The sequence below is a fragment of the Oenanthe melanoleuca genome, chromosome 6 (genome assembly GCF_029582105.1).
Source record: "Oenanthe melanoleuca isolate GR-GAL-2019-014 chromosome 6, OMel1.0, whole genome shotgun sequence".
NCBI classification, from domain to species: domain Eukaryota; kingdom Metazoa; phylum Chordata; class Aves; order Passeriformes; family Muscicapidae; genus Oenanthe; species Oenanthe melanoleuca.
In genome coordinates, this window is record NC_079340.1 from 19,825,831 (window position 1) to 20,060,771 (window position 234,941).

General features: G+C 37.3%; 5 protein-coding genes across 22 annotated transcripts; 3 read left to right on the top strand and 2 right to left on the bottom strand.

Annotated features, from left to right (window-relative positions):
* Positions 1-14,677: 14,677 nt before the first annotated feature.
* KIF11 (kinesin family member 11) lies at positions 14,678-37,372 on the bottom strand. 3 transcript variants are annotated; one of them, XM_056495172.1, is made up of 24 exons: positions 36,503-37,372; positions 34,105-34,174; positions 32,935-33,093; positions 28,109-28,241; positions 27,903-28,000; positions 27,743-27,821; positions 27,231-27,416; positions 27,028-27,152; positions 26,161-26,251; positions 25,664-25,906; positions 25,457-25,552; positions 24,744-24,832; positions 24,144-24,231; positions 23,191-23,379; positions 21,818-22,025; positions 21,409-21,581; positions 21,001-21,123; positions 19,835-19,993; positions 19,300-19,439; positions 18,403-18,682; positions 17,059-17,281; positions 16,688-16,830; positions 16,263-16,379; positions 14,678-15,586 (listed from the first exon to the last, which is right to left on the bottom strand). In XM_056495172.1, the coding sequence occupies exons 4-24, from the start codon at positions 28,109-28,111 to the stop codon at positions 15,464-15,466; spliced, it is 2,976 nt and encodes a 991-aa protein (XP_056351147.1). In that variant the 5' UTR covers positions 28,112-28,241; positions 32,935-33,093; positions 34,105-34,174; positions 36,503-37,372; the 3' UTR covers positions 14,678-15,463. The 3 variants fall into 3 exon arrangements, with proteins under 3 accessions (XP_056351147.1, XP_056351146.1, XP_056351145.1); XM_056495171.1 differs by having other exon boundaries at positions 34,101-34,174; XM_056495170.1 differs by lacking the exons at positions 32,935-33,093; positions 34,105-34,174; positions 36,503-37,372 and adding an exon at positions 31,225-31,419.
* On the top strand, positions 31,568-38,326 carry LOC130254980 (POLG alternative reading frame-like). The gene is made up of 3 exons (XM_056495154.1): positions 31,568-31,705; positions 37,672-37,879; positions 37,923-38,326. The coding sequence occupies exons 1-3, from the start codon at positions 31,568-31,570 to the stop codon at positions 38,324-38,326; spliced, it is 750 nt and encodes a 249-aa protein (XP_056351129.1).
* IDE (insulin degrading enzyme) lies at positions 37,876-91,429 on the top strand. Of its 3 annotated transcripts, none has more exons than XM_056495175.1 (25): positions 37,876-38,203; positions 46,503-46,687; positions 48,012-48,219; positions 49,010-49,179; positions 51,218-51,340; positions 52,736-52,848; positions 53,229-53,391; positions 54,010-54,102; positions 54,603-54,694; positions 56,225-56,305; positions 58,328-58,431; positions 64,959-65,061; positions 65,996-66,118; positions 66,747-66,829; positions 70,912-71,056; positions 73,660-73,770; positions 75,022-75,142; positions 76,642-76,733; positions 78,103-78,214; positions 79,270-79,437; positions 82,228-82,500; positions 84,404-84,465; positions 85,843-85,915; positions 87,544-87,611; positions 88,758-91,429. In XM_056495175.1, the coding sequence occupies exons 2-25, from the start codon at positions 46,528-46,530 to the stop codon at positions 88,851-88,853; spliced, it is 2,937 nt and encodes a 978-aa protein (XP_056351150.1). In that variant the 5' UTR covers positions 37,876-38,203; positions 46,503-46,527; the 3' UTR covers positions 88,854-91,429. The 3 variants fall into 3 exon arrangements, with proteins under 3 accessions (XP_056351150.1, XP_056351149.1, XP_056351148.1); XM_056495174.1 differs by lacking the exons at positions 37,876-38,203; positions 70,912-71,056 and adding exons at positions 38,238-38,505; positions 71,546-71,690; XM_056495173.1 differs by lacking the exon at positions 37,876-38,203 and adding an exon at positions 38,240-38,505.
* Positions 91,430-108,354: 16,925 nt separating this feature from the next.
* MARCHF5 (membrane associated ring-CH-type finger 5) lies at positions 108,355-134,812 on the bottom strand. 4 transcript variants are annotated; one of them, XM_056495188.1, is made up of 6 exons: positions 134,500-134,812; positions 119,599-119,801; positions 115,657-115,787; positions 112,325-112,508; positions 111,725-111,891; positions 108,355-110,570 (listed from the first exon to the last, which is right to left on the bottom strand). In XM_056495188.1, the coding sequence occupies exons 1-6, from the start codon at positions 134,541-134,543 to the stop codon at positions 110,454-110,456; spliced, it is 846 nt and encodes a 281-aa protein (XP_056351163.1). In that variant the 5' UTR covers positions 134,544-134,812; the 3' UTR covers positions 108,355-110,453. The 4 variants fall into 4 exon arrangements, with proteins under 4 accessions (XP_056351163.1, XP_056351165.1, XP_056351162.1 ...); XM_056495190.1 differs by having other exon boundaries at positions 115,657-115,757; positions 134,494-134,808; XM_056495187.1 differs by having other exon boundaries at positions 134,494-134,808.
* Positions 134,813-134,837: 25 nt separating this feature from the next.
* CPEB3 (cytoplasmic polyadenylation element binding protein 3) lies at positions 134,838-215,926 on the top strand. Of its 11 annotated transcripts, none has more exons than XM_056495183.1 (11): positions 134,838-135,030; positions 143,019-143,929; positions 162,381-162,471; positions 173,418-173,474; positions 182,659-182,682; positions 187,270-187,437; positions 189,238-189,327; positions 203,564-203,682; positions 204,988-205,102; positions 207,753-207,934; positions 210,795-215,926. In XM_056495183.1, exons 1-11 carry the CDS (start codon positions 134,973-134,975, stop codon positions 211,020-211,022), a joined length of 2,043 nt encoding a protein of 680 aa, XP_056351158.1. In that variant the 5' UTR covers positions 134,838-134,972; the 3' UTR covers positions 211,023-215,926. The 11 variants fall into 11 exon arrangements, with proteins under 11 accessions (XP_056351158.1, XP_056351156.1, XP_056351160.1 ...); XM_056495181.1 differs by having other exon boundaries at positions 134,851-135,030; positions 162,381-162,540; XM_056495176.1 differs by lacking the exon at positions 134,838-135,030 and adding an exon at positions 135,039-135,434 and having other exon boundaries at positions 162,381-162,540.
* Positions 215,927-234,941: the final 19,015 nt, after the last annotated feature.

Below are 234,941 nucleotides of genomic sequence, written 5' to 3' on the forward strand. Positions count from 1 at the left end.
ATTTGATTTAATAAATGAATTACAACTGTAATAAACATTAAGACAAGTCAGTCTTAAAGACATTAATTAGATACAGCAGAACAAGACAAATCTTGGTCTAAAAAAAGGGTGGACAACATATAAACTATTATTCTAGGCAGAGCTAGCAGGAGCTTATTGGTTTTTGTTCTACATCACTATGATTTTGCCAAATTTAAATCATCCAAGTGAAAAAAAATTCTGTTCTGAGGGAATCTCCATCATGCTGACTATATTTAAGGTTTCAGCTGTTTCTGAGCATTGGGTTAGAGGAAAGCAGATTTTTTCCCCCCTGCATTTAGACATCCCTGCCTTGCCCTGAGAACTTGCAGAGCCCCATCACAGGGAAAACTTCAAGAGGTGAAAGCAACTGGCAAAAAGTCGGCCAGGGGTTGTCTTTTCAGTTCCTCCTTTGCTCTTTTACTTGGGATTGTGGTTTAGAGTCAGGCAAAATAAAGATCCCAAATCTCTGCAGAGAGACACAGACACCTCAGGAATGTTTAAGCAATTCATTAATGTTAAATGAATATTTGTGGATATGAGAGATATGCTGCCACCAGCAAGGGCACTTTTCACCTATGCTGTCACCAGCTCTGATGGAAAAAATAAAAAAGAAAACCAAGCTACAGGAAAGCTTTAATGGTGCTTTTGAGTCTCGTCAAGGACTTCCAAGGCAGCACATGCCAGACCCTCAGGGGAACACATTGTTAAGGTGCTTCCATTTCCTGTAGCCCCCAATATCATTAATATCTCTTCTGGGATACCTTGACTTGCAAAGTGGAATATGCTACATTTATGGCTCTGTGGTATAAGGAAGGAACACATGGCTCCACATTATAAACATAGTTTAATACCCCTTTCTTTCTGGACTTGGCTGTCTTAGTGATTATAGAGATACAGTATCTCTAAACCAGTTTAATTCAGCTGAAATGTGACATAATTCACCAGACTTTTCTTCTGAATTGCAAAGAGGCATCCTATTAAACTACATAGATTGTAATGTTTTTAGAAATGCATTTTTCTAACTCTTCCTTTGTCTGAAAACTTTCCTATCTGACCATTATGAGAACGGGGTGAGCAATGCTATGAAAAACAAAGCAATATATTGTTCCTTACAGGCTCATATTTCCTGCCTATAAGTGCGACTGAAAGCTGCTTGTTTAATTATATTTATTTGGGGTGATGGCAACAGTAACATGTTAAAACTTCTCTATATTTTTATGTTTTGGCTACACACATAAAGATTACGCCCAAAACCATATATAATTCCCAGGGGCTAGATTGCCTCTCACATCTTGCACAATCATTTACGTAAGTGCAAACTGAATCTAAAATGCTGCTAACACAGACTGCTGGCTACTGTACACCCACTCTGTGTTGATATAAATGGCTATAACAAGACACCAGACAATGGAGAATCTGCCTAAACTACAGTGATGACAAAACAAAAGCTTTTTTTTTATTTTATTTTTTTTTTAACAGAGCAGTCAGAACACAAATATTATATGTTTCAAAGAGGACTTGTGCAGCAAGATTTTTCACGGTAACAGTTCCAATGAGTCCAAAGTACACACAGCTAAATTTGATGTCAGTAGGAATTAGGTATGAATAGGGAGTGTTACTTAGTTATTTTTGTTAATGTTTTCCAGAGCTTACACATTCACCCTACATTTTTTAGCAAACTTTATCATTTTGGCATCATAAAATCAATCACCAGATAGGTTTGTTCTATATGGAGCAGACACACACATGCAGTTGCTGTTAATGGTCAAATACAGAAGTTTACAGTAACCATCTAGCTAACTATTAATGGTTGTTTAACAGTGGGGTTGGCAGGATGAATCTAGAATGTGTCCTCATCTGAAAAATGGATTGCTAGACTCTCAGGTGCAGAAACTCTTCATAAGGCTTAATTTTCACAGGTAGAAGCCAAAATAGTTGGGTGGAATTGGATCTAGAAGGCTGGAGGAATCGCCTTAGAGACAAATTCAGAACTCATGCAGTGGATTTGGAGTCTATTGAAGCTGATGATTTTCATAGGCAAATAATTTCTTTTTTGTACAGACTCAGAGAATATGCCTTGATGGTTGCACATGGAAATATCTCATAAAGTACAATATTAAACAGAGGAGAGGAGAGGAGAGGAGAGGAGAGGAGAGGAGAGGAGAGGAGAGGAGAGGAGAGGAGAGGAGAGGAGAGGAGAGGAGAGGAGAGGAGAGGAGAGGAGAGGAGAGGAGAGGAGAGGAGAGGAGAGGAGAGGAGAGGAGAGGAGAGGAGAGGAGAGGAGAGGAGAGGAGAGGAGAGGAGAGGAGAGGAAAGGAAAGGAAGAATAATTTTTCCCTAAGGCAGATATCTCCCCTTCTCACTCCTGCCCCTGAGCTAAGGTGTCCCTGTAATGGAAACTGCTTAACCCAGAATCAACTGACAGAGCACAGCAGCATCAGTCACAGGCAGTACCCAGCCTCAAGTCTCTGAGTCCAGAGACCTCATCATTTCAATTACACTGTTAGTGCATGCCAGAGGTGTTGGGAGAGTTATACAACACAACTTCCATTTATTATACTATTTCTCATAAAAGCAAAGAAAAAATAAGTTGCACTTGACATGAAAATAAATATGTCAATATAAAATCTGTATATATTTAAAATCTGTATTCAAAAGATGACAGTACTTTCCAAATAATTTAAGGATTTGACTTGACTAACTTTTTGGAACAACTGCTCTTTCTTAATCCTTCCTTAGCTTTTCCATCTCATAAGTTTACCTCATCTCAGTACTGGGGTTGGAAGTTTTAAGTGCAGACATAAAAGTTTTAGTGTTTAGTAGAATCTAAACCATAGCCCAGATGTTCCCTTGAAGTAAAACCATGACACCAGAGTCAAACCTGATACTAATCAGGTAGTAGAATAGATGCTAATCAAAATTAGATAGATACTAATCAAATTCTTGGTCTCTAACCATACTCTATTTATTTTAAAAGTCTTGCTTTAAAACCTTCAAAACTAATATGAAAAGATGTAAATTGGTGTCTGAATAGTATCCTCAGCAGACAGAGAGGTGACACACAGCTGCTCAGAAGAGGCAGCTGGACTTCAACCCAAAGCTTAGTGTTACATCCTCAGAGAGGGGCAGCTTGTGCCTGTGGAGCTCAGCTGCTGCATAGTAATTCAGAGGCAGATCTACAGTCCACACTTCTGCACCTAACTCTGCTGGAGCAGACATGCAGGAAATGCCTGGAGAAGGATCCTGCACTACTCTGGGGATCCCCTTCCCCAGCACTGTCAGTGAATCCCCAGCATTCCAAAGCACATCTGCTTCCAAGGACCCCAAAGCAGCCACAGACAGTGCAGGTTGTGGGGGCCATTGGTACAAGAGCAAGGAGAAATGTTGTGCATATGGGTCACATGCCAATCCACACAGTTCTTCACGTGTCAAGGTACAGCCAAAGATATAATCTGTACAAAAATGGGCTTTAAAAAATCTGTTCAGACTCATAGAACATTTGGAGAGGAGATGTAGAAAGCAGACTGGTCACCAGGACAGACTTCAGAGATTCGGTAGATCGTGTGAGAGACCCATAATTACAGCATCATAATTGACCAAAATTATTCCTTGTATAATATTACAAACATTTACTAGAAATTAACTAGAAAAGTATCTTCATTTAGAAGAACAGATTCTACACTGCTCTCAGTGTAGCTGTGTATTTTGATTTTGTGTAATCTTTGGGAAATCCATACATTTTTCAGTAATTTTCTTAAAAAGGTAGTGTAAATTAAATTCTTAGGATTAATTAACATGATATAACCAATTAAAACTGAAGGTAGAGTTAGCTCACATCTGTCCTTTGAAGAACATCCACCAGTCTGGGAGGAAAAGTGTGAACCCTTTCTGATTTGTGTCATTACATTACCTTCTAAGAGATTTGTTCTTGAAGAAAAGAGATCTTCAGTTTCAGATGTACTGACAATAAATAAAGGCAGATTTAATTGGACTGTGATTAGAGAATTAAGTCAGAGTCCTCTACTTTTGAAGATAAATAAGCAATTTAATATTAAAATGTGTCTAAACTAAGCCTTCTGTGTAATTTAATTTCTGTGGCTTGCCAAGTTGTTTTTCTATTGTTTTTGTCTCTTTCACACAGTGTTACATTTCCCCTCAGGACTGAATCTATTGGTAGACATGACATTGCTCTTATGTAGCCTTCATAGCACCCATCTGACACCTGTAAAATATTAAACTGTAAGAATGTGTGTTAAAGTCAGTTAGCCAGGATAAGTGTGTTCTACAGATAAATGGGTTTGTTTGGGAGAGAGCACCACAGGCTCTGTCTGTATCACTGAAGGGTAAATTCCTAAAGAGTCAGGATGCTGTAGATAACCATTAAATCACAGAAAGCAGCAGAAGGAAGTCGTGTCACCCGCAGTGCACACTCCTCAAACCCTGCTGCAGTTGAAACTGCTGCAATACAATGCACTTTCAATTTTGCCTGTTGCATTTTCTACCGTTTTCTTCATATTTGGTTCACATATGGGCTTTGAATACTCAAGTCTCACTCTCTAGGGGTGTCATGACAGTGAATAGTTTCTTAGAGACAATTGATAAAACCCGAACAGGATCAGTCTTTCCATGTTTGCCTACCCTAACTGAGAGCCAAGGATGTGCTTTCTCCAGAGAGCATCTGAACCAAAGTTCTGCCAGCTTTGCCAGAGGCAGTAATGCAAAGGGGACATGCACTGTGCTTCTGTTGCTTTTGGGACATGCCAGCAACACTTGAGCCCCTCTCCACAGTGTGGGCAATGGCACTGCTGTTTGTGGCCACAGTTTTCTCTGCTGGGTGAGAGCATCACAACCTGTGTGCTCCAGGCAAACATTACATGCTGAGACCAGGAACACCCAGGTCAAACCCACACATGGGGCAAGGCCAGGGTCATAAAGCCTTGTTATTACATTTTCTTTCTGTTATGCCTGTCACTACTCATGCTACTCTCTTGTCCTGCACTAACCTTGTTCCTCTCATTCCTGCAGGTTTACATTTAAAACATTACTTGACAGTTATTATGTCATCTTACTCCCTATGTGCTGGTTAGCAGCTATGCTGTCAGCTCTTTGTACTCTTTCTCATCAGGCAGTTCTTCCAAGCACACAGCTACAGTTGGCTCTTCTTCTCTGAACTCCCTCCAGCCTGGCTTCCCGGTAACAAGGTGCAGAGAGCTGCACTCACCTTTTCCAGATGCTATCACACGTCAGTTCCAAGAAGAGACACTCACTTGCTCTTTCCCTGTGGTGTGTCTCCATGAGAGCCCCAAATCATATCGACATTTTTAACTGTTGCATCACCTAGAAAATTCAAATGCAAGTTCAGAGGCCCTCCTTGCTCAGCACAGCAGTCACCATTTCTTTTCTGCCCTAAGACAAAAGGAAGACCTCATTCCTCATCTTTCTAACAAACATTACTATTTCTGTAGAGACCTCAGATTGTTTTCTGACTTTTCACACTAATCACGTGAATTGGCTTATTTATGACAGGGAGAGGAACGATAGGAAGTATTAACTAACCCTGTACTGGTGGTCAGAGTAAAGCAAAAACAAAGCTGGTTTCCAGTTCTCTGCGCTGAGACTGATTTTCCATTGTCGTTCCACATTATCTTCCCATTTAAGTCTGCTCATGCAATTCTGTTGTGCATCCTGTAATTCTCTTTTCGTAGGTTTAAAACAAACAAAAGGAAGTACTTTTTCACACAGAGCATGATTAAATTATGAAACTTGTTGCCATGGGAAGCCCTAGATGCCAAAAGTCTAAATGAGTTTAGAAAAAGAGAAGAGAAATTAATGGAGGATAGGTACATTGATGAGTATTATACATAGTAGCTTGCTTGCAGTATTTGGCTCAGGAAGCCCTTTCAGAGCTGTTTGATGAAAGCAGGAAAGGATTTTTCTCCTGGTGCCTGTCTCTCCCACAGCTCCCCTCAGTAGCCTCTTCTGGTCACTAGCAGGAAGAAGACATTAGAGTTAATAGTCTTAGTAAAGCAGCTCTAGTGCTTCTCTCCTAATGAGACACACAGATGTTAACAGAAGCCTGTAAGTTTAAAAAATACAATCTTTAAGCCAAAAATTGTCTTCTCTTTGGATGTTTTAATCAGATCTAATCGAGCTGTCTTTAATACATGCTGTGTACAGCAAAGCGTGTGACTGAAATGTGAAATTTTAAAGTTTCAGAATTGCTAGATTTTTTTTTTTTGCCCAGTCAAACGTTTAATTTTACAGATATTACAGGTTGGATCAACTTCACAGGGGACTGATGTCAAGAGGCAACCTGTTATCTGTGCTGTGAAAGTTGTATCTGCTCCTGGAGCGCTCTCCCCTCACTGAACAAATGCTCCCACCGGCCATTGTGGTGCCATCTTGTTGACTTTCCTGTGTAATTGCTGGTTTATCAGTCCCTCCTCAGACTTCTCAGTTTGTCCTGACTGACAAGCAAAATGTACAGAGTTGGATGTATACAGGTAGGAGAGGAAGGCAGGCTGGTGAGGATGGAGAGGAGGGCAGGCTGTGAGGAAGACGAGAGCAGGCTGGTGAGGAAGGAGAGGAGGGCAGGCTGGTGAGACAGGGAGTGAGCCCTGGCCCTTTGGCTGCTGCTCGTCTTGGCAAAGAGCCTCACCCCACAAGCTGCACCTGTTGCACCAGTCTGTGAGGGAAGGAAAACCTGGCCCATAATTTTGATAGCATCATGAGTTGCTTTAATTTCTTGTTCTGTGTTTGGCTGCAAAACATGTTGTCTGATTTAATCTGTACTGCTTTGTCATGGAGGTATCCTTCTTTCATCATTTAGAATGACAATATCTCATTTTGGTCACAGCCTTGTTTCCAAATGCCTCCTGCATTAGCTCAGACTGTGTGTAACTGCATTAGTTACTGCAGAAAAATTCACTTAGGCATGGTAATGAATAGATTGAAGTGATTTATTTCTATTGTTGAGAATACTGTATGTGTTTATCTACATTATGTTGTCAAAATGCACATGATTAAAAGCCAGAAAACAATCTGTTGGCTGAGAGCCTGCCTCACTTGGAAAGTAATGACAATGCAAAAGAATCAAATTCAGAAGCTTAATTTTCTCTTTGTCACCAGAAGCCCCAAAGTACAGAACATTACCTTTGATTTTGAAGAATTTTTCAGATCCTTTTGTTGCAGGAAGGAGGTGAGACTGCACAATCTGACTGAATTAACCACCTGCTACTGTAGCTCTATCCCATAGTACTTTAGCACCTCAACGTTCTTGACTCAAATTTCCTATACTTTGCTATAGTTCATCATCTTGTATAACTCCTGGAAGTATGAACTTGTAGACTGTATGGAAAGAAATCTTACACTCAAGCAAGTCTTAGGAGCAGCACTGATTCTTTTTTTTCTTTTTGTCTGAGTGGTACTGGGAGGGAGAGCATGAACTCCCTGGAGGGATGCAGCAGGGACTACAGAGCACTGTGCTGCCAAATGAGAGGGAGAGGAGCATGGTTCAGCAACTCTGGACTGGAAACTGGGAGCCTGGACACCTACTGTTGTCACATAATGCTGCTGTTGGAGTTCATGTCACCACGCCTATTTGTGCATGTTCACCTGCTCTCCAACTTTTAACCTAAATTCTTCTACAGGTATAATTGCCATTCAGTGTATCTTGATGGGAAGCTCTTGGAATTTCCATAATTTAAGCATTAATTAAAACACAAAAGCAGCCATCTAAATGTTCAAGCCAAAGTCTTGAAAAAAACTATTAAAGTATTTATTAACCCTACTTTGCTAACAAGTTAAGATGCCCCCATGAAAAACTATGATCAAGCTTTACTTCTGTCAATCAGTTATTAATATACCAATCCTCAGTTTTTCCAGTGCCAATTATTCTGGTATCTGCAGGCTGGAGTGCACTACTCATGCTGCAGAATATTCCTCAGAAATAATAGGTTAAAATAAACAGCCAACCCAAGCCCAAAGGCAAAGAATTAGTCCTGGACAACAGGCAAGATAATCAGGGAATAACTAACATGGATAATCAGCAAATCATTCAAATGAATTGATTTGCCTCTGGCTGGCGTCCCTGTTTCTGCCTGAAAGCTTCAGTGAAATCTAAATAAGTGGCAGTTATCTTACTGTCTCTTCCTGTTATCTGACTCTAATGACAGCAGAGGAGAGAGGGGAAATCATGTCTTTGAACAGGATCATGGCCTTTCATTTAAAGTAAATAGTGCATCAAAATGGAAACTGCCAGAAGAGTAAGTCTGCCTTGGCTTAGTCCTGAGCAGATTAAGTAATGTATTAAAACCAGGCAATATCAGTTTCTTGCAATGGCTTCAGCACCTTTGCTGCAAATGTGCACACAGAGAATCAGAAAGTGCTATTTATAACAACCTGAAGGTGTCTAACAGGACAGTGTGAGGTAGCTGTGAAGAGTTAAAATTCAGCCAAGGCCTTTAACATTAAAAAAATTACAATAGGAAAATTTAAAGGGAGTAATGTTTATCGCAGAATCAGCAATGTACTTGTAGCATCCAAGTTAAAATCACTGCCTCCTTAGGTTCCCATGCAGTTGATGAGGAGAAACATACAGGGCACCTAGCAATGAATCATCCCAAGAGGTTCCTGTGTGTCTCCCCTGGTGCTGGAGAGATCAGGTATCGAAGGTTCTGACTTGGGTAACTCCATACAAGTGCCTAAATGAACACAGAAAAGCTGAATTCATGCCACACCTTGCTTTGGGAAGAGAACTGGGGACCAAGAGGTGGCTTGAGCACAAGAGGACAATATCACTCACCTGGACTGCTGAGCTCCATCAAAATCAGCCACAGCTGTTGAAGAGGTGGTGAGGCTTGAACTCCATCCTCTGTCACACCAAACTCTACATGGGTTTAGGACTGGGCCCCCAGCACACCAAACACAAGTGGAAATGTTTGCAGCTCTACGAATACAAGACCAAACTGGGGTGGCATGGGAAGAGGAACATGGGCTGTGCTTTGACAGAAGCTTTTGCTGGCAGGCCAGGGAGGCAGCTCTCAAAGTATGGCAGCATGGATTGCCAGCACTCCTGTGTTCTCACCCTTCTCACTTTCACCAGGAGCTGGTACTCACTTGTCAGGGGCTGTTCACGCAGCAGGAATGCCACAGAGATGAGGAATTTCTGTGTAATACTTGGATCTGTACTTTCCCTTACAGCAAGAAGCAAAGGCCCAAATTAGCTTCCTTAATAATATTCCTTTCAATTCTTAAAACCCCCTAGGTGTCAAATTTTACTGTAGATCCAACATCTTTTTCAAAAGAGTCTGAATAATTTCATGACAAATACGTGAAATGACAGGACGACACAGTATGTTTGTACTTAAAGCTTTCATTTGTTTTATTTTTAATTCTTCAACTTTAAAAATGTTTTGACCCTGTTTTATTGGAAAGAAAATAAGCTAAAAGTGAGGCTTCAAACCCAAACAATTTTTCATAGCAGTAGGTGTAAACTCTGGAAAATAAAAGGAAGGCTAAAAATGTTCAGGGACCATTAAATGTAATGGAAAAAAACCCACCTATCACTTAACTGAATTTTTGCTGCTAAGGCAGTTTTATGTTTGCTATTGTCAGGTACTAACATTTATGATAGTAACCTTTATAAAGTCAATTTAATTATCTTTATCTTTTTACAAATAATAAATTTAGTTGTCCTACAATGAAAATCAATTGTCAACATAAGCTATGGTTAACATCTAATAAAACAGCCCTCTGTAAATCCACGATTAATAAGATTGGCTTCTGTATTAACTAACAGACATCATAAAATTTTCTTCCTTGCAATAATTTGTATATTCAAGGTTCATCCTGCTGGACTGAGTTTCCTAAAATAAACTGTTTGAGTGAATGAACAAAATTTTGGCACCTATCATTATTATATTATAACCATTTAAATATATATCCGTACCTGAATGGTTCCCAAATTAATGTCACATTTTAATTAAGTCAGAGAAGATGGTGGCTATAGCAAATGATAAGTGATTCACTTCTTTGCTTCCTTTACCTTCTGAACATAATGGCAATGCTGCTTAGGTTTTAGTTTGAGCGTTAGAGGAAGCTAATTGAAATGTGAAAAACCAATTTCCCCAAACAATCTTTACATATGACAGGGATTACTTAAGCTCTTCTGTGTCACCAAAAATACCCCCAAACCAACAACAAAACAAACCCCACCCCTCCAAAACCAATCAACCAACCAACAAAAAACCACACCAAAAAAACTCCAACCACCTAACCCAAAAACACCCCAACCCAAAAATACTCCAAACTTGAATTTACTGCATTAGAAACATGTTCACAAATTTCTACTGCCAAAGTGGGAGCAGTGGTGCTCAGATTCAGCATGAAGCTATGTACCATAAGACAGAGGCTATCTCTGCCCTCCTGTGATACACACTTTGCCTAAGGACTGGCACAGTGATACTGCAGGCAGTGCTAAGCTTCAGTTGAATTTGGGTCTGGTTTTTAAATGCAGAACAATAACTTCACACCTACCCTGAAAGACCCCAAAGTCATTTTACAAAGTAGGGGAAGTAAATATGCTTGAAGTACCTGTAAAAGAGCACACAGAACTAGGCATGAAAACTACTTCCCCTTGCTCAGACAAACCCTTTGAAATACCATGGAATCTTTTGGCCATAGAGACTAAAAGGGCCTTTGATTGTTTTGTGGGTTTTTTAGGCATCATTTTCACTTTCTGTGTGTACTTTGGAAAACAGAGATTCTGATACTTCATCTTACTACTTTACTGTAAGTCAAGTGATTGTAGCAGAACTAGCAAGACTGGACTTGTGCAGTGGGAAATCAGTCTTTGAAGAGGCAGCAGTCATTATTATTGCTTGAATGGAGGAAGAAAAGTACATTACTGTGTATTTAATCTGTTTTAAAAATACCAAAAAAGCATATATTAGCTCCTGCTAGTTGTTATTTTTCGCTTTACCAAACTTCCATGTTAATTTGGAAAAAAAAAAGTTTTTAAATTAACCTCTGGCAATGAAAAAAGAATTCTTTATCACATAAAAAAGTAGCTTTAGTGCTCTGGACATTCTCAGAATAAAATTATATATATATATATATATGTTGACAAGAACTGGGAATCTCTGAAAAAAATCGAGTGTACTTTTATATGACAGTTCTGTTTAATTCATTCCTTTATTTGATCATTTTTAATAAAGGAAATGGACTTACCAAGTTTGGTCACTGTGCCTCGTTCTCTGAAGTACAATGATTAGAATGGTTATAAACAGACCAAGAGTGACAAAAGCATTTCAAGTACAACTAAGGAATTCAAGGGAATATTTACATAGGTTTAATATTTTTGAAAAACATAAAGCAATGCAGTTAACTTCCATTATTTTACAAAATTTAACTTTGTGCCACCTGGAAACTGACAATCATCTCATAAAGCTGTAGCAAGCTGGAAAAATAGAACAATTTTCAGACCTAATATAAAAGAGGCAGCTTGTTTCTAACCTCTTCCCTGATGAGAGATTGCTAGACCAAGCATTTGCTCCTTTTTATCTGTCTGAAGAGCACTTGTGTAGCTCTCTAACCATGCCCTCCTATTGGTAGCTAGATCCTTTTCTAAGAAGCCAAAGTGTATTAGAAATATAGAAATAAAACACAGAAATATATGCATTCACTTCACTGCATTTGCTGTGTTCTTACTTATAATGACTTCAAGACTGAGCACAGCAATGCTGCTTGGATTGAGTTCCCCCTCCAAGGACAGCCTGCTTTGCTAGGTGGTCTGCACCTCACCTGTAGAAGCCTGTCACTTAAAGCCTATGAATGCAAAGCATAGCAAGACTTATTGCTGTTTAACTTCATAAAGTAACTGCATGGGTGGGCGTGCAGTTTATAGAGCATCGCCCTCTACCATAAAAAGTAATTTGTAACAGAAAGAAAAAAAAATAGTAGTCAAATGATTGTAAACACTTGCTTAAAATGCATAAATTTTAAAATAGTTAGCAAATACATTTTTCCCATTTTTAATGCCCTCAAACATTAGAACTTTCTTTTCTCCCTTTAATCTCTTTTTGATGAAGGAATGTTAACTTTATTTTTCCAGTTCTTCCTGGTTTAATTTTTTTTTTATCACTCCAAAGAGTTAAAGGCTTCCTCTTGTTTTCTCTACCTTTTTAACAGCTAATTGCTGACTGACACCTAACAGAAAAAAGAAAAGCAGTCTAGCAACCCTGCGCCTTCTCCTAACTCCTCTCTAGCCCCATGCAATTGTTTGATACCCAAAATAAAGGTAGCCATCAACAGCAGCCAGTCACCTCAGTCTTCTTTTCTGTCTTCAAATAAACATTGCATCTCCCAACAACTCTGATGCAGCAAGTGCTGCAGCTCCCTGATTTCCAGGAGGAAGCAGGAAGTTTCCTTTCCTTGCTTTTCCTCCTGGCTGCTCATTTTTTACTTGAAAAGGAAGCTGGTGACTCAATTGTCTGTGCTTTGTTGCCTGCATTTCACCCTTTACAAGCATTTAAACTTATTTTTCCTTATTTAATTTCCTCACGTTGTATTCATTGTGTCTAAGTCTGTTGATAAATCAAGAGCTGTCTCACTTAACCATTAATCTAGAATCCAAATAGCTCTCATCAGATTAATTAGAATATAGCCATACCTTACAGCTCCAGTCATTAGAACTTTCCCTCATGCACAGCTGGCATAAATCAGTGTGGGTGTAGCCTGGCTAATTATTCTGTGGAAATGGCTTCGTACCCTTTTTGTAAAGGATCCCTTTACACAGGATAAAATCCAACCACCAGGTAAGTTAGTCTGGACAGTGCCATTTCCTCCCTCTGGGTTAGATCTGTGGTTACAATGAGTGCACACAAGAAGGAACCGCTGCTTTGTTTTTCTTACCCTTCTTTTCTCTTTGTCATACATCATACAATACGCCAAAACAAATTCGTGCTGCTTTCTGCTTTGGACAATGCCCATGTGGTGGGGACCAGAGAGCAGGCCAGGACAAGTAGTTACCTACCAAGAGGGTCTACTGGCCCTGCAGTAAAGCCCAAAACATGCACTAGATCATCTTTTATACAAATGTGACTCTTCACAAAGCAACCCTCTACTGAAGGTTGAGTATAGAATTCTCCATACAGAAGCATAAATTCAATATTTGATTTTGAAACTTTTTTTGACAGATGCTTACAGAAAATCTTGGCAAAAATTGCAAAAAACTGTATTTCCAAGTCCTGGTTAGCAGCCAGTACCTGAGCTCAGACCAACCTTTAGTGTTAGGGCCATCTAGTGGGAAAGGAGGCACAGACAGGGAGGCCAGGACTTGTTCTGCATCGGATTTCTCATCCTATTCAGCTGTGGTGTGGCCTCTGGAAACCTGGGCCAACAGAACAATGATCAGCAGATCACTGCCAATATTGCACACAAAGGACAATAAGACTTTGAGGGCTACTTTAGGAAAAGAGAAAGTGTGAAGCAGCCCCTGAAATTCCCTGAAAGGAAAGCAATCTGTGCCTACACTGCAGGAACCAAACAGTCAAGGTAGAGAGTTTCAAAGAGGATAAAGACAGGGAGCATAAAATACAGAACGATTGTGTGGATGAAAGCCTGCTCAGTTACTGGCTATTCCAATTTGTTTGCTCATATTAATCCTTGTAAACTCCACAGGCAAAATGTAGTAGGGTGAAAGGCTTGTACAAGCTTCTCCCACTTGGTTTAGGCTATTCAACACAGCTGTGGGAGCAACACTTGCAGTAGATTTTTAGTCAATAAAGGATTTCTTGAACCACTGTGAAAGATTATGCTAATATCTAGTCAGCGTTAACAGGCATGTGGTACAAGAAAATGGATCCTAGAGTTTGGAGAATTAAGCCCATTAAGTTTTAGGTGCCAGAATTTGACAATACTCCAAACACACTGAAAAGAATCTTGCATCTTTCAGTGTTTTAAGTCCCATAGAGCAGAAGATAGACTCAGTATATAAGGCAGGTACCAAGAAGATACAAAGCTGCCTCCCACATAACCCAAAAAACCTAAGGCAAAGCTGTATTTGTGTTTCTTAGTAATTTGAAAGGGAATTAATGCTTTTCCTCCTGCCATTGGACTGTCAAAAAGCAATTAGCTTTGCCCACAGCTGTGAAAGAAGATAAATAATAAGAGGCAAGACAGGTCTTCAGACACAACTGATTGATGGTCTCCCTCATGCTACAGTTCAGAGAATCACTGCAAGGGTCACTTCAACTGATGTCCTTCTGGCTCTAGCAGGACTGCAAAGTGCTGTCTGAATGGTGTCCAGGGTATAACTAATTGACATACTTGGTCAAAGACAAATAAATACATGGACCACCTAAATGAAGAAACATCCATGTTAAGCCTGCAAACTCAATACAGAAAAGTGAACAATCTTCCAAATCATGTTTGGACAATTATCTAAGAATAGTGCTTTAATATAATAAGGGTTGCCTTCCAGTGTCTCTTCCTACTCCCATCATAATCATCTACGACCTATTTATCTACTTCTTTGGCATGCCACAGCTTGAAGTTTTCTTCAAATCACCAGGGGAGAAGCATGAAAAGAACAGCTGGTCAAATTCTTCTCTAGATTACAGGAAGTTCACTGTTATTATATAACACAGAAGATGCATTTGTAACCAAGTTTCCATGTTTTAATGTTAAGAACCTTACATCTTAAAGAAATGCTGCCAGTTTATGATACAGAACCTGATAGACATTGTGTCCCAACCAACACTTCACATCTGCAAGAGGAAGAACAGTGAGATTCAAACAAACAAAAAGCTCTAGATTCAGCAGTAAGACTTCACAGAATGAAGAGACACTGAAATAAAGCTATTGCCTTTTGTGAAACAAGGGAGAGAACTATCCTCTTCTGACAGCACAAGACTTATGGCATAGCTGATAATGTTTTAGCTAAATTAAACCTGGCACCATAACAAAGTTAGGTAAGTTTGTTTTACTCTGAGTGAGGTGCTTGTACATTTGTTTTCCATGTGTTAATTTATTTGAAGTATCACAGAAAAAAAAAGAGGAACTGGAATTAAAAAGCACGTATAAAACCAGAACACTTATTTACAGGCAATTAATACATAAAATGGTAACTCATAATGCTGACAAAGCATATTTCCACATTCCTTTCTGGTATTTTAGATCTACTGAGAAACAGAAAGTTTCTTACTTGACAACATACACATATATTTAACATAACAGCACCATAATCTGCAGGATTTTTTCCTTAAAACTTTGCAAGCTGCAATATATAAAAATAGAACTAAGGCATGAGATTGAGCAGGGAAATCTTTTGATTCAATTTTGCATTACTATATAGAGACACTGAGAATAACAAAAAAAGTTATGGCTCAGTAAGACAGTAAGATAAAAATATTTAAAAACACGGATATGCAGAGACTATATTTTAGTTCAGCAATCTTAAAGGATGCTTAGATTTCTGAAGAAACTCTTCTGTCATATCCTCCATTTTGTTCTCCACTGGAGCTGAAGATTTGTTCTCTTTACCCTTTTTGAGATTTCTTTTGCGCTGGGATTTAAAGAAAATACCCAATGTTAAGAAAATACAAAGAAATTAAAGACTTCTTACTCATATGCAATGCAGTACCTAGTGTTCTGAGAATAAAAAAGTTTATAACTCCTGAAAAAGGTTCCTAAATATATTGCATTTACTAAAGAGATTGACTGTAGACATACAGAAGCTCAGCAACTATTTTTAAAGTGTCTACAGCAAGAAAACATGCTCTCTCCAGGAAGAAAACCCCTAGACTTATATACTAAGAAGTTTACAGATACATTGGTAGAGCAAAAGGATCAGAAGCAAATAAGTAAAAAAGACCCCAACCCCATGCAGACTTAAAAATGCCAATATTCCTGTCAGGCCACTAAGAAAATATTGCATATACTTTCTTCCATTAACACATGTCTAGAAAATTATGACAATTTTCTGTATTCAAGATTATTTGCTGAAGAGTTTTCAACTGTCAGCCCAGCTTGTCAGAAATCTGCATTATTTTATCCACTATTAACTGCTATCAGAATCTGCTGTTACTTTAGCACAAGGTTAACAAAGCATTATCTACAGGATTTGAACAACTTGTTAGACTACCCTAAAATATAAGAAGTAACTTGAAACTACAGCATTGTTATGGAACAATAATATTTCTTCTTTCAAATACATCTGTTTCGCTTATTGTAGAAGTTACCTGGAAAAAAGGAATGCCACCATTTGTGTGGCAATATACATTTGTATTCATTAAGTAGTTGTCACAAGCAAGGTTTTCACTGGGGTCTTGCAACTCTCCTTCTTCTTCCAACAGGTCCTAAAACAGAAGTTTTTCAGAAATATGTACTTAATGTCTGAATTTCCTCAATGAATGTATTAAGCATGATCAGATCTATAAAAGACACGGAACTTAAATTTTTGAAAAATAGGAATGAAATATAAATTATTAATATCCTTGCTTATTTTTCAAGAGATTGTTTTTGTCAAAAGCTCAGCACACTTGAGTCCAAGTACACTGTAAAACACAAAGGCCCTGGGATTCCAGTCAACTCCACAGGGGAATGGAAAAACCTCAATGATATGAAACCTTTATTCAAGAGCCTCAATTGCCATTTATATACATACCTGACCTGCATTGTCCTCTACCTCCTTTACCACAGCATCAAAATTTGGTTGCTTTTGCCTTAATTGCTCCAGAAGTAGTTCCCGGGGCTCTGTTCTCACGAGTGTGACTGGATAGAAGTAGTCTTTTCTCTGTGGAGTTGTCCCTTTAATGAAGATTATACACTTTTCAGTATTTGCTTTAATTTCAGATTCCAAATTTTACATCAACTCATTACAGAAATCATGCTTTGTTCAGTCACAATTCTTTGTATAAATCTTAAAAAAGGTGTAAGGCTGCCAGTTATATTATGTCCCCATTAACCTTCACTTATGAATTCTGGAACTCAAAATGTTTTCTGTAAGATCATTATGTCCCCAACCTACTTAAATACCTGTTGGAACATCCACTTTGAGATCCTTTTGCAGGAACCCATTAACCTGAGTTAGTCCATGCTGTACTTCCTCCTTAAGTGCCTGCTGCTGCTCTCCAAGTATCTCCTGATCCACGTTTATCTGATCCAGAAGGCCACTTAGCACCTTCCCCTCAGCAGCCTTTAGTCTGCCAATGTGGTCAGCAACTTCAGCTACTGCTTTATCACAGTTTTCTTCATTTTTCTGAAAACAAAACAATAAAACAACCTAACTAAAAACACCAAGTTAACAGGAAAGGTAAGACTATGGCCTCTTTACTAAGATGTGGTGCAGGATTAATGACATGACCTGAAACGAAACAACTGAGATCTCAAATCAAGAAGTTTCAGTGCTAGTTTTACACTGTCATTTTGAGAGCTATCTTCAGAAGAGAGTCAGTTTCTTAGAAAGTATGATCATTTTAGAAAGCTAGTCACAAGAATAAAGAAGATGCCATATGGCTCAGATCAGACTTCTCATGCTTCTATGCACAAACCCTGCACAGAATTAGGATATTCAACTGAAATCCTACAAGCACTAGAACCTTTATGCATTTGTAGGGGAAAGGAAAATGCGTTTTCAGCAATTCCCAATGAAATGAAACTCCTCAAGTGTTCAGCAGGCACAAGAGATACAGAGATGTCTTGAGACCACAAATGCTTTTAGTTCAGAGTTGGACTTGATCCTTGGAGATCCCTTTCAACTCAGAATATTGTGTGTGAAGGAAGTTTCTAGTTGAGTTTTTCCTTCTGAAAATTTGCAAAATATTTGATTTACCTATTTTATTGCCTATTACAACAATAAAACAAGGGTGGGATGTGAAATTGATGAAGGATATTAAAAAAAACACAAATCAAAAACATGAAAGAAAACTTAGATAAGAGGCCAGAACTTGTATATACTTAAAAGGAATGTTTTCTCCCATACCAATTCCATCTGAGCAATAAAGTCATTTGCATCCTCCAGAAAATAGCCTGCATTTGATCAATGTGCATCTTCCAAGGATTGTACTGTAGATAAAGCTTTAGAATTAGAGATGAACGCTACCAAGATGACGTAAAACACTCTGATCACAAGTACAAGTCAGCTATATGGCATTAGTCATCATACCATTTCTTGAGGTTATGGGCACTTGAAGTTCCTCTTAATTTAGGCTTTTGATTTTCTCTAATTACATCTTCTTAAGCTCAGTAACATGAGTCTGCTATCAAAAAAACCCACAGTTTTGTTTTGACTATAAAAGAAAACTTTTTTCTCCCCTCTACAAATTCTACAGTAAAGTTTGTCTCAGGATGTTGCATTAGACTACAAATGACTATAGGTACCTTTTGTAAATACTGAAATTGCTGTTTCTCATCCTTGAATGACATTAGCTGCTGATTAGTAAAGTTGACCATCTGAGCAGTTGTAAATTCACCCCATGTATTGATATCCTGAGACACATTTTTGAGATTGCTGAGAAGGTGTTGACAGTGGTCATTGGAATCTTCCAGCATTGTCTTGTTTTCAGCATTTATGCTCCTGAGCTCTTGAGAGAAATTATCCAGAGATGCAGTAAATTTGCTGTGATTGGAATTTGTGAAGCTGACTAGGTCTGTAGTTTTCCTGCAACAACATATTTGTAGGAGTTCAGAGATTTTGAAATGTAGATTTTAAACATAGTATACTTTTAGAAATATGAGACCAGAGCCAGTGAAATAGGAACACAGTTCTATCCAACCAGTTAATTATAATACTGTTGTTCTACTTAGTAAATTCACAGCACTAGCAGCAGTAGGTTTGCTACCAACCAAAAAAACCCAAAATAGGACCAAAAGACCTGAGCCACAAACCAAAAACAACTCTAGCAAGAGCTTAGTTTTCAGTCTGCAATTGAATGAAACATATTGCAACAGGTATTTTGTTATGCTTCAAGCTAAACCTTTACAATATGGAGTTCTGAAGTCCAGAAACTCAGCGTATTACTCCCAGAATGATACTTTCTTGTCATAACATGCTCAGGAGAGACAAGTTCAAGGGCAAGCCTATTGTTCCCCAGTAGTAAACTACTGTTTACTCTGGGGAAAGGCCAACTATGATCTACACTCTGTGGCCGAACCCAGCTCCAACATACGACACGCCCAGCAGGCTTTATAAGCACATAAATATGAAGAGCAACCAATTTTGAAGTTCTCTTCATATACAGTTAATCTGCATAAGTGTACAGCAAATCTGCTCCTTACAGGTGAACATTTTCTTGCATAGCAGTAATGGTGGTCTTTAGGCTTCCATTTTTTGTGAGTACATCAGTTAAGTTCTTCTGAGTCTGCTGAGTAAACAGGTCAAGCTGGCTTTGCAGTGAAGACATCAATTCAGCTGCGCTCTGTCAAGAAAATTTCCACAAGTTTCACTGTTACTCTGCTCTTTTTAACAGTCTTAAAGGGTACTTGAATGCCCAAATAAAAATGCAGAAGATGCAGAGGTTTGCAATTCTAAAGCAGAAAGTACAATTTTTGTGTAGTGAAGATACAAACACTTGGCTTTTGGAGAGGTATGTAAAAGCTCATACACAGGATATACTCACGCAAGATGAAGAGGGTTTTTGCTACATTCCTACATAAACTACTTAAAGCATCCTAACAAAAGCTGAATAGAATTAGGATCAAGTTACTGTCCTCATAACATTTTTTCTGGAACAAGTATAACTACCACATAAAAGTTTAAATCAAAGCAAGCAATCACACTTGGTGTTGGGATGTTTTCTTACTCTAAGGATACCTTTCTATGTGCCAACCTCGTCATTTCCACTTCTTCTTTTAAACTGTCACAATTATGCTGGAGCTGAGCAAAGCCACTGGATGTTTCTTCCTGTATTTTTTTCAGAGTGAGAAAAAGATCTCCAAAGAAGGCATCCATTTCCTTTTTATGGCCCTCCATCTTAAAAAAAAAGTTTTACTTACAGTTAGATTTTTATATCTTTATTTTAAAAACTGATATTTTCCCCTAGCATAACTGGCATAGAAACAAACTCTACCCCAAGGAAATTGTCAAAAGGCATTAATAAAGCATTGTGCGTAGAAGGCAGAAAGTCACACTTGGAACAATCTAAAGTTTAGACTGGAACTTAGTGTGGGGGCCATGCCAAACACAAAATTTGATATGCGAGGTAAACAAAATAGAAAAGTAGACAAGGAACAGCAAGAGCTGGTAAGCCACAGACTATCTCTGTCTAAGTCTGAAAACAAATAAAAGCTTCCAGACAAGGGGAGTTGATTACACATGAACTGTAATTGACAGGAGGGGAAAATGTTTCAGAAATAAAAAAAAAAAAAAAAAAAAAAAAATCAGGTCACCAGAAACAAAGACTTATTTTTGACAAAATGGGGAAGGGGAATAAAAAGAAAGAGGCTGTAGTTCTATACAGGTATCACAAGACAGACTAGAACTATAACTTGAAGCAAAGGGCTCCAATAAGTCCAGTGTTGTTTGCATTTATGGTTGTTAATAAGATAAAGCATCACATTCCCCAGGAATCAAAGGGACTATAGAAAAAATTTGTACAAAAGCAGAAAAATTTTGGAGTGGCAAGACTTGCTTAAGTTGACTTTTTTTTTTTTTTTCAGATTTCTAAAATACAGGGGGAGAGTATATCAAATGTATCATCAAGTATTTGTTACATAAAGATTTAAACATCCAAGTTTTACCATTCTACTGCAACAATTTTAGGCAAGCAGTTGTGCCAATATAGAGATCAAGCAAATTTACCACACTCAGGAGAGGAAAAAAAGTCTGAAAGTTAAAAGATAAAACTCATGGGACAAGATAAAGTTAAAAGGCCAGACAAGAAGTGGAAACACTGACATACTGCAGAAAAACAAAGAACACATCTTTAAATTAAATAAAATAGAAGAGCACAAGGCAAAGAGGCAGGTTATGTGCATTACCTGGTCAGTCACAGCAGAATATTTCTTCATGTTACTCTGGAACTGACAGTTTAACCCCAAGACAAATTCTACCATTGGTGTCAAGCTATTTACTGCTCTTCCTAATCCAGTTTGATGCTCCTCCTAGGAAGAGAAAGTGAAAAAAATTATACCAGGACATGGTTGTTCTTTCATCTACATTTGTAAGAAGCTACTATGTACATACTCTTGTGCTCTACTATATATACTGTATAGTACATTACAGCTTGTGGGGGTGACATGGGAAGGGAAGTGAGGAGGGACAATCATCATCAGGTGGTGAAGCAGATACAGGTAAATAGCATCAGAAAAAATTCTGTACATTTATAGAACCCCTTCTGATCAAAACAAGTTTCAAATATTTCAGTAGAAGTATGCAAATTTACTAACAATTAATCTCAGCAGCTCCGCTTTACAATCAAGTGATAGATTCTCATGCTGTGTTATTTTTTCAGACATGTGAGAAACTTCAGTAGACACCAATTCTTTAAGAGAGGCAAAAGATGCTGATACAACTGATGCAAGAGTATCTGCTGTAGAAGAACTGGTAGACAGGAGTTCACCTACAAAATAAATCCAGAGTTAAAATTTTTTAAAGCTCCCCTGTAAGATATGAACTCTTTATTATTCATCATCTCATTGCCCCTTACAGGAAGGTTGTGTATCATCCCAGACACATTATTACCAGTGCAACTGTAATCATCATGTCACATAAATAAAGCCACTTCTTTCCTAAAACAGATCCATTTTAGGAAGTGGGTTTTGAGATTATTATAGGATGAACTGTTAATACACTTACCTATAAAATTTGTATAAGATGTCAACATCTGTTGCTGCTTGAAACTGTTTTCAGTAATTGAATCTTGTATTTTGCTGAACAAAGCATCCATATGTTCTGCAAAAGTATTTTGGACAACAGCATTGTGCTGATCAACAGCTTTCTTACGGTCCAGTTTTGCATGGAGCCCAGACACATCTCTTGTAGTTTCTTCAACTGTACTTAGCAACTGTAATTTTTAAAGTTATTTCAGTAAGTCTTTAAACAAGAAGTCAAGCACATATATAACAAAAAGCAACAACAGTTCTGAGGTAAAGACATTATCTCTCAAGAAAGGGATTTCCCTTTACATCATCAAATCACAACTGTTCTGGACCCTGGTGTTATTTATGCTTTTAGAACATTGGGAAAAGTTACCTACTAGAGACCATTTGTTCTGGCTTTAAAATCAAAGCATTAATAAATTACTTCCTCAGTATTTAAGGAATAAAGGTAAAATTTATCCCAGAATATTAACTGAAAAATACCTGAGCACTTCAATCTTTTTCTGAACAATCTGACAGTAAATATATTATTTAATATTGTACTCAAGCAAGAGGTTTCCAGTACTAGTCCTGCGATAAATAATTTAGAATTCACACAAATAATGGAGAGTCCTGGTTTGTAGTCAGCGTAAGTAATTTCTGTACCTATTGTCTCAAACACTCCACTACCCACATGTGAAAACCAGGCATTCCCTCCTAATCTTACAGGAATCCAAATAGAAAGAAATTGTCATGGTGCCTGAAGATACAAGTTTCAACACCTGGCACTTTAAATAGCAAGACACTCTCTCTCTCCATACCTCAAGTTTGGTTTGATGATTATGACTAATTACAAACACATCAAAGTCATACCCAAAAACACAGAGGTGACAGGGCAACATTATTCAAAGCTTTTCCCTGTTTTTTAAAGCAATTCATAGAATTCTTTCGGTTGGAAGGGACATTAAGGACCATTCAGTTCCAAGTCTCCTACAAGGGCATGGACATGTTCCACTAGACCAGGTCCTAGAGGTAACTATAATTTACTGTTTTGCAGGACCAGTCATAAGATTTAGAAATAACACTACTTATTCTGCAAAAACCTCATGACACTAGATACTGCAAAGCACTGGAACTCCCAAGACAAACTGGCCTGAGGTAAAGTTAGATCCAGACCAACCAGAGTGTTTAGCAGTCAACTGTCAATACTAGCACAGAGAAAGTCCTGCAATCTAATCCTAGTTTTCCATCTTAAATTCAGGTCTTGTCTCACTCACATCATGCTTTAACAACAATTGGTTTCCTTGAAAAGCCCATGAAGCTCCCAAACACAGGAAGCTGTTTTACAGTAGGTACAAGAACTGTGACAACCTTGCTAGCTGTGCCATGAAGTTTTTGTTCAGTGTTTTCCAAAACTGAAACAACATATTCTTCTTCCGCCAGTTGAATCTTGGTTTCTTGCAGATCTTTTTGTGTTTCTTCCAGTTCTTTCTCCTTGATTTGCAAGTCTGTTTTACACTGTTCAAGTTCATTTTTACTGACTCTGAATAGTTCAGTGACCTAAACAGGACAACATCAAAAAGGAAACACCACTTTTTATAAATTTGACAATTTCACATCTCTCAAATTATGTGACAATGATAGAAGGCAAATTGCCATCTAGCAATGTAATTTCAGCTGTAGGACTCAGGTCTTAAACATGAAAAACAGGTTTGTATAATCTTTGTAATCACTGAAAATATCAAGGCAACACTATTCTCACTGTATTAATCGCTTGCTTCCCCCTTCTCAAAATACAAGAGCAAACTACTGTTACAGCACAAGGAAATCAATCCCACTGAACAAACATAATCAGACTGAAAGCAGTCAGTCAAGCTGATTACACAGAGGAGTTACGTATACCAGCAAATTAATATCTATATTTATCTTAAACAAGGAGCTCCAATTTTCATGTGATTTGTTAAAAGGAAGCTCATGACCCATCTTCCCTCATTCTTTGCTCCTAAGCAGATGCCTGTTAAGTGAGATACCATTTTACAAGCAGATTTTTTTTCTGACAATTCAAGCAAATTACAGTAGCAGACAAGAAAACAGCTTTAAAAATAATGTATATGAAATCGCAAGTTGCAATACTTATTTCAAATTCCTAACTTCAAGGACTAGGAAGCTTCCATTCTTGACTAATCGGGGAACTTTAAGACCAACCAAAGAAAAAAAATCTTCTGACTGTTTTTTCCTCAAACTTTTTTCCTTGTTTTGAAAGGAGGAACAAGTTTCTTCCATTTTTTGGCAGATTTAAACCACAGTTGAAAAACATCACTTACCCTTTTCACTTCTTCCTCCATTACACTGATTTTGTCAATATACTCTGCAATTTGTTCTTCCTGAACCGTCAGCTTTCCATTAAGGGCTCTCAAGGGAGGATTAAAAGAAACAAAGAAATTAGTGAAGTAAGAGGCAGTTTCAAGATTTTACACTGCATTTTCAGTAATTTTGAAAAACAAGTATTGCTAAATTCTATATGAATAGCAGGTAATTTTTGCTTAAGGCAGAAAAGATGTGAAACAAATTTCAGTTGTAAACTTTCTGTGCTAACTAGCCCTATTAAAAGTGAAGTATATCAAGTTTACTTTCCTGTATTAGCTTCCATTGGAAAAAAAAAAAAAGGTTGCATGTGTACATCCGTATGCTGGGTAATGCTTAAGGTAAGTTCCACACATACATAAATTCTTCAGTGCAAGCCTATTAGATTTTATCTGCAAAATAATGAATTTTGAAAGACCAAGTTGACCAAACAGTTAAGTTTTCCTAACTATCTCCAACCTCCTGGATTAAAAATAGATCTGAAAGTATTTCTATATAAAGATAGGTACCAGTATGTGAGATTTGTTGCTAGTTATTTTATAGAAATTTTGCATACATACTCATAGTTTTCAGTAGAAATATAGACTCCATTTTTCTCTCGAGCAGCAGCAAGGTCTCGTTTCAGACGCTCAATCTCTTCAGTGTATTCCTGCATAAAGAAACAATCACATGTAAACTCAAAAATTTCTATTTTGGTCTCAATATTCAGCTTAACAGATATTTCACAAAGGTAGTGCTCTACAGAAGTTTTGCATAAGCACAAGAGCAACTTCACCTCTGCTCTAAGTTCCGTACAGCACCATTTAAATTTGTATAATTGGATATATATATTGGCTATACGTAGGGCACTGAAACCTTTCATTTGAAGGTCATATTTGGTTGCATATAGCAGCTTACAATGGGAATCACAGCTTCCTCAGGGGCAAGAGCTACTTTACACTGGCTCTTCACTTGTACTTACTGACAAGTTCCTTTAATTCAAGCAAGGGAAAGTGCAAAACTGCAAACATGTAATACCCAGAGTCACAGCTAGTATCAATAGCCCTCTGTTCACCTTTAGTCTTATCAACAGTTCCAATACCTGCACAGACCACTGCTATATCAGTGCAGCTCTAGTTTAAAAGCATCAGATCAGTAATTAAAATCACTTCAGAAAAGTACTGCTACTAGTTACAGCTTCTCCCATTCTCATAACTCCTGCACAGCAAAGACTACATTAAACAAAAAGTCATGCCTAACCTGTAACTTCATTTTTTAAGCTATATCTTGTTACCTTAATAAGAGCTTTTTTTGTTAGCTTCTGATTAACTTCAGGCTTGTTCATGATATTCTTTGCTCTATGGGCATACTCCAATGTACTCAATGTTTCCTGTAAAAAACAGATGTAACACTAGGTCAAGCTGAGGCGCTAACTCATTTTTGTATCACCAACAAAATATACTAATTACTTTATTAATAGGTTTTCAGACTTTAAATTTACCTCAAGATTTATAGATGCAGGTGAAATTGTGGCAATTATTGATGTTTTTGTCCGTCCTCCAAGAGAGTCTTGAAGGATTCTTGTGAGTTTAGATTCCCTGTATGGAATATGAGGGGCTCTTTCCACTAGAGCAGTAATAACTCTTCCTAGTGTCAGCAGAGACTGGTTGATATTTCCAGCTTCACGAGCTCTTTTGTCAACTGCCCCAGATCGACCAATGTTTTCACTTCCTGCAAGATCAACCTGAAAGGCAGGTTATGCTTCTGTCTCAATCACCCTGAAGAATGCTTGCCCCAAAGTCTGGCAGAACACTAAAAAGAGCTTACTAGTTTTTCAGGAGACACTGGGGTGACAAATGGGATTGATATTTTTCAGAGTGACAAATATACTTCACATCACTTCATGAAAACAACTTTTACCCTTATCAGGAAAAAAACCTAATAAACTCTAGTTTGTGGGTAAAAATTCTATCAAAGACACTTAGTTCAAATACTTACCAAGTTTAGCTTTCCAATTTTAACAAGTTCTTCTCCATCCACTGTTGTTTCTTTCATATGGATGGTAATTGAAAACACAGAGTGGGAACGGCTGCAAAAGAAACCAGTTTCAAATGTTCCATTAAAGCCAAGTACCTAGCTGTTACATAACTGCTGCAAGTTCTGTGCTCTTTTTAGAGAATACATTTAGCCCATGAGCTACAGATTACATTTTCAATACACAAAGTTATTCTGCTAAGTATAATTTTATGTGTGTACATATGAATACAGTTTAAAACCAGTGATGAAGCAGCTGGTTGACATTTGACTCATTCAATCCTACAAATTTTATCTTATTTCAAGGAAAAGGAAGAGAAATGCCTTGGTTTTGCTTACATTTGTGCATTCTCAACTCATAAGCATCTCAGGAAAACTGACTTGCAGATTTTTTTTCAGTCCTTATACTAGGAACAGTTTCACTGAATGTAAGATTAAGGAATATAACTTTCTTTATGCAGGTTAAGAAAATTCAGCAACTAGCTGAATCCAACATTAAAAATTTAGAAGTTCAATTAATTTTGCAATCAAAAATAGTAATACAGTTTAAGATCACAGAATCATGCAGTGGTTTCATCTGGCTCCACCCTCCCTAGCATGGGCAAGGACACCTTCCACCAGACCAGGCTGCTCAAAGCCCCATCCAACGTGGCCTTGGACACTTTTAGGGATGAGCACTCACATTTCTCTGGGCAACATGTAACTGTTTCACACTCTCATAGTAAGGATGATTTTAGGTTGAGTTTATTCCTTTAATAAATTTTTAATTATTAAAGAAGTTGACTGTTTAAGAGAACAAAACAAGGTTACTGAAACGGGGAAGATTTGTACCTGGAATATGCATTCATGTAAGTAGCTGCAGTTGTTCTTTTGGCTGCACCCCTTTCCAGGATTTGATAAACTTGATTTTTGTTGTGTACAGTTACTTCTTCCAAGCCTTTAATAATTACACCCCTCTGTCAGAAAGTAATACATGCTTATTAGACATCTCTCAACAACCCTGAAAGCCCCAAGATAAATTTTGTAGCACTAACCTTGTTTCGAGGATCATCAAACATCTGCAGTCTTTCTCCGACATCAGGAGTAGGATTCAGAAGATCAAAAAGCTCCTCGTTATAGATTTCCAAAAGAGAGACTTTCACTGAAAATTCTGTACCATTCTCTGTGAGTTTTTCAAATATTTGATGCAATGTACGAGGTATGATACCTGCTAGCGGATCCTATAAATTAAAAAAAAAAAAAAAGTCATTTATAAATATACTGAAAGATTTGGAGCTAGGGAGTAGAGCTTCAACTAAACAGTCTGACTGGATATAAACAAGAATAAAAATGACCTTCAGTTAGCAAGAATTGAATGCAATACGTTAAAGACATAAAGTTGTCTTTTGCATATAAATGAATGAGATTATTTGTTAATCTACAAACATTTAAGGAAAGTCAGTTTCAGAGTTTGGAAGGCATCAACTTTTGGTTGTCTTTAGCCTTCTGCAGTTTTCAACTTTGAACCAGAGTACAGACAAGAGAAATCTCAGGAGTGAAAACATACCTCTTCCCAAGTATATTCTTCATTGGGTGACCGCTCCCCTTCCATTGTAAAGGTCTTACCAGTACCAGTTTGGCCATAACTGTGAGAATAAAAATAAAAACATAAACAAGAAACTAAAAGACAAATAACATTTCCTAATACTAATTATTGGCTTACTTACGCAAACACTGTACAGTTGTAGCCCATAATAACTTCATCCAAAATGGGACACACAACACTTCGGTATACATCAATCTGCTTTGCCTGAGCTCCAAAAACCTATTGACACACAGATAACACATCCCATTTAGCCATACAATAATGTATAACATCACACTAATACTAGCTTGTTTCTAGAAGTCCCCAACTTGACAAGCAATTACCAACCATATCAAATGTGTAAGTCTTTCTTGATGACTTATCTGTCACTCCCCCGGTGCGGACACTGACTTCCTTTCTTGCTTGATCACAGTCTATGACAGCATAGGAGCTCGCTTTAAGTTCTGAGGCATTAAAAGGCCTAAAAGGACAGGAGACAGGAATACTGAACCAAGAACAGAAAAAGATGAAGCAGTAATAACACACAGTTTAAGAATCTTGAATAGTATAACTGGGCAAAAAGAACAAAGTTTTTTACTTTATCTGTTTAATAATTGTTTAAGAAAAAAATGCTGCAATTTGGCAGTTTACAGACCCTGTTTCTCCCTTCATCCACTATGAGACAACTCAGGCATCTAAAGCTTTTTATACACATATTCTTAACAAGCCTATAACCACTTTCAAGATCATATAGGTGCACACATAGCTAACAGGCATCAGAGCATGCTCAATTGCAGAGGGTAGACAATTAAACATACCAAACAACTGTCTAAATAAGAGTCTTCAAAAAAAAAAAAAAAAGCAAAAAGAAAAAAAAAAAAAAAAGCAGTTATACATGCAAGTTAATGCAATAGTGAATCAAATGCTGATGACACACTCTAAAGCACCAAAAATACCAAGGGACCATGGCAGCTGCAGGACAGTAAGCAGCAATACCAGAACCTTTATAATATAATGCACCTGAATAGTATTTAATAAAACAAACAAAACATCAGAATGTGGAGGAGTCCACATTAATTTAAAATCAGTCATAATAAAAAGGTTTAATAGAGGGACAAAAAAAAATTTAGAACTTTATGGTGAGCATCTTGTTTCACCACTAAGTTAATTCAAACTCAATGCACACCATTTCCCTTAAAGGGACATTGGCCACTATTTATCCTGAGATGCATGGAAAACCTTAAAAAGCATGAAATCTATTTATTCTCCATTTAGTAAGGCTAATGCACTGAATGTCTATGCTACCTACATAGCTGACCTGAGCAGTCAGCTTGAAAATATAGCTCCTGCAATCTCATACTCTACAAAATATCTTGACACTTGAGACACTTCAGATGCTCTTTAAATTACAATGCCAAAGAAAAAAAAAAAACAAACCAACAACCAAAAACAAAACACAAGAAAACCATAAGCACATGGCACCTCGAGTTTCCTGAACCTCATGGCTAACATTTCTCCCTCAATACTTTACTGAGGCTGAAGTGTCAGATTCTAAACAGACCATGGGACACCTGGATGCAAGATTGACAGATGACAACAGAAGACCACTAAAATCTTGTTCACAGGAGCAAGTTACAGCTTCAGTTTCGTGACTTTTAAAATGGAACAATGAACACATCCTGCCGTGTAACCATGTAACACTGAACCAGTCCATGGCAGGAGGTGCAGGAGCCCACAGCTGTGGTATTAGGAGAATAATTTAGCTGGGCTGAAGCAGGAGTACAGATCATCACCATTACCACTACAAAGGCAGCTTCCTGGTGTGCCATGGAAACATTTGATCTCAGGTTCAACCCCTTAGATATGAAGAACATTATGCATATTAACAATACTAATGTATGCATTTTGAGTTTCCTGTTGCCTAACTCTCCACAGTTTCCAAATTCATGCTTTACCAAAGCTCAATAAATGTATTGCTTGAAAAGATTTTTTTATATGCTCAGACCAATCAGGTTTTGGGAACAAATTAGGACACCAAAGAACACAGCTGAATCTACCTTCATATCTGTAAGATAAAGACAATCTGACTTGATGCAGAAGAAAAAAGAGAGGTAGAAGAAACATTAACTACTTAAATAAACGAAGCTATTTTAAAAAAACAATTCTACAAAGGGCAAGAAAGTTTTACTAGGTTAGAAACTAACTCTTGGCACAGCAATTAGTCTGTGAGCTAGAACAAAAGCAGAACACCCCACTGTGGGCAGCACTAATGCTACTTTCATAGTGAGCATTATATTTAGTTGTAAGAGATACTAACACTTGATAAAGCATTTCCAGAACAATTAAGAGAGATGAAAAGAAAACAGCTGCTCTTAACAGTATTTCAAACCAATTGCTTCAATAAGCTTATTCTTTTGCAATAGCCTTGACTCACATCAACACTTTCACCAATCCCACATTTGTTTCAGAAGCTTTATAGTTTTATTGCAAAGATAAGGCTAAATTGATTTTAATTTCTATATTTACTGTGCATCTGTAAAAGCAGAACTTGTAAGCTTGAGAATATGACTGCAAAAAGCATTAAAACATAATATGTAAACTAAGATTCGCGGATCTGGCTCAAAAAAAACCCAGCTTCTAAAGGTATTTCAAACACTATACATAATGTTACCAGTATTACAGTTTTAAAATACAATGTTTTAAGATTATTTAAGACCTAGTATCTGTAACTCTTTAAAGTCACCTCAGAATTACAAAGAGAACCTAATTTTATGGTACATGAAATTGATCACGTCACATCAAAAAGTAAATTCATCTCATCAACAAAGACATTTGGTCCTTTTTACTTCAGCAGTAGATCCCATCCCATTGCTTATCCCCTGGAAAGTCTCCATCAATGAAGCTACATGACAGATATATCAAAGCGGGCATAGCAACAATTTTAGCTGTTAAAGCCCAGCGACTTCCCACAGGAGCTCACAGAAGGGCGAAATTCAGCCTCGGTTTTTGTATTTTTCGAATATCTTACTAATTCTACGTAGTTCTTTTCGAGCTTCCTACGCAGCTTCATACCGGGTGTGCGCTGAATCAAGTTCGGAAACGGCAGCTTTTTGCCTTTTTAAGCTCTAAGAAAGCGCCACTTTCCCGCGGGGCACACAGGGCCGCCGAACCGCAGACCGGTGCCCGGGACAGGCAGCTCCCGGCGCGGAGCCGGGGCCGCTCGGGGTACGGGCGGCTCTCTCCAGGCAGGCACAGCGGACCCCCGGAGCAGGGCACAGCGGCCGGCAGAGCCACTGCTGCACAGTGCCTGTCGCACGGCACCGGCCCGCCGGCCCCGCGGGCTGTCCGGGGACCGTGCAGAGAACGTCCGGGCCCGCGTCCCGCAGGCGCCAACGCGGGACCTCCCCGGGGCCCGCCCGCGGACCGGCCCCCAACGCCCGCCCAGAGAAGGGCCCCGCACGTACCTGCACCGCACCACCACCTGGATGTTCTTGCCCTTCTCGTCCTTCTTGGGGCCGCCGCCCAGAGAGCCGAAGGCAGCCATAGCGGGACGGCGCCGGGACCGAAGCGCTGCCGCGCGGCCAGACCTGAGGCGGAACGCGCGCGCCGCCGCCAGCGCCGCTTTGAAAGCCGCACCGCCCGGCCTGGCCAATCAGCGGCGGCCGCGGGGCACCACGGGACGGATTTCAAATCCTGGGGGTGGCGCGGGCCCGAGCGGCAGCGCTGCCCCGCCCCCGGCACCGTGAGGTACCTGGGGCAGAGCGGGCCGCGCTCCCAAGGTCCTGTGCTGCCGATCCCGATTAACCTATGTCCACCCATACCTGCCACTACCGAGAGGGGCCAGCAGGACAGTGCCTGGCTTCCTCTACGGCTGCCGCTGACACCCACGGATCTGACGGCAGACAAACTCGCCTGCCATCAGCCTTCAACAGTCACACCATCCATGTAACCCTTTCTCCCTCCAGCCGCCCGTTCTTCTGTCCTCCCTAGCTCTCCAGCTGGCCCACGATTTCTTTAAACATCAAGACAAATACGCACACCTCGCCAATGCCGTGAGGAATGGAAACGTTACTTGTCCTGTTTAAACACTGCTCGGATTTCTATTTGCTCACCATTCCCCTCGGCCGGAGGTGCCCAGCGCAGGGTGCCAGGCAGACCCTGCCCCAGCCGTGCGCTTCTGGCCGTGCCTACAGAGTTCTGCTCTGCTCCCTCTGTGCCTTGGGCATGCTTCAGCTCAGGCAGGTCTCCAGCACAACTCGTCTATGTCGGTCTGAATTCCACACCTAACTTTCCACGTGTTTACAGGTTGGTATTGCCTTATAGAGTAGTGGGGAATGTAAGAATGAAAATAAGTAGTTACGGGCTCAGGACAAAGCACCACAGGTGTACTACATTCATCCTTTTAATTTAAAGCTACATCATGTGAGCCACTTTGCTATTTATGTCACCCTGGCTTCCCTGTGAGAGCTTCCCCAAAGGCACTATTAAATGCTTTGCTAGGTGGAGATCTATAACAGGATAACAGGTGTTCTGGGTAGAGGGGAAGAAGCAGATGTTAGAGGAGAATCAACTCGTCTGACGTGCTTTTTTTTTGTTAAATCTGTCCTGGCTCCTACAGACAGTCATCTACATATTATAGCCTACACAGTGCTTTGCTCTTGTTCTAGGACCTTCACAATTTCTGAAATTTAGATTGCCCATCTATAATTTCGCAGGTGTTCACACCCTTTTTTTCCCTCTATAGTTAAGCTGCTTTGAATCTTATTATACTTCCCTCCTCCGTGAGTCCTTAAAGTTAATAACTAATAAATTCTAACCCATAAGGCTTGCAGTAATTTTCCTGATAGTAACATGAGGCAACATCCCATTATGCTGCTCCACCATTTATCTGAAGAGTTAGGACAATGTCAGAGCCCATCGATCTTACATTTGGCATGAAGAACAAACAATAAACACTAAAAATCACAGTAACACATTTTGCTTCAGCTAAGGAAAGATTTAAGTAAGCAGGAAAAAATATAATCCATGCGAAACATATTGAGACCATCTTTATTATTTGCTTTTTTATATTCCATCTATGCTAAGAGCAAAAATCACTTGTACTGACAATTGTGTTGTAGCTACTGCTAGACTGAAAAGTCAAATGCAGGTATGCATTTAATCTAAATATTTACCTTCTACTCTATACTCCTTCATATGGATCACACAAAAGAAGGCAGTACTGGAACACAAGGATTCCTCCAACTTCTGCTTGTTTACTCTTTTCTAGTAAGAAATTCATATTTTTCCTCAAAATATAACATCTCTCACAGACCAGAGGAGATCATTCAAACCTGCATTGAAACAATAAGAATTTATTTGATTACTGAAAGTTAAATTTTGGCCAATAGCTACCTTTGCTACGGCTGTGGTAAGTGGAAAACGTGTATTTCTGGTAAACAAGTTAGCTTAAAAAAAAGCCTAGTTTAATGCCTGCAAGTCTGTTTTATAAGATCAGTTTATAGCATAGGTTGTACATTTTCTAAGACTAGGTAGAGCCTAATGATATTAATGACACCAAAACATTATAAACACAGACTGAGTAACAGGATGCTAGCATTTCACAAGCAATAAAAATAAATATGAGAATAAAGAAACAAGAATATTTAGGCCACAGTCTTAACAGTTGTTTGGAGAATGACCATTAAAAAAGACATTTGTGGTAAATGTTTGGTTTTTTGGCTTTAAAGAGAGACAAAAAATCATTACAGAAACCTAAAGTTTATAATAATACACACAACAGTAAATGTAACAATTTCAGAAGAAAGTATTAATCCCCACATATGCATCAAAAAAGACAATTTTTAACTAAGGCTTGCAAACAAAAAGTCATTGAATACAATTACATTCACGGACAAAAACCACTGTTTTCCTAGGGCCTGTATCAGATTCCCTGGGGAATTGTAGGGAGGCCTGAAAAGTAGTAAAATTGTTTACATGGAACATGATTACCTACGAATGAAGAAAGCTTATATAAAGTATAATAATGGGGAGATATAATTAATACAAATTATAAGGTTGGGTGAGACTTCTTCAAGGCTTAGTAACACCTGATTTGATTGCAAACAAGCTACACAGTGTATCAACTGTACTGAGCAGGTGGAGAGTTAAATGTTTAACACTAACAGTGATATAGTAAAAAAATTGCTGATTAATTGAATATTCACTTTAAAGGGGAAATCACCTGCACCTCAGATAAACATAATGCAAATTCTAGCCTTTGAACAGCCTGGCCAGTTGGCCAGTAATATTCTAAACTCTGTGTTGTCCACACACAATGAGTTAAACAACAAAAACTTACATACACAGTGTACTGGTATATTCGCAGTTGAGAACAGGGCTCTCCTTCAGTCAAGATAAAAGAATAACTATTTACTATTAAAAGAAAAGAGAAGATGCAATAAAATAAATACCTCATTGTTAAAAATTAAGGACTCAATGCATATAACAAGACTAAAACCAGAATTGGTTTCAACTAACCAGGAAAATACACAGAATAAGAGAGTTCATTTTTTTAGGCACGTGTGCCAGACCACTGTCCAACTCAGATGGTAGCACTTTTACATCTTATTATAGTCACTGTAATAAAAAATTAGCAGTAACATAGGGAGATGTATACATTTGTGTGATCAGCTCAGAGTTAAGCTAGTAATTTTCCATACAGTTACCTATTTTCAGTTAAGATGTGCAGCTGGATGACATCCTTTACATAACAAGAAAAGAAACAACGAACGGAAAAATTGGAAACACACAGACCTGACAGCATGGACTGAAGTCAACAGGAAATGTCTCTTTTGCCTCATTATCTTTTAACTTAATTATTTTATTAATTTAATTTTATTCTTTCAGTACTTTTATACTGGGAACAGCCAACAGACAATCCTTTTTTCATATATGTCTCATCATGAAATTGCTGCTATTTATTTTGGAGTGGAAATAACAATCATAAGTTATGCTTTTTTTTCAGCCTGAGGCCAGTTTGCTACAAAGCTCTATTATATACAAATATAATTTGAACTTAGTTCAGAATTTTATCTATGTGGAAAAGACATGCTTCCATTAGAAGCCTAACAAGACTGTAGTTAAGAGTTTCACTCTTACTGTCTCTCAGCTTTCAGGCCATACATAAAATATTGTTTTATTCTAAATTCCTTTAACCTACCTACTTTAAAGATCACTTTCCCTCACTGTACATTTATGCCACATATCCTGAAAAGGGATGTCTACACTGTACTTCATAAGGTTTTTTTCATGGGAGCATTTGAATAATTTCCACACTCACTCTAAATTATACTTAGACTCATTTGGTCTTTTAGGCAACACCTACTTTTCTACTAGGACAGATGAAGAAGGCAGGACCAAAAGCACTAATTGTCTATGAGCAATTAAAGTTTGATGGGGAAGAAATCTTAGTTGCAGGACCAGACTGAGAAAGGAATTTCACTGAAAGTCGTCTTTCCTTTTGCTGAAGGTGTCCGATTAAAAATACCTTTAAAATATCTTTTAAAATATATCCAAAACAGTGTATGACTATAATTTTAGCTAGTATAAATGGACATAAAGAAGGGTCAGAGTATATGAACACAATCTCATTTGAGTAAACACCAGTGTGCCCTGGTTTTGGCTGGAATAGAGTAAATGTATTCTCAGTAGCTGGGACAGTGCTATGCTGTGGATTCAACACAATAATAATGTTGGTAACACACCCATGGTTGTAGCCAAGTCGAGTTATCCTGCATCAGGGACTTTCTTGTGTCTCATTCTCTGCTAGTGAGGAGGTGTAGGGAAGAAAAAAAGCTGGGAGGGAGCATAGTCAGGACAGGTGACTTGAACTGGCCAAATGGATATTCCCCACCATAAAACGTCACTCCCAGAATATAAACTGGGGATTTATATTGCCAATTACCCAGAAGGGCCTGATCGGGCCTGGGGGCAGGGTCTGGCATTGGTTTGCAGGTGGTGAGCAATTGTATTGTGCATCACTTAGCTTTTTCTTTTTATAATCATTACTATAATTATTTACTATTATTATTATAATTTATTTTCTTTCAGTTACTAAACTGTTCTTATTTCAACCATCAAGTTCTACTTTTGATTCTCCTCCTCATTACACCAGGATGGATGGAGGGGAGGGAACTGCTGCTTGATCCTTAGTTGCCGGCTGGGGTTAAACCAGCTCACCCCAGTTACTTTGAATAGCCGCTAAATAAGCTTACAATGGATAAAATAGGTGTAAAGTACAGTAGGCGTGACCTCTGTTGCATACCTCTGCTGCACTCGCTATGTTAGATGCATGAGGAGGTGTGATCTTCCATCACACCACAAAAACAGCAGTGCTTGTTTTAGACTGACATTTTAGCAGACCCCCAGAGTCTTGCTTCCCCAGGATTGCCCCTGTATATACTAGGCAAGATTTAGAGGAAAAGGCAGGATTTATTAGAGCAGCTAAATATAGATCAGGCCAGCATTAGCTAAATATATAGTACATTAGGCTAACAAACTCGCTGTTGGGACCCGAAAAAAGAGTGAAATGCCTGAAACTGTAATTCTATAGCATTCAGCCCTACATGACAACTCTATTAACACTAAAGGCAGAAGTATTTCTACTGCACATTCAATTTAATAGAACGACTCCAATTCACAACCTCTTAATCCCCCAGATGCTCCTGTAAGGGAGGAGACAGATTGTGAAGGGGCACTCACCCAGCAGTCCTTCTGTCAGACACCATGGGATGAGCCTCTCTGACGCACTGGCAATAGCAACAGGGTGGAATTCAGATTTAACAGCTCACCATTTATCCTGTCCTCTTTCTGTCCAGCTTGGTCTTCACTTTTACATGCACTAGGAACTGGAAAAAACCCAGACTGCCTCAAACTAGAATCCCATGAGGACATTTTCACAGGAGTTAACATACTGTGTTAAAATTAGGCACCCACACAGTTCTAAATCCAAGCAGTTGATTGAGGTGAAAGCTACCAAATGCCTCGCTCCAACCAGAATGAGTTAACTTGAGAGACAGTTCTGTGTCTAAACTGAGGCCAGAAGTGTGGGTGTACTTGATGTAGGCAGCAATGTTTTAAACTGGGTAGCTCAGGTAGGGGTAAGAGCATCTCTATAGCAGCAAAGACCTCCCTGGAAACCAGCAGATGAATGTCTACCCAAATTCCCTGACAGATTTTCGTGATCCTCTGTTGATTCTGCTGACCATATGAAGCAGTGTGCTGCCACTTCTTAACAGCAATTTTAACCAAAGTTGACTAAAGTTTCAAGTTACTTCTGATACCTCTTCAATTCCATCTTTGAGTACAGAAATAACTTTTGTTAACTCGTCTGGCCATGTCTTTCTACCTTTTTATGATAGGAGGGTTCTGTGAGTTTCCAGCTGTGAGATACAATCTTTTATAAAAGGCAAGCAGCTGGGAAACTAAAATCAGGCATTAAATGTAGCACACTGTTTTTGTCTTACTTTTTCCCTTCATAACTCTGAAAGATAAGTCAGAGAAAAACAGAGACACGTGAAGAAAGCATATTACCAGAATTTCAAACAGCGTTTTTTGGTTTTTTTTTTTTTTTTTTTTTTTTTTTTTTTTTTTTTTTTTTTGTTGGGGACGACGACAAAGACTTGTTGTGGTTTTTTTTTGTTGTTTTTTGGTTTTTTTGTTTTTTTGTTTTTTATGTGGGGGGGTTGTTTGTTTGTTTTGGGGGGGTGTTTTGTTCTTTTTTAATGTAGGGGTTTGTTTCTTCCTAGAAAGGAATTAATGCAACCAGCCACATCCACTACTTTCCCATAAGGAAATCTACCAAGGGGAAAAAAAAATCACCCTAGAACCTCAAATGTACGGTTTTATAACAGAAGTTCAACCTTATCCAGCATTTACACCTCGTAAAGCCATCTTGCGAGGCGAGTCCCGTGTCCGGCGCGGCGGGGCCGCAGAGCTCCGCGGCAGGTGAGCGGCAGTCAGCGGGCTCCAACGGGAGCGCCCGAAGGAGGGAGAGCTGCCGGAGGGTGACCTCTCCCTGCGGGACGGAGGATTTTGACACCCGAAATCTCTGCCTCTCAGGACGGCACTGCACCCACTGTGCTCAAATTACGAGGCGTCTAATTATCTTTTGTCTTGGCAGACGCCGGCAGGGACGCGGAGTGCGGCCACCAGGAAGCGGGCGGGCCGCGACACGGTCCCTGCGCGGGTGCAGCCCGGGGCCGCCCCGCCGCCCTTCGCGCCGCGGCCCCGTCCGCCTCCGCCGGGCGCGGCCCCCCCGCCGCGGCGAGTGTCGCCCCGGCTCCCCGCCCAGACACCCACCCCCTCCACCGCCTCCGCCTCCTCCCAGAGGCCCCCGGCCCCCTCCTCAGCCGCAGCCCCGGCCCTCCCGGCGGCAGTGGCGGCAGCTCCCGGCACCCCCAGGTACGGGTCCTGCCAGGCCCGGGCGTGGAGGGCGGACGGGACCCCGCGGGCGCCGGGAGGGATTGGCCGGGCGGCGGAGGGAGGCGGGCGGAGAACATGGCGGCAGGGAGCGGCGGGTGCTGAGGCGAGCCGAGCCGGGCCGGGCGGTGGCGGGGGAAGGCCGGCGCTGGCGGCGGGGCCGCCAGGGATATGCGGCAGCGGCTGCTCCCTGTGCTGAGCCGGCCTCTGGCGGGCTGGACGCGCCCCTGGGCCGCCCCGGCCTCGCGCTCTTTCCCTCAGGGCCGGCGGCGCAGCTCTCTCGGGTACGGTGCGAGTGCGGCGGGGCTGGGGCAGGGCCGCGGGTCCCGGGGCCGTGTGACCCGGGGCCGTGAGGCCGGAGAGCCCCCGCGGGGTTGTGTAAGAGGCGGCGGCGCGGCCAGGCGGGGGCACCTTGTGAGTTCAGGGGAGCGCCCGCCCTGCCCCGAGTGCAGCGGGAGCCGGGGGAACTCGGGCCGCGGAGCGGGACTGGCGCCGGAGCCTTCCGGGGAGGCGGGGGCTGTGTGTGCTGTGGAGGCCGGAGCCCTGCCCTGTGTCCTGCCCTGTGTCCTGCTCTGCCGCCCAGGAGAGGCAGGACTGACGTGCTCCGGTGTTTGCAGCTGCACCTCCTTTGACAAAGCAGGCTTGGTCATCACCCGTGTGGCTTTCGTTGCCCGGGGGCCTGCTTTGTTGTTCTCCTTCCCTCAAAAAACATAAGTAAATTGTCGTGTTACTTAACTTGCCATGTCTTCCTAAGGCGTAATTATGAAAAAAAAAAAAAAAAGAAAAAAGAAAAAAAGAAAAAAAAGTTTAAAATCTTTACAAAGAGACTGCTATCAGCTACCCAAACTTGATGGGAGCGGCCTCTTCAGTTTCTGAGGAGTTATCTGGCAGTGGCATTGTGCGGGGCTTGTTATTGCGTGTTTGTGTCACCAGCGCCAGTGGAGAGAGCGCAACTAACCTCGGTCAAGGGAGGAGCGGGCGGGAGGCTTGGCATAGCTCACTTTTAGGGGCAATTTCGACTGCGTAACAACTCGGCAAAGTTTGTCCGGGAAGGAAGCTAGGGTAAGGGACAAAGGCTAAGTTGTTTTTTTCTTTCATTAACACTGTATCTGTTACCTTAGTAGCCAAACCTATTTTTAATACTGCACAAGTTAGAGACGTCAAAAGTAGCATCTTTCCGGGGAAAAAAAGTGAGTTATGATGACTCATACTGTCGGTGCTCGTGTGTCAAAATTCGGATGCACTGTTACTGTTCGTTATTGCTATTTATGCTTCAGAATTGTAAAGGTAATCCACAGTGTATGATCAGAGCCAAGGCTGTAGTTTGTCTTGCTGGATTACTCCTCTTTATGCATGTGAATATATGCAGTATTTGGACTTAACTTTATGTATGTGAGTAGGCCTGTTATGTTTTCATACTGCCTACAACCATGATTTAATCATCCATTTAATTTTAATTGTGAATTAGGATTTACATAAATGATAATGAAATGAGAGCAGGCATAGTTCTTTTATGTGATGATTTTTTTGAGATGTGAAAACTAAATTTTTTGAGTTAACATGTTCCCTGTTTCCATCTCTGTATTTCATGTTCATTCTTGAACTTCTTATTTTTGTAACATTTTTAACCTTCATCTCTATGTGAAGTAGCAAGATAATTTCTCAGTTACAACTTAACTCTTTTTCATTTGATATACTGCATTAAAATTATCTGTTCTAGTTGGGAAGTCCCTAGTTGGATTCTTATTTCTATGTTTCCCTGCGTTTTTTTCTTGCTTTCTATTTTCTGTCTTCAGTCAGTGTAAGGCTGTGGTTTAATCCCTTGGATGAATCGGTACCTTTGGGAATTGATTGAAGTGTCTAGTATGTAACTTATTTTGCACATGAATACAGAAGCACTCCCCTACCCTGTTAGATCCAGAAGAAAGAGGGAAGGGACAAGAAGTTCATTACCTCTGGTATTTCACTGTACTGGAAGGTATTAGACTCCTAGTTAGAGGGGTCATTGCTGGTTGTAGGAATCATTACTAAAAATGCAGTCAGACCATTTGACAAATAGCATGTGGGGTTGGTATTTTTGATATATTAATTCTATTAGATGCTTTTGTAGTAACTTTGGTGTCTTGATCTTTTAATACCATAGAAATCAAAAAGTTCATAATAAAAATCTAGAGTTCATAATAAAATATAGTTTTGTGTCTGGTTGTGTATTTGTATATGCATGATCTGTCAGAGAATTTCTTTGTTTTCATCTTTTATGATGCCCTTAAGTTGCTAAAATATACTTATCAGACAGCACTGTATGTATATAATAAGGTGATTTTTGCTGGGTTCTGTTTGAAAGTTGCTTCGCTACAGCCTTCTATTAAAATCTTAACTTCTGCATCTTGTTTTTAGAATGAGTCAGAACTATAGCTTGCCTGAACAATTGATACAGAAAAGAATGTTGTAGAGCTGAGAGTTTATTTAAAATTTTAACAGTGGAACCAGAATTGAATTGTCCAAAATCATAAAAACTAAACTGCAAAATAGGTGAACAGCCAGGACTTCATTTGTTGAAACACACCGAGACTCTTGTAAACTGCTCATTGTTATGGGTGTGTTGCTTATGTCAAAGCTCTAGTGTTAGATAAACAGTTGCTTATAATGTGGGATTACAGTGCTTTTAAGGATTCAGAATTCTAACATTCTCTCTGTTTTTGTTGCTAGATCAGATTTTCTTGCCAGTTCTCTCATCTTTCTGTGAATTTCTTGTTGTTATGCAGTATAACTGAAGTCTTAGTCTCATCTTGTTTTTTGGTTTGTTTTTTTTTTTTTTTTTTTTTTTTTTTAATTCAAGCCTCACAAGTTTTTCTCTTTGAGGGTATGAGACAGATGGTAGCATAAAACATTAAGTGAGTTGGCTTTAGAGAGAGTTTTGGACAATCTGATGTGCTACCTGCACATAAAATCTACGAAATACACATCAGAACAAGTTAGAATAATGCACAAAGGACTCCTGTATCATCCAGTTTAACATTTCCTGTTGTGTGTGTAGGGCCATGAGCTAGACACCACCACAGTCCTGGGGTTATGGAGCAAGCCCTCCAGCTGTAAAGTGATAGTAAAATGTGAGGGAGGGAGGAAGAGAGAATGAGAGCCACTGGTCTGCAAGTATTCAATGAATAAAGCAATTAATTGAATGAGTACATTTCTTAAGAAAATTTGTAAAATATGCTTTGAAGCAGTTGCTCACATAGCACAGAAACTAGTCTGATCAGTCATTTTCTTAACATACAATTTGAAAATATTGATGTAAGACAAATTACTATGCCAGATCTGTGAAAATTTTAATGGTACTATATTTTAATGACATCTAAGGATTAAAACCAGATAATTTTACTTACCCCCTTCTCCTCCCCCAGGTCTTCCAAATAATCAAAGGCTTCAAAACCCTTTTGGAATTCTGTAAAATATTGAAGCAAAGAATTGTTAGAGAAAGATTAATTGTTCTCTTTCTGGTGAATGTGGTTAGAGCTTGCTTACTTGAAGGTTGTGTTTGGATGAATTGTTTGGGGCAATTCTTGAGGACATAGGAAAAGTAAACTCAGGTTATTTAGAGATTAAAAAAAAAACTTGTTATCCTTTATTGCTCTGTGTAACATCAATTTGTATAAGGTCCTGCCTTTTTGTTTGACTTTTTTACCTAGTGGTTTGGAAATTGTGGAGTGGTTAAGGACTGTAGATTTAGGGCAGCAGATTAGCTTTATGGCGTCTGATTGTATATCCAATCTTGTTTGGCCAGCACATCATTGTACTTCTCAGGCCAGTTACTCAGCTGGGGCCTGATCTCACATGTGAAATTGCCAGGGCACTTGTTTTTGCCAAGGTCACACTTGGTATGGTCTCATTAATGCTACTGGTAATTCCTGTACACCAGTGTTTCTGCGGTCACGCTGGCAGTGCAGCCTTTGGCAGACCAAGTTTTACTGCTGTGATCTAGAAGTTATAGATTCTGGACTCTGGGAAACAAGAGCATGGCAGGCATGTGCCCTGGCCACCATCATGAGAAGGGAATTTTCTGAGTCAATTACAGACTTGGCAAAAAGCTGCAGACTGAGCTTCAGAAAATGCTTTAATTGTAGCGAGACTTTAGAATTTCTTCAAAATGAACTACATAACAAAACCTTATAAATATTCATCATCTTCAGACTTGCCTGATTTGGCATGATTGGTTGTTCTTAATAACTTGGGAGCACTGATTAAATCATTGTGGGACTTTGTAGTTGGATCTTTTTTGTATGAAGTAGTATGCTGAATTCCTGATGAGTTTAAAAGTGATAAAACATGTTAACATTTTGAGCAGTTTATCTACTTACGCAGTCTGTCTGCCTGTGCATGCAATCAGAATTATTTAGATCAGTATCAGGAATGTGTTGGGCTCTCATACATTCTCTAGCTTCATGACAAGCAAATTCACACAAGATTGATGTTGAATCATGAGGTATTTTAGTCTCTTAAGTGTCTAAAAGAGTGATTGATGAATGTGATGAAAGAATATGGATAGTCTCCTGAAGAATCCCATTTGGTAATTTTCACCTGGTTTGATTTAACTTTCCTGCCTACAGTTTAGTCTAAAAAAAAAGCCACAAACCAAAAACTCGCCATTTTTATTATAACATACAATTGAATGGAAATGTAAAAAGAGTAGGTAGATTGTTGACTGTTTTACTGGTAACATAATTCTACTGCTGCCATGATCAGAAGTAGGTGCAAGAGACTAAGAGTCGGGGTGCAGACCTGTGCAAGAATGAAGATTTACTTGGTTGTTGCAAACCCATGAGCTTACAACTGAAGAAGTTCATAGTCTTCTCCAGAGTGTTCAGTTTGGTGCTGTCATCCTTGTGAGAGGTGAGAAAACTCTGACTGGTAGTTCTGCAGCACCGGGCCTCCTGCCAAAGCACACAGCCCTTCTTTCACTCCACGCATTGGCAGCTGGAGAAATCTTCATGTAAAGCAAGATGGATTAGTAAACAACACAGAACCAATGGTAACTCCCTTGTAGGACAGAGCAGAGGTTCTCATTCAGTGAAGGTTTTACTTCACTCTGGTAAATGGTAGGCAATTAGTTGCATAAAAACTTGAAGCAAACGTGAATATTAAGGCAACTGATAGAAAGGAACATCAAAACCTGAGATGGTAACTTACTTGCCTTTCATCTGGAGCAGACCTGTGTACTGGCACTTGACTTGTGCATACTGTCATGACAAAAAAAATATGGAGAAGCACTTTGGAGTTTGTGCCTTGGGGGTCATATTTTTATTAGATAGTCACAATCTTGCATTGAAGCAACCCTCAGGAGTTTCTGTTAATTGGTTTTCAAATATGGTCCTTTAATTGTTCAAACATTGGACTTAGATTTGACTACACAGGCTAATTTTTAATTAAAGTAACTTTGCTAAAATAACTCTGAGAGATTAAAATAGTGAAGCAGAATCATATATCACTTAATCCCACTCTGTAATACTTTGTTTGCAGGTGAAACCTGGCATCTCCAGAGAGCCTTGCTGGTTCCAAGGGACTGCCTGCCTGGAAATGATTACAAAAATGGAACCTCAAAGAATAGAGTATAATTTCACTATAAGTGCTGTAATTGAAAATTCAGTGCTGGTTTTTAACTGATACTTTTCTTGAACAGTGAAGTAGTTTTGATGAGGAGGAAGAATATTTCCTATTCTTTGAGTAGGGACATAGTTCTCAGTTCAGACATCCCTATTCTATTTTTATTTTTACTTTTGTCATCTTTCCACCTGTAATTTTTGAGCCAGTGGAAGAATTTCCACTGTCACAGTAGTGCTTTGTATTGTTCGTGATATTTTGGCTTTATCGGATCATTCTCTGTTGCTTCTGTTTTGTGAAAGTGGCAATATTTCTTTTAATGTTTTTGTTAGGCTATTAGCTCTGCAATAAACATAGCACCTCTGTGGAAGAATTGTTTTGCTACTGACCAGCAGCATCCAGTGCTCACTATAATGACAGTACAGCAAGTAGCTATAGCACATGGAGTTTAGGACAGCTTCTGAACATGACTGTAGAAATTAAGCTACTTCTCAATAAGTACAGGATTTTTAGTTTTCTTACTTTTTTTTTGCCTGTGATTAAAAGCCATTCTGTTGTCAAGTGATTTATAGAGTTTTAGAATTCTGGTGTGAAAGAGTTGAATGGGGTATTTTTATAAAGCAATTGTGCTTACTTAAAAGCTGCACAGGAGAACAGCTATTGAGGGAATGTTTAGTATTGGGTCTTACAGTTTACTCCTTAAGAAAATGTAATGGTATTAAAGTTCTCGCTAAAGTGAAATTTTTCTTCTCACTTTTGTATTGTAGTAACATATGAGCAGGAGGAGCAATACTTTAAGCAGAAAAGTGTTGGTCTTGTCCTTTTGACGTATTTGCCTTCCAGGGGTATTGCGTAGTTGATTAGCCCTTGCTTTTATTCCAGTTGTCTGGTACTATGATTCACTCTGGAGCAAAATAATCATGCAAACCCATTTGAAGTTAGAGTGTGTTGTATTCACCGTGCCCATTGAAGTAACAGTGAAGGTGGAGATACAAATTTCAGTCCTTGGTTTGAAGGCTTAATTACTGATGTTGTCCTTTTGTAAATTGTAGGTTTTTCCTGTACTGGAATTTCACTACCAAGCTGGAAGTAGCCTGTGAAGGAGGCAGAAGTAGGGAATCATAATAAAATGAAGTGGAGGTGTACAGCTTCACAAGGCATCAATTGAAATCTCATAAGGTTTCATAGCTGCATAATTTGATGAATCACATTGGAAAGATGAGTCATCTGAGCAAACAATAAAGTTCTGTGACTTAGTGATGTGATGTAGAAATAACAAGGAGATATCAGATGATAAGGAAATTGTATAACATTTTAAGAAAACCCACAACTCAAGCAGTTTATAGTATATATGTGTTTTCTGACAAGCAACTAGTATCTTACTGATTTAGAATATTCTAGCTGAAAATCAAGGTATAGGTGTTCATTAGCAGACATTGCGTCAGGAGCTTAAGGGATGTCCTTGTTCTCACACATACTTAGATTTGTCAATCGAACTTGTGTGCAAGTGAAAAACAATTAGGAACAGTTTAGTTACTGATTTTTATATATGAAAAGTATCTTTTCTCATTTAAAAAATTTTACACAGTAGCTTATGTTTAGTAGGGTGTTTCTTAAAACTCTGGACTTTGAACGTGGAGTCATCTTTCGATTGTTAGCATGGCTTGTATCAGTGCTGCTGATACAGAGAAACAGATGTTGTGGTACTTGGAGTAATCTTTGTATTTCAATGCTATCTGCATTTTTTAGGTGGAAGAAGGCCCGTAGACGTTCCAAGCAGGATTAACCTGAGCACAGGGTTAAACCAGTGAATAAATGACAGTTTAAATGAGAGTGTACACATTTGAATTCAGCATTTCAGCTACTGTTTAGTGATTACATTTGACTCCAGTTTTGGTTTTAAAAGTATTTCATAGTGGGAGAACCATGTTTTACTAGTTTTTATGTTTCCTTCTAAAATGCATTGAACTGCACATTTTAAAAAGTTACTTCATACTGTTTATAGCTTTTGCTTGGAGACACTCAGATGCTGGATCAGTCACACTTAGTTTCTTAGCATTTCAGAATCGTGCCTTTAAAGAAGGATGTCTTGTAGCATCTGTTAAACTAATGGTAGAAGTTTAAATATGTGAAACAGTCTATTCCTGTTTATCATGGCAGTTCTGCAGTCTTTGTATTTTTATGGCTCTGTTGCAAACAGTGTTACTGTTTCTTGCTTGAGTGTACAAATCCAGCGGTCTGTTAGTAAAATTTTGTTTATTTGACAGTGAGAGTTACAACACTTGTAATATAATCAGCAATTCAGATACATGAAATACTTTCCTAAAGTTTGAAAGTATACTTGAGATAACAGTATATGCTTAATTTAATTGAATTTTTATCATAATCTAATAAGGGGATGACATTTATTAAGTTTGGGTTGTTTAAATTACAGTTATTGTGATACTTGAAGTATTCAGTTAAGTGACCTGCATCTATCTCTTTTTCTATCTCTATTTCTTTTCAAGGTTTCTTTTTTGTTTTAGCAGCAATATCTTCCAGGATCTGAATTTTAGGCAAGTTCAGTGAATTTTGTGCATAATAGAGCTTTTAGCTGTTGGTATTGCCCTGTGTTGTCTAACATATTACAATATTAGCAAGGCTTAAGTGAAAATAATAAGAAATTTCTTCTGTTTTCTTTAAGGTTTCAGAAGGAGACAAACCACAAAATGAACAATCCAGCTATTAAGAGAATAACAAATGAAATTATCAAATCACCCGAGGATAAACGAGAATATCGTGGACTGGAATTGGCAAATGGCATTAAAGCTCTTCTCATTAGTGACCCCACCACAGATAAGTCCTCAGCAGCACTTGATGTCCACATAGGTATTCAATTCATGTTGTATTCATTATGTCATTGTTTGAAATGCTTCAGGTTTTGGTACCTTGATGCAAATAACAGGAGTGGTATGCAGTTGGCAGCCTAGCCTTTTATTGTAATTTATAGTTTATTTAATTATTTGACACATCAAGTTGAAAATTATTAGGGCTAAATGCTCTTTCTCTGTTTACTCAAGTGTAGCTCAGCCAGTCGAAAGACTGCGTTTAACCATTAAGTTTCATGTTATGAAAGATCTTTTGTAAGCAGAAAAGGGGTGGGTGCAAGTGCAATTATTTCAGACAGCTCCATCTGTCACGTCAGACTTTTTTTTTTCATGCTGAGTTGTTGATGTGTAGAGGTGAGAAAATGCTGTAGTGCTAGAGAAGTTGGAGAGACACTCCCTAACTTCAGTGGTGCTTATGTGTGCAAACAGGGATTTTCTTATATCTGAGGTGTATCTCAAGCTTGTGTAGTTTTTCAGTTGATTGGAAAGTACGATGCATGTGTGCATAACTTTACACCCTCTCGCCATGTCTGTACTTGGGAGCTCTTGCTGCTGTTTGTGTTAGGACAGAAGTGGTAGAGGGACTTCAAAAACTTCTGGCCGTTTTTGTTACAGGGATGGCTGTGCCTGATCACTGTCTAGTTGAGAGCATCCCGAATGTGATTTTGTTTAGGTCCTGTGACAGTGATAGCCAGCGGCACATGCAGTTCCTGCACATGTGCTGGACGAGGGCTATCTGTTGCCTTCATCTCCACTCTCCCACTGCACATCATTACACACTCTGAGGCGGGACTGCTACTCTCAAACTTCTGCCTTTGTTCTTCCATTTTTCCAAATCATTGTTGTCTTTTAATCTGTTTGCCTTCACGCCTAGTAGCTGGTCATCCATAGCTGCTTGGGTTCAGACAATTACAGGTTTATCACTCGTCCTATAAACCACAGGATAAATACCTCTTTAATTATGATTGGCAATTGCTGCCTCTGAACACAATGCATTTATTAAAGTCAAGGTATAGATTTCAGAACAGTATGATTTGCCAGGCCTTTACAGATTATGAGTCATGGACTTCAATTGAAAATCATCTGTATAAGGAAGTGCAAACTGATCTGGTGAGGTAATTTGAGACACTAATTGGTTCAGTTACTAATTCTAATTTTTAAATTTTTTTTTAAGATTAAGTATAGTTGACTGTAGTTGTACAAGTGTCTTACAGAATTGATATAATTGCCTGAAACAACATACTATAATATAGAGTACTTTAAAAGACTTAATATTTCAGTAGTAACATTTTATGAATGGTTACATGAAATTTTTCCTCTTGCAGGATCCTTGTCTGATCCCCCCAACATTGCTGGGCTTAGTCATTTTTGTGAGCATATGTTGTTCCTGGGAACCAAGAAATATCCAAAAGAGAATGAGTACAGCCAATTTCTAAGTGAGCATGCTGGGAGCTCAAATGCTTTCACGAGTGGTGAACATACTAACTATTACTTTGATGTGTCACATGAACATCTAGAAGGTGCACTGGACAGGTAAACACGTTTTATAGTATTTAAATTGTTGTTACAGAGGTTCTACTTTGATTTATTAGTGTAAAAGTTTTTTAATAGTTTTATAAAAACCATCTTTTGTTAAAATTGATAACCAGATATTTTTCAGTTTGAAAGTCTTACTCATATTTTTTTCATCTAGGAGAGTTCTTCACGAGACAGAATTTTTGAAGTTTAAATGTTGTGTTTGCGCTGAATATTTTTGGAAATGTGGGGCACAGAATACAATAATGAATTTACACATTGTGCAAATACTGGGATGGTGCAATCAAATGCTGTGCTTCCCATGGGATCCTTATTGACAGCAAAACAAGAAGTCTAGAAATATTTAAGGATGCTCTTAGTAGAGGGAAATCTTTGAAATCTCCGTTTTGTGGGAGGGGACAGAAATTGAAAGGTGTGTAGTCAATGAGGTAGAGTGGGTTTTCTCTTTGGCTTCTACCCTGGATGTCTGACAAGACTTACTTGATTGGTAAGATTAAGAGCCTCTTGCAGCTAAAACTTAGAATACAAGAAATTTTCACAGTGGGAATTGTGATGTAAGGCCCTTGACTCTTGTACTACCTTATATGATGAACATGTTGTCTGCATGTATAAACAAAGAAATTGAGAAATAAGGATACTAAATCAGTGTCAAAACTGTTAGAAAATTCTTAAGTTCTGCATTAAAAAATAATATATTCAGCTGTTTTCAGGGGGTACCAAGCTTTATGCTTTTCTGTTACAATTTATGTACAGTCCTCTTGACTTGAACTATATTTTCTCTCTTTAGATTTGCCCAGTTTTTCCTGTGCCCCCTATTTGATGAAAGTTGCAAAGATAGGGAAGTGAATGCTGTTGATTCTGAGCATGAGAAGAATCTGATGAATGATGCCTGGAGGTTATTTCAATTGGAGAAAGCTACTGGAAACCCCAATCATCCCTTTAGTAAATTTGGAACAGGTTTGTCAGAATATTATCCAGTGGAGTTCTGTGTAACATATTATTGTTTATATAAAATTGCTGAAGACAGACTGTAACAATTCTTTTCCTCTCCATGCATGTTTATTATGGTGCTTTATCACGTTTTTCACATCTTAGACCAAACAGAGCTAGACAAAAGCATAGGACAAAGAGTAATCCAAGACTTTGAGTACAATGATGAAGCAATCTTTATGATTCTGATAGTCACTGTAGTGAGTGCTGTTTTCCAGTTACTGGATTTCTCATGATTTGGTAATGTTAAGTCTTTGTGTATAACAAAGTGAATGAATTGTGTTTAAATTGTTGTTAGCCACAGGCTTTTATTGTTATTTAATATTGCATTTAGACTAGATGACAGTGACTAGGTCAAATCAGAAAGATCAGCAAAATACTGTGAAAATTACTGAGTAGGAATATAGAAACACAATCTGAACTATAGAGCACAACAGTAGGAGATGGATAGACAAAATGATCTTAGACAAATCCCAATCCTATGGCTGTATTTTTTATTTTTTTTTTTGTTCAGGCTTAATTATTCGTAGAGTGCTTAGTAACAATTTAAAATAAGCACCGCAAAACCTCAATTCAAAAAGCATTAAAGCTAAGATACCATAGTTCTGCACAAAACCACAAATGTTTGGTGCTTTGGTAGAAGTTTAAATATTGGGTGGTTTTTTGGACAGGCATTATTTTCTGCATGAATTATTTTTGAAACCTTTGAGATAACAGGACTGCACTGTTTAATCGTTGAATATAATGTGCTTAAAAATGTGTTTTTGTGATGGGTTAGTTTGCTTTATGAATAATTGACTAAAATATTGGGTGCAGTAGATTGGGAGAGCAGATAATGGGCTTTAAGGCAGTGGTTTCTTCCTCTGTCTCTAAAAAGACAAGATGTACCTTTACATCTGTTGATGGAGAGCATATTTATGGGTCTGGTACCCACCTGCCACAAGAGCAGGCATTGTTCTGTTGATCAGTAAAGAGAGGCTGTCTGTAAAAGTAAAACTATAACTCCATTTTCCAAACAGGTGAATTTTAAATTAAAGCCTTGGGAGCTGTGCGTTAGTAGGCAGGTGTACAAAGTACATTCTGTAACCTCTGCTACTGAAGATATTATTTAATTTTTGTGTAACACTCAGAAAACATAAGTGTAAATTGCGGAAATAGTTTTATACAATTTCAGAAGGTTGTCTAGCTCACACAAGTGAAATGTTTTCTCGGGGAGAATACCCAAAATATGCTCAAATTTAAATAGTCATATTCCTTTCTCCTTAGATTAGGTTCTGATTCTGAAGTTATATTACAGCATATAGTCTTCCAGTAAGTATGACTTCTCAGAAGTAGAGCTCAGCTTTGATGGTTTTTATTTATCCAAGAGATGACAACAATCCAGCAGAGTACAGGAATTACTCCATTTGATGCTACAGGTCACTCCTCATTGGTGTGCACCCTGTTTGGTCAGCAGACCCATTATTCCATAGAAACAAATGCGCCTTCTAGTTTTCTTTTTAAGGGTGTGCATTTTTCCCCAGATATCCTTCTGATCTCTCTGAATTAATGCTTGTGATGGTGATTTTTCTCCATCATTACCCTCAGTGTCAAGTAATTTTCCAGGCACTTCTGCTCTGGCTAATGTCCATTTTCCTATATCTGCAAGGTGTCTTCTGACTGTTGCTTCCTAATATCCTCTAGTGCTGTAACAGCAGTTACTGACTGAAGCTTTAACTATATGCTATTTTAACTTACATGTTGATGCTGTGGGAGTAAACAGAGTAGGTTATCTAGAACTTCACCATTTAATTTTTCTGCAGATGGTGAGGAATGTAGACAAAATATTTAAAACATAGGATGATATTGATCCAATTTCTTAGTATTCATATTGATTATTTTTAAAATTACTATCCATTCAAAGGAAAGCAGACTGATTAATTTTTATATTTATTTTTGATCTGTAAGTTCATAAACATTAAATATTGTTAAACATCAAATATTGTTAATTATTTTTATGTTACAGGGAACAAATTCACTCTGGAAACTAGACCAACCCAAGAAGGAATAGATGTAAGGCAAGAGCTGCTGAAGTTCCATTCTACTTATTATTCATCAAATTTAATGGCAATTTGTGTCTTAGGAAGAGGTGAGTTTGTTCTGTTGGTTGAGTAAGACTTTACATATATACTTGAAAAAGAAAAAAGGAGGTTCCAACTGCTCAGAACCTTCCAAAACTGAGATGATATTTTACAAAGGTTTGCCAAAAGCTTAATGACAGTGCGTTGAAAACGATTTGCTTCTTGAAAATGTGCTGGCAGACTGGTATTTGTGTGGTGTTTCACAGTAATGCTCAGATGTGAGTATGAATGGAAGAAAATGGGATTTTTATCTGATCAAAAGCAAGTTCACTGAGGAATTTTACATGGAAACTTTTTTCCAGTAAGAATCACCTTGGCAACTGTAAATCTGTACTAAAGAAGACTCTCCCTGCAAGATTAAATGCATGTTTATTTTGCTGATAATGCATAAAAATTGGTGATTTTTAATGAGATAACATGCCGTTCACAAAATTTTAATATATAGTGAATGCTCTTGGTTTATACTGTTTTGTTAGTTTTTTTTCCCTGCACAGTTTTGTAAGTAGTGTAAGAGCTTGCATATATTGGGCAGGAAAGATTTTACTTTCTCAGTCTAACTGGTATTGTTTTGATAACAAGGTAACTGCTTTTAGAAGTCTTTGAAGGGTTAAGGTTGTACTTTGAGATGTCCAAGAAACTGATGTTTTGTTTCTTCCAATGCCCACCATTGGAAGTCTTTCACTAAAAAATTGTCAGAAGAATCTTTATCTTATGCTCACTTTGAGAAGTGCTCCAAAATGCATTTCTTAAGGCAGAAGGCAATTTTAAAGGCAGAATTTCAACAGAGACAGTCTAGGTCAGTTTAGGTAAGTTAACACACTTCACTGTATTCTTTCTGCAAAAGGTCTTCTCTCATTCCTGCAAAGTCATGCAGTCACAGATGAAATAAGAATGGAGGTGAAATTAGAAGTGCTTTAACAGGTCATAGGTGTGTGTGTTTTGGGTGCTAAGGACAGACCAGGCTCACAGTGTACCTGAAGTATTGTACATGAGCTGAGACTAAAGAAAATCCAAGTCTTGTCAAAGCTGCTGTCACTCTAGAAAATTTGCAGCTGTAATTCCGTGTCCCTTAAACTTTTTGTGAAATGTTTATTTTTGTAAATATTCGATATCTGATGTATCTTTCAGTTTTAGCTCAGTTTAATCTGTTAAATATAAAGATGTATTTTCAGTTACAGGATTTATTTTAATCATGATTGAAGCCTTCCTTTAATAAGCTTGGTTCTTCTAGCATGTTACAGCTCAAAATTTAAATATTAATATTTATTTTCTTTCTGAAATTAAAAATCATAACACCATTAAAACTACTTTTCTGTATAATTCATGACTGTGCCAAACAAAAAAAAAACTTTGTCTGAACCTTATATAATGACTGTGTTTTTCCTAATGTTTCTTTATTCTAGAATCCTTGGATGAGCTGACTTGCTTAGTGGTAAAGTTATTTTCAGAAGTAGAGAATAAAAATGTCCCTATACCTGAGTTTCCTGAACATCCTTTCCAAGAAGAGCATCTCCGGGTATGTATAGAGATATGTCTTCCATCCAGAGTATGCATTTTAAATGTTATTTTTATATTTCAGTAATACATTGTGCACTTCACTACTCTTTTATCAATGTCCCTGTTAAATTCCATATTTCTTTATTGATTTTCCACCCACTTTTCTGTGCTGAGTATAGTTTATAGTAAAGGTTGCACATTTGGTTGCAGTTGTAAGCAACTGTGAGATAATTAATTTTCTTCATTTCTATTGTGAATGGCTGAAGTGTTGCCTTAAGTTTCCTGAGATTTGGGAGATGTCTTTGTAATTTGAAGGGAACATGATACATACTCCTGAGATGAATGCAGTAGATGAGTTTCCCTTTGTTTATGGGTCTCCTTGTTTATTTTTCCCCTCAGCAACTTTACAAAGTGGTACCCATTAAGGACATTAGAAATCTTTATGTCACATTTCCTATACCAGACCTTCAGAAGTACTATAAATCAAACCCTGGCCATTACCTCGGCCATCTGATTGGGCATGAAGGCCCAGGGAGTCTTCTATCAGAGCTTAAAGCCAAAGGTAAGTCCTTCGAAGGTAGACAATTGAAAAATATTTGGTCACACAGTTTTTTAAAGTTTAGCTACATTTCAGTTAAAATAGACCACTACACATTAAAGCCTTCACCTATTTGAGTAATTTGAACTCTAAGTCATTTTGTGCTTTATTTTTGTTTCTGCAGCAGGTAGGAATAAATAGGTAGTCAGTCACTAATAAACAGTCACTCAGGCTGCTGAGGTGGTTTTTTCTTGGACTCCCCTTTATGTGCCTTGTTTAGACAGTTATATGAACTTCAGCATAATGATCTTGTCTCTATTCTGTCAGATCCCTTAATGTCTGGAAGATTACAATGGTGTACCTTTTGCTATTTTACTTTATATCATTCTGTTCCAAACAGAAGTAAATTATCCAGTAATCATATGATCCTGAGTTTGTCATATCACTCTGAGTACAAAATCAGATAGATCTGACTTGTGTGATGTTTAACATGCCCTGTTGCTGTAGGGATTAAGGAAGTAAAGGAAAACATATAGATGAATCAAAATGGGTTTTTAAAAATGATGTTGCTGAAGCATGCAAAAAGTTGCATAAATTGTTATAGTTTTGTTTATGTAATATAGTTTCTTTTTAATGACATAGGATGGGTAAATACTCTTGTTGGAGGCCAGAAGGAAGGTGCTAGAGGCTTCATGTTTTTCATCATTAATGTGGACTTGACAGAAGAAGGACTTTGTAAGTGAAGCACTGTGTCTGTATTCCATATTATTGCTGATGTGATGGTTTCGTGTTTGTATCTGTTATTATAGCTTGAAAGCCAGTTTATTTTAATTAACTTGTTATTATTCTGTGTTTAGTTCCTCTGACTATGCTAACACAACATAAGAAATCAACTTATTTAAGGTTATATTAAATGTTAATTAAACACCTTAAATAAACTTCTTCACAAGAAGAGCTGTTAATACCTTTGTGTGCTACTTATTCCTACTATTTAAACCTGAGTTAAATTATATTTTAAATTAGTATTTTCACATAAAGATATGTTCAGTGCAGTTATTGGAATTAGCTGGGGACATAATTCGTGTCTGAGAAAAACAAGTTTAATTTTGTTGGTGGGATAGCACATGTACTTACAGATCTTGATCAAAGTGTAATTTAAAAAAAAAAAATTGTGTTCATTAAATTTCTTCTCTGTGCAGAACTGAGTGAATTATTAAGTTTTTTTTTCTTTTCAGTGCACGTTGAAGATATTATTTTGCACATGTTTCAATATATTCAAAAACTGCGTACAGAAGGACCTCAAGAATGGGTCTTCCAAGAGTGCAAAGTAGGTAATTGGAGCTGTACCATAGGTACCATATGTGGTGGTTGTCTTTTTACAAACTATTTTTATTATTAGATTATTTGACTTTTTAACTAGCATTTAATAATCACATGGTAATAAAGTTTATTAATTTTTAAGATGCAACATGACACAAATGACAAGTACATCCAGAATACATTGTCTTAACATAGGTGTGAAAGGCTCTTATAGAGCTGGTAGTTAGGATAGCATAATGGAGGCTTAGACTTCACTGAAGAAGGGGGGAAGCATTTACTGTGAGGAGTAACATTGAACTGGAAATTGAAATGGCTTCTATTCTACCCCTCCCTTCCTTCATGAGTCAAATTGTGTAGTTGAGATTGTAAAGGCAATTGAATCTGGTGTTTGCTCCCCTCATCTTTTTGAAAAATCAATTAAAGGCTTTTCATGAAGTACTTTGGCAGTACATGTCAGTCTTTGCTGAACTGTTCTTGCTTCTTACAAGTCTGGATAGTTCTGTATGCACAAAGCAAAAATGTAAAGTGTCCTATTTATCTAAAAATAATTATCTGCTCTTCTCAGTGTCAGCGTGAAACAAATCCAGTTTTATTTATGTGTCTAGTCTCACTAGTTCAGTACATATGCTTGGGTAAAGATTTCTTTTTCCATCTCAGCTTTGTTTGATCCAAACTGTTGAGTCTCTCTGAAAGTAGAAATTCTGCAGCTTTGTTTCATACACTTTGACACTATATACCTGTAAAAATAGTCTCAGGTCTTGCTGCTAGAAGTCCCAATGGATTTGTTTCACTGGCAGAGTAAGCACATGCAAGGTTTGGAAAAGGTAGTTCTATCCTTCTGTCTCTCCCTGTGCCTTTCCTTTGCTCCTCTCAGCTACAGCACTCCTGAGACTGTGGGGTGAGTCAGAGGGCTGGCAAACTCTGTATGAAAAGTATGAAAAGAATCTTTTTGAGTTTACTTCCAGCTGAATTGTTGAGTTAATCAGTCTCTCTGCATGGTTTCATGGAAGGATGGACTGTCTCTTTCACTGGCTTTAAGGCCTTAGATCTCTTTATTTCACCCTTGCCATTGTATCCTAAGAATGATGTGTTCTTTTCCTGTGGCTGAGACAGCAAAAAGAAACACACTTTTTCTGCTAAATTTACTCTTGGCTGACTGAACAAAAGGAAGAGAAAAGGAAGAAAGAGAGGCTTCAGTTAGTTAACATATGACAAACATTGCACTGGAACACTGTGTACTGGTTGGATCAGAGTTGGTGTGTTTTCAAATTATCTGGAAATTTGAATAATGAGAGATGAGGCAGATCTCTTAGTATGAAAAGGATTACAAGATTTGTATAACACTTCACATTATGAGACCATCACAAATTACTTGTGAGTTTGATGTAACTTGAATATTACTGAGAACTTGTGTTAGATAATTATCTACTATAACATGGATACAGCAAAAGTGCTTGCTTTTCTTTATTTATTAAAAGGAATCAAGTAGCCAGTAATTATTCTTTATGCTCTTTTATAATTCATTTGTGTTTTCTAGGATCTAAATGCCGTGGCATTCAGATTTAAAGATAAGGAACGACCACGAGGTTATACATCAAAGCTTGGAGGAATGTTGCATGTAAGTGGAAGGGGTTGTTTTTGTTTGGTTGTTGTTTTTTTTTTTAATGATCATTTAGCAGTGTGTTTGATCATCCACTTAATGAACACAGGCATCTGTGAAGGTCCTTTGCACTTCTTGTATGCTGCATAGGCCTTAGTTTTGGCAGTCAGTAGTTTTGGCACATTCTGTTCACTCTACTGTTTTATACTTCTATACTTGGTAGAACTGATTATACAGTAACTGGAGGTGCTATTTGATCTGTTTCAGTTTTTCGTAAGACACATGTACCTTGCCATTGCATTTGCCTGGTAGCCAAGTGTTCTCTAGGGAAATAACAGACAAATAATATTTTATCATAAACACTGTGTTCCTTAGTTCACAGTGTTGAAATACTGCAGCAAGCAGAAATGTTTGTATTAAGACTGCAAATTGTAAATGCTTGACTTTACTGATGTGGTTGCATATTGGTACTGAAAGAATCATCACATAGCTTTTACTTGGTCTTTAATACTTCTTGAAAAATTCCTTCATTTTGTGATAATGGAATATTTAGGGGGGTTTGCTGAATTTTTTTTGTCTAGTGAAATTATGCAACTTTTATACATTGCAGCCATTCTTCATTGCATAGCAAATATCTGCATCTGTTCAGAGAATTTTTTGGTTTCTTTGCAGGAATTACTGTTACTGGTTGTAGACTTTTAAAGTCTAAAATAAGGATGATTAATTTTCACATTTTCTTTCTGTTTGCTAAAAAGCATTAGACTTGGCTGCAAACATGTAAATGGATATTTAAAGAGCTACTGCTTGGCATGTCTCTTGTTCTCTCAAATGCCTAAAATCTCTAACAAATGGACTTCTGACTTCTGAAACAGTCTTTCAGTGGCTTCTATTTGTTGGATCATTTCTAATTACAATTGCTGTCTCCAAAAATCAGGCCAGGAAGTTGCCAGCAGTGTTCTAAAGAGTGGGGTATTGAATCAGGACTCTTTTTTTTTTTTTTTTTTTTTTTTTTTTAAACTGTCTTTCTTTTGATTTGCTTTGGAGTGTGAATGGTAATTTTCATTCTGCTTTAGTAGTTAAATCAGCATCAAGTTCTGAAACTTCAGCATTCACATTTGGATTTTTAATATCGCAGGTTTGGTTCATTGTCCTTGATCTCTACCTCCTACCACCCTTTCTCTTTTCCAGAATCCTTTTGTGACTTACTCTCTGTTCTGGAAGTCATTCCACTGTAATTTTTTGTATAATGTATATAATTTAGAAAGCCATTCTGTAATAATGCTGTTTGAAAAAAGTACACCTGTATGGCAAAGTGCAAGTACTTGGTGCTTATGTCACCTGGTAATTTTCCCTTGGTAAACAGGTGTTTATCAAGAAAGCTTTCCTGTCAACCACATTAATCATTTTCAGATGAGTTTAGTTTTTTTTTTTTCTTAAGTTTCCATGGACCTTAAGAGATCTTCAGTTTGACCTAAAAAATACTAGCATTAAAAGTGTTTAGATTTTTATTATCCTTTTAGATATTAAAATATAATTTCATTTAGATTATTGTAAATAAGAGTTGAATTGTTAGAGAGTCCTTGAAAAAACCGAGGCTGTTTTTCCTTTGTTTTAGTTTGTTTATTTATGTTTTGTTTTCCCCAAATGCACTCTATTGAGTGCGTGTTCTTTTATCTTCAGAAGTATCCTGCAGGGGTCAGCATTTACCATGTTATTTTTACTTTAATCAAAATACCATTTAAATGCAGGTGACTTTTATATTGAGACATAAAATATTCAAAGAGAGAGGAATGGTAAATACACAGTATATAAAATTGCCTAATACTTGAGAAATATGATTGCATAGTTAGAATGCTGCTCCCTCTTGTTTCGTTTTGAAGGAAATTTTAAAACATTCTACACAGTCCTAATTTGAAATTACCAAGGTAATACAGATTTAGTGACCAGTAGTGTTTGATTTTGTTTTCTCTCCTGAGCCATAGCTTTTTCACGCTTAGTTTTGTTTAATTCTTCTACCTATTCCTCGGCTTTATTTTTTAGTATTATCCTATAGAAGAAGTATTGGCTGCTGAATATTTGCTTGAAGAATTCAGGCCTGATTTAATAGAGATGGTGCTGGATAAATTAAGACCAGAAAATGTTCGGTAAGTTAAACTGTACTTTAACACAAACATAAGAAACCAGATGAACTAATGGAAACACAAAATCTTAAGTTTCTCTTGCAGCTCCAAAGTAAATGTGATTGAAAAATCTTCACTGTGTTTCTTTGTATGAGAAGGTCTTAGATATGTGTTAATTTATTTTCAAAGGTTGATGTATTTCAAATAATTACTGGCTAAAGTCAGATGAACTTGAGTTATGAACTGTGTTTGCAAATATCATGGGGATCTGTTTTTTCTAAGGATATACAAGTAATGATGGAATAAATGGAGCTGCCTATATCAGCAACAGTAGTTGCCATAGTAATTAATGCCCTTTAAAGAAGGGCCTGTGTTTTTCTGTGTGGGTGTGCATCTGTGTGTAATGTGTGTGGGATACTTCAGCTGGAGCTTGGCTGTGTCAAGAGATCATGTTTTGAACAAACAATACTTTATGAAAATCTCCAATTCTCTTTACTTCTCTATTTTGAATGTATTTTCATGTTACTCTACCACACAAGTTCTTGAAAATTTGAAGCGTCTAACACATAAGCACTGCTTTTAGTAATTAACATAGAGAATGTGTAATTACTTGCTCTCTGTAGAAAGTTTAACCAAATTACACATGAATGGAAACTTTTAACTGGTTTTAGAGTTGCTTACAAGCAATAGGTAAACCTGAGCTGATGCGGATTTAGTAAAGAAGCTGCAGTTGTTAATGAGATCTGATGTTTATTATAGCTTCATGTAGCTTTGAAGTGTAGCTCTTTACATTTCAAGAAAACAGTCAATATTATCTGATTCATAAGGTAAATTGGGTCTTTGATACTACCCAGAGAACTTCCAAAGCATCTTCTTACTTAAGCATTGAAAAATTGCTGGAGGAAATTAAACCAGGTGCATATATTCACAGATTCTTTAGCTTGTCAGATGTTGTTGGGTGCTACAGACCACTCACCAATTTTCTTTGTTGTTCCTGTTGCTGGCTGTGCCAGCTGGACATTGTGTCCAGCTGTCAGTACTTCAGCATAAGGCAGTCATTATGAACCTAGTTCTAAAGTTGTTAGTGTGAGAAAGGAAGTGTAGAAGAATACTGGTAGAGGTAGAAAATTCAAGTCTGCAGAATGTTGCCAGAAGCATAAGAATAGTGGCGGTGGTTTTTAGAAGAATTTGGCGTGTTTTTTTTCAGCAAACATCTATTTCACAATGTTCTTTTGCTGTAGGTAATGTAGGCACATATCTGCACTTTGCAATACATTCCTCTTTGTCCATTGCTGAAATAAAGAGGCGTCAGACAAGAAAAGAGCAAGATGAGCAAGCGTCTAATTAGATAGGGAAGAGTAATTCTAAAAAGATACAGGATTTAAGTGTATCATGCTTGAAACATTAGTAACTAAAGAAGATAATAGTTTACTGTGGTATGTATCTTCCTATAGTATTTTTGTAGGGTTACATCAGTCTTCTCCCATTTGACAAAGTGACTTCTGGTAAGTGGACATTGTCTCCACTCTTGGTACTTGTAGATTAATTTTATATAAAAACAATAATTTTTTTCAAGATGAAACATGTCTAGAACAAATATGAACTGAAGATGGACTTTAGTATATTAAGCAACTAATAATAGTTTGATCCTTCAGATAATGGAGATAGGTGTTTCAGAATTGGTCATTAGTACCTTCTGTGAGTCTGTAATTGTGGCCTTTAAATGTCATGTGTCTCACCTTGCTTTCTTCTGGTTAGTGCTTTTTGGAAGCTGTATGTTATGTTTAATCTTGCTTCAGGACTAGTTATGTTGTCTCTTCATTTTACCTGACTTAAGGAATAGATGTCACTTAACACATGAAGAAATGTATCATTTTAAAATTTTGTATAAAAAAGGTGCTAAATATTAGGAGAAAAAAAGGACTTTCAGAGCTGGAATAAACCTGTGTTTATGGCCTCTTCAGATAATGGTTAAATAAATGATATATTGTTTTTGTTGCAGGGATTTTACTAGAGCTTAGAGATAATAAATACAAGAGGGTTACTTCTCTGAAGTTTAAGTGCCCACAGCTCTGCTGACAGCTGTCTCTCTAAGGCTTAAATATAAATAAGTACGAAGTAGAGACTGTCCAGAGACTGATTAAATGCAGTTCTAGCAGCCAAATTCAGCAAAGCAGTGCTATTCTAACATGGAGAGAATGAAGTATATAGTAGAGTAATGGTAACTCTGTTGCTTATTACATGTGGACTAAGACTGTGTTGGTGTTTGTATTTGCCACAGCAACTGTACATTCACATTTTGTTCTCTCCATGTTGAGACTATTTGTATTCTCAAGAAGTATAATGTACAAGAAGAAATGCAATACGTCAACCCAAATTTAGGATTCCCAAGTGTCATGTTGCTTTTTCCTGCTGCCCTAAATGATAGTTTTTTTTCAATGTAGACTAAAAACTTATGGTTATGCTTCTGTAATAATACTGAAAGCTGATTTTTCTTGGATTTAAAAGTATAAGTCAATTTCATTGGGAATTGTATTTTTTATTTGCAGCATCAGATGTTTAAAGAGTTAATCAGATTTTCCCACTTTCTTTTGACTGAAAGAAAATACTAACATATATATAGTACTATATTTCCTTTAGATATATTTTAAGCACTTATCCTATGAAATTAGAAATAGAATGAAATTAACTGCAACTTCAAAAAAAATTATACTTAACTAAGACCCTTCAAAGTATAGTATAATATAACAGGGAATGTAATTTTATAGTATCTTTTCTTTTAAATTGGGGGCAGGATATACATTATCTTGGGAAGGGGAAACTTACTTAAGTATCACTAAAAGTGATTTCATGGTTCATAACAAAGATTCAAGAAAGCCACTGTGGATTTTATTTTTAGTGGAGTCTCTTGAGAGATTGAGTTGAGATTACAGATGTTAATAAAAGGGTGCCTTCTTGTTACACTTTAAAAATTGCATCTGTATCTATATGAATTTAATGAATTACCAATTCAGTTGCCTGCTCCCTTCTTTTGTCTTTTCTTGAGCAATTTTATATGCTAATTAAAAACCTGTGCACATCTGCTTTAAATATCTATGTTGTTTGGTTATCCATCATTTAGTGATATGTATGCTCATATTTACCTTTCTGTTCTCCCTTTTTATGGAGGAATTATGTACCACATCCTAATTTTGCCTGTTTTTTGTCATTGTTTACCTGGTTTTGATTTTTTTCCTTTTTATGTCTTGCATACATTCTGTTTTAAGGTGGTATAGTTGCATTGATTTGAATTTTTTCTTTTTATTGTGGTTTTGTTTATAGTTTTTTTCATTCACCTGTTCTAAGGACATAGCTATATTGTATTAACAGCATTCAGTGTCTTTTTCAAAAGTATTGTTTTTTCAACTATTTTTTTCTTAAGAAAGTTTGAGTTTAAAAAGTATTAAGAAAATTCATACTCACAGATCGTACTAAGTATGCATGTGCTTCCATTTGACTGGCCCATAACAGAAAGTGTTTACATTCTCCTCCCATCCCCGCACACTACTTGTAGCATTTAGTGTCTTAATTTCCGCAAGAGAGAAACTTTTTAAAATTAAGTATCGTTTTTTTCTTGTTCAAACTCTATTGGGTTTTAGCAGCCATCTGTGAAGATAAGGGAGTAGACTTGGCATGTGCCGCAATCTTGGCTGAAAAATGTAATTTTTCTATCATTTCCAAGGCATTTTTCCCCTTCAACATCTGCAGAATAAATGCTCTTATTAAAATTTAAGAAGATAGTGACTCACCAGATTAAGCTGCTAAAGAACATTTCCCCCTGGATAGTAAGTGGGCTTTTTTCCTTTACTGATAACAGAAGTGCAGCAATAGTACTGTCCTAGAGGGAAGAAAAATAAAATGAATGCCAAAAATGTTGATAAAGAAATTTCTAACTACTGGAATTTCAGACTCTCAGCAAAATTGGCTTAGTGCAGTTGGTGATGCTCACCCTGAAGTTAAACATGCTAGAAGTGTATGTGTTTGCTCAGATCCAATGCAATTAAAAACAACCATTTTGAAAATCACGATTTGTTCACTTATTTCCCCCCCACAAATCCTTGGTAGTGACTTAGTTTTACGGAATGCTAAGAAATAACTTGTGCTTTTGCAGTGGTCAGAGAGCTGCACCTGAGCAGCACATCTGTGTTCTATATCATCACATATGAATCCCCTTACTCTGATTTCTGAGGGGATTTATATGAGAGGAGCTTTGAGTTGCATGTGCTGCTTTGTGTCAGTTCTACTGATGGTTGTGAGGGAACTTCTGAACAAATGTAGGCTTTTGTTAATTTTGTCTCAGTCATGTTGTGTTATGCATTTGAATGGGATAAAAGTAATTTCTTCTATTGTTTGACAGTGCCATAATTTGGAAGACAAAGTTTAAATTAGGTAAAAAAAAAAAAAAATCAATCCTTTATAAGAATAAATTTACTTTGACACGTTTGTTACTAATGTCACAAATACTGACCAAGTTTTCTAAGTCTGTTACTTTTCCACCTGTAGAACATGGAGTTTTGTTATGTAAATCTGGAGTATAATAGTTGATAATCTTTTGTGAAAGTGCATTCATTTTAAAACATACATTCTCTTCCCAAGTAACATTGTCTTGTGGGTTTCTCACTTATAGCTTCAATTTAGATTTCAGGAGAGTGAAAAACAAGATAGTATTCAGTAAATACATATCACTTTATAGAAACTGTGTTTGTTTCTGAAAATGGGGACCGGAGCAGTTTGCATGTAAAAGAATGTCTATACAGAAGTAAATAGTACTTATAGTTTTTTGTGTTCCATATCCATGAATGGCTCAAGCCTAAATATACTTTAAGCAGGTCTTATTGAAGATTACCTGATTGCCTGTGTTGCTTTCCCAGTGCATTTCCCCACTGTCTTAAAGCATATGAGTGTTTGTAGAGCAATACAGCACAACAGAGAAATGAAAAGCAGAAATAATGTTATGTAATTGGTGACATTAGAGGTGGATTACAATATATTGAAATACCTGCATGACATAGCTTTTCTACCTGCTGTGCTTCTCCTCCCCACTTTTTGTGTCCTGCTCTTCATTTGTGTTGGTCTTATCTTGTAATTCTTGGGCAGGCAAAATACCTTTTGATTTGTTTCTATTGTTGTGGGTATGTTTGACTGCTCAAAATGTCAGTAATCGTTCCAGTAGTGATTTGGGATAAAGGGAAGGCAAGAGGATCTCTTGAAGCAGAACTGCTTGAAGAATTGCAATGTTGATTTCCACAGTTTTGTTTTTAATACAGTGAGTAGACAATTATTTTTAGCTCTTGAATTTTAGTATGTTCCTGCAGGAAATTTTTGAATGCTTGGATTGTCAATACTGTTTGAGCCTCAGTATGTTGGAGGAGGGTAGGAGGAGGAAATGTTGAATGATGTTGACATATTCTAACAGTATATTCTAGCATAAAACATCTTTGTCTTGCTGCTCTAACCATATGATTATTGGAATTTTATCAGGATAATTTTTTTCACTTAAGACTCTTATTTCTTTTTCTTCTTATTTATTTACTGCACAAAAACATCTGTAGGTCTTTTTACCAAAGCCATTTGCTCACCCACCTACCAGTGGGATCAAGGAGAGAATCACAAGGGTAGAAGGTGGAGCTTGTGGGTTGAGATACAGACAGTTTAATAGGGAAAGCAAAAGCAAAGAAAAAAAAATAAAAGAGCAAAGCAAGGAATTAATTTGCTGTTTCCCTAGGATAGGCAGGTGTTCAGCCATGTCCAGGAGAGCAGGTAATTGTGCTACCTTTTTTGACCATTTCACGTTTCTTACAGAAATATCTATTAACTCTTGAACCTAGCCAGTTCCATTGAATAGTCTTTTGTTCAATAGAATTACAGGAATTTTCTTGATACCTGTCATGTGGGGCTACTAAGAAAATACTGATAAGTTTGTAATTGTCTTTATTCTGGATTTCCTCTCTTTTAGGTGTATTCTTTAGTTCAGGCAGCACCTGGATGATGTTCTTAGACACGTGGCTTAGTTTTAGGTAGTCCTGCAAGAAGCAGGGAGTTGAACGTGAAATGATCCTTATTAGTCCCTTTCAACTTGAGCTTATCTGTGATTCTATGACACTGGGACTGGAATAAAATTTCTATAATAAGTATTTTCACGTATTTGGATGTTCATATAGGTGGCATATAAAATGTAATTGCTTCATGAATTTTCTCGAAGACTTCAAGATCTGCTGTTTTCTGGAACAACAAGATTCTTAAAAATAGAAATTGCATGCAGCACTACTGGCATGTAACCCCAGTTGTAACACTTTAGAAAAACAGTGACATTAAATGACTGTGGTAACCTGATTCCATGGTTAACCTTGGCATGTAGTTCAGTATACTTATACATGGTTTTGTATCCTATAATTGTATTGTTTGCAGAAATAAAGGTATTCTGGTGATGGAGCAGAAGCAGTGCTGGGAATAATGTCTTGGTCTTTTCTCAGAAACATTAATGCTAAAGTGCTTTGTCTCTTTGTTTCCAGAGTTGCAATAGTTTCCAAGTCTTTTGAAGGAAAAACTGATCGAACAGAAGAGTGGTATGGAACACAGTACAAGCAAGAAGCAATTTCTGATGAAGTTATTAAGGCATGTTAAAATTTGTAACATTCTAATATCTGCAAATGAAAGTCAGTGGTAAATTCTTTGTCTAATTTTCCATGTAGTTGAAGGGGGAGCTTAAATCTGCTGCTCTTCATAGCATGAAAATCATACCAGTCTGTTTAATGAAGGAAGTAAGAATGTCATATATATTAGTCTTCAGGTATCAAATATTTATTACATAGGATGGATGTATTTTAATTATTATAAACCATGCTAAGTACAGGGAATGGTACACTGTTTTTTCTGTAGCAGATCCCTAATATGCAGTGGCTGCTCTATTATGTGTTAATGAACTGATCAATACTTAGAAAAGGAATTTTTAAAAACTCTTATACGTAACTGTTTCTGAAGTTGATTTTTGCAACAAAGAAATCAAGTATGTTTTGCCAGAAATGAGATTGTAAAAATCAAAACTCAAAAAAAGAAGGTGGGCAGATCTTTGCTGAAGCTTGTTATTGTTCTAATCTTCTAAGAAGAGATGGCTGTAAAATTTATCTTAGGGTTGAATTGGACACTCTGAGTGTGCTCTGAACAAACATTGCACAGGAACACTTCCTTTAGCTTGACCATGCCTATGTTCATGATTAAAATTCTTGGTTAAGTGTTTAATTTAATATTTTCATTTACAGTTCATAGTAGCAGAAAATACAAGGAATAAACCCACCATCCTCTCTACTGTAAATTTTTCAAAATTATTTATCTGTCGTCTTCCTTCTAAGAGCAATTCATCCTGTTGATAACCTACTCCTACTTGTTTTCCCAGCTATTTCTCTCTTGCCCTGTTACCTTAATAGTATTTGCTCATAAGGTAGTAGAATGCATTTTAAAATCCTTTATTTCAGCATAATATAAATAAGCCCATGTATGCTTTAATTAATCAGAAATTGGCATAGCTTCATTGTTTCTCTTATTGATCTAGAAGTGGCAAAATGCTGACCTGAATGGGAAATTCAAGCTTCCAATGAAGAATGAGTTTATTCCTACAAACTTTGAGATTTTGCCATTGGAGAAAGATGCAACACAGTACCCTGCCCTTGTTAAGGTAAACTGTCTGTATTTGTCCTGTTTAATGCCTAACCTTCTGGGAAGTTTGAATTTAATTCCTTTTTTTTTTTAAATACAGATCACCTCATATTCCAAAGAATATTTAACAAAAAAATACAAATTTTCAATATTTTGCTACCAAGACAGTAGAAAGTTCATTCTTGCTGAACTTTGGGTTATGGCAATTTGTGTTCCTAGGAAAATGAATCTAGATACAGCTTGAACTCTCTCTGCCCTTTTGAAAGTGTGTCAACAGTTGATAAAAATAGCAATAGAACTGTTTATTCAGCAGGAGGGTGACTGCCAGTCTCACATTTTTTTGACCACTGTTGAGTAAGTCGAGGGTGTAGGCAAGGCTATTGTTTTGTAAATGTGTATAGAAAACACCTGTGATTGCATGATAGAAGTGAGAGAAGTGTCACTTAATGATCTCAAAATATAGTGAATATATACTCATATATTATATATATCTGTATTCACTATACTGAAGATAGCAATTCAAGCAATATGAATTTAAGGGGATAATTCCAAGCAGCAATTTGAAGTGGTGAAGGGATTTTTAAAGTAGTGGCATATATTGCAGTTAAAAGTCACATGACCTAACAAAACATCTTTTCTTGACACAGGACACTGCTATGAGCAAACTATGGTTCAAGCAAGATGACAAATTTTTTTTGCCAAAAGCTTGTCTCAACTTTGAATTTTTCAGGTATGTTAAGTATATTATTAAATATATTATATTATAATATAAATATAATTATATGATAAAGTCGTTCCCAAAATTTTCTTGTTTATTGGGATTCTGCATTTGTGTGGCAAACAGTTTCTTGCATGTATTGACACTTCAGAATCTTTGTCCTTACTTTTGAGTATGTAATAAGGCTTAGATGCAGGAAAGCACATCTAAAATATGCAGTAATTGAGTAGCAAGAAATTTGATGTGCTTCTTCTATATTAAAAGGAAAAGTTTACCTAAAAATACTCGTAAACCAAATTTTCTTCTATATTTTATAGGCTATACCTGAAATATATCTGCCAATAGAACCATTTATGTATTGCAATATCCCCGTTTAAGAATAATTGTGTATTTTTAAAATAATTACTAAATCACACCTATTTTAAGATATTTTCTTTATGAAATGCTTTATGAAATTCTATTCTGATAATAGCTTTAGGCTCAAACTCTGTTTTCATTTGCATAATGCAAATCAGTTTTAAAAGTGCATAAAATTTTAGGGTTTTACTTAATTGACACCTGTAACTGATTGTAGTTTATTTTAGAAGAGCATTGTCTATATTATCAGTGAATGTTTGATTCTGACCTCAAGATGTATGATAAAATGATGTAATGTTAATTCTGGTCTTGCATGACTTTCATCATAGGAAGATAATCTTTCTTTTTTAAGTGAGCATGACAGTGATGGACCTTCTTAATGTTCTTTTCATGTAATAAATTTTTAACCTTTGAATTAAAAAAAATACTACTGTTTTAAAGTGCAGCTGTTTCTGTGTGGAACTACTGAAAGCTAGAAAAAATTCAGGGACTCTCCTTTTGCCTAATAAAGTTATTTGGTGATATTGATGGAATGGCTGTTGTGGGGATTCCCATAGATAGACTGTTGAATTCTTGTTTTGAGAGACCACTTGAAATTTTTCTAGCAGGATATTATACAGAGGATTTTTTCAGTGTACGTCATGTCTTGGTACCAGTTTTGATACTAGTTGGGGAAATTAGGTTACCTGGGCATTTTCTCTTTTTGCTTTTTGAAACCACAGGCTGGATGTTTAACAACTGTTTCAACTTGGATGTGTCAGGAAATGGAGGATCAAAATGGGAACTCCTCTCTCTTATTCAAATAACAATTGCAATGCTTTGCCTTCTTTTTCGTTCTTGGTGGCTTTCCCTTTTAGTATGTTTGGCCAAAATCTGAAATAGGACTTTACTGATGGACACTGAGTTTACAGTTGTGGTGGTTTTTTAAATCAGTTCAGTGAACTATAAGTTGTTCAATCTCTTAACAGTTTGTGAATGAACAAAAGATAATATTTTGGTATATGTAGAGCACACAAAGGTGTAAATCTATGCAGTGCACACAATTATAGAATCATTTGTGTTGGAAGTGACCTTTAAAGGTCTAGTCCAGCCTTCCTGCAACAAGCAGGGATATCTCACCTAGACCTGTGGAGATGGTATTTCCCAGTTAGACAAGAGATTTCATCTCAGTGAGCCCTTGTAAAAAGCCAGAAATACTTGAGCTTTGCTGACCACTATAATGGAATGGTTTGCCTCTTTCCTCCTTGTAACAGTTCCAGGTGAGAGTTGGCTTTTTTTCTTAGGATTGGGAGCAAAGGTTCTTTCTGTTTCCTTAAAAATGAGATGGTAATTGTACATGAGGAGTGAGTAGATACTGACAATATTGGGTGCATCACCTCTAAAAGATTGTAAGCAGGTTTGTCTAGTTTTGATTACTTAAAGAAGGTTCTTGGAGAATCTGTCTCTATTTGGTCATGCTGATGGTCATTGAAGGAAATGGTAAAATGTAGAGTTGTATTCACAAGACTTGATGGAATCACTCATATCTCATGATACCAAGTGACCTGGTGAATAAAGCCACCTTTGCGACAGGGATGTTCATAAAAGTCTAAGCCTCAGTTCTAGGTCAGATTATGAAGCCTGTTCTGCCTTGTAGTGGATTACTAGAATTTGTTCACACTGCAGACTGCTTCAGTATGATAAAAAAACCTAGGAGGATTTCTTTTGCCTGCAGCCTTGATCAACATGAAGCATAGAAAGAATCTTGGTCCAGATGTTATAGCAGCAATTGCTGTGTAGATAAATTAAGAGGAAGTTGATGAGGTTGGTTTCTCCCTTTAGTATATAAATCACACAGGAAGAATATGTATATGAACCTGCTGAAATCACATTGGCTCCAAAACTTACAAGCATCCTTGTGCTAAAGAAACATCACAGTAAAAACATCTGACTTAATGCCCAGCCTAAAAGAGGGTGATAAGCTTCTGCATTTGTATGAATTGCCAGTTAAGAACTCAAAACGTATCCTCTTTTAAAAGGAAGTAAAACAGTCATGTAATGTGATGATGCTTTGAAAATTCTTCAATGGTAGTTAGCAACTCAGTACTTCAGTGTTGATTCCAGCTATGTCACTTACAGCTGTTTGAAAGGGGAAAAGACTTAATGATTTTTTTTTTAAATGCACCGTTCAAGATTTTAGTCTAACAAAAAATAAAAAGGTAAACAAGAAATATTTGTTTGCAAAACTATCAATAATAGGAAGCAACTCCCAGAACAGTGTTGTAATAATTGGTTTTTGTTACTTTCCACTTGAGGATTAATGATCTAGTTGTTGTGATTTTTTTCAAAACTCCCAGTTGGCTTTTGCCAGCTAAGTGAGAATACAGAATTTAAAACTCATACAGACATAGTAATCACTCAAACTGATTAACTCTGTGTTCTTGTATCAAAATGGGAAAGAATATAATGAGTCTGGAGGAAGGTTTATAGGATTGACCTACATCTTGCTTTGAATTTGGTCTTAATTAAAAAATTCAATAGTAATTGGATTAATATCATTTCGCATATTGAAATTGCTATGTTTTGGGAAATTCTCATTGTAGGGAGAAATGCAAATACCAGTTCTTTTGTCTTTTCTACTGACCTGTTCATTTAACCTGGGGCTAAGATTTCAAACTATAGCAGGCACTGCTTCTCAAGATATATATTTGAAATAATTAATTCAGTTTTTAAAAATATCTTCCTGTGCTTCCTTTTCTTAATCTCGAAGGAGAAGTTAAAAGCTACAAGGGACCTTCTTAAAAATGTTTTTGCAATGTGTTTTAGTTATCAGTTTGTGTGTTGTGGTGATGTTTTACTACATTGATGTTGATATACACAGTGAAATACCCTGTTGTATAGGTTTAAACATATGTAATAGCCTGAATATCTGACTACTTCAGGAAAAAGTAATGTTTGAATTGTAAGCTGTATCCTGACAGCAAATGCTTCAGATACTGTTGATAATTTCTGCGAAATGGATAATGAATTTACGTGCATTTCAGAAATTTTAGCAATACATATAGTACAAATAACTTGTCTTCTCCAGTCTTTAAAACACACAGGTTTTTAACAATTAGCACGGTTGAAACATGGCTTGAGTCTTTGAGTTGCATTTCTCTTTTTGAGAAATTTGCAACAGTATTGTGTGTGATCATGTGCTCCTAATGCAACATCAGGTTTTGGAGAGTTGTTGCTGTTAAAAAAATAACACAAAAAAACTACGGTAGTAAGAAAATGGATATGCCAGACTTCTCTCCTGAGCTGACCTTGGCATGTACTGCGTATTTTCATACCATAAATTAGGTTGATCTCCTAAGTTTTGTAATGCAGACTGAGAGTGCATGAGTATTAATTAACTTAATGTTCAGTACATGGACTTTCATTTTGGTCTGTTAAATTATATTGGTATATTTAGTTTCTTTTACTCCTGGTGAATTCTGACTGTGCAGTCAAGTAAATAAAACATGTCTTGATTTATGATCACAAATAGAATATCTCTAGGATCTTGAATATATTTAGTCATCAAACCATATGCAAGCAAAGTAACTATTTTCAGATGTATTCACGTTTGGCTTCGAAATAGGAGTCCTTCGAAATGGGATCCATCAGTATAAAAATACTGAAAATACTGTTTCCTTCAGATCAAGCTCAAAAGGCCAAAAGAAACAGAGAAATAATTTTAAACTGCATATTTTACTTTCAACATTTTCTTCCAGCCCATTTGCTTACGTGGATCCCTTGCATTGTAACATGGCCTATTTGTACCTTGAACTACTCAAAGACTCCCTCAACGAGTATGCATATGCAGCAGAACTAGCTGGCTTGAACTATGATCTCCAAAATACCATCTATGGGATGTATGTAAGTACCTAAATCAAGGAAAAGCTTAGAGCCTTAAAACTACTTCCACTCATCAACATTTTCATATTGATTTGATGGAAGGACTTCTAAATAAAAAAGGCTGTTTGTCCTTTTGATCTTGGTTATTAGCCATCCTTTCTTTGATTTGAATTTTAAGTTGAATTTTGTTTAAAGTCTTCAACAGTCTTTTAGTTCACATTCAGCAAATTCTCTTTATTTTTATATCATTTGTGAAATTAAATAGTTTAAGATTTATTCCTCCATTAAAAAAACCTGAACCCTAATCCAAGCTTACATATTTATTGGTCAGATATCTACTAAAAACTTTCTGACTGATTACTATTAAATAAATAGTATACTTCTGCTTTCCTGTTCAAGAACTACTGATCATGAGGCTGCATATACATACTCTTCAGTCATGTTTCTTCATCCATTACCTTGTCACTGCCTGAGGTATCAAAGCATTTCTTTTGTTTTTCTTTTTGTTAGTCGCTACATTTATGCTGATCCTCTCCATTGCAACATGACATACCTGTTTATCAGGTTATTGAAGGATGATTTAAAAGAGTATACATATGCAGCACGCCTCTCAGGTTTGGTCTATGGCATTGCATCAGGAATGAATGCAATACTTGTAAGTAAGAAAAGAACGCAGGAGGAAATGAAACAGCTTGGGAGTTGTTGAGCTTGGAGAAAACATTTGACTTCTGCATTTCTAAATGAGATGGTTAATGGTTTTTTTCCTTGCATATATCTCATGAATTAAAGGCAATGCAAGACTGTATTTTCAATCAGTACTGTTTAAGATTGAAGTGTCTTGTAAACGTTTGTAGTGCAATTGTTGCATTCTAGTTCACATTTTTACTTGCTTGCATGATAATCTGGAAAGTATTAGTGCTGGTTTGTGTATAAAAAGATTAACCTTTCTGTTGAATGAATCCTCAACTTTACAGATTTTGTTATAATTCTCTAATTCTACTGTAGTGAGCTGTGGAGATGGATTGTGCATGTGTTCATTAGAATGCAATGCTGGATATTTACAGCTCTTTCTTTTGTTTTGATCTAGTGCTTTATAATCTGCTGTAAAGGGCTGGCAGTACTTGGTAAATACTGGTATTATGATAAGTGCTTATTTCTTATTCAGCTTCTCCTATGAGATTTATGATAGGAGATTTTTGTAGTCTCTCTTGAAGTTTTTTTAAAAGCTTTTGCTAGCCACCATTATATGCTAGAATGTGTTCTGAAATCTCCTGTAGTATTGTTACTTTCCAAAGCATTTTAGTAGAAGAATGGACTGTATATTGTCTTAACATTTTCTATTTGAGAGAGTGCTGCATTTTTTTTTTAATCCAACACAAATCTGATTTCCTGTTTGCATTCACCTGACTTATTGCAAACAATGGTTATCCTCAGTTACAAAGCTTGCTGATGTTTCTGTGATCAGGGTTAATTTCTTTTTAAAAAGTGTGTAATTGTCTTCATTTTTAGTCATAGTTATTTAAAATATTTAATGTTTTAAATATTATTTTAAATATTTTCTGTATTGTGAGAAGTTTTATAATTAATAAGTATAACTTATTAATGACTATACTGATGCTTTGAGCAAGGGCAGATGCTACTCTGAAAAGTCACCAATGGTAATTGTTGAACACTTTGGGTTCCTATGCTAATTTAGGATACCAGCCTTTGTCATAAATCCATTTATGGTAACTTTTTCTTCAAATTCATTATTCATCTATATTTCAGGAACTACAAAGCAAAAAAATTCTTCCTACTGAAAAGCAAGAATTCTTTATTGGTTTGTGTTCTAAAGTTTAGTTTTACTCCTAGCTAAACTGTACAAATCAAATCAAATCAAATTCCTTGTTCGAGATACCAAATTTTGAAGTTTTTCCCTGCAAAAAAAGACCTTTTAATGCCTTTTTTTATCAGAGAAATTTTCTGTAGCTTGATGAAATAATACAGTAGCTTTAAAGTTTTATGCTATTTTTTAAATGAGCAAGTCTATTTTATTTATACTTTCAAAAATATGTATGATCAAATCAAAGTATCATTACGATTCCAGGATGACTACCTTGATGTTTCAGCTCAGCAGCATCCTGGTTATAAGTATGCTTCTGTTTATAGCACTCTTTTTTTGTAGTATTGCTTACTTCCACATAAATATTCTTTGATCAACCTCATAGATATGAACCAAGGGTAAAAGTAAATTGGAGAGAGTATTTTGGAAGGCTGTGATTCCAGACGTTGTTACTAAAGTGAGAAACCTAGAAACCTAGATTAAAACCATTTCAGTACTCCAAGACTCAACATTGTAAACATTAAAAAAATCTGTATTCTGAGTACAGTTTGCTTACACCAGCATGAAATTTTATTAATTCTGTGCATTTTGAACTCCTGTGCAAATATGCCAAATCATATTTGTCAGTTAGTTACCTTTTGATGGTTAAAGGGATTTAACTTAAGAATGATGAAATGTTCCGTAACGGTGAATTTAGCGTAAGTATTGAAAAGTGTATTGCTCACTGAATTGTACAAGACTTGGTAATGGTTTTATTCTTTTATCTTCCACATTTAAAGCAACTTATGCACTTTTTCCATAGCTCTCTGTAAAAGGTTATAATGACAAGCAACATATCTTGCTCAAGAAGATCATTGAGAAAATGGCCACTTTTGAGATCGATGAAAAGCGATTTGAAATTATCAAGGAAGCAGTAAGTGCATGAGAAATTCACATTTTGGAGTAATTGAAAATTGAATGCATTGATCTGATAGGAGATCTGAGGATTGGCTACGCATGGAAATAGAGAGTAATAGTGGGACTTCAGATGACTTCAGTGGGACTTTTTTCTTTTTTGTGGCTTTGAGTTCCTCAGAGTTGTGTATATAACATTCTTTGGTTAAAAATAGCTGGTTCTGGAATCTTTTTTTAGTCAGTCTCTCTTATGATGTATCAAGGAAGCACAGCTTACTTTTTAAGTAGGGGGATGGAGGGGCAAAACTTAACTTTATATCCTGTTTTGGAATTGGGAAAGGCTTTCAGTGGAAAATAGATGAACAGGGAGAGAAAGTGTTGAAAAAGTTTGCAACATTTCAGCAGATTTGTCTTGGCTTCTGGGCCGTGATCCTTTGGTGCAAGGGTAACTGCCTGGTTTAGTACATGCTGATTTCTAGAAGTTACATCAGCTGGGGAGATCGCAGTTTTCTCCCCATGTCGCCTTATCGAACAGATAAGGGAGATACCAACTTCTGGCTTCTGTTTGGAGCAGACAGAGGGATACATCCTCAGCAGCCTGAGGCTTGCTATTGGTCACTAATGTGCCCTGGAATGAGTTACTTTTTTCCTGCACCAGAAATGCTTCCAGCTTGCCAAAACTATTAGTTTGCACTTTCCAGTTTCTCTGGTAGAAGGAAGAGGTTTTGCTTATTTTGTAAAAGTGCAGCTGGACTAGAAAGGAGTTTTTTTTGCAGAAGCTCTCTTGTTCTTCTCTCATACCTCCTTTATCCATGCAAAACGTGCAGAGAATTTTCCAGATGCTCCAGATTTTGTCTAACCGACAAAGGAGGCGACAGGGAGAAAAACACATTTTCTGTTAGTAGTGTTCCCCCACCACTAGTCAGTCATCATATAATTTAAATCAATTTAGATCAGTTGCTGGCTAGAGCAATTTGATCTAAATTCTTGTTTAACTACAGTAATTTAATTTCTAGGCATTAATTTTATGGACAAGTTTGATTTTATGCACATTTCAACCATCTTAATGGTTTCTGCTTAATCCAAAGGCTCAGAAGCCTGCATTATTACTAAGGTCATATAACACAATTTTCTAAAGAGTTCAAACAAGCAAGAGAATGTTTTCAGTATCTGAATAGTATATTTTTGATACAAATTTGAGCATACAATGTTAATATGTTTAGAACTCTGTTTCTAAATTTCTAACGTGAGCCTGATTATTTTGGTTTAGTACATGAGATCACTTAACAACTTCAGGGCTGAACAGCCTCACCAGCATGCAATGTATTATCTCCGACTCCTGATGACAGAAGTTGCTTGGACCAAAGATGAATTAAAAGAAGCTCTAGATGGTAATGCTCTGCTACTTCATTATTTTTTGTCCTAAATTACTTAACTATTGAAGGTACCTGTTTTGAACTCTGCTCACTATTCAAGAGAAGCCCCTGCAGTAAGAGGCCTGAGCTGATGCTGGTTGTGCTGCACTTGCCCTCCAGTTTCAAGAAAATAGAGTAGTTCATGGAAAAGGCCTCAAATGGCAAAACTTGCAGGTAAAAGTTCAGGCAAAACTTTACTAAGTTTGGAGGTATATGAACCTGGATATGATGAATCCAGTACTTAATCAACATTGGAAAAATCCTTTGGCCCTAGTTGACATCTTACAGGCACATTGGAGTGTGTCTGCATTCTACTTCCCAATGTCCAAACCTGTTTTTTCTATTGACAGGGAATCCTAGCTTATGTTTCTGTAGATAATAAAGAACTGTAGCTAATAAAGAAAAAATATGTACTTTCTGTAGATAATGAAATAAAGACCATTGTGGCTCTTAACACAAAGTAGACGCGCCAGTATATTTGAAGGAAGAAGAAATTTTGAATTAAGAGATTTAAGTGATTTTTCAAGTCCAGATGGAGTGGGGTTCTGAGCAGCCAGCCTAGTGGAAGGTGTCCCTGCCCATGGCAGGGTGTCACAACTAGATGATCTTTAAGGTCCCTTTCAACCCAAGCCATTCTGTGGTAATTCTATGTTTGTAGTAATAGCTGTTCCCTACCTATACTTTACTATTTGCAAACAGTAAAACTGTCCTGGGAGAGTTTGCAAAATGTCTTGTAATATTGTCTTGGAGTACACTGACATTCTTTTCAAGAAGAATGCCTGGATTCTGTATTTGTTTGAGAGGTTTGATTCAGAACATATATCCATAAATACCCCATCCAACCATCCTCCCTCTTACTCCATTGACTGTATATGTTAAACTATGTTTTGCACTATATATATGAAAACTTCTTTGTGAGGACAGGCTGGATAGAATGTGTGTGTATGTGTTGTGCATGTGTCCTCTAGGATATATTGCCAAAATATTTTTCTTGTGTATGGTTTGTTCCAAAGTTATTATCAAACACTATATTTGAGTTGAGGTTCTTTTTTCAGTCTGGATGGTAAATGCAGAGTCTTTCTTGAGCATTATAAACTACATGCTGCTTGTTTAGTAAATAACTAAGGCTTTTCCTTGGAGCACAACCTGAATGATTGCAAGTGTTTTCTCTGGAGAATGAATGTTTGTTCAGCATGATTGGAAAGGCAGCTTTTCATTTTTTTCTTTTTTTTCTTTTTTTTTTTTTTTGAATCTGGGTCAAGACAGCATGTGAATTCTAAGTGAAATAAGCTATATGATGAGTGCTGCCATTTAGACCTGGAAGCCTTCCAATGTTGCATTTTTAAGAAGAGATTCACTTCTTTAAATTTCTCCTCCTCTGACAAATGCACTGTATCCAATGATGACTTAGGCTTAGGTCCTTCATAGTTTAAATATGCATTTGAGAGATTTAACTATCCAAATATCTATTGTAGATGTCACCCTTCCCCGTCTCAAGGCCTTCATAGCACAGCTGTTGTCACGGTTACACATCGAAGCTCTTCTCCATGGCAATATAACAAAACAGGTTGGTCTGATACTTTCTTAATAAAGCATGTTTCATTTAAAAGCAACATAAAAATGGAGCACTAGTTTAATCTTTGCAGATCTTGAAGCAGTTTTGCCAAATGTGATTTCATAATTTAACTTTGTACTTTTTTTATCTTTATAGGAGTATGAGGGTGTAATTTTTTGCACTTTAGCTTTATTAGGCTAAGTGCTGCCTCCATATTGCTCTTGGAAATTTAATAAAAACAACTTAGGATCTAAGTATTTGAAAGTCTGTTGCTTATCATTACTGTGATCAAGCTCCAAAAGGAATGATGTGCTGCAGAGCTTGCTTTTTTCATTGAAAACCTTCAGAATAAATAGCAAAGTTTTAAGAATCCTGTATCCTTTCAAATTAAGTAGTTTGCACATAGCTAAACAGGAATGGTGGACCATAAAAAGCCAAGTGTCAGCTCTCAGGGGAGTAAAATTCATAAAACATTTGTTTTGTCCTCTGTTAAAATAGTAACAGTTTGTATTGGCATATGAAATCTTAAGAAATATTTGAATATATGTACCAATAGAAATTTTAGTACTTTTTTGGTATGTTTTTGCATTCTTTTATCATGAGGCTTGTTTATAGAATTCTGTGTTAGAACACCTCTGGGATAGCTTACTAGCAGGAGCTGTTTTTGATAAAACCACTTGAGTTGTAAGTTTATGGCAATGCAGAGTGAGAGATTTTAGTTTTCAAGCAAAACTACTTTGTAGCAAGTTCGTGTAATTTTCTGTGTGCAGGCTACAAGAACACATAACCCTTAAGAGATTAAGCTATTGAGATTAAATCCTTGAATAAAAATAATGACTTTGGATTTTTATTCAGTCTTTATTTTTTTTTTAATTATTACTGTAATCCATCAAATAAAAGAAAGTATTTGGGCAATGGGTCTTACCACCAACACATCAATGAAATGCATCCTTGACCATAACCATTTGTTTTCTTAAAATTTTCATCTACTGAAATGCCATTTAATTTGCAAACATAATTTGAGGTATCTCATTCTCAGTTTGAAAGATGAGCACATCAAGTGGTGGAAGGAAAGTGGAAAAAAAAGAAAAGAGCCCACTGAGCTTTAATTTCAGAAGCACTGGCAAGAAGTAGTAGTAGTTAAACATGTAGACAATTTAAACATATAGAAGACACAAAAAAGCTCTTGCACCTCACTCCCACATTCTCTCATCTTAACTTCTACTGTGTTTGTATTGAATTACAATATCCCTACTTTCTATTATCCTAATTTTTTTTCTTTTCTCTCAACAGTACCATCAATAATTGAAAAGTCTTATCTTACTGTTAAATACAGAATAACTAATGATCATTAAAAATCCTCTTACGTTTTCTTTTCCAGGCTGCATTAGGAATTATGCAGATGGTTGAGGACACTCTCATTGAGCATGCTCATACAAAACCACTCCTTCCCAGTCAGCTAGTTAGGTACAGAGAAGTGCAGCTTCCTGACAGTAAGTTAAAGATTTATTTACGATATTTAGGACACATTAAATTGAGATTCTCCTTGCTAACAACATTTTAAAATGCATATTACTGCTAGGAATGTGTTTTGAAGTTAAACTTCAAGTTATTTTAAATTTAAATTTCAGAAATATACTTAGGATGTGGTTTTACTAATAAAATTATGTACTAATACAGGATCTTTCTAGAATATTTGACAATTGATTTGATTTCATTTTAATTTATATATGTAAATTTGACTTTTTGGGATGACTTGGACGATCTTTTGGTGACTGCCAACCCAAAGCCCTTCTATGATCGTTCAATTCGGCACTTCAGTTCCGAGTCACTTGTTATAATTTATGGAAATAAGAGTCCTGCCCCACTCTCTGCTACACCTAGTATATACATTTGAACAAACACCATTCTTTGAGCCTTTCTGTGTGCTAATTGACCATTAAGAATTGCGCTTAATAAGTCTTCGGAAAAATGAAAAGCTCTTACACAATTAATTTTTTTTTTTCCTTACACAAATTCTTTTGGTCTTGTAGTGCTTGTATGCTTTTACTTCCATGGTGAAGTGTTTTTTATATGAAAGGAGGTTTAAGGTATTGCTGGGAGTGGTGACATATGTAGCTATACAGACAAGATAAATTACCCATAGCTGATCATCCATGCAAGTTACCAGATACAAAAGAAGTTGTTGGTATTTAATGCTGAATTATTTTTAATGTTCATAATAATTTCTGGCAGATTGTCTTTAGAAACTGTTTACATAGTAGAGGCAATGCAGATTTTTACTGCTGTTCCAAAAGCATTTGCTTGTAGAGAAGCAGCCAGTTTCAGTTTACTTGCTGAGATTTCCAAGTGGCAACATTTTGATGGTAAAATGATAAATTTTTTTCTTGTCTCATGAAAAGTATGCTCTTAGTGGAAATTCTGCTTTTACAGTCCTAAACCACTTAAAATAATTCCATTCCACAAACCTTAGACCATTATCTTTTTAATTTTGGACAGTAAGAATGTGCACTTTCATAGACTTGAATGTTTTAATTTTGTCTTTTAGGAGGTTGGTTTGTATATCAACAGAGAAATGAAGTTCATAACAACTGTGGCATTGAAATATATTACCAGACAGACATGCAGAGCACTTCTGAGAATATGTTTTTGGAGCTCTTTTGCCAGATTATCTCGGAGCCGTGCTTCAACACCCTGCGCACCCAGGAGCAGTTAGGTGAGTTCCCAGGGGTGGCTGTGTCTGTGACACGCGAGCTGTCACAGTCACGCCCTCACACGAGACCTGAGGAGGTGTTCTCTCCCTGCTTAGTGAATGCCATTTAAAGGGCACTTGGTAAATGTAAATCATCTTAACTGCTGATGACTCAAAGAAACTTTACTGTGCACAGAGTCTAAAATAAAAACAAGCAGGCATGATTTTTAAGATGTCTGAAATATCTGAAATCAACTCCAACTTTAAAAAGTGCGATCACTGTACAGAAACCTTCGTATTACAATTTACCAAAAGGAGATTGGATCAGTTCCCTAAATTTCTAGATCTTAAAGAATCAGTAGTAGTTTGATGTTTCCTGCTTGTGACCCTACTTCTAGGTGCACTTCATGATTCACAGAATCACAGAATCATTTAGATTGGAAAAGACCTCTAAGATCACCGAGTCCAACTGTTAAATTATAATTGAAATTAAATTATAATCGAAATACTGCTGTGTGTGTAATGGTAAGCTGCCATGTTGGTGAAAACCTAAATACATTTCAGGCTTTTTAAGACTACAGCTGTTCACCAATAAGTACAAATAATTGTTACCTGAACGAGTAAGGCTGAGAACTGGTGAGGTTATTCCAAACATAGTAAGAAGGAGAGACAGAGACTTTGTGTGACAGCTCACACGATTGAAATACTGGTGAGGAGGAGTACAGGTTTTCCAAAGGTGAGAGGCAGACAAATATTTCAGTGTGATGACTGCCAGGGATGTCAGGCAAGATTAGGCTTTTCGTGAGCATCTAGCAGAACCACCCATACAATATTTATCTTAGGAATTTCAACTATCTATATACCTGCTGAAAATAGGATAGAACCCAGGTTATTTAACAGGTTTTTGAAATGTGCTGGTGTCAGGTTTTGTATAGAAGTTAGAAGTAACAGCTAAAGAGAGAGGGGAAACTGAGGAAGAACTGGTTTAGTCCAGCACTTCATAATTGCCAAATAACAGAGCTCATGAGACTTAGGAGGGGAGACAATAGAAATACCACCAAAATCCAATAAACTTAATGGAATTGTTAGTAAGATTTCTGAGAAAGCTTAGGGAAAAATAAGTTAAAAAATTAGAAGTTTGCTAAACAGTAGAAGTAGTAATAAGAATTCTTTCAATAAATGGTAAAGCAGTATGAGAAGGTGGAGGAGAAAAGTTGGCAATGATGGGGAAAAAAATCAAAGTATTCACATCATTAAAATCAGAATGTTCAAATCATCAGAAAATTCAGGATGACTTAGTTAGTTTTCACTTAAAATGTCAACTGTGGCCAGATGACTTCCAAAATAAACACTGGTGATCAAAGTTCATGTCTTACTTTTGAACAGGAAAATAACAGATTAATCAGAGTAAATTAGAAGCTTTTAAACAGTTTAAAGTGTGATGAACTCTGCATTTTATTCCAAAGAATAAAGTTAGGAAATCCTGGAATTAGAAATCTTATAATGGAAAATTTGTGGATGATAGGGTATTGGAAAGATAAACACAGCTAAATGCTACATGTTTCCTTAAAAAAAAAAACAAAACTAAAGATAAAAAGCAGGGAAAATATAGATCAGTCAGTTTAATTCTAATTCCAGGAAAATATGGAATAAATTTTCAAGCTAGTTCTAAATTCATAGAAGGTGACTGAGGTTCCTGAAGTACCTAGGTGGAAGAACTACACATTTGGACTTGGGACTTTGGAAGGTCATGGCTGGAGAACAGAGAATAGTTCATTTGGATAACAGTGTTCTACAGAGCTCTGCTGTGATCCAGTATTCCATGGTATATTCATCAGAATTCTGGGTGATAGAAGAGTGAGGATACTCACTGAATCTTCAGATAATACTAATTTGGGAGAGGCTGCAAGTGTGTGGGAAGATAGAGTTAGAATTTAAAATTAGTTTGACATTTTGGAAACATGACTTGAATGAAGATAAGATGCAGTTTGTTAGGAACAGTTTGGCAGGAACAACCAATGGCACAGACACAAGCCAGGAAGCAACTGGCTAGGTAGCAATTTTGTAGAAAACTCTGCAGGGTACAGTGGATCAGAAGTAGGATATAAATCAGCAGTGTCATGCTGCTGTGTAAAATGCTGGGATGTATAAATAGAAGCGTTCAAGATGCACTCACACGAATACTTCTAAATTGTCCAGATAAAAACCCTGAAATAAAACTGTAAGCAGTTTTGATATGAGCATCAGGAAACTGTAAGAAAACTATAAAATAACATTTAAAAGACTGAAATGTGATAGATTTGTTACTAAAAGGGTGGAGGAAGACTGAAGAAAGAATTAGTTGTTCAGATTAGAAAATAATGCAACTTAGAGGAAGGGAATAATACTTTTTATCTAGCTGATAAAATGGGAAGTAGTCTTACATTGCAGCAAAGAGAATTCAGATTAGACATTATGAAAAAATAATACATTTCTAATGTTGAGTCTAATGAAGCACTAGAGTACAGCTTCATTTCTGGTAACCTGATCCTGATGACAGAATTGCTTTTGTTTTTTCTTCGTCTGTTCCATCTCCTCCTTGCCCCGTCCCATCTCCCCCCCCGCCCCCTCCCCCTCCAAACTGATATTGACCTCCGTGAAATAAAAATGTTCAAAAAAAATACAGTGGCATATTTTGAAAACCTTCATTATTTTATTTATAACACAGAATTAAGTTAGCATAGCACTGCATTCCTGCCAAACATGCCACATTTGGCAAATTCAGTGTGACAAAGAACTACTTTTAATTTATGGCTGTTTTGTTGTTTTGCCAAGGTTACATTGTGTTCAGTGGCCCACGTCGGGCAAATGGCATCCAAGGACTGCGATTTATTATCCAATCTGAAAAGCCACCACACTATTTAGAGAGCAGAGTTGAAGCATTCTTAAAAACTATGGAGAAATGCATAGAAGACATGACAGAAGAGGCCTTCCAAAAACACATCCAAGCTTTAGCAATTCGTCGTCTAGACAAACCAAAGAAGCTGTCTGCAGAATGTGCTAAATACTGGGGAGAAATCATTTCCCAGCAGTATAACTTTGACAGAGGTAAGACAAACGGTAATTCCTTTAAAACTGAATGCTCTAGTTTGGCTGCATTTGTGACTGTTGAGTGTCATATTCATTTGGGAACAATTTAAACTTCTACCTAGCCTATACATAATTTACTGTTTCCCTGAGATGCAGTCAGATACACACTGACATTCCTGCCAGTACACACATTCATATGAACCCTATTTCTCTTTGCATTGTGCAGTTATTTTGATGGAGTGCTGGCAGAGACAACAGCAGATATCTTAAATAATGTGCAAGTTGTCTCAGCTTAGAGTGGATTTGAAGAAACACTAATTTTTTGGTTTTTTCATCTATGATGCTTTGAAGGTTATAGGTTTGTAGGAGACCAAATGAGATCCAGTTTCTGGTGTTGTTACTAATAATTGGACTGACAATTATTTACTGTGTGGTCCTACATAATATTTAAATTATATTTTTTTAAAACACTTCTAAAATTTATTTAATCTTTTAAAATACTGAGATACATTACTAATACAGTTAAGCACATTAGTAATACAGTTTCTAACATTAAAAAAAATCAGTTTAGGTACAGATCATTTTTTCCTAACATTTTCATGTCTCGACTCTTATTCACAGCTGTAATTTTTTGTCTTCATGCATAATATGCTTCCTCCATCAAACTCATTCTGTATTCTGTGACTTCTCTTCTGCTTTATGTGTTTTGGCTTTCCATTATAGCAAATACAGTCTTTTTGCTTCACAATGACTCACTGAGATGTTTAGTAATGAAGAGTTTTGACTTGTCATCCAGCTTGGTCTAGAGAGTGACATGGTTTCATGCCTGAGCAGAAGAAGTGGCATGGAAACTTACCACTTCAAGTACTTTTTTTTGTGTGTCTGATGAAATAGTCTGATTTTCCTCTGCCTTAAGTATAGATGTTTATACCATAATTGGATCAATATCTCTCTGGAATTTCTTACTGCTGAGTGTAGCCATATTTTTCATGTCTAAATCCCACTTACTATTTCCCTTGACTTTTCTATCTTTAATTCCCCTCTGCCCACTAGTAATTTTATATCATTAATGATTTTAATATTACTAGAATTGTCAAAATCTGGAATTCATATTCCAGCTTTAAGAAGTGGAAGGATATATTTGTTTGTACATTTTTAATATTACTACTTTTACTGTTTTCTCCCAAATTTTACCTAGTTTTCCAAACTAGGTATTGTTGATTTTTTTTTTTTTTTTTTGTTTCCTCTATATAGAATTTCATATTAATTACAGCCTGCATTACAGGCTTGTTGGCTGCTTGTTCTCTTGCACGTGTTTCTCCCTTGATCTTCTTGCTAATCTTAAGAAAAGCAAGCACACCTACAAGAAACCTTTCTGCTTAAGAAGCAATGATATTAGGTGATTAGTCCATGACAGCTTAATTAATATGAAGGAATGTAGCAACTGAAACACATTGTCCCCAGACATCTTAAAGGTGTGACTACTTCTTAAGGGGTATGTAGGAACCATTCCTTAACATTTCTATAAAAGCATGTCCTACCATCCTGTTTCCTACCTGTGAATAAAAGCCATCTATGACCAGTCTGCATTAGAAATGTGTAACTGAGTTGAAGATAATACACAACAAGTAGGCATATCTATTGTAACTACTGAATATCCCACAGTGCAATCAGTATTCTTCAAATGTGCATTTTTTTAGTAAGTCAAATCAAATAGACTTACTGAAGTATAATTTTCCGCCAAGGTTCTACTGACACTTTTAGTGAAGCAAGTATTAACTTGAAAGATAACAATGAAAAGCTTTTCATTTGCAGTCGAATACAGCATCTGAATTTGAAAGAAGTATACCTTGTAAAAGCAGTATGCTAATAACCTGCTGTGATCTGAAGGCTTACTCTAATTTGTACTATTGTTGAGCAGATAACATTGAAGTGGCTTATCTAAAGACCCTGACCAAGGATGACATTATACAGTTCTACAAGGTAAGTTAGTCATGCAGCTAAAATGTTATTAGAATGAGATGGAGGTGCAACTGAATCTTATTTGTGCATGCTCTGAAGGGGTATACTGACACCTGTTTTAGGTAGAGGATGAAATGGATGCAAGTATCTTTTATTTCCTGAATATTACTTAGTGTAATAGCAACTGTAAAAATTGCACAGAATTATAGGGTTTTGTTTTGGCTTTTTCCCTTGCTAGCACTTATTCTTGTTTCATTTATCTTTTTTTAATGGATATAAAATGTGCTGATTTATGACCTAGCCTGGCCAAAATTACACATTTGTTCTTTTATCTTTTTCTCCAACCAGTCAGTGATTCAGCTGATTTTATGGGCATGTATTGTGAATGAAACAGATATTTTTAAAGCTTTGTTCACTGTAAATCACTAGGGTTTTTCTTCCTCTAATGGTTAAGCAGAGCAAAGGAACAGCATAATGATGCAGTAATTGTACATTTTAACTCAGATGGATATCCAATATAAGTGACTGAAATGTGTCCCTGTCCTGTCCCTGTCACCCCCCACCAGTATTAAAAAATAATTTGTCATCATTCTTTCTGCTTTGTAATGTGTAATAGACAATGGTATTTCACGATATTGCAAATTGTTCATGGAGTTTTATTACTTATGGAGCAGCTGGTAGCTCAGGGAGCTCTTGGGAATATAAGATCAGCTCAATGTCTTCAGAATTTATTATTGGATGGAAAAATTTCTGCCTATGAAGAAGCATGGGGCATGTGTGTGTCTTCTTTTTTCCTCTCTTGGCCAGAGAGAGTTGTTTACTTTTAATTTTTTTAATAGTACGGTAGCATATGTGAAGTTATGCAGCAAATGCAATGTTAGTAATGGAATTTCAGTACATGTTGCTTAATAAAAGATAACTTGAACAAGTGTGCATATTCTGGGTTTGTAGGAATCTATACTATTTTACTTACACCAGTGCTCAATACATGAATATCCAGCATTCCAGAGCAGAAATAACAGGCTAGATTGATGAGCTAGTCCAGCTGAATTTAATGATTGTGTTCAGGGTGATGTGCTTCCAGAAGGCTGCTAGGGATTGAAAATTCTGCAGAGATTTTAGGTTGCATTCCTGATACTATTAACAGTTAATGACTGAATTTCTGTTACTTACAGTTTTTCTGAGTTCCAAGCAATACATGAAGTGCTTAACTTGATTGTAAAATAATTCAGGAGTACTGTATAGATGATATTTAATAATATTTGAAGGCATATCCTAAAATTAATCCCTCATTTTAAGTCTTAAATTAAAATTCAAATGCTCTCATTCTTTTTACTATTTTATAATGTCTAAGGGATACTTCCTACCACCTGAAGGTCTTGATTTTTTTTACTGTAGGTGCTGTTGGCAATAGATGCTCCCAGAAGACACAAGGTATCAGTACATGTCCTTGCAAGGGAAATGGATTCCTGTAAGTATTGTGCTGAATATAATATTTAATCAATTCCTGTTCCAGTAAGTCATAGTTACAGATAGCCATGTTATATCATACAAATCCACTGTAAGAAAAATTCAGCTTTGGAGAAGATACACCTTTCAGAGGAAAAAAAGTGGGGCTTTTTGAGGTTTACTTCACATGGGTGCTTCAGATTTTTTGTTGATTTTTTTTTTTTTTTAGACAAGTATTTCAGCTTATCAATATTCTGAAATTTATTGATAATAGAACAGTAGATCCTAAAATATCTTGTCTGTTTTCAACAAGGTATTTTAAAACAAACATTAAACTTTGTAATAGTCCTACAGAGGAAAAATCCCCCAAACAACCCAAAATTAGAATTTCAAGTTACCAATCCAGTGTGAGCATTTTTTGTGCCAGACAAGCAATGAATGTCCACAGTAGCATTCTAGCACCCTCAAAGAGGAAAACAAACAAAACCCAAAACCTCTGGGAATGTCAAGCATTTTATTTAAACTTAAGAAGGCCAACTTTTATTTAGGTTTTATTTTGAAGTAATATAGGTCGGTTGTGCATTCTGAACTGGATTGTTCCATTTTAGAATTCAAGAAGGAAAACGCTAGAAGTGTTTCTGGTTAATATGAATAAACTGAGAGGAAGAACTTCTAAGGTTTTGTTTGCAAATCTTTCACCATTTTATACTGGACTTAAATTCCAACATGCATTTGTTTGCAAAGTCAAAAATATTTAAGGTTTCTCTGTAGTACAAAGAAGAGCAGATTCTGCGTGCATGTCACGAAGGGTTGATTTTTATGGTAGTGTAGAAATTGTAGCTTTGCAGCTGAGTTAGGAAGGCTTGCTTCAAAGCACCTTTCTAGTTTTCATGACTGCTAATTGCTAAGTAGAAATACTAAAACTTTTCTTTATCTCGAGAAGACTTCTTATAATGAGGTAGCTGGATTTCCAGAATGGGTATTGTTTGCTTGCAATGGTATCTTCCCAAGACAAGGGTGAGCCTGCAAGACAACCTAACAAGTCCTAAAACAACTCCCATTCCTAAACCTTTTAATCTGGCATTTGGTCCCTTTTATGCCATGAAGAAAAAAAGAGATTAGAAATTCAGAAATAGGTCCTGGGGTAATTGGAGTAGGACATGCATGATGATAGGCAGGGAATACTTGGGGTTGCTGTCCAGATCTTTGGTACCTGGAGAAACTACACTTCTTGTCCTTGTCACATGATGTGCTGTTCTTACACTGCTCTTGTATGTACCACTGGCATTTGCTATTGATCTCACAATTTGTACTGAGAAGCAGTTTTCAGTATTGATTGATCAACAAGTTAGCAATTTTTATTTCTACATTCTCTTTATGTATTAGTAAAATGAATAAAAGCCACTGCCTCAGCTCATGTTTTCAGATAAAATAATGGATTAATATCTGTATTTCTAAAGACAGACATGGAATAGAAAAGCAAAATGTTTATAATAGCTAATTTAGTGATACTTTAAATTTTAAAATTTAAATATTTAAATAAAGGTGCTTTATTTAGATACCTGTCTTATAAGAGAAAACATTTAATCAGTTATGTAAAACGTAGTAATTAAATTATGGTCCCAAATTAATTTTGCTGATGTTAAATAGGCCCTGTTGTTGGAGAATTTCCATGCCAAAATGACGTGAACCTGGCACCAGCACCACCACTACCACAGGTAAAAAGAGACACAATAAAAAATCCTAGCCTCCCTTCTTAATCTAGAGGTTTTGTATCATTAAATACAAGTTTAAAGGGGAGAAACAGGCCTCTGGAAATTCTTGCTGTCATGGGGCTGATGTTTTAGCTCTTTTCTACATGTATTTTTGTCCTCAGTAACAATGGGGATTTTCCTGATTGCTCTTTTTATCCATTTGTCCATTTACCTGTGTTCTTTTTTAGTCCTCTGAAACGGAAGCTAATAATAGTAGGAAACTGCACTGGATATCTGGATTGTGATGATTTTTGTCTAAAAATACTGATAGTATATGATCAGATAAATCAGGTGTCAAGAGAGAGATGAATATGCATCAACAAATTTATCATCTTTGTTTAAAAAAACCCAAACAACCCACTAATCCAAAAGCAACAACAAAACCAACTAATTGGTCATTGTCTTAAAGCCTAAAATATTAATGACATTCCTGTCAATGTGTTTAATTGTGGAGGAAACAATTTGACAAATTCTGTTCATACAAGTATTACAGATTTCTCTGTGGTTAGATAGGACAGCACTGGGCCCTTACTGGACCTTCAGTGAATTTTCTTGAAGGATGACAGTGTTTGTCCCAACAGGTAATTAACTGTGTTCTTCATCAGACCTTGCAGGTGAAATAATTGCCATGGGTAGAAATTTCTGTGTGAATAGTTTGGGGATATATTAGTCATTATGACTGAAATATTAGAAGCTTACTTTGTTACTACATCTAAAAATAATAGTGTATAGAACAGCTATTGTGTTTATGATCTTACTCTGATGTTCAAAGGATAGGTGGAGTGCTCAGAAGTAGAATGAAAATGAAGAGATCAGCTCTGCATTTATTAGAGATTCTGACATTATTAGCAATGCACTTACTGCATTATAGCTCTTTGGAATTATGTAAATTTGGAATTATGTAAATATGAAAGCAGTTGTTTCATAAGAAATAACATTGTATTTTGGAGGTTCTTGTAATAATGAAGTATGAATCACTAATGCAGAAAAGAGCAAGAAAGGTACATTTATTTGTAGCTGAAGCAACAGTTAAAATGAAAAGCAAGGAATTTGTCACTTTTCTGATTGAAAATACTGAGCAGACTTTTTCTTGCATGCGCTTCTTTGCAGCCAAGTGTGATTGAAAATATGACAGAATTCAAGCGCAGTCTGCCGCTCTTCCCACTGGTGAAACCACATATCAATTTCATGGCTGCAAAACTGTGAAGAGCTCCAATGGATGAAGAAATGCAAATGATCAGTACTGACATGGTTTCAGGGGACTTCGTGATGAACAAAATTATTAAAGATCATTGGGATAAATGGTTCTGTTCATTATGAAAGTCCCAAATTCCTTCTTGGTTCATTTGGCATTAGCTGTGTGTTAGGGATAGACGGTATATAAAAATCAGTTGTGGTCATGTGTCATTTATATTACAGACAACCTGTTAAAAACCAAAATCAACTGAAACAATAATAATAATAATAAAAACTTGTAGATGCAGTATATTTTTAAAATAACATATCCCTTCAGATTTTCATTTTGATGAAATAACTCTCCAGAGCAAACAAAGTTGCTTGAAATGTGCTTTTTACTCCTGAAAAACACCATTAGTATCCCAATAATTATCTTATTGGGAGTTGGAGGGGGTGAGATAAGTAAGTCCTTTTTGGGATGGGGACAACAATTTTTCTTAAAAATAGAGACTTTCACATTTTTTTGAAGTGACATGTTGAATGATACTTTTTTAATTGATCCTTAATGCAACCAACATATTTTCTATTTAAGTTTTATGAAGACCAGTGGGGCTGAAAAAAAGGAAATTTGACAACACAGTAATAGATGAGAGAATTGTCTTAATGAGAATAATTGAAGATAAGGGTATGATTTTAATCTTTCTATATAAATTTGGGGACATTTTATATTAAAACTAGTAAAATGCTGGAAACACTTTATTAGTGCATCTTATTTTTGTTACCAGAAGTGTTGTCCCAGTCTCTTGATACTGTCAACATCCTGTTCAGTTTTACAGCATTACTGTGAACTGTCCATTTGGTATATCAAATACTTTATTTGGTGTCATTTTTTGTTTTCAGTTGTATATGTGCTGATGGAGAACTCAGTCTGTTTTGCCTCACCTGTTATGTTTGGTCTCAGTCCAGCAAAGCACTCATTAGTGCAAATAACTTTAAACACACACTAGTTCTTTACTCAAGAACAGGTTAAATAGGGGCTCTCTAATGAGTCAGATATATCATTATTTTGATATGTGTATGGGTCCTTCTTGTCCTTCAGGAAGGTGTTTGGGACGGTGCAGTGCTGGGGTCGCAGTGCTACAGCACAGCCTGTACTTCAGGTTACATCACAAAGGGTTTGCTTCTACTTCTGGGAAAAAGGCTATGCAGAACTCAAGGATCAAGAACTATGCTGAAATAATGTTAATATATATATATAGATATATATTTTTTTCCATAATGTAGCAAAATGATAAAACAAGATGAGGTGTCCTGTCCTCACCAACTTTACTGACTTCTGCAGAGTGGTCTTGTGCTTGGGACAGCACCCAAATAGGAAAAGGCAAGGTAGGAGCGTTCAGTTCTCCTGCCTCTGTAATACATAAAGGAGATAGCACTTACTCAGAGAGAAGAGAGTATGTAAAGCACTGAAGATACAAAATCTGCTCATCAGAGGTGTTAGTGAGAATTTGCTTCTTACTAGAAGAGCCTGGAAGTAATGCCCTGATGTGACAGGCATGCGTGTCAAACATCAGAATCCTGGTAGAGTCAATAGGGCTGTTCTGTGATTGAATCAGTGTTGGTTCTTACATTGGATCTGAGGCCAAATTAAATGAATGCTTGACAGGGCAAGGGCCTTAAGTTGAGTTTATTTGAGAGTCTCTTCTAACTGAATAAATATGGTACATTTAAAAGTTGTTTTAAAGGTTAACAGTACATATTTCAGTATCTTTTTAATAAATTTGATGAGAGTTTGTGATGTAACCTGTTGCCAAGGAAGGCCACTAGCATCTTTTTTTAGCCTGATGAAGAGAAAAAACAGTCTAAACAAAACCAGTCAAGATGTCTCTGCTTACATTTTTCATAGATCCTTCACATGAGGCTTTTTGCCCTCTTGCATTTCACTTTTGTTTATAGTTTTCCTTTAGTAAAAGTATTTGTATTATATATATTAAAAGTTTTGACAGCATATTATAAAAATATATATTTTGGGATTTAGTATTTAAACATACCACTCTTATGGTGAATACAATGAAATGGCTCCTATTGCGTGTAAAAATAAATAAATATATATATATTCATGGAAGTACTATCAACTCCTAACAGATGATATAAATAAATTTGAATAGCAGTGTATCTAACACAAGCTCACAAATCATGTTTTCCAGAGGAAAAAATTAATACCTTCAGAGTTCCGTGACTGGATGTGGAAACCCATGTAGTTTTTCCAACAACTCTTAATTGCTTTTAAGTGTTCTCCAGCATTTTACAGTTTCTGAGTTTGATATAGCAGTAAATTTTGATAAACTCAGGCATACTAATGGATTCATTTTAATGGATCCAAAGCTGCAGTGTCTACAAGCAATAAAGAACTACCTAGAATACACTGTAATTCAATTTTAGTGCTTGTTAATTAGTTTATGTAAGAAACCATAAATTATTATTACATAACTGTAATTTTTGCAAGTGCTATTTTAAGCAGTTGATGTGGAATTGGGTGCATGTGACACAGCCAGTATGACAGAGTGCTAGAGTTATTCTGTTTACAATAAACAATCTGAATTTAATGTTTGGAGTTCTTAATTTGTTTCATTTAATTTTTGCATACTGGTAATGTTACATCTATCAGTCTGTGCATGTTTTTTCTTAGGCGTTAAATGTGATTTACCACTATCCAGTTGGACTAGTTAGGCCAAATAGCATTGCTGCAGAAGTGTTCCCAGGCACTTCTCAGGAAGTTTCAGAGGACTTCCCTGTGTGGCATCCCACACCTCTTAGGTAGATCCACCTCTGTTGCCCTCTAAGTGTATGAAAACTTAGTAATATAACGGTAGAAATATTTGCACAAGACAGAATTTTAATTATCAAATCTGAAACTGTAAATTTATGGCATGGCTGCAACCAGACTGAATCTTGTCTACTGCAGCTTTACAGTATTGCTTTTGAGAAATTACTTTGCCTGGTCATTTTCTTTGTTCTATGCACACCAAAAGACTGTGTTTCAAAAGGTTAGGAGGGTGTAATTGTTAAAGTAGTAAATAATGTCAATTCTGACAGCATAAAGATACAAGTTAGCAGGCCCTCCTGCTCTTCTGAGGCGGCTCCTTGAAGTAATACCTGACACTGGGCAGCATAAGAGAGACAGGTTTTGTCCTTGGCATTCATTGGGAAGAGTGGCTGGTACTCTCAGGGGAGAAAGAAAATGCCAACAGCCCATCTGGAAAATTACTTGTCCCCAGCATCAGGGCTCTGTCCATTCCCAGTTGTTAGGGGTTGGTGTAAATCTTGACTTACTGACTTTACTGTCTTGCAAAAAATCAAGTTATCCAAAATCTACTTTAACTAATACTATTAGCCATTAAAAAATGCTTGAGCTTGTTCAGATTATTTAAGAGCTTGGATGTGAGCAGCCTTTATTGATAATGTGTTCCACAGTGTAATTATAGCATCTGGAAAAAGTGTTACATACCTTTTTAACTTCATTTATTATTACCTACCTCTTGTTTTAAAGTAAAATTCTGCCAATCCTGTTTTACCTTGTCTCTCCTACTTAGCTGTTTATTATGCTTTTACTGTAGGTCTGCTATAAAGTGAAAAACCATTATCTTCTACATTTTCATATATTTTTCCCATGTTTTTTCAGTATGTGACCATTGAACTGACATGGTCACCCACAGTGACACAGGGGCCTTTGCTTGAGCTCATACCTAACGTGATATTCAAATCCAGCTCTGAAATACTTGGTTTGCAAGTCAGTTTTTAATGTTGTTGGTAATACAAGGCACCTCTGGGTATTTTAAAGACAGAAGAGATCAGAAAGTCAGGCCCCTTTTGTACCTTGTAATTTTAAAAGAAGCCTGGTCTATGTAGATTCTGCTGAAAGGGTTTTATTTGAAACATTTATATTTACTATTCAAAGAATGTATGTGCTGTGGGTGGAATATAATGGAAATAGTAGGTGAAATTTGAATTGCAGTTCAAAGGAACAAAAGTGTATAAGGCCAAAGGCCCAGGAGATTGTCACAATTAAATCAATTTATTTGATCTCAAGCACCTAAATAGAATTTAAGAGTGAAAATATTTATGGCTTTCTAAATTAACATTTCTAAGCCCAAGTGCAGCATTAAAGGATGTAGACATCACACTCATGAGCATTTGTCACTATTAATTTCTAAGACTAATTTCTTTAGTGGTGCTGTGCAAAATTCCCAATTAAATTCCTTCACTATGCTATGGATGGGGGAAGATATACTGCTCCAAGTGCAAGGAAGTTACCAGGTTTAGCCTTTGAGAAACTCCAGAGGGAAGCATCCAAGTTTTTAAACTTAAATTTTACATCTTTCTGAGGGTTTGCCACCACTTTACTGGGTGTTATATGCGTTTCCTTCTGCATCAGATTTCTATTACAGATTTTCACTGTCTGCTCAGCTTCCTTTTCAAAAAGGGAAGCAAGGAATTGTGGTACTTGCCCAGTGACTATCAAAGGCATGTAAAATTTCACTGGAGCAGCAGCTGGAGCTCAGGACCCTTTCCAGCCCTCTCCTCCACCTGCACACAGAACTGGGTGTCCTGTGGTACGTTGGGCTCAAACACACATCTGCTCTGGTGGGGAGCACTTAGAGTCAGCACAGGTTCCATAGAGGGGAATGACGAGCTCCTCAGCCTATGTTAGTAACCTGGAAAGTGGGAAGAACAGGCTAGGGAAGATTCTAATAGAAAATGGAAATGAGTTTGATGTTTTGGTAACTTCAACTAACCACTATACACTGTGTTGTGTATAGAAGAGCATATGTTCTATATGAAGTCTGCTGTAAAGGATGGATTCCTGTAATGGGAGAGAAAAAGAAGAGCTATTTGTGAATTCCAGGCAGATGTAGGAGGCCAATACTAATGCATTTTACATGGTTATGGCTGAGTAATTTCAGAGCATGTGCAAAAATGGTATTGTGGGGTATTGAATGTAGAAAATCTGGGTGTGCAAATGTCAGTAAGGCAGCCCTTTGAAGATGTAAATTTTAGATGTGATGCCTTTTAGTGTACAGAGATCTTAGAAATTTCCTGAATAGTACTTAAAGTAATGTACTTGACAAGGCATTGTTGGAACTAGTTTAAAACACAAGAAATACATAAACATTTCACAGTAATAGTCCTCAAAAATGTTTCACTTAGTCTTTTTTAAACTTTCCAACTGGCTTTAAATGAAGTAAGTTTAGCAGGACAGATTTCAACCCAAATGATTATTTGTGCATGTATGTGAAAGCCAGGGAAGTTCACAAGCTTAGTGCCCATCAGTGCTCTGGCGTGGGTCAGCTGTCAAAAAGTTCAGCACCTCCTCACTTTATCCTATTGTCATTACAGTAACTTTGAGCCTGCTAACAGTTCTGCAGGGCCAGAGGAACAGAAGTGTTTTTAACAACCAATTTCTTAAAATCCATTACTCCAAGTGAAGTTGTTTTGACTAAGAGATACCCATATCATTCACTGGCACATACCTGTTAAGGGGGAAGTTTCAAGAGTCTCAAAAAAATCTATGCAAATAATTCTGTTCACAAATTATTGCCAGATAAGATTGTAGGAAGATAAAGTAATAGTGACAATTCTGCAGCATTAAATGTATTTTAGGAACACAGGAATCTGTATGTATAACTGGATCTCTCATCTCCACAAGCTGATTGTTTAGTTCTGCTTCTTAGCTTGTCACCTTCAAAGGCAGAGATAGCTGCTGCTCATCTCACCTTGTGTGACACCTCCCTGGCCAAGGTGAGGTGAGCAGACACTGCCATTGTCACACCAGCCCAAAGTGTCACTGGTGTCCCTTTAGCACTGGCACACACCGTGTGCCGGCAGCATTCGTGTGCCCTAGGATATTTTTTCTGTGATTAGAGCTTGTCTTCTAATCCTGGGAAGCTTTACCCATGAAATTAAACAAAGATGGCACCTACAGTATGTCCAAGCCTGGAGAGCCACCCTGGACTGCTGCTGGAGCTCAGCCAAGTGGGAGATTTAAGCAAGTAGAACTTGCAGAAATAATTTGAAAGCAGGTGCTACTCAACTGCAGCAGGAGACATCTACTGATGTATGCACAACATGATTCTATTGCTGTGAATAAGCTAAGAAAAATGTACCTTATGCAGCCTTTTCCTGGAAGTAGGAAGAGTAGAATATTTAAGAGTGGAATAGCTTGTAGGCTCTGTGTAACTTGAAGAATGCATATATAAAGAATGCTTGTAGTTTGGATTGTACACTTGAATTTAAATGTCAGTAATTGTTAAAGATACTATGAATGTGAAAATGCAAAAGATTGTATTAAGCTCAATATATACAAAGTGTAAGTGTGAGCTGGGGTGCTGGTCCATACTGTGAACCACTTCATGAAAGTAATGTTGAAATGGAAGATAATGCATATAAATTGCATGCCATTTTGCACTTCTTGTCTGATAATCATGTCTGTCTGTCATGTCACTGTGTAAAAATTATAAATTCCTGGGAAAAGGGGTCATGTGTTTCTGTATGAACTACCAATGCACAATGTGGCGCTGTACAGCTAATAATACGTGTTTGGCTTTTTTTAAATGTTGAGATGAGTAATTTAGAGTGAAGACAAGACTTAATTTCAGGACAACTTGTAGTGTCTAAACAGTCCTAAGTTTCTTTGAAAGCAACAGAATAGTTATCAGAATTTCTCATTGACTTTATTAGCTCAACATTCTCTATCCAACAGACACCAAAAAAATAAAGGCAGTTGGGATAATTGATAACAAAATCCTTAAGCTGGCCTGACAGCTAAAGTAAATGTGTTGCCTTGTATATTGATAGCCCTAGATTATGAAATATGTATATATTAACAATGGTTTTGGCGTAAACTCTTGGCTAGTCATTTAAAATAATCTTAAAAACTTTTGAACAGCTCATAGTCCTGGAAGTCTTGTAACATTATTTATGTTTTTGTTTTGATCTGAGATCCATATACAGGATAGAAATATTACACAAATATCTATGCAGATGGATGCATTATTTCTTGGATAGAAATAATCAGAGTCTCGTAGTTTCATAGACTGTTGGACTGAGCTTTAATTTGGCGATGGTGTCACTGAGATCTGTGACAGAGATGTGTTACAAGGATGCCAGAGGAGCTGCCTTGCTAATCCCCCGGAGCCACTCTACGCCATGCCAGTAAAACAATAATGCCTGTCTACCTTAGTGAAGTATGCATTTGTAGTGTAATGAAGCTGGCATTTTGTCTTAAGCTGAAGTAAATAATATACCTTCTCAAAACTGTGTGGAAAGATTTAACAGATCTGGTTGTCCAGCAGCTCAGTAGAGGCAATTGTTCAGAAAATGGACTGCAACTCAAAATCAAAGCCGAGTGTCGATTTATGTGGATGATAAATAAGACTCTAAGGGATACCACAGTCAGTAAACTTAAACTGTTCTACTTAGGCTGGTGCTATTTTCTGGTACACTGAACGTGCTGAGGTGCCCCTAGCAGCCATACCAGAAATGTCCTGGCAGCACTGTGCACAGTCCCAGTGCTCTGGTATTGCAGGACAGAGTGCCCAGTTTGGGGAGCTGTAATGAGAATGGAGAGCACACCCACAGCAGCCTAGCAGAATTTGTGATGTTTCTTCCTGCTGCTGGAAGTAGGAATGGCCAAAGCTATCAGGAGAGGAGAGTAATCCTGCCTTTATTGGCCCCTTGCAATCTCAGCTGCTTTGGGCAAGCCATAAAATTATCTTCTTGAGCAGCAACTACATCAAATCTTACTCAACAGGTCTTTCCTTTGGTTTGATTTAATGTTACATGTTACTACCTTTTTCTTGTCAAAAAGGAAGTTTAATTATATCTCCTCTTTTGCAATATTTATAGTGCATTAATTAGTGCTATTTCCAACCGGTTGGTTACCTGTGCCTGCAGGTAACAGATGTGCATAGGTATTTGAAATTACTTTCACATCTAGTTCTTCATCTTTGAAATTAATAACAGAACTGGGTGTTTTATTTATGATGATGCAACAGAGTGAAAGATCTGAAGTATGAATTTTTGGGTTGCTTGTTGAGTCTTTAGAGCTGGCACTTCCCAAAATATTTTTGAAAGTTAAGTAGAAGTGACTTACTGGACAGTAAATATTGAGCTCTTAAGTTAATACAGGAGCAGGACTGTAGGCTGAAATTTTCATAGGAATGTTCATGTTCATGATGTAGTTGTACATATTCAATAATTACTTCCTGCTGTTTGACCAGGCTATAATAAGGAAAGACCAGGAAAGGAAGAGTTAATTTTTGGGGGATTGTTTTTTTGTTTGTTTGGTTTTTTTGTTTTTTTGTTTTTTTGGTTTTTTTTTTTTTTTTGTTAAGACTTTCTTATCTGTTTCAAAGTTCAAAATATGCTATGCAAGAAAATAAGTAAAATTTAGTATCTTAATTTTTAGAAAGCATAAAGTTTTTCAAACGGGTATATTTTAATTTTTTTTTAATGAGAAACTTAATTTCTTTGCTTGGAAAACATCGTATACTTCAGAGTAAAAACGTCAGCCTAAATGATTTACCATGAAACAAGAAGCTTTTGTGGTACCTTTCTTTCACACTGTAATTAAAGTTCTTCTTGGTGCTATACAATACAAGGTTTGCTGTTCTTCCCTGTAACAATGTGAAGAGTTGTGCATCTCACCATTGTGCATGAAAATTATTCCCTTCGTTCCGCTGAGGAAAATCGTTGTTTGTACGATTCTACAGATTAAAATCCAAACGGAACTTTAAATGCTTAATCAGAGAAAATAAATCACTTGTAAATCGCAGAAGTAGTCGCGGTGTGTATTTTCCAAGGAGCAGGACGGTGGTGACGTCCCTATCCCCAGCACTCCGGCCCTGGCGCTGCCCGTGCCCTTCACCCCGGCCTTTCCGAGGGTTTCCACCCGGGCTGCCCCGGCTCTGCCTTCCCCTCACGCCGAGGGGCCCGGCGGGGGCAGCGGGCGGCCGGCTCCACTTGTCAGCTGCCCCTGCTCTTGAGGGGAGCGCGGTGCCCGCGAGTTACCTCAGTTCTTCACACTGAGGAGGCAGCGCCGAGCGCGGCCCGTCCGGCCCGGCCCCTGCGCCCTTCTCTGAGGGCAGAACGGGACCGGGCCGGGCCATGGCGCCGGCGCTGCCATCACCTCAGTGCGGCCGCCTCGCACCCAGCCCCCGGGAAAGCTGTGTCGGGACTCTGCTGGGCGCTGCGCCAGCTGCCGCTGCAGGGACACGCACGGAAACAGCACCTACGGAGCAGGTTTGAGGGACAGTGGCGCACAGGGGGCTGAGGGAAACAGAACGGCTCTGGTCTGTCCCGGCCTTTGGCATAATGGGGCCTTGATGGTAATGTGCTAATAGCACAGACTGGGAGGTGGAATTGCCCGGTGTTCAAACGAGAGAAAAGGGTCAACGCAGAGGTGCCTGTTGGCACCAGGCGCTATCTCGCGGGGACAGCCCGTGACGGGCAGCACGCCTGTGGCCGGGCGATAAGAGCCCGGCGCTGCCATGGCCCCGTGCGGGACGGAGAGCAGCCAGGGGCCGGGACACGCACCGCTCCGGCCTCGGACGGTGACACACCCACTGTCTTCTCTCCCCGAGCCTCTCGTCCCTGTCTCCGACCCACGTCCTGCTCCTCTGGCCACACTCAGTCCTCATCTCCTCACCCGTTTGTCACCTGCCTCCTTCAGCCCATGTGTGATGAAGATCCCTCTGCAGCCCGCACCCTCCAGCAGCTCCCGGGCTGTGTGTCAGAGATGAGCGCCCACCAGCCCTCAGGCACTTCTCTCAATGACTGCTCAGTCCCCAGCCTCTTTGTCCTTCCTTCATTTTGTCTTTTGTCTTGGAGTAGGATAGGAAAAGCAGGGACTTCACTAGGAACTGTGGAGGACAGCCTTTTTGCTTTCAGGTCCAGCCATACAGCACTGCAGGTGGCGATAAGGTGCTAAGATCCATTTCTTAGTGTGGCCCTTAAAAACCCCAAACCCTTGGGAAACTGCAGTTCTGTTTCATCAAATCCCACCTAAGCAGCTTCAACATTCAAATTTTCAGTGTATGGAAGATTCCTCACACAATTCACAAAACACACCTCAATCAATCGGAAGTTCTCCGTACTTAATTGTCAATTCCCTGCTTCAAACGGTAAGACTCTTAGAGATCTCCTACCATTTCTCATTAAACTATGACAGAAGAAATCTTCCATAGTTGCTTACTGGGGCCACAGAGGTTGGTGTTTGAAGCTCAGTAGGAATCTTAGCCTTATTAGAGGAAGTAACAGGCAACCAGGTGGTGATAGCAGCATTCCTGTGTCAGGTGGAAGTAGAGGAGGAGGAGGAAACATCTTGCAGAGCTCTGTAATTTAAGCCTGACATACCCTTGAATGGAATGGATCCTGCACATCTGCCTTCCCAAAGTCTGTAGAACAGCCCCCTCTTGGCTCAAGACTTACCAGTGGGGGAACTGTGAGAATGGGTAGGTGTATGCAGGCACATGAGCACTGAGGGAAGAGGAGCAGAATGAGCCTTAGGACAGAGTGCAAGAAGAGAAATTGGCAGCAGTGTCCCATTAACTGCACACTTTGCACAGTGAACAAGGAACCGAATTCCAGAGCCACAGGCCCCCTCCTCTGTGCTGTGCCATGCAGCAGGACCTTCTTTTTCCCCCTGGATCAGACTTTTCTGCTGGGTGTGAGCATCCCTGGGCTGCACCTGCTGTGGTGACTTGCGAAAACATCTGCTTGGAAGAGATGTCTGGTTCGCACATTGAAAGGATAAACTGCTTATCCTGTTTTCTATAATTCTGTCACAGAGAGCAAAAGCTCATCTGACTGGTTTAACTTAGGGGTAAATACAAGGCAATGTGGTTGAAGGAGATAGAAAATGGAGAAGGGACTCTGAATCAGCTGATTTGTATTTAAAGGCTTTATTCTGCTTGCTCTCTCTTTCTAAAAATATTTTTTCTGGTTTGGAGAAATAATATATAAATGATACCCTGGCAAGAAGTGCATAAAATCTGACAGATGAATAAATTGAACTCTCCAGAGCTGTAAGCTTGAAAAGAACATTGCAGAGATAATGAATGTTCTTGGCTTGAGAGAAATCCTGTCCATTAGAAATATACCTCTCCGAAGATTGATCTGAACTTTTGAGCTTTCAGCTCTTTGAGATTTGAAAAAAATAGACTTATTTAATTTCCCATTCACCAAAATTGAATAACACTGCAGTTGGTGATTTAAAATGTTGTTGAATTAATTATGACATTTTGTTAAATTCCCTTTTGTCTTTCCTTTGTCCGTTTTTTATTTCAAAGGCCTCAGTAATAGGCAAAGTGTATCACCCCAGTAGAGATGAGAGATGAGTCAGAGATTTGTCAGCTCGAATGGCCTTAGACCTGCACTTATCCTTGCTGACTACCCAGATGCAAGTTTGAAGTGATGTTACTTGCATCTTAAAGAGCAAGACTGAGAAAGCTCAAGCTTCCTTGCTCAGCTTTGTTCTGACCTTTGCTGCTACAGCCTGTCATGGCAAATAGGTCAGATTCACACTCAGAGAGCTGTAATAAATAACCTAAATCTGGCAGCAAAGGAAAAAGTGAGAAAGGGTGAGCCTGAAGGGTGGTTTCATGAGTGACTGCATCAATCTCAAGGCTGTATCAGAAGGATCAGGTGTGTATCTGCATCCTCCTTTCCAGCCACTCATCTCACATTACTGGTCAGGAGTTGGAAATAGGCAACTCAAACAACTTCTGCTAGGAACGACAGTACAAATACCCTAGCTCAGCTTAAACTATGCCCCTACCCGTGGCAGATTTATGGGCATCTAATATGATGTTACACACAGTATGAGAAAAGTAGATGAATCTGTTGTTCCAGCATCTTTCTTCATTCACTTTTAAATTCAGCCTTGTAAATCTGAAGTCTCCTTAAATTTTAAAGTAGCAGTTACATAAATAACAGCATTAGCCGTGAATGTACAGCACTATTTGCGATCCTGAACACGATTAGGGCACAGATGTCTATGACTTAGCAATATGAGAGTGAAATCTGCACACAAACAGCTGCTTTTGAAGCTGGACTAGGTGGCTGCCTGAGTCAGGCCTTTGACAGACAGACAGACTGTGCTGCCAGCCCCTGCCCCTCCCACCCACCACGTGAGCTCCAGTGCAGCAAATTTGTCAAAGCTGCATCAAATATTAATGCTTCAGACCACAGGCATTGTTCAGACCACACTGACCCTTTCATATGGTCTGCCTAATACCCACACTGCAAACCAAACATGCTACCCATACTGAAACAAGAAATGCAGCAGCCATGACTTAGAGAATACATGGTAGGAAATGAAACTGCAGCTGTGCTCATGAGAGGCCATCAAAGCCTTTTAGGATGTGGTACAGTGGTTTGCAACATTTCAAATTTCAGCTGAAGACAAATTTCTCTGTTGTTTTTCTGTACCATATAGCTAATTTTTGTGTCATCCCTGCAATTTTATTGTTATGTGGCATAATTTACAGCAAGCTATTTATAGGACTAAAATAACTGTCAGCTTGGGGAAAGGATACAGTTTCTCTTGTCTGTAGAGGGGGTTAAGAGACTGTTAGAAGGTTCCTGTCCCAAAATGGATAGCAGTACATGGATGCCTGTACAGGAAATGTGAAAGATTTGTTTCTTACTTCGTTTTCTTGCTGTCTCCTATTCTTGAACAGTCCAATTTTAATTTCAGATTCTGTATTCTCTTTCTGGTTTAGGTATGCTATGTTGTATACTCTCATTATCAATGCACCTAATATTATAGTTGATGATTATTTTTAATTATGAGAATGATGCTGCTGTATAAATTTCCCTGAGACACTGTTCTTCATTTAAAAGGGCAGGCACATGTTTTGCTACTTCACTCTTCTGCACTTTGGTGCAGTGGAGCTAAATTGAATTTCTGAGAAGGCTTTGCATATTTTTATATATCCTTTTAACACTTCATTAATTTGAAGGATCTTTTGATAAGAAAGCATATCAAGAGGCTAAACAGTAATTACCTCCCACAAATCACCTATCCCTGCTACAATAAACCACAGGTGTTTGGTGGCAACCTCTTCATGATGAAACGGAATGCTCGATTTATGAAGTACAATCCAAAGATAGCTGCTACTGAGACAAGACTTCACAAACCTGAAATGTGAGTTTAAACCAAAATGAATTAATATTTTGGGCTTATAGAAAAAGGTGAAGGCTAGAACAAACATCTACTGAAAAAAAATAATGCATGCTCATCATCTTGAGGCTTGCAGGCAGATTCAAAAAAGCTCAACAGCAGGTGCTCATATAAGGAAAAAAAAGAGATCTTCCCTTAGGACTCAGTCCTCAGACTAACATCATTCTGATGCTTTTGAGAGGAGTTATCCCTGGAATATTGTGCTTGCATTGTGTCTGCTAATGTCAAAGCTTAGCCCAGGACAAAAACATCATGAATTTAGCAGAAGTACTAATTCAGATAAGTACAGGCTCAGCTGTTGCTAAATTGGCAATTATAACTAGATAGTCTCTGCTCCCCTGCCTACATCATTGTCGGTGCTGAAGTGTTGTCTCAGTTCAGCGAGTATTCTATTTTCTAAGCTCTCATTTGTCTTCTGTTTGACAGCTTACAGTGATTTTGTTTAGCTGTACTGATGAACTGCTGTCAATGGAAAAAACTCCAACCACCAGAGGCATGCGAGGATTAGCCAAAATGTACAATTCCTACACAGTTGGAAAATGGGGAGATTAACTATAAAAGGACTGAACCAAAATATGAGATCAGATCATCTTCTCAGATACCGCATGTGTTCAGGATTGCAAATCCATATCCAACTATCTTTATCTCTGACCTTTTAAAATAACTTTTCAGCACAACTACAGCTACTGGCAGGAGCAGCAGAAGCCAGAAAAAGAAAACAGTGCTGGCAAGTCCAGCATTTTACCTGCTGGGGAGCTAGATCTGCTTTTAGCTGGTGCAGAATGTTGAATTCCAGCATCTGCTCTAGGCTTATATTGCTGTGATAAGGAGGGATAATCTTGTCCTAGGCATTAGATGAAATCTGAATCTCTTTTTTCCAAGCAGTTGGTACAGTTCCAGAATCCTGCCACAACTCTCTCATTTCTATCTTTTGTTACTCTTCACACTCTGGGGCCAACCTGCCCCGTGTAAAGTTGTACTGTGGTCTGTCTGCATTGGTGGCAGAGCCTTATAGTGCACCCATAGGGTTTTCAAAATACTGTACCTTCTGGGAAAAAAGAGGCCATGAAGCTTGTTCCATAGGTCAGATTACTCTTAGCCCCATTCAAAGCAAGTCAAACAAGCAGTCTGCATTTCGGTTGTGCCCTCCCAGTACAGCCAGAGCACCCTGTGCCCTTTATGCGTCTGACTCCTGGGCAGTCTGGCCACAGGATGGGGTCACTGCTGGGCACTGCAAGTGCTTCCTGGGGAGGCAGCTGAGCCCAAAGCCTGGAGCATCAGGGTCTCACCCAAAAGATTCCCAACAGCATCCAGCAATCTTGTGGAAAGCAGCAATGGGAAAAGTGCAGTAGAATTTGAAGCATGAGATTGTATATCCATCCATGGCTCATATAGTCACACTATTACTGTTTGTGCATCTGCTTCTCCAGGAGACACCATTCCTGAGCTGTGTAACTGCACCTTAAACCAGCTGAAATTTAATCTGCAACTACATCCAGCTGTGACAGACTTGACAGAGGTGATGCAGGAACCCCAGTCTTCTGTGATTGAGAGCTTTTATTGACAGGTGCTTGCTTTGTTTCTACAGGTGGAAAAGGGCATTTGTAGGACTTCTAGGACTGAAAAACCAGCTTGTGCCGCTAAAAGTGGTCCTGCACTTTTACACTGCCTGTAGCACCTCGCACACTTGAGTCACCTGCAGATTTTGTCTCAAGTGGTTCTTCCCAAGCTCCTGCTGTGCAGCAGTGCTGCTTCCTCCAGCCAGGTGAAGGGAGCAGAGCTGCAAGGGCAGCATGGCCAAGGCACTTGGCTCCCACTCTGGGTCTCACTTTTGGTTTGGCATCAGTTCCAAATGAAAAGGCAGGGTGTGTGTCTGTGAGCAGGAGTGTCGTAGTTTATCTAATACTGATTAAATGTTAATTTTAAAAAATGCAAATAGATTTTAAAAGACAAAATTAAGTATGTACATTACTTAAGACAGCACCAAATTCACCTGTTAGGAGTATTAGAATTTAATTTCATTGTACTGTCTCTCCTTCTGTTTCCTTACCTACTGGACAAGGAATATCAAATGTTACTGTATTTTGATGGTAATACTGTTCAGTTTCTCCATAAGTCAATTAGTAAAAAAAGATACTTAGCTTTCAAAAAAGGGTTGTTACAGAAAAAAAACCTGTATTTTGAAGCCATCTAATTACATCTCAAAAATGCAATCATAAGAAAAGGATTTGCTTTTACAATACAGGAAATGTTACAATGCAAAAATACACTTCTGGAGTCTGCCTACCATGAGCCATATAATTGTGGTGTATATTTTACTTATCCTAGTTATGTTTCAGAATATTTATTTGCTTTTTGATTGGAGCAGAACTGCCACATGCTGATCAATTCAGCTTGCTTATGCCTTTTGTGCCTCTCCTGGGGTGTGAAATATGACAAGCCTTGTTCTTTTAAAAACAGAATAGCACAAACCAAAACTAAAAACCACCATCCAAGCTGCACATCGTGGCTGATGCATAAATATTCAGTTTCTCCTGGTCATGTTCATAGGTCTGTCAATGTGTTTTAACATTAGCTCAGTGGATGCTATTCATAAGGTGCTAGGAAAGGATTACATGGCTCCCCAGATGATGATTATGCAGCTGCCAAAAGGGATGAATTCATCTTAAGCACTACTTTTTAAAATGCTTTGTTAATTTACTCGTGAGGAATATCCAGATGGAATGAGGTTCCTAAAGTTGACAGTCTAACAGGCTTTTGGAGGTGTCTAGCTTATTGCACAGAATGATTTTTTTTATTATTTTTTAAGCTCTTCACATGTGGATGCCATAAATGGAGGTACTCTTCAATAATGAGACAGTCTAAGGGAGGTTTATAAGAGTTAATTAATGTGGTAACAAGTCAAAGTAAGATGACTATGAAAGACACCTTCTGCTTGTCAGCTGGAGGTTTGCAAATAGTTACTTACGTAACATCTGAATTCCAGATGCAATAAATAAGGACTGGGCCATCATTTTGAAATAAGAAGCCAGTAACATGAGTTACTACATGCATCCCTCAGTTTTGGGAGGCACTCTTGTTTCTGTTTCTAAGAACATTCTGTATTTACATTATCTGCAAGGCAGAGGTTTATCCCCATCTTAGTACTGGGTTGGAAAGACTGAGGCACAGAGAGCTCAGTGCTAGAAGCCACATGTGCTGCCCCTTGCAGGGGATCCACTCAAGACTAATGCCCTGTGCTGCTCAGATTTTTGAAGAGACGATATCCTTGACATGTAGGGCAACTTCCATCATCTGTTGCTGGAATCATCTCTAAAACGTACCCCCAGATGCTACTAGTAAAGCTGGTTTAGTTTTTCTTGGTCCTAATCTGTAGATTAAGGCAAAATATTTCTGTGGGTTGCTAATAATTCTACTTTTAAGTGTTACATAAAGGGATTTCAGCACACTGTGTGTATCGTTTAGCTCAGCAAGAACTGAAAGGCGGGAGGAGTGTTATAAACTATCTACAATCACTTACTCTGACTCTATCCAAAGAGCTGCTGGCCTCAAGGCTTAGGAAATACACACATCTGTCATTTGGCATACACTACCCCTATGTAAATGTTGCAACTGTATTTTTAAAAAAATAAAATAAATGGATGTAACGAGCCTTAGCATTTCTGAGCCCCTTTAGAAAGGAAAATAAAAAAATCTCTGTTAAAAAAGGATCTAGAGCTGAAAAAATAAGTGGAAGCACCCCTACTTTTGAAATCACTTGTGAATTTACTCTTTAATTTTGTCTGCATTTTAATTTAATCTTTGAAATTAGATGGGAAAAGCAGCCTAATTATTAGTAAGATGCTATGTAGCATAAATCTATAGCTGTGTCTGCAGTAGGAGATGGAGCTTGGTAATGGAGGAAGGTCAGTTGTATTCCCTAGTATAGAATTTATGCTAAGTGGAAAACAGTTCCTTTTTCACAGTACCTTGAAATTTAAAAACATGCTAGGGTAGAGAACCCTGGTGTTAAAAGATGTCAGTTGCTTTTTCAAAAGAAACCAACATGAGAACACAAAAAAATTGTTTTGCATTTAAAAGGTACCAAGAAAACTGAAAACCTGAAAATCTTTGTTTAATGAAATTCAAACTGAAATATTTTTATAGGTTAGCACCAATTTTCTATGCTCCTCTCAGCAATTCCAAAATAATTGCTCTTGTCTTGGTTACAAGAAATCTCACTAGCCTTTCATGGCTTGGTGCTAAAGGAATTTGATCCAAGTCTCAGCTTCTGTCTGTATGTCAAAATGGCATTTTCTTTGTTTTTATTCCTACACACATCCAACCTACTCCAAATGCCTTTCATCGTGTACCTTCTGTTCCAAAGAACAACTGCAGTGTTCTTGATCCAGAGGCAGTTAATACATTATCTATACTTAACCAACATCTATCTTGGATTAATAAAATAAAATACATAAAACTCCTGAACCTGAAGTACAAATATACTGGATAAGCTGGACTTTCCTCCTGCACTGTAGTCTTGTTTGAAACAGAATAAAGCAACAGAAATGCAGCAAACTATGATTAGTAACAAACCCTGGATTACCCAAGGGAATAATAATCTAAATTAACCTAGATCTGTGCAAGAGGTAATGTGGTAGAGACTTTTTTCCATCAAGTTAGTCAAACAGTTCTGACCCATCCACCATTCTGCTGCAGAAAAAAGCCCAAAATCATTCTTGCTTTTTATCAAATGATGTTTTAACATAAAAATGTTTTTAATTCTATTCTTACATGTTCTATGTTCTGTGCATGAGAAGTATCTAGAAAATTAGGAAAGGGAGGCTCAGAGGTAGCTTCTTGTAATGATTCATGTCAGAGAAATGACAACTGCTGACAAAACAGTCCTTAGACATGCAGCAATTTTCAGAGCAGTGTTCCATTATCAGCTCCCATTAAACTGCAGCCAAGTGTTACTGAGTTGTAGTAAGAGCAGAAGAGCAACTGAAAAACACTAAGCACACATCAAGCTGTGCATGCTCTACCACAGAGTGGTCTGAAGCCAGGAATTGCTTTTATTTTTTATTTTAAAAGCACAATACTTCCTATGGAGGACCACTGCTTAAGCAATTGCTTTTCTATGGCTTAGTCATCCAGCATTAAATGAGATGCCGGCATGATATGTTTTGACAGGTGCTGCTGAGCTGTTTGGTTGAGGCAGTTTCAAGTCATGTCTCCTGTTTGCTTTTAGTGGTTCTGGAATGGAATTTTTCTACTAAACAACTTAGCACAGTACACCAGAAATAACTGCTTTATGCTCACAATATTCAGAGGGGCAAAAGCAATAAAATATCCAGAGCATGTGAATAACTAACTGGCAAGAATGGACAAAGTGGCCACAGGTCTTCAAACCTTCTGAAGGTCTTAGAGCCCTGGTCCAATGGGTAGTTCATCCCTGTATGCAGAGCACATTTTTCACTCACAGCAATATTTCTTCGTGCATGTGTCCTGGGAACTGCCCTTCTGGAGAGAGTTGTATCACTCAAGCTCTTGAGTAAGGCTTGAAATTAATTAATAAAGCCTATCTGGACTTCTCTATCTCAGTAAAGCAGAAAGAATGCTTGGCAAATTTTGGCACACATAACTTCTAAGTTTTACAGGAAACAACCACACAAGCAAAAAAAAAAAAAAAATCAGGGTCCATCCAAGTCTAAGAGTTTAAGGCAGAAGAGAGAAGGGGAGAAGCATCCTCTGTGTATTTACATAATCACAGTGCAGGTAATTTGCACCCTTATGTTGATATAATGGAAGTCTAAGAGAAACCATGTTACAGGTAAGAGTATACTGAGAAATACCAGACAACATTTCATAGCTCCTGCCCTGAAAGTAATGGGACATAAATTGGCTATCAGTGAAAAATACAATTCCTTCAGTCAGTATTATCTTTCTTGATGAGGAGGGATCAATGTATTGCCCAAATCAATGCTGCACAGTAGCCAGCCTAAGGATATGTAGTCACTTCCAACCCCAGTTCTGTATTACTGGAAATTGCCCATATTGTAAAAGTTCTTTGGCTTTAAATGTTTAAGAAACACATTCCCCTACATCATTTATTCATCACTAGAGAGGAGGAAAAAAATTCAATGTCAGACTTAAGTCTTAAAGTAATTAATTCTTAATCACAAAGATATTTCTTTAGTCTATCAACTTAAAATTGTATAAATCTTTAGGTATGCATTAAAACAAAACACAGTTTCCATTCAGAAGTTTTGCTACAGGCTTTTTGTTCAACTGACAAAACACATTAAGGAGTGTAAAAAATATTTATTCAACCTAATTCAACGTAACTATAATTTTCAATACTTAAAAACAAGATTTACAGAGCAATGACCTTTAACCACTCGTGAAATCATCTTATAGTCCATACAGTATTTTATAATTGTATTTTTACAATAGCTTTAACTTTGAGGAGACAATGAGCTTTACCATGAAACAAGTTTCAAGCCCACTAATTTGCATCATTCAATTCTCTCCATGAGACTTTAAAAAACAGTAATAAATTCCTTGGAAATATATACAGTGAAGACCACTGAAAAGCTGTTTTCTTGAAACAAGGAATTCTGTAAGAAATATGTATTATGTTGTTCCAAGACTATCTTACAGAGTGTAGCAACTTTCAGAAGTTGCTACTCAGCTTAGGTTTTATATAAAAAACAAGCCCACTAAGACAAGTATAATCAGCAGACTTATAAGGTTATAGTAATTCTTCCATTACAGCAAAAGCCTCAAAAGTATTTGATATTGATTGAATGTATAATTCTTAACACCTGTATAGGTTTTTAATACTAATTGGCCTTTATATACACTTTTGTACAGTTTTAAAATATTACATCTTGGTAATTAAGATAAACATACTATAGAAAAGGTATCTTACTTTGAATTTCTCCTAACATACATTATTGCAGCCAAACAGAAAGTCCATTCTGCATTTACTTCATTTCTGGTGAAAAGAAATATTTACTTATGAATAATTTCACTAGAATATTTTTAAGTCATTCTTCATGCATTTGACATACTAATATGGACAAGAAAAAACTTGGAGAAAAACAGAGAAATTGTTAATAAAGAACTTCAAATACAAAATCTAGATTAGGTCTGGTATGAATATGCATGGCTGTATTATGTTTGTCAGAATTTAGCTTCACAGAACAGTCAATTTCTGTTGAAATTAGGTTTAGAAATACATCAAATGATGGAAGTGCTAACATCTCCCTCAGCTGACTACTTTAGACATATGGGAACAGTAAAGCTTACTGTATAAATAAACTTTAGTACACATTTAAGATTTATCTTTTAGTCCTTTACAAAATGGAGCCAAGTTACCTTAAGAGCACCTACCCTGCTGGCAGGATGCTCAGCTCAGGTATCCAAAGTGTAGTGTCAGCCCCTTGTAGCCAGCACTTCCACTAGGGCAGGAGAGTCTAGTCCTGAACAGAGCTGAGATACACACTCAGGTCTGGATGCTTCAGGGGATGCCCTGCGCTGTCAGTTCAAATGGAGCTTTAGTGTTCAATGCTACTTTCTCATTGGATTTCTGTGGGTATTTACATAACATAAAGGAATATGGAAACTAAACAAGTGCTCCAATATTTAACTACAAAATAAGCAACTGAAATTTACTTCCCCCTTGTAATCATTTTACTGTGGAGGAAAAAAATGCTATCCAGCACCAGTTACAAACCAGTAAAGCCATGAGAAAATGATGCTAGGCACTGCAGAAGATACAACAGGACACTGAAAATTACCAGTAATAAAACAGTCACCTGAAAGCCATGCTAATTTTAGCACCTAATAATTAGGTGGTTAAAGCTGACATACAAGTCCTGTAGAGAGTGATCTATCTTCTGCTTTCTCTGTCATTTGCCTATTTCACACTCCTCACTTGATACCAGCAAATCCCAAGGAAAATTACTTCTCCTTGGTAATGACTCACATTTCCTTTCATCAAAGCAATCTCCCTTCATTTTGTGAAATGCTAAACTGAATGACAGCGTGGGTATGAAAACACCTATAGAAAAGGCATTTGGATATAGCCTACATAACTACACTTAAAATGTTCTGTAGTTGATTCTCTTTTTTTCCATTCAGTATATTGGCTCAAAGAAAATAATTCAAAAGCCTACTGCCCAACAGAAATACCCAAAAAATAATGAAAGCCAAATCACATTCTTAGGTTCAGTGGTTGCTGAAAAGATTTACCCTGCCACAAGACAGTGCTTTATTGTATTTAAAGAAAAAAAATAGAGCAGCAACTTATCACAATTTTCCACTACTGTGCAATAACAATGGAACCAATACAACATGGAAACCTGTTAGGTGAGACTCTGTGACACCTGTAGGTTACAGCCTTATGCTCCTTCTTGCTCAGGATAATTTAAAATCTTGCGGTGAGCTTGGCGCAAATATTGCTGTTGCTTGAAGTAAACCTTAAAAGCTCCTTTTATAGCAACAAAAGCAATTCCACCCTGAAATAAAAAGATATTTTGAAAACCTGCACAGTTCAGTGTCATATCATTGCAAGTGTTCTCAAAAATTTCCAGTCAAGGATTTGTTTTCTAAACATACAGTATTTTATTCTAAAGATTAATTAGCACAGTTCCAAATTAGTATCTTAAAGTTTTCTGTCACAGTGCACTATTACAGAGGTTAATGTTACTTAAAGGGATTACAGACTGAATCTATAAAAGCTTTTATTTCCTTGAAGTCTCACCAGTATTCTAAATTTAAAAATCCAAATCTTATTTAAAGAACAAAGATCTGCTTTCCTCCCTTCTCTGAAAATATACTATACATGGCACAAGGAATAGTACTGATAATCATTCTATAACTAGACTGTGAAAAACAGCACTTGCCAAAAGTGGAGTAAAATAAAATATATTTTTGTAAAACAAACTTTTTTCCCTCTAGAAAACTTAACAATATGTTTATCTCAAGTCTTCAAAATGAGACATCAAAAAGCTTTTAGTCTGCATGAACATTTGCAATATCACTGTTTGCAGAAACACTGTTTGCAGAAAGAGAGGGGTGCATAAACATGCAGGAATTGAAAACAGAGGCTGAAGTGACAGTCAGATGAACAGGGATTCCATATTACCAAACTCAATGTACTTGCCCTTGAAAGGCTGCAACCAGAGATGTTATTCACAAAGGAAGAGATTGGCCTTCCTCCTTCACTTGAATTCTATGGAGAGTTAATTTTCCTCTCCTTATTAAAATAAGAAACAAAGGGTTTCTCTCAAAAATCAGTAAACAAAAGCTAATATGGAAAGGTTTATAATATAAACCCCAGTCTTCCCTTACAGAGACTGTTCTTGGAGGATGCTGGCTCCTCATCTTAATTGTCAGCCTTAATTACTGCTAAGGCCTGCCTACTCCAGTGCCAGATAGAAAGTTTAAGCCTTTTCATGAACTGAGATTAGCTTCAATCATAAAGGCAGTCTTTCACACATGTTTGTCCACTGCTAAGACAGACAACTTTAAAAAACCCCTTCCTTTAATCAAATAACACTCTTAAAATTCTGAATCAATTTATGCTCCTTTTTCCTTTGCTGCCCTCCTTCACAACACTTCATATTTCTGTATTATAATGATTTATGAAACAAACAGTATTAAATCTTACCAAGATTGTCCTTTGTAAATTTGAGTTAACACTGCTGAACATCAGCTTGCCAACTATCGTGGCAATAGTAGGGAAAACTAGAGCTCCACACAGAATACGTGTGGCAGAGACGTGATCTGCCAAAGGGTTGGCCTCTGCTGGGATACGAGGAACAGGACATCCAATGCCTAAAGGGATAAGAATGGGGGAAGAAAAGGTTACATAGCCACTGCCTCAAAAAGAACTCAGAAAATACATTACTGCCCACTCCCCACCGCACTATGCATCTATAGCCCAATTACTTTTTGAGAACTATCCCTCTTCTCAGTGAATATTCTGTTTCCATTAAATGACTGCAGTCATTTTTACTTTCAAGTAAGACCCATGAATTTTAGTAGCTTGTTTTGTTACTAAAGCCTGAACTGAAATCATGTTCTTGCTACTTCTGCCCCACCCTTCTCAGGACATACTATACAAACACCATCTAAACAGAAAGAATGTGAAATAGAGGGATGGTGTTAATCACCTCTACTTAGAAATAGCAAAAACTGCTTGCCTATCCCCATCTCCTGAGGGCAGAAATTCAATCTTGGCATTTCCTTTTAAATTTAATCATGTTACCTGGAAATATGCTGTTCAAAATTTGTAGCTTATTAGAGTATTTGCGCCACAGTCTGAGCACGTAGTCCTCCCAACGGATCATCTTGCCCAGTATTAGCATGACTGGGATAGTGGGAAGGCCAATCAAAAGGAATAAAGGATCAGCTCTCTCCATCACATCAAGACCTTCTTTGTGACCCACAACCTGGAAAATATGCATATAGTTGACAAACATAACAAAGGCCACAACAATATAACAATGTACAAAGGAACAAAAATGTAAGTTCAAAAGCTGAGTGTTTGAAGCTCCCCAAACCGTTTTAAGTTAAAGAAAAAAAGAATACTGTTTTACCTAATTTACTCTTTTCTCTTTGTATCATTGGTTGCTTATGGAGCATAATGCAGGTGAGCTACCAGACCTAGTTTGCAAATCATTGATCTTGCAGAGAGCTGTAACAGAATTCCCTACCATCTCAAGAAAGGTTTCATGTGTTTCTGTGTAAGTAAAAGTCTAAGCATCTGAAACACTACAATAATAGCAGGCTTTCCAAAATGCATTTAAGAATTTACAGGCTTACAACTTTAATTCTACACTCAGAAACTAATCGGATAGTTGATATTGATAGTAGGTACCTCAAGATGTTCTTATCAAAATTTTATGGTTTTCAGGAATACCTTACATAACAGAGATCATAGTATTTAACTGTTGTTTCTCTGGATAATGCAGGAAGATGAACATTATTTTCAACTGTAGTGGAAATAGCAGCATATCGTCACATGTACCTTATTTTCAATTGTAGTTAATTCAAGGATTTTAGAGGATCATTATTACTGCTGTGTCTACACTTTTCTACTAACATACTAAAAAATAATCAGACCTTTCCATTTATAAAATGCACATATTTAAACTGTAACATAATGGTGCCTTATGTCTTCTAAGAAGTACATTGTTTTAATTTTAAATAAATCTAATAGGACTGGGAACAAAAAATTACATGGTAGATATCCTCTAGAGCTGTCTCAATGTAAGCAGTATAAATGCTAATACAGTCCTTGAACTGCTTCCAGGAAGAAGAGGCTCTTTCCGTAAGAATCTGGGAGGACTAAAAACACTAAAATAATAATTATGTTTGTCAGGCACTGGATTTTCTGATGTGTTCTCACTGACTTCTCATTTACAATAACTTATCAAATCTTCAACTGCACGAAAGTTAGAATTAGGAGATAAGAACATGAAACAGCAGCAAAAATTTTAAAAAGGAAAACAACAAACCCGGTAGTTCTGGAATAGGTAGGACACATGGAAGAAGCCACAGAAGCTAAGGTACCACAGTACCTTCAAACTGCACATTTTTGCTGTGCTTTGAAAAGCATTCCATGTTATGCCTCTAGAACAGGAAGTTATGTTATATACCACAGCCTCTAAAAATAGGCATAACCAATATTGTTGCTGTCAAAAGATTATCCCTGAAAAAAACATTCAGCATTTGTCTTCCAGCTTCTTCAGTATCTTCTACTCAAACTGTGAAGTCTGACACTATGCTTTTTCTCCTTACAGTCATTGCCCATCAAAAAATGCCTCAGTATCTTGTCTCTTTCTGCTTTAGATTACTGTATTTTGCTGCTTTCAGTAACTCCATCTGACTTGCCCTGACTTAGCTACCACAATGTCAATTCTGTATTTATTTTTCTGTGCCTGAAGTCTAAAAATAGCTTTTGTGCTTCTCTCTGGCCCTTCAACTAAAGAAAAGGAATCTGAAATGCATCAGGAGACAAGTAGTTTTAAACCTAGCAAGGTTGGGGTGGCAAAAGGGGTGAAAAGTTTCCTTCTACTACCTGCTCAATCTCCTCTTCTACAGGAAATTTAATTAATAAATTAAATTATTATCTTGCCCAGCATGCCATCCATACAATCAAAATATTAAATCATGCAAATAGCTAATTCTTCACACCTGGCATTTAACCAGCTGCCTAAACTAATGTTTAGACAGATCCTTACTTCAAAAGCAAAACAACTTCAGAACAAAGCATTTATTTTTCCATTTGGCTATGGAGTTCTAGGGCAGCTGAAAAGCTCACAACTTCCTACAGAAAAAGGGCTCAGTGTAACAGTGAGCAAGGAGAAAAGGACTAGGGCATTCCCAAAGTCTGGTTGTAGTATTACAGATGGTTGCAATCTTCCTGTTGGAACCACAAGAAGAAAATATAAAACGAAAAAATATTAAAGTGCACCACTCTGTATATACAGACTCATGCACTGGAATGGAGGTGGATTGAAAGCCATTACATATCAGCTATGCAGCTGCCTGAGCCTTGGCCACACTGGTACAGGGAAACTGTACCACTTATTTGGGCTCCATTTCTGCTTTCAGATCACACAGAAACTGAACCAAAACAGCACATGGTCTTGAGAGGGAGTGACCTGCAGAACTGCAGGGCAGTACCACACATCCCAAGAACTAGTGCAAAATGACTTACAGGGAGAAGAACCAGGTTGTATATTTAAAATTAGAACTGTGTAGAGGAGTATTTATTAATATATAGGTTTGTTAATTCTATCTACAGCTGAATTAGCATCAGAAATACTTTTATGCTTTCAGGCAAAACACAGGTTATGGGCTTGATATAAGAATTAACAACTAAAAAGGTAATGCTTCTGATTGTACAATCTCTGAAAATTTTGGACTTGTGGTTGAATTAGGATAGTCATGAACAAGTCTTTCCATAGTTAATAGTCTACCATCTGTCAACATTACTTTTCTATTTAAATAGCAAGTTCACAAGAACAGAAGCAGGGAAAGTATTTTTCCCTTTCAACTTATCAGGCAGTCTGATGTAATTAAAATATTATTAATTTGCAGCACTTTGCATTTCTTGTTTATGAATGAATTGTGTCATTCAGAGCATGTATTTTCCTTTATACAATTTAAAAAAAAATATCATATTATCCAGAAAATAATTTACCATGTTTCATTTTCAACCCTGTGAATGTTACTGGCGAAGTTTTTTTCCAGGTAAGAGAAAAGATTAAATCTCATGTCTTTTCTGAAGAATTACTCATTATCAATAGCTAGGTGGTAATGGCACTTTTTCCAAGGGAAAATAATTGGGTTCAACAGTCTGCCATACATAGAGCAGCCAGCTAGAGCAGTAGTGGATTTTGTTAGTTGCAGACTGAACCGTGCCTGAACAGGCATACTTGCATTTATAAACTATGATCAGTTAAATGTGAAAAACCATCTTGAATTCACGATTAACAACACTGAAAGCAGCTAAGAGTGTTTTAAGGCAAGGAAAGGAGTCAGATCTGACTTCTGCTTTCAGAGCTGGCAAGAAGAGGAAGACGTGTGTACCTGCATGACCGTCACCGCTCCATACGTAACGGCTGTCCAGTAGATAGAGCCCACCATTATTCCAGCTGCAGCAAAGGGACATGCCTTTGAGATCAGGCGATCTGCAAGATCCAAAACGTAAACAACTGGACCTATGATAAAGGAAAAGTAAGGTTTCAAGATAGATATATATAGATACACACACATAAAAGCATAATGTAGGAAGGTCAGCATCTATCACCAACACAAAAGAACAAACAAGGCAAAATGGAAGTCTGACATACCACACATGCTGTTTAAGTGAGAATATATAATTAAAAAGCTATTAAGCTAAACTTGTAACTTCTTTCTACCTATTTCATTTACCACATAATCTTTGCAGGAGATTGATACACTGCTTGAAGTACTAATTTACCCACTGATTAGCTTCCTTTGTGTTGAGTAAGAATTGTTCTTTTGTAGAAACCACTTTAGTGCCTTTTTTATTTGTTAGATATTTTAGTTTTCTAAAGGAAAAAAATACTGATTTGTTGTAATGTACTTCATGTCCTTATCTTTGAAGGTTTCACCTGAAAATTCTGTCACTAAACCATCCTGCTATGCAGTAAAAAGTAGTGCAGTTAATACAAAAGATTCCTTCCACTGGAAAAGGCTGCATTCAGTATGTTTGGAGGATCACCTCTCAAAACACTGGAGGAAAAATACTCCTATTCAGGTTATTCAGTGCCTTTGACAACAACACATGAATAGGTTCATTGTTCTGTCTATGCACAACTGCACTTTCCAGACTTACACAGGGAAAGACAATAAATACCCTGACTACCTTTGGGTGAGGTAAACAAGGGCAATGCCTGCATCTTTTCTTTGAGGGAAGACCATGAGTGAAGCAAAAGCCAGAGCACTGAAACGTATATATGGAAGTGAAAAACATCCTCACCATAATCTGCATTACTTTTATATTTGTCAACAAATTCTACATACAGTCCTCCCACAGCTCATATGTATCAACAGTTCCTGTGAACTCCCTCCTACTTTTTCCGACCAAAATCAGTGACAATTCTCAAAACCAGCCTTCAGGCATTCCTCAAGTAACCAATCCTCTATGTCTCTCAAAGTTTACCCACAGTGGCAAAACTGTGACTCCTGTTTCACGACTTACTTAGTTTTTAATTTTCTAGAGAACAGCTCTATTGTGAATGATTTCAAAAACCCCAGTTCTACTCCACTCAAATCAGCTGGTGGAAAAAAAGCAACAGGAACATCCTGTTCAACTCTTAACAGTTGTGTTTGACTTTCCAGAACACACTTAAGAAGGTGCTGGGATCAGTATGCTGGAAGTAGCAACAAGGTCATAACTGCAAGTACTTAATGCACAGTAGTTTACACATCTTGACGGTTTCCCAGAGTCACTGAAAAAGTGGTTTGGTTGTACCATTTTGAAAACTTATGTTAGAAAACAGAAGACTCAAATGACATTGAAATTTGCCTCATAACACAAGTACTAACAAATTACACCTACTGATACTAATCATTAAGAGAAACTTGGCTAGAGATTTGGGTATACAATCTTGAGAAAATACTAGAAAGAATTATTGAAATGATCTTTTAATTAGCCCTTAGGAAGGAAGTAGTGAGAAAGGAGAACAAAACTGGTTTTGCTTTTTAAGATGGAACTGAGGAAGAAAGAAGAAAATAAATATCACTGATACCCAAATTAAAGAAAAAATATGAAACAAAAATATTTTTATTTTGAAAAATATATCATGCTTTAAAGAGTCTTTTTCTGATAAACTGCTTTCTGTTTATTAAACTGAAGTAATTACCTAAGAGATATTTTGGTTACTTTCAAAGTGGTAATAATATTTTTCTATTTAGTGAAAGTTCTCAGAAGAGCAGAAAACAGCTTGCAAGAACATTATTACCACCAATCAGCAGAACTGATAGGCACTATCAAATCTAAAATGGATTTATAATTTTGAGATATATCATGAAAGGTTGTTTTAACTAGTAAATATATAAAAAGACACCCAGTGTCACTTATATTCACTGATGCCTCCAGTTGATATTACTTCTAAACTAAAATCATAAATTAAAATTTGTGTTGGAGGTGTCCTTTCACAGAATTTTCCAGCAGTATGTTAGGGAAGTCTTAAAGTAAGTAAGTTCTGAACTGTGACATCTCAAGGAAGGGTATGACTAATGCTGTCTTCAAAAGACACCTGCTGTAGGAGAAACAGGGCCCCTAGCAAGGGCCCTTGGAAAATTCTTACTGTCCTTACTCTGCCTGGTGTGACCTTGATTGACTTGTAGTTGAATTGCACTGTGACAGCTTTGGGTTACTAGAAAGAGTAACAAAAGGGCAAGACTGGCTCACTTGTTCAAGGTCATATTCCATGGACCCAGATTAATTTCCCTGTTCTACTACCAATGCCTTGTGTACTCTTACACAAGTTTGAATTTTTATGCTCTCATCGTGGAAAAAGATGTTATTGTGAGGGGAAATGTATCAAAATACATGAAGGAAGTCTCACACACCTGCATGCAAGAGCTGAACAACCTCATGCAAGAATTTTAGGCTTGCTTCAGAATCCAGGAATGTTGGAATCTAACCTTTCAAATACAGTATGCCATGAATTGCAGGAACAAATTAAAATGCCTGCTATTTTTAATGTATCCTGTCCAAATTACAGTTGCTTTGCCTTTTAGCCTTTGTCAAAATAAAATGCAAATACAGCTCACCTTACAATTTCATCAGTCAAGAAACAAGTAAGAATTTTAAACAGTGTCAAGTTTTGTGGTGCATTTTTTGTCCAGAGAGAAACTCAGTTTTCTTCCCAAAGCCAATGTAAACATTATAGTTTGATGCCTTTCTCCATTTGATGACGGAGATTTACCCTGTTCAGCAAATCCGAATTGTGGTTGTTATATGAATAACTTGTAATAAGTTTCATACTGATTTATGTTTGGGTTTTTTTTTTATCAACAATACAGTATTGTTGTGTATATTTTACTTCCTGTTACTCAGTGTTCTATCATGGAAATAAATGTAATCACTCAAAATTCCCTTGACACCTTAATGTCTTCAGCCCTTAAGCTAGTAAGAAAGGGATCCAGCCCCAAAGAAGACGCAGAGAGTTATTTTCAACTCTTTCATTACAGAAATAGGATACTTTAAAAAAAAGTCTTCTTCAAAATCCTCTAAATGCCTGCACTCAATTGCTACATCACCATTTCTTCAACAAGCAGTTTTACTTTTAAACAAAACTGAAGTTTCCATGGCAACATTTCATTTTCTTGATTTGCTTAATATATCCCATAGAACACATGGGCAAACGAGGGCTGAAATAACAGCAAGCACTGCTAATTTAAATACATGCAAAGTGCTCTGCATTATCCTACTTGGCTAATCAAGTAAGAGACTCTGGAAGACCATGTCCAACTTTTTTTTTCACCTTGATAAACAGAGCTAGAGCAGTACTCAGCAATCATAAATATTCTGCTTCTTGATTACAGGGCAATATTGACTCAGAAACACCTCCTGACCAAAGTGAAAGTATTTTTTTCCCAGTAATACCACACACTGCTTAGGAAATTCTCCTCTGAATTTCCTCTGATAAGTGTCTCTGCAAGCTGAGTCAAAAAAAGATGTGTTTATGTGCTGTGTGGCAATTGCTGAAAGAAGTCACCTTCTGCTCAACAAGAAAAACAATCTCATTAGTCAGGAAATAATTACAGGTCAATCACAAGATTTATCTATTTACCTAAGTGGAATACATCCAAAATTTTTAGAAAGTATTTAACTAAGCCACCAAATAGGATGCAAGTAGAATATAAAGGTTTTTTTTCTGTCTGGAAAAGGGAATAGACAAGTTTCCAAAAGAACTGGTACACCCAGCACAAGAAAGGAAAAAAAAATAGAAAGAAAGAAAAAATAAATAACAATTTATATGATCCATATCTTACCTAGCTTTGGAAATACTATTAAATACTCTGCATTGCACTGAGGACAAGCAACTCTAGCAGTACTGTTTCCTCTTTGCTTTTCATCCACCCAGCGCTGCAGACAAGTCTGATGCACCCATTTGGTGGAGCCCCTGCACCTGCAGGGTCTCACCCACTCTGCTGTCCGATCATCCTCATCGGTGGCAAAACAAACCCAGCAGCTCCTGTAATCACAGGAAGGGAAAAAAAGGTATTTTCTGCTACTTTAACATGCTTAAAATAAACATTCACATGTGAAAGCATGCAGCTTTAGAAAATGTGCACCTAGAGGAGATGATGATGGTTACTTCATTCTTGATCACCAGAAGTGTAAGTATTTTGTACCATAGTTTTGCTATAAAATCAACATCATAAACATAATTTTACAAATAGATAAACAACTGCCTTATACATTCTGAATTATTAATTAAACTATTAGATAATTTATGATTAAAGAGCATTGAAACTGTAGTCCAACTTTTGAATAATTCAACATACGAAAAATCCATTTTTTTAATGTTTTATCATCTCCATTTACAACATTTTGGTAAGGTTTTTTAAAATATTAAATGTATAAGATCAATATTGCAGTCTATTACTTGGGAAACTAAGTTCAATCCACTTAAATGATAAAACAATGCAAATGATAAAATATATCACAAGATGAAGTATTTAGTTCAAGCAAGTTGATTTTGTATAATATAAATTCAGTTACAAAGTACTTCTAGAATACTCTTGTACCAGTGGAGGAGGAAATTTCTGCTTTGGAGAATTATATGGACATGAAAATTCAAAATTATTAATTTTATAAGGAGAAAACACAAGTCTATGCAACCTCATCTGAAGTGAGCACAGAACCTAGGAACTCCCAGATGAATGATGATGATTTGGCAAGTTTTGGTATATTCAGCCAGTAATTTTTACTGTGAAACAACATGCTAATTCCCATACTGAAGATATTGACGTTTACATAATAAACCAGAATCTATCAAAATAAGAATCTTACTATAAATATATATTTATATAATGATTTGATTTTAAAAAATGTTTTATGCAAGCCACTGCAATCATAGTTAAACCTTTATAAAGGAGCACAGCAACAACATCCCTATAATTTAAGTACCAAGAAACAATCTAATTAGACATTGTGACCTAGCTGAAGTTTTACATCACAATTTTGATGATGAAGTTTTGTTCTCTTAACAACTTGAGTGACATCATTAAGATGAAACACTAAAAGTTTCTTATGTGTAACGAGTAACAGTAATTGAGGAAGAAGAAACTGAGAAATGCTCTGGTGCTCATAAACAAAACGACTTTATTATCTGAGAATAATGATTGTGGATTCTATGCTAGGATGTTACAGTGGTTCATGATGCTTTTCCTCTCCTGTTTATGTTTTTTTTCTCTGAGGAAAAAGAAGGAGGAATATGAAATGGGGAATTTAATTTTGTCAGGCTCCAACTTCAAGAAATGAAAAATACTGTTGTATAACAGTATTTATATATAACCTCACTATTTTGGGTAGTATTCTATTTGTAAATTGAAAGTACTTCTTTACAGAAGAATAGCTATTTTTAAAAACAGAAATGACTGTGCCTATAAAATACTTGCAAGAAATTCTTTAAAGCACTGAATCTTTTTAACATCTGTAGTAGTAGAAGTATGTTGAATAAGTTGCAAGTGCAATATATCAGAGCAGAGGGCAACCTATAGCAATTTCTTACCAGCACACTTGTAAAAGGGAATAAAATTTGAGATTCAGATCCAGGGAAGACTGGAGAGAAAGCAGTTTCATACTGAACAATCAATAAAATGAATCTGTAAGATCCACATGTCCAGTTGTAAGTACAGAACACATTATAGTAGCTACAGATGTATATTTAAATTGTGATGGTCTAAAACTAGAGCTGCCTCCACTTGCATTTGAGAAGACTTTTTAGTTTATGACTGACATCTGGAATCAGAACTGTAGTTTCTTCCATTCACCTTAATGGGAAGGTAAAATCAAAGTTTGACTTGGCTTTTTTCTGTTCTTCCCCACATTGGTTTATATCAAAATTCTCATGCTATTCACTCCTGTAACACCACCCTTCTTTTTGCCCTCATGCTCCCAGTGTGCAGCTACTGCAGTCCCAAATGAAAGGACACATTAACCTTCCTAAGCAGGAGAAGGAAAGACAGACAAGCCACAAGTTAGTAAGAATCTAGATGAAAATGCTGAGACCACAACTAAGACTTGTAAGGATTACAAAGCACAGCTGACATTTTGGTTCGTTGCACTCAATATCAAGTTCTTACGGAATACAAGTCCTTGCATTGTTCATTGATTTTTACTTACATTAAGAATTCCCAAATTTACTTTAAGAACAAATAATACCATACAATACTACTGATAATTGTTCCTCTTCAGCAGTTTTTTTCTGTATTACAGGTAAACATTCACTCATTCATTCCACATCCTATTTAAGTCTACAACAGCCCTGAATTTGTAATTCAGATTTTTATTTCTAAATTGAAGACTTCACAACCGAGCTAGTTAGGTCCAAGGATACCATCACAAAATGCAAGACTAGAGTTTATTCAAATAATGACAGATTTAAGCATGAACATAATCTTGCTACATTGCAATTTTAACTAGTGAATTTGTCCATGACATTGGTTATAGACTAAATTCTGTTCTCAAGTTCTCTGTCAAGGTTAGTAAGTCAAGAAAAAATTGCATTTTTTCTTTAATTGCTTCATCCAATTTCTTGCCAGACAATGATACCTGAAAACCTGAAAGACCTATGAAAGGAATAACAAAATCCTTTACAGACTTAAACCTTTAGCAAGTCATGAATAATGAAGAGTAAATTCCTTGTATACTGTCATCAGCTTTATCTCTTTCCATTGACAGCAGCTGTAGCAGAAAGGACTAAATAAAACCATTTCAAAACAGGTATCTAGGCTCTTGCCAGATTTTCCATTTTCTTGTACTGAATAAAATATGACCTTGATTCTTACCACTGAATCAGGTTGCTACTCAGATAACCTGAAATAGAAAGAGCTGAAAAGGTGGAACAAAGCATTGTTTCTGATAGAAACTCAAACCTTTTTCCTTGATGACTTCCTACATAGCCAAATCAATAACACTAATGTATTTTTCCACACTTCCTTGGCTCAAAAAAAATCAAAACAAAACATACAAAACCCCAGACCAATATCACTATTGCAGCTCTGAATATAAGGTTACAAATGTCTTTTAGATTCAGCTCCCAGCAGATGAAGCCTTCTGGTCTCAAAAATTCTATTCTGACTCAGAAAAATGCAGTTTTTTTCTCTAGCAAAGACGAACTCTTTTCAGGGTACTGCTTGTATGAAGAGCAAAGCAGATGAGGAGAAAGTTGTATTGAAGATTAGAGATCCTATACTGCAAATGTTACATGACTAATCTAAGCAACCAAGGCCTGCCTAAAACCAGGATACTCCACACCACAAGTTTCTTGGAGCTACAGCTCCAACACATCTGTAAGAGCTCCAGTATCAGACATAACTAGACTGCTCTCTTTTTAATTAAGCTATACCCCTTCTAAAGGTTACTTTTTTCCAAAACCAGTCTTAGGTGGGAGGGAAGACAGTATCTAATTCATGTTATTTAAATCAAATCTGACTCAATTTATGAAAGCTGAATTCATCATGAAACAGCTTTGTTTTCAAGCAGGTGTGACTATTGTAAAGCAATACAAAGAAGTAATTTAAAAGCAGTATGTTAATTTTCTATACATACTAGTAAAAGATTTGCAAAAATTTCTAAAGCCTCATAAGCCCAGCAGATATCCTTGTATCCACAACACTTAATGGAAGATGACTGGCTAGACTGGGACAGCACAGCTGTTTTATGATCTGGTTTTAAATATTCAGTACTGCAAGTGGGAATGGAAACACCTTGGAATTTCCCCCCTATGTTCAGTGGCATACAAATATGAATGGTCAGCAAAACCAGAAAACTTCTCAGAAAAGAAAGTTCTACTAGACTTTTAGACCTAACTCTTACTATGGGAAATAGAAATTTGAACATGCATGACGTGCTCTAGAATAATGAGCTTAAAACGTATTTTCCCTCTGATTAAAGTTCCTTCATAAACAATAAATTTCCTGCATTTCTCCCACATCATAAAGCACAGCTCTTTTCCTAAAAGTGGCAGGAACTTGCTGACATCTTGCTGCAAGAATAAAGCATCCTTGTCCTGCTAACCACAAAGTGTCTGAGCAGCTTATTGCAATTGAATTTCACATCCAAAAAGAAGAAAGTGAAAAGGCTAAAACATAACTGATAGCAATAATAGAACAGAAAGCCAAGTCAGTGAGGGGTGAAAACATACCTTGAAAGAAATGACAGAAAGCATTCCAATAACTAGCCAAAAAAAGGCACTTTTCTAAAGGTTGACCCACAAGTCTGCTGTTTGGAAGAGGCAATTTTTCATGAGCTTCTATGACAACTTTTTATGCATAGTCTATGTCGACAGATAAAATATCTTTGATGATGAATATTGATAAGCTTTACACTAAACTTGCCAACAACACTCTAACTACTACAAGATCATGTTTAAGTTGGAAGACTAGGATGTCAGAAAAACAGAGTTACCTAGTAGCATTAGGCTGCTTTGGAGCTGGCTGGAATTTTAGTAGGAAGACAACAAACTGTTCTTTCAAAAAGCAAGAGAAACACCTCACTGCAAATGCTACTACTAAGCATCTCTTTTTCCTGAGTGTAAAGGACCAGCAGCAGTAAGATCATCTTGTGCTAGAGGGCCACTGCCTGGTGATGAGAGAATGCAAGCCTAGCCTACAAACCCCTGATAAAGGCTACAAAGAGAGGAATACCGTAAACCTGAGAAACGTTAGCTTATGTCACGCTTCACAGAGGAGATTAAGTGCCAGAAGAGATGAATCCACTTGCAGGATTATAGATGGAACACTGCTCTTTCCCCAGTATTTTCCTGGCCATCAAACACAGTGGAAAATACTTTTATCTTCAATCCAAAACCTGCCTATCAAACTCAAAACATCCTTACACTATCCTAAGGGGAAAAACACACAGGGGAAATACAGTGAGTGAAGAACAGATACTGGTGCAAAAATAGCAGTCTGAGATGCTCCATGGTGGCTTTAGTGGATGCTTTTAAGGCAGCACAGCATAGCAGCCATATGCCAGCCTGCATCACTCGGCTAGAAAACATGTTGTCACCTTGAAACAAAGTCTAAAATGCTCAAAGGAAGTCCTGAAAGTCATCTGACCGTATACCAAATTCTGCACTGCCTAGTCATCAAGGATAAGGTGCAATGCTGGGTAAAGGAGACATTGTTAAGAATCTACATATAACAGTAACTACACTTTCTACAAAAGCAATGCATTCACTAGAAATAGCTCAAGCACAGAATATCAACTAATGTTGGTGTGAACACATGGTCACCCAAGTGGTATTGACATATAGATTCTGACTTCCTCTAACCTCAGGATGACATCGGATAAAGCAGATTTTGAAAAGCTTTTAATAAAATCATGAGGATAACAAACCCAGTAAACAAACATTAAAACCACATCGAATAATTAACTAGAAAGTGCACCAGAAAGATCTACTGATTATCAGAAGTTCAATTCAAGGTTTATTATATTCTTAATTATAGCTTAAATCAAGCAGAAATATTTTACACTTGAGTTCATTGCATTATATAAAGGCAGAGATACAAGTAAAGGACAGTTCACTGAATCCTGCTGGCTGCTTTCTAGCTTGTGGATAAAATTAAACCTTTGACTGCCAGGCACCACCTGTAAGGCTTAAATTCAGCCTTAGGAAGTTTTTATGGTCTTTGCTTCTAGCCAGCTTAGAATAAGGAATCCCTCCTCAGATCTAGCTATCTTGTTGGGTTTTAGTCTCTAGTTTATCAAATCTAGGCTGTCAGTAAAAAAAATTTGCTTTCATTCTGGATAAGTTAAACTTTTGCAATCAGTTATTCAGACATACTCCTTTCACAAACTCTTCAAATTCAGTTATCTTAAAGGCTTTAGTATTACCATACTCTTACTTTTTCAAAAGGAAAAACTGAGAAATCACCAAAGCTCGGTGGCCTTGCTATCAGCCTTTAAATATGCAACAAATTTTGATGTTTGAAACATTTGTTTTATTTCCTGAGGGAGGGATAACAGGGCCCTTCTAGACATGTACAAAGCACAAGTCAGGGAAAAACTACTACTCATACAATAAGCACTTTATTACTAAAACATGATACATTTTGCTAACTGAACTCTACTATTGTATATTAGCAGCTTGGCCTACAACTAACAATTTAAAACTAGTGAGTGCCTGCTGAGTGTGGGTAACACTGATTCTTACCATCTTAGGAAGAAAAACAAAAGTGACTAAAACTAAGTGGAAAAAGAAAAACCAACCAAATAAAACCTTAACAAAGAACCCCATATACACACACAAAACAATTTACTACTGAAACATGCTTTGAATGTCATTTGAACAGAAAGTTGACACATAGTCAAGTACATACACAGCAAACAGTGAAAAATTCTAATAGCATTAAGTTAATGCTTTAAAATTTAATGGATTTTTTTACAGTGCAGGTAGCATATGATATATGATATAGGGATAACATCTTCTCATGCATTGTTTGACAAATCTGTCAATAATCACAAACACAGGAAGTAACAGAGGTATGACGCAACTAGGAAATTACGCATTAGAGACTATTGAAAGTTACTTCCTTGAATGTGACTTAAACATCTTAATTACTTATTAATTACCTCTAAGATTACCAGATTCCAAATGAAGACAAAAATACATAGTTTCTATCAATCAACAATGCTGTTTTGCACTGGGGGAAAGGGGAAGGGAGTTGCATCAGAAAAATACCAACACTGGTATTTGTGGTGCATGTACAGAGTAGATGACAGATGCTACAAATATCAGGAGCAACCTACATACAGAATAGACCAAGTCTGACCTGCCTAAAACTGTAACCATCTTGACATTAAGCTGTTGCTGTGATAAGCAAATGATAAGAAATGCAAAGTTATTCACAGAGTCTGTATCATGTGAGTTCAATCTCCTGCAGCCATTTTCCAGTGTCACACAGTTAATGCAAAAGTACAAACGAATCTTTAGGCACAGCAGCTGTAGTTACAAAAGTAAATGCATTAGCATAGACATCTGTTAGAAACCAAACATGGTTCCTTGCTTTACATTCAATTTTTAGGGCAAGTGAAATAGAAATTTGATTTTTTTATGTATTCCTAAAGAGTTTCATGGTTAAACTGACCATACAAGGTAAGCAATCTCCCTGTTGTGTTCTTCTGAAGAAAACAAAAAAAAAAAAAGGATGTGTAGTCCTCCAACTAAGGACGTAGAAGACTCCAAAGCAAGCAAATTGCTTTGAACTCAAGAGTTTATGACAGATACTATTATTCAAGTTATTCACAGTTTATAATTTCTATTTTTTACCAGAAAATTTACAGTATGAGAGAACAAACCCAAAAGCTCTACTTAAGTCAGTCATCTTATATAATCCTAATAATAAAAATTGGAACAATTTCTGAACTAAAAATTACCAAAAAATTTTACATGCCAACAAGATAAATTCTTGGAATGTTAATAACTCAAGAAAAACAAAAACCACCTATCAAATGTGGCAGACACTGAAAATTTTGAAACATCTTTACTCTGAATAAATGTGAACAAAATTGCAAGGCATCTGATCATAACATTAAGTAACTCTCCTCAACAAGCTGTGGAACTGACTGCATGACTCACCAGCAGAACAGTCACAAGCACCCTGCACATGGTCTTCTGTAATTACATCCCTCACAGAAAGCTCACTTATGTTGGCACATTTTAGCCCAATAAAAAATATCCACTTCTAAATAAAAATATTCACATTCCAGGAGGCACTTAGAAGAAACAAATGAGAAGAGATCTGGAGGGTACATAATGACCACACTGCAGGTTTAAAATAGGGTCTTGTCTTTTTTTCTGGAAAGATTGTGAAGAAATAATTAATTATATCAACATGTCTTAAAAAAAATACCACTGAATGCCAGCCCCTCTTGTCATGACAGTTCTATTATTTACCACCTTCCCACTGTGTTAGCAATTTCTTTTACTATATACACATTGAAGAAGAGCTCCATGGCCACAGGAGGAAACAGGCAGAGAAACAAACTGAGAACATTAAACAATCCATACTTCTCATCAGCAATCACCTGAAAAGCTAGATACACTAATAACACTTATACAAAATGTTTGTTTCTGTGAAAGTTGTTTCCAAACTCAAGCACATACAAGGATTCCCTGGTTAGCTTTTAAATCAACTGGTATTTACTTGTTATAGGCCAGATGAATTTTTATGTTAACTTAGAAACAAATGAATGATTTAATAAAACTTCAGTGCAAATTCTTTTAAGCAGCACTTAAAAGTAGACATTTTGATTGTAAATTTTCTTATCCTACAGTAGTATTAGGCAGGAAGTGTCTAATCCTTCCCCCAGAATGACCGATACAAAAATCCTGAGCATAAGCACTTGCATTCAGTTTTAGAAATTTTTGACAAATAGCACTCCTATTAGCATCGACATGACAGGAGCAAAACTCTTAAGAGGAAAAAAAGCAAATTTCAAGTCCAACTAGACAGGAAGTTATCTTTACTTTTTTTAGGTACAAATTTCAGAGCTGGTGCTAAAAAAGGCCAAGTGCAGATTTGCCAGAAGGTGTGAGGGGACTGTACCTCCCTATTGGCACCTCCAGCATAGTATGCTTAAGTTATACAGCATAAGTGATACTGTGCTGTTTTCCCACTTAAACTGGGGTTGCATCTAGACTTGGCATCACAGAATCACAGTTTGGAAGGGACCACATGAGATTTTGTCAGACCTCCTGCCCAAGACAGAAGCAACACCAAATTCAGACCAGACAGCAGAGCATTCTCCAGCTGGATCCTGAGAAGCCCCATGGGCAGAAATCCACATCTGCACTGGGCAACTTGTTACCAAGCTCAGCTGCATCACTCCCATCCTCACATGCTGAAAACTTCTCTGTTCAAATTTACAGTTGATTCTCATTATCCTGCCAGCAACCTCCACAATCAGTCTTCTGAACAACCTCCTCAGTAGGTAGAAGGTTATCAGATCTCCCAAGCCATCCCTTTTTCAGACAGGCCTAGTTCCCTCTAGGTTTTTCTAGTAAGTCATGTGCTCCAGCCCTTTGACCAACTTATGTAATCGCAACAGCTTCATTTAGAAACATCAGACAGAAGCAGTTTGCTTTAACCACTTCAGATTGAGTCCTCTTATTCTTTTGCACTAGAGATGAATTTGCAACTTGTGGTAAACTACAAATGCCAGTAAAAGCATGAGGAAGTCATAAATAAAGTCTTAAATGCATAAATAAATAAAGTCTTAATAAAGATAGGTATTTATAGCCTATAAAAAACTAGTACTTGGCCCATTCTGCTGCTTTTTTCATGAGAAAGCACCTACTTTCACATCAGGAAATTTTCCCCCCTCTGTGCAATGCAGAAAAGCCACAAGCAGGTTAAGATGTCAAAAGCCAAACAAGCCTAAAACAGCTGGCATATTCATTACCACTTTAAGTATTAATTTAAAAAAGTTGTTCCAAAACTGATACTGTAACCTTCTGATGTTTGTCTGCAAATTATTATACATATATTTATTCAACACATTTGCATTAACTGTCAGTGAGCACTTTAACTTCAGTGAGCACTTTAAGACACCATGGCAAAGGAAACCAAAAGAGCTTTACTATTACAGAGTCTGAACACTTTTATATGGAAGAGATCAATAAACACAGGTTTGTACAACCTTTTTAGATAAAATGAATATAACAAATGAAAGTATTATCTGAATGCCTTCATAATACATAAGATGCCAAGAGTTTGAGTACAAAAAACTGTAAGTTGTCTCTCAGGAGTTTCTTCACACTTAAATAGGAAGAAAAATTACCTACTGTCTGCAGGTAGAAGTTAATTGTTAAGCAGCAATCGAAACACATACATTTTTTCTTAATATATACCAAAGACAGAAGAATAACGTACATGAGACTGCAGTCAAAAGGTTAAGATAATTTATAAATAACATGCTGACATCTGTATATTTCACAAGGGCAAAAGGCAGTGTATAGGTATGCATTCAGTCTCCACTTTACTGGCAAGACACAGGAAGACGTCAATCTACACAGAACCTTCAGAATAAAGTGAAGCAAAATCGTAAGGGATGTACCTGGGTTGAAGCAGTAATGAGAAAGCCAAGCTATTATAAAGTTATTATTGTTTCAAACTTTCTTTCTTGAAACCCACTCTCCAAGATTTGTGTGATTTTGCTTTTTCCATCCTGTATCAACACCAACTTCCAAATAGTTGGGGTAAGGACAGGGAAAAACAAACCCCTTGTTTCCTTCCTGGTAGAGATTAACCCAGCACAGTCTGTTCTCTACTCTTACAAACCCTTTCCTTCTAAGCATCAATAACCTATTCTCAAGGAAGAACAGAAAGCAAATTACTTCTAGACACTGACAGACTTTGACCAGAAGTTAAGAAGATCTCTCTCTAAAGAGTTTAACTCTGTTGTGAAGAAAGAAAATAATTACTTGAGGTAGGATAAGGAAGAGAAACATGCTTAATCAGTACAAGCAGAACAGACTGAATAACTGCAGAGATGACATTCTGTGAAAAAGAAAAAATACCTAAGTCCTGTATTGTGTTTTATGTTGCTTATTACTCTGCATATCTAATCTGGTTGAACTCCACTCCTACAAAGAGTTACTCGTGTGTCTACTTCCATCAGTGAGAGAAATCAGCACAACATACAGTACAAGTTTAAGATGTTCAGAATAAACATCTTCAATCAAGGACCACACTGCACTAATTACACTGTCGAGGTTGTAGCATTAGAGTCTTAATCCAAAACCATATATTAGGTTACTAAAGTATCAACAGTTAATTGTGCAAATAAAACTAAATCAGCGCCTGCACTTTCAAACAAGGAAGGAAATGACTGATCTCAACACAAACACCACCACAAATGGTGACTGGAATGGAAAGAGAAACTGAAAATGATGTACAAAGCCATTGCATATTCTTTTTTCTTGGGAAAAAAAGAAAAATATAATTACCATGGAATCAGGTGACAGTTCAAAAAATTAACACAGAAAATCCAACACATTTTGCAATTTTTGAACTACAATTGCTAGCATTTTTCCAATAAATCAATGATCTGGCAAAGAGAAAATTTAATTGCAACAGTACTCCTCTCTTGATAATAAGAGAGCAAACGACAATTTATTGTTTAATTGCTTTTAAAGTCTACCAGCAATTTCAGCTCTCATCTCCTTTCAATACAGAATGGCAAGGGTAGAGACTTGAAGTTCCATCATGTTGCTCTAGTTTTTTATAAAGGTTACTGACCACAACTCAGCAACTACCATCTAGTCAGGAAATTAAGAATGCTAATTCAAAAACTAAACCATGCTAAAATTACCTCTACATTGATTCTTTAGCATGTACCTGCATAAGCCTTCAACAGATTATCCATCAAATGTTGACTAACATCTCTGAAGACTGAAGTAACAAAAAGCAATAGTGATCATGTTCTGACCAGGTGGCAAATATATGGAAAGAGAGGAGCAGTTGGCTTTAATTTAGATAGTACATGAAATACCACAAATCACTACCACAGGACATGCTTTGAAAAACAGAACCCCAGCATTCTGAAGCCTTGGCATAACCAATTGCAAGAGGAATCCACATATAATTCAACTGAAGTCAAGAGAATAAAGTTTAAAATATTAATATATTTTAGCATTACAGCTCACATTCACATAAAAAACCCATTGCCACATAATTTTAAGTTTTTATGAAGATCACTATAATACTGTAATTTATGTATTAAAGTAACATGAACAAAGGCATTAAAAATAATGAAATAATAATAAAATCTCACCATTTAGCCAGATTACTAATCTCTGGCTTCAAGTGTACACACTAGTCCAGACATATGGCTTTTTACCATAGATTGAAAAGATTCCTGCTTTCAGAAAACGACAGTATTTTAAGAATTATTATCTGGAACTGTTATTTGAACATGAAAGAGAAGAAAAAGATTACAAGAGGGATGGAAATTCCAATTTTTAGGCTAGAAAAGATGATGCCAATCATACGGATTAGTTTCCTAAATGCTGCAGATGAGACAATCCACAATGTAGTGTCACTTTACAGTCATGCTTCTTGTATTTATGCTACAGCCAATCCTTCATGTAAGTATAAAATCCTTAGCTAGAAATTTTGAGTAACTAACTCCTTACATCTTAACAGGTATTTACCTTCATTATAAATCCATGGGTTGCTTCTAGACTGAAATTATGCATGCAAATAAAGGATGGAGCACAAAATACATCAAAGAAAGATGAATCCCAGGCAACAATGTGGTGATGCTAGTAAGTCAGTCCTTGCACTGGAAAAATCCAATTTTATTAAGGAAAAAACCCCTGTAATCATACAGGTATAGAATCTAAGAGCCAAGAGAAGAATCCAACTGCTCCCTCTCACAAACAGAGAATTAAAGAACTTGCTCTGAGAGCTCTGACCCTTGTATACAAAGCAGTGCATGCATTCAGATCTACAAGTACACCTAATTCCTGATACAACAGCACGTTACCATTCTCGGTGGTGATCTTGTACTGGAAACAGAAGAAAACCCTTCTTTTTTCCCTCCTTAACTATTAGAATCCAAATTAAAGTAATCTTCACTGGAAAGCTGTTTTCTGCATCCTCACTAAAAGATCTTCATTTTATTTAAAAGTATGCACTTTGTGTTAAGTTAGATTCATTAGGAATTACTCTTTGCATATCAGTTTTTTTCTTACTGAGGAAAACAAATATCTGTCATGAGCAAAAAAAGGTAACAGGATAGAGAAGTATTTTCATTCCTCAGAATCCCCACAGATAATTTAACCATGGGGTATGTCCCTTAAGATGAAATACTGAAGGTTTATCTTGATCACCACTACAAACAACATGACAACAGTTATGTACAGCCTTCAGAAACATCAGATGCTGTTCCCTGTTTAAAAAAAAAAAAAATCTGCTTATTCAAATGTAAGCCTGCTCCATAAAATTATTTACACCAACTGCATTTTGAGGTCTTGGTTAGTCCAAAATCCATCTACTGATGCTGTGCTACACTCTGAATTAAATTAAAATCCTAAATACTTGGTTCCTTCTTACTACTACCTTCACCACTTGTCACTTTCCTATTTCTAAAGTTTCCTTTATGAGCCCAAGGAATTCTTACATGAAAGCTACAGCCTCTCTTCAGACCTCCTTTTATGCTACTTAGGTACTTCAAATTATTTCCCTGCTGTCCTTGTTATTAAGGAAATCAGAGACGCTGTCCAATTGTTTTACAAATCAAGCTACTCAAAGTATACCAGAAAAAGGCTTTGAAAAGAACCAGAGGCACAAATTATAATTCCACAAACTTGAAAGGATACAAGAATATCAAATGTACATCAAAGCCCACATCTCTATTACAGGTAACAACTGAAGAACAGTAAACTGGTTTGGCAACCAGGTAACTAATTTTCCTTTTTTTTTTTTTTTTTTTTTTTTTTCTCCCATTAACTGTTTAATTTAACAGTTGGTCACAAAGGTTATAAGCATCACCTCACAGCCATTTCCCAACAGGGTGAACTAGGACTTCAGAGTGTGATACAGTAGCCATGGACATCAGGGCATCCACTCAGAGTATTATGGTTTCTTCCTAGAACTCCAAAACACAATGTACTACAAAACTCAGGATGCAGATGAAAGTTTGTTGTTTTGGTTTTGGTTTCAGTTTTAGAGCAGTTGATTCAGCAATACTCTTATAACATAAATCATTCCTTTGTTATCTTACTTTTTCAGTTTTTCTAGAACACAAACTTTCCCCTCTCCAAATCACTTTAATTTTCTTTCTATATCAAACTGGAACCTTTCATTCTCACCTTCCAGGCTGCACAAGTTTTACCCTTGCCTCCCAGAGTTTGTATTTCCATCACCTGCCTGATGATAGGCTGCATTTCATTAAATAGTCTTTCCTTAGAGGCTACCTGGAAAGGAGAAAACCACCAGGGTTCTTTTGGATTCCTTATGATGAAAACTTGGCAGGTACATCAACAGAAGCCTGACTGCTTCTGGATCCCCACCGACAAGTTACAAAGGGCTTCCTGGATGAGTCAAAATTACACTTAAAGAATCTTAAGTGCTCAGTGGAACAGGGTGAAAGTGCTACATATTCAAATAAAAGTATAAAAAGAAAATAAATATAATAAACAGAATTTACAAGTAGTAATTATAGACGAGGAAAGATGCTTAACTCATAATACTTCTAAGGTCGTAATTTTTAAGAACGCTCCAGAAAGCAATTGTAGTCTTTCTTCAGATCACAAAACCAGCAACAAAACACACAAGGCAGGCTAAGCTTAGGTCATCTCTTGGTGCCTCACTTCGCGTGCCCGTCAGTGCGTTCCCTACCCAGAGGCTCTGCCGGAGCCAGGGACAGGCTCCTGCAGCCCCAGAGCCGCCCCAGCTCAGGCACAGGCACACACCACATACACACACACACACACACAAATACACACACACACAGCTCCTGTGGCCGAGGGCTGCGGGAGCGGGGCCTCCTCTCCCCTCAGCTGCCCGCGCTACCTTGCGCTGCTTTACGACAGCGCTCGCACAACTTCTGCCAGATCACCAAAGATTTTAGAAGGCAAAGAATGAACCCGGACCCGCCATACCGGCCCCAAACCCGCCGCGGGGGGCTCACAGGCCTAGCCGAACCTGTACCTGTCCATGGTCTGCGGCAGCGACAAGCCCGTCTGCTCGGCCATGGCCCCGGGCGGAGAAGCGGGCCCAGCCGAGGGCCCGGAGCCTGACAAATACGTCACGTGTACGGCGGCGGAGAAAGCGGAGCGAAGGGGAAGACGCCAAATCCGCCCTTCCGCGGGACGGCGGGGCGGCCCCTCCTTCGGCAGGCGGGACGCGGCGCAGGGCCGGTGGCCGGGGCAGGACGGAGCGCCCGGGCCGCCGCGGGGAGAGGCGGCGAGCGCTGAGCGCAGCCGCGCCTCCCGTCACCGCCGCCCGGCCCAGCAGCGCGCCTGCGCCAGGGGCAGAGCGCGAGGGCCAGCCCGCAGCGCTGGGAGCGCCGGGAGCTGTAGTCCTGCCGTAGATCCCGCCGCAGTGCTGCCGCCGCTGGGAGCTGTAGTCCCGCCGCCGGCGCGGGTTTAAAGGTCCGGCGGGGCGCTCCCCCTGCCCTGCCCATGTCTCTGCTCGCCGCCGCCGTCGCGCAGTCGCTGCCCGGCTCCGCGCGCGGGGCAGGTACGGGAGCGCGGCGGGGTGGCCGAGCGGGGTCTGCGGGGGGAAGGTCCGCGCCCGGCGGCTGCCGCCCCTCCTGCCGCCCTCCGCAGCCGGCCGGGACCCCTCACGGATGGAGGGAGGGAGGAGAAAAGGAAGGAGGGAGAGGCTGGGCCGCCTGCATTGCCCCGCTCCCGCTGGGACCCCCTCAGGCAGAAGCATCCCCCATTCCCTGCCCTGCCGAACAGGTGCAGGCGGCCCCCGCCCCTGCTCGGCCGCCGGGCCCCGGGCGCTGCCCTCAGGGCTGAGGGGAGCCTGCCAGCTGCCAGCCCCGACCGCGCTGCCCAGAAGGGCGGCGGCTGGAACGGCGGAAGGGAAATTAATCCGTTTCAGTGGTGGTGGTGTCGGTGACAAGGACAAGCGCCCTTGTAAGTGGCACTTGATGCTCCATGGAGGCCCCGGTGACCCTTGGCTTCTGTGGGCAAGTGGGGTGAGGGATGGCACGGCCGGTGGTAATGGCAACGCTCTCTTTTGTGTTTGTTGGCGTGCTTCCAAATGGGAAAAAGTCCTTCTAAGGTGCTTTTAAAATTTATTGTATGTTCAGAAGTCAATTTAGAGCGTCACAATCTGAAAAACTGGAAATTTAGAAGCTGAAGAGCCTTTATAGAGCAAAGAGGTGCATAGTATCTGGAAATAAGTTGCCTTTGCAATTATTTCTACCGTGGGTGTTTGTCTCTTGCCTTCACATTATGCTCCTGAAGCAAAGGCAATAGCCTGTTTTTCAAAGGCTGTTGTGACATGACGGATTCTTTGAAAGATTAGTCAGTAAAAATCAACTTTTAAATTTCCTTTTTCTGGAATGAATAGATCTTATATTAAGTTTTGCTATGTGAAACTAGTCCTTCTACCTTCTATGAATTACACTGCATTTGCTGTTCAAGGTTGTAATTTACAGGGCCAAGCCCAGGATGCAACTGTGCAGCTGCATCAACCTACAGCTGTTCTTGGCTGAGATCAAGCTTTTGTATGTACGTGACAACAGACGTCAGGAGGAATAGGAGGGCATGTTTAGGGAATATACAGTATATTCTTTGACTGTTCTGCCTTAGCTAGAGACAAATCAGTCTGGTTTTGAGAGTCTTTGGGAAAGTGTTGCCAAAATGTGTGTGAAACACCTGGACTTGGACTTGTAAGCAGCATTATATGCGTAATAGTAAGGGTGTTGTTTAGTTTCTAATTGCTACAAATATCATAAAGAGGAATGCTTCAGTATTTACAGACATGTAAATGTTCCTTACAGGAGGTCTAGAAACAGATGGTAAGAAGGCATTGACATCCTGTCCCACAGAATTTATTTGGTACTTTTTCTTGGGACCATAAAATTCAGTGTTGCCACCTCTGCTGAGGAGTGTTGGATGTACAGTGGCCTGAGTAAACCATGTATGCATGACCTCCTGGAAGAGATCCTAACACACACTGTCCTAATTACAGCTGTCTGTGGCATGTAAGAGTAATATTGGATATCAAGAGTTTCTGGTTTCTATTCTTGGTCTAGACTAAGCTCATTGTCTATTGGCCAGAACATTGAGCAGCTAGGCTAGCCTAGCTTAGGTTTTTTTATATTTATTCTCAAGTACTACAAATGGAAATAGGGAAGCTGGTTTTATTTCTAGGAGTATGTGGTTTGTGCAGTTTCTGTATTTTTGCTTTGGAGTTGAAAGGATATGTTGGTTGCCTGCCATTTATGATAAAGGTCATAGTGGCTAATAATAGCTGTGAAGAATATTTACCTGAAGAAATGGAACCAGAACCCAGGATCACTTGGCTACCATTTGAGGCTAAGGAACTGTCTGTGACAAAGGTGGCTGCTTTGCTCTACCACTGGCACAGGAAGGTATGCTAAGACTGGACTGGACAAAACTTGAATATCAGGTCAAATAGTGAGCACTTGGTAGGTTTGGACATCTTTTTTTTAAATTCTAATTTCTTTCCAATCATGAAAAATAAAAGCATAATAGGATACATAAAAGTATAATTGGTCAAGCTTTAGTGGTTTTAAACTACAAGATGGTAAATTTAGATTGAACATAAAGAACAAATCTTTTATGATGAGGGTGGTAAAGCACTGGCATGGGCTGTCCAGAGAGAGGGTGGATTCCCTGGAAACATTTAAGGTCAGGTTAAGCAACCTGATCTGGTTGAAGATCATTGCAGGGAGGTTGGAACTAGAGGAGCTTTAAAGGTCTCTTACAACCCAAAGTATTCTATAATGGCAGACTCCTTAACATCCCATAAATTGCTTAAAGATTCTGAAATCCAGAAACCAATTTGTGGGAACTGTTGGGCAGCTTGGGATATATGTTCTTTGTCTGCTCTTTCCAGAACCAAAGTGTGATCCTAAAATACATATATAACCAACTGGTTTTAAATTTGTAAAAAACCACTTTCGTATTCCCAAACAGAGCAAGAGTTGTCATTTTATCATTCTCTATTCTCCTTAACAAGACTGGATATGCAGCTGCTCTATTCAAATGCTTGCTTTATTCTCCCATACAATTTCTTCCTTCACTCTCCCTCATCCCCGTTTTCTCTTAATTTTCTTTCCACTTTTTGCTCTTTATGCTTCCTTCTTTGCATTGGCTGTTTCCACTATAAATCTCAGATTGCCTCTTGCATTTTTTATTTCATTTTTAAACTATTGCTTCCTATATCATCCCTTAATAGATCCTTCTTTGTTTCTTCCTCCCGTTTCTCTGATGTTCACTGCACTCTGCTTCACTCTGTCATCTCTTACCTGCACCTGGCAGTGAGTGGCTACATTTGATCTGAGAGAACTCTCCTGGGATCAGGCTCTATTTGGCCAGTGCAGAGTGAGGGAAAGTGGCTGCTCTTCCTGGAGCTTTGCCAGAGCTCAGCTCCCAGACACTGACTGGAGGGAGCAGCCATTTTAAGTAAATTAAGTAAAACTGCGCATTTGAAGGCAAGTACAGAATTTAATTAAATGAAAATCACTAAAAGCAGTATATGCTATTTAAGGCTTAAAATTGTGCCCTAAAATTAGCTATTTGATTTACTGCAAAATATCAACTTTTAAAAATACTAAATGGTTTGATAACAAATTTGTACAGATTTAAACTTAATAAAGAAGCTGACAAGCAATTAGTGAAAGAATGACATGGAGGTAGATTAAATATATATGTATATATTACTATTTCAGTGAGACCTGAAAAAGAGGAAAAGAGGACACATACTGAAGGAGCTGTACCTTAATATGGTTCTTCTGACCTGGCAGTATTAAAACTGTGGAAATTATTCATTGTTTACAACAATGTTAAGTAACCCAACAATATAGGAGTATTTTACTTCAGGAAATCTAAAAGCTAACTGCTAGGATAGCAATATGCAAAATTAAATTACAGATCAGTTAGGCATTTTTCATCTACTTGGTTCCATTTTTTAAAAGATAAGTAGCCCTCAATTAGTCTAAAGTGAAACTAATCTAAGTTGAAAAATGTGTTTCTACAATAAAACTTGGGGTTTTTTTCAACACCATAATACTTCATTTTAACCTTCAGACTAGTTGGAATAGTCACTTTCTGTCAAAAAGACTAGCGTGGTTTGTTAGTCACAGGAGGCTTAAAGAGGCTTAAATTGCTTCATAATGAATTGCTTAAAATAAAAATACACTTTATACAATGTTAATTGAATTAGCTTGGCTTATTTGGGCCTTTCTTACATTTGTTTCTTTGGAACTGGCCCAGGTCAAGTAATTCATATACCAGATTGAATTAAGCTCTTGTGTTCTGATTCAGCTGTCATGACTATTTTTTAACTTCCATTTATGAGGGAGTTGGTTGCTAGAAACAAACAAAAAAAATTGTTTTCTTTCTTCTAGTGACTAGTTGATCAAAAACTGTCTTTACGTCTTGATTTTCTTTGGCTCTGGAGTGCTTTTCCTTATCCTAATTGTTGATCTATCAAGTGAAACTCTCTCCTGGGAAGAGCTGACAGAAACAGTGCGGTCCCTTGCATGTGAATCCTCAAATCATCTGAAAAGCAATAACCTACAGGTAAATAGGGACATAAAGGAGAGGCATAGAATGCCTAGAGCCGGCCCTGTGAGAGGTGGGATAATTCATGAAATTAAGTGTTGTCAGTTGCTGTAAGAAAGCAGTTTTGCTGCCTTTAATGATTCAGAGTAGCACAAACAGGTTAGAGCAAGTGTTGAGAAACCCTTAATTACAGCGTTGATTTAGGGCAGGCAGACCATACAGTCCAACATAAACAGACTGCAAAAAGCAGAGACATAAGTGTTAGAACAACTCACTTTCAACTGCCCTAATTTATCTTTCTCAGCTTTAGTCATCTGTCTTTCACGCACAAAGCTATGCATATTTCATCCTTGGAAAATCAGCCTGCACTTTCATTAAACACTGGTTTTTTCACACTTCTGATTTCAACTATGTATTTCCTTATTGCTATTTGGTCTGAATAATTAGTATTATGAATTACCCAGAATAAACATGCAGAATAATTCATGGACTAGTGCAAAACAGAACACCATGTGCCAGAAATGTAATTCTGAAAACTTTACCTGACCTACATTAATGATCACAATATCTTATGAGAGGAACTTGTCTCAGGCTGTGTATTGATGTGGAGGCTGGAGATATGTAGATGGTGGACAGTGAAAGGGAGAGAGGTCAAGTGTGGCACTACTATGTATAGAATAAATGAAATGTTAAATTCACATCTTGATTTTCTTCAGAGCAGCTTATTTTTTGGTACAATTTTCGGTGTGGTAACAACTCAGTAATGAAAAACTCGTAGCTTGAAAATTGGAAGCTATTCAAATAGTAAAACTTTTCACCTATGTCATGATTTTGATTTGTTTTTAAATTTTCATATTTGACCTATTTGTGTTTGAGTTTCAGAATAGATTTAGAAATTATATTATGACATGTGATTATTAATATATTCTTCAGCTAAGTGGCACAATCTCCTTTGTAATGGATGTAAATTTTATATCTGTTATGAGCTTATAATTAATTTCTTATGCTAGGAGTTTGTAAGGGAAGTTTGGAAATACAGGAACTATTCCATTGTCTAGCAGTTGTTCTGAATATGTGGCTATTTGATCTGGGCTTCTAAATCAAACTCTTTAAAAGCTCATATTTAGTTGGTCACTTTCAGCTCTGACAAATATTTCCTCAGAGCTGATGATTCAGATTGCAGCAGTTTTCCCTGAGAAGAGGGAGTGTGCATATACTTTTTTCCCTTTCGAGCTCTCTTCCTTTCAGGAAGCAGCAGTGAAATGCTGTCTGTAGGTAAGACTTCAAACCCCATGATTCCCTGGGGAGAGCATGCGCTGAAAGCTTCCAGTTGTCAAAGTGCTCTTGCCAGACTGGTCGACTATTTGTCATATACCAAACCTGAGAGAAGAAAATAAATATATTGTCCTTTTGTTGATCTTAAAATACAGAAAATCCAAAGGTAACTGTTCCTTAAACATTTCTGTGTTGGCTGCATGGGTTTCTGCATGCAAATGGAGCTGGTATTGCTATGGGGATATAGATTTCCTGTTCTGGATTGTAAATTTGTACAAATACTTACACCAGCAAATAATCAAGAGTACTGCATAGTAGTCCAACATTAGACATTGGCTGGCCTGTCTTTCAAAGTCATTTATTAACCAGTATCTTTTAATTTGGACTGGCTTCATTCATTAAAGGAAGGTCTTGACCTTGACAAGAGGGTTGAACTGTGCAGTGATTTTTGCCTTTAATAAGCAATATGGAAGGCAATATGATTCACAGTCCTTAGGATAAAGTTCAAAACCAGCTAGCTAAGTCAAGGTACACATTTGGAGCAACTGCTGTACTAGCCACTATAGATAACCTGGTGACTAACTAATTTAAATATAACTTTATTGACGACAGAAATTTCACATTTCAGCTGCTATGTGTTTCTCTCTAAATGTATTTTTATACTGATAGCTCAGACCCAGGGGAGCAGGATACATATAATCCTTTTCTCCCTCTGATGTGAAGTCGTCAGTAGTTTTATGTAGCCTTAGGAGTAATAGTGATGTGGGTAGAAATGAAGCTAATGGACAGTTACACAGACAGAGCTTGGTATATTGTGCTTTACTGCAGTATTGCTTTAAAATGCCTTGCAAGGTTTTCTGCACTCCCAGCAGCAGCAGCGCTGCCTGGAACAGATGCAAGGTTTACCCTGTCCTTAGGAGATTAATGTTGTCTCACTGCATGGTCTGCTCAGGAAGCCTTGCTGCTCACTTTACATATTGAACTGGTAAATCAGGGGGAGCATAAGCGGTAACTTACTAGATACCAGAAACCTCTCCTGACATTAATTTTAACTAAAATGTGTGTGCATGTCTCAGACGATATTTAAAGGAAAGAACAAAAAAAGTAAGATACACCTGGACCATCTGATGTCAGAAAGGACAGTGTTGGCAGTTTCACACTTTGCGACCTTTCTTAAACAGTTAATTGATTTGGCTTTACATTGTTACATTACAAAAACAATCCTAAAAAATTCAGGCTTAGGCATGTAAATGTCATATGATTAACTCAATAGCAATGCAGTTAGGTATTCAGCGATGACCATCTTTGACATAGTTAATTAAAACAAGTGATTTGGGGCTCATTTAAAATACTTCGGAGATTCAGAATTATCTCCTCAATTGACTAAAAGCCTGCAAAATGTGGAGGTTTCTGTTGTGATTTCATATAATTGCTGTTCATTGATGTCTGTATTGTGTTAGTACTATCGGGTCTCAAAATAATAATGAAATTATATGATCTGCTCTATTTCATATGGAGCACCTTTTCTAGCAAATATAAACCTCAACCATTCCACATACATTTCCTTTCTAAAGTTTTAACTTATGTATTGATTTAGCAAATAATTTCCATGCTTAGTCTTTGTCTTGTGCATATAAAGATGGTTTTTAACATGCAGCATGTTTATATTGTAAAAATTTCGATTTTCCCTGGGTTTATATTTCATCTGAAAGCATCGGAAAGATCATAGTCTAATAATACCACCCCAGTCTGCTGATTTTGACCTTAGGTTTTTCTAATGGACAAATCACCGATTATTTCATATGTATGTGTATAAATAGAGCGGGTATGTATATAAATAGAGCGAGTAGACAGCTATACCTTCAAGCAAAGGACTGCTTTGATGTAAAATAGCATTTTACGCGGAGAGATCGTAAGGTCACCGAAGGCAAATGTAGCAGCCCTCGGTGGCTTTGTAGGCGCAGTGTCCCCGCCCCCGGCCCCCTCCCGGCTGTGCCATCGCCGGCGCTGCCCGGAGCCGGCGCGGGCTGGGCGCAGGGAGCGGGCAGGAAGCGATTGTGCAGCGCGGAGCCGCTCCCGTGTCAGCGCCAGCGTCCCTGCGCGCCTTCGCTCCGATAAACCTCAATCACTGCCAGCTTGCTTGTTAATTAAGGAAAATCGGCGCCCGGCTCCTTTAAAGGTCCCCTAATAGAAAAGGGGGTGGAGAAGAGCGAAGACTGGTGTCTTTTTAACCTTGCTGAAGGACGCAGCAGTATTTATTGACGTATGCAAATAACCAGGGGGAGGAGGTGGAGGAGGAGGGTGCTTGGAAAAACAGGAACCAGAATCAGTTTCTCATTGCAGGGTGAGAGCTCTGAGTTCCGGTGTAAGAGAAAAGAGACGTGGCGAAATTGCTGTATATCTCTGCCCTATAAGCACATCTCTCATTTAGACTGAAGGGAAACAGGCATCAAAAAGGGTGAAGCATCTTAAAAAATATTTTAAAGGCAATCTAGTACGATCAAAGGTTACATATTCCTAAATGGGGGAGGGGGAAGATTACGGGTTTGCCTTGCAATATGCTGTAGCATAGTACTAGCAATAGGACGAGATTTTTGGCTGGCAAATGATCAAAACAGACTGGCTTGTGGTATGAATGACAATGTTAATAATCTGTCTTTGTGGTTTTTTCCCCTACTGTTTCAGCTGCGCAAACCATGCAGGATGATTTACTGATGGACAAAAGCAAAGCCCAGCCCCAGCAGCAGCGGCAGCAGCAGCAGCAGCAAGATCCAAACTCAGCAGAAGCCCCCTCTACGCCCATCTCGTCGGAGACACCCAAACCAGAAGACAACAGTTCAGTGACTAGTATCGGCACATCGGCTCCTTCCCAAAATAGCAAGGAGAAGATGCAGATGGAGTCTCCCATTTTGCCTGGCTTGAGCTTTCACCAGCCTCAACAAGAACCTGCAGCCGGCACCTCCTTGTCTCCCTCGTTTGGCAGCACCTGGTCTACAGGGACCACAAACACGGTGGATGATAGCTTTTTCCAAGGGATTACTCCAGTCAATGGGACAATGCTTTTCCAGAATTTTCCACACCATGTCAACCCTGTATTTGGTGGCACTTTCTCACCTCAGATTGGCCTAGCTCAGACACAACACCACCAACATCAGCAGCAGCAGCAGCAAGCTCAGCAGCAGCAGCAGCAGCGGAGGTCACCTGTGAGTCCTAATCAGGCACCTTTCGCCCAGAGAAATGCTGCTTACAGCCATCAGCCCATCATGACCAGCAAACCGTCTTCCTCCTCTGCCTCTTCTTCTTCCTCCTCCAGCTGGAATAACCATCAAAACGCGGCTTGGAGTACACCTTCCAACCCTTGGGGTGGGCTGCAGGCTGGTAGGGACCCTCGAAGGGCAGTTGGAGTGGGGGTTGGCGTGGGAGTGGGAGTCGGCGTGCCCTCCCCCCTCAATCCCATTTCACCCCTTAAAAAACCCTTCTCCAGCAATGTCATTGCCCCTCCGAAGTTCCCACGGGCTGCACCCTTAACCCCCAAATCCTGGATGGAAGACAACGCGTTCAGGACGGACAATGGCAACAATCTGTTGCCTTTTCAGGTAAATGATTAGATGCACCCTCTACATGATGAAAGTTATCATATATTTGTATTTTTTGTAGGGCTGTGTTTCATGTTGCTGTTCTGAGTGGCATTTCCATAACTCATATTTTTATCAAATAGCCACCTTACATGAAAGAAATGGGGTTGAACCCAGGGAGTGCATAGACAAAGATTTCCAATTCTAGCTTAGGGTTTAAAAATCTTATTTTTCTTGTAACTTGTTGTTAAATATGGTATATGGAGGGTTTTTGTTGTTGCTTTTTGCTCTTTTTTTAGCATCTGAAAGGTAGTAGCCTTCATGAAAAACAGGTTCAGCGGACTACGTTCCCTTGGTGCTGTGTTAGAATTTTTCATATTCTCCCATATGTGAGAAAGCTGAGATGTTGAAATTGCCAGCTTCAGTTTTCTAATTGGGCTGTTAATTTCAACCAAAGATGCTTCTTGACCTGAAATTCAGTTAATTATTTTATCACCATTGCAACAACTAATTGTCCTTGTGCTGTGGTGGGATTTAACGGGGGGTCTGTTTGCGTAAGGCACCCATATGAAAAGCTGTGTACATCTAATACGAACACCCTGCTGTAATATTCACAGTGGACGTTTTGAATACATCTCGAAGCAGTGTGGGTGTGTATGGAAAGAGTGGCATATCTGTCCTTTCCAGTGAGGAAATGCCTAATACAATTGACATCATTTAGAAATGGCAGGGAGGTATTGTATAAAATAAACCATTTTATGCTGTTCGGAATATTTGCAGAGAAAAGAGACAATAGGACACGACCTTCAGAGCCATATTGCAATGGAGTCTATTTACTAGCTACATAGCTCTGAAATATTTAAAGCTGCAGTGCCCTTCACTGTTTTTTTTTTTTTTTTAATCTATGACGACAAAGCAGATCAATTGCAGCTGAAACTGGGCCAAATGGAAGATTTGCAATTTTAATGCAGAATGAAACCTGTCATGGTGTGAAATCCATTTTAAGTTGAAAAAAAGCAGAGCTTGCACTTGCAGTTTTATCTATACTAGGTGAAATGAATCTCAGACTTTTTCTAGGTTAGTTGTTTTGATGTCAGATGAGTCAAAATTTCCTGCTTTGAAATACAGGTAAATCATTCATAAATGCTTGCTCTTTAGGTAGTTGTTTCCTAAGAAAGTATGACCTCTCAAACATCTTTAACTTACCAGTTTGGTAAGAATAGCATTTAGATTGATACTTAGTCTTAGAAACACAGGAAAAAAAAGAAATCAAACAAATGCATCCCCACCCCCATTATTTTAGAAGATTGTTTAAGTAAAATATGTGCACTTTCCAGTCCTGTTCAAAGAGGACATCTTATAGTCAGCCCTGAAATTTCATTTTGCTGCTTCATTCTGTTTAAAGGGAGACTTGCAATTTTTTTATTGGCTGCCCTAAATGAAGGTGGAGTGGCTTCTGGTGAGCTGCTGAGTCTCTGAAGCACTGAAGGCTGGAGGAAGATTACACTTTAGACACAATACGCCTGGTGTAAATAGTATGTTGCACAGAGCACAGCACCACAAAAGCTAATAGCTCCCAGTCATTTTTGAGGAGTGGGAAATGTGTTTCAATTTACAAGTATTCTTAATTGTCTACATGTAAGACATTACAAATTTTGGTATATTTGAATTAGTAGTGAAAACAACAGTAAATGGTCTTATTTCTGTGGTTTGGTTAGTAAGATACATCTTTAATGAATACAGAACTTTATTGTTGTGACTGTAAATTGTCACAAATTAAACTGGCAGATATTTACTCATCATGAGGAGAAAAAAAACCAAACTAACTGCTTTTAAAGAAAAGCTCTTTTGATTTTGAAATTAAGGTTTCCAAAAAACTGAAGTATTAGCCAGTATGTAAATTTGGAAACTTATTCTCTTCTCTGTGAATTTAACCTGGTGTTTTCATGTTCAACTGAAAGCAAATGCTTATGCTATTCTGAGCACCAGCTGGTATAGCAATCTGATTTCAGAGACTCAGAACACTTGTATTTTTTCTTCCTATTAGGCTCCTTTTTTTTTTTTTTTTTTAAATACAAGCTGCTGAATTTTGCTTATTAAAAATTGTAATCTGGGTTGCTATTGATTGCTGCTATACTTAATGAAATGCCAAAGACATCTTGAAACCATACTATTGGTAGGAGGCAGTTCTTTAGTTACACTGAAAAAAAGGAAATTCAAATTAGTCTAAGAGTCTAATCTTTGCTGCCAAGGTTCTGGTTGTCTTTTTTTCTTCTTCCCCCCACCCCTAATTGGGCAATATGTTGACACAGTAAGTTCTGCTTGTCAGCACTATCAAGTAGTTCTGGCAGGTTTATCCATTTGCATCTGCCACCCCCCCTAACTTCGTGGTTTTGAGCTACTTTAGAAACACCTTCCAGTAAACTTTCTAGCAACACACTTATGCACATTAGCAAGTTCTTTGTGCTAACATGTTATTTTATGTTAAGATTATGAGGCTTTCAAAGAAAGAAGAAAACTATTAATATGTTCACTGTTTGAAATAACATCAGGGAGAGCTATTTTGTAGTTCAGGTCTTTGCAGTGATCACAAGTTTTGATCAGAAAAGATCTATAACTGAGATTTGTGTTCTGAGTCTATAATATTTGAAGAAAGTTGATAGTCAGCTATTGATGTATTTTGTTCTAGGAAAAAATGTCCAGTTTGAAAATATTTCTCTTAAAACATGCATATAAAGCAATGTGCTAGATATTTTCATCCCTTAATTTGAGTAATACTTTTGTGCATCTTGTATGTCAAAACCGATTGGTGCCTGTCCCAAGGAGTTGTGCTGCAGAACATATCAGAAGATTTTAAATACCACTTGGCAGGAATTCTCCTTGTGTTTGCCGTGTGATTGGTGTGGAAAGGCCACTAAAAATGCTTTGAAGGAGACTACACTCATCTACTTACTGGGAAAAATTAATTGCAATGTATTTTAAAAAAAGGAGATACAAAGCTGATGTTTGAAAGGAAAAAGAGAAGTGATCAGTCTGGAATGAAATGTAGGAAGTAAGAGTTGGAGACGAGATCATGGGAACAGATGTGGAACTAGGCCAGATAGGAAATACAAAAACATGGCCTGTTTGTTCTTCAGGATATTCTTTAGCTTCTGAGTGGTTCAGGTGAAGGGTCTCTGGTTGTCATGTGGCAAGGAGTCATGTTGTGCTATTATGTGAGGTGCTCCTCAATTCTGGCATTTGAGGCTGGCATTAACTGTCCGTGGGACGCCATTCTCCCGGCAGTGGCTCAGTTCCATTTTCCAGCAGAGTGGTGGGGCTTGTACAGAGCTATTGCCATTCCCTGCTTCTGAGCTGCTCCCACGATTCTATTTCCCTTCACTTGTCTCAGGTAAATAGTGTATTTCTTTTGGCTTTTGGCCATGTGAAGATATTGGGACGCAGCTTGTGGGGTTAGGAGGATTGATAGTGCTTGAAATAGATCCTTGGAGGCAAGGATCAGAAATTCTCTTTGCAGGGAAGATATAAAAGGAATTAAATATTTGCAGACCAGTATCTAATTAAGTATGTTTACCTTGTGGATTTTTAATTATAGCAACACTGTAACAATTTTCCAGAAACTGTACTGAGTTCTGCTGTTTTCAGAGTAATGTTCTTTAGAAACAAAAAATGCTTTGCAGTTTGTGCTCTGAAGAGTCTGGCATGCATCGAAACATTATTGGCAGCTTCACTAATAAATATTTCTCTAGCAGAAATAAAGTGGTGTTTATTGTGTATAAGGATAGTTTTAACATGCTATCTTTTGCAGGGAGACTGAGAAACGGTTTTTGGGGAAGTGTTTTAGTGTGGTGTTTTTTTCCTCATTGTTTTCAATTAGAATTAGTCTGGACCAGATAAAATTATAAGTTCATTTAGAAATTTTATATTCAATATTTCATACTTAAACAAAATGCCAATTCTAACATGCAGTGAGTTTGTGTTTAAATACAAGTGTGTATATATGTATAAATATAGAGTTCAAATATTGGAACATTCACAAGTGTAACAAAGTTTTGTGTTTATGAGTAAAGGAGTTTTACTGACTAATACACCCTGGCGACTGATTTTAAAAACCTTTTTTAAATCTAGAGGTGGTTTTTTCAGTCACAAATAGTTGTATGCGACTATGTTTAAAGATTAAATTTTAAAACACTGTATTTATTTAGTCTAAATTTGTCATTCTGGGCTCTAGCTTCATGACAGTTTAGTAGATAACCACAGTTAATAGTGTTACTGTTACCTTAAAAACTATTTCTACCATGTAGTCCAGTCTTCATGTTTCTTGCATGATGATGCACAAGCAGTGACAGTCTGCAACTTTATGGACAAAAAGAAAAAAAACAGAGGAAAGTACCTATGTTTCTTACATGCTTCTATTGGTACTATTAACTAGCACTGTTTGTAGCTGGATTCTGAATATTAAAATGTAGGAACACCACATACCGTGGTGTCTCAGTAGTCTTCTAGTGTAACAGATACAAGTAATGTGACATTCTCGCTAAGTAGTTGAGAAGAATTTTACGATTTTTTGTTAGATTTTAAATTTGATTGAATTGTAAATGTCTGCATTTTCAAATTAACTAAAACATAGTAAAGGTACAGGAAAAAAAGCACATGGCTGCTTCATATTCAAGGTATGATGATTGAGCACTAATTGCTTATTGATCAGAGTTGTGATTTAAAGTAACCAATCATAGTTAAGCTGTCCTAGTTAGTGAAGGTAGAACAAAGGTCTGAGTTCAGTAGGCAGCTGATATTCTTGCATAGACAGGACTTTCTTAAAAACATTAAAGATATTAATATGGAACAGTGAATCAATAATTCTGTCTTAAAGATTTGATGAAGGATTTAATCTGGTTTTGGGAGGAGCTGTAGAAGGGAAGGTGAAGGGCATGGAGTTAATTTTGTTATTTCCCTTCTTGGATCATCTCTCCCAGTTTTCATCTTTTTGCCTAGACTGCTTTTGTGAATGGAATGTAAGAGGAAGAGAGACCTGGAAAAGTAGCGTTTTCAGGTTCTGGTGCTTTTCAAGGGGAAAAAAAAAAAGAGTTTGCTGAGTAAATGATGAATATTTCCATTTGTTAGCAGTTGGTAAAATAGCTCTCTTTTCATTAAGGTCACTGAAGAGTAATTCCTAGCAGACCTATACTAAGGGAAGCTAAAATATAGCACTGTTTAGTTTAAAGTTTGAAAGTGATCCTAAACACTACACGTCTGAATTTTGCTTCTGTTCTAGACTTTACAGTTTTTAGGCTATCTTATACATTCTGTACCTGAATTTAGGGTAGCATTGCCATGTTTTGTTTCATTATTTTTTTAAATCTAATTTTTCTGTGTTTCACAAAAGCATTGCTTTTAAGTGATTGTTAGAGTGCTGCACATACTGGTACAAAGCAGTTGTCTCAGTAGTTAAAAGAATGTAAAATTTTTGTATATAGAATTATATCTTCATTTGTGTAATCATTTTGTTATGTGTAAATTTTAGAATTTTAAAAATGCAAGTTGGGAAAGGTCACAGAAGCTTTGCTTGTGTTTGTTCAGACTTGGTCAACATTTTTATTTTTCTAAGTTTCAGTTATATGATTCTGTCTTTTCCTAGAGGCTGCAAGTAGCATTTGTAAATCACAATTAATTGATGTCTTCCTTTTCCTCATTGTTGTGGATAAGTGGCTTTGTCCCTTTATTGTGTGCTTCTCAAGCTCATGCAGAGATAAAGTTGTCAGTTTTTCTAGGATCTTATAGGAGAGAAGCACTGTGCCAATCAGGATAGATATTGATCTGCTATGTCACAAAAGTGTTTGAAGAAGTGATGTGAAGTCCATTCTACAGGAGCAAATAAGAGGCACAGAGTTTGGGAAATTCATTTTTTATCTCAATGTGCGATGTAAAAAAATTGTAGGTTTTTTCTGAAATATTTAGAAAATAGGTCTTTGAAAACAGAACACCTACTGCAGTCTCTTAAGACTGATGTTTGTGTGAATCTCAAATTAGGCATGAAAAACTGAAGACAACAAATTGGTTCCTGTGAAAACTTTTAGTTTATGCTACATACCAATTACTCAGGAATTAAGAACTTTTCATCAGGGAAAAGAAAAGAAGCAAAATACTTCATTTCTTTGATACCAAATTTTCCTTCAACTGTTTGTGTTGTTCTCTGAACATCTTTCAGGTTCTGGAGAAGTCTTACTCCTGCTCTTCCTAATTCTCTTTTTCTGGATGGCTTTGCAAAATTTGCAAGAATTTGCAACAGTTTTGTTTTAAATTTCTAGAGTCTAAATAAACAACTTAAGCAAAACTACAGATTCTTTGCATGTTAGGATGATAAACTTCACATGATTAATCACCCAAGTTAAGAAGATTTTGATCGACTCTATAGTTCTTTGTTCATGGTTTAACAAGGTTTATGAAAGTTATGAATATAGGGCGCTGTTGTTAGGTGTCAGTGGGCATGGCCCCTTTTCTTTGTTTTATCCACCCTTGAACTGTTTGGCTGCTTTCAAACATGTATTTCTTCCTGTTCCTGAATTTTGATTTTTTTTTCCTTTTCTTTTTCGATGAGGCTTCTGGCTTGAGTTGGCCTCCCCTATTCTACATTCTGTGTCAAAGCTTCAGGTTACAGTGGAAGGCCCAATAAATGCCTGTAGTCATAAGCCAAATTTTGTTCACTTAGTCCTGTGCAAAATTAATAGCATGAGGGGTTTTTTAAGTAGGTTTAATTAAATTCAGGGAGAATTGAATTTTCAGAAATACTAGCTAGAAGTTCTTAATTCTAGAAATTTAGACTTTTTAACCACAGAATAACTTAGGCTGAACATGCAGAACTGATATTCTTTCCCCATGCCCAAACTGAGCTATCAAAATGTGTGACTTGGGATGGATTTTCACACAAACTGACAAAAAACCCACTTCTGACATAAATGAGAAAAGCATTCATTATGGCTTTATCATGCACCTTTTGTATATAATTTTGTTTTATGTCATAGTCATAAATGGATGTTTTGGTGAAATTCACCTTTCTTACTTATAAGAATTATTGTGAAGGTGCTCAACTAGAAAGATTCATCCTAAAAAGTTATTTTTAGCAACACTGTAGGCAACTTAAAGCTCATCTTTTAATGAGAAATGTCAGACAACAAAGAAATTCACCCACCAAAGCTCTCTGGGTTTTATTCTCTGAGAAAGGCTCTTTTTTGCAAGTAAGACTCATTTCCTAAAAAATTCTTTGGAATTGTAGCTGCTTCTGGAAATTGCTGAAATAAACAGAACAAACATTTTGTTTTAAAATGGTTGAATGGTTAAATATTGTTTTGGATTAAATGAAAATTCCCAATTTCTTGTTGGAAGTTGCTGCTTCATTCTGCTGAAGTATCTTGCTTTGTGAGAGAGATGTGTTAAAAGCATTAATGAATTAACTCCCAATTACAACCTTATCATTTGTAAAGGGTTAACAAATTTTTAATGTATTAACATTGTTAGCATGGTAACAGATGTCTTATAAGCAAATCTAATATCATCTATTGATGTGCTTAGTAAGCATTAAGGTGTGTAATTACCAAGTGTATAAAATGTTTATTGCACACTGTAGGTTTGGAATTTTTTAAAATGCTTATAAAAATAACTTTTAGTTTTAAATCATGATGCTCATAAAAGTCTGAGCTAATTTTTCACCTCACCTCTCTTATTCATATATTCTCTCTGGGATCATATTGTTTCTTCCTGTGACAATTGAAAAAAAATTGAGAACAGTGAGACCTCTCACATTAACTGAAAGGCTTTTTCTTAAAACTCACAAAGCTTGAAGTAGCAGCTGACTGTGCAGCAGGAAGACTAAGACAGAACAAGAGAGTAGAGGAAACAAAAGTCAGGAAGAAGAAAAAGTAGGACTTTCATAGTACAGAATGGAAGGGAAACTGTGGCATTTTTGATTGTGGCAATCCAACATGATAATATACCCATTCACTTTCTGCAGATGAGAATTTCTGCAAATAAAATCTTGAAAAGTTTGAACCAGATTCAGCATTTAGTGGTAAGGGTCCTCAGGTGGGTGGCTCCTGCTACTTTTGGCTGCTAATAAGTGAAGCTGTACCTGTGACTTCTGATTAAGAAAATCAGCCTTAATTGTCAGCAGATTTTACAGGTGATGTTTTGATGCAAGTTTCTGCAGACAGTACCTCTCTTGTCTAAACCAAAACACAATCTTCCAACGTCGTTTTACAAAGTAGTAGATTACTTATTTGCCAATTTTTTTCTTGCTAAGCAAGGGAGAAGTACCTGCTGTTGTGTATGCCATTCAAAACTACTTGAAAATTGATCATAGTAAATTTTACAGGTTCTTTGAAAGGCTTCACTTCATATAGAAACTGGAAAATTTTATGGCAAATTGTTTCGCTTGCATAGTATCTTTGTTTGAATATAAACTTGAACTGGTGAATGTCTCAAAATACAGCTCAGTCCTTAGCTCCACTGGGCATGTAGGGCAAGGAGAATTAATTTAAAGAACCAACACAGTGAAAATTTTTATTAATACAGGTGTGGATAGATGCAAAAGGCAACTGTATGAGATGCACTGTTTTTCATGCAACCTACAATTTTGTTTACCTTTTCACACTTCATGTTTATGTTTGTAGTTTGTCATTGTCCAGAAATTGACTAAAAATCTCCTGTATTTCTCTTTTCTGTGTAATTCTTACTGGTTGATGAGTAACTTCCCACTTTACTGTGAAGATTGAGTCCTTAAGGTTGTGACCTTGTAGTTAGTGCTATTAAATGTCAGTCTGCTTTGCTGCAGTTCTTCAGCTCTTTCTGTGTGATGAGCTTATCTCCTCTGGGTTGATGATGTCTTGCAAATATTATTATTGTGTTTCTACTTTAATAACCGACATTACTCATTTCAAGTATCTCAAGTGATCTCAATGAAACTAGTCTCAGGATTTGCCCTTAAGAAACTGCATTATTCATTTTTCTTTAGCAGATTCTGTTGAGCTCTTGCAGTTCTTTCTTGTTTTGACATTTTTTTCTTAACTCAATTGCACTAGTTACTTTTTTGTCCCTGTTTACATGGTTACTTTGCCTGTAGCACTATGTGAAATGCTCTGTGGAAGTCCTTGTTAGATCAGCCATGTCCTAATCTTTCAAGAAGCAGGAATCACCTTTTCCAGGGGATTACATCAGTAATGCATAATGCTACATTATTTCTGCACTGTACTTTGTAAGAGAAGAAATCCTTGAATTTCAGTCATAAAAGCTAAAAACAGTGTTTGTCATCTATAGTTTCATATCCTGCTTCAGTTATTGCAGTTCTCTCATTTTTATTTTGCTGGTCAGATATACACAGTACTGGCATTGTTACTTGGTCTAGCTTTAGTGGTTCCACTGACAGCCTTGCTGACTGGCTGGCTCTTTTTGATTACGATGTTGCCATGCACCTCATCAGTTGCTGAGTTGGATAGATACTGCTTTCCCTTACTATTTATCTGTCTTCTCTGTTTACCCTGTTTACCTGATTTTTCTCTATGAATGTGAAGAGCAGTTTTGAAGGTGACATTATTTTCTCCTTACTTCTTTTGGTGTTCTAAAATTTTTTTCTCAGTCTTACTAGACTTCTTCTAAGGTATTAATGTCCAAGGTATTAATGCTGACCTTCTTACAGTTTCCCTGAATATATGTAAGTGGCTGGACATCCTGGTTCTTTCCTTGTAGTAGCATTTTCTTAAGGTGCCTCTCAGTTTTTTTTACCTTGTAAAAAAAATTTAAAAATTCTGTTTCAAATCAGGCAAGCTTTTATCTCAAGACATTTTTCCTGTTTGGAGCAATCTTTACTAAATTTGCCATGTGCTAATTGGTTTAGCTCTTATGATGTAAAAGGAAAGTGCTTTTCCTGCTCCTATGAATATGGTTTTCAATTTCCACATGAAGGTTTCCTTTTGGTTAATTGGCTGATTGGCTGATCACACTTGTACTTTTGTTGTGTAAGTGATTTCTGAATTATTTTAATTAAATCCAAATGTGTAGCAGTAATTTGGATGCATAACACCTACCTTAAACATAACTGCTCATGACCTCCTCTTATCTAAGAGGAAGAATTTTTTATCCTGGTTGTTTTAAAGAATTTTAATGTAAGTGTTCAGGCATTTTATGATACACTTAGTTATTCTTTTCCTCATATCCTCTATTCCTTTAAGCCCCTTAGGCAATAAAAGATGAAAGTATGCATAGTGTAATTCAGTTACTAATATATTATCATATGAAGGTAATATATTTAATAAATTAATTCTGAATTGCCACTTGAAAAAATCCTTTGTTTATAAAATTTATCTGAAATGGAATTGCTTGCATATAATTGAAGAGCTACTTCTAATTAAAACTTAATTTTGGACTGGGTTTTCTTTGCTTCTGCCCTTCCTTCCTCTAAGTGGAGATTGATATTACAAGTGGTCTTTGGATTGCTACTGTCTACTGTTTCCTGCCTGTTCAGTTGCATAGATGCAGCCTTTGATAATTTTGTAGATGATCAAATACATAATAGCGAATATTTTTAAATCAGAGTTTCTAACATAGCGACACTTTAGGAAAAGGTTTGCCTGGTATCTCACTGGCTATGCAGGATTCTTCAGCTCATGCTTAGAAGTAGCTTGAGAAAGCCTGTAGTTCTATTTCCCTTACATGAAGGTGTCTGAGGCAGCTTGGGATTTTGTGATTGATTACGCCCTTCATAAAGTCCCAGGATGGACAAGATTTGCTGCCTAACTATTCTCAATCCCCTTAGGAAGGTGACAGTGGATTGTTGTGTGCCACAATTTATCATGCATATTAATAGTGCTATGATAGTATAAAGTTGGGATTTGAATAGTTCACATGAGTAATTTGTAGGTAATTAGTAATCCAAGTATATTGCAACTAACAGGTTAAATTTTTTCTTTAGATTCTGTTGGATGCAAAGTGACATCACATTGCAAAAGTCACCTTGTCTTCTCTGGGAGCTGTTTTTCATTGCAAGTGCTTCTGGCCTGGTTCAGGCCTATGAATAAATATTGGTGAATAGCCCCAGTTCCCCCCAGGCCATATGAACAATGATCTCTACTGTACCATTTCCTCTTCTGAAATGAAACATGACTGTCCTCTCTAGGGACAGTTCTCCAGACTTGTAGGTGAGGATCTTGTCTTGTGTGAACAGATGAAATGTGGTACCTCTCTTTTGTTGAAATAGCTACTGCAGTTCTGACATCTTCAAGATTTTTGTCAGGAGGCACTATTTCCTGAGCACAACAGAAATGGAACGGGAGCATGGCGTGGTATGTACCAGTTAAATGCTATGTCAGTCACATTTTTCTTAAAAGCACAGTGATTTAGGATGAGAGACAATCTTTTATTTGTCATCAGGCTTATACATTTCAGTTTTCCTCTTACCAATATATTCCTTGTCACATGATCAGTAACTGTGGACAAAAACACTGTTCAGGAGAAATCCTTGAGTCTCCTTTGGTGGCCATAGTAAATGAAGCTAGTGTGCAGTGGTGCTCAGACATCTGTTTGACAGTGATTACTTGTGCTCTTTTCTATCTCAAATTTAATCTCATTATGCTATGGCATACGACAAGACAGACTGTAAATCTTGGAGACAGCAGCTTCCCTATACAACATGTCTCTCTTTTTATGTTGTGTGGTCCAGGCTGTGAAGTGAGATTGTTCAGATCCTTTCATGCTGTAGCATCCCCAGTACTCCCTCTTCCTTTGCATCTCTGCAGTGCTTTCATTTTGTGATTTGAGGTTTGCACTTGTGCTGATTTGTCTGGCAAGCAGTTCCTAGGTCAATGTTTTTCCTTGTTATGTGACACAGGCAACATTCTACTGAACAGAGTGGTAGAAGCCCAAAGGTAACTTATCAGTGCTGAACTCCTGCACAGCAGACCAATGAACCAGTTAAATTATGTCATTTTAATAGCTCAAGGGTATAATGAATGGGCTTGTAAATTCTACTGCTGACATCTTTTTTTTTCCACTTGCTTGTTTTTGTGAATTGATAGTCATCTTGGGTGTAACTACTTTAATCCTATATTTTACAAGTGTTAGAACTGTTTGTTACTGTAATCAGTAACTATAATAGAAAGTGGATACATCAGCTTTTTGAGATGCATTCAGCAGCAGGACTGATAAGCAGGTTTTTATCTAAAGCATCACATTGAACAAAATATGATTAAACATAAATCCTGTCACTGAGTGCTCAGTCAGTTGTACTGTCTAGAGATCATTCCCTACAGTAGTGTAATGGCTGTAAAAATAATAGATGTTTTGTTGATTCTTCTGATTTTTTTTTTTTTTTTTTTGTGGTATTTTAGGTCAGGTTTTTAAAACACATTGTTCAATTGTTTTCATGACAAAAGATGATGCTTAAAATCATAATTGTATTATATTATCATATTTCTGTTTGCAAAGATGGTAGCAGGGTAAATGATAGTGTTCTTCATTGGAGCATTTGACTCTGTGCTTGACTATCATTGAATGGAGAAATAACACTAGTGGTCATGTAAATGGTATGTTTGGCATATTATAAAAATGTGTATTGGAAGAATAACTAGGTTATCAGTTCTATTTAGGAAAATGCAGGGTAAATTCAATTGCTTTCTTCCCTCATTTTGCAAGCAAATATTGACTATTTAGGAACTTGACAGGATATTGTTTTTACTGAGTATTATGCCAAGTCTTATAGCTATGAAGACTGAACTTTCTTATATATATTTTGAACATGTATTAAGGATATGCAAAAAGGGAATCTCAACTGCAAAGTAAAGGGACATTTGAACCAAATAATATAATTTTAATTAGTTTTTTAATTCTACATAATGCTGATTATGATTGTATCTCTTCCTATTTCTGTGCTTTTTAGTTAATCTGAAAATAAAAATTCCAAACGTTTCACTAAAAGATTTTAAAACTAAGGATTTATAAGGGGTTAAAGTTTGAATAGAACTTTACTTTTCCTTGTGGAAAAATTGCTTGAGTAGGTCAAGTTTTCAAGGATTTGGATTCAGTCCTAGATCTTGCATGTTAACTATCAAAGTTTATGTAACACAGACAAGGTGATTAAGTATTAACTAGAGTTTTGAAATGTTATTTTTCAAATTACATGGAAATGTTTCCATAATCTTTATACAGTTAGATATGGTTTTATATGTTCTTATTTTTCTTAGAAGCCTTCTAAATAGGTTTTAAAAAATTCACCTTTTGCCCAGCAAACTTCCAAACACTTATGAATATAAAATGTGCTATGGTTGGTAATGTTGAGAAAAGACAAATATATGAGAAGTTTATGTATTCTGTGCACATTCCAAGGGCAACAATAACATAAGAAAACATCCCCCAATTTGTTCCAGTAAAGAGCACAATAAATCCACCTTAGTTTACTACTGCCCAAAATTAACTGGAAAGATAAAAATGAAAGTGGAATTAAAAGAAAATTCCTCAAAGACTTGGTGTTAGTAGCTATGCCTCATTATGGGCATAGACAAATTTACACTATTGTTCCATCCTACCTACATTTTACATCTTCCTATTTGTTTTGGTTTATTTCATGTTTTTATTAAATCAAATATAAGGAAAAATTACTGAAATTTCTGGTTGTTCTAGTTCTGCCTGCATCTGGGTTGTCAGTCTTGTCATTATTGGCAGCATTCCAGCACCAAGCTGCAAAGGAAGTAACACTTGCTATTTACTTTTTAAAAATCCTTTTGTACAATGATAATTTTACCATATTCCTCAGATTTCCTATATTTTGAAAGACTTTTTTTTAACTTCCCTGAGAATATGTGTGGGATTGCATCCCAGCTGAAGCTGCGAGAAGTGAAGGATTGCCCAGGGAGCATTTAGAGCATGCTGTACATGATCATTCATGCGCACCATCATGGCATCTTGAGCATGTCCCAAGCTAAACTTCAGAATACTTTTTTTATTCCAGTTGTTGGTTGTGCTATTTTGAATTGAGATACTGAAACAAGACAAACTTGTTTTCCTCGTGTTCTTGGTAATAACCTGTGCTGCAGGTGCTAGAACAGAGTGAGAGAGCCCTGTTTGAAACTGGGCTGGCACTTTACCCTGTATTTATTCAAAGCTGCACTTCCATTGACTTCAGCTTTCTTTGGCAATGGTTAGCAACCCTGTCCAGCCAAATCCAGGTTTATGTTGGGCACAGAAATATCACAACAGTGACCCCTGTGAGGAAGTTTGCATTGATAGGAAAGTTGTTTAACCATAAGAGCTATAGCTGCTCCCTAGATCCTGATCTCATTGTTCTGATCAACAAACTATGTGTAATGTCATGGGCTCTGATAACTCCTGTGAGCCTCACTGGAGTTGTGGTGTTCTGGAAACAGTTAATATTTCAGTGATTTGAAGCCATCTTGTTGCTCAGCAGAGTTGGGTTGTGTTGTGCCCCATGCTGGTGCAGAAAGCTGAAAAATCTAGGGCAGCATGAAAATGTAGAACACTGAAATAAGTTACTGAAAGTGAGATGGTGTTCAGAATATAGGAAGCTTGGAAGCTTAGTAGGAAGTCAGTGAACTGAAATATGTAGACCCAGGGAAATGTGAGTTTGGGAGGATCTAGATACCCGAGGATTTGTTGCTTGCACAGTAAAAAAATATACAGGTGAGAGGGGTATCTCAACTCAATGTGTTTTTTATGCTATAGATGTATATGACCATGCTGACAAGGATTTAACACATGGTTAAGGATTGTGAGTAAGGATGATAGCTGGGCTTGGGCACCTTGTGTTAGGTTGCTGACATGCATTCTTAGGGTAAAACTTGTCATTTTATACCACACTTTAACAATTAGTGGTCAAGTGTCTGCTATAGATTTGATCTTGCCATTTTCATCCATGATGTAGTCATATATTTTTTTCTCAATCTTTCTTTCCCTCTTAGCAGTAAAGACATGGTCTGTGTATCTATTGGGAGGGACCTGAAGTAGTGCTGGGTATGCCCTGCCCTTACATGCCTGAGCTGTGAGTCTGAAGGGGGCAGAACAAGCCTACCACATTATAGGGTATAACAAATAGGAAAAAGTTCTTTTTATTTCAAATGTTACAAATGTGTCAATACTGCAGGTACTGCTAAGTAATATTTGTTTCATAAATAAGATAACTTTCAAAGTTACTTTTGCCTTCCTGGAATTTGCTGATGTACTTATTACAACTCAGCCATCTCCTGGAGTAAGCGACACAGGCGTCTGTCCTAGAGACAAACAGATGTCTTCAAAGCACTGTTTTGACTCATTCCTAGAGCTTGTTCATTATGTGTGTTGGATGGAGACTGGAGACCTCTGAATAATTATCATGGTTATGTAATTAAAGACTAGCATAATACATATGCATAAAAGTGTAAGATTCAGATAAAATGGACCTTGTTGTATTTTCTCATTTTATTTTAGTGTATTGACTCTGCACTTATTTTTGGCAATTACTCTTTGGTTTTGATTTTTTTTTAATTAGAAGATTATAGACACTGTATTATGTGACCATTTTTTTATCAGACTTACAAGTAAGATATTTAGAGGTAGAAAGTTGAGACCCATCTCCAGCTAAAGGTCTGATTCACTTTGTGATCGTTCAAAATCTGATCCTGATATGCATTTGTGATTTTTCACTACACTTAGCATGTCCACTTTGAGGAAGTCCATGGCATGGATGAATGTACAGGTAACAGCCATTGAGGGCTGGGATTTAGAGTTTTGGAACCCATCTCTTCTTTAAGAGCTCTTATTACTAAACTGTTTTTCTTTCTATCAAGACTGGGGAATTCTAAGAACTGAAATATGCAGCCATATGCACCAGCAGCTAACAAGGAAGGAGCTGCTGTCTGCGCACAGCAGAAATACAAACCAATGTGGGCAGGCTGGACTTAATCTTTTGCTGACTTAATGATTATTCTGTAGCCAAAGGCAGTGCCTGGTAGCTGGAGATTTCTCTTTTATCCATAATGCAGTTTATCTAAGTGGGTCTTAGCAGCTTTGTCTTCTTTAGAAAAATATCCCAGCAAATCTTCCTGGCTTGCTGGATTTTCAAACTTCTTTTCCAAGTTATTTATTATGCTTTATCATTCTGTATTTTGTATATATTTTGATTGTAGTTCATGGTCCTAGTCCCAGAACTTTTTTGGCAAAGTTCTCATGTGGTGCTAAGGACCTTTATGGATTGTTTGGCAATAGATTGGTGGCCTGTGGGAGCAATGCAAAAGGCAAATCCAGGAGATGGAACAGTATCAGCTCACAAAACCAGGAGAACCTGTTCATGCTGTGAAATGAGGAAACATAATTGTGTGTGTGCTGAAGCACTAGTCATCTTGGAAAAAATTGCTGAATTTAGAAAACAGTTTTCAAATCTGCTGAGTTACAAATGAGTTACTACTGAAATGAAAACTACTGAGAAAAATGGTAATAGCCCTTTTATTTAGGAGCTAGAATGTTAGCCCTTACCTGTGTTTTATCACCCACACTGCAAAGTCTGTAGTCAGCATGCGTTGTACTTATGCCCTGCCACAACATACTTGTAAAATCTGTTGCGTCTAAAATTTCTTTTACTAGATTTATCTTGCTCAAGTGCTATAATGGGAAGTGTTATGGTTGCCTGGTAAAGGGTTTTGATTAAATTGATCTTCCTGTGTCTAATGTAGGTCTGTTTTAATCTTGAAAATATATTACAGGTTTGTGTGCTTCTTAAAAGGTTAGGAAGATGCAGCATTCTAACAAGCCTGCCCTGCATAGTCTTGCTGCCATGCTACAATTTTTCTCCCTTTTTCCACTTGTGTCCATGGACGTGGCTCCTTGGCAGGTTGCAGAACAAAGTAGAACCTCCCAGGGATTTGCTGCTTTAGTAGCATAGTTAAAATATAACATACATATGTTAATAAAGGGCAATTAAATTCAATTTGTAGGCTGTGTCCTCTTCTGAACTCACGCCTTCTGACCTCTAAGACTGTAATCTCAGGAATGTTTGAAGCTGGAATAAACTACCATTGTGGCAAAAGCAGCAGTCCTGCCCTTTTGCTCGCCTGCCAGTTGGTTTTGCCAGCTCAGCTTTGCTATGGCTATATAGTAAACCAGATCAGGGCACACATCTGACTGAAAAACACTTCCTTGCCCCTGTTTTGGATATAAGCTATATCTTTGCATTCATATTTTCTCTTCAAAAAGATATTAAAGTTGAGTATTGAAGCATCTGACCTCTCCACTTTCATGCAGTGCATGTATTATCTAAAATACACAAATAGAAAAAGACAACAAAAATTTTTGCTTTGGAGGAATGATATAGATTCTATTTAATAAATTTGCTAATATATCACTAGAATAGATTTTTTTTCATTGAAGTTAAAGCTTTTTCTTTTCAATTTAGCCTTGCATTTTTTTTAAGGAAGTGATTATGAAATAAAACAAACTCTTTTCTCCTAGTGCACATTACTAGGAAGTGAGTTGTTTTAACCAGATAAAGTTTTATTTTTGGAAAAAAACTCCCAATCTCAGCATTTCGGATGTTTTTGTTTGGTTTGAAGTGGCTTTTTCCCTTAGGATCTACTTCGGATTTGCTGGACATAGCTTTTATTTTTATGTTCCAATGTATTGATCCACTTGGATAGGTGAACAAATACTCTTTTAAATACAGTAAACAAATGGAGTTCTAAGCAGCTGTAGAAGACTAAAATTGTCAACCAATGTGAATTGAAAATCAGCGAGCTCATTTGAACTTCAGTACATCGTATAACTTCTAACACAAATCAAGAATTATTCTTTGAATCTTGTTTGCCAAAAATGCTCAATAGATGAAATAAATGTGTTGTCCATAATAATGGTAATCCACTTATAGAAAATACATTAGCACATTGGATAAGGGAAATCGGGTCTTCAGTTTCGAGTAGGCACTGTGGGAACATGAGATTTTTGACAACAAGATTACCTGTATTCCAGAGTTTTCTGTAATAGCAAGCTTTTAATGATGTGTATTTATTTTAATTCCAGAACAGGAATATTAAAAGAGAGCTTAATTTATACCAGTGAACTCCATTCTCTCCTTTAGTTTTATTTCAAGACAACCCAAGAACAAAATGGTTCAAGACACATAATCTTTATTAAGACAGAATGATGATGTTTAGAATTATCTATTGCTTATGTATAATTGTATGTATATTTTTAGAAATATTTAAAAGCCTCTTTGCATAGCTGTACTGGTGAAAACAGCAGTTGCAAAATTAAGGGTATAATTAAAAAAAACTGTAGACATATTTATAATTTTTTATTTTTTTCTTATATAACGTTCTATCAAGAAGAAATGTAGAATTGGATGCTGGAATTCATAGAGCAAGAAATAAACCTATGTTAGAAAATTAAGTTTTTCAGTAACACTTGTTCTTTTTTTTTTTTTTTTTTTTTTTTTTTTTTTTTCTTCTAGGACCGGAATAGGCCCTATGACACTTTTAACTTGCACTCTTTGGAAAATTCCTTAATGGATATGATAAGGACTGATCATGAGCCTCTGAAAGGTAAACACTACCCTCCCAGTGGCCCACCAATGAGTTTCGCTGATATAATGTGGAGGAATCATTTTACAGGTTAGGAATATTCATATGTCCATGCTTGCTTGGTGTTTAAACAAAAATCAGCTTTTCAGTATTTTCTATAAACTTTTTGTTAATGAATGAGTTTCCAGTTATGTGACATTTCTGTTTTCCCAGCTTAAGATAAACTTTTCTACTAGGTGAAATAAGGTGAAATGTATATCCATTTATTGTAAGCGTACAATCATAGTATTCTCTGACTGGCATATCTGAAACATGGGGTTTTGTATTAGCAAATTGTAGAGCAAGATCTCTTGCTGCAGTGACTTCAAAAATGTTTCATTCAGCTGGAGTCCAGTTGTTGTGTTCAGCATTTTTTCAAAGGTTATACCTCACTTACATGTAGATTATCAGCTAGGATGCATTGGTCCTAAACCAGCCACTGTATCAAGGTTACCCTCTATAGTTATTTCAGGTTTCCTTTAAACAAATTTATCTTAATTTGGATTTTAAATTGCTAGGAGGAGACAAAAGATACTAGATACTGTTACATGCTGGGAAAGTTTTGATTATTTATGTTGTTAAACTGTGTTTGTTCTACCAGATGTTGCGTTAGAGATGAAACCATTTCTAATACTTGGCTGATAGTATAGTAGAAATAAAAGGTGTGAAAGCGTTTAATTGAATTCCTGATCAACCTGCACCCTCCTTTGTCTTGGTCTTTCATTGGTTAAGTTTTAAAATATTCTTTATATATTTATATATTTATATATATTTATATATTTAACATATTCTTGCTGATACGCATTTTTGCTGACTTTTAAGACTGAAGATATTTGTAAGCCATATACCAAGATGTATTGAACAAGAAATAATTCCCAAACACTAGCAAGTCAGAACACAAAGAAGAAATTTAGTTGTGTATAGCACTTCCTATGCTTTTTGATGTCATGACTGCCTCATTTACTCTCCTTTCTGTTTGTAAAAGTATTTTTTCTTGGTCAAAAGTATTGTGCCTTTTTTGCCATCTTTCTGGGTATAGATTTTTTTTCACAACCCAAGCAAACTGGCTTCTGTACCATCTAACCTGTGCTTTCCCATGTTATCTTGAAATTTGTTGTTCCATAGCCTTCATGTGTCTTTAACCATTATTCATCTGTCTAAAATGGCAAGGAATACAGTCTCATGTCTATTCTGATCATAAAGCTCTGAAACAAGGGCTAAAGTCCAACTTAAAAAACCAAGCTCAACAAAATTGATGTTTCTACTGGATAGATGTTTCAGGTGGCTGGCATTAGAACATTAAATAAAATTCAAATTGCTAGTAAATTAAAATTTAAATTGCTAGTAAATACAGTTAAGTATTTATTGTATTGTATCTTGTTAGAGATGTAATTTAGCTTAAACTCCCATGATTTTTATGGGGTTTTTCATTATTTATTTACATATACAAACAGATTCTAATTTTTTAAGAATTAATTTCTATATGAATTTGAGTGTGGGAAAAATGAAGCGATGGGGTTAGAAATTTGATTGGATATTAATTGCTGAAGTTGGATATTACGTAAAGTTTAAATTGATCTTTTCCATTTGACAGTGGGACCATTAGCTTTATTTTTGCTGTGACCAAGGTTTGTGTCTCAGACTGGATGTGCCCTTTGTAACTATTTCATTCTCATTCAGTGCTTCTCACCTGTTTTGGCCTTCCTGCCTTGCCAGTGAGCTCACTTCCAAGTCAGTAGCTGTTGGAGAAGTCTGCTTTTCTATTAGTTACTTCCCTGTGTCTCTGCCTACCTGGTTGATGGGTTTTTCCCCCAATGATACCTTTGCTTTCCCTGTGTTTCTTTCTTCTCCTCCATCTAAGTATAGGGCTGACTTTGTCAGTCCCCAGCCTTGCCCTGGCCTCATGTGCATTTTCCCTGTTCCTGTTTCCACACTGCAGCATGACTGGGAATATTTGTAGAAGTGGCTCTTTCAGGACACATTCTCCCTTGCAAGAAGTGTTGCCTTCCTCTGTGTTAAACAGATCTATGTTTCTATTTTAGCTGAATCCTTTTCCTGAAAACCATTCTTCTGCAAAAATTGATTCAGTCCTCAATACTGCATTTTTGCTGTTTCTTTTTCTGTGAAAATTGGTCTTGACTGTTTTCTTGTACATCCCACTTCTCTTTCACTGCAAAGGTGCAAAAGGTTTTCAGCTGCTGTCCTTCTCTGCACCTTCCTCACATTTCACTTTGTCTTCTAAACTCACTTGCTTTTTCTTATTTATTCCACTCTCCTCTGACTCTCCCTCTTAAGGTACCCAGACATTTTAGTCTGTTACCACATTCAGAAAATAAGTGATCAATTCTGCTTGCTTTGGCTTGCTCTTAAATCATTGCCGAATTTTCATTTCTTTTCACCTTGAAGCTCTTGAATATATTGGTTATTGGTACTTCAGCTTAATTTTTTCACTTCCTTGTAGACAAACCCGTGTGAATGTCTAATATATGAGATTTCTGGAATATTAGGAACTCAACCAACTCTCTGAGCTAGTTCCTCTTCATTTTACTACCTCTGTCTTTCGTAGTAAACTGTTTATTCCCTTTAAAATCTTTACTTCCTCTTGCATCTGATTGTTCTCTTTTAGGTTTGTGCACTATTTCTTCTGTAGCTACAAAATAAAGCAGCCTCAAAAATCCTAATTTAGAATATGAAATGGCTTTCAAATGACTTTTTAAAATTTTTCACCTTTTGGTAAGTGAGCCCTTATTTCTCAAACAATCACAGTTAGCAGCACTTACAGGTCAGTTTGCCATACATTTACTATCCAAATTTTTAAGTGGAAAGGGTGACAAGAGTAAGTACCAAAATCCTCTAATTTTGAAAATGTAGGAAGATTTGATTCTAGAAAAACTGTATGTTTCTTGGGGCCTTCAGTGCATGTTACAGAGACAATGGAACTGTTTCAGGATCATTTCAACCTGCTGCTGCCAGCAAATACTTTTAGAAGTACTGTCTTTATATGTATTCATGAGTAAAATACTGCAAGTGGTTTATCTGAAGTTTGAAACTTTGCTTGGAACATCATTCTTCTTGGCATATGTGACCTTCATGTCCCAGCAGATACTTGGAACAAAGTATGATTCTCTTAGGTATGGAACAAGAACTCCCAATTAGAAAGTGGGTAGGAGGATTAACCATAAAAGTTTCTGATGTGAAGACCAAATTGAAATGCTTCTGGAACATTTTGTTCTTGTTTTGGGGTCTGAGTTCCTCATGCTCTGTTTGGTTCAGAGGAAGTAGTGGAGAAGCTCAAGGTGAGAAAGGGAGAGTCTGTCCTCTTGTTTGTAGTAGCTGAAGCTTCATACCCTCTCTCAATCTGAGATATGGTCAGGCTTTGCTCTGTAGGCCATCGAAATTGAGTTTATTTCAAGGTCACCAAAGCAGATCGCTTCTTTTAAAGCATGATCCACTTGGCCTTGAGAGGGCATGTGATTAAGTGACTTTTTTTTGGGAAGGGACTTTTTATTGCTTTCAAGTGTGGAGCAGAGCAAGTCTGACAGATTGTTAGTGGAGCAGAAATTATCTGATCCTCACTCTTGCAATGTTGAGTTAATAACATTGAGCCAATCTGATTGGCAGGCTAGCTTGGTGCTTTCCAGCAAGGAGAGCCAGGGTCACTCAGTTCTTTTTGTGTATTTCTTGCTGTATAAGAGATTTGAAATCTAGCTCTGAGGTTCCTGGACCTAAATTACCAGTATATCCATCTAAGTTGCATTTATCATGAGCCCAGTCTTGGGAGAAGGTGCTCTGTGTCAGCTCTTGTTTTGTTTCTAAAACTGATTTCTTTTTCTCTGCTTTTCCTGCCAAATAGAGGAACCCTTCTGTATGTTCCTGTCTTTGTTCTCATAGTCTGGGAACTGTGTAACTTTACAAATTATTTGGCATTTTTGTGCTTTGAGATTTAAGGAATGGAAATTAATTGAAAAAGAATTCTCATTTTCGTTTGTCCCAAGACACTGTTGCAGACTTCCCTACCTGCTTTCTCTTACCCTGCTTTCTCTATCATCAAGACCCACTTCAACATTTTTCTTTTCTTTCAGTCAATACTCATAAATATTTTCCTTCTTCCAAAAGGAGGGAAAAAAAGAGGAAAAAAGTTAAGGCATTGTTAAACTTCTCTTGGTTAGTGACAAATTACAGTGTATGGCCCAGATTATCTGGTTATTCCTCATGTCAGGCATAATGAGGCCTCTTTGACACATGTGCAGTATCTTCTAAGATGTTTTTCCTGAACAGTTTTATTTATTTTCTGAGTGACCAATGAAATATACTACACACTCAAAAGTATGAGAAACAGTTTTGCTTTAATGAGGAAAGGTTGTATTTGCAGTATTTTTATAGCCTTTTTTATTTACATTCTGCTTTGACCTAAAGGGGTAGGGCAAAAGTGAATTATCAGAATGTCTGTGGGTAGATGCCACTTATCACTGACCAGAACATTTCTTTCCTACATAGAAGTGTCTCCTGTCTGTGGTGTAATATGTCACTGTTGCAATATGTTTATCCATGTCAAACTATTGCATTACAACACAAACAGAGGCATTCTGATCTATAAAAAATATTTTGATCAGTAGTAACTAGCAGCTGCCTTTGTTCTATTTTTAAATAATTAAATAAAATATTTCAGCTGTGTTAGATCATATGCTGTGCACATGTGCTACTAACAGGTCATGAAACTAAGTATAAAATTGAGGAGAGAAATCATGTCCTTCAAAGTATTTCTTTTAAATTTACTGTTACACTAGATAAGAGTAATATTTGGTTTTTATTCTAAATCAGAACAGAAACAAATTTGTAATTTACAAATCCCCACCTAATAAAAATTCTGGGTTTTTTTAAAGTATTAGTGTAACACAACTTGAAATATAAATAATTGGAGGCAACACATTTACAGGGAGATTTCAAGAGTAGGCTTTACTATACCTAATTTTAATGGATGTATTGTAGAAAAACATATAAAGCATGTGTTACTGAAGTTACTGGGTTGCTACTTCATAACTTTTGTAAAGACTCTATCAGGTCTTATGGAAACTAACCAAAATTTAAGATTTCTTGTTTACATTTAAATTAACCACATTTTTGACAGCCAAGTGCAGATTACATGCAACTTAAGACTGTTGTAATAAATATAGAATGGACCTTTTACTTTTCCACTTTGATTTGCATTAATTTCAGTACATGCCACCTGATTTTGTTCAGCTGTAAGTGTTCCTAAGCTTTTTGTAAGCAAAGCACTAAGTTTGCCACATGACCTAAGAAAAGTGAAGGTGAATGGATCTTACTTGTGTTTGCAGTCAGCAGCTGAACACAAAGGTCATGCAAATAGAACAAATGTTGTCATCTCAGTCCTAAAAATGGTGAGACACTGTTGGAGCTTTTTGCAACACTTTCATTAGAAAAAAGAGCAGTATACCAGCATTTCCGAAAATCTTGATGCTCATCAGACCTCTTTCTGTAAATACTCATGAAAAACAGAGTAAGCAGACAGATCTGTTTGCACATCTGTATTTTTGTTTAAAATTAGGCCCTTCATGCTAATCCTTTTGAAGAAAAGACAGTATATATTGCCTTTCCATTTAAAACTCTCCTTATTTAAGAAAATCCTCTTTAATATTTTTTTCAAGACAGAATATGGTCATTAAATGGTTCATATTTCTTAAATTAAATTAGTGCCTTTTGCAGCAATCCTGTAGTATGATCATACTTCCTAATTTGCTGCTGGCAGCCAGCATGTCCTTGTCTTTGACCTGCTGAATCTGTTTGGTCAGGAGTGGTAGGTTTTTTTTTTTTTTGTTTGCTTTGTTTAGTTTAAGAAGTGGTTATAGAGAGAGCAAGTTTTCCTTTTCTTTATTTCCCTTTTTTCATTGTACTGTTGAAGACTGACCTCACAAAAACCTGAAGCTGTTTTGCTTTTTTCTTTCTCGCATTGCTACTGTTTTGAGGGTTTTGTATATTTTAATATAGGTTGCTAATGGAAAAGTCTGCTTTGATAGTGTTTTATTTTAGTCCCCCCAAACACGCCAATGAAAAATACCAGTATTGCTCTTTTGAACACAGTTCTAGAACATCATGTTAGAATGAGCAGATGTGTGCAAATACTTGTCTACCACTTACAAGCAATGCCAAATTTAACTTTAAGTCTTGCTTTCAAAGTACTATTAACTTGAAAATATAGCTGTTTTCAGGCTAAAAATGTTTGCACTACTGCAATGTATGCCAGACTGCTGTGTTTTATTAAGCAATGTAATTTACTTATAAAGTCTGCATTTCACTGTAATGTATATGCTGTTTTATTTTATAGTTTTCTTTCCCTACAGATAGGATATATATGCTTAGTCAGTGATAAGAAGAAGTTTTATTACTGATATTCACAGCTGATAATTACACACTTCTCTTCACATTGCCACAAGATGTTTTTGCACAGTTAAAGTAAATACATGTGAACACAGTAATAGTTCTTCATGTTTCCCTACTGGCAAACAATAGTACTTTTGTTCTGCTCAGTATTTATTTATTTTTTTTTAAGATCTGTAAGTGTGGGTGTTTAAATTATGGATGTGAACAAATGCAAATATACATAAAAAAGAGGGGAGAGAATAAAGTCAATAAACTTCAGAGAGCTACCTTTTATTTTTATTTTTTTTTTATGTGGACCCTTGTTTACACATTCTTGGTGTTGAAACTGTCTTGGGCATGTATGTTGAGTTAATGTAGCATAGTTTCACAGTCTGTAATTTTGGGAAAAGGACAGAGAATGTTCTAAGGTATATTCAGGTAAAAATTATTAAATTTTATTGTATCTGCACATATGCTTCGTGCTTTGTGGCCATTTGTGAGTTCTGGAGCACACTCTTGGCTGAGCTGGGGGTATGAGGAGATGAGGGAGGCTGTGTGGAGTCATAGGTTGTGCTTTAAACTGGGCTCTCAAATACATGGGAGTTCAGATGAATAATCTTATTTCACGTGACTGCGATAATATTCTGGTCTTGTTTTGGTTTTTGCACTCTTCTGTATCTAAACTTTACCCTACCCCACTTACCTATCTATCCAAATAAGTATTGCTGGCTTTTAGTGCCTTTTGTTGGCACTAACTTGGAAATCATAGAAAAGATAAGAGTGATAAATGAGGTATTATTACTAGACAAATAGAGCAGAACTTAGTCCTGTTGCCAGTTTTGTTTGACCTTGCCACAGGATTATATAGTCATACATTGTAATTGATATCAATGGTGATCTTAAGAAATATGTGAGAGGAAGTTCTCATTCCCAGAAAGTTCAGGACAGGTCAAAAGCAGACCAACTTTGCTATTTTCTAGCAAATCTTACACAAATACTAATTGCTGAATTGGTATAAGTGGTCAATCTTGGTGCAAATCATGAGGTATAATTGTGCAAGAAGTTTTAGTAAATATATAAGCAATGAACATTGTTTCTTGGAATGTTGATTGTAACATAAAAGAGGTTAGAATAGATAACTGTAATCTTAAAAGTCCTTCACTATGTGAGTGTTCATATACAGGGGCTGATTAGGGTTAGACAAGTTCAAAAAACCATAAAGCACTTAGGAAGAGTAAATGTATAAAAGAAGAAATGCAATAGTGGTAAAACTGTGTCTGATACTCATGTTTACTATTTCTGGAACAGCATTATTTCTCAAAACTGATTATGTAACTCAGAATTATCTAGACAGTTAAAAAATTATATTTGCAAAAGAATCAATAAAGTTTCATATGTGGGAAGGGTTTACTTCCTTAAGCTGTTAGAAAGATTTCAGAATTCATTCAAGACCATTCCTCTCCTTTACAAAGAACAAGGTAAAGTTAAATTCCATTTACCATCTCATTTCCAGTATAAGACAGGAGAGAGGATACACAGAATTGATGTGCTCTAAAAAGGAATTGGGCTCTCTGCCATGACAAGTATGATATTGCACATACAGCAGAGCACCCAGGCAGTCCAGCCAGAAAAGTCTCTGTTGTTAGGAGAGAGAATTTAAGAAATTTAACGATAAGCAGCAGTTCAGCCTGGGCTATACAAGAATTCTTTTATTCAAGCCTTCATTTATGCTCTGAAGTGTTTAAAGAGCAAGAAGTATATACAACTAGATTTTTTTCTTTCTAAAGTAGGAATTGAAAAGACATAAAAGAGTGATTATTGTTGTAGCCTAACTACAGTACTCTGAGTATATGTTATAAAAGCATGTAATTGAAAATATACTGAATAAATAGTTATGAAACCAAGACAGGCAGACTGAAAATGGCAGATGTACACTGAATACAAGTACTGGGGGTGTTGTTACTGGAAGGGTTCCTATTTATGATTTCAAACTGCTGGAATCTATAACTTTTGTGCTCTTAACTTCTCTATGTTTCTGCTTAGTGTGCTCGATATTCTTGAAAAGTAAACCCTTTATCTAGAGATTTTGTTTTATAGCTGTAATTAGAAATATGTGCTTGTATAGGTTTTGTAAATGTTCAGGTAACATACATATGTTTTTCTTTAAATTGATTGTTTTCCAATAGTCATTGGTGTGGTTCACCTAAATAGGTCTTTGAAAGCACATATTCTTAATTACATTTCACAGTTCTACATTGCACCTTTAAATTAAAAAATTATAATTTCCTTTCTGTGCTCTCTTGTTGTTCCTTAGGTAATCATGCAGTTTTGTAATCTGCAGATGGCCCCTTTTTTCAATTGAATAATTTGCTTCAAGCAACAAAATATTAAAACATTATAACTAATATGAAAGGCTGTATAATTGTTTGTAATGAATTTGTCTTATGATTGGTATATTGCCAGTCTCTTTTGAATGCTTTTAGTACAGGTGTGTTTTGAAAGGATTCCACTGGTCTGTTTCTATAGAGTTGCACAAGGGACTTCTGAAGATATACAGAATTATCCTGCACGCTGGCTTAGCTCAGTGAGAGAACATGTCCTTCTGCTTGTGCTGCTCTGTATTTTCTGCTCCTCTTAAAAGATAGCTGACAAGAACTGTTTAAAAATAGCAGGCCAAGGGCAGGTGACAAAATGTCACACAAGCAGGCACCTGGTCTAGTGACAGCCTGGAGGGAGGAAAAAACCAAACCCAGATGTCACAGATAGGATTCTATTTCTGAGGCTGGTCAAACAGCAGAATTTCAGCTTCAGCAAAGGAAAAAAGGATCCATCCAAGTATTATGCATTCAAATTTTTTTTGCTCTATTTTTTTTCATAGTAGTTTCTTTTTTTTTTTTTTTTTCTTCTATTTCAAGTATTAATTTTAAAGTACAAATTAGTACAGACACCTTTTCTCTTTACAAGTAGTACCTGTAACCTCACACTCATTAGTACACTGTTAAGGAAAAGGGAATTAATGTCCATCTGGAGAGATATCGGAAGTATTTTGGCAAAGGTTATACTAAATGAAATAATAGTAGCTTTATGTTTCTGCAATGCCAGATTAATGTGAAAATATGTATAGGAGAATCATGTCTGTAATTAGGATGAAGATCATCTCTTTAATAAGCTTTGCTCAGGGAGGTGGAAAGTAAAAATGGAAATTCTATATATTTTCTTTTCCCCACTTCTTTCTGGAGGTGCTCTTTGCTTCATAGCCTTATTGTGGTGGCGTTTTTTTCTTAAAGGAGGAGAAAACTTCAATGTGAAGAAAATATTTATTTGCTTTTCTTAACCTGCTTATGACTTAGTTGCAGAAGTGTATTGAAACTTCATGCTGCATCTGTTCAGAAAGAATATTCATTACAGCACAGCAGTTTCAGTGACTGGAAATAGTAGGAACTTGAAATGTTGAAGAGGATTGTCTTTAAATCTGCTTTGCCAGAGTTTGTTAAAACTTGAGTTTGCAGAAGTACATGAACATAACCATTATATTGGTCTTTCAGTGTAGTGAGTGCATCCTGAGCTCCTGTATTTGAGTTTCCATGTAGTGAAGAAATGTAAAGTGACCTCTTCCTTAGCTCCCAAACTTAGCCACAGACCTAGAGATAGGAAAAGCCTATGAAATGGAATTACATTATATATGTAAAGTTACTTACATCACTTAATTATAGTAATGTAAAAATTTATTTTAATTATCCTTTTGTATCTTTTTCTAAGTAAGGACTAATACAAATCACAACTTGCAGATTTTCTTGGGTGATTTAATTTAAAAAGTCCTGTGACAAAGTGCCTTCAGAGTAAGGTTTCATACTTCAGCTCAGTTGAAAGTCTCCAAAACTAATCTGAACAGCAGTGCTGCTTTTGGCTCATTTCTTGCTTTAGCAGTAAGAGTAGGTTTCTCTGGACTAAGTCTCCTTTAGGTCAAGAATATCTATTTTTCAAAGTACATATGAATGTACTGCTTGAGAGCAATATTCCAACCCAGTGTCTTATATCAAATGGTAGGTGATGGGAGATTCTTAGGGAAGAATGCAAAACCAGTGTAAGAACTCTGTCTCCAACTGTCTGTTAACTTGAAAGCTTCTGATGCTGCATGTAGTATAAAAAATAGTAGTAGAAAAATAGTGATTTATTTTTTGCTAATTAAATGCAGTTTTGTAATGGTGTACTCATTACTGGAAGCCAACTATAAATGGCATAACTGCAGCAAGGTTGAACTTGAGGCCTTGTTTTGAAAGGGTAAGCATAATGCTTTCTTACTGCAAAGCAAAGGAATGTATTGATATAATTGTTTCCTTGTTTATTTGTGATTTTCAGTATTTTAAGTACATAATACTGAAGGTACTGTGGTGTTAAATATTTTAAATGTGTATTCTTGGGAAGTTGTCTTCAATAGGTGGAAGATTCAGCTACCCTGATTGTTCATTCCCTTTAGAAATTTTTATATTAATGAATTTAATTCAGTTTTGAAATAAAAACATTGAAAATAGCTTTTGCTTACATTGCAGGGCGTATGGGAATAAACTTCCATCATCCAGGAACAGACAATATTATGGCTCTTAATAGTAAGTAGTTAATATTGTCTGGTGATTTATATTGTCATGTTGAATATTATTTCTTACATCTATTGTGTGTGTAGCTGCACAGTCAGACATGAACTTCTATGAAAACATTACACATATTTATGTTGACTCTGAAAATGTTTTTCATAAACCAATCATCTCTGATTCTTTATATTAGCTTTGTAATGGCTTTATGTGTTTCATTAGAAGCTTCATAATGCCTGTTATAGAAAATATTACAGAACACTCTCTTCTTCCCTCTTCTGTGGGTGTGTATGTGTGTTAAAGCTATAACTTTAATTTCTGATATTTCTCCAGACATATTTCTTCCTGTTGGGATGAGCTGTTGGGATGAGAGAATGTTTAGACATCTAAATAATGAGGGAAAAACTACACTTCACAGAGAGATTATTGCTTTTTTTGTGTCAGGAAATAAAAGTAAAATTAAAAGTCCAGTCATGAACATACAAAAAACTTGGCAGAATGGATCTGGAAGACAGTTCCTGTGTGGGGAGGGTAGGGGACAGGCAGCACCAGCATAATACTTAGCTGAACTATGCAAATCAAAGGAGAGTATTTGTCTGTCTAATCCTCAGAAATACTAACTGTTTTGAAATGTCTACTTTTGTTTACAATGTTGTATTAGACATGTTAGGATTATTTATGAACTTGTCTACAATTTTTGGCCTTTGCACTGTCTATCTAAGTGAGACTATGTATAGCTGAGAACTGCAGGGTTTTGTTTGTTTGTTTGTTTTCTGTGTAGTACCAAGCAAAAAATAATTTATAGATGTGAAGGACCAAAAATTTGTAATGGACAAGATGCAAGGTGTTTAACATTTGGCTTTGAAGGCCAGATTTTGAAACGTGTAAGACTTTGCTCGTATTCTTCTTAGTTTTACATAGTCAATGGTGAGATGATATTTTGGGGAGTTTTTCTGGTCATAATTAGCATATAAACCCTATTTTCTTATGGCACATGAAATTATGGGAAATCAAATAAATAACTTAGAGAAAAATTTTGTTTAATTAAAGACTTCATTAAAAGAGGAATCTGTTCATACCTCTGTAAATAAGGTCTACACAATAAAGTTATCAGGTGTTTGATATGAATTCTGGTCTCAGAATGTATTTGTTGCTGTAAAGTGGGCATTTCAACAAGCTAATTGCAATAGAAATATATTTGTGAAGATGGGATACTATGAACTTTGAGTTACCTTTAAAAATTGACAGTTGTGATGAAATAGTATTTCTTACAAAGTTGAACAGGTTTTTGAAAGATGGGAATGAAAAACTGAAATAGAAAGTTATACTATTTTGGGACAACTTGCTTTTATCTTAAATTAATGATGTGCTTTATTCTGATTTGTTTTTTATGAAAATAATGAAAAACTTTTTTCCTGTCTTGAAAATTTTACAGCAGCTATATACTCTAATAGTTTATAAAAAACAATCATCTTTTGTAGCAACAGTCCTGATACATGGTTAAAATATCAGCATAGCTAACTAAGGGACCAAAACTATATATATTTATGCATTTGCACTATTTAAAATATTATGGGTTTATTCAAATATTAACTGTTTAAAGACTTAAAATAAGGCTGGAATCATAAATATGAAATAAATGCAAAATGAGATTAAGCATAAATCCAAAGTCTTAATAAATTCCCATGTGTTTTTCCTCTTCTGCAACTCTTCTCCCTTCCTTTCTTTACTAGGCAAGGCCACACCATTTTGGCCATCAATAAGAGCCCTAAGCTAGAATTATTGTACTGTTAAACCTACCGGGTTTTGCTTTTAAATCTTTGAAGAGCTAAGAATAAAAGCAAATATTCAAGTACACAAGTTTAAAGATTACATTCTATGATTGAAATCTTTTTTTGTATGCAGCTAAACTTGAAAAATTTATAACTAGGTCATTGCCATGTCATTCATTACCTTTTCCCTGTCATGGGGAAATATACCAAGGAAAATTAGCTCAAGAAGAAATACTCTTTTCTGTGATGGAATGGCAGAGGTTTGGGTTAAAAAAATAAAAGTAGTGAATAAAAATTCCCAAAAGATACTTCATCACAGTACTTTTTTTAATAATTTTGAGAACTTATGTAATGTCTTTAAGTCATAATACTTGTCATATCTATGTTTAATTTCTGTGAAACCAAGTACTCTCTGCTGAGTCTGCAAATCCAACCTTCACATTCTATTTAAAGTCATTGCTTCATAAGCAATTTCTCTCTTTTCCTGTGAAGACATATTAATAATCTTTAAGATTTATTACTCAAAGCTCAATTTCACACTGACAGTGTAGGCAATCTTTTGAAGTTGGAAGACAACATATGCTCATGCCAACAGCAATGCAAAACTTCACATGCTGTAGGGAGAGGGGAAGTTTTCTGGGGGATGTTTGTCTTTAGCTCCTCATCCTCTGGGGCAGCACTTTCAACTGTACTTCAGCTGTTATACCTGTTTACTCATTACAGCCTTTTGAAACTGGGGATTTTCCTGCCTGCCTGTCTTGAGCTGCTGTCTGTAAATGTTGGAGGGCATTGTTTGGTTTGAGGAAGGTGTTGCTTAGCTGGCAGCACAGGAGGAGCATGCTACCACCATTCTGTTCATCATTTTGCAAGGCTACATCATCACCATCTTAAAACACCTAGTTCTGAAATAATGAAATTTGTGGGGTAGAAGATTCTACTTTTAAATGCATAATTATTATGAATCTCTTTGTGTCATTATTGGCATCGTGCTTGTGTGCATACAGAGTTGTACATATGTGTTAACATGTTTATATTGTAAATGCTCTTGAAGTTCAGAATTAGGCTTCTGTTGAGGAATGCAATGTTCAAATATTCAGAGAGATCTGAGAATAATCCTAAAGAGCATCTAAATAAAAGGAAGATGCAAATATTAGATTGGAAGCACTTTTGAAGGCAAAATGGTATAGCTTTTGTCTGTACTAGGTCTAAGTGAAATTCCTCTAATTGACTTAGTGTTTTGAATCAATTAGTGACATAAAGTAAGTTTTAGTAGTATCATTCATACTGAGCTGAACAGCAGAAGAATTTTTATAAACTTTTATTTTAAGCAAAATAAAGGGGAAATGTAGCATAAATTTAACTCAAAGATGGCCTCCATCCTTTCTCTTGCTAATATTCAATACCATTTGCAGCCATTGCTTCTCTTGAAAATATATATGCTCCTATCTAATTACCTGAGTAGCTAGGACTGAGTGATCAACATGAATGCATGGTCACCTACATGGTGGGTGGTGAGCTATCTTTAGGCCTTCTTGGGAACTCCAGAAAGCCACAATAACTTCAGTGGGAGAGAAATGTGGCAGGTGAAATGTGGAGATGGGAATAAAGGAAGGTATGTGATCTCAATAATTAAGCACTGAAGTGTTGTGCTGGGATCCCAAACAGTCTTCTGTAAAATAAATGTAGTCTAAAGGTAGTTAAATGAGAAAAAACCCTTTGTGAAATGCTGGAATTTTGTTTTTCGTAAAGCTTCTCTGTACAGTGACTTTGCAGTCCTGTTGGGCTACAAATGTTCCATCTGCTTCCACTGTTCATTCTTGTCTCATACAAAAATGTGTCATCTGTGAGGTCTGGTACTATTTGCTCTCCATCTGACTGTCTTTTCATTAGTGTAATTTAGTTCTATTTATTCAGAATAAAATAATTTGAAAAATACATTAAGGAAAGGATTTTAAGATTTGTGTTGAAATTTTGGTTTTGTTTTATTAATCTGGTTTGTGTGGGGACATTGTCATGCCGTGACAGGAAATGTAATGGCAAAAAAACGATTTCATTTTTTATTTTCATGTTTCTGTTGTTTTTTAAATTGCCTTGTCTCCTTAAGAGCTATTGTACTTGGCTCTTCCTGATGTGCCGTTTTCAAACACATAGAGTGTTTAGATATAAAAGTTGCTGAAGTAGCATTTTATATTTAAAAGTTTTGCCAATGCTACTGTTATACCTTGAAATAAACTGCTCCAAATAGAAAGCTTGTTGAATTACTTCTGTCTTGCAAGATCTTGGGCTGGCAGTTTAAGAGCTAATAAAAGCTTTCTTTTTGTAGCGATAGTATTCGGCAAACGTGTGACTAAATTCCAAGAGGCATCAATCTCATCTAATAGTTTAGTTCTTGCCTATAGTAATTTGCTGAGCTCTTTTGCACAGTTTCCAGGTTGGACTATTAATGTGTCACCATCTTAATAGCATATATAGAAGAACAGGAAGGAATAAAAGACATTGAGAGAACTTACAAGGTTTGCAAAACTAGACCTGATTTGGTTGGGAAGAGATCTGAGTTGATGTAACTGGAGAGAAAATGACTGATTTGAAGTGTGAGATAGCAAAGGCAGTGAGGTTCAGAGGAGTCCCAGAGTGTGGGAACTGTCACTTTGCACATCACCTTTTTTTCAGAACCAGCTGTAGAAGCAGTTGGTACTGATGCTGCCTTGGAGACTGTGAGATGGGCTTGCTGAAATCTCAAAGTCCCTTCTATACCTATTTAAATTTTTAAAAGGTGAAGGGGGAAGCAGGGGAGCAATAGTAAGTACATGCTTTTTCTCCTTTCTTCCTTTCTCCCAGTTTTTACATTGGCATCTGCACTTCCAGAGATCCAATTTGGCTGTTACTGAAGGCAGTCTCTCTTATCAGTGGCTGCTAAAGGCTTTTTCTAGCAGAAAAATAGTCTTTAAATCATTTTCCTCTTAATCCAACTTGGTAGCTATTTAATGCCTTCTTGTTTGTTTGTTTCCCCCACTGCTTTTCCTGCCTCAGAACCTCACCCATGTGCTTTCCTTTCATCTTTGTGATCCTCTCTATTGTGGGTTAGTGCCATCTGTTTCCTCTGAATTTTAAGATTTGCCAGGTTACTCCAAGAGCATTTTATGTGATGCTAGAAGAGATGAAGCAGCCTGACTGTTAAAAATGTGAGTTTTATTGTTAACAGATTTTTTTAAACTAAAATGAAAATATAAAAATAGATGAACCTTCCCTCTTGCGCATTGCTTGGCTGCTTGTATGCCTCAGGAAAGGACACCTAAGCTGGTTTTGGTATTGAATGCAGTTCAAGTGTTTGAGGGCCCAGTGTGTGGGACTTAGCTGCATACAGCTTACATGTAGATTGTGTTTTTCTGGTGATGGGATTCAGTTGTATATGTATGTGAGCATATGTTAGCAGGGAGATTGCTGCAACACTTGCATTGTAAGTACTGGAAAAAAATCAACCAACAGTGACTGGTGAGGTTCATATGACCAAATTATTGTAGTGCCCATCTGCACATCCAGCCCATCTATCAGTGGAAGTTGAGAACCCCCTTTTGAACAACTTGTAGATGAAAGTCCATCTCTGCAATTCTCCTGGGTGATCCCTCTGTTGTGGAAAAACACATTGCATAATTATACTTGATTCCGTCACCTTCCCTCAGTTCATGAATGCATTTTCCCTGTTATTTTAATTCACTTGTAAACTTCCAGATCCCTAAGAACTTCAGAGATCCTCTGTTCAAAAGCAAAAGCTTGACATATTTTTCTTTCTGATCTTAGAAAATCATTGCATAACTCATAATGTCCTAAAGCAAGTATTGTTCTGAACTGCTGACTGCTTCAAAAATACAAATGAGTGTTCCAAGCTCGAAGTAAGATTCTGGTACCTTATAAATCAAGGAGGTTCCCAGTCTTGTCAAATAAACTTTGCTTTAGCCAGTATAGCTCTGAAATTCCTAGTCTGGAAATGTTATGCTATTTTATGTAGGTTTAAGATGTGTCTTTAAGATTCTCTTGAAGTGTGCATCTTTGATATTGTAGGCACATAATTACATGAACAAGATAAATGCCAGAAGAAAGAATGTTTTTAAAAATCTCAAAATATTTTCTATTCATTCTTCCATAAAATGTGATAGTACAAATAAATGTTGTTGCCTATTTCTAAATTTGAAATTACATGATCAAATTCATTTTAAGTTATGATATGGAAAGCATGTAGATCTAGTCCTTTTGGGTTAATGTTTTATGGATTCACAAAAGTATTGTTTCCTTGGACTGCTAATTATTTGATACAAATACAAGGTGCAGTTTCAGTCCCATATTACAATAAAACAGTCCAAAAGTCCCAGAAAAGTTCTTTTTCATTAGTTTTGTGTTGCCTTGAGATGCAGTTAAAATCTGAGCAGTTCATTTGAGTAAATTTTGATTTATTTCAACAATGGGCAATCTTAGCTGCAGGCTTTGAGGAATTCCAAAGCATTAACACTGAGTTTCCTTGATTGCATTGAAAGATTTGAGGTTCGGGGAGTTTATTCTGCTGGTTTGTTCAAAGCATAAAGTTCTGACCTTCATGATACAGTTTCATGTTCAAAAAAATACACTTGGCGTCTGGGATGAGCTGAGTTAATAGTTTCAGGAGAGTTATCAGCAGGTGAAAAGGAATCTGTTGTGCCTTTGCATTTGAGGCCATGCGATTTGGGACACAGAAGTTATGTAACTTTGTACCTGACAGTTACAGAATGTTGCTAAGGATGGACAAACACCAACGCAGGGATGATCCTGCTGCGAGCTGCACAATCCATCAGTGCACTTTTTACATGGGAAAATGGGCTCATCCCCTCTTAAAGCACCTGGGTTTGCCTTAATACTGCAGTGATCTAGGAAAGAATCATTTGTACAGAGTTTAGAAACATTTCAGGAGATGGTTTTCTGTGCAAGAGGACATTTATATGTGGCACCAAAACCAGTACATGGGGAGCAGATGCATTGGTGAGGATACTGTTTAAGGAGCTCCCAGTTGCATTTTGTCTTCTGTTGGAATTGCCAAAGAGAGAAAGTAACTTCATGTACACTGCTCTGGTAATTTCATTGTTTGTAATAGTGCAGTAATCTTTTTATTTTCTCCCAAATGTCTTCATTCAAGAAACATTTCTAAATTGTTTGCTTTCTAAAGTATTTACTCAAACTATAGGCATTATGAAATTTACCTGATGAACTATTCCTGCTACTTAATCTGTTGTGAATTTTGACTTGTGAGCAAGAGGGTATTTTTTAATTAACTTGTTTCAAATAACACATTCAAACTTTACATTGTGAGAAAGCAACATCATAAAGTGTGCATTGTTATTCTGAAGTCATCATGCTGAATAACTTGGCTTCTTGGAGAAAAGTAACATTTTAATATAAATACTAGTTCAAACTGAGAATTTTAAAATTATGTGTGTATATGTATACAAAATATAAACAAAAATGGTGAAACTTCACCTTCTTGGAGTATTTAAATGTGATGCAATGTTTTCATATCAGTAAAAACTGACTTGCCTGTCTTCCTGTTTAAGTGAATTGCACTATTTTGCTCCTGGAATTTACAGGCAAATATACCTTCAGTGAGTTTCAGTAACTTTTATGGACATAAAGATTTTGTGTGAATAGAAGTATAGGATAAAAGTATTATTCTGCAGTGCAGTATTGCATATAAATGTTATAATACATGAGTAGCAATAGGGTATTCTAAAATGTACAGAAGCCTGTGGTAGATTCCTGCCATCATATATTGATCTTGATTATAGCCTAAAAGTTTACATTAAGCATATAAACTTCAGAAGAAACACAAGAGTCTACTTTCATCTCATACTGAAATAATGCTTTTAGATTGGTAACATTCTGAGAAACCTCTTTCAGATAAACTCTCTCAGAATGTGTCCATAACTATAGCTTGAAACATGCTTTTTTGGGAGTATGGTCATTCATCAAGACAACAACTTGCTACAGGAGATCTGTCAATGATTCTTTGCCATTGTAATAACTAATAAAATAGGGCAATAACTAGAAAGCCCTAGAAAAACAGGAGGACTAATTTTATTCTTGCTGCAAAGCCAACTCTAGTATTAATTCTTATTATTGCAAGAAGCAGAGTGTCTCTCAGGGCTTACCAACACCTCACTGTGGCTGAGTAGCTGTTCACACAAACAGCTCCTGTTGTCTTCATCTTAAAAATAAATTGCAGAGCAGTTCATCATAGCCCTTGAAATTTTTTAATCCCCCCCCAATGACATACTCATGTACTTGACTTTTTGTGATCTCACTGATAGTGAAAGAAAAAAGATGTGGGGGTGTGGTGTTTGATCAGGGCTTGAGGAGGAAGCTGTGTGGGTAGAAGAGAGGTGCCTGTGCTGATGAGGGCAGACCTTGCTCTGGGTAGCTCCGGGGCCTCTTGGTTGAAAGAAAAGTAGCCAGGGAATGCTAAGGGGTCTGGTGGGACATCTGGATGTGTAGGGCAGGACTGGAAAGGCACTGTGTTAGTTTTGGAAATAAGAGATGGGGTTGGGAAGGAGCAGGAACACTGCAGTGTTACAATGAGAAGAGAAAGAAACAAAACAAAGCTGTTACCTCTTACATAAGCTCACTTCGGTTGAAAAACCCTGCTTGATCCCCAGCCCTGCACATTTGATTACCTTGGAAGGATAGATGGCTTTTGTGATAGATCAGAGATCCTGTGTAGAAGACAGGTGTTTTCCAGATTATGCTCTGTTTTTCTAAAATTTCAGATCAAAAATGCTGGTTTTTGCATTTGCCACTACATTACAAAATATGGTTCTAAAGTCGTCCAACATTGTGGATTTGCCATTGATGCATGACTCATCGAAATGCTGTGTTAATTCTGGTAGTTATGAAGGGATTTTGTCAATCTAGTTTTATTCATCTAATGTATTGGCTATTCATATTGTTTTAGTAGGATTTTAGTATTTACATATGGTTAATTGTTTAAATTGCTTCGTATTTGGAAAATGTGTTCTCCACAACTATTTAATAAAATGCAAAATTAGTTCTTTTAATTAGGATTAATGTTGATGATGTTTATTGCCCCTTAAAACCATAATCCTTAATTATTATTTTATAATACTGTCCAGTATGCCCAATTTTCTAATACCTTTGCCCTTTGCTATGTTGAAAACTTGCACAGCAGGTATGTTCTTTTTTTTTTTTTTCCTTTTTTTATTCCCTGGCTATATCATCTTCAACTTTTTTTTCTGTCTTGGGTTGTTTGAATTTCATCTTGCACTTTTAAATGTCTTTTCCTTCTTTATGGTGGGAGGGGAAAAAGAGAAGAGGTAGAAGCTACATTTTCATTGCTTTTGGAGCTAAATCTAATGACAGCTGTACCGACAATTTTCTTCTGTGTTTACATGCAGCCAGGAGCTATGGGCGGAGAAGAGGTAAAAGTATTTACTAAATGTTTTGTTTGCTGAATAGTGGGAGAAATAAATATTTAGTTTTCTTGTGATATGATGCTACCAATTTTAACATTATTTAGTTGATCGGTTGGTTCATATAAATCAATCTCATGTTCTTCCCTTGCAAAACAGCAATCTGAAAGCAATGATGATCCTGAGCTGATAACTTCAAGTGTCTTGCTATTGCTAGAGAACTGGAGGATGACTGGATGTAAAGACTCTGATGACACATATTTGTGACTTGAAATGCATAGTGTTCCAAAAATAGATCATGTTTGGGTTTATGTTTGGTGTTTGTTTGTTTTGTAGAAGTGCGATGTTTAACTGCTGCATTGAACATTGGAAAATTACTTTTTTTTCTTACATGAAACAGCTTTTGCTGAATATTAGACTCCACTACACTGAATTGCCTCAGATGGAACATGTGAATACCAATACTAGTAACTGCCCTCAACAGCAAATATTGATAATAATTTGAAAAGATACAGTATTTGAGCAGATTATAACAGTATTTCATCATAGACAGCCCTTAAAACAAAAGCAAACTGAAAATATTTTATAAATGTACAGTGCTGCATATGAGTTTATTCTGAGAGATGAATGAACAAGGACAACAGTAAGTCCTACAGCTATTGAGAAAGCCACTAATGCAGCTTGTGCACATTTATGTCCTGTGCAGACTATTGAGAAAGTAACAGTGAAAACAGCAGCTTTTAGCAATTACATTTAGGCAATGCTATTGGCATGGGGTACTTTAGCATTAAACTTAATTTTGTCTTCCTTTCCATGAAGTTCTATGCAGGTAACATTGCCTCCTTTTCCAAATGTAGACTTGGCATCAGGTTTGTGAAGAACCCTAGAGACAGATGTATCCATCACACAGATCAATAGAGTCTAAGGGCTTGTCATTTGTATGGATTGAGGTGTTAGGCTGTACAGGCCTATAAACAGTTTGTAATAAGGAATTTGCTCTGATTTTGTTCCAAGCTGACTCATTTTAATGTTTATTTGATAGATAAATCTGAAAATATTCAGATTTTCCTCACAAACTTACCTTCCTATTTTTCCCCACCTGCAGAGATCAGGCTACTGTTAACAGATATTGAAAGCATTCTAATACTTAGACTTTTTCAGTGCTTTCATGTTACTGAAACAAATTGGGAAGTATGTGGAGTATACAGTAAGGTATTCTCTCTGTGCAGGTGAACACTGTTTAATTTTATTTTAAGATTGTGACAGGTGTTTCCTGATTGATCAAATGGCACCAAAGTAGGAAATGAGGTGGGAATCAGTAGGATACTACAGATTGCTTGCAACTCGTGTTTACTTGTAGAAGCAAAATAAAATAATGCACATGTAGTTGTGATGAATGTAATTTAGGCTGTTTTATACAAATGTTAGTGAAGACAAAACAGGGCAAACAAGTTCTGAATGTGATGGCTGTTCAGATTTTTTTCTCACTACCAAGAAGCTTGTTTCATTCCACAAGACTTGTTTCCTGTGTGAAATACAGACTTTTCCATACTAACAAGCAGATTTGTGTGTGTGTCTTGTCATTAATGTTAGGGATTTTTACTTGCCTCATTCTTATTAAAGTCTGTGATGATCATGCTTTATCATTACCTTGACTTTTATAATGTTGGTTTTGAGCTTTCTTAAGCGTGAAATTCTACAACAGTCTGTTAAAAAATGTGCTGGTTAAGAAATATTCTCATATATCCCTCTTTATTATTGTTTTTCCCATTTGCATTGGAATAATATGCAGAGTAACCACAGGAAAGTCTGTGTAAGGACTCATTTTATGTTTGTTATACTTGGATGTTTCAATTAGTGTTTGATTCTGTCACTGAGACGGAGCAACTTCCGTGAGAAGAGGTTTTGTCAGACATTTCTTGAGGCTTGCCATAAACTCTCAGCTCTCTACTTGATTCTCTGTTTCCTTTGAGAAAAGAGATGAGCATTTCTTTGTAGGTATCATGTTTAGAGCTGTTGAGTCATGTTCTTGGTACCTTGTTTTTTAACTTTTACAACCAGTTTTTCAGGTACAGATGTAACTACTGCTGTGGGAAATCAGCCCAAACTATTTTGCTACACTGACAACTCAGAGATGCCCAGAGAGGGGTACAGGAGTATGTTACAAGGAAAGTGCATTTAGTGATGCTTTCCCATAATGTTCTCCAAGAAATTTGCCCCAGGGGGTCTCTTGAGGTGATGTTTTAATATTTATTGTGTTAGATTGCATTTTTCTCTTGTTCTTACTCATTCCCTTTTCTAAGCCTACATAAATATTTCAACATTCCAAAAAGTCTGTAGCAGGGGTTTGCAAAGTTTGCCTTGCTTACAGCCTTGGCATGTAGTGATTGTGTTCAATGCAGTTTATTTTTCCCTTACTGGAGAAGACTGTGAGCAGTCATTCCCTATTCCCTTGTCTGTGTGCTTTCCATTATTTTAAATGTATTCTTCTTATATTTATATGTTACTTAGCTATAAACTCCTAGAACATCATTTGCATTTATTTAAGGTGAGTGCAGTGCTTGTACACTGCCAAGCATCTGGCATGGTTTTCAGAGGTGATACCTTGCTTTCTAAGTTGCTATGAATTTTTATTATTTCCTTCAGAACTCAGTCTCCTCAGCAGATCTGTACTTTCGTTGAACACATTATTATTAATTTGATATGTCATCTTCCACTAATAACTCATAGTTGTTGTTTGGTTCCTTTTTTACAAGAAGGTAGGTTGATGGGCAGGAATTAAAAGATAATTTATCTCTTCAGTAATGTCAATCTCTGAAATATTTTCAGATTTCCTGCTTTTCAATGAGTGTTCTGGTTTGATATTTTTACACTGTTGTAGTATTCTTAATTATTTTTTCTCTCATGCAAATGTCCTCTTTTATGTTGAAGTGCATGTGTTTATACATGTGCATGACCTCTTTGTCCATTAATGGAGTATTCATCAAAAGTCTGTTTTATACTCTAAACCCACCATTTCTGACAAATTTCTACTTTGAAAGGTAACATCTCTACATCCTTCTCTGATTGTGGTATTTACCCTGTATTGATGTGTAAATGCATGGTAGGATTTTTGCTTCAATGGATTTTTGTATCTGTGATCTCTGTCAGTATTTAACATTCAATATATTCTTTTCAATCAACACTTTTCTGGTGCCTGATGTTTGTTAAAAAAAAAAAAAAAATCAGGCTGGTGTTGTATGTCAGTGAGAACATCTTTCCTGACTTCATTAGCTCATCATCTATACACAGGATTACTGCTTCTTTTTGTAACCTGCCCTTTGCTACTGGAGACAATTACAGATATTTCCAGTGTATATGTTTTTCTGACTGCAGTCCCTCTGTCTCGATTTTTCTCCTTGCCTCTGTTCCTTCACTTCCCTGTGCTGTCAATACCAGTATGATATTAACCCTTAGGTCTTGTTATGTCAGTTTCATGTGATCCATTACCTTTGAATTTAATTATGTGCACTTACAAAAGTATAAATACATTTATATTTGTAATCAACCCCCCTATAAACTGTTTGTATCAATTAATTATTCCATCCCTGGGAGCAATCCTCCATGGTATGAGGAGACAAGTAACCTTCTCAGAGTTGAGGTGTGGTTCCTATTTACACGTCTCTCTGAATTGCAGGATGTATTTATTTTTCAGCTCAAGTGTAGGGAATTGTTAAATTCCAAAGCTGGCAAGTGTTGCTTATATACAGTCTTTGAATATTTTTTATCTTCCTTGTTAATAAATCTGTTCATAAGATAATGTGTGTATACTTTGTTAGTAATAGCATCAAGTTCATCACATCAGATGGTTACAAACAAATTCTTTACTTTTCATTAACAAACTGAGTAGCAGCCATTTGTGTTGATTTTGCTCATTCATTACTGAAAGGATGTTTTAACTCTGAGTAGTAAAGAGGCTGACAGGCTGTTCTAGTTAACAATGTTTTCCTTCAACTGCAAGTTCTTTGTGGTTTATTTAACAAGTTGTTTTTCTTGTTCACTAAGTTTCTTCACTTCGTGTGTAATATCCACAATCCAAAGCTTTTCTGTATTTATTTTGCTGTTTGCCCCCCTACTCAGCGTGGGCCTGTGTTCCATGGAGATGGAAGCGCTGCAGCCTTTGTCAACTCTTGTTATACAGCACTCAAAGGACTGTCCTGCTCTGCAGTGCAGTGGCTTGAGGGATCTTGAGATCATTCCTTCAGGATCTGTTGTGGAAGGTGTCAATCTCTAAGAATTGGTTTGAAATGTAAATCTTGAAAAGGTTATTTCTGTAGCTATGACACATAATCTCATCAGATAATTTGTTTTTCATTTCTATCCATTGGCAAGGGCTTGTTTTAAAGCTAAATTAGGCTTATTGTCTTGTAAGGGCAATACACTCTTGGAAAAATAGAAGCAATACAAATGAACGTGAATTGGACAACTGGACCACATAGCTGGGTCCTTTAATGCAAGTTCTGTTAAAGGGAAACAGTAAAAGGAAAAGTTTTTTACTGAAGTGCTTAATTCTCCAGGAAACAGTGTTAACTATAGATCCTACAAAATCTGTTGCAGGTCGGTCTTCACTCTTTCCTTTTGAAGATGGATTCCTAGATGACAGCCATGGTGATCAGTCATTGTCCTCGGGTCTCAGCTCTCCAACACGCTGTCAAAATGGGGAAAGAGTGGAACGCTATTCTAGAAAGGTGTTTGTTGGAGGCCTTCCTCCTGACATTGATGAAGGTACTGTGAATCACTTGCATTGCTGAAATGTGGAAATTTGCTTTCAGATAATTACTATTACAAAGGGTGGATTTTCATAGAATCAGATGGATTTTCCCAGGTGTGTCTCTTGTACTCCTCGTGGTGTTACTTAGAACAAACACACACTACCCCCTGCAACACTCGAGAATTTACTTGGTGTTCCTGTGAACTGCAGATCAGAAGAGATGGAGGCAGAAGTGGCTGCATAGCAGGTCTTCTGATCTGCATGTCTTCCCACGACTGTCAAGTGGGAAAGCTGAAAAAGGGAACTTAGTGGGTACTGTCTCTCCTCCATAGTCTTTTCCTATTCTTGGATGTGGTTGACTTTAAGGACTTTCTTAATGCAGTCCTTACCAAAATACCATGGGCTTTAAATAATCAGCTCTTATACCCAGCATGTATGCAGGGTTCAGATGATAAATACACAGTAATAATATGGTAACAAAGAAATAACCTGCTTAGCAAGGATGGTCAGAGTTTTTCTCAATCATTACCTGCTCTGCTTGTGTGTGCCCCCACAAACCCTTACTCCCAGACTAAAATCATGGCAGTTTTTTTGGTGTATTTTTCATCGCTGGAGTATAGCTGGAATCTACCACTGTCTAGCTTCAATGGGCATACACAGGGAATATGAAGATGCCTTATAATAAAAAGAGGGAGATCTCTAATCCACTGATCTGAAGCCTAAGCCGTGTACAGTTTTAATGAAGAAATAGTATGAGTTGCTAGTCTGTGTTTACAAACACCTTCAAATACAGTTCCCGTGTCACACCAAGCATTGCAGGGTCTGGTGGGTAATCTGGATTTGCAGCTGAAAGAAGCAGGAGCCCAGCAGGGACAACTGATCTGACCATTGTTGGGTCACTCAGAATTAAAATACATGCCTTGTCCTGTGAGGAATTAACATGGTGACCTGGAGCTGTCACCCTCTTTGCTTTGAGGTCTCCTTCAGTAACTCTTTCTTTCAGCTCTTCAGGTACACAACATGTATGTTCTGTCTCCAGATGCTTGAAAAATCTGGCATGCAATTCATGGAGTCAGAGAAACTGGACACATCTCAGTGTGTCAGCAATCCAGAAACTGGAAAATCCCACTGCCTTTTCTCCTGATGGCTTGCAACTCTGATCTACCTAACATCACATTAGACACAATTTTAAACTAAGTGTTTCTTTAAAGTACATGTGAAAATGTATTAAGAAAATAAGATTTTTTCAAAAACAATTTAAAGTACATTTTTTTCTGAAGGATTTACATTGTAAAACAAAATTGTCCTAGGGGTTAGCTCGAGATGTGTGTTACATGGTGGTTCCAAATTGATGCTTAAAAAGTGAAGAAAAAACTTGGTAATTCAAGTCAGATTTCCTGAGGGACCTGAGGAAGGTGAAATGCCCACAGTGGCATGACCTGCTGCAGCCTCTTTCTAGGGCAGGCTGCAAGGAGCAGCCATGCTGACATGGAGTTCCTCTGTCAGTCCCATGTGGCTGCATCTGACCCTGCTTTGTGGCTAAAATTAGAAATAACCGCAGCTGAAGCATATTCACTTCTGATAGATCATATTTGCATTTAATCCTGCTGCAGACTTCTACTAGTGGAGTGTCTAATCACTTTTTTAAGCAGCCATATACAGCACAGAGATGAAAGAATATTTAGGCATCCTCTGTGAACATTCTTGCAGTTTTCACTGTTCTTGTTTTATTTTTTAAATAAGACCTTTTTACCTTGCCACAGTTAGTTTTGATGTTCTCTCTAAGGTACCTAATTTGTGGGTTTTTTTTGTAGATGAGATCACTGCCAGTTTTCGTAGGTTTGGACCTCTTGTGGTGGACTGGCCTCACAAAGCTGAAAGCAAGTCATATTTTCCACCTAAAGGTAATTAGTTTAAAATACACTTAAGAAGGCTGTTCTGGTTAAAGGAAATTATATCTGCTGTGTGGCAATCCACCGTAAAGCAAAGTTTTGACTCTTTATGGTGAATTTTCTATCTTGCATCAAGCATATTTTCAGCCATTGTCATGATGGGAAAAAAGTTCACAGTTTGGTTATTGAAATGTGCTCCTCTTTATATAGTTCTTCAGCACACCTTGAACTCCTGAATCATGCCCTAATTTCTACCAGCAGGTAGATGCAAGTTGCAAAAATTGCCTAATTGATTCTATTGTGGTTTGCACATTGCAAAAGCCATGGGAGTAAGAGCTGGGAGTCACCTGCATTGGGTCACTGGGTTGGGTGCCCAGTGCTTTGCAGGAAACGGCTCCAGCGTGTGCTGTGATCCTCGAGCTCCACGCCAGGGCTGCCCAGGCACTGGAGCACAGGGCGGGCACAGGGCGTGGGCCAGAGCGTGGGCAGGTGGGACAACCTCTTATCAGTCAGCACAATGCTATGCAGACCTGTTTGGGGTGAGAAAGAACAACTTATGGGAAATCTGCTGGGGGAGGTTGCTTGGCTAAATCAAACTGCTCTTACTGTACCCTGGTCTCTCTGATTTTGTACAAAACATTCTACTCTCTTCCACATGCGCCTCTTGCATCTAGTTCCTGAGTTCACTCATGATCTGCAAAAGGAGCAGGAAGTTGTACACAAAATTTCTGGTCTATGTACAAAGATTTTCATTTCTCGTTGACCCTGGAAACTCTTAATTGCTCATTAAGGCCACTGATTATTTTGGCAGAACAATGGGCTGTTCAGTCAGTGAACTAGCTAATCCTGCAGTATTTTGATACATATATTTTGACTGTAAAAACACACAAAAGCCAACTCAATTTATTTGGAAGCTTAATTGCTGGAGGTGAGATAACACTATTACAAATACTTGACCTGTGAACAGTATTTGGGACACTTAAAACCAGAAGAGAAACCCATGCATGCTTCCTCTTTCCTGTTCCATTCTCACCACTCAGCCTTGCTGTCAGCAGTTAAGCAACATATGTTCTTGAATTTAAAAACAAATCAAAAAGCCCCAAAAAAACAGCAAAAAACCCCCCAAACCTCAACCCCCATCAATATTCTTAAGGACAGTTGGTAAAATGTATACTTTTCCCTTTTAAGACCTTGGGGTCTTTCTGGCTAGTGAATTCTAATTGTGCCTTCACTTAAAAGTTTGGGTTTTTTTTGTTTTTTTTTTTAAAGAGTAGAAAAGCCAGGTTCTCCCTGACCTTATTATCTCTTAGGATTCTACTTTTTTTTCCTCTTGTTATATTTTTGTTTTATTAATTCAATAAGTAACTATTTGTTGAATTAAAACTTCCAGTTTAGATTTTGTTCTGTATCTGACTATGGACTAGTTATGCCTTGACAAACTTGTAAAATGTTTTTGAATAAGATCTATTTTAGCAGAAGACAAGGGAATGCAGCCTCACTTCTATTTTTGTCATGATTCTAATATAGAAAGTGGCTTTCAAAGCCAGTTGCCCTGAGTGTCTGTCTGAAAGTGCTAAACAACAGTCAATCCCAACTGTTCCAGATTTATTTATATCTGACTTCTTAGTTATCAGTCAGGGCTGCAGCATCAGACATCCTGCATGCCTGGCTCTGACATTCCCTTACAGTCATGGTGAGCTCCTTAGATCAAATGTACTTGATTTACTATGATCCCATACAGACAGCTCTTACACAGAAGACAGAATATTATTTCCAAGAGTCAAAGGGTAAAGTTTGAATGTCTTCTAATTTTTTCGCAACTTTTTGGTCTTTTTTTTTTTTTTTTTTTTTTTTCAATAAAGAGTACTTACTTTTCAGAATTATTACGGAATCATTTTCAGAAGTACCACAATGAAATTTCTACAATGCTGGTTTTGATCAGAAATTTTAGACCTAAAATTTGTTTTTTAGTTTTTGATTGTTTTTTGTTTTCTTTTTTTTATTTATTTATTTTCCTTCTTTATTTTAAGCTGTTTTGGTGCATTATTGGACATTTCCTTAAAAAACACAAAAAGAGATATTTGAAATTATGTTTGGTACAAAATTCAGTGAGACTTATTCAGCTGTCAAGTACTCATGAATTAAAATGTTTTCATCCTTCATTTTTCGAGATGTCTTCCATGTTGCATTGCTAGTCTGTAAATTCTCTGACATTTTGAAAATGAGTGTTTCATATGGAACATGTCCAGAGAAACAAAGGACAAATGAAATTATAGAGGAGGGAATGAGCTGGGATTTGTATGCTAGCAATCTTGAAAGAAAACAAGAAAAATGAATTGTTGGAATGCAGTGGGGATGATGCAGAGGCTGTTCACACATGGATAAAGCCTGACCTTCAAGGCTTCTCCCACCTCCTTGAATGTGCCCCAGAGGCAGTAAAATTGAGCCCTGCTCTTTCTGAACATATGTCATCACCTCCAGAAGGACTTCAGTGTCCTTTTGATGGATGGCCTTTTCCATTACTGGAGGGTCAGACCATTGGGCAGTGTCTAGTCTTTCAGCAAGGTTCAGGATTTTTGTCTGTTTGCTTTGATGAATGTTCACTGAGAGGTTTGGGGCAGACAACATCAGTAGGTGATGCCATGGGTTAGCACAGTCAGTGAAGTTTTATACAGGAGCTGCTTCACATCATGGTTTTCTGTCTTCAGTTACATCCAGGTGATGCAACATCCCCTGCAGTCCTGAGTGAATCAATACAGATTTCCAGTATCTTCTTGTTGGTATAATTTATTGAATTTTGGAATGTTTTCTATGCTGGTGCAGTACATGAATTCCCTGTATTAGGAGCACTCTGTTGATATTAAGGCTAGGAAGAGAAGGCTGCAGAAACCATTAGCCATGGCTAATCTGATCAAGCATGAAATCTGAAAGCTTAAAATGTTGCTTACAGTCTAGTGACCTCCACCATCACCCACCAGCCTTCCCAAGGGCTTTATCTGGTTAGTTTAGTGAGGAGTCAGGCCATAGATGTGGAGCCAGTTCCAGCAAGCCTTATTAGCTAATTTATTAGTTGGTGGGGTTGATTAGCTTAGCTGCAGTGACTATCATTGTAATCTATCACTGGGACCAGTTGGAGTCCAGAAACATTTGTGCAGCACTGAGCTTTTACAAAGAAGGTTTTCCTGGATTTGGCATCCTGAGCAGGATAGTGTCAACACAGGGCTGCTTAGACACATTGCCTCAGATTTAGTGGTGGGTCTGCTGGACATAAATGTTTGTTTGTGAAATGGTGCTGAGCTGGGATCTCCAGCATTGTAACACCAGGCTTATCCCAGTGTTGGGTCAGCAGTGCCATTTTGGACCTTGGGGGATAGCACAGCAACACAGATGTATCTGCAGCATATTCCTCAAACACATCATTGCTGTCTGTATTATCCAGGTTTTCCTGTTTTTCCAGATAGTCTAGGAGTTTGTTACCCATACTGAATCTTGCCTGGTATCACAGAATACGCTGATCATGTGTTTGTGAAAGCAGTCTGACTTTGTCAGTGTTTGAGTTGTGGACATTGTAACAGCAAACCCAAAATAGTTCTGTAGATCAAGCATACCTTACCTTACCTTGGTTGCCAGTTCAATATTTAGATTGCTGAGAGAACAGGGATGCTCTTGTCACTGAAAGTGAATATTGTGCACTTGGGCGAGAGAAACTGCCAACAGCTGACAATGTGTGCAAGAGGCTCCTATTTCTAATTCTGGGCATCTGCATTGTTGCCTTAACATTTCTTTTTACCCCTCCTGTGCATTGTAAAGCTTAGCACCATGTTTTCATGTTTGTGTCATACATGAGGTGGTTTTTAATGCTTTGCCTCTTCTGAATAAGGCTAATTCCTTCCTGTTGCCTGAGAAGTCTTTGGATTACATCCTTTGGCATCTGTTTGGATATGTTACTAACTGAACTGGCAAAATTGTAAATGCCATGTGTTGGTCTTGGGTAAGCAGATGCCCAGTTCATAATGTGTTTACTTGGCTTTCACCCCAGAGTTTGGGAATTAAATGTGGTTTGTGGTTAAGTATCTTTTGAGTACCTATGAGACACAGAAATAAAGAAATATGTGTTAAAAAATGCTATCTAAAGTAGTTGCACATTACCGTGTCACAGTCTATTTATCTCTGGCAAAATCCAGATAATTCATGTTTTATTTAAGTAGAAATTGATGGGGTTTTCACTTATTTGTTGGTGTGCTGAGTTAAGCAATGCTTATGCTAACCACAGTAATTTTTTTTCTTTCCTTTTTTTTTTTTTATTAAACAGATGGTGCCAACTGTTTCAAAAACATTTTTTCAGTTTTTTTTTCTTTAACAGATTGCTAGCTTTAAAGCAACTTTTAAAAAACTCTTTAGTGGTTCTTCTTTTTGATAACTTTGATTTTTCTAGTAAGAACTGCACCATGTGTTTTAAAATGCCAAAAACTATGCAAAAATTTTCACCCCTTTTTTTTTTTCCATTTAGAAACGTTGATGTTTGGATAGAGATGAGAATTAGAGTTAGAAAATGAAGCATGGCAGAGCTTGAAGATAGGATGGGTTTGGAATGGTAGGAATGCTTTGGCTCTACAGTTGATTTAGACTTGTGATGCAGTAGTCTGATCCTTTTGTGTTATCCCTGTTCTTCAGTTCATTATCCTGTTATCTGATAAAATTAAGCACATTTGTCCCTACTGCTCCATATGGGACACTAGAATGAGAGAGATCTCATGAAAAACAAAACAGTGTAAACGAAGTTGCACAAAGTAACATGAAATTATTGTCATGCTTTAATTTAAAAACAACTGGTGGGACAGACAGTGTGAGCCTGTCTGATTCTCTCCAAAGTACTGTTTAGATGGGAACACTGTTGTTGTAGTCTTTTGACTGATCTTGATTTCATGGATCAAGACCATTTCCATGGTTAATTCCATTGTCACTGCATTGGCAGCTATAGTTTCTGCCAGAGGAACAAGAGTGAACAGTTGCAAAGAGAAAGTATAGAGTCATAATTCTGATTTCACTAGTTCTGTTCACAAGAAAGTATCTGGTTTGTCCAAGTACAGCAGTCTATTCTAGAAAACTGCCTGCTTTGGTTTAACAGATCAAATATGATACCACCACAGTCCAGCATGAAATGCTGAGCCAATTTTTGTATTTAAAAAACTGAAGTCAGTGATCATTACATTTGTTAGACTGGAAACTGACATTCCCTATCCAGAATTACATTGTATGGTAAAGGGTGATTCTGGGAGGGCTTTTAGATGTTGTTTACATATGTTCCAACACACGTGTGCAGTGCCAGTCGCTTAACCACTGACATCTGAGGCCATGTCTGTAATTTGTAGTCCCTGTGTCTTCCCACAGCAGGGCAGCATAATCCCAAATCAATGCAAATCACAAAATGTGTTGTGGCAAAATGCAGTACACACTTATGTGCTCTTCTGTAGCCGTGTGGCTTCAGCTTGATTTTGCAGAGAATTTTCTTTGAGGTTTTTGGTGACTTTTGTTTGTGCCTCCCTTTTTTAAGCTCTTAACACTGTTTCCTGTCTTGTCCTAAATGTTTAAGGATTCTTGGTGATGTACTGATAATGATGATTTTTAAATGTCTGTCTTTAAAACTGCTGTGCTAGATATCTAAAAGCATTCAAGGAGCTTGCATCATGTGAGAGAATTTCTGTCTCTAAAACAACGCCCTTTGCAACTTCTTTTTCTTGGGGAAAACAAGAATCTGGTGAGGCAAAATACTAAAGTATTTTTGAGCCATGCAAGACTAGGCAGAACAAATCTGATTCTGAAGTAGCACTGCAGGATTATTCTCTTCCAGCTTTCATGTTGCTTTCAACAGATCCTACTTTCTTCCAGAATTGCTAGGTTGCTATAGAAGAAACCACAATTTTTAGCAAGCATTTGACTGTAATCTGAACATATCTAAGTACATAAAAAGCTTTCCATGTTTATCTGTAGAGGCAGCCAGACCACTTTTGTCAAATGGAAGGTGTTAAATGTTTGTCTTAGTCTCATTAACCTCTCCTAAAACCCAAGTAGATTTTACTGTGAGTTGTGCATCTCATCCCTCCCCAATACTATTTTTATTAAATGTTGCCTTTTCTTTTGTTTTATAAATGGAAATATATGAATTGATCTGTAAGTATTGTGGACTTCAGGATAAAAGCTGTCCTTTGAATAGTGTTGTTGAGGACTTAATATTATTTTGTGCTTTGTAGTAGCTTGTGCTATCTTGTTTTGCTAATTATTTAGGAAGCACCAAATTATCCTTTCAAATCATTGAAATATGCTGAAGGGGTTGTTGCAGGTGGTCTTGCAGAGACAGATTTTGTACTAGGACTGCAGCATATTCATTGTTCTGATGGTCATATAAAAAGTAAGTTGCTCCCTACTCCCACCCCCAATCAGTTGTAATTATTTAATGCATTAAAAACCTGTGCTCTATTCATGGAGTCCTAGAGGCATTATATTTATAAAATTACATGTTTGGTTCCTAGAATCACTTCAGTGATTCTACCTCTAAAATAATGATACAGTAATCTAAAATTGATGCAAGATCATTGGAATACACACATCATAAATTTATCAGAGGTAATACCCCTAATTATACTTGTGTCCTCCCAAATCAAAGGTTAGGACTGGCAATGTATTTCAGGTGCTGGATATGCTGTGGGTGCCTCTGCCCAAGGCAGTGCATCTGCCTCTGTCTGATCTCAGAGGCTTGGAGCAGCTCAGAGCTGGTGTTTCCCTCCGCTGTCTCAGTGCTGTGCTTGGCAAATTGTGTCTACTTGATCCCATGCAAAGCCTACCTGGTTTTGGGACCTACAGTGCATCTGAGTACTGATTATACCAAGAGTAGTCAGCTGTATGGCAGTGGAGGCTGGGCAGTTTCATTAACAAAGTTAAACACATAATTTTTTAGAGGATTTGGTAAGTCCAGTGTTTTTATTTTTTTTTAATGTACTATTCTGATCTTTCAGGGACATGCATATTCTTACTCACCAGAAGCAGTTTTGGATTTTCTTTGGTTTTGAGAGGAGTTTATTGTTCAACATAATCCAATTTTGAAAAAAAATCATTCTGTTATTAAGGAGGGTTTTTCAAGATGCATCTTTTTCTTATAGTCAACAAAGACAAGAAATTTGAACAAACCAGAACCTGAAAATATTCCACATGTGAGTGAACATTCAAACCAGTTATTAGCAGCACCACAGCAGCAAGTGACAGACTGATTACTTGATTAAAAGAAAGGAAGTCAAAGCTTAGTGCTGAAGCTCTGCATTCTGCCTTTAGAAACATTTTACAGCTCACAGGAGAGTTACAATCATACAAAAATCAGAAAATATGTTACTAGCTTCATCTGTGCAAAAGACATGGAGTGTCTTCTTTTTGAAGTACTTTACTTTGAAGTTCTTGACAACAGTCCCAAATATTTTGTGTATCACAGCCCTAGTAAGTGCTGCTTACTTTCTTCTCTAAAAAGAAATGTTACGAAAAACATACAATTTCAAGTTTTTTATTTTAAAACTCAGTATCAAATTTAATTTAAAATAACTGAAATGCAGCTTGCTTGGATTTTTGGACTGGTGCTTTCTTCCTCTGAAAATTTATTTTACCTCATGCTGATACTGTGCTTGAAATAGAAGCTGAAATCAAGCAGAGCATTTATATTTCTGTAGAATTTTTCCATGTTGATGTTGGTTGGAGTAGGACTGGAAAATGATTTTTTTGCAAAGAAGAGTAACAGGTTTTGTTCAGACTTGGAAATGGATCTCTCTTGAGCCATCTGTTCAGAGTAAAAGCAGCAGCAGCAGACCTGACTCCCTCCAGATGATGACCATGAGCTGCTCTGCCCAGAGCAGTCACCACTGCATATTGACCTTGAAAATCAAAATTAAAAAAATTCAGTTCTAGATTTAGTTGGGTTTCTTATATTTATGAGTGTTAATGCTTGATTTTTTTTCATGCTGCTGACTCAGCAAACTTCACAAAGATAGCTTTGACCTCATCAAATATTCAGTCTTTGTCATAGGAAATTTGTGTGACTACTAAAATAACTACAGTAACCAAATTGTATGTTAGAGCCTTCTTTTATGTTTTTATACCCTTTAATTCTGATTTATAGCTGCTATAGATCATGTTGCAGTCTGAAGTCTGATGTTGAAAATGGCTGTGACCTTTGAAAGAGGAGACAACGCTATAAATTTGGTGTTGCAATGTTTTATACTAGATTAGAAGTAAAATGCCAGATAAAGAGGGGCTTTAGTATTCATGTAGAACATTCTTTTGGTTAAAAACCACAAAAAAATCCAAGTAATTTATTTCAGTCTTCTTTTTTAATGCAGGTGGGTGGGAGTATTTTTACTGCAGGACAAACTGAGATGGCATATGTATACTGTTCTTTTGGGGCTTTTTTACCCATAAGTGGTGAAAGTAAAGCAATGATGGCTAGAAAATTCTTTCTGCTTCTTGACATGTTTTGGAACTGAAAAGACCTTGTAAATCTTTAGCTGTATGTATTTACTACAGCACTGTAGAAATCCTTTGTATTGAGCAAACATTGGGGTGTCTTTCCCAAGTCCCACAAATAATGCATGTCCAGAAAGGAGAGGTTTTGTGGGTGGATTGGGTTTTTTTCTTCCACTTAAATTGAAGATGTGGAGAAAAACACTCCATAATATATATGACAAAACAGAAGGTTTCTGTTTTCTCTTTTATTTGTGATATGGTATGATCATTATTAGTAAGGGTTAAGTGTTGGTTTCAATTCTTTTGGTGATCTCATGATGTGAGCTGTTTAGTGATAAGACTGGAATTATGAAGACATGCACTTTATTTTACAGAAGCTACTGATACAGAACCTCAGTTTTCATTCAGCTCTTCTCTATGATCCATTCCATTGCTGACTTTTCTTGTTATGTCTCATGTCTTCCATTTGACATGTATGCTTCATTTTATTGCTGTTAAGATTCAGGATCCAATTATTTTTCCACGTAACTGAGGATATGGAGTTCAATCCTTTAATTAAAATCAAACAAACCCTTCCCCAGTACCTGTCTGTAATGTGACATATAAAGAATTTCTTACATATCACACCTGCCAGGCTTAGTCTGGTATTCATGAAAAACATGTAAAAATGTTAATGTGCAGAAATAGAAGAGTCACTGAAGATTCTAGACTGTTCCCATTTCTTATACACCTTTGTTTTTTAGAGAAAAGAATCAGCTGACAGGGTCAAACACTGCCATATAAAATTAGACCGAATAAAAGAAATTAATCTTTGCAGCCCTGACTAATACATAATTTCACTCTTCTGCAGTAGCTAAGTGAGATTACAGCCTTTTCTATTTTGAGGTTTCTTAAGTATTTAAAGCCTTTGAAGTTTTTTGAAAATGCAGTCATGTCACTGCAATGTTTAAAGGAAAGTCTGCAGCTTTTTAACACCTTGGATTTTTATTTTTCAAAAATAAGTTTAATTTTTAATAGTCGTTTCATCTTTGGATTTAGAAATGTGTTTTATTCATGTTCAAAGCATCTTCTAATAAGATTATGAAGGTGACTTTGAGCAATGACCCTTGTCATCACATTAACTGATTTAGAAATTTGGTTCACACTGTTTCTAAATGTTCCTTTCCTGTGGGCTTTTAAAACAACTTTATTCTAGAAATTCTAGTAAATACAATCATAATTCAGTTCAAAACTATTTTTTTAAATATAGTAAAAAAGTGAAATATGTATATCATGAAGAAGTTGTCCATTTAAATCTACTTCTTTCTTTGATGCAGCCATCTCAACCATCTAAAAATAACGCTAAAGAAATTGGACTAGAACATTAATTTTCTTTGCCATTTTAACTCCATTCTTCTTTTTACATAATATGAGGTAGATTTATATATTTAAATACTTTTATAAGAAATCTGAGGTTGATGGTAGATTTTATTTTAATCCTGAAGCTTATAAAAACATCAGAAAAGATACTGTCCAAATGGATGAAAGATGTGCTTCGAAGATAGTTCAGCTTGTTTCAAACATAAGTGGTCCTTCCCTTTTGCAGATGAAATCAGTGTATGTGACTACCCAAAGGCTTTAAGGCTTTTCTGATTTGCTATACAGAATGTAAAGAGGAAGTTCTTCTCTTCATTCTCTTAATTCTGCCATCCAACCCCAGTGCTATAAAGCTGAAAACACATGACCCTTAGATTATGATTCCTTTATCTGATTTTGCAAGTGGACTGAATTTTGGGAAGTATGAATTTCAGATCAAATACGTATGAAATCAATAGATGGTATGCAGACACATGACATGGATATTCGAATACTCTGACCTTATAGATAACTCTTCATTACAGTATTTCACTTTGTTTGAAAAGAGCCCAGATTCTAAGAACCTGAAATAGGTTAATCCTTCCCTGTTGGCTATATAACATTTGCATGCCAAAATGCTGGCTTTGTACCAGAAGATTCAGCTCATGGTTGATGCATTTGAACAATTTATCTACTGTTGTTCTCAAATGCAAGAATTTAAATTATTAATTACTTTGAGTACTCACAAGTTGAGCATAAAATGGTATCCTTCAGTTATAGTAAAATTGAACTAATTCACAATTAACTGAAATTCCAAAGAAAAACTCTTGATTAAATTCAATCCACTATGGACTTCATTAAGTGAGAGATCTGTGCTGTTACTCCATTAGTATCTTTCAGAAATATTCCTATACCACTAAGTAACTAGAGACTATCCAGACAGCCTTTACTCTCATAATGTTTGTAATTGATCACTTAAACTGAACAGAGTATAAAAATTCTAATATAACAAACTTCATTCCTACCTTTTCCCAAGGGTTACAAAATACAGTCAGTGATTTCCTTTTATTCCATCAAACTGTGCCTAACCATGGAGCTGTAAAAGGAAGGTGTCACCAGATTTAGAAGAATAAAAGAAAACCTTTTCTTTTTAAAACATGCTCTTTTCACAAATGCTGTGAAATGCAGTCAGGCTTTTTCTGGTAAAGCATGGCAGGCATGAAGTTGGATAATCTTTAACTCTTGAGAAATACTTTGCTTTAGATCTTTTTTCATAAACTCTGTCAGCTGTGCCTTGCTAAGTTGAAAGATGTCCACAGAGCCAGTAAGTTTATTTTCTCTCACATGCCTAATACATACAATGCATGTTCTGCCATAGTAAAGGTACATGAATAGTTCTTTTCAGATAATGACATTGAGAAAGAATGGGCAGAATACATGCATAATGCACTACTAGCTAAAACTCCAGTATGACTGCCTGTAATTCGTACCAACATGCCAGTTTTTAACATAAAAGCATGATTTTCTTTTATTAGAAAGGCAGAATCAGCACCTTGATACACTTTCCATCTGGCATGTTGTTTTGGAGAAAGAGGTTATTGAAGCCTTTTTGCAAACTGTGCTTTCAGTAATACAGAAAGGTTCCCATCATTAGAGAAGATACACCAATGTTGGTATTAATTGAAATAGAGATTTTTTTTTTTTTTTCCTCCCTGTCTGGGCTGGTAAAAATGATTTTGCCAGACTGTAACAACTTTATTTACTCCCCAGTGTATCCTGCATTTCAAGTGGCAAACTTGTTTCAAGCTTGTGGGACACAGTGTATATGCCAGATTTTCCAGTTCATTCTCAGCAAAGTTAACTGAAATTAGACCAACTGGGCTAAATTACCCTTTCATATGGAAATTGTGTCACTGTTAAGATGTCAGAATAGGACATGTACAAAGGAGCTTAGTACTTATACTGCTTTCCATCAAATAATGAATCTTGGAGCTTAGGGTCGAGGATCTCCTAGGTTGGCTTCTTAAACTAGGGAAATTATTTTTCTCCTCATCCTCCCTCTGCTGTACCCTTTAAAAAGTTGTAGTGACTTTTTTTACACCAAAATACATTGTTGCCTTTTCCCAGAGAATTGCAATGTTTATTGGCAGCACTGCAGTGATGTGTTGCACCAACAACAGAGGAGGAGCTGGATTGTTTCTGCTCTGCCAAGAATCCAAATATCTGTGGATAGACAATAGTCAGCTGTAGTCAGGTTGCTGATTTTTGAGGCCTCAGATATCTTCCTTGTTTTACTTTATGGAATGTGAGTCGAGGGCAGTCCCTTGAGCCCTCAAACCTTTAGAGTGTGGGGTCAGGTAAGAAGGAGCACTGCTGAAGTTTGACTGCAACCTACTACCACACTATGCTACCAGAATTCTGCCATAGGGCATTAAAATTTTGAAGTTTATCAGATCTTTTACTTCTTGGGAAACAATAGATACTTTTAGAAGTGATACAATATTTCTGAAGCACAGATAGGAGAATATGCTGAAGCACACAATGCTGGGGAATTTGAAGGAATTTCCAGAATCTGCTAAGTTGCACCTAGTGTGTGATAATTCTTTATCCAATTCCAATTTCAGCACAGATGTTTTCCAATTTATTTTTTTTATACTGGAACCTGAATTCAAAGTGCATCTTCTGTTATATAGTTCCAGTCAAATGAAGTGCATCCATGGAAACACATGTTTTCCTGGATAAACAAGTAAATGCAGCTCTAAACAGTGGCATTGTGATGAAGAGGGTAAGTCTGCAGTAGTAGCAATGCCTAGAATTGCTCGTGGGGAAAAGCTGCTCCTTTCTGAATGTAAAGTTTTTGCATCCCTATGTGCTTCTATAAAGTGAGTAAAAATACCTTTAACTTTGGCAGGTATCTTTCTTGGCCATATCAACTTCTATGATCCTTATATTATCTTAAGTTTTGTTCTTTATTTTTCATTTTTGTGTAATCTTTTTTACTCTTCAGTACCAGAAGTCATTGAATGATTGGAACAGATGTGCAGTTACCAGGTTTTGAAGTAGTGCTGGACATCATGTCATGCTAGTCCAGCGTCCTCTTTTTCTAGGTTAGCTCAAGGCTGCTCTGTAAACAGCCTCTGTGTCTTTGGTGGATCCTTGTGGACCCAACAACAGAATGATTTATTCACAGAGGTCTAGGGAAGTGAGGAGCTTTCACCTTACTGAACTTCATGGCAGGCACTAGCCCCAAGTTAGAAAACTGAAACCTTACCAACTTGGACTACTCTTCTAATCTAGCAACCAGAGAAAAATAACAAGTATCTGTGGTTAATTTTAACTGTTTGGGGAAATTATGATCCTACCATTTACTGTACCCCCAAAGGGTGATCAATTCCAACTACCACAGATGTAACCTCTCACTATGGCCTAGAAACCCTCCTGAATAGAGACATAAGTGGCAAATTACACAGGTCACACCCAACATGTTCACATTGAGAAAACTGTGCTGTAGTGACTGTGGTGCAGAGGAGCAGTGCCTGCTCCAGGGAGTCCTCTCAACCAGGCAGCTCCAGTGATCCAACAGCCTCTTGTTTCCTGGCTTTGCTGAGTGCAGAGAGGGCTGTATTAGTTTCACTTCTCAGTGAGCAGAAGCATGGCCTGCTTGGGTCAACTCTTCATGCAGATTTAACAACATTAAATAGAACTCAAGGAAGTTTTCTTGGCAGCTGCATTCAGCAGAGCTCTGAGTACTACATACTTAGGTTTACTGGCTAATTTAAAGTCCTAAAACTCTGAATCAAATGAAACAATTTTAGTAGGCTTTCTTATTTCTTTTGAACTGCTTTATTTAAATATAAGTAACAACAGCAGGTCTTTTATTAATAATAAAGCACAAAGCATCTTGTTCTTTTTCACTGGGCTTACTGTTTTTAGTGAACATTTTTTCATATTTAAGTGTGTATTCATAGAATATTTTTGTTTACCTGTCCACTTTCTTAGCCCTCTCTTCTAGAATTTATTAATTTTATGTAGTAAGTAGACATGTTGTGCCTCCATTGTGAGATGTTAATCACTGATACCAGCAGACACCATGGATAAATAGCTCCAATATAGTTGCTGGATAATAGAAATCCTTATATCACCAGTCTATATTCCCACTGCTCAGAATCGTTAATTAATCAAATAAACATCCTCAGATGCAACAAATACAGTCTTTATTCTGAAATCAGTACTGTAGGGATCTGTAATGAGGGGATATGTTCAGTGAATTTAATTTATGAAAACAAACTACCAACCTTTACAGTTACTTGTATATCTTACCCACCTATCCTAATAAACATCTTGTTTGTTTAAAAAATGCTCTATAAATTAATCTATTACTTTTCTTTCTTGTGCCCTTGTCCTTTCCAAGGTTACGCCTTTCTGCTGTTCCAGGAAGAAAGCTCTGTACAAGCTCTGATAGATGCCTGTCTGGAAGAAGATGGAAAACTTTACCTATGTGTGTCAAGTCCCACAATCAAGGATAAACCAGTAAGTAGCTTATGCCATGACACTTACGCTGGTTGCTAACCTATTTGCTGTTACTCTTTTCAGTAAATAAATAAATAAAAAATACTTAATTACTTGTCATTTCCTGTTTCTGACCTTGTGGTTACATTGAATTGACTTCCTGTATCAGCATAACATGGCTTTAACATTTGCTTTTTTCTGCTAAGTGCCATATTCAATTAACTTTTTCATTTGGTACTCCTAGTATGCTTCATGAGTGTGTCACATCCTTTTACAGTGTTAACTGTGAAACAATGGAATGGTAATTTTTAATCTATTTGATTTGAGAGAAAAAAAAGCCTTATGTGATGAAATGAAGACATTTAACCCTGCCAAACTGAGATCCAGATAGTATCAAATATCCCCTGTATTTCATTAGGTTTTTTAATTGTTATTTTTATGGATTCAATAGCTAATAAATTTATAATTTAGGCCTCATTTGCCTTTTAGAAACAATTGGGTAAAATCAACTACTTCAGACAGCTGTAGCAGAATAGTAGACATACCAGTTGCCTGTTTTTATTGGTAACATCTCTAACATTCTTTAATGCTGGTCTTTCTTTGTGTCTATGGAGATATACAAATGAGGTGAAAACTGCGGACAAATAAGATTAAAAATGTGCTGCCTTTTAAAAGTACTATTAAAAATCTTGCAGAGATGAATGAACAACCCAGGACTGCAGCACAGGAAACGGGCTTGTGTGATTCCCAGGATCAAAAAAATGGATTGATGAACAGCTTTATCTAAATAACTTCTGAGGAGTTTTTTCCTGTGTAATCTAAAGATTTCTTCTCAGCTGTGTTGCTTGATGTTCAATAGAAATAGACATTCACATGTTATACAATCTCCTTTTGTATCAAAGTATAGAGATTAATTTTATCAGCTCATATCAGTGCTTTTAAATTTGTGGATCACTGTATGTCATTTCAGGAAAGCCAGAAGCCCAAACTACAACTGTAATTGCACAAACATGGTAAAATGTTCTGAAAGTCCTCTCACAGGTTTCTTCCTATGATGGCGATTAGGGGCAGGGAATTAATGAGCGTAGGAGTTTGTCATGAGGAGATTTAACTCAAGCCTGGCCTCTAGAGGTGATAAATGAGTTGTCCCCCTTCTTTCAGACACTTAGATAAGGTATGTTCTCAAGTTGTCTTGGTTCTTATAAAACCAACTTACTGCTTTTGAAAACTTCAATTTTAAAAAAAAATTATAGAAAGATTTGGCAGGTTTTTCTTAATTTTAATTAAGTGGCCAAGTTCCTCTGCTAACAATGATCTTTAATACAGGTGCAAATTCGACCTTGGAACCTAAGTGACAGTGACTTTGTGATGGATGGGTCTCAGCCTTTGGATCCAAGAAAAACAATCTTTGTTGGAGGAGTTCCACGGCCTCTCCGAGCTGGTGAGTAGCAGGAAAATGTAGGACATACAGCAGGTTAAGTAGAAAAGATGAAGAAAGGTAAACAGTATCTGTAAAAGATCAGAAAATGGACCTTGTGTTTTCCAAAGATTACAGCTTGCTTTCTAAGACAAGGAGTATCTTCCTGTTTACAAAATACCAACAGTGAACATTTTTTACCTTTTAAATAGGTTACTAATTAGGATTGCCAGTAGAAAGTTTTTCCCAAATTTGCGTAATATCCTAGAACTTGGCAAATTTTTTGCAGTGTAGACCATCTTAATCCAAACCCTTATTTGTTTGCTGAGGTGCAGACAAGTTTCCCTTTCCTTTTACTAAAAGACAAAGACCAAACCATTCTCCCAGATCCCATCCAAACCAATTCCAGCCTCAACTCTATGATTTCTCTTTCCCTTTTATTCAACACTTATCTTAATTCTTCCATGGAGCTATAGACAGGGCCTCTCAGCTATTGTCCCAAAGAAACATTTCTCCCAACCCAGGTCTCTTGGTGGCCTCACATCAAAGACCATTTTCCAAATTTACTCCTAATGTAGCTTATTTCCCTCAATTGTTTTTCTTCACCCTTAGCTCTTTTCTTCACTTTTATTTCAGAGCCACAGACAAGACTCCCTAGCTTTTGGCCAGAGGAAAGATTTATCCCAGCCCAGTCCTCATGTTGTTTTGAAGGCCCCATTTGAGCACTGCTCCCAATTGTAGCTCAATCCTCATTGTCATGAAGCAATTTAAAACATTTCTCCAAGCCAGATCTTTTGGCAGCACACACTTCTGTTTATACTCCCTTTCCATCCTCACTCCAAGGCAGCTGCGTGGTTTGTCTTTCTCATCCTCTCAGTCCTAATCCTAATCCTAATCCTGGGAAACTGTAGTTGACAAGGCCTCTCAATCACTGTCTGGAAGAAAACTTTCCTTGTAGCCCTCAGTTACCTTCAGCAGCCACTTTCCAGCACACTGAAACTTCAGCTCCTCACTTTAGCTTTTGTCTAATTTTAAGTATTTTGGGAAGCTGTACCAATGTCCCCCAGCCACTGCTGACAGTAAAATTCCTCTTATTCCAGATTTCTTGGCAGCTCTCACTTTCCTCACCATCTTAAAATAAGGCCCAGTTGTAGGGTGGTAATTATGTAAATAGTAACAATTAAACATTAGCTCATTCCTAATGATAGCCTTTATAAAGCTGTATGCCATTTGGCCTGTCATAGATTACATTTGAAATGCATTACACTTGGAAACTGATGCCTTTAAATAGGTAACTTCTCCAAAACAGACAAACAGTTCCCATTTCTTTTTGTTTACAACTCTAAAGATCAGATACAGAAGTTTTTCCTAAAATATTTGTATACTGCCTGGTTTGCTTCCTGGAATCCTATATATTATTTCACTATTGGCAAGAGTATCTTAGTGGAACCATTTTTGGAATTGTGTTTGTGATGTTTATGCTGTACTGTCACTTTTTGAGATCACTACCCAAGTGATGATTCCAAATCATTAGAAAGCAGAGGAATCTATTAATCACTACATTATGCTGGTAGTTTTTCCTTACTCTTTGGAGTAAAATATTTCCTGGTTTGGTAGAATATTTAGATATTTGTTCACTTATTGCAAATGGACAAATTAGCGTACAGTCTTCCCTGCACACAGATTTATACAAACACATATACCTATTCAATGTACTAATGAGAATTTTGTGACAGCTGTGAGAATTTAAATATTTACTATTTATGGTTCTAATTTTATTTTGGGTAGTTAAATGGCAACTTGCTGCAGAAAGTGTTTTCACATATTAGCACTAGAAAATGGCTGATTTGGCAGGGCCTGTACAGGTCTCAGTTCTTGCAGTTCTATGCATCTGGCAGATTTGTTGGCCTATGAGGTTTTACAGAGAGCTCGGCTCAGTGGCCATACAACCTTGCACAATTTACTTGGCTCTTCCCTGCTTTCTTCAGCCTCTTTACTGCTTCCTTCAGTTCTTTCCCTTAACTTCCCTTCTGTATGTGTCCTCAGCCATGCATTCAGCCTGTCTGGTTTATGAATGATGCTTATAACTTCTTTAGAGTTATTTGTAATAAAAAGCATAAAACCATGAAAAGCAACAAACCACAAGATCCACAAGCAAGTTAATATTCTACCAAAATATTAATTTAAATTACACCTGCAATGTAGGCTTGCTTTAGCTGCAGGAACTTCAGATGTTTCACAGATTTTTTGTTTCAAATGTGAAACACATCTTGGATATCTTTTGAGCCTTAGTACTCAGGTCAAAATATCAGATTCTAAAAACAGGACTATTCCTAAGTGATCTTGGGTGTAAACTAGCATTAAAAAGCCTACCAAGTACCAGGTTTTTAATATGCAATACTGTAAATTCTTGTTCACCTGATAACTGTTTAACAGCGTAACTTGGCATTTTTTTTCACACTTCAGCCACATCAACTTTTTACAGATTCTGGGTTTTGCCGTTATATTTTACTACGGTTCATGGAAGGTTGATTTAATCTGTGTTTCACTGTGCAATTTTAGACCTTGGAAGATGCATCTGATATGGCAAATGGTGCTTTTTAAAGGCAACAATCCAAATGCAACACCATTATTTATGTTAAATCTATTATATTTAACAATTGACTTCTTGCAGTTGAATTGGCAATGATTATGGACCGTTTGTATGGAGGTGTCTGCTATGCTGGCATTGATACAGACCCAGAGCTGAAGTACCCAAAAGGTGCTGGCAGAGTGGCTTTCTCCAACCAGCAGAGCTACATTGCTGCTATCAGTGCTCGCTTTGTCCAGCTCCAACACAATGACATTGATAAACGGGTAAGTAAAATCGCATGGAGCCAAATGGTTTTACCAAACTGTATTTTTAAAATCTTTATTATCATTGTATTGGAGAACACTGGAAGTTCTGTTCTTCAGATGGCATTTGTCAATGTTTTAAAAGCTTATTTAAGCATTTAAAGCAGAGTGAAAAAATACTTTAAATATCTTAAATAACTTCTAGTGGTAAACCCAGAAAATAGTTGATTGTAAGCTCATTTGTCCTTGGTTCTGTTTTGAATTCCAAATTCCATAGCATTTCCCAGCTTATTTTTCCTTCTTTAGATGTTTGCTCATTGTGCATCAGCGACTTTTAATTTAGTGACTTCTTGTGTCAATTTCTGACAGTTTTGCTATTATTAAGCCATTTTCTGTCAGTAGTGTAGGTCTAGAGTTGAGGTCCCTAAAACCCAGGTTTATTATAAATAAAATAAGTAAAACTGACCTCAAAAGTCTTCAGAATTTAACTAAAGCCAAATGCTAAGAGATTGCTTGATAGGCAGAAGGGGGAAATGATATTGTTTTGTTCAGTCCATATGAAATCCCTAAAGGGCTTTTCAAAAATGGACTGAAGTTAGAGTATTCACTGAAATTTGACTTTTACTTATTTTCCAAAATTGTTTTTTTTCCTTTAGACCTTCTGTCTTCACCTCTTGATTACACATACAAACAACACCCATGTTTTTGAGGGCTCTGCATTTAGAATTATCCAGAAGGACACGCAGCATGCACTGCAGTTATGCGTTTTTCTGATAGGGATGGCTTGTTTTTCCTTAATCCGATGTAAATGATTTCTTCAGAAGTCAGTTTAACAGCTTTTGGGTGTGTCTATTATGTGCAGTATGCATATAAAGCCACACAGCTGCAAAGTTCAAACTATTTTGACTTTGTCTTTACAAATCTGAATTGTACTTTTTGTCAGTTTTTAGGTGGTAATAGAATTTTAAGTCCTCAAATAATTGGTGCTTTACACCATATTACATTAACTAAGACAAGGCTATTCCTAAACATTTCTTGTCCATTAGATTCTGAAAAATCTTACAGAGGGATTGAGATTACTTTTGGAGAATTAATCACACATTGAACTCTTTGAGATTTATATACCAGCCATGCTTGCCTGAGGGTACTTTCTACACTTTAGGCTAAAGCCACAAAAGGTCACTAGCTAGTAATTTTTTCATCAATCTGTTCTTTTTTCACTTGGTGGACTGATAATTAAAGTTTATTTAATTATCTTTTATCTGTTTTTAAAATAGATTTGTGAGTTTGAAGAAGTATGAAGTCTCTTAATCCTTAGATCTTAATTTTTAAGTCTAATAGATTGAAATAGCTGAACTGTACAGCAAACATTCTTAAAATTATTTCACTAGTAACCATTGCAAGAAAAGGTATCAGAGAGAGAAACAGAAAGAGACTATTTAAAACCTTCACAATTCATGCTTGGGAAATCTGAGTAGCTGGGGATCTAGAGCTGTGCTGGACATTGGACCTGCTTTCTTCCAACATCATTTGAGACAGTGCTGTTTTATTTTACATGATGCTTCTAATTTTAGTGATATGGCATATGATATGCAAAATGGCAGTTACTCAGACTTGTTCCATGCAATACCAGTAGCAGGGTGTAATTAAAAAAAATAAGATTGGCAGCTCTAGCTGTTCCTTAGCTAAGAAATATAACTCACCATGTAAGCTTTACTTCAAAGAAGCAACATTTGTTGAAGTGTGATCAGGATAAGCTGAAGTAAATTCAGCATGAAGCTTTTTTGTAGAATGTTTCTTGTCTCTCAGCTTAACATCTAATTCTGTTTCTTCAAATCTTTATGTATTTAAGTGTTGTTACTAGATACACAATATACAAACTGTGCCAGACTGCCACTTGTACAGTTATAGCAAAATTATTTATAATAAATGTATACTTCAAATTTTTCTCTTTTCTAGTGCAGTTGACTGTACTTAAACCACTTTATAAATAGCATCAGGGAGCCATAAGAATTAGACATGCATGAGCTCATGATTTCCCTGGAATGAATGAACACTCAATTTAAATGTGTAGGCACAATTCATAGGAACATATTCAACATCTGTAATAGCATTATTGCAAGGGCCTAATCATGCATCAGTCCTGCTGTGTTTGGCACAAATGCTTTAAAAACAAAAGGCATTCCAGCCCCAAGTTGTTTACAACTGAGTGTAGAACAAAAGGCAGCATCTCTCCAGACTATTTGTAATTGATGGCAAGGCCCTCATTGGAACAACAATGAAGTTTTATTGTACCTCAAAAGCTAAAAATCTTCAGATAGTGATTTCTGCCAACAAAATGGAGAGTATTTAATACAAGTGCATTTAATTTTGTTGAATTTGAATCTCTTATTAGTCTGGTCCTACATTTTGAAAATCACCAAAAAAAAAAAAAAAAAAGAGAAAAAAAAAATATTCTATGGGAAAAAATCTTGTGAAACTCACCAGATATCTGAAGTTTAGAAATATAATTTTGTTTTTATAAGTTTTCTTCCCAAATGCTGCTCTCATGACCTGCCTATGTAGCAACTCAGTTCAGATTCCTGAGGTTTTCTTAGTGGAAAAATCCTTGGGGATTTTTGCTGTACTTCCATCTTAGTATTTTCCTACACCCAAATTTCCCAAAGAATGTTGAACAGTTACAAAAGCACGCCCTTCTTTCTTGAGATTTTCTGACAGATAAAGTGCATGTGTGAAAATTTAACTACCAACCTCTTGGGTTAATCCTGCATCAGTTGAAACCCTTCAGAAGAGCCAGCAAGAATTAAAACTTTGGGGTTTGTGTTCATGCTTAGCAAAACTATGAAACATTCTTACAGTTGTTTTCTTGTCCCTGGTGCAGGTGGAAGTGAAGCCATACGTGCTGGATGATCAGATGTGTGACGAATGCCAGGGCACTCGCTGTGGTGGAAAGTTTGCTCCATTCTTTTGTGCCAATGTTACCTGTTTGCAGTATTACTGTGAATACTGCTGGGCCAGCATCCACTCCCGTGCAGGGCGGGAGTTCCACAAACCACTGGTAAAGGAGGGAGGTGACCGGCCCCGCCACGTCCCGTTCCGCTGGAGCTGAACCCCGGCCGCGCCCAGCAAGAAGTACTGGAGTAAATAAAATTGAGTGAAAAGAGAGCGCTGCCTCAGGGCTTAGTGTTCTGGAAATCTGTGCATTCGTCCTCGACTTTAATGAAGAGATGGGTCTTTTTATTACTATTATTATTATTTACAGTCACATTACTGAACTCAGTGTCCAGTATAATACAAACCGGCAGAGTGTAACTGTACTGATTTTGCACTTTGATTCACACAAACATCTGCTTGGTACCTTAATTTCCTACACAAGACTTGTCACTAGTGACATTATGTAGACTGCCATTCTCATCAGTCTTCACTGGGCTGATGTGTATGTGATGAAGATTTTTTTATTGTAATTATAATTATTTTTATTTTTAAACTGGAGCATGCACTTATTTTCAGAAATTTAGACTTGCCCCTAGCAGATGACTTACCAAAGGTAATATTCACAAGTAGGTGGCAGATGTAGCAAAAACTTAAACAGATATTCAGCAATCATTAGTTTGGGTCATTTAGAATAGTAATAACCCTTAAAGAAAAATAAGCCTTTAGTTGCTCTCGATTTTGACTTGTAAGGATGATACCTCATAAGCTGGATCAGACTCTTTTCTTTTGTTTTGCTGAGGGGTTTTTTTGTTTGTTTGTTCTGTTTTGTTGAGTTTTTTTGTTTTGTTCTGTTAGGTCTTTTAGTGTTATGTAAATGTATGCTGCAATAGCTTTTGCTGCTATTAAAATGGTATTACTAATACCATAATACTCTATTCAGGCTAGGGTATCAATTAAAAATGAATATGTGATTAAAATAGTGATGGCTGCTGAAAGGAGATCAGTATAGCATACAGAAAAGCTTCCAAGGAAGGTCAATATTTTTTGACTGCATGTTTACTTAATCAGGTTGCTGCATGCAATAAATTTTATATATGTCTAATATAAAACCTGCCCACAATGCACAAATTATGAATCTACGTAGGCTACAAAATGCTCAGTAACAAAAAAAAATTGATTACTGACTGGAGGAAGGCATGCCTCAGTAAATGTAATGCTTCTGAAATTAGGATCAGCCCATTACAGAATGACCTATATTACAACAAATATAAAAACTAGCTGTAGGATATTCTTAAAAAAAATTGTGGATGGTAGATGAAGTACTTTGCGGTGCTCTGTTATATATCGTGCAATTTATTTTATATAGTAAAGTGATTATGTCTAGTACTGTGATCAAACTTAACTGTTAAAGCCTCTGTATCTGACATTACACATTTTTGACAGTTCATAACAGGTACATAAACAGAAATGAGCTCTTAGTTACAATCTCTCTCCTAATGCTTGCATCATTTACGTAGCTGCAGACCTTGTCCAGGAAACCAAAGAGCTCATGCTGGCGTACATACACTACCGATTAGATAGTCTGTCAAACTAATAACCTAGGCACATTTAAGAAAGTTAGGAAACAAAGTGGTGCTAAAGAAATGTCTGCATATAAAAAGTAACATGAGATGTCTGCTCTGTGGATGTGGCGTTATCTCTCTAATCCCTGGATGTATCCTGTGAAGCTTGAATACAATTAAGACCTGCTAACACAGTGGACATTTTTTTAGCATGAACTATGGGGCTGCAGATAGCATATAAATATAAACACACTTGGTATACTAATGATTGTGAGAATGTGTACACTATTTTTTTTTTCTTTTTCCTCCTTTGTTTTTGCAGTTCTGGGGACAATCTGACTGGATATGACACCGCATAGTAGATTTAAATGTTCTGGGTTGTGTTTGTCGTGATGTTCTTCTTTGTGTCTAATTTAGTAAGTTGGTTTTCCCAATGTTTAATTGCAGGTATTGGCTTTGAAAGGATTTTTTCTGTTTTTGAAGAAAAAAAAAAAAGAAAAATAGTTTTTTACTGGTTTAAAATGCTTATTATAATTATCCCTTTTGAAGTTGCTTCTGGGCGGTTTTGTGATATTGCTTTTCCCAGCCCAGGTGTCTTTTCTGTTTTTTTTCATCTGTACAAGACATTTTGTTATGCACTACTTTTTGTATCTAGACAGTTTTCAACAGTTGGCTGATGATTTTTTTTAAAGAAAAAGGCATGCTTTCTGACTGACATGATCTTTTGCAATACCTCAATTTTGAAATATAGGAAAGAAAATGATATTTTCTAAGTAAGTTTATTCAGAAAAATATATATTAATTTAATTCTGCAAGAAAAATGATTTAACAGATGGGTAACTTTATTTTTTTCATGCTTATTTGAGTTTTTTTGAAAATGAAGAAGTTAGAGCTTTATAACTGTAATATTAAAGATCATAGCTAACCTACAGAAGTCTACCTAATTATGTGAAAGAAGTAAACCTTTTTGAAGAAATACCCCTCTTTCATGTAGAAAAATACTCCCAGAGAGAAAGAGAGCGAGAGCGAGAGAAGCTGGAAAATGTACAATATACCATAATGTTGGATTAAATCTGAAACAAAATCATCATAAGAACAGGTGTAAACACAAACTCCATTTGGTGCTGAAAGTTGTGAATAGAAGGTGAAAAAATATTTTCCCTTAATTTGTATATTTATAATCAAGTGTGATTATGCACGACTGACCAGAATTGTGAGAGTTCTTCTGTTTGTATTTTTTTAAAGAGAACTTTTTTTAGTTTATTAAATTATGACATGCTCCCTTTTGTTTTGTAAATGAATGTGCCCCTGAGTTGTTAATATGTTATATTAAAAGAGGGTCCTTCAAAAAAAGTTATTTTTTAAAATATGGAGTTCTGAACTGCAACTTGACTAAGAAGCCCCTGGGTACAACAGGTCCTATTGTGGCCTTTTCTGATGTGAGACTTGAACTAGTCGATTTTTTTGAAGGCTAACCTAACCTCGACTATTTGTTGTTATGTGCAATACTGTTTGTACTGTTTGTATAAAAAAAAAGAAAAATGAAAAGAAAAAAGGCATAAATCTTTATTGCAGATTTATTTTCATTGCAGACTTTAGACATTGTGATTCACTAAAATCATTTTTCTACTGTCAAATATGTACCTTTTCTTCATGCTGGTATTTTTTCAATAGTAATGTAGCCTTTGTACTGAGACAAATTTTCATTGTTATTTTTAGAAAGATTTTTTGCTAAGAAAAAAATTAAACATATTTACATATTTTTCATTTTTATTTCGTATTTTCTTTAAGGAGTGCTTTCTCAACCATTAATATAGTTGTTTCTGGGAGAGACTTTCATATCTGGTCAATGTCATTAATATTATTTTGTATTTTTACTTGGAATAAATTAATTTTATGATGCTGATTCTTTAAAAGTTTATTTTTTTCATTTTCAGTTATTTTTGAAGCTAAAATCTTTGTAATATTGTTACTAAAGTGTCTAGTTTTTTGAAATGCAAAGCTTTATGTATTAACTTGCTGATGTGGTTTACAATAGTGTGGCAATGATGAAAATGGTTGGTTATGTAAAGTGATTGGAAAATTGTAACAAAGAATTGGGCAATAAAATGACAGAATGAAGCAGAAAAAACGTGATATTTTGAAAAGCCTTTTCCTTTATCAAAATGATTTAGGGAGATAATAGGGATGTCACAGTACCAGTTCGCTGTCTAGATTTATACACCACCAGTGTTGATGAAATACTATTGCCGTTATAAGGAGCTAAATCTATTGAACAATGGGTTTTTGACCCTGCCCATTCAGCATAATTCTTCATTACTTTTCTTGTCATGAACTCAGTAAACTCTCTTCAATAGCCTTAGATTGAACCTCCTAAAATGTATATTCTTCATTGTATTTTGCCACCGTGATTTTATTTAAAGAAATTGCCCCTTTCCTGCACAAGTTCCTCTCTGCATGTGTTTCTCAGTGGCAGTGTGGAGCAGACAGTCCATGCCCACAGCATTTCCTAACCCAGCCACCCCACGTGGGTGGGAGCTGCCAAGTTAATGAAAACACTCTGTCCATTCCCTGGTAGCAATGCAGTAACTCATATTGCCACCACGTCTGAACATCCGTTCAGCTTCTTTGTATTTCTCCGTTCTTCTCTGCCTCTCTTGTATCTTTGTCCTTTTTTTCTTTTGGTATTGGCAATACCAAGGGCCAATATCAAAACACTTTTCACCTCCATTTCCACCACCTTTGTTTCCCTATGCAGCCAGAAGAAACCCCTTCCTGAAGCCAGTGACTCTGTTCTGGCACCTGAAACAATCCAGACTAAAACTGGTGTTGCGTAAACAGGGCATACAATGACTTTCTCTAGACAAAACTCTCGCTTCCACAAGTTGCTGATGACCTTTTAGACTTAACTTCTGCTCGAGTGTTAGAGTGGCTCATCCGTGACTTGTGGGAAGAAATGTGCCCAGAGTTGGTCTATTGTGTATCCTCTGTGTGTTCAGTTCTGTAAGTAATGTATAGACTAGATCAAATAGTGAAGTAAAATTTAGACTCAAATTAGGTACTACTGGTTGGAATGTACACAAATTGCAAACAAAGGAGATTATGGAATGGAGAGGGAATAAAAAATTCCTGCTAAGTGGTACAAAGTTTATGCTTATATTTCTGCCGACATGCTTGTATTTTATAGCCTGCTAGCAAGGCATGGGCTAAAACAAATTGTATTGCAAATATGCAGTTAGCAAATAACTTTGCTGATTTCACTATCTGTTAGAGTAGTAAAAAAAAAGAAAAAAAAAAAAAAAAGAAAAAAAAGAAAAAAAGGCGCTTAACTGGGAAAAGCTCCCATGTTAATATTTCAGTATTGTGACATCTCTACTTGCAAGGTATGAGTGAAAGATTAGTCACAGATTTGTAGAAATGTCTCTTTTGTTTAATCTGGCTTGTATGTAGTTGCTTTTATGCTAGTTTGTATGATGTCAGCTAAACCCTTTTTCTTTTCCTTCCTTTCTTTCTTTTTTTTTTAAACAGACAAACTTCTTAATCTCTGCTGCTACAGTGTTCTATCATACCACGGAGTATTTTATATTCATGTTAGTGACTACTCTATACCCCAAATGGGTAGCCGGTCAGAAATCACATTGGTCACATAATTCTGACACACTCAAATTTACTGACAAAAAGTTCACCAGTAAGTAGAAAACCAGGGTGCTAACAAGAGATAATTTTTGCTCTTTTTTCTTTCCTGGATGTAGTTCTGTTGGGGTATAAAGTATTAGAGATTTGTAATTTTGCTGTCAAACTAATGGACATAACTTTTAGAGCATTCACAGCTAAGATCTCTGTACTTGTTTTTCAACTAATTTTAAATGTACTGTATCTTTTATTACATGTTCTCTTAGATTGTTTTTGCTAGTAATTCTAACAAGGCTTCTTCCTTTTTGGCTTGGACTAATGCTTGTATGGAACTGCAGTACTGTGACTAAACATGGAGCTCAATGCTGCTATTGCTTACAACTGCTTAAACTTTGTAGTTTGGACTTTATTTTTTTCTGTAATAACTTATTAAATATAGTTGTATGAAGTACTGATATTTGTCATCCTTTGCACATGCTAAGGAAATCTTGGGACATGCATTATGGGAATGTAAACTAGATACAAAACCCCCAAATCTTGTACTGGAAAACTGTTTACTAGATAAGGTTAAGCAAAGATACACTTTACATGCACACAAACTGTCTTTTCTAGTTATTTTATAATGCAAGTATATGGTCCCTTTATGTATTCTCCCTAAAATGGAAAAGCCACCTTAAAGAGGTATTTATTGTGCTAAACTGAATGTAAATACAAAAATATTTATGATTGAAATAATTTTGGGAGTGTAGAATCAAGTACCTTGAGAAAAGGAACTGCTGAATTATTTTTTTGAGCTAAGGAAAAGTTACTGGCTAATATATTGCATTCTTCTATTAGCAGTTTAACAATGGTTACAGGCAGAAATTAAACTGATCTGTTACAAAAAGGAAAAAAGCACTACAACAGAAGTTTGTAAAAGTTTATTTTTTAATACTAGGAGACATTTAAAGCTCAGCAATACAGCTGTTTGGCATGCCATAGGACACTTCCTTGAAAAAATGTGAATTCTGATATGTCAGGGCAAGTGAAGGCCTCAGGAATAGTTCATGGTCTGTCACTGTTTTTGTCACTGTCTGCAGCTCAAGAGCCCTGCTGGAACTAACAGCACCAGAAATTACAGGCTGACTTGTTTTCAGACATAGTGAATAATTGTAACTTTCAGAAGAATGGCCTGACTGCTCTGCTAGGAGAAGTGCTTTTACAAGGCAGTGATCTGTAATATTAATTCCTGGACAGAAGGAATTTATGAGAAGCTGTGAGCATCTCCTTACTGCAGAGATAAATTTGAGAGGGGAGTTCTTAAAAGCACCTTCCAATTAATCACTTAGTGTAGCCTCTCACTGTTCCAAGTCCATCTGGACAAAAATCAGTCTGAGTTTAGCCCCTCCTCGATTAAAGAGAACAGTTGTGGGAAGAAGTGCAGCTCCCCTGAAACTTCTAATCCCCAGTCCTTCCCTTCTTGATAGTCAGCTATGCTGCTGGCAAGGTACACTGATACTGACAACTCCCTTCTCCAGCTGATAACAGCATTTACCTCTGCCTTTGCCTGCATTGAAAAAAGGCTGCAGTAACTTAACTTAAACAAGTGCACTTAAGTACAAAAGGCTGCATGGGCTCTTTTGCTTCTGCTTGGTATGTGTTATTTTGGCAAATTTAAACTGAACTAAAAGAGTCACCTATGTGACTATGGAAGTGTATTAAGCCTATTTAGACATGCTCCCAAGCTAAACTCAAGGCACCAAAGCAACGTGTCCCCCCTCACACAGACCTGCAGAAAAGCTGAAGCTTAGCTCTTAAAAGCCATAATCTGCTTTCCTCTGTTTATCTTTTGCTAAACAGCATGAGCACAGGAGCAGAATTGCTGCATTCTCTCCCAGGGATGAACCAAGAAATGGGTTTTAAAACAAGAAACCTATGGAACCTGTTTCCATAAAAATGTTACAAGCTACTTGCAAAACCCTCATAGCACACAATTCCATTATGCACCAGCTGCACACACAGATGATGCTTGTTCAAGTGAATCCTCTCTCTCCCCTGGAGCAAGCAAGTTCTTGCAGTTTATTTTGGGTGACAAACTTCTCATACAGCAATTAGAGAAGGAAACATGATAAAGGTTCAGAAATCTCCCCCTTTTCCTGTTTTTGAAGGAGAAATAAGCTATCAGCAAGTACAGAGTCATATGGCAGGACCTTGGCAACAGCTGGGACAGAATTCCTGCTGTCCCACCCAGAGAACAGCAGCTCCCCAGTGTCTGTGTCTACCATTGCTTGAGTACCATGGGAAGCACCTGGGGCTAAAGCAGTAAAACCAGGTCTCCATTCAGGAGCTTGAGTGATGTTTATTTGCTACCAACTTCCTCTAATCCCCTTTGAGCTGCTGCCCTAGCATTGCTTGGGCCTATGTTTTTGTGAACTGGAATATATAAAACTGCTTGTGTCATAACACTTCTCAATTGTTCAATAACCCGAGATCTACTTAGATTTTCAGAGTGTTCCCCTGTATTTTTTTTTTCACTTCCAGGCCTAAATACAGAAAGCAAACATATTTATCATATTTCACATACTGGAGAAGAAGAAGTGTATTTCTCCTTCTCTATCCAATAGATAACACTTGGGAATATCTTTATTTTTTTACTATTTTCTTTTTAAAAATTTCCTGCGCTGTGGAGCAAGAACTATTTACTCACGGTTGTGGCAACTACTCTTAACTATTTTGTGATATGTATTTTGCTCTCTACCAAGTGAAGAAGAATGGTCTCTGGAAAAGCATAAGCATCACCATTAAAGTAAATAATCAAAGTGGTTGTTCATAAAATTATATATAACAAGATTGTGCCCTCTGATATACCTTGATTCTTTCCCAGCTTCAACGTGTACCCAATGAAATGAAAGTCTGAAAGAGAGATAGAGCTGGTACAATTCATATGCAAAATAATTCTGCAAAATACTGCCAAAAGTCATAGCAAAGATAAATTATCTCATCTGTCCTCCAAAATCTTTACCTTTCAGAGTTACAAAAACCCCTCTAACCCCATTGTCAGACTACAGAACATGGTCAGAGTCAAATAACAACCATGAAATTCTGGGAGATGGGCACAATGTACCTAATTCCTCCAGCTGTGCCTTGTGCATATTGTTGTAGTCGGGGTCCACAGAATCAGCATAGTCACATGCCAGAAATCTCCTGCTGAGCAATCTTCCTTTACCTTTCTTACTTCTGACTGGACCTGCATGCTACCATTAGTAAATGGAAAAATTTCAGTCACTCTGGCAGAAATAAGCAAGAGTATTTGATGATTGCATTGAACTCAGAAACAGGGCAAAAACCAGAAACAACAGCTCTTCCTCCCAAGTGGGTGTCCCAAGTGAACTCTACCCTCTTAGTCCAGAGAAACTTGATTTGTTTTATACAGAAGTGGAACAACAGAAAGCAAAAGCCCTACTCCAGTCACAGGCAGCAGGTAAGAACTACTGTTGTGAGTATAAAACACTCTGTGTAATAAACCACCCTGAAAAGCAACTAAATTCGCCCATTGTAAAGCACCTTGAGTATCTCCACATCACATTTACTTACAGGTGCCTAACTCAAGGACCAGGATTATGCTATTGCCACAAGATAAACAATTAGACATGGTGATGCTCAAATTCAACATCACTGGCGTAATTTGTAGAATCAGCTTTGAGACCTTGACTTCTTTTTCTCAGTTCAGATTTTTTTTTAGATGTGTACATTAGGTGCTTAGGTTGTTCTATTCGAATATGCTAAATATTGATGCCAGACAAGAACAGAAAATACATACTTCAACTACCACTGAAAAAAAAATTACCAGCCACACAAAGGAAAATGACACTGAAGTCTTGAAGCGCTGAAGAACCTGCACTTTATGAGGCAAAACATAAAACAATTGATAATGCAATCACACCCTCTCACACCCCTCCATGCCCCTCACTCCAATCCTACAAAGGACAAAAAATGCAAATCCAGAAATAGAATGCTTTAGCACTTACTGCCAAGACAGTTTAGAGGCAGAAAAGTACCATTACTTTATGGCCATGTAATGAAAGCACTACCCTCAGAGCAGAAAAGGATATAAACATGACAAACTGTAACTGTTTCTTGCTAATGTTTTTTTTCTGAAAAAATCCATCAGATACTAAGGAGCATCAGTGCTAGAATTCCTTCACTGCCCTGAAAAAAAGTTTAGTATATATATATATATATATATATATGTGTATATATATGTACAGCCAGATGGCCAGAAAAAAAACCTGGTCATGACGAGATATAACTCACTGAGTCTGGAAATCTTCACACCATTATATAACCCAGTAACTTCTGTAATTAACTCCCTGCTGTGTAATGGCTGTTGACATCTAATCCTCAATGAAACTGGTGGTTGTATGAGACAAAGGAAAACAAATGCTAAGATCTGCAATATCCTCTGCATTTGCATCAGACTATTCTTACACAGCATATTAGAAGAAACCCTTAAAATTTAAATTTACCTCCGTCCTGTGACTTTTAGCTCCATTGAACAGAGCCTGTAGAATGTAGAGTAAATGTAAAAAGAGGAAAAGCAGCAAAGTGTGGGGATGAATCTCTTCTGCAGTTTAGACTTTTATTAACACAGTAGCTGTGACATACAAAAGGACACTTCACACAAACAGCTCAGTCTGCCTTTGACAGAGCATCTGCAACCCTGACGAAGATGTCTGCCACTGCCCTTAAGTAAGACAACCACTTTTGTTTGGAAAGGGATCTTAAGGACCATAATTTCTGTCTTGTGTTTGATTTCTTTTTTTCTGAATGACATATGAGGGCAGATAGGTGACAATGGCCCTTCCACTGAGGAGTGATGCCAGAAATAGGACAACACTACATGACATTCTCCTTTTACTCTTTTAAGTACTACTCAAGCTTATGCTCTCCTAACCTACTTTGAGTAGAATTTAGAACTATATTTATAGCAGCCTTTCCACTCTGGAAACTGCCTTCACTTGCAGAAAGGATGTTCTCCAGTAATTAAGTTGTGTATTATAAACTGCAGTATTGCCCCTGAGCAAAACAGTTTGGGCTAAGCCTGCCTGCTTTTGATCCCAATTTCCTAATTATTGTGGATCACCCTCTTCACTTGTGTTTCTGTCAAGTGGGAAGAGTTCATGGGGATTGGTTGTATCAGTTCTTTTCACAGGGGAATTAAGCTGCATTCAAAATGCTGCAGGAGGTAACGCAGAGTCAGCAAGTCGCAGTGCCCTTCTCTCAGTCCTCTTAAATCATGCTTTGAAGGAGGGATGTAACAGAAATAGCATTAGCCAGAAGTGAACACTTCATATCAAATACTCAAGCTGAATCTTTGCCCAATTTTCACACCAATTCCAAATGTGCTCTCAAATTAGAATTTTGGGGGGGTTTGTCATCCATTTTGTGATTCTTGCAGAAACAGGACTGTGAGAAAAACTCATCAGCCCCAGGAAATGGAGTCAGTGGAGTCACTCAACTGCAATATGCAAATTCTGAAAACTTAGTTCTCTCAGCTTCCCAAAGCTCAGGCTGTACAGCTGAGCCAGAGCCATGTGACTGTGAGTCTGCCCAGCTCTTGCTAAAATGGGTTCTCCCTGGCTATCTCCAGCACACATTCTGTTCCCACAGACCAAGCCTGTCATCACCAGCTGTACCACCTGCTTGGGCTCCTGGGGCCCTTTGCAGCTCCTCCTATTACTGAGCCAATTACTGGTAATAGCCTCACCCTGGCACTCAGACAAGGCAATCAGGGAAGATGCTGGTTCTCTCTAGGTCTAAAGAACATGATATCCCTTCTGAGGCTTTAAAGGGTGCTGATATCACTCGTCTGCCAGTTCCACCTCTCCCCACAAGCACAGTCCTAGACATGCTCTAGACCCTTACCTCTCCTCAGATCATCCTTGCTCTGAAGTATGAACAGAAGCCTCAAATGCTCAGCTGAGGAAAGGACAGAGCAAACCCACACTGGGCTGTCTAATGCAACCCACCGAGCTGCATGCTCCCATTTATACTACACTAGCCAGGAAAGTGTGTCATAAACTAAACCCCACTTGCTGCTTTCCTTGGAGATATTTTGTTCTTCTGGGAACAGCTGTGGATTTGCTGACTGTAGTTCTGTCAGTACAGCTGACAGAAGCCCCCAGCTACTTGTGGCTTCTCCAGCTGGAGGAAGAGCTGAAGATGAGGAAGTCAGCTAGGATGTAGTGGGGAGGGTGATGTCCAAGGTGCTCATTTAGGCATACCAATTCTGATGTGAAATTACACACTTAGCTGTAAATGGGAAAAAAAGCTTCCCAGGAAAATCTACTTTTGCCATTCTCCCATTTTGACCTGGGCAAGGCTGGACAGGCTCTGGTCTTCAAGGGATAGATGTGGTTAAAAAGGAAGAGAAAGGACTCCACTGTAGGGCAGTACTGGCTTCCTATTATAGGCTCATTCTTCCACAGGCAAGGGGGAAATGGCTGATGGCCTGCAGACATTTCTTACACGAGCGAATTTTTTTAAAAATATACAAAAAAATCACTGCCCAGAGGAAAGAAGAAATTCCCTCACTTGTACAGGTTATGGTGCAATACAGTGAAGGATCCATTAAAAAAAAATCAGGACAAGGAATAGCACCTTAGATTTAAATATATTTCCCTTACTTACAAGTGTCCCAAACAATCCTGCCTCTCCCTCAAGATTTAAGCTGCTATATCTTCTCCACACTGCCCTGAACAATATTTATCTCATGCATAGCACAGAGCTGATGTAGCTTCATGCAGTAGTTCAAAGGAGCTTGCAAATTTCTCTCCCAATCCTGGTGCAAAAGCAATTCCATTTCCAATACGTCTCCTGGCTCTTCTTCTGTACTGCCCTACTTCTCAACTTTGTGGAACAAGCACCCAGATTTGTAAAAGTGTGTGTAAAACTTTTCCCAGTTGCCTTGGTTGCACTTTCATGCAACCTAAATAACAAGTCTCAGCTCCAGCAATCCACATTGCATGGCTCTCAAGTTTATTCCCATCAAAGTATCTGTTCAATGCATAAATGACAGTCTCACAGGATGGAAGCTAAAGCAGGTTTGCTGACATAAGCAAAGCATACCTCCAGTTTCCTACCACGAGAGAGTAAAGCAGAAATGTTGTTAAATTTGGAGGAAGACTCCTGAGAGCCAAGATTTGAACAGCTATAGAAGCCAGAAATTCCCCAGTCAGCAATGCACTTTTAAACACAAGCCTGACTGACTGGAATTACTTATGTGCTTAAAATTACATGGACACTGAAGTAATTGCCATATTGGGGCCAACAGCTATATCTGATATGGTGAGCCAAAACATTCCCTACCCCAGTATGTACCAATGTTCCTGCTCTTGAACCTGCACAAAGACCTGTGCCATTAATATGTAACTGAAGCCCTTGACTGAAAGGCTATGAAGGACCTATTGCTAAACATTAAACTAGACATTTGTCCACCTGGACAAAGATCATGTGCAGCTCATCAAAGCCAGATGAAAAAGACAAATGAGCTGGCCAGCAATCCTCTCAGATTTTCTGGACAGCTGTGTGCGTGCTTTCAAAATGTACTCTGATGACACCCAGGACAAGCAGATTCCAAATCCAAATTCTGAATGAGGACATGAACCTCAGACTGAAGGAAATTCCTCTGGTTTGTTATCTGTTGAGCCTTTCATCTGCATTTGCTCCCGGCTGATGTAACGACACCTCATCCAAATGGTTTCTAAGAATATCGTACGCATTGCTCACAGTGCCTGCCACATAATTCAGAGCTGAGCGCCACAGCACAGGGAATTAGCCCTTCATTTCTATTTGTGGGCCTTAGATGAGAGAGTTGTTAATTCAGAAGTTCATTCCAGAGAAAAACTAATATCTGCCCCTTTTCAAATCAGGTGGAGAGCTGAAAATTCAGGGTTGGCAGATCAAGCAGACAGACTGCAGGCAGAGAGATTGCACACAGAGTCAGGATGTTCTCTGGCATGATCCTATTTATGAACAGCGAACATGAATTCCTCCTTCTGTCAGTAGAGGAGAAATACATGAAACAGTGACAATATCTGAGGTCACAGCTGCAAATGCCTTTGAAGGTGAAATTGTTGATGTGGAAAAACCTTTAGTACTGTCTTATTCAAATTTCACTGTAGGACCAAACTGAAAAAATAAAAAAAGGATGCAATTAAAAATTAAAGTCCAAAACTGTTTCTGAAAACTCCGATTCAGCTGCTGCATAACCTTGAAGCTGTCTGAACTCTCTGGCTAAGTTGCCTAAAGGTGTCTCTGCGCAGACCCAGAACTACCTGCCCTGGCAAAGCAGAGTAGGTCACTATATAGCAGCTGCCTGAAGAGTACCAAAACCCAAAGAGCAAGTGCTTTTGTAGACCTGCATTGCACACCTTCACTTCCCACCACCAAGCCTCCACCTTTTTTTCATAATTCATAAGAAGAGGTTCAGTTGCAATGACATATTAAAGAAGAAAGAAAAAGAAAAAATTAGATGACTGCAAGGACACACAGGTGTGAATTCCACGTGACATTCCCACGTGCTAAAGAAGGGCAAGATCTCAGGTGTGCTGCTGTCCACACCACTTCCTCTTAGCTAGTCCTGCTGAAGTTGCACTGCTAAGTATGAACAGATTAACTGTCTTCCACACTGGGCAGGTTCAGAAATCCCCAACCACCCAACAGGCATCCAACAGCCTATAAAGATGCACCTGACCTACTGGTTTAGGAGATATTATTAGCTGCCCCTATATGCACTACAAGTAAGTGAATTATGAGCCTGCCTTGAGGATCACCAGGTCTAGTGACCTGGTGTTATTTTTCAAAAACTTGCAATTACTAGCAATGCTTGTTAGTGATCTAGAAGGCAAATTAGAATAGTCCACCACGATGATACCAACAGAGTATCTACACCTGGACCACTCCCATGACAGAAATTTTTTCTCTGATTACAGAGGACATTCTGGCAGTCACAAATCTTCTGAGGGAAAACACACAGACCACAGTTTTTGTGTTGCATCTGTGTATTAATTAATGACACTTCCTATGTTTAAAGCACCTTGTACAGAAGTGGGGTGAAGCAAACTGTATATACTCTACCGATATTTAAATGTGCCCTCCTATGATCACACCAGTCACTCTGTTTATTAAAATTTTTTTGGGGGGGGGGGGGGGGGGGGGGGGGGCTTCCTTTATCTTTTAAAACAAAGAAATTAAAGGCCAGAGTAATCACAACAGTAACTGTCTTTGCAGGTGCTCTTCATCACAGCCTGGCACTAACGCAGTGAGAAGGAATTTCTGCCTTCACTTACTTCCCACATCTGTGCCACCAGGGCTGACTTAATCTAATCAGTGCATGTTCATTTGCTGTGTCTTCTGCTGATGATCATGGTTAAGTTTCCACTCCCTGGACATTAATCCTGTGTCTCTGACAGAGTTCCAGCTATCTCAGCTCTTATCTATCTAATTATTACAGAATGCAGTCTCACTCTCCAAAATCTCAAGTTGGAAAAAAAAAAAATAAAGTAGATCAGCTGGTAGAACTGACATGACAGGAACTTCTGGAGAAGAAAAGGTCATAAAATGTAGTCAGACCAAGTATCTCTTAAGCAACTTAATTTATACCTCTCACTGTGCCCTAAGACCAGCTGTGCTTTGGAGAAAGAATAGAATTTTATGGCAGGGTTTGTATGTTGCCTTGCTCTTTATGGTGACTGGACTCTCAGGTGCTGTTGTGATAAAAATAATAGGAAAAAAAGAATGAATGGAAAATTTATATAATTCTTCAAAAGAAAGCCTATTTTGAGTTGAGTTTTGTTTTACAGCCTAAATATTACCACACTGTCAAGCCTGTGTCCCTCAAGGCAATTGATGGTTAAGTTTTGTAAGCAATCACAGTAGTCTGCTTAGGACAAGGAGTTCTTTAATTTAAACTAAACCTCTTCTAGGCTTTACGTGCTAGTGAGACATGCAGGTATTAAGCTAATTTGATTTTCAGCAAAACACAATTTAACCACTCACATTCCAGCTCCTTCAGATTCAGCCACAACTCTGAAAGCATCTTCAACATTTAGAATTTTTACAAAAATTCTTTCCAAAAGAATACTCATCAGCAGATATGGTAGAGCAGGTAAGGTTCCTCTTTCTCAGGCCAGACTATAACTTTCCATTCAAAGTCAGTGTAGTTAATTATATTGCAAAGTACTTATGTTTCATCAGTGTCTAAAGGCCCAAAAGCAAAGCAGAGCTTTGTTAGGCCTGGCATTACATAAGGCAGAAAGAGCAAGATTCTGTCCGGAGGTGCTTTCAGTCTAAGTACAAAAAACAAAATGAGCACATAAAAGTAACAGAAGGACTGAAAAGAAATTACTTAGCTGAGATCTTACAGCCAGTCAGGAATTAACTGGTCTCACTTGTAAAACTCAATAAAGTCAGTCTTCTTCCAAAAGAAAAAACTAATTAATGTGATGATCTCTTTCTGCCTCCATCTCCATTGTAGAGAACACATATTGGTATAATTTAATTTCTACACTTAACAACTACAAGGATATAATGAGCTTTAATTGCTGGTTCTTTCTCACTGTGTGAAGAACTGAGGTCGAAAGTCTGACCCCTGTTTGAAAGGACTGTGTTGGCTAGAAAGGTTATGAACATTTCACATTTCACTGGCTCTCTATCCCCAGCACTGGATTTCATTAGGTCAATGTTTCAAAGACGTGGCTGTGATGTCCAATAAGGACTATGGCAGCATTCAAACAAAACCTGTACTCAGAAGAGCACAATACACGAAGCTGCTTCTCAGCAATATCCCATTACATACACACTCATTTCCAGCTGAGACTGAATTAGTCAAAACCTATTCAGTGCACTTTGGTTAACTCTACAAATCCCTTTGGATTGCAAATCAGATTGGCAGACGCTGGAAGAAAAGGTTTGCTCAGGGTTAGGAACAACTCAGGCATCCAAGTTCCCAACAGTTCTAACTCAGTCTGGCTCAGTTTCTGCTAGGCAGGTTAAAATGCATTGTTTGTACCAAATAAAGCACGAATAACAGCTCTGCCTTTGTCTGCCTCTTGCACCTCACTGCTGCTGGAGTTGTATGAGACAATGCCCCCCACTCCCATGACACTCCCAGAAACTTCACCTTCAGCTTCCTGCTCGTTCATTTTCTGGTGGGGCAGGGCTGGGCTCAGTGATGCAGACAAATCTTCAGGCAGCTCTGAGTCTTTATCTTATTAAGTCCTAGAGTCAATATGTTGAGATTGTTTCTACTTTTCAAGTTGTTCAAATCCAACCACTCTTTTTTAGAAATTATAACAAAGTGGTGCTCTCATTAACACATTTGATGAATTACTCTAAAGGATTCAACCTGGTATTAACCTTTTTGCTCAGCTTTATTCTTGGAAGAGGAGCTTACAAGGCTGATTTCCACATGCTCTAAGAGTGCATTATCGTGCCTTTGGCCCATTGAGTAGCATGCTGTCATCTTTTTGAAACAACACTTCTTTACACTGAAAAGAAGATTAACAGAAAATAGTATGATGTGATGTAATTTGGGGGAAACAAAATCCCTTCTCTTTCTTTGTTTATTTTTTTTTCCCGGTATCCCCTAGAGAGTCAAGAGAATGTTTTTCAAGTAGCTGTAGGTAGGTAGCAATTACATTACCAGGACGTTTTTCTGCATTTTAGCCAAAGGAAGTTATGCTTTAACATGCATAAAATGAACAGTCTGTGATGCAGAGACACAACCACAGTCTCTTTTCCACAGGGAAGCACATAAAACTGTGACTGCCATTTCCTTTTGGTGTTCCAGCTGTGCTCTAAAAGAAAAGGACGGCAGCTGGTATTTGTGCTCTGTTATGCAACCAGAATGCGGAACATGATTCCTGAATCCAAATCCTTTGGTTTAGGCATGACAAAAATACCAAACTGCTCAGAAAGGAAGTTACAGGCATATGCAGAGAAAACACCAAACCTGTAGCAGTGAGGGACCTCTGCTGGCATTCCCTCAGGTGAGGTTACTCACAGGCCTGAATGTTTGGCCTTATCCTTAGCCAAAGGGTAAGATACCGACCTGGGAGTGCTGAATGTCACTGCTCCTGAGCATGTGTTATCACTACCACAGATAATTTAGAAGTATCTTGAATCAGAACTAATTTAGTTACCCACCTTTACTCCCAATGAACTCAGTTTTTTTTTTTACTGTGGTTCCTTTCATTTCAAGAAGCTATGGACTCCAGGTACTGAGGTGCTCCTGCACCATGGGGTGTGTCCCACTGCCTGGGTGACTGTTCCTGGGGCTGGAGTGGGTGACTGTACTGCTGCACTGCTGCAGAGCCCTGCCCTCCACTCCCCAGCAGTGCAGCAAGATGATGTTGGACCATCTAACACTGCAAAAAACTGCATAGGCTGCACCTCAGCACACCTCCTCCTGGGATGTAAAGCCTCAGACTTCCTAGCTTCCAAAGTTTGGCTTTAACAGAATTCACCCCCTTTGTCTTTTCTCCCCCTACTTCTGTTTCAGAAACTCAGGTGGCAAGAACACACCACTTACCAATGCAGAATGTCTCCAGCAGTAACAAATGGACTACTTTGGAAAACATAATTGCTGGGTTGGGGTTTTCAACACATCTCTGAAAACATAATCTCTTATAATTTGAGTCCTGACTATGCTACCACCTACTAACACATAGAAAGACTCACTGAAGTGGAACTGCTCTTTAGTCTCACTGTGATTAACACCTGCCACAGGAAATGTAAATTCCCTAGCAGCTGTGAGCTAGGATTAGAACAAGGTTGAGGTTTTTGTGGGTTTAAGTTGTGTTTTTTTCTTTCCATGATGAGGACAAATAAAGAGCTTTAAGAGACATGAAGGCAACATTTTTTTCCCAGCTTTCTCCTTCTCTTTTCCCATTTCTCATACACAAGCAATATTTTTCCCTTTCAGAATTTGCTTTGGAAACTTTAAATGCTGATGGGGAAATATGTTGCAATAATTTTTAGAGCAACCTCCCTTCCTATACTTCAAGTCTCCTACCAAATTTCTTCTATCTTAGCTACCTGCATCACTAGGTGCTTCCTAAAATACAATTTAAATTTCATGAAACATTTTCTGCAGAGAACTGGTCCCAACACCTTTTTGCAACTCAGCAACTGATCTGGATGAAACACCTCTCTTGACATCATGTTTCCAAGCAGCCAATGGTTAATTCCACAACAATTACAGTCATTCTTGGGAAGTAAAGAGGTAGGACTCAGCATTGCCAACTCCCAAATATTTAGGGAAAAGTTTCTTGCTCCTCTCACCCCCTTGTAAAGTAGAATTGACAGGTTTACACAATAACACTGAATTTCCAGCTATAATTCTAGTTCTCATAAGATCAGATAAAGTTTGATATACTGATGCCTAACATTTTTGCTATTTTGTGAACTGCTTTACTTTAATGTCTGAATCTGGTGGGGGTATGGGTTGGGGTATGTGGAAATAACAAAATTTGATGTCTGTGTTGTAAAGAAAACTTGTACCCAGATTACAAAGCACTGTTCTAGTGGAAATCTTAAGGTATTGAGCTGTTGCAGACATAGAGAGATCTTAATGCTTTTTGGTTACTTTGAATTCCTCTAAGTACATCCATCCATCTGATGTACAAAAGTTAATGATATACAAAGCAAGAATGCATCTGCAGTTTCTCAGTATGCAAGAGATCTACTTCTGCCATTGTGTCCTTGGCTTCAAAAAATCCTCATTAGCAACGGGTCCAATCTTTTAATGAGTCTGTAACATCCTTTAACTCTGCAGCCACATGCTGTTCAGATTGTCTTTCCTATTTTAATGCGAGTTAAATTAAGGTTTAACTTTTACTCATCTCCTAACTTTCTCAGCTGTGAATAATCCTCACAGCTCAGTGATTTGGCTGCTATTTGTTACCTGGGACATGCTGCTAAATTGCTGCTACCTGTCCTAACAAGCCCTCTGACTGAGACAGCTGACAAATGTCTAAAAACAAAATGAAAAGGGAAAACAGCAACAAATTCTCCTCAGCTTAACTGGGTGGTGTGAAAAAGGGGTTACCTCATCAGCCTCTGTAATTTTCAGGGATTAATTAAAGGATAATGCTTGCTGCAGAGGAGTTTATGAGGCAATAAATAGCTTTTGCGGCTGATTAAGTGCCAAAGCAAAGCTGATAAAGGCATCTAATAATTGCAAAAGCCATTTAGTGCCTTGAATACATCTCTGCCACTCTTATTCTGTGACAGATCAGCAGCAGACTAACGAAACGGAGAGGAGCCCCCTTGCCTTTAGAGACCTTGGGTAGATAACCAGAGGAATCCAAGGTGTAAAACCCGGCCCCGAAGCCGGGCTGATCCTCACCTGCAGGAATCCAAACACCGCAGGTGAAGCCGCCGGTTCTGCTGGAGCCGCCTCCCCGGGCCGCGCCTGCCGGGCCGCACAGCCCGGCCTGCCCGCCTTGCCCCCGGTCTGAGGCTGGAGCTGGTTCCGGGGGCTCACAGTGGAAAACCAGGGAGGGGATGAAGTGGGAACACGGGGAATTTGGGGCTGCACTGGGCAGCCGCGATCAGTGGGGTCTCTGAGGGGTGGGGAGGGCACTGCGCGGTCCCACACAGCGCCCGGCGGCCAGCGCGGCCCAAGGGCTCTGAGGGGCCCGTCCCTCCAGCCCCTTCCCGTGAGGGCCATGGCCGCAGTCCGAGGAGCAGGGACAGACAGACGTGTGGTTCTGAGCCCTTTTCTTCTCTTATGCCGTTTGGTGAGGGAGGCATAGCCAGGGCATGAAGGCAGGGAAGGGTTAGGTCGGATATCAGGACGAGGTTCTTCACCCAGAGGGTGGCTGGGCGCTGGAACAGGCTCCCCAGGGCAGTGGTCACAGCACCAACCCTGACAGAGCTCAAGAGCTATTTAGACAATGTTTTCAGGAACACTGTGACTCTTAGAGCAGTCCTGTGCAGGGCCAGGAGCGGGACTCCATGAGCCTTGTGGGTCCCTTTCAATTCAGGATATTCCGTGGTTTTATGACTCTGGGAGGGCAGTGCTGGCTGCTGCATCCTCACGGCCGGTGTTGGGCCTTAGCTCATGTGGAAGGGTTGTAGTTTCTCTCTAGGTTTCTGCGCAGGTACAAGAAGCTCTGGGGTGTTCGTAGCCATCTGCCACTTAAACTTATCTGAACTTTGAGCCTGGCTGGTTTGTTTTCTCCTTTGGGGTGGCACAGCAGGCTCCTGTGGTGGTGGTTGGAGCTGGTTTTCCTGCCTAAGTGGGATGGGGATGAAGCAGCACACACCAGGCTCCCAGGGGTAAGGCATTTTAATCTCTTCCACAGCAGTACTGCGGTGGCTTTGCCAGCTGTGACCACATCTATATTGGGAGGAAAACGTACTGCACAGTGGGAAACTGGAGGAAATAAACCAAACAGAGCCAGGGAAAACAGGCTGGCGGCAAGTGCATCCCATGTCCTTTCCTCCTCCTTTGCTTTCCCTGCCCCTACACAGCCCATGTAAACTGTCATGGGTTTTGGTGGTTTTTCACTCTGTCTGCTTTGTTTGCTGCCTTGCTGTTCAGCTGATAAATAATAGGCACAGCCAAAGAGTGATGCAACTTTTAACTGTGAGAACACAGAGTTCTGCATTTTATAAACAATAATTAACTACTGCTGACTGTGCCAGCCATGAGAAGCCTGAAATGCTGATCACATCTTGAAACTCTCACCAGGGCAGCAAAGAAGGCAGAAGTACCAACTTTGAATTCTGCCATGTTGTCCTTTCCAGCTTGCAAATGAACTGATAATTTAACTGATATGATGCCTATGTGGGTGAGCTTTAAATTAGTCATAAATGAAGACAGACACTGGTGGGCTGGCACTTACTGCTGGTTTTGTTATTTTGCATGATTCCTTCCTCTGCCATCTCTTCTTGAAAACACATTCGCTTGAATTTGAGCATGGGCTGCATTTTGACTTTATGCCCAGAAGTGAATATTGCCTGTGTTTATATAGGTAACCAAATGTGTGCAAATGAACATGAAATAATACCTGAGTACCTAAAGTTTAGTTGACAGGTTTGATTCAGTTTGATTGTTGTGGTTTGTGAGTGATGATACTTGTGAAAGAGGCCAAGAATGAACAGTTGCAAGTGTCCCAGAAGTGTTGTACAATTTGGACTGTGTGGAGGCGAGGGCAGGATGAGAAATAGATCAAAATACAGTGCAGCATTTTCCTAAAGGCACACTTGTTTTGGTAATGCAATGTCAAAAGTCAGTTTTGCTGTTAAGTGAGGCAGCTCTGATTCCAAAGAAAGGCACGAATTGGAATGCGTCATTTTCTGGGAGTTGATGTATTTTTAATGTCTTCCCTCTCTAGCTATAGCAGAGATCATGACAAATTAAACTGACTTTTTTCAAGCTCTATTCTTGCAAAAGTAGATTTTAACATCTGTGCTAGCTCTTCCCTTGGCTTACCATTACAGATTTCTACTTGAAGGCTTTATTTCTCAGATGCTCGACTGTGACTGATAATTAAATCTCTGTTAGTGCAGTATGAGTCACAAGAAACAGGGTCAGAATACATAAATGTGTATCTGGAGAGCACAGTATTTACTCAGAGAGAGCTAACATTGAACCAGCAGCAAAAAGCACACAAGTTAACCACATGATTGCTTGGGCTGCTACACTGAGCAGTATTCCCATTTTCTCAATCGAGTATTTAAGCACCCAGCCTGCATAAGCTGTAAAATGTAATTACCTTGACATATGGGAAATCTCTGGCAGGCACAGCCTTGGCATGGAGAGCACAGCATAGCCTTGCAAAGGCCCTTGGAACTGGAGAGTATTGGAGACATGGCCAGCATGTTCTGATAGCTCAGCTATTTCTGAGCCTCTCCCTGAACTGCAGAGTAGTTCACTTTGCTGCATCCCTGGAACAGCCATTTGGCAGGGGCAGGATGCAGTGTATCCTTCCTTTCTCCCCATTCCTGCAGCTTTTGCACCTGAGGCTGAATTTATGGTTTGAAATTTCTGATCTCTGGATCAACTTCCTTCCCTCATCTGAAAAGAGAAATTGAGCAGTAATCGTTTTCCTTTAGTATGTGGAATTCCTCTTACAACTTAGTAAATCCTTGTCTGAATTTTACTTTAAAAGAAAATACTGAAGGGTGTCATCTGTAAGAGTTTCTGATCGTTGATTACTTCATAAACTATCAGACACCCAACTCCAAGTTAGCTACCCACATGACTGAGCTAAGAAAACAGAACAAGTCTTGAACCTATGACTTTTTAAAGGTTTGATAGCCTTAAGGAAGGACAACTTAACAAATTTCCTAAACCCACGTGTGCCGGTTTGTCCAGATCCAAGGCTGGTGGGTACAGCTTGAGATGTAAAGTTGCAAGTTTGGATGCCAGCATCTACAAGAAGTTAAAAAAAAAGTCTTAACCTTGGCAAAGGACAACTTTCTATCTTGTCTTCCTGCCTATCCACTGCAGCATATGTACAGTGTAAGTATAGTGTATTTAGCTGTTGCCCAAGAAAAAAAGATACAGATGAGCTTGGCACAGACCTTCTACTCTTTATGTTAAATTAAAGGTACCTGTTAGAAGAAAATTAAGAAAATTTTGTTGTTATTGCATAAGGCTTATGAATGGAGAGGACTTGGTATTTTGAGTACCATGCTTGCTCCAACCGAGATCACCTCAGGGTTCATACCAGCAGAGCTCTGCCTGTGCACACACACAGCAGATGAAGAGCATCTCCTTTTGAGTGACATCCAAGATCACAGAATTGTCAGTGTGAAGTCATAGCTCTCTTACCCTGCTGGTATATAGTCTTCCCAGGAGGGGAGTGACATTCTTGTATTGGAAAGGGTAGTGCTGTCAGTCTCACACCAAAGGGAGCTTTCACTTGCTGGGCAGAATCCCTGAGTCTGGTCTGGCTGCCAGAGTATCAATTAAATCCTGATTCCTGAACAGCGAGTTGGCCTTAAAAACAGACAGTGTAACTGAAGAGATACTTCCAAAACTGCTGTAGAGGAGAATACTGGAGAACTACTAAGCTACTAGAAGATAAGGAGCCAACTGAAAGGGTCTCTGACACAAATTCAAAGGTCATGTCCTTTAATAGACCACTGAAAGAATTTAGATGGATTATAATCTCTATAAAAATCCTTTTATTCAGAGAACTGTCCTTGAAAGTAATTCACTTAAATGTGATTTAAAAAATAATTTTTTACTCTAAAGCATCTCTCTGCCTGGTTTAAAGAAAGAACTCAATCTTCCAAGCTTTTGATTACAAAGCAACTTAGCCCAAGTCAGTCACTGTGATCCTTAAAAGCTTTAAGGTTTGCCCTATGCCAAAGCTCTATTAACACTGCACACCAAGCTAGATTTAACACTACATTATTTACCATTTGTAAGCAAGTTAATAAAAGCTTTAGTGAATATGTTTTCATCTTAGAAGTTTTCCAGAGTTTCTAATATGGCTTAAAAGTTGCCCTACTTCTGTTTGAATTGAGGCTTAATTAGAAATGTGTGCTCTTTGCCTTACAAACCTCCAGAACTGTAAGAGTAGGAACGCTGGGGATACCACTAATGGTTAATGTACCTATTTGTCTTTAAATCTGGTAATCTTATGGTAAAACATAACATTTGTAAAGATAATGGACTAAAACAAAAGACTCAACTCAGATTAATTTGCATTAAACTAAATCACTATGTATACTTTGGATATTCAGAGTCATGTTGCTTTCAGCAAGCTTGGAAAAAAAAAACTTCCTAAAGCATTAGGGAGGATAAAAAAACCAACCTAGAAACCTGCAATAGTTATAAGTAAATTTACAGAAAGTGAGCAGCTCCCTAAGTGAATTCCAAAGATAACATGCATGGA

Excerpts from the sequence above, each read along its gene's own strand:
- KIF11 (XM_056495170.1), bottom strand. The coding sequence starts at position 31,304 with ATGGCTGCCTTCGGCTCTCTGGGCGGCGGCCCCAAGAAGGACGAGAAG. Across the intron at positions 25,553-25,663 it reads CTGCATCTATAAATCTTGAG|GAAACATTGAGTACATTGGA; the intron begins GTAAATTTAAAG and ends TGTTTTTTACAG. Across the intron at positions 22,026-23,190 it reads TTCATGGCACAGCTAGCAAG|TTGCTAAGTACAGTTGAAGA; the intron begins GTTGTCACAGTT and ends TAAAAATTACAG.
- LOC130254980 (XM_056495154.1), top strand. The coding sequence starts at position 31,568 with ATGTCCACCCATACCTGCCACTACCGAGAGGGGCCAGCAGGACAGTGC. Across the intron at positions 31,706-37,671 it reads TCAACAGTCACACCATCCAT|CATTTACACCTCGTAAAGCC; the intron begins GTAACCCTTTCT and ends AACCTTATCCAG. Across the intron at positions 37,880-37,922 it reads AGGACGGCACTGCACCCACT|ACGCCGGCAGGGACGCGGAG; the intron begins GTGCTCAAATTA and ends TTGTCTTGGCAG.
- IDE (XM_056495174.1), top strand. The coding sequence starts at position 38,393 with ATGCGGCAGCGGCTGCTCCCTGTGCTGAGCCGGCCTCTGGCGGGCTGG. Across the intron at positions 48,220-49,009 it reads CTAGAAGGTGCACTGGACAG|ATTTGCCCAGTTTTTCCTGT; the intron begins GTAAACACGTTT and ends TTCTCTCTTTAG. Across the intron at positions 73,771-75,021 it reads TTGAAATTATCAAGGAAGCA|TACATGAGATCACTTAACAA; the intron begins GTAAGTGCATGA and ends ATTTTGGTTTAG.
- MARCHF5 (XM_056495187.1), bottom strand. The coding sequence starts at position 134,543 with ATGGCCGAGCAGACGGGCTTGTCGCTGCCGCAGACCATGGACAGGTAC. Across the intron at positions 112,509-115,656 it reads GAGCGGTGACGGTCATGCAG|GTTGTGGGTCACAAAGAAGG; the intron begins GTACACACGTCT and ends CATATTTTCCAG. Across the intron at positions 111,892-112,324 it reads TTTGAACAGCATATTTCCAG|GCATTGGATGTCCTGTTCCT; the intron begins GTAACATGATTA and ends TTATCCCTTTAG.
- CPEB3 (XM_056495176.1), top strand. The coding sequence starts at position 135,140 with ATGGAGGGAGGGAGGAGAAAAGGAAGGAGGGAGAGGCTGGGCCGCCTG. Across the intron at positions 173,475-182,658 it reads CAATATTATGGCTCTTAATA|CCAGGAGCTATGGGCGGAGA; the intron begins GTAAGTAGTTAA and ends GTTTACATGCAG. Across the intron at positions 203,683-204,987 it reads CCACAATCAAGGATAAACCA|GTGCAAATTCGACCTTGGAA; the intron begins GTAAGTAGCTTA and ends TCTTTAATACAG.